General features: G+C 41.4%; 2 protein-coding genes across 9 annotated transcripts; both read left to right on the top strand.

Moving 5' to 3' along the window:
* The first annotated feature begins 27,981 nt into the window (after positions 1-27,981).
* ikzf4 (IKAROS family zinc finger 4) lies at positions 27,982-215,090 on the top strand. 7 transcript variants are annotated; one of them, XM_059643389.1, is made up of 9 exons: positions 27,982-28,224; positions 28,514-28,644; positions 95,612-95,666; positions 121,868-121,972; positions 150,888-151,148; positions 155,275-155,442; positions 188,000-188,149; positions 200,524-200,658; positions 202,229-214,191. In XM_059643389.1, the coding sequence occupies exons 3-9, from the start codon at positions 95,627-95,629 to the stop codon at positions 202,951-202,953; spliced, it is 1,584 nt and encodes a 527-aa protein (XP_059499372.1). In that variant the 5' UTR covers positions 27,982-28,224; positions 28,514-28,644; positions 95,612-95,626; the 3' UTR covers positions 202,954-214,191. The 7 variants fall into 7 exon arrangements, 4 of the variants coding, with proteins under 4 accessions (XP_059499372.1, XP_059499371.1, XP_048379622.2 ...); XR_007246696.2 differs by lacking the exon at positions 28,514-28,644 and adding an exon at positions 214,343-215,090 and having other exon boundaries at positions 27,983-28,224; positions 202,229-206,309; XR_007246694.2 differs by lacking the exon at positions 28,514-28,644 and having other exon boundaries at positions 27,983-28,224; positions 202,229-206,326; positions 210,827-214,191.
* A 4,020-nt stretch (positions 215,091-219,110) lies between these two features.
* On the top strand, positions 219,111-236,686 carry rps26 (ribosomal protein S26). Of its 2 annotated transcripts, none has more exons than XM_048523682.1 (4): positions 219,111-219,185; positions 234,618-234,795; positions 234,907-235,037; positions 236,589-236,686. In XM_048523682.1, exons 1-4 carry the CDS (start codon positions 219,126-219,128, stop codon positions 236,625-236,627), a joined length of 408 nt encoding a protein of 135 aa, XP_048379639.1. In that variant the 5' UTR covers positions 219,111-219,125; the 3' UTR covers positions 236,628-236,686. The 2 variants fall into 2 exon arrangements, with proteins under 2 accessions (XP_048379639.1, XP_048379640.1); XM_048523683.1 differs by lacking the exon at positions 219,111-219,185 and adding an exon at positions 233,654-233,773.
* The last annotated feature ends 13,051 nt before the right edge of the window (positions 236,687-249,737 follow it).

The following is a 249,737-nucleotide window of genomic DNA, read 5'->3' on the forward strand; positions in this document are numbered from 1 at the left end:
TGGTTAGCAAAGGTTAGATGGAATACATGGAGAACTAGCTATTTGGATACAGAACTGAAGGTAGAAGACAGAGGCTGGTGGTGGGGGGTTGTTTTTCAGACTGCACACTTGTGACAAGCAGTGTGCCACAAGGATCAGTGTAGGTCCACTGGTTTTTGTCATTTATATAAATAATTTGGATGTGAACATAGGAGGTATAGTTAGTAAGTTTGTAGATGACACTAAAGTTGGAGGTGTAGTGGACAGCGAAGAAGGTTACGTCGGAGTACAATGGGCTGAGGAGTAGCAGATGGAGTTATTAGATAAATGTGAGGTGCTGCATTTTGGAAAGGCAAATCAGGGCAGGACCTATACACTTAATGGTAAGGCCCTGGAGAATGTTGCTGAACAAAGAGACCTTGGAGTGCGGGCTTGTAGTTACTTGAAAGTGGAGTTGCAGGTGGATAGAAGGCGTTTAGTATGCTTGTATTTATTGATCAGTCCATTGAGTATAGGAGTTGGAAGGTCATGTTGTGGCTGTACAGGAGATTGGTTTGGCCACTTTTGGAGTATTATGTGCAATTCTGGTCTCCCTCCTAGAGACAGATGTTGCGAAACTTGAAAGGTTTCAGAAAAGATTTACAAGGATGTTGCTGGGATTGGAGGGTTTGAGCTATAGGGAGAGGCTGAATAGTAATGTCTTTTCCAAAAGTAGACAGCATAGCTTTAAGGTGAGAGGGTAAAGATATTAAAGGCACCTAAGGGGCAACCTTTTGACGTATAGGATGGTGTGTGTGTGGAACGAGCTGCCAAAGTAAGTGTTGGAGGCAGGTTTGATTAGTACATTTAAAAGGCGTCTGACTAGATATATGAATAGGAAGGGTTCAAAGGGATATGGGCTAAATGCCAGTAAATGGGACTAGATTTATATTGGATATCTGGTTGGCATAGATGAGTTGGACTGTAGGGTCTGTTTCCATGCTGTATATCTCTATGACTGTATGACCCTTGAGAAGGTGTTGGTAAGCTGCCTTTTTTATGGCTGCAGTCCGTGTGGCATAAGTCTATCTACAGTTCTGTCAGGGAGGGAGTTCAAGGATTTTGACCCTTTGACTGTGAAGGAACAGCAATTATAGCCTATTGTTGAACACACCCTTCAGTCTGCTATTCTTCCACTGTCTGGTGATTATACTTGTGGCAACTATTACAGACTATATTGTGTAAATATAGTGCATGTAGGTCAAAGGATTAAAAATTTTAAAAATGCTCCACTTCCAAATCTCGCAATATCCTAGTAAATTTCTTATGAACCATTTCCAGCTTGATAATATCCTTCCTATAACTGGGCGACTGGAACTGGACACTGTATTCCAGAAGAGCTCTCACCAGTGTCCTGTACAACCCCATACTTCCCAACTCCTATGCTCAAAGCATTTAGCAATGAAAGCAAGCATGCTAAATGCCTTTTTAACCGTCACACCTACGTGAGAAGAAAACTTCAAAGCATTATGTACCTGCACCCCTAGGGTCCCTCTGTTCTGAAACACTATCCTCGGCTGCACCATTAAGTGTATAAGTCCTGTCCCTGTTTATTTTACCAAAATGCAATTCCTCATATTTCCTCAAATTGAACTCCATCTGCCATTTTTCAGCCCATTGATCCATTTGATCAAGATCCCATTGTAATCTTAGAAAACCTTTTTCACTGTCTACTATGCCACAATATACTTTGATTGACCAACTGCAGCCTTCTGGAAAATTCAGTAGAGAACTCCAATAGATTCACATTCCTTTGCAATACCTCAAGGTTTTCATCATAGCCCATTGTACTTGAAATTAAAGATTAGAAGCAGGAATAGGCTATTAAGTCTGTGTTGCCTGCTCCCCATTCAATTATGTGGGGCTTTTGTGTACCTTAACTCTGGTTCCCGCCATAGCTCCACATGATCACAACCTTAGTTCAATGGAAATCCTTATTTCTGTCTAGCTGCTCAAAATCCTGTTCCAATTCAAAGGGATTATGGATCTGGATAATGTTGAGGGCTCAAATGGTATGAAGTGAAATATTTGATCAAACAAGTTCAAAGCCTTTTAGTGTGAAGGAAGACAATCCAAAACACTTTAAAAGCATATGTGCCAGCTGAATGTCATGCGTGAGTGGCTGATATATTTTTTCAAGGTAGCAAATCACCTCCAGTGAGAAAGCAACCAGAAGAGGGCAATCTGTAAAATTACTCAAAGTAATCTTTTGAAAAGGTTTTTGACTGCCATCTAGCTTTTGTAGTAGCCTGAAAACATAGTGCTAAAAATATAGGGTTGAATTTTCACCTTTCCAGATGTGGGTGCCACTATGCTGCCTTGGTTTTCACTGCTTCACTCTGATTCTAATTAATATTTAAAGCAGCAACATGTACAGTCAGGTGGTGGGGGCAATCCACAGTCAGTCCACAATGGAGCGAGTGTTGATAGAGTATAAAGAACATCAGTCATACATGTGTCACTGCCCCAATTTTCCTGGTCAGTAGGTTAGTAGCAGTTTCTTGCAGTAGCAGTCTCTTTATTAACCTTGGGCCTCCTCAAGCCTCTTGTCCTATCATTCTCCCTCCTGTGTTCTCCTCTCTCCCCCTACCAATTACATCTAAGCCTTTCAATTTTAAAGATGCCAGAGCCGAGACAGATCATCCCAACACTTCAGTGATGCCTCCCTCCAGGTTTCTCTCCAGATCTTCTGGGAAGGATGGGAGGTTCCTGTAGGTGGCCTCAGAAGACCGTCCAGCCTGACCAGATCAGCCTAGAGAGAGATGGCAATGGATGTGATCAGCTATAGGGCTCAGAGCAATATCTGAGTACTGTGCAGGAAATGGATGAATGACCTGCTCCAATCTGTAAGAATTGCATCTCAACAAAGAATCGGAGGTGTCACCAATAATTTATATCAGTGAATGGGCAGCTATGCCATAAGGGTGAATGTATGATTAACCTGAGTGTTACGTGACAGTTGAAAGCAAAGCATATCAATGTCTGGCTGTTCTTTGTACAGAGGGTCACATGTAAATGACAGGTTAGTATGTGTGATGGGGATTCATGCAGACAATGGGCCCAAGGTTCACTTGACATGACCCTAACTCTGCACATTGTCATGCAAGACAAACAGATAAATAATGCATCCATGCACTCAGAAAGAGAACGGCATGCCAGTTGCTGTGCTGACTCTTCATGCTCTATAACATTCATTGACTTAATTTACTGCAGTGGTGAGGTCACAGGGTTGCTCCAGTGCTAGTGCAGGACACCCCTAGTAAACTAGAGCCCTGAAGGTCTCATGCCAGCCACGGGCATCCAAAGCGACAGAGCACAAACATTGAGCAGATGGCCTCCACCTCAGCTGCTGCTTTCAGGGTTGCAGCTAGATGGAGCAATAGAAAAAGAAAACTTCAGATACCATGAGCATAAAGATGCCACGGCAACTTCTTCCCTGCTAGGGCTGTTTGAACATTAAGTGGATGGAAAGTGCTTTGGTATCTAGAATTGTTTGAGGGTCATGAAGCCTGCAAGGAAGTGCTACCTAGCAGATCTCTCCTCTTTGTGGAAATAAACCCTCTTGTTGTGTTCTCAGTTAAACCTATTTGTTCTTCTGAAAGAGTGATTGAAAGACCTAGTGAAGACTGTACTGCCTGAGCAAGCTGCAAGTGCCAAGACTCTGCAGACAACCATGATTGTGACTTGACCACACATGCAAGAATGAGGAGTGGACCAAGCTATCACAAAGGGAATTCAAAATCAAAGAATTGTTACCATGCAGAAGGAGGCGATTAAGCCCATTATCTCTGCATCACCTCCCCCAATGAATGTCATAACAATGCCATTATTTGGCCTTACGTAAAGTAAATTACGTCCTGCTGTTTTGTAGCTCTAGTCAAATCAACACTGTCCTTGAGCCCTCTAAGACATCTTCTTTCTCCTGTACAGGAATACTTCATTAATACCACCCTTCCTCTTTTTCTTCCTTTCCTATATTTCCTGAACACCCCATAACTAGGAATATTTAATACCCAATCCTGCCTTCCATCAATTAGGTCTTTCTTATCATCACAATTTCGTAATTCCAAATGGCAATCTGCATCTGTAACTCTCCAATCTTATTTACTATATTCTGCACATTCATATACATCGTGTTTCCCTGAATTAGAATTTTTTAATTTCTCATTCCAACTCCAATAAATAACTGATATTCTTCACTTTAGTGCTGTCTAACTCTCCAAATATTTTGTGCACCATGGTAATACTCTGTAATATTCTGTTTTGGTTCCACACCCCTGCAAAATTAGTGTAGAATCTCCCCAAGAGAAACTACCAAAACTCCCTGCAAAGAACTCCGTCCTGGCTCTCTTCAGGTTTAACCCATGCAGCTTCTCTAGGCTTCATCTCCCAGATACTGTCCCAGACTTCCCTCCCGTGCCATCTTTCCAGCCACAAATTCATTTGCTTTACTGTCTTATTTCCGTACTCATTTGTGTGTAGTACTGAGGTAGTCTGAACATACAACTTTTGAAGTTCTGCATGTTGATTTCCTGGTGCTTGCCAATTACAACTGCAGGACCAAATCAAATTTCTAACTGTATCATTAGGACCAAATGTACTACAATCTCTGGTTGATGATCCTCCTGACAAGAATGTCCTGTAGCCACTCTGCAAAATACTTGATCCTGACACCAGGGAGACAACATACCATACTGGAATCGTGTCTACAGACTGTTTGTTTGGTCCCCTAACTAATGAATCACAAATCAGTAAACTCTTCTATTCTTCTTCCTTCCTTCCAGTACAGTTGGCCCACCTATGGGCCATGGATCTAGAACTTGCTGCACTCCTTTGAGGAACCATCAACTTCACCAGTATCCAGAAATAAAAACTGATGTTTGAGCAGGACTACAGGAGACACCTGCACTACCTGTGTTGATTCTTTCAGATTATCTAGCAGTCATCCATTTCCTATATGCCTGCATGCCCTTAACCTGTGGTGTGACCACCCCTCTGAAAATGTTACTCATGTAACTGTCAGTCTTTGCACCACAGTGACTTCAGCTGCTGATGGAGTTCTGGAACCTGGAACTCGAAGTTTCTGTAGTTGCTAACAGTCCGTGTACATGTGCTCATCCAGGTCTGTGAAGCGTCTGTGATTTCTCACATGCTATTTACTACAATGTGAAGACTAGAGATTAATGAATTTAGAGATTAATGAACATGCAGCCTCACAGCGCCAGGGACCCGGGTTCAATTCCAGCCTCGGGTGACTATCTGTGTGGAGTTTGCACATATTCTCCCTGTGTCTGCATGGGTTTCCTCTGGGTGCTCTGGTTTCCTCCCACAGTCCAAAGATGTGCAGTCTATGTGGATTGGCCATGCTAAATTGCCCATAGTGTTCAGGGGTATGTGGGTTATAGGGGGATGGGTCTGGGTGGGATGCTTCAAGGGGCGGTGTGGACTTGTTGGGCCGAAGGGCCTGTTTCCACACTGTAGGGAATCTAATCTAATCTAATCAGTCTTGTGATGCCATTGATTTTTTTTCCAAACTGATCCCTCTCCTGCAGCTGTTCAATTGCTGGTCTCCTGAAGGCTGACAAACTTAGCAAGAGAAAAACAAAAAAAAGAGTTTCTAGTTAATTATTTTTCTGCTCATTATGGCCAAATTACTTATGCTGTTTTCATCTAATTGATCCTATGTAAGAACGTCTTGGAAATAGTGCACACTTCTAACAATTGCCACATTTACTTAATGCAATTGTTAAACTTGTTGACTGCATGTAAATGATTATAAATACATTGTGAGTTTCAACAGTTAAGGTCAGCTAGTAGTTTACTATTTCTGTTGAACCAGGGTCCCCAAGTTATGCATATTTCTGGCCCATCAATTAGTTTCTGTTCCCTGTTTCTTCTGTGGATTCTATACCCTGGCACACTAATTTTTCACTCAGTATTTTGCCTTAATTAATGTATAAGATGAGAATAGTGCACTGTCTTTTCCACTAACACGACTCCGTGGGTCAAAATATAAATGTAATTGTTTTACTCCGTTGTCATTATGATGAATTATATGCTTCCTAATATATTAGATGTAATAAGATCCATCAAGCAGGTTTCCTGCATATTAATAATTTTGTGTTCATTAATCAAAATCTATTCAATGATGATGCAAAACTGCAGTACACATTTAGTTTGTAATGTGAAAATATAATGTTTACGCCTCTAAATAATCCAATAAACACACCATGATATTAGGGTAATATATTAATGGGGTAGACGAATAGCTTACAAATAGAAGACAAGATAAATGGGATAATTAGGGCATGTTCAAGCTGGCAGCCTGTAAGTAGGGGTGTGCAACAGGGATCAGTGCTGGAACCACAATTATTTACATTAGCGAGTTTTGAGAAGATTTGTAGCTCAGGTTGAGGTTCTGGATATAAGTTTGCTCTCTGAGCTGGAAGGTTAGTTTTCAGACGTTTCGTCACCATTCTAGGTAACGTCATCAGTGAGCCTCCGGTGAAGCGCTGGTGTTATGCCCTGCTTTCTATTTATGTGTTTGGGTTTCCTTGGATTGGTGATGTCATTTCCTGTGTTGATGTCATTTCTTGTTCTTTTTCTCAGAGGATGGTAGATGGGCTCCAAATCAATGTGTTTGTTGATGGAGTTCCGGTTGGAATGCCATGCTTCTAGGAATTCTTGTGCGTGTCTCTGTTTGGCTTGTCCTAGGATGGATGTGTTGTCCCAATCAAAGTGGTGTCCTTCCTCATCTGTATGTAAGGATACCAGTGATGGTGGTCAATGGGGATCTTCAAACCAGCGTCTACAGGAAAACAACACATACGGACCAAATACTGAACTACAGAAGCAACCATCCCAACATCCACAAACAAAGCTGCATTAGAACATTATTCCAACGAGCCACCACACACTGCAGCACAGAGGAACTACGCAGAGCAGAGGAAAATCACCTATACAGCGTATTCAAAAAGAACGGGTACCCAATGAACACAGTCTGCCGATTTCTCAGCAACAAACCCAAACAAGCAGACAAAACGTGCCCAGAAACCATAACCACTCTCCCCTACATCAAAGACATCTTGGAAATGACTGCCAGACTACTCGGACCTCTTGGCATCATGGTAGCCCACAAACCCACCAACACACTAAAACAGCAGCTAATGAACTTCAAAGACCCGATACAGACAACAAGCAAAACGAACGTCATTTACAAAATACCTTGCAAGAACGGTGACAAACACTACATTGGACAAACAGGCAGAAAGCGAGCCACCAGGATACATGAACATCAACTAGCCACAAAACGACATGACCCACTATCACTAGTATCCTTACATACAGATGAGGAAGGACACCACTTTGATTGGGACAACACATCCATCCTAGGACAAGCCAAACAGAGACACGCACGAGAATTCCTAGAAGCATGGCATTCCAACCGGAACTCCATCAACAAACACATTGATTTGGAGCCCATCTACCACCCTCTGAGAAAAAGAACAGGAAATGACATCACCAACGTAGGAAATGACATCAATACAGGAAATGGCAACACCAGCGCTTCACCAGAGGCTCACTGTTGATATTACCTAGAATGGTGACGGATTGTCTGGGAACGAACCTTCCAGCTCAGTGAACCAGCTTACATCTGGAACAAAATAAAGACCCACTCTTTTGTAGACTGAGAGGAGGAGAGCGCTGTGTTGGAGGTGAAAGGAAGACGTCGGGTTGGCTGTGCACCCTTGCAACTGGTGGATCTTAATGCTGGCTTCGGCCTAATGCTGGTTCAGGGGAGCAGCCAACCTGCAATGATGGCTGCGGCGAGTGCTCGGGTCGGGTGTCCGGAACACCATCCGTGTTTCCGTGAAGAAGGTGGATGAAAGTGCACCTGTGGACCGCACCTTCTTCGTGAAGAGGGTCCTGTTGGACTGTCGTGGGTTCGCTGCTGCGGACATTTACTGCCTGCAGGATTTCACCGGAGGAGGTTTTTACGATGTAACCTTCAGGAGTGCCAAGCTTTGCGAGCGCTTCTGGGAGGTTTTCAAGGAGAAAGGAGGTGAGGGCCCCCTCTCTGTATTGACCGCCGTCCCGCTGTTTGTGATGCCGGTGCAGAGGAGCCGTATGGTGACTGTACACATGTACAACCCGCATGTGCCAGCAGTTGATGTCCTGACCTTCCTTGGAAGGTACGTGAAGGTGGAAGGGGACCTAACTGACATCATGGACCCCTTCGGGATCTGGACCAGTAAGAGGCGGGTCAGGGTGACGCTGAGGACGGGAACATCATACACCCACCGTCCAGCTTCGCGATCGGCGGGAGCAAGGGCTACCTGACCTACGCAGGGCGACCCAAAGTCTGCCATGCCTGTTGTAGGTCAGGTCACGTGGCGGCTGACTGCAAAGCCACCATCTGCAGGAACTGCAGGGAGGAGGGACACCTTGCAAAGGATTGCCCACAAGAGAAAAGCTGCAACCTTTGTGGGGAAGCGGGCCATGTCTACAGGGCATGCCCGCAGCGGGGGACCACCTATGCCCAGGTCGCCGGCAGGGGCAATGCGGGGCAAGCCCCCCCCCCCCCCCCCGGAGGAGAGGGAGGCACCAGGCCGCTGCAAGGACCCCCCTAGTGTGCAGGAGGGCCAGGTCGTGCAGGAGGGACCAGCCCTGCAGGATGGACCCGAGGCCAGCAAAGCGCCCTGCAGGCTCCGCTCCCCCACCCCGACAACCCGGAGTCGATGGAGGAGGTGACAGGTGACCCAGGGGAGTAGACAACGGTCCAGAAGGCGCGCCGGAGGGCCCCAGCTCCGCAACCATCAGGCGGGAAGAGGCAGCTACAGGGGGGCTATCAGAGCTCCTCTGACGAGGGGGATTCGGAGAAGGCCCGCCCAAAGCAGAAGCTGAAGACTTCCACTGAGAAGGAAAGCAGCACCCCGCTTCCAGGGGATGGGAGGTGTCCTGAGGTTCCCTCCGACACCCAGCCACGCGCCGCTGGGGCCCTGAAGCAGGCAGGAAGCAGGAAACAACGTGCCCCCAACCTGACCCAGAGCCAGACTCTCCTGCCTCCGTACCCCTGAAGGGGGGATGCCACCCGGAAGGCAGCATGGACAGTTTCCTGAGCCCAGAGAGCATCCAGCAGTTCGCCCGGGCAATGGGCATGAAGGGACAGATGGAGGGGCTGGACCTTGGACTTGGGGAGGGTACTGCGGTCACTGCCCACAATGGGGGTACGAGTTGCGAGCATTAATGTGTGCAGCGTCAAGTCCACCGCAAGATGTGTGTCCACGTTGACCTACCTGACCACCGTCAAGGCGGACCTCCTGTTTCTGCAGGAGTGCGGGATGCTGCACCTCAGCAGTTATGGGAAATGGTCGGGTGCCTGGACCTGTGGGCCTTCGATCTGGTCGGGAGGTAACAACTGTCGCTCCTCGGGCCTGGCTATTCTGCTGCAGGGGCGCAACTTCACCATCTCTCAAGTTCAGGAGGTGGTGGGGGGGCGCCTCCTAGTGGCTGATGTCACCTACAGGAACACTCCCCTGAAGCTGATCAACGTGTACGCCCCAGCAGTACGGAGTGAGCGGTTGGCCGTCCTGCAGCGGCTTCCACCCCTGCTGGCTACGTCCAGGCCGGTCATCCTAGGCGGAGACGATCCGGTGTGGGGACAGCGAGTGGGGGGGAGTCAACTGGATGTCACATCCAGATTCCTGATGGGCACGGTGAAGGACGCCAAGCTGCTCGACGTCTTCAGCACCCCGGCAGACGCAGCGCAGCGGAGGTATACCTGGTCACGGCCAGACGGGTCTATTCGCTCAAGGATAGACTTCCTGTTTGTGTCACGGGCATTCTCGGTCAGGTCCACCGGCGTCGAGCCGGTGTTCTTCTCTGACCACTGCCTCCTGCTGGCCGACTGTCACTTACAGGATGACCAGCCGGCCAGCAAGGGGACGTGGAAGCTCAACACGACTCTGTTGACCCCAGAGAACGTCGAGGAGCTTAAGAGGGAGTACGCCGGTTTGGAGAACCGTGAAACCTCTCTTTGAGTCTCCGGGCGACTGGTGGGAGACAGTGAAGGAGAACATCAAGAGGTTCTTTGTCCTCAAGGGTGTTCGGAAGGTGAGAGAGAGGCGGGGAAAGCTGTTGCAACTCCAGAAAAGGATGCAGAACCTGCTCCTTCTGCAATCGATGGGGGTCGATGTCATGGAGGACCTCCGCGAGGTGAGGGGCCAGCAAGCCTCGCTCTTCGCCACGGAGGCCTCCAGGATAATCTTCTGGTCCAGGGTCCACCCCGTGGAGCAGGACGAAATGTGCTCGCGTTTCTTCTTTCAGAAGGTGCACAAAGAGAGCTCTGTGCTTAGCCGGCTGAAGGAGGACGACGGCTCGGTGACATCGTCTCGGCCCAACTTTTTGAGGATCAGCAGATCCTTCTATGCTGGACTGTACGACGCGAAGCCCACGGACAGCATGACCTCCAAGTCGTTCCTGTCGTCTATCACGGAGATCTTAGACGACGGCACGAGGGAGTGGCTGGACTGGCCGATATCCCTGGATGAGCTGACCAGAGCCCTCAGGTCCTTTGAGAGGAATAAGACTCCCGGGAGCGACGACTTACCGGTCGAGCTGTATTCCGCTCTGTGGGACCTGGTCGGCCAGGACCTGCTGGAGGTGTACGATAGTGTGCTTCGGGCAGGGGAAATGTGCAAGTCCATGAGGAAGGGCATCATCACCCTCATTTACAAGAGGAAGGGGGAGAGGGAAGAAGTTAAGAATTGGTGTCCCATTTCACTATTGAATGTGGACTACAAAATCCTGGCCAAAATCATAGCCAACCGGGTCAGGTCTGTCCTGGAGTCAGTGATTCACCCTGACCAAACCTGTGCTGTGCCGGGCAGGAAGATCGCTGAGAGCCTCGTGCTCATCAGGGATACGATCGCCTACGTGCAGGACAGATGGGTGGACACCTGCCTCGTCAGCCTGGACCAGGAGAAGGCCTTCGACAGGGTCTCTCATGCTTACATGAGGGCCATCCTCTCCAAATTGGGGTTCAGGGAGGGCATCCGCAATTGAATCCGGCTGCTCTACACCAACATCATTAGTGCAGTCTCGATCAACGGGTGGGAATTGGACAGTTTTCCTGTCAGGTCTGGAGTCAGGCAGGGCTGCCCGCTCTCTCCTGCCTTGTTTGTGTGCTGTGTGGAGCCATTCGCCGCATCCATCAGGAAGGACGTGAGCCTGAAGGGCGTGACTATCCCAGGCAGCGGAGGCCTTCAGGTCAAGACCTCCCTGTACATGGACGATGTCGCCGTCTTCTGCACCGATCATCGGTGGGTGAGTAGGCTGTTGGACATCTGCGGCCAGTTTGAACTGGCCTCGTGTGCCAAAGTAAATAGGGGTAAGAGCGAGGCCATGTTCTTCGGGAACTGGGACGACCGCTCCTTCATCTCCTTCACCGTCAGGACAGACTACCTGAGGGTGCTGGGTGTTTGGTTCGGTGGAGCTGGGGCGTGCACTAAGGCTTGGGAGGAGCGTATCACCAAACTGAAGCAGACGTTGGGCAGGTGGACGCTCCGGTCCCCCTCCATCACGGGTAAGAACCTGGTTGTCAGGTGCGAGGGGCTTTCGGTACTGTTGTATGTGGCGCAGGCCTGACCTATTCCCTGGACCTGCGCCACTGTGGTCAGCCGGGCCATCTTCCACTTCATTTGGGGGTCGAGGATGGACCGGGTCCGCAGGGACACCATGTACAAAGACCTGGAAAATGGGGGAAAGGATGTACCGAATGCCACCCTCACCCTGATGGCTACCTTTGTGTGTGGCTGCATCAAGCTGTGCGTAGATCCTCAGTACGCAAACACCAAGTGTCACTACTTACTGAGGTTCTACCTGTCCCCGGTGTTGCGAAGGATGGGCCTGGCCTCGTTGCCGCGGAACGCTCCGAGTAGTTGGACCGTCCCATACCACCTGTCCTTCGTGGAGAAATTTTTGAAGGGAACCACCTTTGACCACAAGGCTGTCAGGCAGTGGTCAGCACGTAGTATCCTCGAGACCCTTCGGGAAAAGGAAAGGGTGGATCCTGTCGTGTGGTTCCCCACGCAGACTGCCAAAGTCGTTTGGCAGAATGCCTCATCGCCAGAACTTTCAAACAAGCACAAGGACATTGCTTGGCTGGCGGTGAGAGGGGCTCTGCCAGTGAGATCCTTTATGCATGCCCAGAATCTCTGCACCACCGCACGCTGCCCTCGAGGTGGCTGCGGTGGGGATGAGACTGTCTATCACCTCCTTCTGGAGTGTGCCTATGCGCAGGAGGTCTGGAGGGGGATGCAGTGGTATTTGTCGAGGTTCGTCCCGAGCAGCTCCGTGACACGAGACTCCGTGCTCTACAGGCTGTTTCCCGGGACGCACACCGAGACCAACATCAACTGCGCCTGGAGGACCATCAATGCGGTGAAAGATGCTCTTTGGTCTGCCTGCAACTTGCTGGTCTGCCAGCTGAAAGGACTGACCCTGACTGAGTGTTACAGACTGGCGCACTCCAAGGTCCAGGACTATGTGTTGAGGGACGCGCTAAAGCTTGGGGCAGCCGCCGCCAAGGCGCGGTGGGGAAAGACCACCGTATGAAACCCCTCGTCCAGAATAGAAACAAGGGCCCTATCTGGTAACTGGGCCCAGCTGGCGCCTTCCTCAACTGGTCAAGGGGCCAACAGGGACTGTGCGGGGAGACGGCTGCCAGGGTGTTTTCTTTGCTTTGTTTTTTTCCTTCTTTGTTTATTTTTTTCCTTTAGTTGGTGTACGTACCCCCTGGGTAACCCGGAGCGGCTTGCATGACTGGGTAGGTGTATAAATGTTTTATTTTTTGTACATTCTAACTTACATCCATTATTTACATTGTTTCATGACTTGGATGAGGCAAGTGAAGACACTATTGCCAAGTTTATGGACGACACAAAAATAGCTGGGAGCCAAGTGATAAAGGTGACCTAATGACTGCAGAGGGATAGAGACAAGTTAACTGATTGGGCAAAATCTTGGCATATGGAATATAATGTGGGAAAATGTGAGATTACGCACTTTGGCAGAGGAATAGAGGAGCCGAATATTATTTAGATTTTTTTTAAAAGACTGCAGAAAGCTATAGCGCAGAGGGATTGTGGAGTCCTCATGCATAATTCCCAAAAGTTTTGCATTCAAATTCAGCAGGTAATAGGAAAGATAAATGGACATTTGCCTTTACTTCAAAGGGAATGGAATGTAAAAATAGGGAAGTCTTGCAAAAATGTGACAAGACATTAGTTAGACCACAGCTGGAATAGTGAACTGTTTTAGGCTGTAGTCTGAAGAAAGATAAATTGGCTTCGGCGGCAGTCCAAATCTTGTGCATGAAGGAACTGTCTTATGAGGAGAAATTGAATAGGTTAGATTTGTACTCATTGGAACATAGAGGAATGTGTCCTTATTGAAACAGAAAATATTGTTCAGGGACTTGATAGCGTGGATATGGAAGGTTTTTTTGCCCTTGTGGGAGAGTCTCGGTCAAGACAGCATAATCACAGAGTAAGGGATCACACATTTGAGACAGATAAGGAGGTTTTTTTGGAGGGTAGTGAATCTATTGGAATTCTTCAACATAAACAGCTGAAGAGACTAGGTGTTAAGGATATTCATGGCTGAAATAGACATTTTAAATCAGTAAGGAAACAGAGATTTGGGGAAAATGCAGGAAAATGGAGTTGAGGATTATCAAATCAATAATCTCTTTGAATGACAGAGCAGACTCAATGGACTGAATGGCCTACTTCTGCTATGCCTGATGATCACATACAGCAGGTAAAAGGAAAATAACATTTCTTTATAACAATTCACTTTGAGGGGAATCAAAACCTTTGGCCAACACGTCGTAGATCCTGAAAGCAAAAAAAGCAAGTTAAGATGTGGAAAGTACAGATGACTGTCATTCTAATATTCTATCACACAAAGATATATGTCACCAAACACAACCAGATATCTCTCAGATCTGTGCCAAAGCAGCTTACGTAGGAAACACAGTATCAGGGATTATTCAAATGCTCTTCAGAAGAAAAATCAAGAATCTAATTGGACGAGGACTGCAGGTACCACACTCGATCCACCACAAGAATATATTTTCAGAGAAAGGAGAGCTGGACTGGGGAGCTCTTTTCCTTCCCATAAACTAGTCACCAACTGAAAAATCCAAACAATCTCCAAAGTAGAAGCTGCAACCTATCAGTTGTAAACCCGGGCTGGGGCTCTGCAGTAAACACACTGTCATTGTAAGACATGACTTTCAAGAAATGACATGTCTAAAAAATGTTTTATTATCCTGTTATGTTTCCAGTCCTCAAAATTTATTTCAAACATTTAAAACAAAGAGGTACATGGATCTTGCTTTGGTTTTATTCTTTAAACTCTCTTTATTGTTTTTAATTTGTCACAGACACATTCTCCTAGGTTATAGATTCCAGACACTTTAGTATCATAGCATCCCCTTTCCATCACATTAATATATTAAAAAATCTAAGAACATTAAACTCCCAAAATTTAGCTTTCTGAAAATATTATCCTTTTCTGGAAAACAGGAACGTTTCAGAAAATTGAAATGGACTGCTACCTTAATTACTAATTTTATGTATCTGTGGTAACGGCTATTAGAAATTCAAAAATAATGCTATTCACATTCCATTTCTCTAATTAAACGTGTGTTTACAATGTCAACCCTTATGCTCCAGAATTGAGAAACCGGTCAAAATATGTAAGTGGTTTTCTGTTTTTCAGACTTATTTGAACATTGCGGTTGAATTTGCGCAAATTTATTTTCTAATCTTGATCAGACTCTTCCTCTTTAAACGGTTTTATTAATGAATTTACTGGAAATACTGTGAATTACAAAGGTCAGGCATGGAGGATATGCTGCTGACATTTACTATGTTAGAGTCCTGTCTTCCTGTTTGCATTTTGACTGCACAGTTTTCAGAATCTCTTCTGTACAATGAAGTCAGACATTTAATTTGCCTAAATGTGAAGGATGCACACAGCCATTGGGGAAATCCATCTCAGCTTAGATTGATGAAGTGGCTGAAATATAATTTCGTCTTTTTATGTAGGTTTTTGTGTAAAATAGCGGACAGTTCGATGATGCATCATTTTAGAATGATAGATTGACCTTAATTTAAATGAGTGACTGTGAAAACGCTTAACCAGAGCCCCAGAAAAGAATTTCAACCATTCTTATGTGATCTGATTGGTGTAGGTTTTTAGAAATCTAATACTCAAATCCCAATATTAATTTGTTCATTTGAGATTTTAACCAGTAAGGCCACAGGAGACAGTCTGGTGCAGTAACTCAGGAAACTTGTAGTAAATTATAAAAATTTGTAACCAACTTATCAAAAAGCAGAGTAATGATTTTTTCAGGTGTGCTATAGCTCTTGCTTTCTGATTTGGCTTAGGGCGCAGGTTGATACCCAATCTTCCTCTCTCTCACCAATGCCTTGCAGGCCTTCCTCTCCTGGTTGGAAGCAGGATAACTTCAAACTTCCTCTTTTTTTGTGAGACGGAAAAGAACAACTTGGTGAATAGAGATAACAAGGTGTAGAGCTGGATGAACACAGCAGGCCAAGCAGCATCAGAGGAGCAGGAAAGCTGACGTTTCAGGTCTAGACCCTTCTTCAGAAATGGGAGAGGGGAAGGGGGTTCTGAAATAAATAGGGATAGAGGGAGAGGTGGATAGAAGATGGATAAAGGAGAAGATAGGTGGAGAAGAGACAGACAGGAGGTGGGGTTGGAGCCAGTAAAGGCGAGTTAGGGAGGGGATAGGTCCATCCGGGGAGGACGGACAGGTCAAGGAGGTAGGATGAGGCTAGTTAGTAGGAGATGGGGTTGGGGCTTGAGGTGGGAGGACAGGTTGGGGAGGTGGATATGAGCTGAGCTGGATTTGGCATGTTGTCGGGGAAGGGAGATTTTAACTTGGAGAATAGAGTTTTTTTATAGTGAGACAGAGAAAGAGACCTTTGTGAGTAGAGTTTATTGTAGTAATATATTCTTTTCTTCCAGGAAAACAACTTCAGACTTTCTCATCTGTACACCTTGATTATCAAAAGTTGCTGCTTATTAACTCTTACCAAGCCACAACCCACAGCATTTTAAAATTACATCAATACATTCTGTTTGGCCAAAACAAAGTGAGACTTAGTGTTAGTAGCTCTAAGGAAGGGTCACCGGACCCGAAATGTTAGCTCTGATTTTTTCTTCATAGATACTGCCAGACCTGCTGAGCTTTTCCAGCAACTTCTGTTTTTGTTCCTTATTGTTAATAGGTTTTAGTGATGTGTGATCAATCTCTAATTCGCTCTTGAGGGTGATGGGCATTGACTGATGTCACCTCCCACTATGTGTTGATTCCTTCATGTTCCTTAATGCGTCTGTTATCCACAGATCAACCCTCTTCATTAAGTTTGTTATGTGACATAACTAAGATAATGATTTGTTGCACCTTTGTTAAAAGGAAATGGGAGGGATATATAATCTAGATTCAATGATCAATGTCTTGAGTTTATGTCCCAATCCTCAAGTAATTGATAAAGTTCCCATTAGATCAGACACTTACATATTATTAACAGTTTGCTTTTCCCTAGTTTGATTGTGTTATATGAAATACTTGGAAACATTTTGTGTTCCTTACATTCTCTTAATAAAGTCACCATAGTCGTACCAGATCATAGGGTTTCTCTCTCACGAGAGAGAGATGACTGGCAATGATTTAACCTGAGGGTCATCACACCTCAGAAAGGGGAGTGGTTGAGAAGCAGAGTCCTTTATGGTAACCTCAGCTGGTTGGGAATTGAACCCAAGTTGTTGCATCACACTGCTTCGCAAACCAGCTGTCCAGCTAACTGACCCACTTGATACATAGCATCAGAAAGTATGCTAATTTTCTACAATTTTTTATAAAGGATATGTTAACATCTAAGGATTATACAATTACAAACTTGACTACATTGTACATTGGTAATTCCATTCCATTGCAAAGGTTACACTTAGTCAATTGAAATACTTTTGAAATATACCAATACAAGGTCATAGCTGAAGAAGGGTCTAGGCCTGAAATGTCAGCCTTCCTGCTCCTCTGATGCTGCTTGGCCTGCTGTGTTCATCCAGCTGTACACCTTGTTAGCTCATAGCTATAGTCATTATTTTTTTGCTAAGGGCTAACAAGCTTGGGAGTGTCTTATTCAACTTTGGAAGTCTGGATCTGAAACTAAACAGATGCCACTCAGTCGTATAGCTGTAAATCTAAAACATTAAATGATTGTCTTCACCTTGTTTGCCATCCCATGGTGCATTTCTGTGTTAAATAAAGCTAAGTCATATGATGTTAGAATGTTACAATCTACATTAGCTGTACTTAAACAGAATACTATAATATTAGGTTAATCAATGAATATTCTTTCATTATGTGATTATAACCAAACTAAGTCATTTATAAAGTCGTTAGTTTCAAACGTGTTTTTTTACTAATCCTACAATTACCCCCATCCCGAGGCTGAAAAAGCCTGGCACTTGATGCTTCAGATAATAATTCTCTTAACTATCTTTTGGTTGTAGTTACAATTCTAATTTTCCAACATTTTGTCACCTGTTTGCATGCTCTTAAGTTAGCTTAAAACAGAAGTTCAGTTCCTCATGGGATATCTGTCCTTACTGTATTTGAAATACTTGTTGTGACATGTTACACAAGTGTTTTTGTGAAGATAAGGGCAGTGTACTGATTTATTTTCTTTTACCCAACATACCATATCATATAAAACAGTGACTGATTCCAAGCTATCTCACACGCGCTGTTCAATTAAGATGGGAAGAGCTGATGCAAAAATATGGTTCTGATCTTACTGACTGTAAATACTTTCATACTATTTTTCTTTTTCTAAGTATGATAGCTCATGTTCTAGCTTTCCACTAGTGTAACTGCAACCAATAAACAAGTCACTAACCATACTATTATTAATAAAGGATGAAATTCACTCATTTTCTAAGTCACAAATATTTGCAACTCAAGGGAGTAATTGAAAACACTTTCTTGAATTCTTGCACTTTTGCAGGACAAAACCTTACTTTCTGACATCTTGTCTTATCAATGTCTTGATCACTTTCTTTAACCTTTAATGTGATGATCTGCTTCAATCACTGAAATAATATTTGTTTTTTTTAGATTTCATGTTAAAATTCACCATATCGTATTATCCATAATCTCTGAATAATATTGACTCAAAATTTATGGTCCTTAATTTGGTTTGTTCATTTCAAGTTCCCCACCTGCAGACTACTTCAACCAATATCGTCAAAATATCATCATACATGAGACTCAAAATTCTCCAGCTCTCCCTTCATCTGTATCCATCCTGAGGACACTTCTGGCTAAGTGTTTATACTCCTAAGTCCCGAACCATTCAAATCCAAATTTTCCTTTTTTTTTGTTCTTTAATTTTGCTCACTTCAGTCTTTTGGCAATTTGTTTCACTTTATACAATATCAAGGAAACAGTGAAGGCACTGGATATTGCAAAGGCTACAACAGGCCCTGACACCATTCTAGTTAAAGTACTTAAGATTTGTGTTCCAAGATTGCTACACCACTTACTAAGCTGTTCCAGTACAACTGGAACACTGGCATCTATCCAACAATTTGGAAAGTTGCCCAGGTTTGACCTGTACACAAAAAGCGGGACCAATCCAACCCAGCTCACCCCATCAGTCTACTCTTGATCATCAGTAAAATAATGGAAGGGATCAGAAACAGTATTATCAAGCAGCATTTGCACAGCAATAACCTTCTCTTAGACACTCAGTTTAGATTCCACCAGGGCCACTTGGCACCTGACTTCATTACAGCCTTGATTTCTTTTTAGATATGCCTGGTGCTGCTCTTGGAATGCCCTCCTGCACTCTCCATTGAACCAGGGTTGATCCCCTAGCTTGATGGTAATGGTAGAGTTGAGAATATGTTGGGTCACCAAGGATTCAGATTGTGCTGAAGGTTGTGTTCAGATTCTGCTGCTGTGGTGGCCCACAGTTCTCATTGATGCTCCATCTTGAGTTGAACATAGAACATAACTAGGAGCAGGAGTAGGCCTTCGAGCCTGCTCCACCATTCAATAAGATCATGGCTGACCTTTTCGTGGACTCAGATCCACTTACCCGCACTCTCACCATATCCCTTAATTCCTTTATTGTTCCAAAAAAATCAACCTTAGCTTTAAAAACATTTACTGAAGTAGCGTCAACTACTTCACTGGGCAAGGAATTCCATAGATTAACAACCCTCTGGGTGAAGAAGTTCCTTCTCAATTCAGTCCCTTCGCAATTCAGTCCTAAATCTGCTCCCTCTAATTTTGAGGCTATGCCCTCTTCTCCTAGCTTCACCTGCCGGTGGAAACATCCTCTCTACTTCTATCTTATCTATTCTCTTCATAATCTTATATGTTTCTATCTTCTGAATTCCAATGAATATAATCCCAATCTACCTTAAGTCTCTCCTCATAAACCAACCCCCTCAACTCCAGAATCAACCCAGTGAACCTCCTCTGCACCCCCTCTAGTGCCAGTACCTACTTTCTCAAGGTCTGCTAGATCTGTTTGAAGTCTGTCCCATTTAGCATGGTGATCATGCTGAGCAGCATGACACAAAGAATAAGCACCAATGTTTTTTTTGATGCAGACATACCATAGAAAAATAGAAACAGGAGGTTGTTCTGCCCTTCATGCCTGCTCCACCATTTAATATAATCGTGGTTGATCATTCAACCATGTTCTACTTTTTCTCCTTACCCCTTGATCCCTTTAGCCTTAAGAACAATAGCTAACCCCTTGAAAACATACAATGTCTTGGTCTTCATTGCTTTCTGTGGCAGAGAACTCCACAGGCTCTCCACTCCCTGGGTGAAGAAATATCTCCTCATTTTGGTCCTAACTGGCCCGCCTCATATCCTTAAACTTAATCTGGAGTCCATGGTCATTGGGAACATCCTTTCTGTGTTTACCCTGCCTAGTTCTGTTCGAATTTTATCGGTTTCTATGAGATTCCCCACTCCACCCCCGCCCCCACCCCAGTCTTCTAATTGTTCGTGAGTATAGTCCTAACCCATGCAGTCTCTCTTCATATGCCAGTCCTGCCACCCCAGGAATCAGTCACGTAAGTCTTAGTTGCATTCCTTCCACAGCCAGAACATTCTTCCTTGGATGCAAGACCAAAACTGTACACAATACTTCAAGCATGGTCTCACCAACTGTCTGCACACAATACTTCAGGCATGGTCTCACCAACTGTCTGCACAATTGAAGCAAAACATCCCTTCTCCCGTACTTGATTCCTTTTGCTATGAAGGACAACAAACCATTTGCCTTTTTCACTGCCTGCTGCACCTACAGCTTACTTTCAGCGACTGGTATACAAGGACACCTTGATTTTGCATCTCCTCTTATCCCAATCTATCACCAGTCAAATGATAATTTGCATTCCTGTTTTTGCTATGAAAGTGGATAACCTCACATTTAACCTCACTTGGATTTTGGAATACAGAGTTAAATTCAAAATTTGGCAAACATTGAGGAAGACACAGCAGGATGTAGGTTAGAGGGAGAACAGATGAAATTTAATACAGAGAAGTGTGAGAGGATGAATTTTGACAGAATGATGAGGGAATGAATACTTAATGACACCATTCTAAAGACTGCATGGGGCAGTAGAATCTGGGGCTTCATCTGCCTGGATCTTTGAAGGTGGTAGGACATACTGAGTGACCAGCAAAGCATTTGGAATGTTGGACTTCATAAATGTGGTTTCTTGGAAATTAGGTCAACAGTTTAATGTGGGCAGTGATGTACTTGATGATTACAGAAAGTCAAGTGACTTTGGATAAACAGCGTAGCAAAACTTTTAGTGAGCTAAGAGATGGAATTTATTGCCCTAAATTACTGGAAAACCTGGCTTTGGAACAGAGTTCCTGTGCTGATAATTGCCTAGCAACTCTTTTTGATCTTGGCTTCTGTTTCAAAAACTTTTAGGGAGTCAGAAGTAAGAAAACTTTCAAAACTTCAGTAAAAGCTGCAAGACTCTCTCCCTCTGTCTTGGTTGAAATACTTGTGGACCCGATAAAATTTCCATATCACAGTACTTTTCCTTCTAATCGTTCAGAAGTTGAATCGTGATCACTTTTCAAAGATTTGGAACTGGTTGGCATTTCATCTGATCTGAAGCTAGTTTGGAAGGCCTTCCATCAGTGTACAGCTATTAACAATGCAATTTGTCAATAAGAAATCAGGTGGACTATGAGAATTTGTAAAGTTATATCTTGTTTCTCAGACAATAAGGGAGTTTTTCTTTTGCCCTTTTCAAAATATTTGCACAGATTATTTGTTTTTTTATGTTGCATGAGTTTGTGTTGGGATTAAAAGGGGATGATTCTGGATTATATTTAGATGTTTTCCAGTTTTGTCACTTGTTTTTAGAAATGAATTTTGTTTTATAATACATTACTTTTAAATTCACCGAAAAAACCTCGGGAATTTCTCTTTTATTCTGGATAGCGGTACGAAAGTGAAACAATTGGCCATTCTGATGATTTAATCAAAACATTTATACAAATGGTGTGACTCACAGAATAGTGGGGCTTGGTTATCAGTACGCTCCTCTTGTCACATTTGTAACATGCCCTTCAGAGGATGCAGAAGAAATTTAACAAAATGGTTCCAAGGATGAGAGATTTTAGCTACGAGGTTAGATTGGACAAGCCGGGGCTATTCCGTTTACAGCAAAGAAGGTTGAAGGGAGATTTGATAGTGGTGTATAAGATTATAACATTTTTACATATAAGATAGACATGGAACAGTTGTTTCCATTAGTTGATGGTACAAGGCCCAAGGGACAAAAATCCAAGGTTTTTGGGCAGAGTACAGGGTAATGTGAGGGGAGAATATGAGGAAGAATGGTTCTAAATCAGTGAGTAGTGATGACATGGAACTCGCTGTTGATAAAGCGGGGAAATGAGAGTGACTGGATTACTCTACAGAGAGCAGGTATAGACTTGAAGGGCTGAATAGTTTCCTTCTGTGCTGTTTGAAATGACACTTTGAAATCGTGCAATAGGATCTTTTATATCTGCCTTAGAGAGAACCTAGGGTCTTGCTTGAAACACTGTGTAGCACTCCCTCAGTGGTATGCTGGAGTATCAGCCAAATCCTTGTAATGAAGTCACTGGAGCAGAATGAACTGACATCCTTCAGACTCTTAGGCAAGACTTTCATTGAGTAAACTGTGGCTAACACCATTAATGTAGTTCCGCTCTGTTAACTCTGAATTGTGGTAAGTTACTTGCTGCAGAATCTATGTAATTCTGATGATGTCCCCTATCACTTCTGAAGGTATAACAGCAAACAGCTGAGGGGATATGTTGTCATATCTGCCAAGCTTTGGCACATGCATCATACATACCTGGCATCACACTGGCACTGAAATACATGTACCACATGGCTGTGCACAACAAGCACGGTATTGACTATACCCACCATCCCACACTTGCAAAATTTACAACACTGTTTCCATATTAAATTCTGCAACTGGACAACATTTGCTGAGCGTGTGAAGAATCATGCTGACAACCAATTTATGATTGTCACTTAGGCTTGCATTGGGCGGTACATTTGTCCGCACTAGAAGCTACAGATATATTAATACACAGGACCAACATCCCCCTAACTTTCTTAATGATGGTGTGGGCCTTCGAAGCCTGTACATGCCAATGACTTCCAGAATTGTGTGCGATTAGCATGCTGATTGCCAAGCAGGGAACATCAGAGTGGCTGAATGCGTGCACAGCCATGCAGCCTACAGGGAACTGTGCACAGGGATATATTCTTTGCAGACAAAATTCAATTCAACAAAATAAGTAGCAACCGTTCATGGGTTCATTTCTCAGAGCAATGCCTTGACCAATCAGAATCAACCTGCCTTAAAATTAAAAAAAGCCCAGCCATTAACTGTCAATCATCATAATGCATTCTCCATGGGATTACCTCTAACAGGTAACCTACCATCACTCTCAAATAGTATAAAATGTTGATTTTCCCTTAAATTTATGTTCTAGAAAATTATCCTGATGAGTACAAGATGAAAAGCTTTGAAAATGTGTCTTTTTCAGCAATATTAAAGATCAGTATATTTATAGTAGTGTCCAAGCTTAGATTATATAAATCAGCTTGATCAATTGTTACAAATACAGTACCTAAAGCTTTTAAAATTCCTTTTAGAAAGTTATTCAAAATGCGTGCACTTATGAACTCTGTAAAATATCCTACTTATTTTATTATTTCCTTATTATATAAAGACTGCATGAGTAGAAATTTTTGAAGATCACCAGTCATGATTTTGGATGGTCAGAGGTGGCCAAATCTTTTGAAGATCAATTTATTTCAGACAATTGGGCAATCAAAATGTTGACAATTTTAACAGTTTGGTCAATAAAGGCCTGCAACAGACACATTTCATCGACATGTTGATTTTAACACTTGATCATCATCTGACATTACTTTTCCATCTGCTCCATCACACCGGGGGATTTTAAGTAACTGGTCCTATTGGATGAGGAAGAGTTCTCTTGCTGTGAGTCAGACTTAGTGTTTCTAAGAGCATCCAAGCCTTTCTCAATTAAACCACATGAGCCTATTTTGAAACTGCTTCAACTTTAAAATGTTTGGTCGTGGGGAATAATCGACAGATACATTCATGGCATTCAGGAACCGGATTTATTTGTTGGGGTTGAATAAAATCAATTCTATACTTTGTTAAAAGCCCTGAACATTTCAAGTTAGTATATGTAGCTGGATGTTGGAACTTGTGATTTTTTTTTAATAGAGACTTTACTCTCCTCGGGTTGCTGCAAGGTCAATTAATTACATTTGCAGTGCCATTGTTGTAATTGTAATGAAATAATTGTTTTCCTGAGGCTCTCACCACTCATAAGACTAAGTCTTCTGATGGAAAAAAGTTTGTCAAATTCCAGTCGATTAGGTTCTCCGGCAGAATCTTTGATAAAGGAGGAAAAATATAGTTGTGGCACACTTTGGTCATTATTTACATACATACTTACAAAGTCAGCTTGAAATTTGCATTTATAAAATAGTGTAAGTGGCAACTGTGCATATAGATTTAATAGAAGCTTCTTTGATGCAAGATCCTGGAACTCCCCACTTGACCACATTGTGGGAGTACTTTCACCAAATGGATTGCACTTTCACCAAATAGATTGCACCACAGGATGAAGCCACTCATCAACTTTTCAAGGGTACTAAAGGATTGGCAATAAAATCTAGCCTTGTCAGTGACATTCAAATCCCAAGTATTAACTATGAAAGTAACAGCTGGAAAATTTGTAATGAGAAATTGCTAAGGAAATGTATGTAAAAGCAGAGCTTCTTTGCCATTGCCACTGCAACCTTTCCATCCAATTTAATCACTTCTAAGAATTGGAAAATGCAACAGCTAGTTTTTGCATGTCAAGATTCCACCAAGTCATAATGACCAGGTAATCTTTTTAATGGTCTTATTTGAAGGATAAATAGTGGTGAGAATTCCTCTTTTATTTGACATAGAACCATTAACGTCCACCTGAGGGAGCAGATCAGGTCTTAGTTTAATGTTGTGTCTGAAAGGCAGCACCTCTGACAGTGTTGCCCTCCCTTATTACCACATGAGAGTGTCAGCCTGTATTATGTGCTCAAGTCCTTTAGAATGGAATTTGAACCCACAGCCTCTGACTCAGAGGCAAATGTGCTTCCCATTGAGCAACAGCTGGCACCATTGTATCTGTACTACTGAAGATATGCAAGATATATCAGATTATGGATGAACTTGTTATTGCACTGTTGGAAGGACGAGGGTCATGAAGGCAGTCCTATGCTTTGGTCAGGCAGTAAGATTGTTCTGCAATTTGGTAGCAGAGTGAAGAGTTTGGCAATAGCGGTGGTTTAGCAGCACTTAAGGGAATGTGGCATTTTGGAGAAGGATGGCAAGCTGGAAATTTTCCTGTGATAGCAGAAGGGTTAAAATAAGTGCTGCAGTACAGAAAATATATGGGCTGCATTATTGTCCTAATTTAGAAACTGGAAGTGGTTAAAAATGTTTGAAAAATCCCTCAAGTAGATATGCAATGAGATGCAAAATTGAAACATTCTTCTATGCTTGTATGATTTTGATTTGTGACAGAAAAATCTAAAAGGATGTGATAACGTTAGAATTGATGACAAATGCGGTGTAAAATTAGGTTTCCAGTGACTTTTCTATGATTTAGATTTTATTCATTGTGTCCCTTTAAAGAGGTGACACTTTTGTTAGATACTTTACTTAATGATATTCTTTTTAAAAATGCAATTGTAAGAGGCATGCTTTGTCTAGCTTCCATTGGCAATATCCCTTTCTTGAAAATGTTCATGACAGTGGCATCTCTGAACTCTCCTGGGACACTTTCCTTCTTCCAGATAAGGCAGACCAAGGCATGTAACTGCAGCAGAAGCTCTTTGCCTCTGCACTTCAATGTCTCAACGGGGATATTGTCTGCTCCTGCAGCCTTCTTGTTCTTGAGCTGGCAGATGGCCTTCTCTATTTCATGTGGAGCTAGAGTATTGCTGTGCTCATGGCATGTAGCGTGCTGTGGGATGCAGTCCAGATGCTCAAATCAATAACAGAGCCCTGGTTGAGGAGGTCTCAGAAGTGCTGCCTCAGTGTTGTTCGATGGCTTCTTTGTCTTTGATAAAAGTCACTTCAACCTTGGCCAGCAGTGGGGTGGCCCCTTGGGTCTGGTCTGTAAGTGGTCTTGACAGCATAGAAGAAACGCACATCGTGGTTGTCAGCCACTCATTGGTGCTCCAGTACTTTCCAAGTCTGCTTGTGGTAACTACGGGGGAATCTCCCCGCTGTCAACTGTTAGAAAGATCATCATCATCAAGATCCTCCTCAACTATTTCCTCCCTGTGGCTGAGGTGCTCTTCCCAGAATCGCAGTGTACTTTCGGCCATGGAGGGACACAGTGTACATGATTCTCACCATGCAATAACTGCAGCAGAAATGCAGATAAAAGAACACAAGCATGTGCATGGCCTTCTGCAACCTCACAAAGGCATTTTGACATTGTCGAAATTATGGAGCATCCCTCTCTGCTTTGGTTGCACTGTGAAGTTTGTCACCATCCTTCACCTGCTCCACAACAACATGGAAGTTGCGGTAATTACAAATGTCTCCACCACTGATCCATTCCCCGTTCAGACCAGTGTCAAGCAGGGCTCCATCACCCCAACACTGTTCACGATCTTTCTCACAGCAATGCTTCACCTCACTACCGACAAGCTCCCTGCTGGAGTGGAGCTAACTTACAGAGCCAGTGGGAAATTATTCAACCACTGCTGCCTTCAAGCCAAGACCAAAGTCACACTAACCAGTGTCATTGAGCTGCACTACGCAGATGTTGCTTATGTATATGCAAACTCAGAGGACGTACTCCAGACCATCATCAGCACCTCTATGGATGCCAATGAGAGCATGGATCTCACCCTGAACATTCACAAGACAAAGGTCCTCCACCAACCTGGCCTAACATTGTAGAGCAATCCCCTGATCATCAAGGTCCATGGGGAGAATGTTGACCACTTCCAATACCTCAGAAGTGTCCTATTGGCCAAAGCAGCAATTGATGTACTGATCCAGCATTGCTTCTAGTGTATTAATGAAGCCTTCAGCCACCTGAGAAAAAGGGTGTTCAAGAACAACATCAGATCAGACACCAGGCTCATGGTTTACAGAACTGTGGTGGTTCCTGCTCTCCTATATGGCTCTGAGACATGGACTGTCTACAGCAGATACCTCACCGCCAATGCTGCCTGTACAAGATTTTGCGAATCTGCTGGGAAGGAAGATGCACAAGCACCAGTGTCCTTGACCAGGCTAGAATCCCCAGCATCGGCCACCCTTGATTGGCTATGATGACCTGGGCACATCATCTGCATGACCAACACAAGACTCCCGAAGCAGGTGCTCTACTCTCGCATTCAGGACAACAGGCGAGCCCCAGGTAGATAGAGGAAATGCTTCCGTGATACCCCCAAGGCCTCACTGGTGAAGTGCAGTATTCCCACAGACACCTAGGAATCGCTGGCCGAATGCCTTCCAAAGTGGAGGAGGAGCATCCGGGAAAGTGTCGAGCACCTTGAGACTTGCCATCAGAAAAACGCCGAAGCCAGGTGAAAACAGCAAAAGGAGTGTGCAGCCACATCAATGCCCCACCCACCCCTTCCGTTCTACCCCAAGTGTAATAGAGCCCTTGGCAGTCTGTACAGTCACCTACAGACTCACCCTGAGAGTGGAAGAGTCATCCTCGCTTGTGAGGGACCACCGATGTTGATGATTATCAATATACCAAAAATCTATAATTTGGAAATTTCACGTAGATATGTCTAAAACCAGAAAATGTTTGAAATACTCAACAGGTTAGGCAGCATTGAAAGAGGGAAAGAGTTAATGTTTCAGGTCTCTAACTTTCATCAGAACTTGTTTATCTCAGTACATATTGTATTTTATTTCCTCCTCAATAAAAATTCAAGGCTAAACATGAAAGATCACAAATTACTATCTTGTTTTTGCTTCAAAATAAATTCCATGTCCACATTTTAGGTACTGGTGTAAATCACTGTGTTGTCGCTTTCCAATACTACACCCACATATCCGAATCCAATTAATTTTACGTTTTATTTGACAACTGGCCTGTAAAACTTGGTAAAGGATTGTGTTCACTTGAATGATTCAGTTAACAGGAATGGACGGTTGCTGCGAATTCTTTTTGCAAAAAAATTGATTTGTCACTGTCTTTCTAAATCAGACTAGATTCAGTGTGATTTCCTCCAGGCTTCCAATCACTGGTGTTGGTGTCTATATCAATCAGTATATCAGCGATCTGCTTGTTGCCCTTGTTCCTGGTATGGATTGATGCGGTGGAGTTTGGCTACCCGCTCTGGTAGTGTTATGAATCTTTTTTGTCGTTCTGCTCGCTTCCCTGTTGCTCGGAAGTTATGGCGGAAGTTGTTCGCTGACTGGAATTCAATCGCTCGAAGCCGAGCGGGGTTAATGCTGCTGTAACTGTAAACGCTAATTTTTGAGGTAAAAACTGGCTTTTATTCAGTTCTGAAGCGAATGTTTAAACACGAAATCAAACGGTACATAAAATGTCGGTTCGCGTCGCGCTGTCAAGCGAACGAACCCGCGGCCTAACATTTATTCACTATTATTTTCTGGGGAGGGGGGTGGAGCGTTCGTTTTACAAATCTACCTGCTTCGGGAACAAATTCAGCAAACTTTGTTTGCCTTGTTATTGCTGCAAAAAAAAATGAAACGAGAAATGCAATGTTAAAGCTCCCCGCTTTTCGAGACGTTTGTCTCCTTTTCTCAGTCAACCGCACCTGCTACCGGAAGTCTCGCCTCTTCTTCGTGATCATTGGTGCCTCTGGGGAATTTGCGCTCACTGATTGGACGGCCACGCTATCGATCATCCAAGGGGCGGGACGGTTGGCGCAGTTAAGTGTGAGTTTGCAATAGGTTCTTAATCAAGGGAATGTGAATCTAATTTGGTAGAAAGTGAGGATTTGGCTCAAGTGGGATTAAAGGTGTTGTATTGCACCTAGGGAATCCCCTGAGAAGCCTGCTGATGTCCTATCTTATGGTTCTGGGTCCTGTAGCTGTTGAGTGTTGCAGGTGTGCTGTTAGTCATGAAGATTGTCTCTCTCTCTGTTTTCTTTCTCACCCGCCCCCCCCACCTCCCGAGAAGTTAAAGTCACCTACAGTGTGATCTCTGTTTATTCCACTGTATTTGTTCAAAGTGCATCTAAAATCCATCTGGTGAAGCATTTGTGGTGTTTGATGCTTCACGAATGTATTTTGTTTTCCCCCGTATTCAAGATGTCTGGAATGAGGCCTTTGTGTGACACCACATTCTTCGCCTATTGGAATTCAATTTTTAAAATCCATTGTAGAACGGAGTCCGAATTGCACTTGGGAATGTAATACGTAAATGCAACGTGAGCGATTATATTCCCACATCTTAAGTAGCGATAGCATTATCTGCAGAATGTGAACAAAAGTATGCGATTGTAGGTATGGGTCACACCAGTATAAAAGATAAATCCTCCAAATATCCAGCGTAATTATGAATACATTGTGTGAAGATGTGACTTGCATATTGCAACTGCATTATATATCCAGCATTTGTTTGCAGTTACAGTAGTGAGAAACAAAGATATTACTTCTACTTAAAAATTACAGGACTGCAATGAGGTTATGAATTCAGTCCTAACTATTTTCCAGAAATATGGCTATGCTTGCCTAATGACTAAATGACTATTATTTTGATAAATTGAACATTACTTCAGTATTGTTATTGTAGCTTGCAATAATAGAAATAGTGAGAATGAACTTTAAGCGTATTCTGTCAGTTGTGATTGCAATGATCAGGTAGTGACTGAGGCAGGCCCCTTCATTGCAAATTATTTGTCTCTTTAAACCCCCAAAGTTTCATGTGATTAAACAGTTGAGTTGTGAGTATGTGAATTCATCAAGTATTAGGTTTCAAAAAAAAATTCACCTATTTACATCATGAACTCTTGCTTCGGTAATATGACTTCCAGATTCTGCCAGGACCATGATATAATTCAGTATTGGCTGTAGAAACAAATATAAGCTAATTTGTCTTCTGACTGTTAAATGACTTTGCCTTGTCAAAACCCTAGTGCTGTTGCCTCCTACTAGAGACAAAAAAACTGCAGATGCTGGAATCCAAGGTAGACAAACAGGAGCTGGAAGAACACCCACAAACCAAGCAGCATCTGGAGGAAAGGAGCAGTCAACATTTTGGGTATAGTCCTTCTTCAGTCCTAGCTGGCTTGTTGTGTTCTTCCAGCCTCCTCATGCCTGGGAGATCAAAAATGTATCGGTTACGAATATTTGAACAAAGTAAGGTTGCTGGTATACTGGAAAAAGTCCTCTTTTAGGTTCAAAATAAATGCCTATTATATGTTCCCTAACTATAGGGCAGGTGTTAACATAGTGCTAGATGTAATATTCTTTACAGCTGCTGTGAGAAATTTTTGAGGAGGGTGGGGGGGAAGAAAGGGCAATGCTTCAGTAAGCTACCTGTGTCGAAACAATGACCTGAGACTCAACAATTTGACATGACCTGATCCAAATGCTCGCTGAAGCATTGTGTTATGCCCCTAAGCTTTCTCTTGTATTGGTATGTTGTAAGATCTGTCCTTAAGTCTTGGCAAATTTCACTGTCATTTTTGGAAACCTGGATGTGTAATGTTTCTTCTTGTTCCTGAAGTGTTTTGCTTCTTTACCAAGTGAATTGATTACTTTCTGATATTACATCTGTATACTGTGCATGTGATGCATATCAAATGGCTGAGGGTCTGGGATACAGCAAATCTTATCAGCCTTGGCAACATCCTGACTACAGTACTGAAGACTTGATTCAGAACTAGTTGCATCAGTAGCCAAGAAGTTCCAGCACAACTATAGGGCAGATATCTACCTCACAACAATATGGAAAATTGCCCAGGTATGCTTGTCTGCCAAAAGCAGAACATATGCAATTTGGCCAATTTACACACCATTGGACTCATCTTGGTCATTAGAAAAGTTATGGAACGTGTTGTCATCAGTGCGATCTAATGGTACTTATTCACCAACAACTACATGTGGCATCAAGGATTCTTGGCAACATTTAAATCGATGGAAATTCGTGGGAGGTAGCTGAATACTCTATTGATTGGAAGATGGTAGTTGAAGGCTGATCATCTGTGTTCCAGGATACTGCTAAACAAAAGTTCTTTCAGGGTTGTGTCCTAGGCTCAACCATCCTCCTCTGCATCGCCAGTGGACTGACCTTCCATCATGAGCTAAAATCTGGGGATTTTGCTGATGTGTGCACAATGTCCAGTGTTATCCCTAGATAGTCAGATACCAAAGCTGCAGTCATCAAGACCTGGATGTCATTTGAGCTTGGGCTGAGAAATGGTAATCAACATTCGCATACCAAACAAATGCGAGGAAATTACACTTTTTCTCAACAAAAGAGAATGTAACCTTCTCTTGTTTTAAGTTAGGTAGTATCACCATCATTGAGATCTGATTGGGTGGGGGTGGGGAGAAGCGTTGACCAGAAACGCAACTGGGCTGGCTTGAGAATAGTGCAAGAGCAGGTTAGGGGGGGAAAAAATCCAGCACAAACTGGCCACCTTGATCTGTCACCCATTTGTTGCCTTTAAATGTTCGCTTCCTCCATCTCTGATCCATTGTATCCAGCATCTACACAATGCACTGCAACAACTCCGAGGTTTCTTTGTCTGCATTTTGTAAACTTGAAAATTCTAATGTAGAAAAATAAAAGCAGCAGGTACATGGGAGCACACTTGCAAAGCCCTCCCCAACTTGGGGAAATGGCGAACTAATCGTAATATCACTGGATTTGTAATCTTAAGGCCCAGACTGCGGACATGGTTTCAAATCCTACTATAGCAACTAGCTGAATTTAAATTGAAAATTGTCTCCCTGTCTCTGTAAAGGTGACCATCTGTTGTGGTTAAAAAAAACTATCTAGTTTACTGATGGCCTTGCGGGAAGGAGTTCTGCCATCTTTACCTGGTTTGGTTGCATGTAACCCTTGGTCTTACTAACCACTGAAGACTAATTCAGGATGGAAAATAAATTCTGACCTTGTCAGTGATAGTCATATCCCATTGTAGAATTTTTTTTTAACAAATCTCTCGCCGTCCTGACTTGAAACTAAGCCATCGTTCCTTCACTGCTGCTGTGTCAAAATCCTGGAATTCCTTCCCTAACGTCACTTTGAGATTACCTACACCAGATGGACTGCAAAGAAGGCACCTGAGCACCACCTTCTCCTGGGCAATTACTGACGGTCTTGACTGATGCCCATTTCTGAGCGTTTTTTTTGGGGGGCGGAGGAAACGTGTTTTTTTTCATATCAGGGTTGAGAGTAATTGTTCAAGTTTGGCAGTGATGAAGGGAAGGATTATCCCAGGTGTGATTAAGGTTGGTTTCTGCTTAGTTTTACTTGTAGGGCTGAGCAGTTTTATACTTGCACCCAAACCAGTACCCAGAGCCAGTTGAGTGCAGGAGCAATAATTGATATTTCACATTGATATCCCTATTCCTGAGGGGAGCGCACACCATTTCATTTGACTTTTTAGTCCAGATTTACTGCAGGATTATGTGAATGTTACATAAATTGTTTAATTAGCATATGTACCTGTATTGGATTGGTAATGTGAGGTATACATGTTGCATTGAACTCTAACTTGCTGCCAACAAATTATTTTCTAATGGTTTCTGTTGCTGTGGTTAATTTGTTGTATGTTATTAATCTGTAAATTGAAGCCACATGTATTCATCATGTGAAGTAGGATTAGATTGGGTGTGTTGTGGAGGTTAATTTCACCTGGATGCATACCCATTTTAAAGGTGTAAATATTTTTAACATTTATTTATCCCTTCAATCATGTCTGACTACATCTTGGTTAAATGTTGTAATGCTGTTGCTACACTGCAGCATCTCCTTTTTGGTGGTGAGACATAATTACTGTGGTAAGTTTTGAGAAGATTTGTAGCTCAGGTTGAGGTTCTGGATGTAAGTTTGCTTGCTGAGCTGGAAGGTTAGTTTTCAGACGTTTCGTCACCATTCTAGGTAACATCATCAGTGAGCCTCCGACGAAGCGCTGGTGTTATGTCCCGCGTTCTGTTTATCTGGTTAGGTTTCCTTGGGTTGGTGATGTCATTTCCTGTTCTTTTTCTCAGGGGATGGTAGATGGGCTCCAAGTCAATGTGTTTGTTGATGGTAAGTTTACATGGGCAATTGTCACAGTAAATATGGCTTTAGGAATTTAGACTGGAAAAAGTCCTGTCCAGATACACTTTTTAAGATACTGTATTTGCTTCTGCAACTAGAAATTAAAACTTCTTAAAATCAGTATTAAAGCTTACTGCTTAAACTTAATACAAGCAGTGTTTTTAAGCTATTAATTGCCTCGCCTTAACTTCTCCTGCAGAATGTTAAATATTTCCTTTAAAAGTCAATGACTTGAAAAGTTGTTCTTGAGTACTTTCGACAAAACTTTATTTTCAGACTTTACAACGTCTGAAGTATTTGCTTTTTGTTCTGTTTGATTCATTGACACCTCTGTAAATGCTTGGTTGGAGTCATACTGGCACAGAGGAGGGCGGTTGTAGTTGTTAGTCAGTCCCCTCAATTCTAGGACACCCCTACAGGAGTTAGGGTAACGTCCTCGGCTGTGTCATCAATGACCTTCCCTCAATTATAAGGTCAGGAATGGGGATGCGTAATCCTATGCGAGCAGTATTCACTGTTTGTGACTCCTCTGATACTGAAGCAATACTGGATGTCATTGTGGTTTCAGCTGACAAAGTGGCAAGTAACATCCACACTACAAATGCCGTGCTAAGACCAGCACCAATACGAGACAATCTAATCACCATCTCTTGACATTCAGTGGTCTTACCATCACCGAATTCCCCACTATTCGCATCCATGGGTTTATCATTGACTGGAAACTCAACTGGACTTGCCAGAAACATTGTAGCATCAAGAGCAGGTCCAAGGCTAGGAATGCAGCAGCGAGTAATTCACCACCTGACTCCCTGAAACCTGTCCACCTACAAAGCACAAGTCAGGACTGATGGAAAACTCCACTTGCTTGGATGAGTGCAGCTCCAAGAAAACTAAGCTTGGCCCTACCCAGGACAAAGCCTGTTTGATTGGCAGCACAACTACTCCCAAGATGTACTGCAGAAATTCCCTAAAGATCCTTTAGACAGCACCTTCCAAACGCATGACCACTTCCGTAAAGAAGTACAGGGCTGCAGATACATGGGAATGCCACCACCTGGAAGTTCCCCTCCAAACAGCTCACTGTCCTGACTTGGAAATATATATTCTTTTCACTGTTGCTCGATCAAAATCTTGGAGTTTCCTTCCCAAGGCCATTGTGGGTCAACCGACAGCAGGTGAACTGCAGTGGTTTAAAGAAGGCAGCTCACCACCCTCTTCTCGGGTAACTAGGGACAATCAGAAAATGCTGGCCCAGCCAGTGATGCCCACATCCTACAAGTGAATTAAAAACAAAACTCCACATTCTTTCTCCTTCTGGCCTGATTCTTGTAACTTTTTTCTCATCCCTTTGTCACCTTCTTTGCTGTCTTTCTTGGTTCTTGTGTTTTGATAGTATATTTGCTAAAACATCATTATAGTGACATGAAATAACAAAGTCCATGGAGAAAATCAAATCACTGCTGAAGTTCTGAAATATGGCTGGAATTCATTCCTATCCCTCCTCTGGAAAGGGGCGTAGATGCCATTGGATCGCAGGCCTATGATTATGATTTCTCAAGGGGAGACAAAGTTTTAATTGCAGTGACCAAAGAGCAGTCATCTTCCCTGTGGAAGACAGCATGACCTCCAAGGTTCCTCCACAGTTGTCCCCTTCTGGTGACTGTGGAGCTACTGCCTGAGTTGAAAGTGTTTGTTTGTTTTTTTTTCCCAAAGTACACCGCCATAAGATTATAGGAGCACATTTAGGCCATTCAGCTAATCGAATCATCAGCTTTGCCATTTGATCGTGGCTGAGGAGCTTCTCCACCTCATTCTTCTGTCTTCTCCCTATAACCCATGATCCCCTTTTATTAATCTTTATCTTAAATGCACTCAATGACTTGGCCTCTGCAGCAGTGAGTTCCGCAGATTAACCATCCTCTGGCTAAAGAAATTCCTCCTCATCTCTGTTCTACAGTGTCATCCCTTCACTCTGAGGCAGTGCCCTCTGGACCTAGTCTCTCCTAATGTGTAGAAACCTCTTCAAGTCCCACTCTATCCAGGCCTCTGTACGTTTCAATCTGACTTATGCAATTCACCAAAACTCTAGTTCCAGCATAATTCGGATAGATCCCATTCAATTTGAACAGATTCTGCCTTCCCTGGTACTGGTGCTAATGTCCTGCCATCCTGTTTCTCCCACACCAGTCTTTGAGCTATGTGTTTTACCTCTCTTTGATCTTGTTGACACTTCTTGTCAATTTTCTCATGGCTCAGGCAGTAATCCAGGGGTCATCAGTTCTGACTTTTAACTTAGTCCCTAGCTGTTCATCTTCCCTCAGCAGAACCTCTCCTCGTTCTTCCTTCGTTATTCATACCTACATAGACCATGACAACTGGATCTTTCCCCTCCCACTCCAAGTTCCTCTGTAGCCCAGATGAGAGACCCAGAACCTGGGCAACAGGCAGGCAATGCAGCCTTGGGGACTCCTGATCCTGGCCCGATAGAACTGTATCTATTCCCCTGACTGTATTATTCCCCAATTACAACAATATTTCTGTTTTCTAACTCCTTCTTGAATGGATCCTTGTACCATTGGTGCTGTAGTCAGTTTGCTTATCCTCCTACAGCCTTCACACTCATCCACACAGGGCACAAGAATCTCCAAATTGTTAGACAAGCTCAAGGGCTGAGGCTTCTGGAGTACTACCTCCTGGATCTCTACATGCCTCACTGGTAGTTACAACCTCCTGTCCCTGACCACTGAGAGAATTTGTGGTAGTATATTCTAAAGGGTGTGGTTGCTTCAGGAACCTGTCCAGATAAATCTTCCCCCCCAACTGATGTATTTGAAGCTCAGACTTCAGCTTATCAACTGAACTGGAGTTCCTCGAGCATTGAACACTTGCTACGGATGTGGTCACTATGAACCACAATGGGGTTCACCAGCTCCCACATCATTCAGTTACAATACACTGCCTGGTCCAGCATCTGTATTTTAATTACTTAATTTTTTTAAACTGTGGTCTTCACGGCTGTAATTATTTAAAAATTGCACAAGGTGCAGCACTGACCTTTTTTGTGTGGCCTTATTTTTTCAACCTCAAAAGCCTTTGACTTTGCCAACAGCAAAGGTTTGGCTGCCTTAGAAATTTTGTTACCATCAGCTTTGTGGTGACACGCAAGTAGTGATCCTCGCCAACTGAACCATTCAGTCAAATCAGGCTGTGTCGTCATACTAACCCTCTTCTCCATTTCCTTGCTGCAGTACTGCACTATGCCTGTGGCCAGTTTGCTGGAGGGAATCTACAGAACAGATGGGACACTGTCCAATCTTAAATGAGTCGTTCTGACAGGTTATTGAACTTCAGCGTGTGGATGATGCTTGAATGCATGTTTGCTCAGAAACTAAGCTTTAGCTCACTCAGCTGCTCCTCCAAACCTTTTGAGAAAATGGGACTTCAACTAAGTTCTTGGTGAACTAAACTGGTCTTCCACTCGTGTTCCTCATCATCCTTCAGTCAATTCAGAGCACCTTTTGAGACGCAGGAAAATGTGGGCCATTGTTCATATCTTAGGGACCTCCCCTTGATGAAGGCAGACAGACAAAATATCTCATTGCCTCCAGTGTCTCTGACTGAGACAAGGTGGGGGACATGGTTATATGCTTGATGCAAAATCCCCAAAACAACTGTTCTACTTGGAACCTGGTCCCAACAGGATAGTGCAAGTGCTTTCATGATGACCTTAAAGCAACCCTGAGAAGGTCAAACAGCACTACTGGTGCATGGGAGTCCCTGACATTTGACCTACCAAAATGGAAAAGGCACCAAACACAACACATCAAGAGACTTCGGGAGCATGCAGATATAAGGAATCTGAGTGCACAAACGCGCCCCCAACTTGTCAGTTATCAGCTGGCAGATTCAGATTGCATGTTGGTCTGAGTAGCCATCTCAACCCAGCAAACAGGAGTGTGGGAAAGTCGTTCTCTTACGCTTTTGGATTCCCGAAGCAGGGAGAAGATTACAGTCCTGTCTCTGTCCGTTTTATTTTTAACAGCTTCAACCGTAAAGGTAGTTTTTGACCTGAAATATTAATCCTACCTGAAATAACTCCACAGAAGCCAGTTTCCTGCCACCAAGCTGCCCTTTATTTGCATGTGGATGATCCTTGACGCTGATCCAGCTCCCTCAGTACCAATGCTGAGTGAACAGAACCTCTGACCATCCTGTTTATATCTTTCAGCCAGGCTCCCTGATTTTGGATTAGGTTAACAGCCCCATCAGGGAACTCCTTCTGTACAGTCCACCTGGCTGACCTCATTCTAATCATTGTACTATATTTCTCCGCTACTGCATGATCTGAACTACTACTGAATCCGTTGAGTAGTTCCAACATTTTTCGTTCTTTCACTTCTACTTTCTTGATTCCTTTTGGTGGAAACAAATGAAAACTTGTTTTCCAAATGATAATATAGTTGGTAGACTGCCCAAGTGCCAAAAATAATGGTACAAAGCACTTTTTTTTCAGAAATCCACCTCATAGTGGATTTTTACCAGTTTTTGAATGTTTTATTGTACTAATGGCATAGTTGACTTCAGTGAAACTTAATCAAAGCGTGCAAATCCAGTGGAGCAAAGCACTTGCCTTGTGCTCTCATTGCATAGAATTCCAGTGATCCAAAGCATTTCCAATTCATTCCCATTGTATAGAACTCTTCATCCATGCATGACATGTTTTTCTCCCCCAGTCCTTCCAGAAAACACTTCCTGCTTCTGAAAACTCTGCACTATTTCATTTTACCCAGAAACATTTGAGAAGTCTGATCATTTGTTTTTTGTGCTGTTTTTGTTTGTTTGAATTGTTAAATGATTAAATGAGCTATCAAGCACAGACTTGCAAGCTATTCATGTAATTTTAAGTGAAATTCCTGATCCAAACATAACCAGTTTGCAGAGAAATGTTATGCCCTCAAATTGATGCATCTGTTGTACAGTGGAACTTCATTATGTAAATAGTTCTATTGGAACACATTTTGCAGTCCTGCCCTATTTGTGCCCATCTTTTTTAGCAAGCAGATCAGTGTCCTTTGCATGTGTAAGCAAGGGAGTTGGAAACTCCAGTGAAGTTTAAGGTTTAATAAGATTTTAAAGAACAACACTGGCATTCATGTAGAAAATTTTCAATGTAGAAAAATTACTCCTGATGCTGTTGGTTTAAAACAGCATATAAATTGCTGGGTAGAGGGAAATGATTAAGATCTTGTGCTTGAAAGATTATCTCCAGATTGGGAGATGAAGTGGCAGAGGGGTTTATGGAGAGGAATTTGTGTGGGGCCTAAAAAGCTGAATGCAGAAGTGAAGGAGAAAGTAATCCTTTGTGATAGGAAGGGTAACAGGTGAGAAACTCTGTTCTGAGCCAAATCAAATCTTGAATTTTGAAAACCAAGACAGCCTCCCTTTTTTTCTGCTCTTTAAACCTCTGAATGTATTACTTCCCAAATCTGTATCCATATTTTACAATCCATCAATGTTTGAATTGCTCTGATCAAGTTTTGGTCTTATCACAGAAATGGAATGGCCATAAACGGATGTCATCGTCTGTAACTCTTTACTGTGCTTGACTTCTCTGCAGCCTTTTGAAAGGCTTGACCAGCAGTCTTTTTCCCAATCCTCTTATGCAGTTCATTCCTTTTTTTGGAAAATTTGTTCAGGGGATGAGGACACTGCTGGCAGGGCCAATACGTATACCTACCCCTGCCCTGGATATGTAGTGTTCTCCATATTGCTGTGGGTCTGTAGTCACATGTCGGTGTCCTATTTATTTAAAAGGCATTTATTGAACTAAACGGGCTTTTGTGACAATTTATAGTTACTCTTACTGAGACTAGATTTAAATCAACAAAATTTCCTAGTGGAATTTACATTCCTCCAGTTGGCCTAAACCCCTGGATTACTTAGCTACTGTATTACCATTTATGGCACTGTTGCCACTGTGGAATAAATTTCAGTGGGATTTCTCTTGTTGGATTTCACTTGTCTGGCAATATTGTTGTGTTCGGCCAATCTCGATCAATTTCTCCTCTTTCTTTGGCCCCCTTCTTCCTCATCTACGTGCTGTCACCTTTGCAAGATCATCTGATGACATCAAGGCAGCTTCCACCTCTTTTAGCTTTTCCAATTACTTTTGGTACTGGAGAAAAATTGGGTGCATTCAAGAGGGTTAGCTATTGGAAATATCAAATTCGTTGTCAACATTTAGCACAAACTCTACACTTAACCACTAATTCCAACCCATTCCCCGAACACAAAAATGATTAGTTCATATAAAGGGTTATCAACCCCATGTAATATGGGCAAAGCCAAAATGAGGAAGCAAGCAAACTGTAGTTGCACCATCCTGTCAGTGCTGTGCTATGGCATCTCGATTAGGTGATGACGACGTGTAATTGCAATGTAGCTAGTTTAAATGGGTAATTTTCATTATAACTATGGACATGAAGAATTTATATCATAGCACAGATGAACCCAATTCAGCTGGCTTTCTGCGAGATCAATTCACCAAATTTCACTTTTTCTTCTTAGTCCTGCGAATTTTTTTCCTCTTCAGATTCCTGTTAAAAAAATTCCTTTTCATATCTGACTCTCGCCACTCTCTCTGTCAGGCAGTGCATTCCAGATCCAAATGATTCACTGTAATGTCACTTTCACTACTTTTGCCCATCAAATTACAGTGGTGTTCTTGGTGCTTCCACCAGTGGAGCCAGTTTTGCCCCACTTTATGCAGTGAAGAAGTTTCATTTTTTTTTGAAAACTTATCTGTTACAGTATGAATGTAATGTGAACTTTTTTTTTGTATTCCCTTGGGATGTGGGTGTCACTGACTGGGCCAGTGTTTATTGCCCATCCCTAGTTGCCATAAAGTGGTGGTGAGCCGCCTCTTTGAGCCACTGCAGTTCATGTGCTGTATGTAGACCGACACTGCCATTGAGGTGAGCATTCCAGGATTTTGACCCAACATCACTGAAGGAACTGAACTCTATGAATGGCTTGGATCAGAGCTTGCAGGTGATGTTCCGTGCATCTGCTGTCCTTGCCTTTCGAGATGGAAGTGATCGTGGGTTTAGAATGTGCTGTATAAGGGACCCTGATGAATTTCTACAGTGCTTCTTCTAGATGGTACACACTGGTGCTAATGAGCATTAGTGGAGGAAGTGGACGCTTGTGGATGTGATGCCAGTCAAGTGGACTGCTTTGTCCTGGCTGGTGTCAAGCTTCTTGAATGATGTTGGAGCTGCACGCATTTAGGCAAGTGGGGAGTATTCCATCACAGTCCTGACTTGTGCCTTTTGTGGATGATGGACAGGCTTTGGGGAGTTGGAAGGTGAATTATTTGCCGCAGTATTTCTTGTTTCTGCTCCTTTGGTTAACCCCCCGCCCCCAAATAGTGGGGCATTCTCTAATGGCAATACCGTTGAATGTCAAGGGACAATGATTAGAGTGTTTCTTATTGGAGATGCTGTTTGTCTGGCATTTGTGTGTGTGAATGCTACTGCCACTTGTCAGCCTCAGTCTGGATGTTATCCAGATCTTTGTTGCTCTTGAACGTGGACTGCCTCAGTATCTGAAGGTGGTGGTGGTGGAGGGTTACTTTTCAGACTGCAGGCTTGTGACCAGCGATGTACCACAAGGATTGGTGTTGGGTCCACTACCTTTTGTCATTCATATAAAACTATTTGGATGTGAACCTGGGAGGTATGGCTAGTAAGATTGTAGATGACATCAAAATTTAATGTAGTGGACAGCAAAGGAGGTTACCTCAGTACAACCGGACCTTGATCTGATGGGCGGCAGATGTAGTTTAACTTAGAAAAAGACTGCATTTTGGAAAAGACTAATACACTTAATGGTGTGGTCTCGGAGTGTTGCTGAACAAAGAGACCTTAGAGTGTAGGCTCGTAGTTCCTTGAAAGTGGAGTTGCAGGTAGATAGGCTAGTGAAGAAGGTATTTGATGTGCTTGCCTTTATTGATCAGTGCATTGAGCACAGGAGTTGGGAGGTCCTGTTGCGGTTGTACAGGATGCTGGTTCAGTCACTTTTGGAATACTGTGTGCAATTTTGATCTCCCTGCCATAGGAACCATGTTGTGAAACTTTGAAAGGGTGCAGAAAAGATTTACCAGGATGTTGCTGGGGTTTGAGCTACAGGAAGAGGCTGAATAGGCTGGGGCTGTTTTCCCTGGAGCCTTGGAGGCTGAGGGGTGACCTTTTATAGAGGTTTATTAAAATCATGAGGGGCATGGATAGGATGAACAGCCAAGGTCTTTTTCCCTAGTGTAGCAGAATTCAAAATTTGAGAGCATAAATTTTAAGGTGAGAGAGGGAGAAGACTTAAAAGGGACCTGATGGGCAACTTTTTCACCACCCTCTGCGTGAATGTATAGAATGAGCTGCCAGAGGAAGTGCTGGAGGCTAGCTTGATTACAACATTTTAAAAGTTACCTGAATGTCTATGAATAGGAAGGGTTGAGAGGGATATGGGTCAAATGCTGGCAAATGGGACAAGATTTATTTGGAATATCTAGTTAGCATGGACAAGTTGGACCGAAGGGTCTGTTTCTGTGCTGAACATTGTGCAGCCATTGGTGGACAGCCCACCTCTGATCTTACTGGGGTAAGGTCGTTAAAATAGCTGAAGATGGCCGGGCTTAAGATACTACCCTGATATCTTGGAGCTGAGATGACTGACCTCCTCAGTTTTGCTAAGGCTTCTTGATGCCACACTTGGTCAGACATGGCCTTGGTGTCAAGGGCAGTTACTTTCACCTCCCCTCTAGAATTCAGCTTCTATTTTGTCCATGTTTGAACCAGGTTTATAAGAGGACAAGGGCTGAGTGGCTCTGGTGGAATCCAAACTGGGTGTCGCTGAGCAGGTGCTACTCATTGAGCCAGGATTGAAACTGTGGCTTGACGGGGCTATTTTGGGACACTACCACTGTCCCAGGAACATATCCAGGGCTGGTAATAGTAGTGTCTTGGTTATTGTCTATCGGGTGTAATTCCACGAGTGTAACTAGTTAAGTAGCAGCCTGACAGTTTGTGAGACAGCTTTCCCAATTTTGCACGAGCTGTCAAAAAAAAGCCTTAAATAGGTTCACAGAGGTGGATAAGTATGCAAAATGAATGGCTGTTCAATGCACATAGTACTGGGAACAAAAGAAATGAACTCGCAATACAAATAGATGTTCACAAATATGATGTTCTAGCCATTATAGAGGCATAGTTACAAAGAGATCAAAGCTGGGAACTACTCCAAGGTATGTGACTGGTCAGAAGGACAGGAAGCAAGGGAAGTGTGGTGGGGTAGCTCTGCTATGAGATGGAATAAGTACAACAGCAAGAAATGATCAAGGGTTGGAAGTTGCAGAATTGGCATGATGGATGTAAGAAGTAACAAAAGGAAGAATACGCTGGTGGGAGTAGACTATAGGTTTCCGAACAGTAGATCTACTGTACAACAAAAAATGAATTGGTTTTTGTGGGGGGGGAGCACAGAGGAAATGAATATAGGAATGATCATTAGATGAAATGTACTAGAGAAATTAATTGGGAGAGGACTGATAAATCCGTTGGACCTAATGGATTGCATCCCAGGACTTTAAAAGTAGTGGCTACAGAGAGTAGGTGCACTTCGAAATATTCCAAGAATCCTTATCTTTTGGAAATGTCCCAGAAGATTGCAAATTGCCAGGCCAATGTTTTTAAACAAAAAATGGAAGTGGACGAAAAGCAGCGAACAACAGGTCAGTTAGCTTAATGACTGTTGGGAAAATGTTAACTGCTGTTGTGTCCTTAACAGCAGAGCTTCATAATTTTGTATTACAGAATAGTTTGGGATTTTAATTTTTTATTTAAGACTGGAACTGCAGATAGCCCCAGGAAGGAACTAATCTATACCTGCCTAAATGTACTCTGCTTTAAGTAACCTCTTCAGGGTTTTATCTCAACACTTTGGTAAACTTTTTTTGATTCTTGAGAGCAATTTCCTACAACATCATACTATTTCAAGGACTTCACAGGACTGCTCCACTCTGTCAAAAGTCTTCCTTTCTAAGCTGTAGACTTCCATTGAGCTTAAAAAAAAAAATCAAGTGTCAGAACTCTTCTTTAAAAAATCTTGTGGCTCCATTATTTATTTCCCATACTGGGTCACAAAACCATCTAAATAAAAGCCTATTAATAGTGCACAAAATGCATATGCTTTAAAGCCAGACGTGTTTGGGTTTTAAAAGGAAATCACTATAGCTACAGAAATACTTGCAAGCTGATTATTAACACAAGCCAGAAACCCAAATTTACAAGAAATAGTAACCAATGTATAAATCTCGCAGTTGACATCTACAGTGGTGATGATGCTTAGAACCATAAAGTCATAGAGTCCCTATAGCGTGGAAGCAGGCCATCTGGCCCATCCAGTCATCAACCCTCCGAAGTCCACCCCACCCGGACCCATCCTCTGACCGTAACTTTGCATTTCTCATGGCTGATCCACCTAGCCTGCTCATCCCTGGGCACTATATAGGCAATTGAGCATGGCCCACCCACTTAACCTGCATGTTTTAGGACTGTAGGAGGACACCGGAGCAACTGGAGGGAACCCATACAGACATGGAAGAATGTGCTGTGCAGACTCCACACAGACAGCTATAGAATCATAGGGCATGGAAACAGACCCTTCGGCCGTACCCGTCCATGCCAAACATAATCCCAAACTGGCCCATATTTCTCCTATTCGTTTATCTGTCCATTTGTCTTTTAATGCTGTAATTGTACCTGCATCCATGACTTCTTCATGCAGTTCATTCTATGTGAACCATCCTGTTTTTTTTTAAAGTTGCCTTGTGTCTTTCTTTTTTAATCCTCTCTCCTCTAACCTTGTTTTAAAAAAAAATTATGTCCCCTATTTTCTTGAAATCCCCCATCTTAGGGAAAAGGCAACTACCATTAACTCTACCTATGCCTTAAGTTTATAAACTTATCAGGTTGCCTCTCAACCTCCCAACCCTCCAGTGAAATAGGCCCAGTTTCTTTATAACTCAAACCTTCCATACCTGGTAACATCCTGGTAAATCTGTTCTGAACCCTGTCCAACTTGATTAAAATCCTTCCTGTAACTGGGCAACCAGAACTGGACACGGTATTCTGGAGGAGGCCTCGCCAGTCTCCTGTCCAACCTCAACATAACGTCCCAACTCCTATAGTCAAAGGTCTGAGCAATGAAGGCAAGTGTGCCAAATGCCTTTTTAACTGCCCTGTCTATGTGTTGAATTATGTACCTGCACCCCTAGGTCCCTCCGTTACCCAACACTATCCAAGACCTTACCATGAAATTGTATAAGCCCTACCTTTTGTTGTGCCAAAATACAATGCCTCACATTTATCCAGGTTGAACTCCATCCTCCATTTTTTTTTCGTTCCATTGACCAATTTGATCAAGATCCCTTTGTAACCTGGAAAACCTTCACTGCCTACTATGCTACCAATTTAGCTCCCCGAGGGTGAAATCGAACCCAGGTTCCTGGTGCTGTGAGGCAGCAGTATTAACACTGAGCCACTGTGAGTCTATTTGTGAAGTAGTGGTAACTTTTCTTCCGAAACTAAATATTCGGTCCTTTGAGCCTGTTCTTCTATTCAGTATGACACTGGCTGATCAAATTGAGGGCTCAATTCCAATTTTGTGCCTGTCACCCATAATCAGTATTGATCATTAATTAAACTCTGCTTTTCATATATTCGGTAACTGAGCCTCCACTGCTCTCTGGGGAAGAGAACACGAAGCATTAACAGAGTGGACGTGGGGTTGAGAAAATATCTCCTTACCTTTTGTCTTAAATGCGAGACCACTAATTTAAAACTGTCCCCTAGTTCTAGACTTCCCACGTTGGGAAGCATCGGCCCTGTTAAGTCACCTCGGGCTTTCTGTTTCAGTAAAGCCACCTCTCGTTCTTCTAAGTGGGTATTGGCACAACTTGTTCCACGTTGTCTCATAATATGGTTATTTTATCTCTAGTATCAATCAAATGAACCTTCTCTGAACTGCATCTAATGCTATTATATACCTCCTTTAAGGAGACCAAAACTCCAGATGTGATCTCACCCAGTTGCCCTGTATAACTATAGCAGAATGTCCTGACTCTTTTTGGTATTTAATTTCAAGGGGAAACTTTACAAATGTTCCACTTGCTTTTCTAATCATTCGTGCTTTTTAAAAGCTAATTTGTGATGTTCGTGTTACTTTCTGGCTGTGAGTACTTTATTGCCCATCCCCATTTGCCCTTGAACAGGTGTAGGTAAACTGCGTCCTGGAGTCATTCCAGTGCATTTTGGTGTGAGTCGATCAACAATACCATTAGGGGGAGAGTTTCAGATTTTGACCCAGCAACATTGAAGTAATGACAATATATTACCAAGTCAGGATAGTGAACGACCTGGAGGGGAGTTTGCAGATAGTGGCATTCCCCTGTATTTGCGGCCATCGCCCTTCTAGATGGTGGTGGTTATGGGTTTGGGAGGTGTATCTGAAGGAACCTTGGTGAATTTCTGCAATGCATCTTGTAATTGGTAACATTGCTGCTACTGAGCAAGAGGGGAGGTGGTGGCCTATTGGTGTTATTCCTGGACTGTTAATCTAGAGACCCAGTTAATCCTGCTCCTTTGCTGCTGCTGCTTGGCCTGCTGTGTTCATCCAGCTCTACACCTTGTTATCTCTAATCTTTGGAGGACCTGGGTTTGTATAAAACTGGCAGGTGGTGGAATTAAAATTCAGTAAAAGTCTGGAATTAAGAGCCTAATGATGACCGTGAATCTATTCTCAATTGTCAGGAAAATCCTATCTAGTTGACTAATGTCCTTTTTTCGGGAAAGAAACTGCCATCCTTACCTGGTCTGGACTGCGTGTGACTCCAGACCCATAATAATGTGGTTGACTCTTAACTGCCTTCTGGGCAATTGGGGAGAGATAATAAATGCTGGCAAAGTCAACAATGCCTACATCGCATGAACAAAGAAAAAGAAAAATTAATCTTTTGTGATGAAGGTTTATAACCTGATTATTTGGGTTCTAAAGTAGATGTAGATGTGTTTCTATTTAGTTTTGTGAAGGCGACTTTAAAGAAAATGAGATTCTGAGCCTCAGTAATAAATCAAAACAGGACTCCCAAAATATTATGAGACTTCAGCTCAGTGCATAGACAAGCCACCTGGTGAGATCGTTATTGAAGTGCATACTGAATTGACCTTTTATGACATGAAAAAGAGGCCAGAAGCAGGTTCAGCTTCAAAGAAAAGATCCATGCCAGCAGATGTGCTGTTTAGTGGCCTCGAACTTATTAAAATAACTAGAAAGAGCCCTGGAGTATTTTATTTTCCTGATAGATCGGTGAGAATTAATGAAATGTCTCTTTAAATGTTGCTCACTATTCCTTCATGATCCTACGTTTTAACCTATTTTTCCCAGTATGCTCAGCCAATTTCACGTGCAGTAATTTTCTAAAATGCTGTAAATATTATGAATCTCAAGGCAAAGAATCCAGTAGGTATGAAAAATGGTGCTAGAATTTGTTGATCTATTTATAAATGCAGTAGCAGTATTAAATGTTTGCTAATGTTTTCCAAAGTAGAAGTGTTCATCCGGTACTCTTCTCAACAAATAACTTTCAAGTCCTGAAGTTCAAATACTTGATTAGATCAGAATCAGGTGCTGTTTTGGCTATTTTGTGACTGTGATGACTTTGATCAAGAATTTTTACGTGCTGAGATCAGTATCTCAGATTAATTTCAAGCAATTATTAAAATTTGCAGTTTTAAAAAAAACACTTCTCTTTCTGCCAGAGACGCAGTTAAGGTTTAGAATAAGAAGCGTTTTTAAAAAGAGGCACAATGCTGTTAAACAAGTAGTTATAATAATTAAAAAATCATATTTCAATAACATCTTGAGGTTTTTTAAGTTATTGCTGAATTGACAATGTATCATTATCTTGGTGATAAATGGTTGGTTTAATTTTATTAAAGTTTAATTCCATCATATGGATTTGATCAAAATTGAGAACTGTATGAGTCCTTAATGCATGGAGTCACAACCTGATTTGGAAGAAGGATGATAAATGTAATAGTGAGTGAAGATGATTTGATTTTAGTGTTTTTGTTTTGACAATATTGAATAATTAGGAATGCGCTTCCTAACAGGTGTAGAAATAATTGTTGATGAACTTGGCACCACCTCTCTTATAAAATGTACCGTGAGGTTATTTACAAGATCACCAGGATTATTACAGTGCAGAAAGAGGCCATTCAACCTCATGTCTGTGTCTGTTCTCAACGAGCATCTCACTTCTAGAATGACACTATTTAGAAAATAGCTATTCCGAGAATAAAAATGATTAGTATACAGATCACTGTATTCCACATAAGATATGAAGTGCCTTTTGGTCTCCCTCCATTTTGTTAGGAATCCATATATTTAGAAATGATAGTACGAAAATTGAACTGTTTGGACATTACAGGGTTGAAGAGAGATTTATCGTGTGATTTCTTAAATGAAACATCAAGAGTAGAGAAGAACTGTAGCTTATTTGCTGTTTACTAGAAAAGAAAATACTTCTGAAAAATGAGACCAACCAAAGCTTTTAAGAAAATATTGCTTTCGTGCCCTTGAGAGAAATCCTAGGATCTATGCTGCCATTTCCCAGCATTAGCCCCTGGATGTTTGGCTTCTGTTTTGTCACATACTTGGGAGCAGTTTGCATTTGGAAGAAATATATATCAGGAGAGAAAACATCTCCCTCTCTCAGCATAAAAGATACCCCTTCAGATGGTTTTCTTTTGAGTGTTATCTCAGTCAAATAGTTTCTGGGAACCATTTGAAAGTTCCAGCAGCCAAGGTCTTTGATGCCCTCAAACTCTGAGCTGCTAACTCAGTTCAGTCTGAGGGTCTCCTATCACTTTGAGACTGGGAAACTGAAGGAACTGTGTGAGGTCAACTTGTTCTCTCCCTTTTGGTTTGGATTAAGGGGGATATTGCTTAATACTGTGTAGTAACCTAGTTTGATAACCAATTTTGCCACTTGCTTAAAGATTATTTTTGTTTTGTTTGTTTTTGCATAGATGAGTTGTCTTTGATTTTTATTGAAGCAATCTTGTGAAAGCCTGTTTTTGTTTTAGATAACAGTAATAAAGAGAAACCCATTAACAATTTTTGGCTTGACAGGGCTCGATTTCCAGCACACACTTCCTGTTTGGAGTTCTAACACTTTTTTAAATTGTCTTTTTCCCTTGGTTCTAGTAACACCATATTGTATATCATAGCAATGCAATATTTATATTTATATAAATATAAATATATTTTTTATATTGGTTTATATTGGCATGACAAAAACAAAGTACTATCAATGCTAGAAATCAGCAATAAAAGCCAAAGTGCTCACAGTACTCAAAATGTCAGGCAGCAACTCTGAAGGGAAGAGAGTTCATGATTTAAGTTGATGATTATTGCAGATGCCATGCCCACCATGAGTTGACCATGAGAGAGCCCCACACGAATTATAAATTGATTTCCAGTGCAATTCCACCATTTGTAGAAATGTACAAAGCAAAACAAAAGTTTCAAATCATCTTTCATGTTTGTCTCCACTTGTGTGTGATAACAGACATTTTTTCCCTGCTGAAATACAATGAATCTTACGACAGATTATAGTTACCTGACCAGCATCTTGGCCCCTTTTTACTGTTGATTTCCACATTGATACTGGACTTGTGATAACATTGTAAAGAAGGGTGACAAACTGTATTGACAGTGTGGAAAGATGGGATATGGTTGGTTTCACTATTGTAATGCAACAGTATGATAACTTATGATCATGATACTTTTATGTTTATTGCTACCAAAATTTCTTGTCTTTTAAATCTTTGTATAAAAGATCATAATACTTAAACAATTTCTACACCTAGATGTCACCTTCAAACTAAAATGTTGGTATACTTTTTGTTATAATTACCAGTAGTTCAGTTACTTTGTCTTTATGATAGAACCTTTTTTGGGGGAAATTCATGGATATCAAGGGAAGAAAAAATTATTGTATTGAGTAGTGAATGTGTACCTTTTTTTTAAAAAAAAAAGCTACAGCACAGAAAGAAACTTTTTTAAGCCTATTGTGTCTGACCGGCCAAAGGAAGAAGTCCTGTCCATAGCCTTGCAAGATCTTTAAGGTGCAGATTGCAAGTTCCTCTTTTAACTGAGTTGATAGTTTGTGCTTCTACCAGCAAACTGGGCAGCAACCTCCAGGCACAGGCTTCCCTCTGCAGGTAATAAAGTTTTTTTTTCCTTGGACACCCTCTATGTCTTTTGCCAGTGATCTTAAATCTGTGCCCAATGTTAAATAACCTGTCTTTCTTGTCTATTCAATAATTTTGTACACTTGTTGATTAAGTCACCCCTTAGCCCATTTTTGTGCATGTTATAAGTTGAGAGTGAAGCCTTTTTCTACCTTTGACATCTCTAACTCATGAAAATTACGCACCTATGGTGCTGTAGTTGATGATCATGGCTATGTTGACAAAGCCAATCTCCGCTTAATAGCGCTGAAAAATCTTGCCTGATTTTCTGCTGTCCCCCAAGGCTGGGGTGCAGAATGTCAGGTAAGATTTTTGTTTCTAATTGTTTGAGTCTGGCCAGAAAAATGTGCATGTCCACCACAGTGTGAAGCTTGGCTCTAGCATGCTGTGATTATCTATTTTGTTGACACTTAAGAAGCAGTTCTTTGCAAACTTTTGAGGTGCTGGATTTTGTTTTTTTTTTCCTCTTGGCTTAGTTGCTGCAACTTAGGGGTGGAAGAGGTTTCTGTTTTGTCCTCCCGTTGCTTTATATTTCTTGAGTTCCTTTAGCTGCAAGGGTATCAAATGACGTGACATCAGCCAATATTACTGAAACCAGTCTGCTGAGAAATGTTCATTGTTTTGCTTATGCGCTTTTTCTGTCCCACTCCATTTCCTTTTTCAGCACCTAGCCTTCATCCACTTGTTCCTGACAGTGATTCAGGTGAGGTGTGAATTTCTTTTTTGGATCATCAAAACCCCAATGTATTATGTTTTCCTGTAAAAAAGCCTTTTAATATACAATAATATTAATGTGTGAACAAGAGAGCTAAGTTGGAATTTGGTGAAAGAGATCTCCTTGCTCAGTGTTTCTCAGCTGTAACTTAAGTGAACAGGTTCATGATTTATAATGTTAAAACTGTAAAAATGATTGCTCAAATAAGTGTCTACGTTAGCTTGAGTGAGTCATTGGCTTTCCTAAGTAAGTAGTGTTTTCTATTGCTTCGAGTTGAGAACTTGGTGCAGAGGTGGAAGGAGGTGCTACTTTGTAATCCATTTTTTTTAAACCTCCAGGAACGCTGAGTGTTCTTGTTTAGCCTCCAAGCTAGGGAACTGACTTTCCAATTAGTGAATTAACTAGACAGACATGGCAAAATGAAATAATGCGATGTGACCCACATATGTGGGAGTTTGTGGAAGGCATTGCCATTCTAAATGACTATTTTATTTTCTTTTAAGTATCAGCAGCTTGAGCATCTTTGACTCACTTGCTGAACTGGATGCAATACAGGACAGGTAGGACAAGGAATGAATGGGTATTTAGTTCCATGAGGTATGGGTTATGTCGAATTTCACGTTGGCTAATGATAGGGGACTGGAGCATATGACCTGAGAGTCAAGCAGGTATAGCGGATCCATGTAGCAATAGAGAAACTTTTGGTTCTTAACACACCAACAGGTACAAGGTACTTGCTACCTATGTGAATGAGAACAAGGACTCTGGAATAGATGAGCAAACTAATTTTAGCAGTATGGTACTGGATGCAGTGCAAGTGAGGTAAGCGAGAAGAATTATAGTTGTAAGTCAGGAGGATAGGCATTGTTCATTGGATCTGTGATCAGCCGTTCTGAAGTTTGTGTTATCTACCTGATGCCAGGATTAAAGATGGCACCTCCATAACTGGCGATGAACTTGGAATGCGAGGGTGAGGATCCAACAGCCATGGCTCTATAGGAATAAACAATGTGGGTAATGCTAGGTGTGCCATTGTGCTTTTGAGGAGTTTGGGTACAAATTAACAGAACCTCAAAATGATTTATCTTTGGATGTGCCAATTGGCACATGGTCAAGCAAATTGTAGAATTAAATGAGTATCTCAAAGAATGGTATGGGAGGGAGAGCGTTTGGTTTGTGGTACGCTGGCACCAGTGTTTGGGGAGCTGGCCCTTTTGGAATGGGGTTCCCTTAAACCTGACTGGAATCAGTGCCCTGTTGAATCACAGAATTATGACTGGGATAGGGATTTTAAAGTTGGTTTGGGGGTGGGAAGATGGGCTGGGAGGATTCAGGTTGAGGGAGATTTAGAAATGTTAAGGCAATGGAAAAGTGTAGCAGTGCAGGACAGGCAGGAACTGAGTGTTTAATGGTATTAGAGCATCAGCAAAAACTATTTTTTTTAAAACACCTTGGATATGATTGCAAGGTGACCAATGTTAGGAAATAAGTGTTCCAGGTGATCTACATTCTGTTGTCAAAATCTTTTTTTTTAAGAAGAGGTAGCCTTGATAGTTTGGCATGATTTAAAAACACTAGTGAGAAAGGACCTTGGCTTGGGTGAACAGTGGGTGGAGATTAGGAATACCAACGGTCAGGAAATGCTGGTGGGAGTAGTGTCTGAAGGGATCAGTCTAGGGGCCCTTGCTGTTTGCATTTATGGATAAATGATTTTAGACTTGAATGTGTGATGGTGATCAGTAAGTTAGTGAGTGATACCAAAAATAGGTGGGGTGGTAAATAGTGAGGAGGATAGCCTTCGATTACAGGAGAATATGGACCGAATGGGCAAATGGGCTAATTAGTGGCAAATGGAATTCAATACAGATAAGTGTGAGATGATGTCTTCGGGCAGGACAAACCAAGCAAGGGAATGTATGATGGAATGGTAGGACCCTGGGAAGTGCTGAGGATCAGAAGGACCTTTAGTGTGTATGTCCAACAGTTCCTTAAGTGAGCAGAGCAGATAGATAAAATGGTTAAAAGCGAATATACCATGTGCCTTATTAACCGAAGCACAGAATTTAAGAGCAGGAAGGTGATGCTGGAACTGCATAAAATGTTGATTATATCACAGATAAAGTTTGAAGTGCCATTCTGGAATCCACACTGAAGGAGGGATGTGCTTGCACCCTCTCCAGTACAGGGGAGGTGGACCAGGATGTTGCTTGGGCTAGGGAGTTTGCGTTATGAAGAGACTTTGGACAGACTGTGAGACAAAAACAGAAATTGCTACTGAAATTTGACGCATCTGGTCACTGGACCCAAAGCCTTAAATCTTGTTTTCTCTCCACACATGGTGCCAGACCTGCTGAGTTTCTCCAGCCCCCAATTTCTGTGTCTTTTTCTTTTGGATTCCCAGCATCTGCAGTGTTTTTTTTCATTTTTTAATTGGGTAGCCTGGGATTGCTTTCCTTGGAGCAGAGAAATAAGAGTCATAATTTGTGAGCACGTAAACTCTAGTCAAGGTGTTATTAAGAGAATACACCAGGAAGCTTTTGACCCCTACTCTTCTTGTTGACTTCAACATGGCTGTTTTTCAATATGTGAATTCTGTACTAACAAATAAATGCTCATGTAGATCTGATATCCCTGGGATGCTTTTGGGAATGGCAGAGTCAAATATAAAGATGGTGAGTTGAAAAAAGTAAGTTGCATTCAGTGTGAATTACTTTTATATTTATCACACTATTGTGATTGCTCTTCCAGTTTTTGTCAATGACAAAAAGGAATAAATTGAGATTTGGCTGCAGAATTTTACTTAGTAATTTGAGAAAAGCATCTGCTCCAGTTTTTCTTTTCTGTAACTTTCCTTCTCTTGTCTCTTAGTTCCTTGGGACAGTACTTCTTGCCGAGGTACTAATCCAGACTTGTAGCTCACTCAATGACATTTTTTTCTTTTTCTCTTTTATTTCTCTCAGGACCTTCTTTAAAACTCCTGGTTCCTTTAATCTCCTGTAATCTTTATTATCTTGCTGTAACTAACATGCTTTTAATTCCAAAGTATGGAATCACCTAACTACCTTTTCTAAATCAACTTACTATCTTGTATTTTGAGCTGCCTTGATCGGATAGCCATTTTCAAGATTTTTTTCAAAACCAGTTTATATGAAGTGTGGTGCACGTAATGCAAATCTTTTCATGTTAATTGTAATATGCAGCTGCATTTTTAAAAAATTATTTCCTCTGTTTCTTTTAAAAAGGTGTTTTAATGTTTTGAGAGACAACTGGTGTTCTGCACTACAAGCACACGGATACAAGTAATTGGGAATACTTTGTTTGGATTTGGAATTCTTGATGATAAATGTGAATTGAAGGGTTTTAATCCACTGGTTAGCTGGTTAACCCATTGGAATCCATTTATAATGGAGGTGCACAGAAGCATTTGGTCCATTGGAATGTGCTCAGAAATTGCGTATATTGAGGCATTTTTGGTTCTTTTTGGAATTTGATTACAGTAGGAGACCATGGGAAGGGAATTGGTCCATTAGAGTTTGCTACATAATGGAAATGCATGGAAAAATGATGTAGCCAGTGTTGTCCAGTGCTTGACTGTTCCCTTGCAATGTAAGTAAATGAAATTTTCAAATCATCTCTAACCAAATTTGAAGTGAGTTTTTTTTTGAAACGTGTTTGGTCTTCAGTTAAATTAGACAGTGTCTCTCACATTTCCTGCAACTCATCCCTCACACCCCTTCCCCGCAATAACAACCAAAACAGAATCTTCCTCTCCTCACCTATCATCCTCTGGCACTTACGCCATCTGCAATCTGACCCCAGTACCAAAAATTTTTTTTCCCCCTCCCCACCCTTTTATCTGCTTTCCAGAGGGACCACTCTGTGATTCCCTTGTCCGCTCCACACTCCCCACCATCCCCGGAACTTTTGCCTGCAACCACAGGAAGTGCTACGCCCGCTTCTACACTTCCCTCCCTCCCCCACACCCATCCCAGGCACCAAGAAGATCTTCCACATCAAACAGATGTTCACCTGCACGTCTGCTAATGTGGTATACTGTATCTGCTGTCCCTGATGTGGCTCCCTCTACATCGGGGAAACCGAGCAGAGGCTTGGGGACCACTTTATGGAACACCTATGCTTCCTTCACGACAAACGACAGCACCTCCCAGTCGTGAACCATTACAACTCCCCTTCCCACTCCTTGGACGACATGTCTATCCTGGGCCTCCTGCAGTGCCATAATGATGCCACCTGTAGGTTGCAGGAACAGCAACCCATATTCTGCTTGGGAACCCAGCAGCCCAATGGTATCAATGTGGATTTCACAAGCTTAAATCTCTCCTCCCCTGACTGCGTCCCAAAACCAGCCCAGCTCGTCCCTGCCTCCTCCCACCTATCCACTCCATCCTCCTCAAGCCCCACCTCCATCTCCTACCTACTAGCCTCATCCCACCTCCTTGACCTGTCTGGCCTCCCTGGACTGACCTATCCCTTCCCTAACTCCCCAACTACACTCACTTTTCTTACTGGCTCCATCCCCGCCTCTTTTGACCTGTCTGTCTCCTCCCCACCTATCTTCTTCTCCTTTTTTACCCATCTTCTATCTGCCTCCCCCTTTCTCCCTATTTATTTCAGAATCCCCTACCCCTCTTCCCTGTTTCTGAAGGGTCTAGACCTGCAACATCAGCTTTCCTGCTTCTCTGCTGCTTGGCCTGCTGTATTCATCCAGCTCTACACCCTGTTATCTGAGATTCTCCAGCATCAGCAGTTCCTACTACCTCAGTTAAATTAGTTACTTGTCTTTGGTAGAAATTCCAAAATTGGGCTTGGTATCTCCTGGACTAAGATGATGAAAAGCCTAACCGTGACCAAAGTTTCAAAAGCTACACATGGATGTTTGCTGAGAACAGGATTGTAGTTGTGTGATATCTCCAGTGGTCAGTATTAAATGTATGTAGATGGTGGGCATCAACCTGGGATTTGTGTGTGTGCGTTCCTGTAAAAGAAACCAGACTATCAGATTCATTGGAGTAGTAGGTTAAGATGTTTGGAATGTGTATCTCTAAGCTTATAAAAACAAGTAAAGATTTGACTTCAGTTCTATCTATCACCTGGACTATAACAACCATTGCTCAATAATTGACTTGCCTGTGCTGAATGGAGACATGAAATGCACCTATGAAACTGTAGCCCTGCATGAATTAGTAACTTCTACAGATGGAACGGGAATATTAAGAATGGAGGAAATTCCAGGCCTATATTTAGCATCAATTCTGTAAAAATGTGAACTTTTGAAAATGTACTTTTTGGAGCTGAGGTGAAACTTGACTGTCAATATTAGAACTGTGTGGAAAAAGTGCCCATGTATGTAACTGGTATATCTTTTGGGATTCTTCCAAACCAGTGGTTTATATTTTAGAGTCAGCATTGTAGGAAACAATTATTTTCTTTTTGAACATAGAACACAGAACATTACAGCACAGTACAAGCCCTTTGGCCCCCGATGGTATGACAAGTCGGCACAACAATCTGAAGCCCATCTAGCCTACACTATTCCATGTACGTCCATATGCTTGTCCAATGACAACTTTAAGTGTACCTAAAGTTGGCGAATCTACTACCGTTGCAGGCAAAGCGTTCCATACCCTTACTACTCTCCGAGTAAAGAAACTACCTCTGACATCTGTCCTATATCTATCACCCCTCAATTTAAAGCTACGCCCCCTCGTACTCGCCGTCACCATCCTCGGAAAAAGGCTCTCCCTATCCACCCTATCTAACCCTCTGATTATCTTAAATGTTTCAATTAAGTCACCTCTCGACCTTCTCTCTAATGAAAACAGCCTCAAGTCCCTCAGCCTTTCCTCATAAGACCTTCCCTCCAGACCAGGCAACATCCTAGTAAATCTCCTCTGCACCCTTTCCAAAGCTTCCACATCCTTCTTATAATGCGGCGACCAGAACTGTACACAGTACTCCAAGTGCGGCCACACCAGAATTTTGTACAGCTTCACCATAACCACTTGGTTCCAGAACTCGATCCCTCTATTAATAAAAGCTAAAACACTGTATGCCTTCTTAACAACCCTGTCAACCTGGGTGGCAACTTTCAAGGATCTGTGTACATGGACACCGAGATCTCTCTGTTCATCTACACTATCCAAGAATCTTACCATTAGCCCAGTACTTTGCCTTGTGGTTACTCCTACCAAAGTGCATCACCTCACACTTGTCCTCGTTAAACTCCATTTGCCACCTCTCAGCCCAGCTCTGCCGCTTATCTATGTCTCTCTGCAACCTACAACATCCTTTGTCACTATCCGCAACTCCATCGACCTTAGTGTCGTCTGCAAATTTACTAACCCATCCTTCTATGCCCTCATCCAGGTCATTTATAAAAATGACAAATAGCAGTGGACCCAACAGCGACCCTTGCGGTACACCACTAGTAACTGGACTCCAGGATGAACATTTCCCATCAACCGCCACCCTCTGTCTTCTTTCAGCAAGCCAATTTCCGATCCAAACTGCGATATCTCCCACAATCCCATTCCTCCACATTTTGCACAATAGCCTATTGTGGGGAACCTTATCAAACGCCTTCCTGAAATCCATATACACCACATCAACTGGTTTACTCTCATCTACCGGTTTGGTCACCTTCTCAAAGAACACAATAAGGTTTGTGAGGCATGACCTACCTTCACAAAACCGTGCTGACTATCCCTAATCAAATTATTCTTTTCTAGATGATTATAAATCCTATCTCTTATAACCTTTTCCAACACTTTACCAACAACTGAAGTAAGGCTCACTGATCTATAATTACCAGGGTTGTCTCTACTCCCCTTCTTGAACAGGGGAACCACATTTGCTATCCTCCAGTTGTCTGACACTATTCCTGTAGACAATGACGAGTTAAAGATCAATGCCAAAGGCTCGGCAATCTCCTCCCTGGCTTCCCAGAGGATCCTAGGATAAATCCCATCTGGCCCAGGGGACTTATCTATCTTCACACTCTGTAGGATTTCTAATACCTCTTCCTTGTGAACCTCAATCCCACCTAGTGTAGTAGCCTGTATCTCAGTATTCTCCTCGACAACTTTGTCATTTTCTAGAGTGAATACTGTCAAAAGATATTCATTTTAGTGCTTCCCCTATCTCTTCTGACTCCACACACAACCTCCCACTACTATCCTTGATTGGCCCTAATCTTACTCTCGTCATTCTTTTATTCCTTAAATACCTATAGAAAGCCTTAGGGTTTACCCTGATCCTATCCGCCAACAGCTTCTCATGTCTCCTCCTGGCTCTTCTGAGCTCTCTCTTTAGGTCTTTCCTGGCTACCTTGTCACCCTCAAGCGCCCTAACTGAGCCTTCACATCTCATCCCAACATAAGCCGCCTTCTTCCTCTTGACCAGAGATTCCACTTCCTTTGTAAACCACGGCTCCTGCGCTCTACAGCTTCCTCCCTGCCTGACAGGTACATCCTTATCTAGGACACACAGGAGCTTTTCCTTGAATAAGCTCCACATTTCTACTGTGCCCATCCCCTGCAGTTTCCTTCCCCATCCTATACTCCCTAAATCTTGCCTAATCTCATTGTAATTGCCTTACCCCCGGCTATAACTCTTGCCCAGTGGTAAACACCTATCCCTTTCCGTCACTAAAGTAAACATAACAGCATTGTGATCGCTATCCCCAAAGTGCTCACTACTTGCAAATCTAACATCTGGACGGGCTCATTACTCAGTATCATATCTAATGTGGCTTTGCCCCTTTGTTGGCCTGTCTACATACGGTGTCAGGAAGCCTCCTGCACACACTGGACAAAGACTGACCCATCTATAATACTCGAACTATAGTGTTCCCAGTCAATATTTGGAAAGTTGAAATCCCCCATGACACCTACCCTGTCTCTCTCACTCCTATCGAGAATCATCATTGCTATCCTTTCCTCTACATATCTGGAACTATTCGGAGGCCTGTTAGAAAACTCCCAACAGGGTGACCTCTCCTTTCCTGTTTCTAACCTCAGCCCATACTACCTCAGTTGACGAGGTCCCCAAACATCATTTCTGCAACTGTAATACTGTCCTTGACCAACAATGCCACACCTCCCCCTCTTTTACCATCTTCTCTGTTCTTAATGAAACATCTAAATCCCGGAACCCGCAACAACCATCCCTGTCCCTGCTCTATTGATGTCTCCGAAATGGCCACAACATCGAAGTCCCAGGTACTAACCCATGCTGCAAGTTCACCCACCTTATTCCGGATGCTCCTGGCATTGAAGTAGACACACTTCAATCCAACTTCTTGCTTGCCGGTGCCATTTTGTGTCCCTGGAACTTTATTACAGACCTCCATGCTCTCAACCTTTTCTATTCTCGAACTACAATTTTGGTTCCCATCCCCCTGCTCAATTAGTTTAAACCCACCCGAATAGCCTTAGCGAATTTCCCCCCCCAGGATATTGGTGACCCTCTGGTTCAGGTGAAGACCCTCCTGCTTGTAGAGGTCCCACCTACCCCAGAAAGAGCCCCAATTATCAAAGAATCCAAAACCCTCCCTCCTGCACCATCCCTGTAGCCATGTGTTCAACTCCTCTCTCTCCCTATTCCTTGCCTCACTAGCACGTGGCACGGGCGACAAACCAGAGACAACAACTCTGTTTGTCCTAGCTCTAAGCTTCCATCTTAGCTCCCTGAATTTCTGCCTTAAATCCCCATCTCTCTTCCTACCTATGTTGTTGGTGCCTATGTGGACCATGACTTGGGGCTGCTCCCCCTCTCCCTTAAGGATCCCCAAAACACAATCAGACATCGTGAACCCTGGCACCTGGGAGGCAACACCCCAACTGTGAGTCTCTCTCGTCCCCACAGAACCTCCTCTCTGTCCCCCTAACTGTGGAGTTCCCAATGACTACTGCTCTGCTCCTCTTCCCCCGTCTCTTCTGAGCAGCAGAGACAGACTCTGTGCCAGAGACCTGTGCCCCACTGCTTTGTTGAAGTAACACCCTCTAAATTGGGGAACGACTTCTGTGCAGAGTCATAGTCATACAGCAGAGAAACAGACCCATCAGCCCAACTTGTTCATGCTGACCAAGTTTCCCCAAACTAAACTAGTTTCACTTGCCTGTGTTTTGGCTCATGTTCCTTTTTTTTCAGCCATTTCTATTCATGCACCTTTCCAAATGTCTTTTTAAATGTTGTAACCATGCCTGCATCTACCACTTCCTCTGACAGTTCATTCCATTCATGAATCGCCCACTGTGTTGGGGGCGTGGATTTGTCCCTCGGGTCCCCTTTTTTCTAAAACTTTCTCTTCTTACCTTTTATACTCCCTAGTCTTTTTTTGAAATCCCCCATCCTTTTTGGGAAAAGACACCTACCATTCACCTTGTCTATGCCCTTCATGATTTTATAAACCTCTACAAGGTCACCCTTCATCCTCCTATGCTCTAGTGAAAAATGTCTGAGCTGCTGCAGCCTTGTAACTCAAACCCTCCAGTCCCAACAACATTCTGGTAAATCTTTTCTGAACCCGCTCCAATTTAATAATTATCCTCTCAATAGCAGGGTGACCAGGACTGCACACACAGTACTCCAGAAGAGGCCTCCCCAATGTCCCATATAACCTCAACATGACATCCCAACTCCTGTACTGAACAAGTGTGCTAAATGTTGCCTTAACTTCCCTGTCTACCTGTGACACAAACTTGAAAGAGCTATGTACCTGAACACCTGGGTCTCTGTTCGACAGCCCTACCCAGGGCCTTGCCAACAACTCTAAGACCTGCCTTGTTTGTTACCAATATGCAATACCCCCATTTATCCAAATTAACTCCATCTGTCACTTCTCAGCCCATTGACCAGTTGATCAAGATCTCTTTGTTGTAATTGTAGATAACCTCCATTGTCGACTATACCTCGAATTTTGTTGTCATCTGCAGACTTATTAACCATACCTCCTAAATTATTCTCCTCCAAATCATTTGTATAAAATGACAGACAAAAGTGAACCTAGCACCACTTTGGAACACTGCTGGTCCCAGGCCTCCTTGCACTGAAACTTACTCATCCATCTTAAAACTACATTTGGAGAAGCTTTATATATTTTTGAGATTTATATATTTATATTTTTTTTATATATAACAAGCTGGCAGAACTTGAAGTGGTAACTAACCTTGATTATTAATTGTTGGAAATGTTCCAGAGTCAAACTGGTGATAATTCCTGTGGCAGGAATGACGCTTGGCGGTCTTTCTGGCCCTAGAATTATTAGGGAAAATGATACGCATACGTGACACACTCCGTATTTTAGGGATTGTGAGGAAGCCTTGCATTATGGTGGCTGAAGCCAATAATCCAACCAAACCATCCATCTTGTCGAACTTTGTTTACATTGGTCCAGTTGCAGTGAAATTGCAATGAGTTAAATTCAAAGAATCTGAAAATCCAGTTATGAAGCTGTCGGTCATCCCCACTAGTAGAATGGGCAATCCAGCCAAAGGATGCCTGTGAGCTGAAGTTCTGCACTGATAACTTTAGATTAGCTGAACTCGAATGTTTGTTTTCTGATACTACAAACCAGTTGCATTGGAGTTAAGCTATACTAGAGTATGAAATCACAGGCAAACCATCATTCAATAGAGGTGAAAAGATGTTCAAACCTTGCAAGTATAACTAAATCTGTGAGGTAAAGTTAAAAGTACTGTTGGTTGGAAGCAGAATGAAGTGGAGGCAAAGAGACTAAGCCTTGAGGAGTGTGCCTGCAGCAATGAATGGCTGGACAGATTCCAGGCCAGGATTGTCCTTGTCCACCATGTGGTGGGAGCATGGCAGTTCCAGCAGCAATAACATCTTGGATGCAAAATAGCCTTGCCCATCTCCTGAATGTGTATGTACCAAGAGATGTTTTGAGTGATGAAATAGACTGTTATTGTCTTTTACCAGATTGAAAGATAGTGCTCTGGTGGGAAGTGAAACAAGGACTGCATTTGTTGTGATCTGCACCAACATACATGGATGGCACAAAAAAAACTACCGCTGCTAGTGATAGGAAAGCCTAAGAAGCCATGTTACTTCCTGAATGTCAGGAATCACACTAACAAAACTGCCTAGATGACCTCGAGCATTTTTGTGTTCATCATGAAAGTGAACAGAAGATATTGATGGAAGAAAGTGAACAACTGCCATGCCCACCCTGACGTCACTGGCCCCCAGCATCAAACTAACCACCTTGCCTCCAAACATCATGGCCAAGTTCCTGCCAGTGGATTGGAGGGGAGGCATGGGCTTTATTTTTAGGAATCTAATGACCAATCATGAGGGGGTATGGATTGGGTGAACAGACCAGGTTTTTTCCCCTGGGCTGGGCGAGTCCAAAACGAGAGGGCACAGATTTAATGTGAGAGTGAAAGAGTTAAAAGGGACCTAAAGGGCAACTTTTTCACACACAGGGTGGTGTGTGTATGGAACAAGCTGCCAGAGGAAGTGGTGGAGGCTGGTACAATTACTACATTTTAAAGGTACCTGGATGGGTACATGAGTAAGAAGGATTCAAAGGGATATGGGCCAAATGCTGGCAAATGGGACCACATTAATTTAGGATATCTAGTTGGCATGATGAGTTGGACTGAAGGGTCTGTTTCTACTGTACAGCTCTGACTGACTGTTTGGCTGATGGTAGCTGATCACTTGGGTTTTTGAGGCCACCATAAGCAGGAGAGCAACCCAACTACTCTAAGAGGCCATGCTCATGCTAAAGGTGAGCAAGATAGTGACTGAAACCATAGTTGTCAACTGCTTGAACCCAGAATGGTGGAATCTGGCTACAGTCAAGTAACGTGCTGTGAATGAGTTGGACAGAGTTAAGCTAACTAGCCAAATGACTAGACTTTTTTCCTTTTTGGGAGGCTGGCATCGTAATTCTAGCAGGGATAACCATGGAAACATAAACCAAGGTGGATGACACTGTGTATGCTGCACAGTGGAATATTAGGCAATCATAGATTCTGTATATTCTTCAACTAAGGAGGCCAGTGACTCAGTCTACCTGTATTCCTAGCTGAAGCCATAGGCTGTAGGGGCACTGTGAGATTTTGCATTGCCACATTTTAAAAAAAACCCATAGCATATGCATTGACAAGGTAATGGATCATGTCACACTCCTCTTAAAGCACCATACTGAGCAGAAAAAGATTATGGCGCTTCTGCAGAGCTCACTGCCAACATTTTTCAGTGGCTTCTACTGCATAGGGTGAGACAAAGGTGGAAAGAAATTGAAAAATAGACTTCACACATGCTTTGTCACTGCTTTCTTGATTTTTAACAGAATGCATTTGTAAGCAAATAAACTTTACATGGGTTTCCTCGATTAACTCAAAGTCCACTCGACATGAATCTGTGGATGGGCCCCTTACAATTTGACTTATGGTGATTTTACTGTATTCTGTTCTCGGTTGCATGTCATTACATACAGTACTTGCTGTGGCATATGCCCTTCATTTATTTAAACTTTAATTGGTTTTGTGTTCAAGAGGCATCATCTGGTACATTATTCATGGTCTGTATTTGTAAGTTGTCTATCTAATTTTATCTATGGAAAAGGTAATACACATATGACTAAGATAAGAACAAAAAGCTACTTTTCTAACTACAGTTTGTACCCCATGAAAGAGGCTTTGGGGTCTGAACTGATCTGGATAAGTTCCAAATAACACTTGCTTCAGCATCTTTTTTGCAGGCTGGCTCTTGTTCACAAAACGGAATCCTCAGCACTGAGTACAACACAAGCACAATCTCAGAACATTTTTAAATCCAAACTTTCAAAAGCTGAAAAGCTCTAAAGTGGAGGGTTGAAAGCTGTATTGAAATGAAATAATTTTGCACCCTTTCCCCCTCTCTTTCATTTTAAAAACAAAATGCCATGGTTGAGATGAACATATTCAATTGTTTTATTGCTTAGCAAGCTATCAGGGACCTAGCCATGCAGTGTTTGCCCTGTGTGGTGTATTTCACCCTACTGTCAATAAAAGCAATCCAAGGTAATCTAAATTAAACATAATGGCCACATCCTGGTGATTTTGATAAATTCTACCAAGCTATATTGTGCATCTGCCATCCTTTGATATGGCATGTTTCCTGTCATCATTTCCCTGTTAAGGGAATGCCAAATAAAGAACAGACCATTCCAATGATCAACGGAAGAGTGAATGGTGACTTCTGACCTGGTGCTGGCACTAATGAAAGTATGGTAGATGTTACAATCCTCAGTTGCTTTAAGACTGATATGGGAAAAGGTGGTGGGTTCTGGTTTGTGGAGCCTTTGTGGAGTAAGAGGGTGTGTACTATTTGGATGGTCTTTACCTGGACCATTCTGGTACTAGTGTTCTTGTGACCTGCACAACCGGAGAGTAAAGCAGAGTTTTAAACCATATAGTAGGGGCATGGGATCAAATTTGGGAAGCTGTGGTAAATCGGGCAAAATGAGGAAAGAGAAGTAAGTATTAATGTGGGAAATGATAAACAGGGTGGGTAAGGAAGGGAGAGAAAATACACATGTAAGTGAATTGGATGAAACTAGAGATTCCAAAAATAATGAAAGGACAAAACTTTTTCAGCTTTGTGTATGGAAGTGCATAGCATTCAAACAAAGCAGATAACCTGATGTCCAAATTGAGAAGAAGAAAGATCTAATAACCTTCAATATCCCATCTAATCTGTCATCATCTGGAATGCTTATGTGACATTTCAGGAAGTCCAGGGAGTTAAGAAAAGGGTGGTTTTGTTGGGGAGGGAAAAAGAAGTGACATTCAAGGAATGGAGGGAGATGACTCACCGTTCAGGGAGCCAGAATACCGAAAAAGTTTGGTTAGAGCTGTGAATGACAAAGGCAAGAATTCACTTGTGGCTGAAGTGCAGAAGCCACCCAAAATTGTAGGATTGAGCAATCAAATGACTTGGATAAGCCACTGAAGGTATTGTTGCTAAATTTGTCAAAGATTGGTAGGGATGTAAAGGATACAGGTTGAGTGGAAAATGGGGTATAACCTGGGAAAGTGGGACCCAGTCATTTGATGGGAATAACAAGAAAACAAATGACCTAAATGGGGAGAGATTGTAAAGCGCTGAGATGCAGAGGGAACTGGCTATTCACTGCTTAATGGTAAAAGATTAGTATGAAGGTATAGCAAGCAATTTAGAAAGCAGACAGAATGCTATCATTTTATTGTGACAGAATTGAATACAAAAGCAGGGAAGTTATACTTTGGTTATACAGGGCATTTGGTGAAATCACATCTGGAGTTCTGTGCAGTGTTGGTCTCTCTATTTAAGGAAGGGTGCAGATGTGTTCAAAGCAGTTCAGAAGATTTACAGGACTAATACAGACACCAGTGCTGGAGAAACTCAGCAGGCCTGGGAGCACCTTGAAGAGAGAAATCGAGTTAATGTTTCAAGTCTGGTATGACTCTTAAGTTTTGGTGATTTTGCTGCCAGACTCACCTGAGGTTTTCCAGCCTTCCATGTATTGTTTTAGATTTCCTGTATCCACTATATTTTACCTTTTTTTTTTCAAATTTTACAAGATTAATACCAGAATAGGCAGGTTTTCTTTTGAGAGAAGGTTGGACAGGCTAGGCTTGCATCTGTTGGAGTTGAGAAGACTTGAGGAATGACTTGAAGTGTACAGGATCCTGAAGGGTTTTGACAGTGCAGAAGCTAGTGCTGTTTCTCCATCCCTTTTTGGAAGTGTCTACAGAATGGGGAGGGAGTTGGTCATGGGGAGCCTGTCAGTAAAGGAGTAGCTAGCTCACCTCAGCCTGGAATAAATTTTAAACTGCACGTAATGCATTATGTGCAACTTGATATGCTGTTTACGAAGTGTATATTAGGATGTAGAGAGGATGTTTCATTCCTCTTATGGGATGGCCTAGAACAGTTATTGCTTAAAAATAAGGGATTGCCCATTTCTGGTCAAAATAAGGTGAATTCTTTTGAAAGTTGTCTTTGGAATTTTGTTCTTCAAGGTGGTAGAGACAAAACCTTTTGAATATTGTGAAATTGAGTTGCGTGAATCCTTGATTCAAACATGGATGTAAAAAGTGTTTAGGGTAGGCAGAAATTTTTTGCAAAGTTAAGGTTAAAATCAGATCTTCTCTGGTTTTATTGAATATTACAATTTCCTATGTTTTGAAACTCGCTACTTCTGCCTTTAGTTGGTGAGAGTCAGAATAAGTTTTTATTTTGCAAACAGGTGACTTTTCTCCAGCTATTAACACAGGAAAAAACCCCTAGAATTCCAATTTTTGAGAAGGAACTGCCTGGATCAAGATGGGAGTGGGGGATAAAACTGGATTTAGTTTTTTTTAATGTTGCATTCTATCCAGGTCAAGAATTCAATTGAATTCAAAGAGTTAGCAGGTCAGAATTTGGTTTACGGAATCTATTCTATTCTTTTGGAGTTAACTGCTGGTATGGATGGTTTCCCACCCTGGAGCCTTATGGAATTAGTTACCTTGGAACAAGTGTCCCAATGGCAGTCTGAGAATTGTTTGTTCATTTTTCTTATCCTGTTTGGAGTAGTGTCCTCTACGAAATTTCAGCTCCTGAGGGAGAGAAGTGAGAATTTGAATAAGGTGTTTCTTAAATGTCAGCATCTCTCCGGTGGCACAGAATTCATTCTGTGCTGCAACTCTATCGTGTGTTACTGACTAAACTGTTATGTTATGAAATAGTTGTATCGCGATTCCTTTTGTCCTTTAAGTATTGCAAGAAAATAGTGTAATTGTAGTGCACGTATGATCGCACCTCTGTGTACTTTTACAAACTAAATTACTTTGAATATGAGCAAAGCCTATTTTTGTATTTCTAAGAACCGCATCTTTTTACTTTTTTTTGAGTTTTTTTTTAAAGCTGGAACTGTTATGAGTCTGAAGTGTGAAGCTGGATGAACACAGCAGGCCAAGCAGCATCTCGGGAGCACAAAAGCTGACGTTTCGGGCCTAGACCCTTCATCAGAGAGCCTGCTGTGTTCATCCAGCTTCACACTTTATTATCTTGGATTCTCCAGCATCTGCAGCTCCCATTATCACTGATGAGACTGGGTTTTATTTACCCCTCTATTCATGATCTATTTTTACCCTGTCTGTTTGTAAGGATGGATGGGGTTTTAATTAGTATGATATGTTGATGATGTATAACTGCTTACCTGTAGCTAGATTCTAATTACTTGTAAAAGAAAAAAAATTGTTGTTGAGTGGTGAAACTTAATCTGTGCTTTCTGTCAATCTGGGTCTGAAAGTCAGGCAAATTAGGGGAATTTTTTGTACTTCATAAAATTTTTGACTGCTGTGATGACTGCAGGAGTAGTGAGCCTTCGATTTTATTTTTTTTCCCCCCCCGTGCACTACCCCAATGAGTCATAACAATTTATTTAAAAATTCCTTTTCGTCCCCCGTACTGTTGACAGACTTGATGGAATCTTCCCAGCCCCTGAATGAATGTGTTTTGGCAGTTCAGGTGGGGAAAATAGGGAGGAATGGCAGAAATGAGATGCTCGACATAGAATGATCAGGTTTTGTTTTCCACTCTCTCTATAAAAGTGTTGAATAGGGAGATGAGAATCTCTCTAGTGAGTGATGAGAGGCCTGTTTACCTCCTATTTGAATGCATTAGTGTTGTATTATTACCTAACTTCGCTTTTGATATGCAGTTTCCATTCTTCCACCTCTAAGACCAAGTTCCTGACATGAAAGTCAGAGAGGATACCTGGTAAATCCCACTTGCTGTCTGGTCTTCCTTCTTGGACAGCAGTCACAAGAATCTTGGAGTGACTGCCCACGGTCTCTACACACATTAGTATGAGACACATACTGGCTTCTCTGCACCCTCGTGGCACATCTCCAACTCACTTCCGATTATGAGAGATAATGGGAACTGCAGATGCTGGAGAATCCAAGATTAATAAAATGTGAGGCTGGATGAACACAGCAGGCCCAGCAGCATCTCAGGTGCACAAAAGCTGACGTTTCGGGCCTAGACCCTTCATCAGAGAGGGGGATGGGGTGAGGGTTCTGGAATAAATAGGGAGAGAGGGGGAGGTGGACCGAAGATGGAGAGAAAAGAAGATAGGTGGAGAGAGTTTAGGTGGGGAGGTAGGGAGGGGATAGGTCAGTCCAGGGAAGACGGACAGGTCAAGGAGGTGGGATGAGGTTAGTAGGTAGATGGGGGTGCGGCTTGGGGTGGGAGGAAGGAATGGGTGAGAGGAAGAACAGGTTAGGGAGGCAGAGACAGGTTGGACTGGTTTTGGGATGCAGTGGGTGGAGGGGAAGAGCTGGGCTGGTTGTGTGGTGCAGTGGGGGGAGGGGACGAACTGGGCTGGTTTAGGGATGCAGTTGGGGAAAGGGAGATTTTGAAACTGGTGAAGGCCACATTGATACCATTAGGCTGCAGGGTTCCCAAGCGGAATATGAGTTGCTGTTCCTGCAACCTTCGGGTGGCATCATTGTGGCACTGCAGGAGGCCCATGATGGACATGTCATCTAAAGAATGGGAGGGGGAGTGGAAATGGTTTGCGACTGGGAGGTGCAGTAGTTTGTTGCGAACTGAGCGGAGGTGTTCTGCAAAGCGGTCTCCAAGCCTCCACTTGGTTTCCCCAATGTAGAGGAAGCCACACCGGGTACAGTGGATGCAGTATACCACATTGGCAGATGTGCAGGTGAACCTCTGCTTAATGTGGAATGTCATCTTGGGGCCTGGGATAGGGGTGAGGGAGGAGGTGTGGGGGCAAGTGTAGCATTTCCTGCAGTTGCAGGGGAAGGTGCCGGGTGTGGTGGGGTTGGAGGGCAGTGTGGAGCGAACAAGGGAGTCACGGAGAGAGTGGTCTCTCCGGAAAGCAGACAGGGGAGGGGATGGAAAAATGTCTTGGGTGGTGGGGTCGGATTGTAGATGGTGGAAGTGTCGGAGGATGATGCGTTGTATCCGGAGGTTGGTGGGGTGGTGTGTGAGAACGAGGGGGATCCTCTTTGGGCGGTTGTGGCAGGGGCGGTGTGTGAGGGATGTGTTGCGGGAAATGTGGGAGACGCGGTCAAGTGCGTTCTTGATCACTGTGGGGGGGAAAGTTGCCGTCCTTGAAGAACTTAGACATCTGGGATGTGCGGGAGTGGAATGTCTTATCGTGGGAGCAGATGCGACGGAGGCGGAGGAATTGGGAATAGGGGATGGAATTTTTGCAGGAGGGTGGGTGGGAGGAGGTGTATTCTAGGTTGCTGTGGGAGTCGGTGTGCTTGAAATGGACATCAGTTACAAGCTGGTTGCCTGAGATGGAGACTGAGAGGTCCAGGAAGGTGAGGGATGTGCTGGAGATGGCCCAGGTGAACTGAAGGTTGGGCTGGAAGGTGTTGGTGAAGTGGATGAACTGTTCGAGCTCCTCTGGGGAGCAAGAGGCGGCGTCGATACAGTCATCAATGTACCGGAGGAAGAGGTGGGGTTTGGGGCCTGTGTAGGTGCGGAAGAGGCCCCAGTTTCAAAATCTCCCCTTCCCCAACTGCATCCCTAAACCAGCCCAGTTCGTCTCTCCCCCCCCCCCCCCCCTCACTGCACCACACAACCAGCCCAGCTCTTCCCCCCCACCCATTGCATCCCAAAACCAGTCCAACCTGTCTCTGCCTCCCTAACCTGTTCTTCTTCTCACCCATCCCTTCCTCCGACCCCAAGCCGCACCTCCATCTACCTACTAACCTCATCCCACCTCCTTGACCTGTCCGTCTTCCCTGGACTGACCTATCCCCTCCCTACCTCCCCACCTATACTCTCCTCTCCACCTATCTTCTTTTCTCTCCATCTTCGGTCCGCCTCCCCCTCTCTCCCTATTTATTCCAGAACCCTCACCTCATCCCCCTCTCTGATGAAGGGTCTAGGCCCGAAACGTCAGCTTTTGTGCACCTGAGATGCTGCTGGGCCTGCTGTGTTCATCCAGCCTCACATTTTATTATCACTTCTGATTATGGTTCTGTGCGCTTTAATGCTGCACTTTGGCCATACTGGCATTTTTCATTGTAGCAATGTTGATAGAATACTTTGCACGCAAAAGATGAGTACCTAACTCATGCCTTTGACCTGGGTGGAACTTTGGGCTTTTTTTTTTGTTTTGCTCTGTGTGTAATGCTTGCTTTATGCCTACTCCGATGCTCACAGCCTTGCCTTGAGTTGTCTGGTCTTTCTTTCTTTTTGCACTTTGCTCCCTTTAGTCAGAATTTAAAGGCTCAGTACCTCCTATCTTGCTTGCTGTTTTAGTGCAGACAAAGCTTTGCAGCTTGTTAGCAACGATCAAAGGGGTGGACATGTTGCTGTGTGATACTATGTAATGTTATTTTTATACGTATACCATATGTCAGCAACATATGTGGCAAAAACACTATGGGCAGTAGTCAAATCACCATATCTCTAGGGAGGTAGTTCCCAGTGAGGTAAAGGGAGACAGCCTTCTGTCAAGAGGTCCCAGGACAGTAAGTCAGGGGCAGTGTCCACAGTTGGCCTGGGGCAATCGGGCTGTAGGGAGTGAGTCCTGATCGCTGCTGCAGGTCCTGTGCATCCAGCCTGGAATGTTGTGGTAAGTCAGTTGGAGAGCTGCCCAAAGATCACCCTGCTAAGTAACATAGTCAGTGTGCTCCCATCACTGAAGTGATGCCAATCAGCCTAGCAAACAGAGGCATATAAATACCAAGCAGGACAGAACACCATCACTTCACTGGAGGCACATGGACGATGTTACCTAGCAGGGCGATGAAATGTCTGCAGCCAAACACACGGGCTCAGCAAGTAAGTCGACAATCTCATCCACAACCTGAGCTACAAATCTCAAAAACTTTAAAGATCAGAGTCAAGGGGGTTGACCAGGAGGGCAAATAAGGAAGTATGAAATTTTTTATCTTATTTTGGAAGGGGGTTTCACCTGGACAAAGAGTTTTTAGGCCTATGCTGAGCACAACAGCTGTTACCTTCTGACCTGTTGCAAATAGCAAGAGCTCAATGGAGATGAAAATGGCTGCCACCACACCCTGAAGTGGGCAGAGTAAGTGTTTCAGATTGTGAGGGTGGCGGTGGCTCCAATTTTTTAATGCAATGTGAAGCCCTTCAAAGGGCAATATAACTTCACCTGTATGTCAACTTTGCACATTGACCTACTTTGTAGACTAAACATCCTGGTGCCAAACCTTCTTGACCGCATCATTCAGTGTTACAGATCAATTCTAATGCCTGTGATTCACAAGCAATGGTTTGCAACCTGGAAGGATTCCGCCTAGTTGCTGAAGTAGCGATTGCCACCTTCCAAGGTCTCCAGTTGGCACAAGATCCAAGAGCTGCTCACTTCCCAGCTTAGACATGAACAATTGTGTAACACTAAAGATGGCTGGCCTGTGCTCCTTCATTCTTTGTAGTTGCAGCTGAAATGACATCTATTTTCTTACACAGCTGATGAAGAATCAGCATGTACTTGCAATGATGTGTTAGCTGTGCCACCTGTGTGCCTTTTGGCCATTGTCTTCCTTTCTCTCTATTTGTTTCCAGGTATAGTCTGTGCTCCACTGCTGCAGTGGAAGCAGCCTGTCCTGAAGCCTGTTGGTCTTAGGGTTTTGGTTGAGCAACACACGGCATTTGTGGTTAGAGGGTCCGGACGTGCTGAATGTGGTCCTGCATCTGGGTAGGACACACACTCTTCAGCCTGAACACACTCACTGGGCTGATGGTGGCAGACAGTTTGAAGATGGAAGCTGCAGTCACTTTCGGAATACCCGGAGAGGAGACTTCTAGAGTTTCTTTTTTGTGTGGTTCCTCCTCTGTCTGCCTACTGGTACTGCCTTGCCTCCTTGCCAGGAAGGGGCACCTGTGTGAAGTTAAGGTCCCTTGACCCTTTGTTTCTTTGCTATTTAGTGCTGAGCAAATACTTTTGTGCATACATCCAGTAGACAGTTTATGCTAGATATCGCTCTGTGGTGGTAGCACAGTATAAAATTTTGGTGGAGCCGACTAGCTTTAGAGTCAGTTTGCCAGTGCCTTTGACAAACCTGCTTGATAGCGAGTTTTGAGAAGATTTGTAGCTCTTGATGCTTGTGTCTGTCTATGAAGTTGTTAATTTGACACCATGGGGGTTCTCTCAACTGGGGCTGAGCAAATGAATAGGCTCCAGCCATCCTCCGAATGCTAGTGACCTGGGGAGTTTCTTCCAAGATGTTGTGCTGACCAGCGTATGCTTCTGACTGTAATCTAACTAAAATGTTCACCTGAGTTGTCAGTATTGGGAGGATACAGAAGGCACCCTTGCCAGTGCATTCTGAGTTCTGTGGGCTCATCCTCTGATGTGGAGGAAATGCGTTGTGGGCTGTTAGGTTCGTTTTTTTCAGAGACCCTCATGGACTTGATGCAAGACCAAGACACTGACCTGGTTACAAAAACACAATCCTTTTATTATTAAGCAAGTACAAGCTGCAGAGGATTGCTGTACGCAACCCAGCACAGAGTGTCGAGTATCGTGAGTGATTCTCCTCGAACAGGGGACAGTCCCCGCTTTTCTACCCTTGGAATTGGCAGATACATAAAACAGTTACTACATCTGAGAACAGGATACAGCTTTGATCGTCACGAAGTGTATGATAATGACAGGATGTGATTTCAAGTGGTGACAACTGCCTGGCTTCATCAGAAGTCACTGACCTGGCTATTTCAGCAGAAACAGGGGTAGGTGGCAGTGTGCGGGTCGAGCTATAAAGATTACAGAGCTTAATGCTTTTTGTGTTTACAGATGTTTCACACCCCTACATATGTTTCACACCCAATCCTATTCGGGCAGGAAGTTGAGACAGTGTTCACGTACCCCTGCATGAGGAGAGAAGGAGCATAAAAATTCATGGGATGTTAGCCCATTAACATCTCTCTGCTGTCCTCTTGACAGTAGGAACTGTGCAAATCCCGCTTACCTGATTTTGAAGAAAAAAGTACTGAAATAGGGATAGAATTTCAGCCACACTCAGTCATGGGAAAGCAGCACAGCAATAGACAGTAATTATTTTAGTTATTGGGATGCAGAGGTTTCTGTATCATCAATAAAATGGTTCTTGGCCCTCTCCCACTAGGGCAAAGATCGTCTTCTCATAGGAGGCGAGTAAGTAAATGTTGGCACCCCACTACCTGTCTTGTGTGTCTCTCTCGTGCGCTCTCTCCATTCTATTGTGATCTGTTTTCTCCTGCAATGAGACAAAAAGCAGGATTGAGTGAGGTGGAAGTTAGTGCTGCTGCAAGTCGTGGAAATATGGTAAGGTGCTCCAAAGCACAGATGCCATGTAGGGTCAGTAGCATGAGGAGATTGTGTGGGTGAAGGGAGATGTTGTATGCAAGAGCTTTGATGGAAGGCAGGTGCAACAGTAAGTGAGGTGAGTGTGAAGTAACAATCTGCGCAGAGATCATTGGTAAGCATTTCTTGGGTGACAACCTCCCAGAGCATGCTTGAGGATTGTCCCCTTGTGCATTCCTTCCGCCAGAACCAACAAGTCCCTGTTGACGCTCACTTGCCTCTGTCCACATCTCTGGGGCAAATCTTCAGGTGAAGGAACAGTTCAACTCTGAAGTGTCATCCTGATCCAATGTTCAATTACCTTATTAAAGAATGTTGCTGGGAGGCCTGGGCAGTGATGAGTACCCCTGCCTTTGGCAAGAGGAAAAACATAATGAGTGAGCTGTGTGTGCGTAGATACTGAGGTGAGTTTCAGGAAAATAATGAGGGGGAGGAAAGAACTTGCACCCTTTTGTGCAACTCACCAGAATTGACCACCAGACTATTTTGGGTAAAAATTCACCCCCCTTGTGCTCTCCTCCTTCCTTTTCTTTTCCTTGGTCTGTTTCTGTGGTGATACTGTCTTTGGCTCAATAAGCAATTTGCATCTAAATCAATGCCATTACATCTCTAAAACAAGTCATCAAGCTGCTTGTTTTGAGTGACTGTGGGTGTTTTGCTTTTAAAGTGACTAGTCAGTGTATATATTGAAATAGAAAAGGTTTACTTCACATTGCTCCCCGTAAGCCCAGAAGTAGTGATTAACTGATGTGAAGCTTAGGCATTTTAAAAGCCTGTAAACTGGAGGAGGGAGGCCAGACATGAGAAGGTAGTTTCTTGCATCCTACCCAAGTACACAGTAGACAAGAACATTTTGCTAGAAGTGTTTTTGATTCATTTTACAGAATGTGGACATCGTTGGCTAGGTCAGCATTTATTGCCCACCCCTGATTGCCCAGAGCAAGTTAAGGTATAACCACGTTTGCTGTGGGTCTGGAGTCACAAGTAGGCCAGACCAGGTGAGGATGGAAGATTTCCTTGCCTGAGGAACATTGGTGATCCTGTTAGCGTTTATTGAAGCAATAACTGTTTTGTGGTTATCATTAGACTCTTAATTCCAGATTTTTTTTTTTAGTAGGCATATTAGATAAGGCCAAGTTTCCTTCGAAACTTATGAAGAATTAGATGGAATATACTATGAAAAGAAGAAACTAACTTGACCAAACACAGGTGGTTTCTAACACCAGTGGTAACAGGGAGTGAAAATTGGTAGAATGCATGCGGCATCAACATCCATATCCTTGCTGCAAGTTGATTGCAACTTTATTTTGAGCACACTGCTCCTTTTTTATTCATGAGATGAGGTCATTGCTGGCTAGGCAGCATTTTATTGCCCATCCCTAACTGCCCAGAGGGCAGTTAAGAGTCAACCACATTGCTGAGAGTCTGGCAGGTAAGGTTGGCAGTTTGAGATAGCAAGAACTGCAGATACTAGAGTCAGAGACAACAGTATGAGCTGGAGGAACGCAGCAGGCTGGACAGCATCAGAAGAGCAGGACAGTTGACCTTTTTAGGGAAGGAAACTGCCTGTGAAACTTCCCCGAAAGGATATTGGTGAACCAGATAGGGTTTGGTTTTCCCCAACAACTGACAATAGATTCATAGTCACCTGGAATTAACAGTCTAATGATATTTATTGAATTCAAATTCCACCACCTGCCATGGTGGGTTTTGATTCCAGGTCCCCAGAATGCTATCTGGGTCTCTGGATTAACAGTCCAGCAGTAATATCACTAGGCCATCACCTCCCTCTAATAGGATCTGCTAACTGTCTTGAGTAGAATATTCCTTCTGTCACTGAAAGACTTCTGCTTTCTTCCTGTTGTGTCCCAGATGGTGGAGAATTGTTCTGCTTGTGATTCTGTGATTTTTCTTTTGGAGGTCTGTAACTAGCCTCCAGGAGGTACAAAGTGATTTGTGGATGATGTGCAAGTGTCTCTTCTGTGCTGTTTGAAAGCAGCAAGAAGGAATGCTTTTTGCAAGGTACCAGTTGCAAGTGCAAATCCACGTTTTGTTTTCTTTGATACTCACCAAGAGCAGATTCCACTTTAAACGGTGTTAGGAAATTCTGCCATCCTTTTGAGAGGCGGTAGAGGTGGTATCTTTTATGGAAATCCATAGCACTGCTTCTGTAACCGAGGAAAGTAAGTATTCCACTCTCTCTTGCGTTTGTAATAATAAAGTGCGTTGGAATGAATCTGGATCCCAGTGATCTGCATGTGAACAACTCCAATGAATGGAAGCATGTACAAATATTGGTGTAATGACTCTTAAAAAATTCAGACATTTTGGGCAGAGATAGTAGGAACTGCAGATGCTGGAGAATCTAAGATCTAGGTCTAGGCCCGAAACGTCAGCTTTCCTACTCCTCTGCTGCTTGGCCTGCTGTGTTCATCCAGCTTTACACCTTGTTATCTCAGACATTTTAGGCTATATGTTTTGAATTCGGTGGTATGTTTCAGAAACCTGCAAAAACAAACTGTTTTGACTTGAACCTCAACTAGAATATTATGTCCAGTTTTTAGGGCACCTCCGTTCACTAAAAGTTTGGGCATTTGAGTGTAGAAAAGATTCAGGAGAAATGGCTCCAGTATTGATGAACTTAATTTTATGTAAACACATTGGAGAAGCTAAGCCTGAGAGGAGACTTGATGGCAATGTTTAATTTGAAAGGTCTGGACAGAGCAGAGTGGAATTGATTATATTTAGGCCAGTGTTCAAAATTGAATTTCTGACTTATTTTATAAAGAAAATATGCCAAACTAACCAAATCCAAAATATTGTGCTGATTATATGTCTCATTATAATGTTTGACTCCCATGTTGTATGTGCGCCCACGATATCTTAATAATTTATGATCCCTAACTTCACCTGATATTAAGGATTAATGTTGTTCATTTTTATGTTTATTGGTACATACGCATTAAGTAGCATAAATTTTAGTTTATTATTTGAAAATTCCAAACAGGCTTATTTAACACGAAGATAAGAACTTGCAGTTACAGTATAGTCATTTGTATATGTATCTTCTTCCAAGCATGCTGTTTCTTTACTGCTTGTGACAGCTGGTCATGTGATCTCATCTTTGTAATTGGCTTATTAGCATATCTAGTCTTTAAAGCAATAAAGCTGTTCCACGAATGGTGATATCTGTTTTCTGTTTTTGGCTTGCTGCTCTCTACTACAACATTTTCTAGTACAGCCAAGTTTTTAGTGAATTTTGGATTGCTCTGTGTGCTGTGGATACCAATATTGTAGTTGCTGGATCCTATTCCATTGACTCATGTCATAAATCATGTAGAAGGTTCAGGGGAGATCTAATAGAAACATACAAGATAATGCATGGCTTAGAAAGGGTGAACGCTGGGAGGTTGTTCCCATTAGGTGGGAGACTAGGACCCGTGGACACAGCCTAAGAATTAGAGGGGGTAAATTTAGAACGGAAATGAGGACACATTTCTTCAGCGCCAGAGAGTGGTGAGCCTGCGGAATTCATTGCTACGGAGTGCAGTGGGGGCCGGGATGTTAAATGTCTTCAAGGCAGAGATTGATAAATCCTTGATCTCGCAAAGAATTAAGGAGAGAGTGCGGGTAAGTGGAGTTGAAATGCCCATCAGCCACGATTAATTGGTGGCGTGGACTCGATGGGCCGATTGGCCTTACTTCCACTCCTATGTCTTATGGTCTTATGTTCCTGGTTTGTGAATTCCCTAGCTATGACAGTTTACAGGAATGCATTTCCTGTGAATAGTGGGACTTTGGGTATGGTTTGGCTTTCAAAGTGTGTTTTGCTCATTCTCAGTCAGGGGTATGAATCTTCAGGGGTCATTTTTTAATCTTCAAACTCATGTCTGCTATCAAGAAAACTCCTCCCTTTCTCTCAACCACTGTTAGCAAAATATTTGTAAGCTCTTGCTGAATGATATTATCTTCTAAAGTAGTGATGAAATATTCTCATTACCTCTATGCCACCACTGCAAGTAATGTCACTGGACAGGCAATCCAGAAATCCAGGCCAATGTTCAGGTGATATAGATAACAAAGCGTGGAGCTGGATGAACACAGCAGGCCAAGCAGCATCTCGGGAGCACAAAAGCTGACGTTTCGGGCCTAGACCCATGAAGGGTCTAGGCCCAAAACATCAGCTTCTGTGCTCCCGAGATGCTGTTTGGTCTGCTGTGTTCATCCAGCTCCACGCTTTGTTATCTTGGATTCTCCAGCATCTGCAGTTCCCATTATCACTTCTTCAGGTGATATAGGTTGGAATTCCATCATGGCAGATGGTGAAATTTGAATGAAATAAAATCTGAAATAAGAGCTGACCTATTGGCAACTGTGTAACCACTGTTAAGGGTCATTAAAATCCATCTAATTCACTCCCTTCCTTTAAGGTAGGAAATTACTATTTGAAAGCTTGGGGTCTAAGGTGGTGGCTAAATGGAATTTGCTTTTCTGTTCTACGATGGTCTTTTTTTTAAGGCCAGGCAATAATTTTGAACATTGATCAAAAGACTGCATTTTAAACAAACCCTATGACTTTAGCTAATGACCAACAAGCCCCCGGGGAGATAATTGTAAAAGTATTTGCTAACTGGAGTTTTGCAGCCTCAAGCCAGAGAGTTGGTGGAGTATTGTGTGAGAACAGATTCATTTGAAGAAGTAATGCCTACAATAGGGGAGGTGCAGTTAGTTTAAAGGGCACCAAAACAACCAAGACCAAAGGGGAGAGGCCCCGAGTTGCTAATAAGCAGTAGGCTACGGACATGCCCAAGAGGAAGATATTTGAACAGGCTGGGATCGTAACAAAACAAAGTGGGGTGGGGGGGGGGGGGAGCCTTTTTTGCTTCAGATTGTAAAATATTTAGTGAATTAATTCCATGTATATATGGCTTGTGTAAAGATTACGTCTTTCTGTATTTTTTTAATTTTTGACCTGCGTACTCAAAGAAAGAAGAATATTGTTCTTAAACAAAAGAGACTATTAAGATGTGGCTCCAGTTTTTAAAGATTGGGTTTACTAGAGCACATTGGGGGTTGTACACCATGTTAGTTTCCCCAGGACACTAGAGACCAAAAAGCAGGCACCATGGAGCTGATGGGTTCTGATCAAAAGGAAATCTTGGCAATAATGTTTTGAGTGACCATAGTGCTTGTGGGGCTCGTGCAGCAGAGAACCACCTAGCCTGCAAAAGAGGGTGCGTGCGTGTGCATGTGCTGTGCTCTCGTTATTCACTTTTCCTAATTACCATTAGTTAAAGATCATTTTTGTTCGTAATAAACAGTTATTTTCTTGCAAAGTCCAGAAACCTGTTGAGTGTTTTTCATTTTACCCTGAGTTGTCAGTCAGGTAAATTGGGAACTTTAGATCATTTGACTAAATCTTTTCACAATTGTGACTCCAGGAATAGGGAGGCTTGACTTGATGTGTACGTTGTCTGAAACTGTATTGTAAAACCAGCATAATGAAAACTTTCTTTCAAGTACCACATTGTGGTGAGTGTAGAAGATTTCTAAATGTGTGCAATTCAGGCATGGTTTAGAACAATCTAGCATATCCTCAGCTGATCCCTTTTCAGAAAGTGAGTGAATTCCTGTTTTCCATCACCACTTCTGTCCAATGAGATAGATACCTGTTCTCTTGCAGAAGTGAGATGGATCATTTGTTTTGACATTTTTAAAAAAATTGTTAAGTCTTTGAGACTGGGGTTAGTTTTAGCCAGGAAGAAAGTTCCTTGATTTTGTGATCAGTACTGACCCAAATTTAAATTTAGTGCACATCTCATGAAAGTGCATTATAGAATTCTAATGTATCAATACCTTGTTTCATTCTTATTAAATGTAAATTTCTTCAAAAACCATGTCAGTGATACAGGTGCCCCAGTATGTAGGGGATGTTGGCTTTAGTACCTATTGGACTGTAATCCAACACAAGATCAAGTTTAACATGTTTCAGCTTGCAGTTTGAAGAGTTTTTATTTAAACCTTTTTTTGCTATTTGGAAATATACTAATAATACAGCTGTATATTTGAAGGAGCTGGAGCAAAATGAATTCTCACAATTTTATCAACATTGATTCATTTGGAAATGTTCAAGGGCACGAGAGAAATCGGGCACTTGTTATCACATTGAAATGTTAACATTTGAAAATTTCTATTTGGCGAGTTGGTATAAACAGTTCCGATCTTCAAATTTTAAAACAGATGACAAAAAGGTGCCTTTCACATTAATAGGAAAGAATGCTAGTGTCCAGTACAGTAGCAAACCGTTTGTAAAGAACTACATTCTAATGAGCAGCTTTATTAAAATAAAAACAGAAAATATTTGGAGACACTCAGGTCAGGCACCAAAATTAATATTTAGCTAGGAAGAAAGTTGCTTTTGAATTTGTGATCAGTACTGCCCTAAATTTAATATGGATTTGGATGCCTTACTAAATATAATTTGAAAGGCATTTTAAATCCAAACCTGCAGCTTTTTAAAATGTCTTGTATAATATCAGTGTGTTTTTGTCAGTTCTGCTCTGTACTTTTTTGTTTTTAGATTGCAGCTGCTTGCTTTGTTTTGAATTGTTCCACGACAGATAATGTAATACAATAGCTGGGAACAAACATGTAGACCTGATGAGGTTTTTTTTTCAGGTACCAAATCCTCAAAATAACGAAGCCTGTTTTCTGTTATGGATTCTGGCTTAAAGTCCAATGGATTTTCCAAGGCTTTGTGGATATTGGTGTGATTTGAAAGTGTGTTGCAAACTAACAGCTCACTAGTAAACTAGAATAACCTTGATTCCTTTTCACATTTTTTTGTTAAAAAAAATCTCCTATTTGTCTTCCATCTCCTCCTCAAATCTGATAAGGTATGTTGAGATCTGGAATCATGGGAAAAATATTGCAATGATGCTGCGTCATCCTGATAGATGTGCATATATCCCAATACTTGCGCTGGTTCCAATGGTGTGTACAGTAAACAAAATTTATTACAACAAACCTATGCGTAGGATCTTCTGGGCATCTTCCAGCCTCTGCTTATAGGTGCAGGATCATCTCCTCAAATTCTTTCTATCTGTATAGTCTAGAAATATTCCTTACCTCTTAGCATGCTAACAATTCAAAATGAGATTTAAATGTCACGAAATCAAGGTAGAAAAGAAAAAAACTGAAAACACTGGAAATGCTTTGCAAGTCAGACCGCATTTATGGAGAGAGAAATGGTGACCTTTCTTTTGTCTGGAGCATTAACTTTTGGTTCTCGTTCTGAAGTTGGTGCCTGACCATTAAATGTGAAAGGCACCTTTTTGTAGTCTGTTTTAAATTGGAAGATCGGAATAGTTTATACCAACTTGCCAATTAGAAAATTTCATGTAAGCTTTTTCTGTGTAGCTGGTTATAACTTCATCTGTACAAGAATCATTTTATTACTTGCAATATTACAGGAAGTTCAAAAGCTTAAGACACCATGAATTACATAAAATATTCAAGACAAAACCTAAATGTCTGGAAGAGGATTTCTGGCAGCAATCCAGATTTTGGGGTGCAACTGAAGAAACTGCTTATATCTAAATCCTTCAAATGGATTACCGCATTTGTAGTACTGTATGTTGCCAGTAAGGCAGCCTTCATAGATTGATGCAAATAAACGGAGAGGTTTAAGGGATACATGCAGTTATGATGCCACTTATATTACTTTGTATCTTCTTCCAGGCAGCCTGACATTAGGAACTCATTGTACGTGGATGTAGTACAAGTTGCCACTCTGGTGCTAATTATATTTTGAACTGTATTTATGCTAAAAAAAAGTTACGATTTAGTTGAAGTGCAGTTAGCGCCTAACCTAACGCTCTAGAGTGAAGTGAAACACTCTAGTGAATATCATCATTTTGCTGAGCAGTTAAATCCTTTTTCTGCACTGAGGCTGCGTTTAAGCAATCTGATAATTTAGCAACAGTGGTGTCATTTGAGAAAGGTGGTAGTGTGGTGTGTCCATGTGTATGTGGGGGGAGGAGGGGAAATCACCCATGTTTTCAGCCAATGTTGCCATGGACCAACACGTACAAAATATTTTCTGAAAGTAGGCTTTTTAGGAATTCAAATCAGAGTATCAGCCTTCCTTGGCAAATATGCCATATGTTTATCTACATTCTTCTGTGCTGTGTATACAAAAATATTTTGGCTCCTTGCATCTTTTGTAATAAAAACTTAATTCCCTCTTAGAAATCTGAAGAAAATGGTGTTTTTTTTTTAAATTTGCAGATGATTTAACTGAAAACTACAAAGGGAATTTGGTGGTAATGGGAACTGCAGATGCTGGAGAATTCCCTTATAATAAAATGTGAGGCTGGATGAACACAGCAGGCCAAGCAGCATCTCAGGAGCACAAAAGCTGACGTTTCGGGCCTAGAAGGATCTAGGCCCGAAACGTCAGCTTTTGTGCTCCTGAGATGCTGCTTGGCCTGCTGTGTTCATCCAGCCTCACATTTTATTATAAGGGAATTTGGTGGCCCAGGATTGAGTAGTCCAACTGATCAAGCAGCCAGCATTAATAGATTAATGGAATAAACTGATTATTCTGATATGAAAGTTTATCACTGGAGTCATTTTCAAAAGTTTAAGCTTCTGCTTTTGTTTTAAGAGTTTTTAAATACCAGATCTGGTGCATTTGATGAATTTCAATGAAGCAAATATTAATAGAATCAACGATATTTAATATTAAAGGGTTTTTAAGTGTACCAGCCTCATTGTGGCGCCAGTCCAACATATTCTGGGAAGTGACTGATTTCCCAGAGAGATCTTATTTTTAAACCTACAGTCCTTCTGTAATTAAGTCCACATTTAGCTGATACCTCTATTGTATCATACCTAAGTAATCAATAAGGCCTGTTTGTCTGTAAATGAGCTGCATCAAGATGGGGAAGGATAGTGATAAGTATTGAGAGTACAGTACTTGATTGAAATAATAGTGAGTGAATGAGTAGATTTTTGAGTAAAGTAACTCCACTACATTAATCGAAGTGCGAAAGTCAAAAGCAAAGCACCATATTTAAAAGTCCCACTAATAACTCAAACTTGTAAACTAATGCCTGCTGGAAAGTTTTTGCCTTTTTTGGGTTAACTGATGATTAAAATTGCATTTTTAAAAGAAGTAGATTAAGCTCAACTTTAAAGCAGAAGTGCTAGCTGCTAGAATTCATGGTAGTGTGCTTTTTACCCTGCAGCTTTTGAATTTCAAAAGGAATTTTTGTTCCTAATTTGGAAAAAAAATTCAGTAACTGTCTTTTGAGGTTAAATATAAAATGTGCATCATGTTTCTGAAAGGTATCTTTATAAGCAAGCCTATAGAGCAAGAAATTTTAAAGTCCAGACTACATTAGCCTCCTTCAGTGTAAAAGATACCAAGACTGAAATTGACAAAGCAGGGGGAAGTTCTGTATAATCTGGACCATATTGATCCCTTAATCAACACTACAAAAACAGATTATCTTGTGATGTTAGCAAAGATGTCCCTATGAATTTGACTGAAACTTCCTAGATTCTGGGTATTACACTTTTCAAAAGACTTTCGGACAGGGTTTACTGGAATGCTACCATGGACGAGGCATTCCAATCATATGGAGAAACAAGGTTGCTCTCGTTTTAAAGCAGAAAAAAAATTGAGATTGAAAGGTGGTGGTCAAAATTTTCTAAGATTTTGCTAGAGTATATAAAGAGAAACTTTTCACTGGCTAGAGGACGGTTAAGTAGAGGACTCAGATTTAAGATAATGAAAAATGAAATTGGATGAAGACTTAAATGGGAAGCGTTTGTGGGACCATGAAGAAAGAAGGCAGAAATGCATCTAATTGGATAGCTCAGACCCAATGAATTGATTGGCCTTCCTCAGTATTATGATTCTGAGCTGAAATAGTTAATTAAATATGTATGTATTGATTTTGAGGAATGGAGGGGGTGGAAAGAAGTGGTCATTACTGGATTGAAGATAGATTTATCATGTCATTTCTTAGAAATGAAAAGTCAAATGTCAAGCAGGACTGTGCCTTACTTGCTGTTTACTAGAAAAGCAGTAATTTTGGAAAAGGAGTCCATTTCAATCTTTTTAAGAAGAGTTTGTTTTTATGGCCTTAATGCATGACAAACTTGAAGAGAAATTTTAGAATGTATACTTAGTACATGGACAACAGCATCTGGACTTTTGTTTCTATTTTGCCACAGACTTGGGATCTGTTGGCAGTTGGAATTGCTCTTGTTCAATTGGTTAAAAGAAACCAGGGGAAGAGAGATTTTCTAAAGCATTTTATGGGAATCAGAGAAAGTTTCTGAAATCCATGTTTTTGATTTCCTCGCCAGCACTGAAAGTTGAATTGTTAAGTCAAACCAAAGACTTGGGTCTAACAGACCTTCCACCCAGACTGGTTATCTTCCATCACTGTGGCTGAAAGCAATTTGGCCTAGTTGACAGGAAGAAACTGAAGGAGCTGAGAGACACCAGCTCATTCTATCCTTTTTTAGTTGGACTCTAGATTCACGGATTTTTTTTCTTCCCTTTTTATTTCCCTCCTGTAATATGTCTGCAGAGCTGTCTTGTCTATGTATGAGTATATATGTGAGAGGTTAAGAGGATATAGTTTAAGTCTGCATAGTAACTTAGTTGGTAATTAGTTCACTATTTATTTAAAAACATTCTTAATAAAGTAGATATTATTGAGTGTTGAAATCTTGGCGTCTATTTTTGTTCAGTATAAGTGATAGAGAAACAAATTGACCATTTTGGTGATTAGTTTAACCATCTACATTTTTTAGTATGCCCTGTGGAGTAGTGAAGCGTGATTTCTGGTGCACTTCTCCCATCAGCGTCATAACTGCATTTCTGAATGTGATTTGAGCTTGACTGCCTGAAGGTTTCAGCAGAAATCATATCGCTCACCTCGTTCCTTTTTTTTGCCCTCTGAATTGCCACTTAACATTCACATTGCAGACCTGATCCCATTGAACCTAACACCTATAACCATTAAATATGAAAACTTTGGGTCAGGTGCTTGCAATGTTATTTTCTCTAGCTATTAAATATTTTCATTGCACTGTTTTCCTCTCTCCCCTCCTCACTGCCAGCCACCCCATTCCAAAACATTACAAAGACAAATGCATTCCAGGATGGTAGAGAGGACTTAGTTGATTTAGGGATGATGTTCATTTATGCTTGCACTGTTAAGATTGTATTTTTGTATACCTGGATGCTTATTTATTCTGAAAACAGTTTTAAGTGCTGCAAATGGAAGCTAATATCACTACTAGAAGAAAGAGGAATTTAAGAAAGCAGGTGTGGATCTTTCAGTTAAAAGTGTAAAGTGATGGCCTGTGGGGTCTTGAATATTGGTTTTCTAAGTCAATCCTAGAAGACCTAGCTGACTTCTGGGTTTTTTTTCCCCAATCTGATTTTAATGCACTCCTGGTGGAATTGTAGGTACAAGTAAAACTGGCTCCACAAGTTTTATCAGTGGTGAGCAGAAACTGGATTTGACAGCATGAATGCAAGGCTGTCTGAATCTGACATGAGAACACTGATATGAAACTTTTTAAACTGTCCTTTACTTTCCGCTTTGTTATCTCTTTACTCCCTCCCTGTTGTGCCCACAGTGTGTTTACTTCGCTCTGTCTGTTTTGAAGATGGTGTGCAGTTGCACCAGTCACATTAACAGCAGCTCTTCAGTGTCCTGCTAAGTGGCTGTTAATTCGTCTAGGCTCTCAAAGTGTGTCTTGGAGCTGACTCATTTAACATCCATGCGTTTGTACTTTTAACAGTTTTAACTTTAACTTTTAACTTTGCACAGCAACTGAACCGAAACAAGAAATTTTGAATGCTTTCCCCCACCCCCATGCAGGGGCACGTAGAGATTTTTACTCTGCTCTTGCTTCACATAAACTGAACCGTTGCTTTGTTGTTCTGTTTAATTCTGTGTTGCTTTAGACACTTCTTTAAAAAAAAATCACTTAATGATGGGATTTGATGTGGGTTTAAGATTTTAAACAGTGTGCAAATGCAGGCTTTTACTGGTTAACATTTGTTCTTGGATCCTGCTGCCTGTCAGAAATTGAACAGACTAATTTTCTCAAAAACAAGTTGAGAAGAAATTTCAGTCCTAATTGAGTTTTATTTTTGCTGTTTGTAGTAGATTTACATGAACCATGATCAAGTTTCAATTGCTGAAATAACTGCTCAGCTTCAATATAACTTTTAATCGTGAAAATGACTTTGGATCTTTTTAGTATCTGTTTTGTTTTAGTTTTCTCTTCAGAGCTTTGGCAGTACTGCCTGTCAACATTTCTTGGGATTGTGGGGTGGTGGGGGTGGGTAGTATATTCTTAAAATCTGTGTACAGTGTGTTGAGTTAGATTTAAGAGTCTCAATGTGTTAAGATTTTCATTTAACTTACGAAAGATCTGTGTTTTTTCCTTTTTTTTTTGTTTTTAGTTTCATCAATGGTTCTTTTTGACTTATCATGTTCTTCTCTTTGCTCACCAACTCCTCACGCCCCATTTTCCTGTTTTTTTTTTGATGTGCCTACCTCTTCTGAAGAGCTCCTGAAAGGATGTTTACTATGTATAGAACTCAGTATAAATGTAAGGTTTTTAAATGCTCTTTAAAATAAATGTGTGTTTGATTTGAAGTTCTATGAAATACCTGAAAAGCAAGTTTGCAACTTCAGTAGACGGAGATGAGAATAGGGGAATAAGTACTGTTCAACATGATGCTGTTGCAACTTTACAAATAGTCAAACTGTGACAATTACTTTTACAGTCACTTGTTTTTGTAGTTCACAGATTTTTACAACATTTTTAGTGTATGTTGGAAACAGTGCACTGAGGGGGGAAAAAATAATGTTCACTTCATGATGATTGAGAATTAACTGAGGTGCAACTGACTGACGTGCACTTTCTTGCAGGTACAATTTATTCAAGAAGTTATTTGGTAATTCCTGTGTGTAAGTGTGATAGTGAAACAGTGCCAAAGGTATATCAGATTGCAGTGTGACTGGCATAACAAGGCTTTTTTTTTCCCCCTCCAGAATATGCAAAAGTGCATTAATTTAAATGCGATAAGGGGAAAAAAAGCATTTACAATTTAAGCATTTCTGTACATTAGAATAGGAATGCTTGGATATGTAGTTGGTATGTGACAGTGTCAACCACCATGTTCCTATTATCTGAAACAAATTTCTGATGTTTGTTTACACAAAACATGATAATGATTTGTGCCATTATTCTGAACTTTTAGAATATTGTTTGTCCAGTATTCTTTATAGAACAAGTTCAATTTAAATGAGCAAAAGTAGATTTTACATGGAACTTCCCCAGCCAGAACTTGGTGGCGTGCAGCAAGCTTGAAGTAACCATGGTGTGGTGAAGTTGACATTTAAACTGTGTCAGCCAAAAAGCTGCAGATTTAAAGATTGAATATCTTTCTGTGGCTTTCAAAAGAGAAATTGCTTGCTCTGTGAAAAGCACAAGAACTTTCCTAAGTTAGATTTTTTTTTGATCTGTGAATTATAGAAAGGAACAACAGGTGATCTCTTAATATATTTCCAGCTCTCTATTCTAAATGGTCCAAAGATGTGCAGTTCCATTCTACAACTGGTTCTACCCCAGCTGGCCTCCCAAGTTACAGTGGATTGTTCAACATTGTGTGACTGACATGTTTTTCGCTGTAAAAAGTAACCCAAGGGGCACAACAATTACCATCACTTCAGTCTGAATACAATTTAATAGGATGAACATGGAAAATTTCAATTCTAACTGTAATAGTATTTTTATACTAATAAATGATGACCGTTTTTTTGGCAGCTTTTCAAATAAGTGCTTTAGAAATTTAAAAATGTTTTATGCAAGAGCTGTGAAGTATATGTCATTTTTTTTTGCTAATTTAGCTCCTTCGCTGTGCCTCTGATACATTGGGAGATGAGTGAAAACCTGGATTTTGGCAAGGTTGAACTAAAATATATTGCATCTTTTAAGGAAACATCAGGGCCCCGTATGTACCCTCGTAATACATAAGTTGGTGGTAAAGTTAAAACAGGCACTGTATAAAGAAATGAATAACATTAAATGAATTTAATTTATTAAAACTAAATGAAGATGGCAGGGCAAGTGATATATCAAAGTTGTAGTATGGGAGAGTTTTTGGATGCCTTTATGATCTAGGGTGAGCATGTTTACAGTGCTTGTTTGAAGTTGAGCTGGAGGCTAAGCTACAGACACTGAAACATCAGGGAAGCGGAAAGTTACTTTTTAGTTTTTGTACTCTGAGATAGTCATAACACTTCAGATCAAATCAGAAGATCTGTGGTCACTGATCAGGGTCAGGAAGATGTGGATAAGCGAGGGGAGGAGTTGCGGGCTTATGGGCAGGAGTATAGGATTGTCAGACTCTGCAGTTGCTCAATAGGTTTGAGGTTCTCGGCCTGTTTAGTTGAAAGCAGGGTCAGAGGGTGGATCAGCAAACTGACTATGGCACTGTGATACAGGAAGCCATTCAAATGGGTGGAAGGACAAGGAATGTATGTCAGGAGGATTTGACCCTATTATCTCTGCAGCAAAAAGTAAGAGTCTAGACAACTCTGGCTGCCCAGTGTCATGGTATGAGACATCTGCTCAGGGCTGGAAAGTAACTTGCAGTGGAGGGGGAGGATACAGTGGTAATGGTCCATGTAGGTACCAACAACATAGGAAAAACTCAAAGAGCTTCTGTGAAGAGAGGTATGAGGGGCTAGACACAAAATAAAGAAGAACCTCCAATGATGATTACCTGTGCCATGTGCAAATTGACACGGTACAATAAAATTAGAAGTGAATATATGGTTTAGAGACTGGTGTGAGAAGTGGTTCTGGTCTGTGGGCCACTGGCACCAACTCTGGAGAAAGTGCGGCTGTACCTGTGGAATAGTCTACACCTGAGCCATGTGGCGTTCTTATGAACCTTGTACCTAGCAAAGTACAGAAGAGTTTTAAACTTAGTCTCTGCCTGACTATTAAATGTGGAAAGGTGTAATGTATCAAACAGTGGAGACAGGGTAAGAGAGGAAAATTGTAATATGGGAAATGAGGGCCCGAATGGCAGGAAGGGGCAGACAAAAGAAAACTAGGAATGCTAACAAGACCAGATGTTACAAAGCTTAAGAGCTGTACGTCTGAATTCATAGCAAGTTTATTTAAGAAGTGCCCATTGAAGTAAATAAATACTATCTATCATTTATATATCTTAAAGGCACCGTTGTAGGACGCAGAGGTGTTGAATGTTGAGGTACCTATGACCTTTAAAGAACAGGATGCTAGGTAAAGGAGGAGGAGGAGTAACACTGTTAATCAAGGATGACATTTTGTGTAACAGATATGACATTGCTAGAATCAATCAGTATGTAAAAGCAGTTTAGGTGGAGCAGAGGAATAGGGAAAGAACCACTTGTAGGTGGTCTACAAGTCCTCCTAACATTAACCACAATGTGGGACAGAGTCTCTAAGAAGAAATGTTGGGTGCTTGTTAGATGTGTGGGCTAGGTGGTTTGGCCGTGCTAAATTGCCCATAGTGTCCAGGGATGTGCAGGCTAGGTGGATTAGCCATGGGAAATGCAGGGTTACAGGGATCGGGTAAGGGGATGGATCTGGGTGGGATGCTCTTTGGAACGTCAGTGTGGACTCGACGGGTAGAATGGCCTGCTTCCACACTGTAGGAATTCTATGACTGTGATAAAGGGGATAGGTTGTGAAGATATGAGGAGGTTGCAGACAGATTTTGATTTGGTTTATTATTGTCACATTAACCTAGGTACAGTGAAAAGTTTGTTTTGCGTACAGTATGTATGTATGTATATATGTTTAAGTTTTTATATCTTCTGCCTGACGGAAGAGGTTGGAAGAGATGGGGTGGGAGTGATCTTTGATTATGTTGGCTGCCTTTTTGAGGCAGCAAGAAGTATAGACATAGTTAATGGATGTAAGATTGGCTTGTGTGATGGACAGGGCTGGGCATAAATCAAGTTGATTTATGAGAGGCATGGAGCATTAAAGTAAGGATGTTAATGTTTTGGTCATGTAGGGCATTGGTAAGACCACCTCTCTGTGTGCAATTCTAGTCTCCTTTGTTTAAGGAAGGTTGTAACTATGTTGGTGGTTCAGAGGAAATTTACTAGCTTTATACCTTGAATGAGCAGGTTACCTTCTCTCAAAAGGTTGACAGGCCGGCCTTGATCCCAATAGCATTTAGTAAAATGACTTGATTGATGTATGTAAGATCCTGAATGGTTATGACATGAATATGGAATGGATGCTTCCTCTCATGGGTGAGTCTAGAACTTGGGGAGCTATTTCAGAATTGGGGGTTGCCTTCTAGATTTTTATTTTTCTGTCTGGCGGATTGTGAGACTTCAGAACACTCTCTCCCTCAAGGCCATTGAGATGGGATCTTAAATATTTTTAAGACGATTCATCTCAGGCAAGAGAATCAAATGTTATTGGGGTAGATGGGAATGTGGAACTCAAAATACAAACAGACCAGCATTGATCTTATTGAATAGTAGAGTAGGTTGAAGGTGCCAAATGGTCTCCATCTGCTATTTTGTCTGTTCATATTTCAAGAATTTGCATGCAAGTTGTGTGTGCTGTACTGATGTCTCACGTATGATGTATATGCATCTCTTTTCCCATTCTTCAGCAGAATAGGGAAATAAAATCAGCGAGATCTAACCCTTTTTTTTAAGCGAAGTATTAGTCATGGAGCCATACAGCATGGAAACAGACCCTTCAATCCAGCTCTTTTGCTCCGCTCAGACATCCCAGTCTGACTTGGAGACAAAAATAGAAATTACTGGAAAAGCTCAGCAGGTCTGGCAGCAAGTGTTGAGATTAAATCAGATTTAATGTTTTGGGTCAAGTGTCCCTTCCCGTAAACTGATAGTAACGAGGAAAATGTCCGTTTTAAATGCTTAAGTCTAAGTGCTTTGATTGTCAGAGGTCAAAGTAAGGCTTGCATTCCTTTTTATGGACAAGGGGCAACTATTTATGCTTGGAAATAACTGCAACAGCATCTACTTTTGCAATGAGTAGATTCCAAGGCTTTCAAAGTCCCAGCAGGGTGGTCATAGGGAGTGAGTTGTAAATAGTTGTGCTGTGAGTCATCACTGGAAATAGGACACAAGAAACTACTTTGAAATTAAGTTACAAACTTCCCAAAATAATAATGATCAAAGATGGACAGCAGAAGCTCTGTGTGATCGAGAGAGTGAAAAGGCTCCTTGGATCTTGTGTGCTGGATTTGGGATGGAGGCCATCTCTAATAATGGGATGCACCCTGCAACTTTTACAGAGAGAAGTCCAGGTGTGAAAATTATTGAAACAAACTTTTTACTGCTAGTGGTGAATTTAAAGAAGCATTCAAAGACACTTTCCTGAGTTTGGTGATGGTCATTTTGAAGTCCCACCCAGTGGGAATACAAGAACCCATTGAAAACTGGGCGGCAGCTGTGGGCTACTAGTTAGAAGGACTATAATCCTGTGGAGAGTGTGATGGGTGATGTGAATGATAGGAGAATGTTCCACTCGGTAATTTGAAGTAAAAGTAGCCCACTAAAAGAAATTAGGCTTTATTTCAATAGTGCCTTTGGTGATTTACTACAGGAAACTTTTTTTGAAGTGCCAATCTTTCAGGAGTTAATAAGAAGTTTAAATCTGTTTTAAACACGTTTTTTTAGTATCTACTGAAATTGTAACACTACATAATCTCCAATAGTTCTAATTATCCCCTACATTTATGGTGTTTGGAACCGCAAATGTAAACAATTCAAATTGTCCTTTTTCATATGTTGCAAAAAAACCTGAAGCTTAAGGGAATCTGGCCAATGACAAAAGTGGTTTCCATGAATTGTTTTAGATTTAGATTAGATTCCCTACAGTGTGGAAACAGGCCCTTTGGCCCAAGTCCACACTGCCTTTTGGAGCATCCCACCCAGACCCATCCCCCTATAACCCACACACCCCTGAACACTACAGGCAATTTAGCATGGCCAATCCACCTAGCTTGCACGTCTTTGGACTGTGGGAGAAAACCGGAGCACCCGGAGGAAACACACGCAGACACAGGGAGAATGTGCGGAGTTTGCACAGACGGTTGCCTGAGGCTGAAATCGAACCTGGGTCCCTTGCGCTGTGAGGCTGCTAACCGCTGAGCCTCTGTGCCGCCCACAATAGGTTTTATAGGATAGTTGATCATTATCTTTTAGGTTTTTAAAAACTTAGTGCTATTCAAAGTGAAGCTGTTTTTATTCATTTATGTAGACATTTTTGAGTCCAGTCTTTTTCTACTAATTGATGTGGAATGCCAGACGGTAAAGTAGTTGAGTGGTGATCCAACAAGTTTGCTTTAAATTGACCATTTTGTTTTCAAAATAGGGAATTGAGCAAAACAATATTGTAAGTTTCCAAGTATCGCTTCCATTTGATTTATGTAATTCTTCATGTGAAAGATTCTACTTATTTGAATGGGAGCACAATAAGAGGGATGTTTTTAGTTCGTGTGGTTAGCAAGTGATTCAGGTTAGGGACGTACTTCATTGTCATAAACTGGAGTGTGGAAGACGATAGAAAGCCACCACTTTGCAAAACTAAGAAGAATAAAATTCTGATGTGCATCAGACCACAAGTCAAGGACTTGCCTTTAGATAGCACAAGGTATGATGAAACTCCGGTTAATTTATCAATTATGCAAGCATGTGCAATAGGTGCAGAAACACAATCAGCCCTTGAACCTGCCTTGCCATTCGATAACCCGTTTGTGGCTGATCTGTTTGTTTCAAAATCCAATTTCTGGCTCTCTCTGATAGCCCTCTGTTTTCCTTGCCGAACAAGATGGATCAACGTCTGTTTTTAAAAATATTTGTGACCCCACCTCCACCAACTTTGGAGCGCTATTTCAGAAGGCTCTCAACCTTCTGAGAGAAAAGAAATTCTCTCAACCTTTCTTCTAACAGGGTGACCACTAATTTTAAAGCAGTTACCCCTAATTCAAATCTGTCTTCTGGCACCGCCCCACCAAGCAAGAGTAAGCACCCTTTTCTTGCCCACCTTGTTAAAACCATTCAGGATGTTATACACTTCAATCAAGTCACTTCTTCATCTACTCTACTGTGGAAACAAGCCCAGCACGTCTGTCCTATCCTCCTGAGCCAATCTGCTCATGCTAGGTATCAAACTAGTAAACTGCTTCTGCATGGCCTTCCAATGCTTTAATCTTTCCTCCAATAAGGAGACCAGAACCGCATATAGTATTAAAGGTATGCTCTGACCAATGCTGTGCGTAGCAGAAGCATGACATCCTTTTTTATATTCAATTCCTCTCGTAATAAAGAATTGCATCTCATTACATGATGTACCTGCATACTAGTTTTTTGTGACTCCTCAAGGAGAACACCTTCTGCAATTCAGAATTCTGCAATTGTTTTTTCATTTAAGTAATACTCTGCTTCGTATTCTTCCTGCTAAAGTGAACCACTTCACATTTTCCCAAACTATTCTCCCATCTGCAAGATTTTTACCTGCTCACTCCAATCTTCACCTCACCTCCTCGGTCAATCTTCTATCTGTGCTGATGTCTCCACACCGTGAGCTTTTGTGTTCTACGTGTCCTTCAATGTGGCATCTTTATCAAATGTCTTCAGGAAATCCAAATAGAATCAGTCCTCAGACTCCCTTTTTGATCCACAGCATGTGTTACTAATTCAAACACCGCCAATAATTTGGCTAAACATGATCTTCCTTTGAACTGCTGGCTCTTCCCAAACTTGAGTTTTTTTCTAAGCGTGTAGCAATAATCTCTTTTTATTTCAGTGATCATTTAAGTGCAAGCATTCCAGTTGCTAAATGAGTGAGTAAAGACCAAACAACAGTATTTAAACACTCAAAGTTGATTAGAATTCAAGGAGGCTGATTTAAAGGTTGGCAAGAAACTAAACAATAAAATGAACAGATTAACATGCCATCAAGTGAGATTTGTCATAGACTGATGTAATCGAGGCACAGAATTTCAGAATGGAAAGATTGTAAAGAAAGGATTGGAGAAAACTGTGGAAATGCACTGTGCTGAGGTGATGGAGATGTTTTTTAAATGAGCACAGGGATATAGCATCTAGTGAAAGTTTGAGGGCATTCAATCATGTGGATGTAAGGGATGTAAGCAACAATAGTTTGGAAGAGTTGGATTCTTTGAAAAGGAGCTGAGGAGCCTAGAAAAGAGGGAAATTTTGGGGTAATGGTGTTGAAAATTTTTAGTTGAGGATTGCAGTATTTTTGGCAGGATGTGTTACAAGTGGATGTGTATGGTCTTGGGAATGGTAATGGTTAGGAGATGAGATTTGAAGCTTGTATTTATTGTGACAAACTAACATTTTTCATTCATATTAGTCATTTTCGATTAAAATTCTGTTTTTGTTTTTCTGATAATTACTGGTTTATCCTGCACAGTCAGGGCAATTGTACACTTAGATTGCCATTCAGAGCTGGCAACTGATGAGTTTCGTGATGTCTTCATGCTTTAATCAAGAAACATATGCTATCATGTTTCTTCTAAGGTTACAATAATTCCATCGGAAGACCTACGTTTGATTAGAAGGAAAAAAGTATTTTTGTACATAATTCCTCCCCATAGTCTTCGATCTTTTTACTATTGGGATAAAATGCTAAATGGAGGCAAACCACTGTTAGAAGTGGGAAGAAAAAGGTAATGGTTCCACTTCAGTTCTTGATAAGAAGTGCTGAGGAGGTGCCTTCGAAGTGGCATTTGCAGATCTCTTCTGAAATACATTACCCACTTCTCCCTTGGAAGGTTAGGGTGATTGTGTGATGCTTATGGCCCATAGAGGGGGAAAATATTGGAGGCTTTTTTTAAACTAACTAGCACTCGTATTTCTAAATGTTTCATTGCCCTTTTGAATATTGCTTTTTTTTCAAAATAGCTAAAGCATTTCCAATTTATTGGAGAGCCACATCATCTTTTATACCAAAGTGCATGCTTCTGTTGTGCCTAGTAATTTCTAACTTGAAAAGCTGGATAGTGAATGAGTCAGAGAGCAGCCATTGATTACGTCAAAATCTGCTTTGCCATTCAACTGTTATTATAGTCCATTTCCTTCATTGCAAAGTCACTTGTTGCATTCAAAGCAACTACACAGCACATAGCAAGAAAATCTAGAAGTCTCCATTGCACCACACCAGCAACGAGAGAGTGCACATGATGTTGAATCCCAGCATTCACCCTGTAAGTACACAATCTTTCCTTGACAGGTTTCAAATTCTTGGAAAAATATGTTCTACTTTACTGTTGCCTGTAAAGTTGACATCTCTGACCTTTTTTTGATCAGAGCTTCTACATATTCCATAATTTGATCAAAGGAATTTACTTTGGGTTATTTAGAGATACAAAGTTAGTTTCACATTCTACCAAACAAGACATGATTTTCTCAGAGTTTCTGTTGGCAATTATTAGTTTGAATTGTAATTGTCAGGTAATATCAATACTTTCAAAAGAATTGCTGTTATTTCAACTAAATTTATTGGTTACTGTTCACTTCCTTACTGTCTCTGTGGTTTCTATTTTAAAAGACTCATACCTGATGTGAATTAATAGGTTTTTTTTTAAAGACTTCATCAGTTGAGTTATGTCTCTAATTTTTCTATTGTCTCTCAATTAAATACTTCAGTTTTAGGTATTTTAAAAAAAAGTGCTTGTAGGTATTTTATAAAAAGACAAAAATCCGGAAGCTTGTGCTGTCTGGGCTATGTGTTAAACTTGTTGAATGAGGTATTTAGTATTTAGTTTATACATCTGGGATCTGCATGTGATTTCAAATTTTACGTCAGATTTTAAATTTCGCAGTGTTAAATAGCCAAGCCTTGATTTTATTTCTTTTTGATTAATAGTTTTTATATTTGTTTGTAAATCTTAGTTTTGTGTAGATACAAAAACAAAATCTTAAACCATACAGTGCCTACTTTATAGGGTGCTATAAACTTTATATTTCAATCCTGAATCACTTGGTGATTGCATAGCTTTGAACATGAATGCATTTTGTGCATTTGTCATGTTAGTTGCTTGAAGTAACATTATTATGCTTTTCTGCCGATGCTGTACTGGCATTGATATCCAATCCATGGTTGCTGGTAGCCCTGTGTTACTTGTTGTATAATCCTTTATTTAATATATTGGGTGTTCAGTTGATAAGACCCGACCCTCCCCTCCTGAGTCAGAAGGTGGTTGGTTCAAGTTTTGCTCCAGAAACTCCTTCCTTAGAGCTGTGAGTGTATCTACACCACAGAGACTGCAGGGAATTTTTTTAAAATGGCAAAATGAGTTTCAAAGTGGTTGCATCTGAAGTGATGAAGTAATTGATTTTATTTTTTAGGACAGCTAGCTTTTAAACGTACGAAAGCTACAGAATATTTTCATTTTAGAGCACTTCATTTTAACTGCATACCTATTGTCGTCGCTTTTTATTCATTTGCGAGATGTGTGTCACTGGCTGGGCCACCATCCCTAGTTACCCTTGAACATGATGGTGAATTAGAGTACAATGTTCCTGGTGTTTGCATAAAATGCTTGTGGTGTAGAGGCTTTGAATTGCTATACACATTTCTTCTCAAAGATATGTGCGACGAGTTACATTAGCTAGAGAAATACTCATTCTATTTTTTCGGTGGGCTTTTTTTTCTCCTGAGCTCCTTTCTTGTATTTAAAGTTTCCAAAAGTATGTGTCTCTTTTCTCTAAGGCAAATGGATTAGCATTGTTCAACAATTAAAGAATACTTGGGATGTCCTTAAGTTCTCATGTTGCCTCATGAAGTGGGGGGGAGAAAAATGTGCTGTTGGACTTCTGGATGAAGATTATTTTCCCAAATTTTACTTGCAAGTTGAACTGGATACAGAAAGATCAGCAACATGGTGATTTAAAATACAATGACCAGGAGTTCAGCAATGTCACTTCTTTTTCTCTGGAATTTTTTTTTTGGGGTGAGGTTGATAGCTGAAGCTTCTGCAGTTAATACATGGAAGTTTGAGACCCCATTGATGTAGAGAACAGATGTATAACTTTTTCTTTTTTTTAATATACTTCTAGCACAGCACTTTGAAAATGGACTTAGAAGACTGCAATGGTCGTGGTTATATTTCAGGTAAGAGGTGTACTTTTGGCATAGAATAATAGAATGGTTGCAACACAGAAGGAAGCTATTCAATCCATTGTGTTTGTTCCAGCTCTCAATTGCTTTTTGAACCTGTCTTGAACATCCTGCCAAATGGTGCAGTCCAGATCCTGTCCACTTGCTGTGTAATTTTTTTTTTAAAAGTGCTGTTCCACTCGTTATTCCTACATTTTTGTTTCAGTCACCTGTTTTTTTAAAATCGGTGTCCTGTGGTTCTCCTATTTCAAGGACCGCAATTTCCCCCTTCCCAGTGATCAAAAATGCCCTCAAATGCATCTCTTGCATTTCCTGCACTTCTGCCCTCAACACCCCCCAACAAAAACTTAGACAGAATCTCTCTGGTCCTCACATACCACTCCTCCAACCTCCCGCATCCAGCATATCATCCTCTGCCACTTATGATCTAACCCTTCCCTCCCCACGCCTATCTGCCATTTTGTAGGGACTGTTCACTTTGCGGTTCCCTCATCTCCGCTCCACTCTCCCCATTAATCCCCCTGCAACCGCAGGACGCGCGACACCACCCTTTGCTTTGGGCCTTGGATGGAGGCAAACTTTCCAATGTCGGGCAGGAGTTCACTTTGTATATCCTCCAAACTGGTCTACTGTATTTGTTGCTCTCTCTGTGGCCGCCTCTACATTGGTGAGACCGTGCGCAGACTCCAACCATTTTGTGGACCATCTGTGCTCTGATTAATTGGCAATTTTTAATTGACGACACCTTCTGGTCACCAGCCATCTTAGCTCCCCCTTCCACACACTCTAGGTGAGATGCCCACCCTGGGCCTTCTCCAGTAACATAGCGATGCCGCATGCAAACTGGAGGAGCAACACCACCTATGCTCATTCCTTTTTTTTTTGGGTGAATTCTATGTTCAGGCATGTAGTATTTTCCTAACCTGCCTCATTCCATGCCCAAACCACCTTCTCATCCCCACCTTCTTGACATGACATGACTTGTCCATCTTCTTCCCTCACCTATCCGCCCCACTCCTCCCACTGACCAATCCCTACCTGCACTCAGCTATCACCATTCCACCCACCTTCCCCAGCCCCACTCCGCCTCACTATTTATTTCCTAGCTTCCCCCCCCCCCCCGCCCACCACCCCAGTTCCAAAGATGGGCCCTGACCAAAAACGTAGACTCCCTGTCCTGTGTTCCTCCAACTCCATACTGTGTTAGACTCTGACTCTAGCATCAGCAGTTCTTGCCATCTCCCCTGGTTCATAGTCCTGTGACAAATTGGAACAGTTTCTCTCTACATCTAATCTTTCCAGATCCCTCATGATTTTTAATGGCTCTTATCAAACTATTTTAAGTTTCCTGGAAGAAGAACAGCCCCCAAGCTTCCCCATCCCTGAAACATTCTCCTGAATTTTTTCTGCACCCTATCTAATGCTTTTGTGTCCACACTAAATTGTGGTGTACATTGTACATTGGCTCAGCCTCAACCAGTGTTTTATATACAGGTTTATTGTGGTATTCTTAGTTTTATTTATGTCCTATTGATTAAAACCCAGGATCTGTCTGCCTTCTGAACGTGCCCTACCACCCCCCTGCCATCCTCCCTCTAACTGACGGCAGCACTCCTCCTGGTCCCTGTGCTCCTTACAATGCTGTCCTCACTTTATATTGCCCCTCCTTGTTCCTCTACCAGCTTTTTAAAATTGTGATATGAGCTTTGCTGCCCTTCCCTTTTTGCTGTTTTGAAGGTGGTAGTGACATGATCCTCGCTGATGGTAATACTGGATAAGTCAGCTGTCAGAGTTAAATTTGCTTTGATACATCATAAATTTTATTCTTTTAGTTCAATTACTGTGGCGGTAAGTCATTGAACATATTCAGAAGGTTGCTAGTGGTTTTTGACCACGCTTAATGTAATAATTTCTATGTATTTGGTGCCTATTCCATTGTTAGGGCATCATCTTGGTCAGCTTGATTTCTGCACCCCCCCCCCCCCCGCCAGCATTCACTGTCAGACTTTTACATGAACAAGGCTATTTGCTGAACGAGTGAATTCTGTGGAATTGTATTCCTATTAAAGAATCATCTTTGTTATCAAGATCAAGAGGGAAGTAAAGGTTTTCTAGCATTTTGAAATTAAGAATTATCAAATGCTCATGACGGTTTTTTTTGAGACGCAAGAATTTATCATGGTTTTTAAATGAAGCTATAAAATTAAGTCCAGACGGAACCTTCAAGTGGCTTTCTTATAAACAGCTTGCCTGTTAGTATGTTACAAAGAAGTTCTCAGCTTTCATTGAAAATGTTCAATTTTCTCATTCTCCAATAGTTCCATTCTATAGACCAGGAAGGCTCCAAGTTGTGTGACCCTTTATACCGAGAAAACAACTGACCTTGACTGCTGTCTTTTAATTGTGCCACTGGGCTAGTGAGGAAGAAGTTGCTTTTATTCTTGATAATGGGAACTGCAGATGCTGAAGAATCTGAGATAACAAAGTGTGGAGCTGGATGAACACAGCAGGCCAAGCAGCATCTCAGGAGCACAAAAGCTGACGGTTCGGGCCTAGACCCTTCATCCTGGGCCCGAAACGTCAGCTTTTGTGCTCCTGAGATGCTGCTTCACCTGCTGTGTTCATCCAGCTCCACACTTTGTTATCTTGCTTTTATTCTTAATTTGCACACAAGATCCCTACTATAAGAGGATGCAGGTAGATACTGGGACATGGCCAGTTGTGATGTCTTACCTAAATAACTTGTTAACCCCTCCTGTCAAAACTAAATACAGATAATAAATGTGTGGACAAAGCTATTGACAATGTGCTTCACTTCAGAGGAGCTATACTTTGCTCGGAGTGGATGTCTTTGAGAGTTGGAAGGAGGTGACGGTAGTTGGGGCGCGGAGATATAAAATTCCAGTCAAAGTCAGTGGGCAGTCAAATTCTGAAGGGTCACTGACTTGAAACTTTCTCTCCACAGATGCTGCCAGATTTGCTGAGGTTTCTCCAGCAATTTGATTTTTGTTCCCAAGTCTCTGCTGGGGCTCCTCCTGTTGTAGCGATGACGAATGCTACAGAAGTCATTGTGTGTGATTTATCTCCCAAGTTGACTTTTTTTTTCTACTGAATCAAACGTGTGCCTAAGTCAATTGATGTGAAGCAGGAAGAGCACAGCAGGTCAGACAGCATCCGAGGAGCAGGAATGTCAATGTTTCAGGCCAAATCATTGACTTTCCTGCTGTGTTTTACCAGCTTCATATCTATATTGAATTGTCTTCCAGCATCTACAGTCCTTACTATCTCCAAACCTGTGCCGAGGTATTGGATGAAGCATTATTTGGTCTGTGATATTGACCGTTTGACTTGCATGTACACATAAATATAGGGCTTTCCAAATTGTAGGTTACAAACCTTGAGGCAGCAGTGGCTGCTGTAGAGCTGAGCTGAGTGCAGAAGTTTTCTTTTGCATTTTTTGCTTGTGGGCATGACCGAATTAGCCTTGTCTTGTTAGAGGCCTGTTCGAGGAAATTCTGTGAACAGGTTGACATTCCTTTTTTACTTTTTTTTTAAAACTCCACCATTCCCTATCCATTAATAGGAATTTTTTTTCAAAATATTTTCTTTCCCTGCAAATGTCAGTCTTCCATTTTGTAACTAGAATAATTGATACACTATTCCATATTTTGTTGCACAGACTCCAAACTATAAATAATTTTACCTTTTTAAGTACCAGATGTTTCCTATCATAATCTCTTATTGATATTCTTGGGAAATGGTATCATGTTGAGTGTAACGGCAGATTGTGCTTTGCCCTTGCACTTTCATTTTCAACAGCAGATTACTATTTCTTCTGAAATTTAGATTGGAAGGTAAGTTGTTATTGTTTAGCACAATTTTTTTTTCCCCTTGTTGTATCAGTGTTAGCCAAATAATTCTAGCCTAATGCCTGACGCAGGTAGAAATTTTGTTATATGTTAAACAAAAGCTTGGTAATTGGGTGGAAGTGAAAAGATCCCATGATGCTATTTCATATAGGAATAAGTGAGTTCTCTCTGGCATTCTGACCAATATTTATCCCTCAATCGGGATCACAAAAAGATGATTATCTGGTCATGACTGCATTGCTGTTTATTGGAGCTTGCTATTTGCTGCCACACTTCCTACGTTAAAACAGTGACTACACTTCAGAAGTCTCAAGGGCTGCAAAACACTTGAGAAATCTGGTCAAGAGAAATGCTCTAAATGCCATTTTTTTTAAAACAAGTAACTTCCACGTACAGTAGTGGTTTTATTTCCCCCCCACAATTTCTCAACCTCACAGGAGCTGATACTTAAAAAGCTTCTTGGAGATGATAATTTTTTTAACTCCATTTTTTTTCAAGAGTTTAAATCCGACTTCCTCCTTTCAGAGTCAAACAGCTCACTTTAATTATATGTATATTCGAGGAAAATTATTGGTTTCCCTGGTTTTGAATATTAACTAATGTTTAACAAGAATACATTGCATAATGTTACAGAATTTGGTTTGTAAGTTTGAATAATTCCCTTTTCTATTCTTTGGAAAAACTTGCAGTGTTGTATCAGGATGGGCTTGGTATAGGAATATTAGTTGAAGCTTTTTTTTAAAAAATTGCTTATATGTTGTAAATGGTTTTAAAGAGCAGCCAATAAGTTAAAACTAGATAAATATACTGAACAGAAACTCAACCCATTGAGAATGCAACATATTTGTCATTGGGATTGCTCGCTTCACAATCATTTGGCAATGCTGAGTGTTCTCCCACAAGTTCTCCATGAGCTTCTTGGATGTTTTAGCTGAAGCTATAGTTTCTTTTCAGGAACAGCAGCAACCTGCAAGAAATTTGCAGTCAAGTTAATATTAGCAGCAGTATTTCCTTTAAATATTGTATTTCTAGTTGTTGTTTCATCAGACACTTAACTTTCTCAGCCGATTTGCATCTGCTATTTACCAATAAGTAAAAACAGGCTTAATAAAATTTATGTTTATCTTTTTTAGGAATCTGGTCTTGTGACTTTTTATAACCAGAAGTATGATAGTCAAATTGGAAATTGCTTATTTGAGTTGAAAAGGCAGGTTTACAACATTGTTTGAGGAAATAAACATTTGAAAATTTGCCTGTTTTAATTGGCTGTTTCAGTATTCATCATGGACGAATACAGCTTCTATGTAATCTTGTACCACAGCAACGTCCTTAGGATTCAAGTTTATTTTTCTGCAACGTTATAACTTTCTTCTTTTGAGTCTTTATGCAGTGCAATTATGCCCATTGGAATCACTGTAGAAACACTGGAGGAGAAAGGCCTTTTTGAAAATGTGATTCAACTGATATTAATTTACCTTTAAGCTTTTTATTAAAAACTTTTCTTTCTAATTTAAGGAAGCCTTTTTAACACAGAATAACCTTTGAATAGTAAGTTGTACCATGACATTTTTGAAACCCTTGACCAATTTCATCATCCTGTCTTCCCCTTTCCATGCCAGCTCCACTTCTCATGGCTTCCCAGTCTTGCAGCCCCCATTCCATCCCTCGTGGAAACTGTTTTGCCAGCCAGAGTAACTTTTGAATTCCCCTTCTGTTCTGATTTTTCTCTAGCTTTGTCACCACCAACTGTGAGCAGCCATATGTGCCTCACGCACTCTAACCATCTTTTAATGAAGCAGTTCATATCCAATTGCAACAGGACCTGGAAAATATCCAGGCTTGGGTTGACAAAACACCAGTAACAGCCATACACAATACTAGACAATGACCATATTCAGGAAGAGCAAAATCTAACCACTGCTTCTTGATAGTCAGTGACGTTAATAAAATAACTCCATAAGAGGCTGGTATCCTGTCACCAAATCCCCCTTTATTTACACACACAGACCTTAACTGTAGGGCTGCCTCTTCAGAGTCAGCTGTCAGAGTGTCAGTATCTCTGACACTGTCTCCTTTATCTGTCAGCTAGGGCTCCCTGATTGAGGCTGTTAATCTGATCCAATCAGGGAACTCATTCTGTGAGCTGTTGGCCTTAATACCATCATTATATCCCTCTTGAGTACGTGGGCATAGACCGATCCTCCTCCTCCTCCTCTGAGACATTCCTGGGGTGTTTTAGCACTGGGTCAGGTTCCTCTGAATTGGCTTCTAATATGGATAGCATGTAACACACAGGATTCCACCTCCTTGCACTAAGAGCCTCTCAATAGAATTTCTCTCTTCCTCTGGCACAGGTGCCAAGGTGGCTACATCTATCATGTCCATCTTCTGATTCTGAGGACTCAGGAAGGCTTGACGGAGAGGGTGAATCTACAGGTTCTGGCAGTCTTTGATTGTTCTGAGGGATGGGGCATAGATTCGCCACAGTGCAGAAGCAGGTCATTTTGGCCCATTGAGTCCACACCAATCCTCTGAAGAGCATCCCACCCAGAACCAGCGCTGCTGTATCCCTGTAACACTACATTTCCCATGGCTAATCCACTGAGCCTGCACATCTTTGGACAGTGAGGGGGAACTGGAGCACCCGGAGGAAACCCACTCAGACACCAGCAGAACGTGCAAACGCCACACGCAGTGGCCTCAGGGTGGAATCAAACCCACATCTCTGGTGCTGCCGGCAGCAGTGCTAAGCACTGTGCCACATGATTTGCTCCTGCACAATTTGCAAATTTGAAGGTTTCATACAGCCCACATACTAGTTCAGGACGGTGTCGCACCTGCCCGAGCTTTATACGTCACTGGCCCTGACGTCACATCGCTCATGCCTCTTAGCCATGTAGGGCCTCTTGGACCAATGATCTTGCTCTGGAGTCTTGTGTTGGAGATCGGCATTCATGATGCCGTTTCACCCTCCTTCACCACTCCATCACCCAAACTGGACCCACCATAATACCCGTGGACAAGGGAGGCGCAGTTGTAGTATGGCGCACTGACCTCTGCATTGCTGAGGCCAGATGCCATCTCTGACACCCCCTTCTACTGCTCTCTGGATCATGACCCCACCTCCGAGCACCAAACCATCCGCGACCTCCCACCCACCGCCTCCAACCTCATTGTTCCCCAACCCTGCACTGCCCGCTTCTTTCTCCTTCCCAAAATCCACAAACCCAAAAAGTTGCAGCTCTACAGGCCGGCAGAAGAATTACTCATTGTAGCAGATGAAAAGTAACGTAATTTGTCTGGAAAATACATTCTTTCTGCATTCTGGGCTTAGGCTTTGATAGCTAGATCCAAACCAACCAAACTTCCTAAATAACTTGTAAGAAATGCTTACTCCAACTCAAAGCCGACTTGCGAGCGAGTTTCTTCAGGATCGTGGTTGCCTCTCATCACCAGTGAAATAACCGCAGAGAGTCTGATATCCTGTCACCAAGTCACCCTTTAAATAACACATGAACGGTCCATGAATTTAATACAGCCTTCTCGGATTCAACTCGGTCAGTATCCCTGACACTCCCCTTTTTTTCTTTTAGCCAGGGATCCCTGATTGGATCAGATTAATAGACCTAATTAGGTAACTCGTATTCTGTGAAGTTCAACTGGCTGACCTTGTTACAGTTATGATAATTACTATTACTGAATCTCCACTATCGGCATCCTGGGGGTTACCATTGACCAGAAACTGAACCAGACGAGCCACGTAAGTACTGTGGCTACAAAGGAAGGCTACAGCCTAGAAATGCTGCAGTGAGAAACTTGACCCCTGTGTCCCCAAAGCATGTTCACAATCCAAAGGTATGATAGAATGCTTCCCGCGTGCCTGGATGAGTGCAGCTCCAACACTTATAAAGGTTGACAAAGCAATCTGCTTGATTGACACCACATTGTAAACATCAACCTCCTTCACCACTGCTGCTCAGTAGCCGCAGTATGTATTGTCTGCAAGATGCATTGCAGAACTTCTCATAGGTTCTTTAGAGAGCATCTTCCAAGCTGAAAACCACTCTTTCATCCAGAAGGGCAAAGGTGGCAGATACATAAGAAGACCACCAACTGCAAGCTCCCCTCCAGGCTCCTCACCATTCCTAACTTTGAACCTCTTCCCTAACATTGCGTGTCAGCCTACACCCAAATGGTCAGGAGTGTTTCAAGCCCAACTGGAGATGGACAATAAATCTGGCTCAGTCAAAGAAGCTCACATGCCATGAATGAATGTTTGTCTTTTTTTATAAAAACTCGTACTACACACCTGGCACCATGCACCACCCATCTCATGGGAGCCCATGTTCAAATTCTTCAGACAGTTTATATATAAATAACCCTGCACCCCTTAAACTGACTGATCAAAACAGTCTGGACTGACAAACACTTATTATAGATTTGGTGAAAGACAAGTTGCCAGAATAAACTTAAAGTAGCAGGATACAAATTGCATGGCACATGAACTCAGAGTAGCATTGCTGATAATTGTAAAGCAAATGTAGGAAAAACTGGGAACGCCTAGTACTGTGGTGTTAATATTTTTTGGCTTAAACTCAAAACTATTGAGTTTTCTTCTAAGCAACAAATATCTTTTGAAGTGCTCAAATAAAGAGAGATGAAACCACAAAAAATTAGAAACTTGCAATAACAAAATATGCTGGAAATTTGGAAAGATCAAGAAAGTCAAGTAGAAAGCCAAGTTAATGTTTTGTGCTCATAGAAGTTTTCAGAACTGAAAACTAACTAGAAGTGAGCATTTTAATAAAGTTAAGGGGTGAAGAGGGGAATAACAGGTCCTTGAATTGCAGAGGTGGAGTTAAAGTTGAATGATTGTCATGCTACTGAATGATATTTGTACAAAAGATTATTCACTGAAACACAGAAGGACATGAAAAGAACATTATATGTGGAAACATTTGAGAAGAGACCAACGCAAATTGAAAGAGGTGAAATTTTAGGCCATGAAAAACTATTGATGCAAAAGATGTTCAATTTTATTTAAAATGATGGAAAAGTAATGATGTTTGTCCTGAGAGTGGAAAGACATGAGTGCAGTCCCCTCTCGTTTTGCTGTAACCGTCAGCAGGGTAAAAGGATCGACCACCAGCAATGTTGATCTATTTCCTTTTCCTGAGATTCACAGCTTCACTCCTCATGAGCACCCATTGTTTTTAAAGAATGTGAAGGACATAGCTGATGTCTGAATCAATTCTAAGAAGATAGGTAACAGTATTCATCTGATTTGGCTGAGTAGCACAGGAGGGGGGAAAAAAGACATTCAATTTCAACTTGTCTTTTTGTTTTGTTAGTGTCTGAATGCTTGGGGTCAGATTTGTGGAAGTGATAGCACTACTCCTAATTCGTCAAGACCACACAATGAATAGTGAATAAAGTCTACGAGATTAAAGGAGGTACATGAAAGTTGCTGTCTTCCACAGTTGTGTACTTTTACTGAGCTTGCTCTTCTTCCTGTCCTACTCATGGCATATTGTGCATTCACTGTCTAGGGAGGGAAGGAGTTGAGTATAATTTTAAGCTGCATCAATTTAACTGAGCTATTTCCAGAATTCCAAATGTATGTGAAAAATGCTGATTTTTTTTTTAAGATGGTATACCTGATGATTTAATAATTGGCTACATATGTGTAAGGGGGAGTTACAGCATTCCATTTACTGGATTAAGAATTGCTCCCGCATTCCCCAAAAAATTGTAAAGTTAAACATATTGAAGCTGTAGATCATTTGGCACTGTTTGATGGTATGGGTCACTTTGTTCCAAACAGTGCACCTATAGACCGAGAGGAGGCTGGCTTGCTTTCATTTCTTGGAAGATCTCTTTCTTGGAAGGTATGTTGATAGCAGCACAATATACCTGGTAGCAGTATTGCCTGACTTATTTTCCTGATCTCATAGTTCCAGTACCAGCGCAAAATGCAGGCAGGATTCACATCTTCAATCTCTCTCTTACGTTTTGCATTCAGCCAACGAGATCACTTTGAGCAATGTGTTTGAACAAGCAGAAATTTAGTAGGGTTTTGAGACGAATCTTGCATTGAGACTACAAATCTATATTTGTGGACAGTGTGAAAAACTGGAAGATATTAAACTGTTTGGACACTTTATGGGTTAAACAGGGTTTTCCCCCACCAGGGGAGCAGGCAACATATGGCCAATAGTTTAATGTGGGCTGTGATCCACCTGCTAATTATAGCAAGTCAAGCATCTTGTTTGTTGGGGGGTTGGGGAGAATGGGGTATGTAGGTTGGGAAGCCAAGCAAAACTTTGAAGCAGTTAAGTTTTTTTTTTTATTTGCTTTTAACTGCTGGAAAACATGGCTCTGGAAGAGAAACTAGGGCCCTGTGCTGCTGATCTTAGTTTCTGCTTCAAATCCCTTGGGAATTAGAAGGAACAAAATCTCCCCAATTAAGCCAGCTCCGCCATTCAACAGGATAGTGACTGATGTGAGATTCTTCACATCAACTGTCCTGCCATTTCTCCTTAACCTTTGATTCCCCTACTGGTCAGGATTTCATCTATCTCAGACTTAAATATCAACAAGTACTCTTGCCCCACAGCTCTTTGTGGCAAAGAGTTGTGGTAGTCCTAATACAACACATCTCCCGCTTCCCCTCGATCCACTCTGGTTGAGACTTCCTCAAACCTGTAATAAATCAGACACTGTTTCCCTTCCATGAAACCATGCTGACTCTGTTGCATTAGGTTATGATTTCCCAAACGTTTTGCTATTACTTCCTAAATAATTAATTCCAATACTTTTCCCACAATAGATGTTCAGCTAATCAGCCTATAGTTATCTGCTTTTTGTCTCCCTCTTTTTGAAGAAGGGTCACATTAGCAGTTTTCCAATCCTCAGGTACTTCTCCAGAATCCAAAAACTTTTGGAAAATTGCAACTAATCTAGCCACTATCTCTGAAGCTATTTTTGGATCCTAGGATGCAAACCCAGGGGTCGGGGACTTAACTGCCTTTAACCCCAGTAGATTGTTTTGTTTGTTTGTTTGTTTAATACTCCTTATCTAGTGATAGTACTTAATTCCTCCCTTTTATTCTTCAGTATTAATGAGATGTTCAAATGTCTATTTAACTCCTGTACCATTTCCTTGTTCCCTATAATTGTCTTGCCAAATTTAATTTTCTAAGGGACTTGGAGGGGAACTTTGGAGGTGGTGGTATTCCCGTATGTCTGATGCTCTTGTCCTTCTGGATGGAAGTGGTCGTGGGTTTGGAAGGTGCTGTCTAAGGATTGCTGGTGAATTTCTGCAGTGCATCTTGTAGATGGTGTACACTGTTGCAACTGAGCATCAGTGGTGGAGGGAGTGGATGCTTTCTGTGATGTCATTTTACTATGTGCTGGGCCCCAATCCTGAGCTTCGATTTATCATGTTTTGGTGGGGGATAAAAAGCCTTCCAAATTATGAGCCAAAAAGCAAATTTAAAAAGCACGTCTTCCTCCTCAACAAATTCCTGTTCTGGCCCAAAACCCCCAAAATGTATAATCACTCAGGTTATGCCTCATTCTGGACGTGATCGCGCCTTTCTGAACATGCCAAGCTTACTGATTTCCACCCAAAATGAAACTTGCTTGGAAAGACTTTCCATCATTCTACAGAAATTTTGTTTTGTCAACAAGAAACTTGGTGGACTGTAAGAATTTAGGAAATTCTTTATTTTGTTTTTCGGACCATTGGCCAGCAAGGATATTTTTCTCTTGTCGTTTTCAAAGTATAAATTTTGCAGTGTCTTTGATTATCTCTGAGTGTTTATTTGTATTTGGACTAAATGGGGATAATTCTGGATTATAACTTGGTTGTTAACATGTTTTTTTCACTTGTTTTTAAGAAATGAGTTTTTATTTCACAATACATTGATCACTTCTGAGTGTATTGAAGACGTTTGGCAAAAGCCTCTTTGATTCTGGGTAGCAGTCCACAAGGAAAACAATTGGTGGAATATAATAATTAAATCAAAGCATTTACACTAAATAATGAGACTGGTGGAGTCGTGAAGGTTGATTTCCAGTACATTCCTATGAGGAAAGGCTAAGGGACTTGATGCTGCTTTTGTTAGAGAGAAGAAGATTAAGAGGTGACCTAATAGAGACATACAAGATGATCAGAGGATTAGACAAGGTGGATAGTGACAGCCTTTTTCCTTGGATGATGATGGCTAGCACGAGGGGACATATCTTTTAAATTGAAAGCTGATAGATATCGGACGGATGTCAGAGGTAGGTTCTTTACTTGGACAGTAGTAAGGGCGTGGAATGCTCTACCTGCAACAGTAGTAGACTTGCCAACTTTAAGGGCGTTTAAATGGTCATTGGATAAACATATGGATGATAATGGAATAGTGTAGGTTAGATGGGCTTCAGATTGGCTTCACAGGTTGATGCAACATCGAGGGCTGAAGGGCCTGTACTGCGCTGTAGTGTTCGATGTTCTTCCCATCACAGATGTGACAGTTGCATGTTTGCATTACTAATAATTATTGAAATATGATACATATAAGTAACTGTAAAATGCTTTTGAAATGCAGATTGTGATTTCAAATTGTGGTTTTATAATTGTATTTACAAACTGCTTTAATATTTTAGATCTGGAAACTCAACATCTAGGAGTCAGTGCTGATGCAGTTAAGTAGCTTTACATAGAATAAATTGATTAGAGACAGTCATCCAGAAAAGAATAATTTGACCAGGGATAGTCAACCCTTTGTGAAGGGTTGGCCGTGCCTCACAAACCTTATTGAGTTCTTTGAGAAGGTGACCAAACAGGTAGATGAGAGTAAACAGGTTGTGGTGTATATGGCTTTCAGCAAGGCGTTCAATAAGGCTCCCCACAGTAGGCTATTGTACAAAATGCGGAGGAATGGGATTGTGGGAGATATAGCAGTTTGGATCGGAAATTGGCTTGCTGAAAGAAGACAGAGGGTGGTGGTTGATGGGAAATGTTCATCCTGGAGACCAGTTACTAGTGGTGTACCGCAAGGGTCGCTGTTGGGTCCTGGATGAGTTAGTAAATTTGCAGACGACACTAAGGTCGGTGGAGTTTTGGATAGTGACGAAGGATGTTGTAGGCTGCAGAGAGACATAGATAAGCTGCAGAGCTGGGCTGAGAGGTGGCAAATGGAGTTTAATGCGGACAAGTGTGAGGTGATGCACTTTGGTAGGAGTAACCGGAATGCAAAGTACTGGGCTAATGGTAAGATTCTTGGTAGTATAGATGAGCAGAGAGATCTCGGTGTCCATGTACACAGATCCTTGAAAGTTGCCACCCAGGTTGACAGGGCTGTTAAGAAGGCATACAGTGTTTTAGCTTTTATTAGTAGAGGGATCGAGTTCTGGAAACAAGAGGTTATGGTGAAGCTGTACAAAACGCTGGTGTGGCCGCTCTTGGAGTATTGCGTCTGGTTCTGGTCACCGCATTATAAGAAGGATGTGGAAGCTTTGGAAAGGGTGCAGAGGAGATTTACTAGGATGTTGCCTGGTCTGGAGGGAAGGTCTTACGAGGAAAGGCTGAGGGACTTGAGGCTGTTTTCATTAGAGAGAAGAAGGTTGAGAGGTGACTTAATTGAGACATATAAAATAAATCAGAGGGTTAGATAGGGTGGATAGGGAGAGCCTTTTTCCTAGGATGGTGACGGTGAGCATGAGGGGACATAGTTTTAAATTGAGGGGTGCAAGATATAGGACAGATGTCAGAGGTAGTTTCTTTACTCGGAGAGTAGTAAGGAAATGGAACGCCTTGCCTGCAACGGTAGTAGATTCGCCAACTTTAGGTACATTTAAGTCGTCATTGGATAAGCATATGGACGTACATGGAATAGTGTAGGTTAGATGGGCTTGAGATCGGTATGACAGGTCGGCACAACATCGAGGGCCGAAGGGCCTGTACTGTGCTGTAATGTTCTATGTTCTATAATCTTGTCGACCTAGATGAGAGCACTGTGTACAGTAAAACATTTTAACAACACAAATGCAAGAAGGTAGTTTTTGCCTGCCAGAATCCAAATTTAAACTAAGCAGTGATCGTGTGCTTCAATATGTTTAGAAGAGGAATTACCTAAGTCCTTCACTGAATGATCTTTTATGTTTGCAGTGTCCGTACAATCACTGCTTATTGTCTTTCCCTGTTAATAAGTTAAATAAGAGGGTTTTTCATTAAGAATCTTTTAAATATTTGTAACTTCAGTTTTAATAGTCTATTCCTGCCTCTCTCTCTCTTTATTTTTATTTAACTTTTAAAATCAGCTCATGAGCCAATGCTTTGCTTCTATTTTTAAGCCTGCACTTCCCCACCCCACAACTTACCTCAATAGTACCACTTTTCTCTTCCTGAAATACTGCCACGTGTGCAGAGTTGCTCCAGCAATTTCCGTTTTCTGCTTCTATGCCGTCTCTCCCTTTTTAAACATTTTCTAAGTTCTAATAAGATCACTTCTTGCTCTTCGAAACTCTAGAGAAAACCGGTCCTATTTGCCAAATTGCTCCAAAGGACAGTCCTGCCATCCTGGACACAAGTCTGGTAAACCTTCATTGCACTCCCACTAAAGCATTACTACCTTCCTGAGCTGAGGAGAGCAAAAGTGCGCACAGTACTCCAGGTGCAGTCTAACCAAGCTCCCATGCAATTGAAGCAAACTTTCACTACTCCTGTACTCTAATCCTCTTGGACTAAAGGCTGACATTCCATTAGCTGCCTTTAATAGCTTGCTACACCTGCATGTTAGCTTTTAGTGACTTATCGACAAGGATACCTAGGTTACTTTGCACATCTATAATTTCCTATCTCTTGCCATTTAAGAGATAATCTGCACATCCGTTTCTCCTATGAAAGTAGATAACCTTTTAGGCCAGAAACGTCAGCCTTCCTGCTCCTCTGCGACTTGACCTGCTGTGTTCATCGAGCTCTACACCTTGTTATCTCAGATTCTCCAGCATCTGCAGTTCCTGCTATCTGCAACATGATGTCCTAACTTGTGTACTCAATGTCGTTTTCAGTGTCTGGTTCAATGCCAGTAGGCCCGGCCAGTTTAATTTCTTTGTTGAGGCTTTGTTGCAGTTGTTAAAACTGAGTGACTTGCTGTGTCATTTGAGGGCAGTTGAGTGTCACTGCTGAGGGTCTAGTATTCACAAATAGGTCCGATCAGGTAGGGATGGAAGATTCCTGCCCTGAAGGACATTAGTGAGCCAGATGGGCTTTTCCAACAATTGGCATTTGTTTTGTGGTTGTGATTAGGCTCATTTCAGTTTTGAATTCAAATTCTGCCATAGTGGGATTCAAACCCAAGGCCCCAGAACATTAGCTGTGTTTCTGGATTAATTTGTTCATTGATAATGCCACTATGCCATCTTCTCCCCATTCTGACTTTTACTGTATCATTAAACTGGCAAAAGATTTCCCAGTTTGAATTCCCACTTTGACTCAAATTCACGCCGTCTCTGTTTCACTCCCTCACTCTGACCAGGCAGCTTGCTCTGTGCAAAATGTTTTCAAAAAAGCGAAGAAGGAAATTCAACTAATTCAACCTCGTTTGCAAGTAAGTCTCAAATTTTGCAGAGAGAAAATAATGCTTCTGTTGTGATTTAAATTGCTCCGAGTCTACTAAACATAAAGCTGTAAGTGTAGCAGATAAAATCTGGCAGGACGCAACTGACAAATGTATTATGGTGCTACATCTTGGCATCTGCCACCCTACTTGGCTGCTGTCATCTTGCAGCTGTCTTGGTTCTGTTGCCACGGCTTTCCTAGGAATCACTTTTTGGCTTCTCCTTCTACTCTTGCTGTGATCAACTTAAATTTAGAAATAAGGAAGAAAGTGAAATCAGTTCAACAAACGTACTCATACACTGCATATGTACAGAATTACATTCCCGGTTTAAGATGATGCTGTGAGAGTGCACATTCCATTCCCTGCTTGGCTCACTACCCATTTTATTACGTAATATTATGTTCGAAGTTATTAGGCTCCAGGCAACTGGGTTGTGTGTGGGGAGCCAAATTGGAGGGTGTTGGATTATCGGGCAATTGATTTTTGATTGTGGTCCAGCAAAGTGCTACCACCCGCTTTCCGTGGTTGAGCTACAAAGAAGGTGTGGGATGTGAATTTGTCACATCAGGCACCTGCCACAGGCAATGCTTGTGTTATCCCCTGTAACATAAACTGGGTGTGGATGTTGTGGTATTGAAGGCCAGTAGACATGCATTACATTATGACGTATAAACATTACATTTCTCAGACACGTGTCAGGACTCTCTCTCTCTAAGTTATTAAGTTGCAACAGAGGAGCATGCTTCCACTGGAATGTCATGCGTCAGGTGACTGGAGTTAAAATGGAGTCAGATCGTTATACCCCAGAGTCATAGTGATTATATGATGTGCATGTCTCTCAAAGGTATACTGACTGTAAGACCTAACACATCATTTCTTTCTCCCCAGGATTTTAATCTTCTGACAAGCAGATATACATGCTTGTACATAAGCATGTGTTGTCAGAGTTTACAACACTGACATTTCAAAGGTCAATGAAATGTTTTTAAGGATAGATAGCACATCACGATCTGATGATCTTTGTATACCCATCAGGAGACATTTACATTGTTCTGTTACATGACAACTCTGTTGCCTTGCTGCTGATTGTTGTCAGTCAACATAATTGTGCAACCATCATCAGAATGTTCTTGCTCTCTATGTATAATTGGTGTGCCATACGTCAGTCTGACCTGATTTCTATTTCTTGGCAATATTTCTTTACACAAAATGTAGCAATGTCGTGTGAAAATTGCTTTGTTGCATTACACTTAATGATCATTGATTTGATAGTACACCATACGTTCTGCTAGACCACTTGAGCGTGGATAGTGGGATAACCATTCGACGAGACTCACTCTCTCACTTAGTAGACAAGACTTTAAACAGCTTGTCATTGTGCCGTGGTCCATTGCTAGACACTATCTGTTCTGGGACACCAACTAAACTGAATATAGTGCTCTTTGTGTCAATGATGGTCATGCTTGTTGCGTTGCCAAGTCATAGATTACTTCTCTAAATTATTCAATCATCAGGATGTAATGTTCCCCATACACTGAATTTGCCTGTTTCTCCTTTTTCGTTCAGGGAGTAGAGGGAACATTATGGATTGTAGAGCTGCCCTCCCACTGCTGGGGTTTATTATATTTGGCATTGTTCACGTGCATTCATGGGTTGTTGAATGTCTTGATTCATCACTGGACCATACGTAGATTCATGTACTAGTCACCTTGTGTGTTCAATACCATGCGTTCTTGATGTAGCAAAACATGATGTCTTGATCCAATGCTTTTTGGCATTAGAACTTGTTTCCCCTTGAAAATAACTTGTGTGCCAAGTTTGCCTCTGGGCAGAATGAACAAGTCTTCCCAAATTGTTCTTTAATGCTGTCGGGTCATCTGTGGATCATGACCTTTTGCAACTCCTGTAATTGCTCCATTAGTTGCCATTTGCAACTGTTTGCATTTTTTCTGGGCAAACGGTAACAGGTCAACCTTCAGAGTATCATCACCTTCGCAATCGGAACCATCAATGTGTAGATTGAGAGGATTTTCTTGGTTTTCATGGGTAATCTACTCTATATGCCTGACGTGACTTCTGTTATCTGTCTCTTGTCTCACTTCAAAGCCATATCCTTGCTGATTTAATTATGTCACACATGGGCCTTGTCTGCCACAGTGGGTGTGGTTTGAACCTCCTGAATTGAGTGTACTGTGTGTACTGATCATCCTGCCACTGCAGAACCATAGGTATTTCTACATAAGATTTTGGGAAGCCAGTGCTCATTGCTGGTATCGTGTTGCGATACCAATGTACTGAGTTGGTGATTCATTTTATGCTTTGAGGTGATCTCCCACAGGATAGATCATGGAGTGTGATTTGTTGAGGTCTGAGTCTTTCAGGATGCATTGTGCTATTATGTTGACACCAACTCGGTCGGTTTTAATTTTTAGTATGTGTTTCCCTGCCCTTGCAGGACACGTGATAGTAATTGTGAGTTAGAAAAGCTTCTGATCACCTTTTATAACATTGACATAGTAGATGAGGTTAAAATTGTGGAAAGCTAGATTGTCTTCTGAAATTTGCCTTTGCTTAGTTGACTCTAAACCTTATTGATTGTTTTGCATTTGTTCATCTTTGTCAGCCTTTATTTCAGATTTCTGGCATTTTCAGTATTCTGCTTTTATTTGTGTTTTTTTCCCCACACTTTGAGGGTCCGTTAATCATGAAGTTAATTCATATCTTGAGCTGGTCTTCAAGAACCTTCCCAATCTTTTCTAGATTTATCTGATTGTCCATGGAAAGACAGTATACATTAATTCTGCAAAGTCTCCCTTGCCAGTGGTCAGCAAGAGTTTTAGAGCTCTTTTCTCAGGAATATCTGTGGCTTGATCAGTAGAATAGAACTGCATTCAATGTTGATTTTGAACAGTTGTCATTCAACATGGGTATCTGGGTGTCCAGTCCATGATGAGCTTTCTGCTGCATATGCCTTTAAAAATGTTGCACTAGACCACCTTCAGCCACATGTCTCTGACTTGTGGCAGTGTTTTTTTTTAAATTGCTCCTTTCTAAAGAGCTTTGCTGTTCTGAAACTCTTGCTTAAGTATCGACCGCTGGGAATAGAACATACTAGTCTCCAACTTCTCTATAATGCTGCAATGACTTTGTGTTGCTACTCAAAATTGTGCCTTCTTTCCATTGCTTTTAATTCCGGCAATCATCTTATGTCTTTAAGCAACTGGTATTCCAACTATTAAAAAAGTGCATTAACTACCAAGAAAACAGTTTTCTATAGATTTGTACAACTTTCTGTGCTCTCAAACTGATGCTGTAAGAAATCCTCCCATCGTATGAAGGTTTTGTTGGCTGAAGCTGTTGTCCAGTTGGTCTTCGATTACATCTCCAAGATGTTGGGGTCTTTTATAGGTGGTCACTGTTGCTCTCATGGTATAAATTTGCCTCCTACAGGATATTTTACTTGATGTGGCAATGCTCCATCTTATCTCCTGTGACATAAGGAACTGGGTGTGGCTGTCATTGTATTTAAGAGTCCAGCAGTTATTTATTACAACCAACTCTAACATACAGATAGTACATCCTTCAAACACTTGTCTAAACTAACATTACAACAACACAGGAGCGCACTTTTTGTGATCCAAAATGTAAGGGAGTACAAGATTTTTATGCCTTCAGTTCACATGTCCGGCTTTTGTGAAATGTTTTTTTCCATTTATCTGCCTTGGCTGCAAAACTTAACCTAAATGAAACGAATTTTGTTTCAGGGACTTCACAAACTGAAAATGTGATTAATTAACACAATTTTGGGCCGAGCTTCCATTGTACACTTGTATGTCATGCTTTACTCCTGTGCGTTAAGCTTAAAGGCTTTCAATCTGCATACACAAAGCAGTCAGAATTAGGCAGACAAACTGAATATGACCTCGTAGCCATTACGGAAACATGATTATAAGGAGATCAAAACTGGAAACTTGATACTCTGGGATATTTGACCGTCTCAGTGAGACAAAAGGGATGGAAAGGGTGGTGGGATAGCCCTAATAAAAGAAGAAATGAAATGTGGACAGTGTGAGAGATGATCCACGCCCAGATGATGTAGAGCCCATTTGGGTGGAGGTTTTTAAAAAAAACAAAAAAGCAAGGGCAAGAAAACATTGGTGGCAGTAATCCACAGACGCCCCCCCCCCCCCCCCCAAATAAACATAAGCCACTCTGTGGGAAAGGCTATAAATCAACAAATAATAGCATATAAAAAGAATAGAGCAATACATATGGGTGACTTTAATCTTTTATATTGATTGGTTCAATCAAATTGGAAAGGTTAGTTATGATAATGAATTCATAGAGTGCATTAGGGATAGTTTCTTAGAGCAGTATCTCATGGAGTTCACCAGAGAACAGGCTATCTTGGATCTGGGATAACCAAGTGTGAAGCACTTGGTTATCTTGGATTCTCCAGCATCTGCAGTTCCCATTATTTTGGTTCTGGGAATGGGTAACGAAGCAGGGTTTAATAAATGACCTCTGAGTAAAATGTGTCCTAGAAAGTAATGATTATAATGTGATAGAACTTAATATTCAGTGTGACAGTGAGAAACCTGAGTCAGAAACCACTGTGTTTAACTTCAGTAAAAGGGAATTACAATGAAATGAGGATAGAGTTAGCTAAAGTGAACTGGGCAGACAAATTAGCACAAATGATAGTAAGCAAGCAGTGGCAGATATTAAAGTTGTCTCAACCAAAATATATTCCGATTTAAGGAGGAAAACTTCCGAGAGGGATAAGCCAACGAGGACTAACCAAGGAAGTTAGAGAGTATTAAGCTGAAAGAAAAGCATACAGGGAGACCAAAGTCAGTGATAGCCCAAAGATTGGAAAAAATTCAGAATCCAGCAAAGGAGAATAAAAAAGATAAAGACAGAGAAAATAAAGTAGTGAGAAGTAGTTTAAAACTGGCAATAAGTACTCCTTTTAAATATATATAAAGAAAACGTGGGGTCAAAGTGAACATAGACCCCTTTAGTAAATGAATCTGGAGAGAGAGTTATGGGGAACGAGGAAATGCAGGGGAGTTCACGGATATTTTGCATCAGTCTTTACAGTGGAAGATACTTTGAATATTGCATTAATACTCAAGAATAAGGGAGAGGAATTAAGTACTTATCATCACCACCACTAGCAATGTAGTATTAGGTAAACTGATGGGGTTGAAGGTAGATAAGTCCCCTGGCCCTGATGGCTTGCATTCTAGGATTCTAAAAGAGGATATTTAGACAGTGGATGTGTTGGTTGTAATTTTCCAAAAGTCCTTGAATTCTAAAGAAGTAGCAAAGGATTGGAAAACTAACGAGTTTGGGAGAGCAGCCTGTGACTAGCGTTCCATGTGGCCAAGTCTACAAGAAAGGACTGGCGTGGGCTCTGAAGAGGGAACATCGGAGAAGCGGTGGTGACAATGGAACCACAATGGGGAGGAGAGTTCCTGGAGCCACTGGCATGGAGAGGCCCAATCCAGGAGATCGAGGGACCAGCGCATATTCACTCGAGCCAGAGAGGGCTGAGTGAGTGCTAAGAATCCCTGCTCTATAGTAGATCCGAGGGGGAGGCCGTTTCATTTTTGAGCCTGATCAGCAAGAGTTTGCAAATGTTGGGAGTTAACGTAAATGTTGGAATTTAAGAATATAAACATTAGATTTTAAGAATGCAAAAAATTAAACTCCTGGGTAAGGAAAGGGTAGATATTTTTAAGGGTTGTACTTAGAACTGGTTCTTGCAGGCAGCAAGAGTGCACAAGTGCTGGGATTTGAGCTAAGTGTGGGAATTCGAGGCAAGTCTAAGTTCACTAATTGTTGAAGGGGCAAAGACAGCACTCTGTATGCTCCTGTCAGATGTGGGAGATTAGGGAGCAGTTGACTCTCCCTGGCAATTATGTCCGCAGGATGTGTGTTTGTCTGCGGCTCCTATCAAACTGTTTGTTTGGATCAGTCGGGGAGACCCTGAGGAGCGTACACAGTTTGATAGATACTAACTTCAGAGGTGTAGGAAGACTGGAGGATGGCTAATGTTGTGCCATTATATAAGAAAGGCCACAAGGACAAACCAGGGAACTTTGGACTAGTGAACTTGGTGTCAACTTTGGGTAAGTTGTCCTAGGTTATTCTTTGCATGCATTTGGAAAGGCAAGGACTTACTAGGGACGGTCAGCATAGCTTTGTGTGGGGGAATTCGTGTCTCTCTAATTTGATTGAGTTTTTTGAGGACGTGGCCGAGATTTTAGCAAGGCCTTCTACCAGGTTCCTTTGTCGTAGATGGGTTAGTAATGTTAGATTACATGGACTCCAGGGCCAGCTAGCCATTTGGATGTAAAATAGGTTTGACGGTAGGGGACAGAGTAGTAGTATGTTGTATTTCAGACTGGAGGCCTGTGACCAATCTGTTCAGCAAGGGTCAGTGCTGGGTCCACTGTTGTCTGTCATTGATATAAACAATTTGGTTGCGAATATAGGAGGTGTAGTTAGTAAGTTCGCAGATGACACCAAAATTGGTGGTTATAGTGGACAGTGAAGAGCATTATCTAAGAGTACAACAGGATCTTGATCAGCTGGGCCAGTGGGCTAAGGAGTGTTAGCTGGAGTTTAATTTAAATGAATGGTGTTGTGTTTTTGTAAGACAAACCACGGCAGGGCTTACACAGTTAATGGTAGGACCCTGGGGAGTGTTGTTGAAAAGGGAGACCCAGGTGTGCAGGTTTGTAGTTCCTTGAGAATTGTGTCACAGGTAAACTGGCTCGTGAAGGCAGCATTTGGCATGCTTGCCTTCATTGGACAAAGAATTGAGTATAGGAGTTGGGATGTCATATTGCAGCTGTACAGGATATTGGTGACGGCACTTTTAGAATTCTGCGTATAGTTCTCTTTGCCCTGCTATGGGAAGGATGTTATTGAACTGGAAAGGGTGCAAAAAAGATTTCCAAGGATTTTACAGTGAATGGAAGGTTTGAGTTATAAGGAGAGGTTGGATAGACTGGAGCTTTCTCCTCGGAGTGTAGGAGGCTAAGACATGACCTTAATGGAAGCTCATAAAATCATAGATAAGGTGAATAGCCAAGGTGGTTTTCCCAGGGTAGAGAAGTCCAAAACCAGAAGGCATAGGTTTAAGGTGCAAGGGGAAAGATTTAAAAGGGACGTAAGGGGCAACTTTTTCATACACACAGTGGTATGTTTATGGAACAAGCTAGAGGAAGTGGTAGAGGCAGGCACAACTACAACGTTTAAAAGGCACTTGGACAGGTATATTATTTGAAATAGTTTAGAGAGATATGAGCCAAACGCAGGAAAATAGCACTGGTTTATTTGGGCAAAGCTGGTCGTTTATGGATGAGTTGGAACGAAGGGTCTGTTTCCATGCTGTTTGACCGAGTCTGTAAATGCTAATGTAACACCTCTATTCAAAAAGGGAGAGGGTGGCAAAACTCTAGACTGACTCCCTTACATCTACTGTAGGAAAAGTAATAGAATCCATTTATTCAGGAAGTAACAGCAGAACATTTGGGAAATCATAATCGAATCAAGCAGTTGCATTGCTCCATGAAAGGGAAATGGTGTTTGAGTAATTTATTAGAGCTTTTCGAGGAATCTCATCCAGAGTGGATAGAGGGGACACAGTCGATGTGTTTTATTTGGACTTAAAAATGCATTTGACAAGGTATCTTTCAGTACCTTTGCAGTGTTCGTGGTAGTATTTTGACATGGGTAGAGAATTGGCTCATGGACAGGAAACAAGTGGGGATAAGAGGTTCTTTTCCCAGTTGGCTATCTATGACGAGTGGGTTCCACAGGGAGCAGTGCTGGAACTTGCAGCTGTTTACAAAATATATTAATGACTTGAAGGAAGTGAATAGGCTGCAGCCTGGCGCAACAGAAGGTGAAAAGGCAAGTTACAAGAGGGACAGTGAACTAGATGGGTTTTTACAACAATCGCTAATGTTTACATGATTGTCATTAGACCAGCTTTTTAATCCCAGATTTCTTGTTGGAGTTCAAATTTCACCGTCTGCCTGTTTCTATGCTAGGAGTGGTACACCATAGTTAAAATTGTGTCCAAAGTGTGGACCATGCACTCTCTGGAACTGTACATTGGAAAAAGAATTGAGATAGACTTGTATAGCTGTTGACCAGGAATATGCATCATCAGCAGTTATTTCAAGAGTTGTTTCTGTGTTCTCATAAATTAGACCTTTTTATGCAGAATTAAGGACTAAAATTTTATATAGAAATTCTAATAAACTTGTCTGCTCAAAATCAACACGTCCATTGAAGCAAAATTCAGGTAGTGTCAACTTGTGAATATTCTCATCTCTGTTCAAGATAGCTTTGTATCAGCCCCAGATTTTTGCTTTGAATTGAAATGGTTGCAGGATTTGATTAATGATGGAAGCAGGAGGTGATTTTTAAGGCTGTGCAAACAAAGCTGGTGTTGTATTGATGTAGTAAGTAGACCAAGTTTTTGGGCTGAAGGACCCTTTTGTTAACAATATTTTGAACCTTTCCAGTATTTGTCATGTTCTTGTTTGACCTCAGATGACAATCCTAACTCTATCTTTTTTCTGAATGTTCAACTTGTGTTTGGCCGTTTGTTTTTAAAAAGTTCATTTCACCATTTACAGGTGAACACAGTGGGGCTCGGGTGAAATTGGTGGCTGCTATTTCAACTTGGCAGGTTGATCCTTATTTTTCTGCAGAAGCTGGTTAATTTAACAAAAGTAGTTTTTGAAAAATTACTTGAGCAGAACAAAGAATTAACTAAACTCCAAAGTTTTTGAGTAGATTTGTTGCTCAGGTTGTGGATGCTGTGGTTGGTTGGTTGGTTGGCTGGCTCACCGAGCTGGTTCCTTGTTCCACAGATGTCATTAACCTGTGCTGATGTGGGTTTGTGTGCTACTGTGATGTCCAGTGGTCATAGGAGTCTTGTGGTCAGTTCAGATATGTTTTTGATGTATGGTAGTGTGATGTGTGTTAGGGCACGCAGTATCTTCCTGGTGTCTCTCATGTAATAGACATTGTCTGTAACAACCTGAACAATGCCAAAGAGATGAGTACCTCTTCCAAGCATTCAGGGACAATGGATACCCGAAAAACTGGGTCAGACGATGCCTGGGATCAAAGTGGCACACAAACCCACATCAACCCTATGCCAACTGCTAATCTGAACCGAAGACCCATTACCCACTGTGGACAGAGCCAATGTTACATACAAGATTCCTTGCAAAGACTGTGACAAACACTATGTCGGACAGACAGGAAGAAAATTAGCCGCACGAGTATTACGAACACGAACTAGCAACAAAAAGGTACAACCAATATTCACTCATCTTCATCCATGTGGCTAAGGAAAACCTTCAGTTTGATTGGAACAACACCAGGATTCTAGGATAGGCCAAGTAGAGTCAAGCACGGGAATTCCTAGAGGCCTGGTTCTACACTAGGAAAGCCATCAACAAACCCATAAAGTTAGATTGTGTGTATATATACTCCACTGCAAAGGAAAACTGGAAGTGAGGTAATCCAGCTGAACGGACACCAGAGTTTAAATAACTGTTGGAAAACACAACAGCGCTTCATCGGAGGCTGCACTGATGATTTTACCCAGCAGAATAATGAAATGACTGCCGAACCACAAACCAGCTTGATGAACCATCCAAACACGACTGACTAAACTATACCTTTTTTTTCTTAAAATGAAGGCTATTATGCCATGGTATCAAGGATATTTAAAAATAAAACATTTTGCAGAATTAAGTTCAGCCATTGCCTTGTAGTTGAGAGATAATGGGAACTTGTTGATCTTGTGGAGTGGCAATTGGTGGCAATTTTGGGATATGTGATAAAGGCAGCTAATTTTATGATGAATGTAATCGCATTCTCTCTTTCTACTGGCCCAAGTTGTATTAAGTTTACTTACAAAACTGTAACGTGTTTCAGCGTGCCATCTTACTTTCCAGGATTACTGGATTGCCAATTGAGTACAAACAAATTGTAATAAGCATTAGGTGAAATTTGATTAATGCTACATGTATAGATCAGTATTTGTGTGTGGAACTGTGCAGAATGACGGATCTGCTTCCAATCAGCATTTCAATGGAATCTAAATAAGGGGTAAAACCTTTTGTAAGCAGCTATTAATGAATGAAAGATTAGCCATCTAATGTGCTACTGTGGAATTAGCCAATGCATTTACTCTACGTCAAGTGAATTGAGCATTAAGATCCTGAATTGTGTTAAGTCTTGATCAGTATTCTGCATCTGAGTCTTCAGCATGCATCAAATATTCTAACTGTAAAGAGAGTGGTTGAGAAGTATTTGGCAAATGGATCAGCTATTGTCTGAAATTAACTGACTTTTGCAAGGATGGCATTGACCCTAACTACCAAGGACTGCTATTTAATCTTTAAAATGTATTTCAGTTGTGCCTTATTTTATGTGACACTCTAACATATTGAATCTTCAGGATCTGAACTTAATTTGAACTGTTTCTGAAAATTCATGCCGTTGGTTCATGTTGCACATAGCTGTGAGAATACAAGTCATGTCTACCATTGTGATTTTTTTTTTTGAAGTCTCTTCCACAATCCAAAATTTTTTTAAAAAGTAAACGCGTTCCCAACAAATTATTAACTTCTTTTTAATTTAAAAAAAACACTCCTTTCTTTTCATACAGGGAGTGGTGACTCTTCAATGGACAAGGAGTTCTCTGGGGCGATGGTTGGCCCCACTGTGAGCACGCCCAACAGTCAACACTCTTCACCCAGTCGTTCTTTGAGTGGTATGTCTTTCTCTTTTTAAAAAGGCATTGGTTTGATTCTTAACATTTTTTTTTCAGGCCAATTACCTGAATGCAAGTCAGAATTGATTTATTGAAAGTTAATAGAAGTTGGCTCTAGTTTAGTTTTTCCGAACACACAACATTTCCTGCAGTATCAATCTGGTCATCAACTTGTATAACTTGCAAATGTTGAAGAAAATTCTGTATTGAAGTGTTGAATTCAAACAGGCAGTAGGATTTCAACAGTTCGTGTACATGCATTCCTTGGCATTTCAATAATTGTGCCAAAATCTGCAATTCTGAGTAGACATTTCGTGTTGTCCTCAAGTTTTATGGATCAGTTTTAAGATTTGTTTTGAGGTGGACATACTAATCTGTTGAGAATGCAACTTCTAATTGAATGAGCCTTTAAGATTTGATGTTTAAAGTTTTCTGAAGCAAGACATGAAAACTTAGCTTGGTTGATTTCTTTCACAGAAAGATTTGTGTAAGTCATTTTGAGACTTATACTTATCCTGTACATAAATTAAGAAATGTGACCATTAGATCATTTGGCCCATTAAGCCTGCTCCACCATTCAGTATGATCCAGGTTGATCATTTACCTTGTGGTAGCTGCCTGTTGTTGGTCAACAGTTGGGGTTGAAGGGAAGTAACCAAGGGCATTCATTGTTGGTGCTTATTCATGGAGAGAGATTCTAGGTTATTTGGTGACCATGTTCCAGTGATTGTCCTCCACAGAAACTCCAAATGGTGATTATAAATGCTTGTCTCTTCTTCCTCACTGTTTAATTAAAAGCTATAAGAGAGGAATGGAGAGGGAAAGAAACATGGGTTTGAGAGGAGTTAGAAAGAGACCAGGTAAATCAAGGAAATAGGATTAAAATTTTAAGAATATCATGGAACAATTCATGACCTGAGATTCCGTATTTTCAGTTGTTCCTTTTTCTGTGCTGCAGAGGTTGAGTGAATCGGAGGAGCATCATGTTTTTCATGAACAAATACTATTAGCCGAATCTTTCTATCATGTGTTTTATTTATATTTACAGTGCAAAAAACAGTCATTTTTGTAAGCTGCATTTAATGTGCCATTAATGCTGTTAAAGGACAACATTGCATTTCTTAAATGACTAGATTAGAATAATTTGTTTTATTTGTTCACTTGTGTTCTTCATTGCAATGCAAAGACTTCTGAAACTCAGCATGCAAGTTTGCCTGCCCTGCTGATGCATGAAATGCATTGTGTCAAAGAATGGCTGAAGTAAAATCATTGTGGGTTTTCGGAGAAAATAGGATAAACATTTGAAGTCAAAGAAAATATAAAACCATGGCCATAGACTAGAGAAATAGGATTATTGTTTGATTGCTCTTGCACAAAGCAAGCAAATCCACTTTGGACCTAATGGTCATTTTATGTGCTGAATGTGTTTAGAGTTTTCAGGACAAGTTGACTTACTTGTGCTTCTAAATGCTGCAGATTACTATCCAGTACAGTGTTTTCCCAGTCTTACGCTAGTGGAGGCTTGTCTGATTTCTTATCAAAGCCACTAAACCTCTTGATAACAAAACATAAGCAAATATGTAATGTGTTTCAAAAATTGCTATCTATAATAATTAAAGATGCATCAGAGCTACATTCGACTCTTCTTGACCATATTTCCAAAATCTCTTCTGACTATTAGTTAGACAAGGATAGGTTGTTTTCAACATGTGCATGCATGAAGCACACTCCATGTGCTCAGTTTTATTGAGGCAGTTTGTAAACTCAATCTGACAATTGGTAATATATTTATTGTTCCTATTAAAAGGAACAGTAAACTGCAATGGTTAACCTAGTGAAACTTTAGCAGGGAAACAAAATCTTGGTTTTGAGATTCACAAGTGATTGTCACCTACATCCCGTTTGTGTATTCCTAACTTGCGGCTGTCACTGTCTTATATCTATTCCAAGTTTACACATTACACTTCATTTCTGCTCCTTGTTTGGAAATGCTGTTTTGTGCCTTGGCTATTGTAGCTTATCTTCTGGCATTATGTTTGCCATATTGCATTAATCCAAACTATCAGAAGGTTAAATAACCTGCAATGTATTTTTGCTGCCAATAATTATTATAACTTTCATGGTATTGGAGCAGTATTCCTGGTAACTGATCTAAGTGTGGATTTCACATTCAGTTCACAATCCCCACAGAGTTAACTTGCCTCAGCCAGTTTGCCTCTGAGTATCTGACAGTTAGCTGCCAAAGCCTCAATTGAGCAGTAGCCGGGCAGTGCTTTTACTTCCTATTAGCATCTAGTGACCTTTTTTATGAGGTGGTTGTGTGCAATGGGTCAATTGAAGACAAAATTAGCCATGGCTGAGAGTTAGTAGCATGCCAGTGGTCACTGTTCAGACTTGCCAGTTACGAGTTAGACGAATGTAGCAGAGATCAACTGCCATAAGTCTTGGGATATCTTGCAGAAGTCAATGGCTTGGGGCAGGGAAGTTGATAAATAAAACAAGGAGTTACGTTTTAAAATGCTGGCCTGTGTGAAATACTGAAATCACTGACAACTTTTTTTTGCATCTTCATAAACTCGATGTAAATTTTTGGCTTTAGCCATCTTGTGTATGTGTTACAATGTGAGAAAACAAATTGCTAAAGGAATCTGTCATAACCATGTATCACAACACAGGAGAAAATTTATTCTCTATTTAGAGGCAAGGTTTGATCAGGAATAGTCAGCATGGCTTTGTCAGAGGGAGGTCACGCCTGGTGGAATCTTTCAAGGAGGTGACCAAATGTTAGGATGATGCTCGGGCAGTTGATGTAGAATCATTAGAATCCCAACTATGCAGATGGACGCTATTTGTCCAATCAGGTCTGCACTGACTCTGCAAACAGCAGGCCGCCCAGACCCACCCTGTCCTGGTAACCCTGTGTGGGAGGAAACCAGAGCACTCGGAAGAAACCTGTGCAGACAGGGGGAAAATGTGCAAACTGCACACACTGTGTTGCCCAAGGCTGGAAATCAAAACCGGGTCCCTGATGCTGATAATATGGATTTCACCAAGGCTTTTGACAAAGTCCCACAGTATGGGGAAACTGGAAAAAGAAGGTAAAAGCTTCTGGGATCCAGGCTAACTGGCAAGATTGATCCAAAATTGACTTAGTGACAGGTGACAGAGGGTGGTGGTTGAAGGTTGTTTGTGTGACTGAAGCCCAGTGTGCAGTGGTGTACCACAAGGATCAGTGCTGGGTCCGTTCATTGTTTTATGAATATTACAATGATTGTAGATGAGAATGTGGGAAGGATGATAATTAAGTTTGCAGATGACATAAAAATTGGCCAGATAGTTGACAGTGAGGATGAAAGTTTGGGTTACAGGAGAATATAAATGGATTGGTCAGATGGGCAAATGGGTCAGATGGAATTTCACCCTGAAATGTGTGAGGTGATGCACTTTGGAAGAATGAACAAGACCAGGGAGTATTCAATGAATGGCAAGAGACAAGGCAGCTCAGTGGAACAGACTGACGAGATGCTTGTGTTTTAGCAGTCATGGCATAGATTATAAGAGCTGGGAGATTATGTTGGAGTTGAACAGACTTTGGCTAGACCACAGCTGCAGTACTATGCTGGAGACAGGATAAGCTCAGGGTGTTTTCTTTGGAGCAGAGAAAGTTGAGGTGGGATCTGATTTGAGGTGCATTAGATTGAGGAGCATGAATAGGGTGGATGGGAACCAGCTGTTCCCCTGAGATGAAGGGTCCATAACAAAGGGGCATATTTAAAGTGAAAGGCGGGAGGTTTAGAGGGGACTTGAAGATTTTAAAAAAAATGTTTTCACCTAGAGAGTTGTGGGGGTCTGGAATACACTGCCTGGAAGTGGAGTTCAGGTAAGAAACTTCACAACCATTTAAAAAGTACTTGGGTGAGCACTTGAAGTGGCATAACATTTAAGGCTATGGGCCTAGTGCTGGAGCCTATCTCATGACACTGTTGTAGGTAGTAGTGTATTTTTGGGCCAAAGGGCCTCTTTTGAACTGTATAATTCTCTGAACACCAGAGTTGGCTTCAGTTCCATGTACGAGATGTTTTGGTACGTGGTGAGGTGTAAGCAGCTATACTGTTATAGCTGCCAAATTAAAAGTTGGCTGATCCTTGGAAAGTTCCAGAAACAAGTATTCCAGGTGTTTGTCATTTGTTTAAATATTTCTGCTTCTGCTATTCTGACTGTCAGATATTGACAGAACTTCTAAAAGGAAGAGATGAGCAGAAAACAGCTGGATTAAATGGAGTTCTGGTACTGAATGGTTGACTGTCATCTATAGCTTTTAGCATTTATACATCAACTCCGCTCACTTTGAAGAGAAAGGCCAGTCTTAGATACCCTGAAGTATCAATCTTCCAATTGAGCTTTTTTGCTCATTGGAAGAGTCGGGATCCGTTTTGTTTAATTCTCATTTTTCCACTAGCAAATATTTGTTCTTGCTGTTTTAATATGCATTGGGGTTTTTCAGTCAGTGGTGGCCCTTGGGATTTTCAAATCATACGGTCATAGAGTTTTACCGCACAGAAACAGACTCTTTGATCCAACTCGTCCATGCTGACCTGATATCCTAAATTAATCTAGTCCTATGTGCTAGCTGCTCTGGACCAGACCAGACCACCTCAAAATATTTATCTAAACACTATAGTTAAAATACAAACAAAAGAAAGAGGAATTTAGAATAACAACTATTGGAAAACTTCATCAAATAATCAATACAGTACATCTTACTAATTAACTGTTCCAATCTTGTAACATCTCATAAACCCGCCTCTTGGCAAAAAGGCAAATTCAGACACCGATTCTCACGTGCAGTCCTCCAATCCAGGAGGAAGAAACATCAAGAAAAAATTCAGAGCGTAGCAGCCAAGAGCCATTCACTGAAACTTCCAACTCTCTTGCGACCCAAGGAGCTTCTGCTAAAACCAAAAAAAAACTAGAAAGCCTTGACTTCTGTGAGCTAACCACACACGGGCTGCTTCCATTGTTCCAACTTTTTTAAAAAAGCACCCCAATGTCTTAAAAGTTATTTACTCAAGTTGTCTGCAGTATCTAGTGAGCCATCTCTTACAACCTCTCTTCAAAAAAAAGAACAAAATGATCTTTTAAGGTGACAGTATTATCTCTCAGTATTTAGCCCATTGCCCTTCTGAACTCTTCTTATTCATCTACCCATTGGATGTCTTTTAATTATAATAACTGTACCAGCCTCCACCACTTCCTCTGGCAACTCATTCCATGCATGCACCACCCTTTGTGTGGAAAAAGTTGCCTTTTTATATCTTTCCCTCTCATCTTAAACCTATGCCCACTAGTTTTTTGGAGCCTCCTACCCTGGGGAGAAGACATTGACTATTCAACCTGTCCTTGCCCCTCATGACCTTATAAACTTATATAAGGTTGCCCCCTCAGCCTCCGATGCTCCAGGGGAAATCGCCCCAGCCTATTCAGCCTCTCCCTAGTTCAAATCCTCCAACCCTGGCAACATCCTTGTAAATGTTTTCTGCACCCTTTCAAGTTTCACAACATCCGTTCTTTAGCGGGGGGACCAGAATTCCACAGTATTCCAAAAGTGGCCTTGCCAATGTCTTGTACAGCTGCAACATAACATCCCAATTTCTGTACTCAATGCAGTGACCAATAAAAGCAAGTGTACCAAATGCCGCCTTCACTGCCCTGTCTACCTGTGACACCACCGTCAAGCAACTATGAACCTGCACTGTAAGACCGCTTTGTTCAGCCATACTTTGCAGAGCCTTACCATTAAGTGTATAAGTCCTGCCCTGATTTGCCTTTCCAAAATATGATACCTCACACTTTTATTTAGATTACACTCCATCTGCCCCTCAGCCCATCACCCATCTGATCCAGATCCCGTTGTACTCTTAGATAACCTTTGCTGTCTACTCCACCACCAATTTTGGTGTCACCTGCAAACTTACTGACCATTCCTCCTATGTTTACATCTAAATCATTCACCTAAGTGAGAAAAAGCAGTGGACTCAGCATCGATCTTTGCAACATGCTGCTGGTCAAGGGTCCAGTTGAGACCTCCACCATCCTGTGTCTCTTACCTTCAAACCAATTTTATATTCAACTGGCTAGCTGCCCCGGATTCCATGTGATTTAACCTTGCTAACTAGTCTACCATGCAGAACCTTGTAGAAGTCCATATGGACAACGTTTACCGCTCTGCCTTCATTAGTCTTCTTTGTCAGTTCTTCAGAAAACTCAAGCAATTTAGTGAGACATGATTTCCCATGCACAAAGCCATGTTGACTATCCCTAATCAGTCCTTGCCTTTCCAAATACATGTCAATCTTGGTCTCAGAATCCCCTCCAACATCTTGCCCACCACTGACGTAAGGCTCACTGGTCTGTAGGTCACTGGCTTTTCCTTGCTACCTTTCTTGAACATTAGCCAACCACTAGTCTTCCTGCATCTTACCTGTGGCTTGACAGTTTGACAGTTTTCAAGATATCCTTGTTTATTTCTCCAAGTTTTCTTGCTTTCATATCCTTCTCTACAGTAAATACTGACGTGACATACTCATTTATTATCTTGCCCATCTCCTGCAGTTCTACACATAAACACTCTTGTTGATCTTTAAATGGCCCTGTTCCCTCCCTAGTTACACTCTTGCTGTTCATGTATTTGTAGCATCTGTTTGGATTCTCCTGAACTTTAGTCTTTGTTGTCTTTTGTGAACATTTTTCATATTATTGCTGACATGTGCTGTTTTATTGATGAGCAGGATATGCCTTTAAGGTACAAATAGAATGAATGCCATTCCAAAAAAATTTATATTGGAACACCTTAGAGTACAGCTTGAAGTTGGTTTCTGCATGCATATAACAGTTGGAAACAGTCCTATAAGAAACCTTCTCAGTATTTTGGGACATTACAATCTTGGTCGTCATCGCCTTCTTCGTCTTCAAAAAACAGACTGGTGGAATAGTCTTGTCTTATTCTTTGTCCATTGAAAATCGAATTCTGCACAGGGCAGGAAGATAAACTATAAATTTATTCGAAGCTTGGACTTGAGCAGTTTCCTATCTCTTTCAGGGTAGCAGACCTAACTTGCTAGAATTGGAGGGATGTGCTCCATCAAGAGCATTTGTTGAGGGGCATGGACAACAATGGAATGGTTTAACTTGGAGGGTAAGCGGGAAAGGAAGAAACAACATTTTGTTTGGAATTTACTATACCTCGCTATAGCAGACTTTATCTGGATCCTTTCAGTAATCAAGAAATTCTGCTCATCTGGGTTTTGTGTGATCGATGTATGGTCTCCGATGATACGTGGTGTGCACTTATTTTATGACTAGTGCATTTCCTGTTGCATGACGTGTTGATTCAGAGGGGATGTGCTGGAAGTGGGTATCTCTTACTGGGTGCATGGGCAGTTCTGATTGTGTTATGAGACATGAATGCAGCCTAAATTGTGGCACTTCTGGGTATGTCAGCACATGCTACAGGCAGGCATGTAGCAAAGAGGGGAAAAGAAATTAGGCTTTATTTGGCAAAGAAGCAATAGTGTCAGAATGTGTGCAATATCACACAGCTTTGGTAGATGATAACTTTTCACAGTTTTTGGAGGAGTGTTGAAATTATTTATGTTAAATTGTCAGCTAAAATTATAGTTGAGCAACTGAGTTCATTGAAAGTGACTTGGTTAAAAATTGCAGGTTTTCAAAAGGGTTGCATTTCTGTGGGATCTTCAATGATTTTTTTTCCCCACTTCCATTAATGAACAATGCCTTTACACTTGACTGTAATAGATTGATCCAATTTCTTTCTCCAAATAAATTGCACACCTGCCATGAAACAGGAAAACATGCAAGAGCCAGTTCACTACATACATATGGAAAAATGTTTTTATCATTGCTGTGTTCACAATCTCCAGGTTTTCTTGCAAATGTGGTGAAGTAATTTGAGTAGTGGTATGCTCTGTTGAGAATTGCCATGATTAATAAACAATGTGCTGATGTATTATTTTCAGCCTTTTGAAGATGCATTGCTCTTTATCTGGAAGTGTTGGGGATGAATCCTGGTTGGTTTCATGTATGTAGTTGGCATAGGAATATGGAAGTCAGATGTGAGTGTAGAGAGAGAGAGTAGCCTGTTGGAATGCAGGTGTGCCCTTACGGAGGGTATGATGCCTGTCCATAGTCAAGATCTTCTCTGCCATATTAGGTTCCTTGTTCCAGTCATGTTGTTTAGTTAAAGGTGAAGAGTTGGAACAAGGTGAGACAGCAGTGCCAGAGCAAAGAAAACAAAATCAGAGTGATAATCAGCCTGTTGTATGCAAACATTCAGTGGCCCATCATTTTGAATAGCATTGATTGAAATCTTCAAGCAAATTGAGAGCATAGACTAGTCATGACCAATACATGACAAATTTCACGTTTATACTGTGCCGATTTAACAAAACCACAAGGTAGATTCTTTAAAGAAAGCTAGTGTACATTCTGTGATGTAATTCAATTTGAGTTTGCTTCAACTCCAATCCCAATCTATTCAAGTCCAAGACATTGTGAGTGCTTTTTTTTTGAAAATTGGTTAGAAAATATTCCTACTTTAATCAAAAAGATGGACATATTTAGATCGGCAAATTTGTGCCTCAAACCCTAATCTTCCCAGATTAAATTGAATTCTGCAGTGACCGTAGTCACTTGGCTGGAAGATGCCAAAAAGCAGTTTTGAAATGTGTGGAAGCTCTTTACTATACAACTCCTTACTGTGATGTTGCAGCTGTGATAAAGGACTTTGAGGCGAAGTGGAAATAGCTTTGCTTTTGTTGCAGCTGTCATTTATTCTACTCTCAAATGCACGTGAGAGAGATTACATTCCTATGTAGCCGTTCACATTATTGATATTTTCTTTCTTTGTCTTTCACCAACTCCCTGTATCTCCCATTTCTGATCTGGTTTATCAGCTGCTTCTTTAAAAGAGACCGTTCAGGAAGTCACTGAAAGGGTGGCGCAAGTGAAGTGGGAAGTAATTCAACTCCACTTTCCAGTTACTGGAAAGCCTCAACCTTTATAAGCAACCTGGTCAGATATCATCTGTATTGCTCATATAAGTATCATTATATCATTGGTTAGTAGAAGGAATATTTGTTATGAAACTGAAGGGATTGTGTTGCCTCCCAGTTACATTGGTTCCTGTACTTTTATATTAAAATATCCTGATAAATGTTCAAATTCAGATTGCATATTCTAGAATTTCTGATCAATGTCAATACCAAATCGGCAAAAAATGCTCTACCTTGCATCCTTTGCTCAGCCCAGTGGTGAAATATATTGTATTTGCTGACAATTTTTTAAAAAATGGCCTTACCTTTGTGTGGCGTTCACACTTATGTATGTTTTAGAGTTTGTTTATTGATAAAAAGAAATAAGCATTTTCCAAGTTATTGTGCCCATGTGTCAACAGTTTACTCCAAGGTTGGAAAAAGAAAAATATATCAGGCATGTGATCAAATGCTCTTGCTAGGTTCTACCCTTTTTTTCACCCTCTTACTAATCTATTCCCTTCCTCAAAAAATTTTTTGGTTTTTTTTTGTTTTTTTATTCAGTTGTGGGATCACCCATCCCTCATTGCCCTTCATGACATCTAAGAGGACAGTTAAGAGTTAACCACATTGCTGTGGATTTGGAGTTACGTAGACAAGAACATGTAAAAATACAAGGTATCACACCAAAGGAAATCAGGTGGAATTTTAAGACAATCCAGAAAACTTCTAATTCTAAATTTATGAAATTAACCATATGCAATTAAATTAATCAGCTGTTAATAGTGGGATTTGAACTCTAGTCTCTGGATCATTTAATTTATGCCTCTGGATTACTTATCTAGTAACATGGCCACCGATGCTACTGTGCCCCCATGTTGTGGTGCAATTTCTTTTTGCCACCCATCACCTAATCAAAGTAGCATTTAATTCAAGTCTTGATGATGTGTTGTCAGGCACTTAAACAATTGGGTGCCCCCTCTCCTCCTCATCCTGACCTGCCACCCCCGTCCCAATAGATCCAACATTAACACAGGTACTTGAATCACAGTTTTTGGGAATTCCAATTGAAGTGACAGTTTCCAGGCCAACAGACTAGCTAGATGGGCTGAATGATCTGTCCTTGTTTTCATACTGTTGGCACTTTTGGTGTTCCGATGCACTGCACCAGTGAGTGCATTGCAATCTGATGCCTTTTACATTGTCACGTGTCCTTCATGTGTAAGGTGGTACAATGAGCATTAACAGCCCATAGAGTGGGAACAGGCCTCTTGGCCCAACTTATCAGTGCCGACCAGGTTTCCTAAACTGAACTAGTCTTGTTTGCCCGCATTTGGTTCATATCCCTCTGAACCGTTCCTATCCATGGACCTGGCCAAATGCTTTTTAAAAGTTGTAGTTGTACACATCTCTACCACTTCATTTGGCAACTCGCTCCTTAAATGCACCACCCTCTGTGTGGAAAAAGTTGCCTCTCAGGTCCCTTTCAAATCTTTCCTCTCTCACCTTAAACCTATGCCCTGTGTAGTTTTGGACGTGACTAACCCAGGGAAGGGACCTTGGCCATTCACCCAATCCATGCCCCTCATGATTTTTTAAACCTTTAGAAGGCCACTCCTCAGCCTCTGATGTTCCAGGGAAAATGGCCCCATCCTATTAAGCCTCTCCCCATAGTTCAAGCCCTACAATTCTGGTAGCAGCCTTTTAAATTTTTTTGCACCCTTTCTAGTTTAATATCCTCCCTGTAGCGGGATGACCAGAACTCTGTGTGGAGCCTTGAAATAATCATACAGTGCAGAAACATACGCTTCAGTCCAATCAGTCCATGCTGACCACGTTTCCAAATTAAACTAGTCCCACCTGCCTGCTTCCAGCCCATATCTTCTAAGCTTTTCCTGTTCCTATATCCATCTTTTTAAATATTGTAATTGTACCCACATCCATGATTTCATCAGGAAGTTCATTCCATACGCAAATCACCTCTGTTTTAAAAAAGCCTTTTTTTAATAATGTTTTTTTGTTTTCAAATCTCTCTCCTGTCACCTTAAAAATGTGTCCCCTAGGCTAACCTTAGGGAAGAGACAGCTACTATCAACTCTATTTATGTCTCTCATTATTTTATAAACTTCTATCAAGTCACCTCTCAACCTCCTATGCTCCAGTGAAAAAAGCCCCAGCCTTCCTTTATCACTCATATCTTCCATACCTGGCAACATCTTGGTAAATCTCTCCTGAGCCCTCTTCAGCTTGATGATTTTGTTCCTATAACTGGGCGACCAGACCAAGACACAGTATTCCAAAGAGGCCTCACCAATATAACTTCCCAACTCCTATAGTCAAAAGGTCTGAGCAATGATGGCAATCATGCCTTTTTAACCACTCTGTCTATATGTGTTGAATTATGTACCTGCACCCCTGGTCCCTCTGTTATCCAACACTACCCAAGGCCCTACTGTGAATTTTGTATAAGCCCTGCCTTTGTTTGTTGTGCCAAAATGCAATGCCTCGCATTTATCTAGATTGAACTGCATCTGCCATTTTTCAGCCCATTGACCCATTTGATCAAGATCTCTGTAATCGTAGAAAACCTTCTTCACTGTCCAGTAGGCCACCAATTTTGTTGTTGTCTGCAAACTTACTAACCATGCCTTCTATATTCTCAGCTAAATCATTTATATAAATGACAGACAAAAGAGGATTCAGAACCAATCCCTACGTAACACTGCTGGTCACAGGCTTCCAATCCGAAAAGCAACCCTCCACCATTACTCTGTCTCCTGCTGTTAAACCCGATTATGTATCCAGTTGGCAAGCTCACCCTGAATCCCATGTGATCCAACTTGACTAATTAGTCCACCATCAGAGCCTTGTCAAAGGCCTTACTCAAATCCAAATAAACAACATCTAAATGCTCTGCTGTCAGCAACCTTTTTTTGGTAACTTCCTCAAAAAATTCTATCAAGTTTGTGAGACAGTTTTCCTCATACAAATACATGTTGACTATACCGAATCCATTTTTGCCTCTCTGAATGTCCGTAAATCCCATCCTTTATAATCACCACTCCGACAATTTACCCACAGCCGAAGTCAGACTCTCAGGCCTACAGTTCCCCGGTTTCTTCTTACAACCTTTCTTAAACAAAGGTATAACATTAGCTACCCTCCAGTCATCAGGCACCTCACCCATAGTTGTAGATGATGCAAATATTTCTGCAAGGGGTCTTGTAATTTCCCCCCTTGCTTCCCATAATATTCTGGATATGTTAGATCAGGTCCCGGAGATTTATCCACCTTTTTTGTATTCTCTCAGACCTCATGAACTTCCTCTTCTGTAATGTGAACTGTTTTTAAAACATCAAAGCTTATTTTTCTGAATTCTCTAGACTCCATTTCTTTCTCCACAGTAAAAATTGAGGCAAAATATTCATTTAGTATCCCTCCCATCTCCTGGGGTTCAACACAAAGGTCTCTTCCTCCTCTTTGAGGCCCAACTCTCTCTGTAGTTATCCTCTTGCTCTTACTGTGTTTGTAGAATGTCTTTGGATTATCCTTAAGCTTATCTGCAAGTGTCCTCTGTGCCTTCTGATTTTTCTCTTAAGAATGCTCCTACACACTTAAGAGATTCAATTGAACCAATGAATGTAAACAATTTTTAATGATCTTTTTACAGAACTAAATATTCAAACTTACTTACTTTCTCCTTTTTCATCGAAGGGGTACACGTGTTGCTAACCAGGTCCAGCACTTATTGCCCATCCCTAACTGCCCTAAGGCCAATTGAGTAAACCCCTCTGCTATGGGTCTGGAGTTACTGTATGCCCAACTAAGTAAGGATGGCAGATTTCCTTCCCTAAAGGACATTAGTGAACCAGATGTTTCATTAACCTCCACAGTCATGTCATTATGAGACTCTTGATTCTAGATTTATAGTGAATTCAAAGTCCACAGTCCGCCATCCACAAGGGTGGAATTCAAACCGGGTTTCTCAGAACATTACCTGAGTCAAGCGATAATTCCACTAGTGAATGAAAGAAACAGATGCACAATCAGAATCATTTTTCTTGTGCACGTTGCTGAAATGTGCTGGAGCAAGGTTTACAGGGATATGGGCCAAATGTTGGCAAATGGGACGAGATAAGTTTTTAGGATATCTGGTCGGACCTCATGAATTGGGCTAAACTGTCGGGTTCCCTGCTGGAAAACTCTAAGATTCTAATTGTACACAGTACTCCAAATATGCCCTTACCAATGTCATGTACAGCCCTAACATGACATTGTAATATCTGTACTCAATGTTGTGACCAACGAAGATAAGGATGCCAAACACTGCCTTCACCACCCTGTCCACTTTCAAGGAACTGTGCACCTGCACCCCTAGTTGTATCTATTTGACAACACTCCCCAGGGCCCTACCATTAACTGTACAAGTCCTGTCCTAGTTTATCTTACCAAAATACAACACTTAACATTTATTTTGAATTAAACTCCATCTGTTCCTCATCCTACTCACCAAGTTGATAAAGATCTTGTTGCACTCCGAGATAACCTTCTTCCCTGATAACAAAGTGTGAAGCTGGATGAACACAGCAGGCCAAGCAGCATCTCAGGAGCACAAAAGCTGACGTTTCGGGCCTAGACCCTTCATCAGACTCTCTCTAACCTTCTTCCCTGTCCACTTTATCACCAATTTTGGTATCATCCACAAATTTACTAACCATGCCTCCTTTATTCTCATTCAAATAGTTTACATAAGTGACAAACAACAGTGGACCCAGCAACTATCCTTGCAGTGCAACGCTAGTTACAGGCCTCCAGTATGAACAACAACTCTCCACCACCACCCTCCTACTCTCAAGCCAATTTTGTATCCAGTTTGCTAGCTGGCCCTGGATTCCACATGATCTAACCTTACTAACCAGTTTACCATGTGGAACCTCGTTGAAGGCTTACACAGACAACATCTACCACTCTTGTCGTCTTCTGTTTTCTTGGCTACCTCTTCAAAAAACTCAAGTTAGTGAGACATGATTTCCCACACACACAGCCTTGTTGACTATCCCTAATCAGTCCTTGCCTTTCCAAATACATGTAAATCCTGTCTCTCAAAATCCCCTTCAACAACTTGCCCACTACCGATGTCAGGCTCACCAGTCTGTATTTCCGTGGCTTTTCCTTGCAGCCTTTCTTAAATAATGGCACAATATCAGCTATCCTCCACTCTTTGACAGCCACAGATGAGCTGCCGGATGATGCAAATATCTGCGTAAGGGGCCCTGCAATTTTTTCCCTAGCTTCTCACAATGTTCTGGGAAACACCTGATCAGGTCCTGTGGATCTATCTACCTTTTATGCTTTTTAAGACTTCCAGCACCTGCTCTTCTGTGATGTGAACTTTTTTTCCAAGACGTCACTATTTATTTCACCAAATTCCTTAGCTTCCGTGTCTTTCTCCACAGTAAATACTGATGTGAAATACCTGTTTCGAATCTGTGCCGTTTCTTGTGGTTCCACATGTAGACAGCCTCCTTTGTTTTTAATGGGCCATGTTCTCTCCCAAGTTACTCTTCTCTTAATGTACTTGTAGAATCTTTTCAGATTCTCCTAAACCCCATCTGCCAAAGCTATATCATGTCCCGTTTTAGCCCTCCTAATTTCCGTCTTAAGTGTACGCTACTGTCCCCATACTCCCCAAGGGATTCACTTGATCCCAGGTGCCTATACCTGACTTATGCCTCCTTGTTTTTCTTGACCAGAGCCTCAGCATTTTTAGTCAACCAGTGTTCCTTACTCCTGCCGGCTTTGCCCTTCACCCTAACAGGGACATGCTGGCCCTGAAGGCTCACTTGTCTTGTTTTGGAAAGCTTCCCACTTGCCAGACGTCCCTTTACCTGCAAACAGTGTTCCCCAATCAACTTTTGAAAGTTCCTGTCTAATACCATCAAAATTGGCTTTGCCCCAGTTTACAACTTTAAGATGTGGACCAGGCCTATCCTTTTCTGTAACAATTATGGTCACTGGTCCCAAAGTGCTCCCCAACTAACACCTTAGTCACTTGCCTTATTTCCCGAGAGAAGGCCGAGTTCATCAGTCTTATCTCATTCTCTGCCATGTTGTTGCTGCCTTGTCTATTTAACTTGCTCCCTTTACTTTCTGTACCTTCTCTCTTGTCTCGCCACTGTTTCAAAACTCCTGTCTCCACACTGCCAGACTAGTTTAAACCCTCTAGTGAATCTCTCTGCCAGGATATTGTTTCCGCTGCATTTCAGGTGCAACCCATCCCTCTTGTACAGGTCACTTCTGCCCCAGAAGAGATGTCAGTGATCGAAAAATCTGAATCCTTGCCCTCTGCAGCAGCTCCTTAGCACACATTCGTCTGCCCTATGCTCCTAATCCTACTCTCACTAGTATGTGGCACCGAGGAGTAATGCAGACATTACTACCCTTGAGATCCGACCAGTCTTGTCGTCCTCTGTGCCAGCATGTGTTTTCCGGCCTCCTCCGAATAGACTGCAGATAACTTTGCTGTTTGTTGTGGTTTTATTACTATCCAGAACTGTCCAGACTGAACCTTAGGACTTTTCCCAGTCTCTTTGACCTTCCAATGCAAACACCCAGCAGCATTGAATATTGCTCACAAATTGGTGCATTTTGATCAGAAGAGAATTGCTTGGGAATCCAAGACTCAACAATTGGAGGCCCAAAATATGTTGTCTTATTTTAATTCCTTTTCAATTTGGATAAATGTATGATCATGAGGAAGAAAATAACAAGTGGTGTAGCTTTTTTTACTTGGAGCCATTTACTGTGTGGAGAGGTGGTAGGTGATTGATTGCTGCACTTCTAGTATCTCTCCACTTAACAGCACTTTTTAAAATGAGAGTCTGAAAAAAGGATTTTACTACTGAGTAAATACCAAAATTTTAGTTATTCAACACATCAAGGTGGTTATTCTGTTCCACTTATGGATACAGTACTAAGGTAGCATTCATGCAGGGCTGAGTGCAAGGAAGATGTGCGAAACCACCCATTATGATGGTGCTGGGAAGAGATTCACAAATTTTTGCTTCTGTGACTACGTGGAGTGTAAATCACCAGGCTTCTTCCTGTACTGTTTGTATAGTTGAAAATTGCTGACAAGATAGAATGATAGTGGAGGAAGCTTTCTAAGTTTATTTAGAAAAGTGAACTTTGAACAAGTTTTTTCCAACTAAAGTTCATCAAATCATTAAGTTTAGATTCTAGAGGAGTGGTATTTTTTTGAGCTAACTACTGACGTTTATACTATTCAGCAACGTGCCTTTCTGCCGTTTGTAGAATTGTGTATGCGGCTTTTCATTGATTGTCATTGTCCACTTTTGTAACATTACCAATTCTGTTCCTGACTCGGCCCATCTGGTGAAAGCCTCGTCTGGGCATTTGTCTCCTCCAAACTCGACTATCAGCCTCCTAAATTCCATCCTTCAAATGCTTAAGTTTATCCAAAACTCTGCTGCCTGAATCTTGTCCCACACCAAGTCTTTCTAAGGTCAGAAGTCAGACAACACTCGGTTGTCGTCCAACAGGTTTATTTGAAATTGCAAGCTTTTGGAGCATTGTCCCTTTGTCGGGTGAAGGGGCAACACTTCAAAAGCTTCTGATTTCAAATAAATCTGTTGGAATTTAACCTGGTGTTATCTGACTTCTGACCTTGTCTGCCCCGCCCAACACCAACACCTTCACATCAAGTCTTCCTCATGCATCTTCCCAGTATGCAATAATCTACATTGATTCTTGATCTGCTAATACTTCCAACTTAAAATTCTCTTCCTCTTGTAACTCTTTAATGCCTTGTCGCTCTGTAACCATCTCATCTACATACTGACTGAGAACAGTGCATTCCTCCAACTCTGGCTCCTTGAGCATCCCCTGTTCTTGTTGTCCCATTGTTTGGTAGTTGTGTCTTCTTCTTTCACCTTTGCTTATGTTCTATGCTACCCTCCTAACCTTCTACCCTTCACCAAGTTCTTTTCAAGATTCTCACAATCCCATCTCTCACTCAGTTTTGAATCACTTGTCTTAAAGTCTCTTTTCTTCGTTCTACAAACCATACTGGGCTATTTTTCTACGCTAATGCCAAGTTGTCTTTTTACTTCATGGAGTGAGGGACGGAGCTACAAATCAATTTTTCACCTGAAATATTTTGATTTTTTTTTAACAGACCCCCTAATAGTTGCAGAGAACTGGAAGAGCTGATTGGGAGGCAGATACTGGAAAGGTGCAGAAGTCACAGGGTTGTAGTCATGGGTGACTTCAACTTTCCAAATATTGATTGGAAACATTTTAGTTGTAATAGTTCAGATGGACCGGATTTTGTCCAGTGTGTTCAGGAAGGATTCCTGACACACTACGTAGATAGACCAACATGAGGAGAGGCCACTTTGGATTTGGTGCTTGGCAATGAACTGGGCCAGGCATTAGACCTGTTGGTGGGAGAGCATTTGGCGGTAGCAGTCATAACTCTGTGTTACTTTTACAATAGTCATGGATAAGGATAGGTACATAGAGCAGGGTAAGCTTTATAATTTAGGGAAGGGTAATTACAGTCCTGTTAGGCAAGAACTGGGTAACATAAAACGAGAACAGATGCTCTCGGGGAAGGCCACTAACGAAATGTGAAGATTGTTTAAGGAATGCCTACTGCGTGTGCTCGACGTGTATGTCCTTCGCAGGCAGGGAAGATGTGGTCGAGTGAGGGAGCCTTGGTTATCAAGAGAGGTCGAATAACTGGTTTAAGAGGAAGAAGGATGCTTATATAAGGTTCAGGAAACCAGGAATGGAAAAGGTCTAGAGGGATACAAGTTATCCAGGGCAGAGCTGAAGAAAGGGATGAGAAGAACTATAAGGGGGTTTGAGAAAACCTAGGCAGATAAGATTAAGGAAAACTCCAAGGCTTTTTACACATACATAAGGAATAAGAGAATAACCAGAGAAAGGGTAGGCCCGATTAAGGATTGTAAAGGGAATTTGTGCACGGAGCCTAAAGAGATAAGAGAGGTCCTTAACAAATACTTTTCTTTCAGTATTCACAACTGAGAGGCACCTAGTTGTAGAGGAGGACAGTGTGAAACAGGCTGGTAGGTGAGAGGAGATCAATGTTAGTAAGGCAGATGTATGAGGAATTTTGAGGAACTTGAAGATAGATAAGTCCCCTGGGCCTGATAGGATTTATCCAAGGATTCTATGGGAAGCGAGGGAAGAGATCGCAGGGCCTTTGGAGATGATATTTTTGTCCTCGCTCTCCACTTGTATAGTGCCGGAAGATTGGACTGTGCAAACGTCTTTTCCTTGTTCAAAAAAGAATAGGGATAACCCTGGAAGTTACAGGCCAGTTAGTGTTGCGTCGGTGGTGGGCAAATTATTGGAAAGGGCTCTGAGAGATAGGATTTATGATCACTTGGAAAGGCACAGTTTGATTCGTGATAGTCAGCATGGATTTGTTGAATTCTTTGAAGTGACCAAACATGTGGATGAAGGTAGAGCAGTGGATGTGATATACATGGATTTAAGTAAAGCGTTTGATAAGGTTCCCCATGGTAGGCTCATGCAGAAAGTAAGGAGGCATGGGATAGGGGGAAATTTGGCAGATTGGATTCAGAATTGGCTGACTGATGGAAGACAAAGGGTGGTAGTGGACGGAAAATATTCAACATGGTGCTCAGTTACGAGTGGTGTACCACAAGGATCTGTTCCGAGTCCTCTTCTAATTGTGATTTTTGTAAATGATTTGGGCGTAGGAGTGGAAGGGTGGATTAGTAAGTTCGCAGACGGTATGACGGTGGGTTGAGTTGTGGATAGTGCAGAGGGCTGTTCTAGGTTTCAAAGGGACATTGATAGGATGCATAGCTGGGCTGAGAAGTGGCAGATGGAGTTTAACCCTGAAAAGTGTGAGGTGATTCATTTTGGAAGGACAAATTTGAAAGCAGAGTACAGGGTTAACAGGAAGATTCTTGGCAGCATGGAGGAGCAGAGGGATCTTGGGGTTCATGTTCACAGTTCCCTGAAAGCTGCCACCCAGGTGGATAGATTTGTTAACAAGACGTAAGGTGTGTTAGCTTTCATTAATAGAGGGATTGAGTTCAAGAGCTGTGAAGTTATACTCCAGCTATACAAAAGCCTGGTTCGGCCACATCTGGAGTATTGTGCCCAGTTCTGGTCACCTCATTACAGGAAGATGTGGAAGCGTTGGAAAAGGTGCAGAGGAGATTTGCCAGGATGTTGCATGGATTGGAGGGAAGGTCTTACGAGGAAAGTCTGAGAGCACTCGGGCTTTTCTGTTTAGAATGACGAAGGATGAGAGGTGACTTGATAGAGGTGTACAAGATGATCAGAGGTATAGATAGAGTGGACACCCAGAGACTTTTTCCTAGGGTGGAGGTTTCTATTATGAGGAGACATAGTTCTAAAGTGAGTGGAGGTAGATACAGGGGAGACGTCAGAGGTAGGCTGTTTACTCAGAGTGGTCAGTGCATGGAATACATTGCCAGAGATGGGAGTGGAGTCAGCCTCATTGGGGGCATTTAAGCGGCTATTAGATAGGCATACAGATGATAATATAAGGTAGAGGTGGAGGTTAGATAGACCTTAGATTTAGGGTAAAGGTTTGGCACAACATTGTGGGCTGAAGTGCCTGTACTGTTCTGTGTTCTATTTCTGTATTAACAACGGCTTGGGGTTTTGAACAGTTGCCAAAGCCTCATTTGTAGCCACTGCACTGGTGAAAGTGGGCTTATGTTTGTGGCCTGCTGTCTTAAAATTTCTTGCTTGATGCAGGGAAAAGTTGCTTACAGACAGCACTTGATACTTCGGACCACCACAAACAGTAGTCATTAGGAGCAGAATTAGGCTCTTAGGTCCATCAAGTCCGCTTCCTCATTCGATCATGACTGATGAGCTTCTCAACCACATTCTCCTGCCTTCTCCCCATAATCCCTTGATCCCTTTTACTAATCAAGAACCTATCTATCTTGGTCTTAAATGCACTCAATGACTTGGCCTCCACAGCCCTCTGCAGTAATGAGTTCCACAGATTAACCACTCTCTGGCTGAAGAAATTCCTCCTCATCTCAGTTCTAAAGGGTCATCCCTTCACTCTGAGGCTGTGTCCTCAGGTTCTAGTCTGTCCTACCAGTGGAAACATCTTCTCCACATCCACTGTATCCAGGCCTCTCAGTATTCTGTTAGTCTCAATCGGACCCCCTGCCCCCAATCCTTGTAAACTCCATTGAGTACAGACCCAGAGTCCTCAACCATTCATCATACGATGAGCCCTTAGTTCCCAGAATTGTTTTTGTAAACCTCCGCTGGACACCCTCCAATGCCAGCACATCCTCCCTTAGATATGGGGCCTAAAACTGCTCTCACAATATTCTAAATGCAGTCTGACTGGAGTCTTATACAGCCTTAGCAGTACATCTCTGCTCTTGTATTCTAACCCTCTTGAAATGAATGCTAATATTGCATTTGCCTTCCAAAATGTCTATTGAACCTGCATGTTAACTTTGAGAATTCTGAACTGGGACTCCCAATTCCCTTTGTGCCTCAGATTCCCTGAGCCCTTCCCCATTTAGAAAGTAGACTACACCCATATAAATATAAAACCCATTAAAAATGGACTATTCCTCTGACGTGAATAGTTGCGGCCCCAACATGGAACCTTTGCAGAGCTCCACTCGTCACCAGCTGCTATCCTGAAAAAGACTTCTTTATCCCTACTATCTCCCTTCTGCCAGCCAGCCAGTGCTCTACCTATGCCAATTCCTTGCCCCGAACAGCATGGCCTCTTAGCTTATTAAGCAGCCTCCACTGCTGCCACTCGTATCCACTGGCTCTCCTTTGTCTAACTTGCTCATTACTCAAAGAATGCTAACAGATTTGTCAGGTATGATCTCTCCTCGATAAAGCCATGTTGACTCAGCCCTATTTTACCATGCACTTTCAAGTACTCTGCAATCTCTTCCTTTATAATGGACTCTTAAAATCTTACCAACGATTGAGGTCAGGCTAACTGGCCTATGATTTGTGAAAAATCAAATCTCAGCCTTGGCTGTCACCTTTAGAACTCTAGGCTATGGTCTACCTGGTTCAGGTGATTTATCCACCTTCAGACCGTTTCAGCTTCCCTAGCACCTTCTTAGTGATGACCACGACACTCATTTCTGCCCCTGACTCTCTCGAAGTTCTGGTATGCAGCTAATGCTTTACACTATGAAAACCTGATGCAAAGTACCTATTTAGCTCCACCACCATTTCTTTGTTCCCCAATACTATTTCTCCAGCCTCATTTTCCAGTGCTCAATGTCTACTTCTGCCCCTCTCTTACTTCTTTAGATATTTGAAATAACACACTTGCAATCTTCTTGTCTTCCTAGCTAGGTTGCCCTCATATATCGGTTTCTCCCCCTTTCTTGCTGATTTTGGTTATCCTCTGCTGGTTTTTAAAGGCTTCCTGATCCCCTGGCTTCCCATTAAGCTTCATTACATTGTATGCTTTTCTTTTGCTTTTATACTGTCCCTGACTCCCTTTGTCAACCATGGTTACCTGATCCTCCCCTTAGTATGTTTCTTTATCCTTGGAATGAATTTTTGCTCTTCCTCCCAAATTACTCTCGGGAACTCCTGCCATTGTTTCTCTACCATCTTCCCTGTTCGGCTCCCCTTTCCAATCAACTCTGGCCAGTTCCTCTCTCATGTCTCTGCAGTTACCTTTACTCAGTTGTAACACTGTTACATCTGATTCCAGTTTCTCCCCCTCAAACTTCAGGATGGATTCCATAATATATTATGATCACTGCCCTGCAGGGGACTCCTTTATCTTAAGCTCCCGAAGCAAGTCTTCATACATCACTAAATCCAGAATTGTCTGTTCCCCAGTGGGTTCTATCATAAGCTGCTCCAAAAAAAACTTCACAGATGTTCCAAGAATTCTTTTCTTTGAGATCCGCTACCAACCTGATTTTCCCAGTCCACCTGCGATATTGAAGTCCCCCATGATTACTGTAATAGTGCCATTCTTACATGCCTTTTCTGTCTCTGGATTTATTTCCTTCCCACATCCTGATTTCTTCTCGGAGGCCTGTATATAACTCATGGCAGGGTCTTTTTCTCCTTTGTGGTTCCTCAGCCCTACATACAAAGATTCCATATCTTCCAACTTGATATCACTTTTGGCTATTGATTTTAGTTTAATTTTTTTTTACTAACAAGGCCCACACAACCACCCCCGCCGTCCATCTGCACAGTAGAATGTGAAGCTTTGATACCCACGACATTGTATCTGCCAATTTCAATCTGTGCAACAGGCTCATTTCCTTGTTTCGTATCAGCAGCATGAAAGACAAAACTGGAAACTTGCAATCATGTAATGTCTTGTGTTTCTTGGAAATGTCTCAAATTTATAACAAATGGCTTTAAAGTACAGAGCTTATATAGGCAACTGACACAGTGAATTGTGCAAAGTGAGAATTGATGGACTTCAGTGAAACAGGTGCTCAACAATCTGTTTAATGTCCTCCTGCTAAATGTCCTATTGTCAAGGATTACCATGGAACCCTTGATGTCCACCTGAATAGCTTGAGCCAGCACATGAGGGGGCTTCAGTTGAACATTTTATCCACAGGCTATCACCTCTGACAACGTGGCATCTTGTGAGTACTACACTGAAATGTCAGCCTAGTTCACGTGCTCCATTCTTTCCATGGAATTAAACTAATACCCTTTGAATCAGATATAAAATACTCTTGCTGAGCCAAGCTGACATAAGCTACGGATCCAATGTTCGGGTAAAGGAATAAACCTGTCAGCTTAAAAACAGCTAACATGGCAGAAGGCTTATTACTTCTCATAAGGAGTATTATAACAGTGTTATAACACTATCGAATTGAAGCATGCTAAACCAAAGAGTGTCTTCCACATGTGACATTGTACAAGCCTTTTTAGACAGAACAACATGTCTTTGGAATACTTCTGACACAGATGTTGGGATCTGTTTTCTAGGAAATGCATCCAAATCTTCCCACCCAACTTGAAAATGTATGATATCTGTGTTGAGAGCAAATAGGTTGTTCTTTGGTCAGATTCTTCCCGGTGGATTCATCTAGGATTCAGTGACTAAATTCAGTCATGAAATTTGCAAATGTGCAATCTCTACCCTAAAAGAAGGGTGGTGTAGAAATTTTGATCACTTGAAAGATTGCATGGGCAATCAAATGACAAATGATTATAACTTACCCTCTTCAATTTCATCTTAATTTGTTGTTAAGGCCTCCTTAATGTGAAATAATTTATACTGTACAATGAAACATAAAAGTGCTGAGATTTGATGCAACTGATACAGTCTGAACTGATCATGGCATTGTTTCTTTTCAAATTTACCTAAAAGAACATTGTCATTGGTAACTTGATTTCACTGTATTTGTTCCAAGTATGTCAAGTTTGCTTTATTTCTCATAACGTTTTATTGGTTGATTGCAAGTGTGCCCATAATTTAGCTAACTTGGGCAACTGATTACGTTTTCATGTTAAATCTTGTTGCAATAGCTTTAGTTGCTTTGGCTTAGTTGGAAGTTTAAGTCCACAAAAACAAAAAGTAATTTAATTCCTCTTTTCCACCCTTCTGTCTTTTTTCCATTTTTGTTCTCCTCTTTGGCTGTCTCATTTGAGGAAAAGCTGTAAAATATTACTAGTGGCGTAACTTAGAATCATAGAGTCCCTATAGTGTGGAAACAAACAGGCCATTCGGCCCAACAAGTCCACACCTCCCTTTCCACCTGACTTGCACCATCCCCGAACACTATGAGCAATTTAGCATGGCCAATCCACCCTGCACATCTTTGGACTGTGGGAGGGAACTGGAGCATCTGGTGGAAACCCACGCAGACACAGGGAGAATGTGCAAACTCCACATACATCCTCGCCCGAGGGTGGAATCAAACCCATGTCCCTGGCGATGTGAGGCAGCAATGCTAACCACTGAGCCACCATGCTGCTCCGATTTGTGAGGAAAGAAATGAGAAACTTAGGCTTTTCAGCCTTGATGGGCCACTCTCAACAGATGATCTTATAGATATGCATTAATAAATAATGTGAAAATATGAAAGTGTCAACTGAATTAAAATTACAAGGGATCACTGGTTCAAGCTAGCACAAGGTGACTTTTGGACTGAGATTAGGACGTTCTTCGTGATGATCAATTTGTAGTTGGAATCCTAGATGAAGATTCGGAGAGAAAAGTCACAGAATCATTTAAGATCCAATTGGATGGGAGTCATTTGGCCATTCTGGATAGTTGGGCTGAATGTTCTTCTTCACCAATAAATTACCTTAGTTTGAAAAACTCCAAAGTTAGTTTTAATGCTTATCTGAGGAACTGTGGGTGAGCATAGTGTTTTGCCAGGTCGGAATTTTGACCAGGCGTTCAGTCCAGCAAATTTATGTACTAATTTATTGAATGCTTCTATTTGGTCTGTATGCTAAAAAAGTGAAAATATGCACTGCACTGTGTAAACTTTCCAATACGCCGGTATTGTATAAAACCTAAGATTTGGTTTCTTTTGGTCTGATAGCCCAAATATATGGGTATATTTTGGAATGGTAAACTTTTATGATTTAGTATAAGAAGCACAGAACCCAAATTGATATTTTCATGGTGAGTTTCTGTAATATTTTCCAATTTAGTAATGTCTAACAAAAAAAAATGCCCAACTTAGCATTAATGGGCCTGTGTTTTCAAATGTGGTATGCAGAAGGGGCAATGTTTGAAGTTCAAAAGTATATTGTACAGTGTGTTCTGTGCTCCATCTTTAGAACCTCCCAACAGCAGAAGTGAAGTAGGCAGCTGACTTGACCTAAGATTTTCTTGGAATACTTTCCATCTTGAAAAATGTCACTAAAGCTTTGGAACATGTCACTTAGTTGCCTTTTAGCCCTCAAAATGGTGTGTGCACAGTGGAAGGAATAAGACTTAAAATGGACATGGTCTTGACCAGTGACTGCAGTACTCCTTACTCCACTCCTTAGTTTGCGCCACACTCCCTGCCAACCACTCCAACCTGCCTGGTAACTTCCCCCGTAACTGTAAAAGATGCAACACCTGCCCACAAGCCACCTCCCTCAACTCCATTCAGGGCCCTAAACAGTCATTCCAGGTGAGACAGAGCTTCACCTGCATCTCCTCCAACCTCATCTATTGTATCTGGTGCTCTCGATGTGGTCTTCTCTAAGTCAGTGAGACCAAATGTAGTCTAGGTGACCATTGTACCAAGCATCTTCACCTCACCCACAACGACAAACCTAACATCCCAGTCACCTCCCATTTCAACTGCAACCCCACCCTCTGACATGTATGCCCTTGGCCGCCTCCGGTGTCACAGTGACTCAATACAGATTTGAAGAACAACACCTTATCTTCCGCCTGGGAACCCTACAGCCCAGCGGACTCAACGTTAAGGTCTCCAATTTCAAATAACCTTCCCACCCATCCCCTGGCTCCCTTTCCAGCCCCACATCCTCCCTTCCATTCCATTTTCTGACCCATCCTTTCTGCCACTAACTGGATTCATCACTCCCATCGACCAAACCAGGTCATACCTACTACCAGTGTCCACCTATCACCGCTGTTTCACTACCACCCTGCAACTCTCCCTAGCCCCCACATACAGTTCTGAAGAAGGGTAATACCCGAAATGTGACTTCTCCTTTCCTCCAGATGCTGTCTGGCTTCTTCCAACCCGCTGTTTGACTGCAGTACTGGGTCTGTATACAGCTTGACGTAGCACAAAACTACACAAAACAGAAGGTTCCAGATTAGACACTCAGTCTGTGCCATATCGTGAAATCGTCAGTAGGTTTGCAAACCTCTGTACTGCTGGGCCAAGGAGGGGGATAAAGCCACCCATGATTCCTGCTCCAACCACTCCTAGATGGTGACTGAGCTCAGCTGTGGGATTCATTTTGTCTCATCCCCTTAATACTTTCCTTCATCCTCCCTGGCATCCCTCTTTTTTTTTGAGAAAAAAGATCCAATTAACTTCACATTTATCATCCAAGCTTTCACACAAATAGCCACTTGAACAAGGCTAATGACTTTAAAACCACATCCCAGGAAATGCTGGCATCTTCACAAGACCAGCAAATTGAAAAGAAGCAAAAAGAAAGAAATAAATGAAGAGGGAAAATATGACCTGCATTTTAAATGGCAATTTTTTGTTTTGCTCATTATCTTTGAGAGTTCCAGTTGGTTCTCAGTAGGCATTTACTGCAGTACCAGAGTGGTCTGCTACCGTGGTAAATGCGCACGTTGCCATGACAGTTTTTGAATTGGACATTTTAATGCGCAAAGTATGAAGTCTTTTTTCATTCAGACTGATTTTTGCATTCATAGAACTGAAAGGCCAAGGATTGTGGGAATTGTACTGCAGAAATGGTTTGTTGATTTTTCAGTTGGTATCCTGCTTAACTTGGACTCTGATACAATGACAAAATTGCATGGCTACACTTCATCCACAATAATATCATTTTAATTTCGGAGTTGAATCTACTGCAGTGTCGTCTTTTCATTTAAACTGAATGTATATGTGAATTTAGTCCCTGAATTTTAAATTGAAAAGCTCTCCTAGACAGCTAGAAAGATGTGTAAATTCCAAGAGCTTGCATTTTTATTCCTCTGTTAGAAATTTAGTATTGTTATGCATGTAATTTCATTGACACCCTCACTGCTTGTAGTGTTTGGCAGTGAACTTTCAAGTTTGAAGGAAAGATAAATTTCTAGTAGTAGGTAATATTTTTACTTGAAAACCACTTCTAGCTTGGCTTTAAATCGTTTTCTTTTGTTAACTGATTGAATTCAAAGAAGTTTTTCTTTTAATTATCAAATGTTGTAGGAGATTAGAATAAGGCTCTTAATTGTACTACTTGGTTACTCTTGAGAATGAATCTCATAGGAGTTTCTAGACTGACATCCAGATGTTATAAAGTCCTCATCAAGTGTCTATGGCAGCTAGTGGGACAATAAAGGGAATTTTCTGCAAACCCGTGTTTATCCATGACATAACATTTTCCCCAATAACTGACACCAAAACTAACTGGCTTGTTGTTTGTTTTCTCTCTGCTTGATTTTTTTTGAGCAAAGGAGTTACAGGCACTATTTTCCAACTAGTGGAATTTTCTTCCTCAAATCTAGGGAGTTTTTGCAAATTAAAACCAATGCATCAACAATGCCACTAAGCACTTCTTCAGAACTGGATGTGGGGGCTAGGCAGAGTTGTAGGGTGGTAGTGAAACGGTGGTGATAGGTGGACACTGGTGGTAGGTATGACCTGGTTTGGTCGAAGGGAGTGATGAATCCAGTTGGTGGCTGAAAGGATGGGTCAGAAAATGGAATGGAAGGGAGGATGTGGGGCTGGAAAGGGAGCCAGGGGATGGGTGGGCAGGTTAAAATGTGGGAAGGAGTGGCCATGATAGCTATTGTGGAGAAAGCAGTACTCCAAAGTGGCCAGTTTCCTGACTGAAAGATAAATGTTGATGATAAATGGCAACTCTGAGAAACAGTGTTCTTCTAAGCAATTTAACCTGTAATGGTGTATTTCCAAACCTTTGGATTATTGCTAATGGATTATGTCTCAAATTTCTCTTGGAGGTGAAGTGTTGCTGTTCCTTCCAGGAACTGGCTTTTAGCAGAGTCTAGATTGCAGGAGTGAAAGTCTCCTGTGTCCCCTTGTGTGTCAGGACTTTTGAGCAGTGTTAACTATTTAAGAGGGAGAAGTCCAAAGTACAAAACTATTCCAAACATTTTATTTTAACAGTGTTGATATTGTGGATAATTTACCCCGCTGCTTATTTGGGGTAGCGTACACAGTGTAAATTTGCAAGTTTCTATACTATTAATGTCATGAGTGCTGCAGCATGTCACAGGGGTACCAAAATGTTGGGTGGGGGTGGGTGGTGTCTAGTTTCCCAGCAGTGATGTACTTTGACCAGAACAAAAATATAAATAGTACTGCACTAAAAATGGAGGAATTTAAATCAAATACTTAGATTGCTGGAAGGTAACATTCATCTTGTGTAAGTTTTCTCTTTCTTTTATTCACGAAGGAGAGAGTTCACTGGTAAGCTATTGGGAAGATGATGACATGGGAAGAATAACATGCCAGTTAAGAGAAGATTTTTTCAAAGTGGCTTTATTTAACTGTAGTCCATTTTCAGTGCATTTACTTGTCCTGAGTCTTCTCTAAATCATTGCTCCTTTGTTTCTGTTATTGTAGCTGTGCTGCAGTTTGTCTGTTACTCCAGGTCGTCGTTATCCTATAATTTACCGTTGACTGTTCTTCAAGAGGCCAATTCTGTCCATTCTGAAATGTATTCTTTGAGTGGATCTTTTGCATATTTTATCCTAATTATTGCTTCATTTCAGGGAATGGCTTTCTATAATTGCTGTTAATAAATGACTTGAATGAACAAAATGACTTTAGTGTGTGTTTGTGTGTGTGTGTGTGTTTTCGATGTATTTGTATTTGTAATTTTATTCATACATCTTTGTACATTGTGTGCTCATAAGCTGAAGGACAACAGTACTGTAGAATTGGATAGTCCCCCCAAAATAAAACTATGTAAGTGACCTCCCAAATGAGATTTAACCTGCGTTGTCTAAAAATATTGGGTCATCTCTTGCTTCAGCCTTACGAATGTTAAGCTAAGGATGCTCCATTAGGGTTCATAAAATTTAGTTGCTGCACACCAATTGCCACCTGGCCTGTCTTGAACAACGCCACATACCTGGTGTCTAGCCCTGTCGTCTTATGGCTCCATCTGACATTTCTGATGTTCATTTGCAGCCAACTCCATCAAGGTTGAGATGTACAGCGATCAAGAGGCAGGGAGGCTTCTGACACAGGAGGATGGCGCTAGTGATAAAGATGAAGCAGTCATTGTGGATGTGTCTTTTTCGGACCCGCTAGGATTCTTTGAGGGCACGGGGCAGGGACCTCATTCTCCTGGAGGGATTCGCCTTCCTAATGGAAAACTGAAGTGTGATCTTTGCGGAATGGTCTGCATCGGACCGAATGTTCTAATGGTACATAAGAGGAGTCATACTGGTAAGTATGCTTACAAAAGTAAGGCAATGGAGTGGCATGTAGTGGGGCTTAAAGTCTGTCTGTGGTGGCAGTTGTTGCAACTCATTTGTGATTTATTTGCCATGACGTTTAGCCAGTTATTTCTGTTCCTGGGATCCTGTGAGTGTAGAAGCAGGTTAATGGAACTGTTGTGTCCCCACCACTCTGAGGAGTGTAGAACTCAGCTTAGTTATATTTTAGGAGGCCTTCAGAGACTGTTCTTGGAGGTTTTGCTGAAACCGTTCTTGGTACTTTTTTGTTTGTTCTTTTACACTTCCATTTTCTCTTTTTCCTTTCTCGACCTACTACAGCAGCATACCCACAAAAATATAATACGCAAAAGCATAATACTATTATATAAAACCATGCTAGGCTGGCATTGTATTTGCTAAAACCTATTGAACATTTTGGGTGGAGAATTGCATTGGTGTATCAAACCTATACAATATCAGACCTGCGTGTACCAGACACCATCCTTTTCCCAGTATTGATGTCTCTCAGCATGAGCACAAAATTTACTTGTAAAAGTTACATTTGTTTGTTTATGACCAGAATGCTGTGTTTGCAGAATGTATGTTTACTGACATTTGAATTTGATTCGCAATTTTTGACCTGCGTCACGGCAAAGAAGCCGAGAGGGCCTTTCGCTGCTTGAGTTCCATTTTTTTTTAAAACCTCTTCTTTTGGTCTTCTCACTTGCTAATTTTTTTCCTCTGGCCGTATCTGACTGCAACCTTAACTGGTTTTGTAATCATATGTTTATAGATCTGGGCATCTGTTCTGATGATCAAAAAGTACTCCATCTTTTAACAAAGATCTGCAGCTTGGGTTGTGGTTGGAGTTGTTGGTTGGTTTGCTGAGCTGACTGGTTTTCATGCAAACAAGACTGTCCACCGTGACAGACCAGACCATGTAAGTTCAAAGTGAGATAGAACAACAGCGTTTCACAGAGGCTACACAGCATTGACGATGTCACTGGGGGAGACCGAATGCTTGCGTGAAAACCAGTCGGCTCAGTGAACCAACCAACATCTCCAATCAAATAGTAATTGATACTTTTTAATCTGCCTTCTGTTGTCTTTAGTATATGTTATAAACTGCTTAGGCTATGCTGTAACAGTTAACTGAGTGAGTATTGGTCGTATAGAAAGTGAGCCTGGGGCATGAATGGAACATAAGGAGGTGACAGAGGAATTAACAAGGTATTTTGCATCAACTTTCACTATAGAGGATACAAGTAACATCCCAGACATAGCTGTAAATTAGGAAATGGGTGAGAGGAACTGGAAATAACAATCGCCAAGGAAGTGATGCTGAGTAAATTGTTGGAACTGTGTGATGTCAATTCCCTTGGTCCTGATGGATTTCATCCTAAGGCCTCAAAAGAAGTGCTTAGTGGCATTGTTGATGCATTGGTTTTAATTTTCAAAAACTCCCTAGATTTGAGGAAGATTCCACTAGTTGGAAAATAGTGACTGTAACTTCTTTGCTCAAAAAATCAAGCAGAGAGAAAACAAACAACAAGCCAGTTAGTTTTGGTGTCAGTTATTGGGGAAAATGTTAGAAGCTATCATTAAAGACCTTGTAGCAGGGCATTTAGCAAAATTCAAGGTAATCAGAGGGTCAGCATGATATTGTTTTCCTTTCACAATGTTTACTCAAATTATTGGAATTATTGAAGTAATGTGTTGTGGATGAAGGGGAAATGATGGATGTACTGTCCTTGAATTTTCAGAAGGCATTTGATAAATTACCACGACACAGATTATTGCGGAAAATATGGGGGAATCTGTCTTGTATGTGGGGGAGTAACATGTTGGCATGTTTGGAAGATCAACTAACAGAAAACAGTACACACAAGGGTTTCCTTTTATTTAACCAGTGATGTGTCACAGGGATCAGATCCGAGGTAATTTACAGAAGTGATTTGGATGAAGGGATGAAAGGCAAGGTTGTTAAATTTGCTGATGACACAATGATAGGTAGACTGGTAAGTTGTGAAGACGTCATGAGGCTACAAAGGGATATAGATAGGTCAAGTGAATGAGCAAAGGTCTGCCAAATGAAGAATAATGTAAGAAATGTGAAATTATCCATTTTGGCAGGAAGAATAAAAAAGCATGTCTAAATGGGAGTTTGCAGAGGGATCCGGATGTTCTCATTCACGAATATCAAAAGGTTAATATACAGGTATAGCAAGTGATTACAGAAGCTAGTCATAGAATTGTTATGGTACATAAGAAGTCCATTTGGCCTACCATGTCTATACCAGCTCTCCAAATGAGCTTTGTAAGTTAATGCTGTTCTCCTGCCTTTTCCCCATAACCTTGCATATTACTACTTCTATTCGTACAAACATCTAGTGTCATACTAAATACTTCAATTAAACACACCTCCACACCACTACCAGACGGTATATGCCAGACCGGAACCACTCACTGTATGAAAGTGTTTTTGCTCACCTTGCATTTGCTTCTTTTACAAATTGCTTTCAATCTGTGTCCTATTGTTTCTGATTCTTTTATGAGTAGGAATAATTTCTACCTGTCTATTCTGTCCAGAACACTCACGATTTTGAAAATTTTATTAAAATCTCCATAGCTGCCTTCTGTCCAAGGAAAACTGACCTAACTTCACCAATCTGTCTTGAGAACTGAGGCATCTCAACCCTGGAACCATTCTCAAATCACTTCTGCCCACTCTCTCCAAAGCATTCACACCCTTCTAAACAGTGACACTCAGAACTCTACTATGTACTTGAGCTGGGGTCTGATGAGTGTCTTCACACAAATTCTGCATAACAGTACTCTATGCCCCTGTTAATAATTATGGAATGTTAATCGTTTATTGCAAGAGGAACTGAATGCAAAAGTAGAGTAGCTATGTTTTGAGCATTGGTGAGACCACATCTGGAGTTCTGTGTGCAGGATTGGTCTGTTTAGTTTAGGATAAATTTAGTTTATAAATGTGTTGGAAGCAGTTCAGAGAGGGTTTACGAAACTAGCATCTGAAATGGGGGGCAAGCTACGTTAAGAAAGATTGGACAGACCAGGCGGAGTTTAGAAAACTAAAGAGTGACTAAAGATATAAAGTCCTGACGGGTCTTGACAAGGTGCAAGTGGAAACAGTGTTTCCTTTTGTAGGAGAATCTAGAATTCGGGGCCATTGTTTCAGAATAGTGTTGCTAATTTAAGATAGAGATGAGAATTTCTTTGAGTCATGAGCCTTTGGAACTCTCTCTTCCTCAAAAGTTAGGACCTTGGAGTAAACAGATCAGCCAGGATCTCATTGAATGCTAGAGCAGACTTGAGGCACTGTCATATTTTTTCCAGTTTAAGCAGGACAATCTGATCAGTGTGTCATTAAACTGAATGTACAGTTAATCATCTTTGGTTATAGACAAGACTTTAGTCATCCTTTCAAAGCGATTTTAAAAATGGTGATTCGTATGATAATCGATTTTGATAAATTATCTGAAGGTTGAAACTGGTTGTGTCTTGGACATTTTTTGGTTCAGTGTCCACTGACTCAGTGACTTATGCAGAATTCTTGCTCCAGAGTTCTGGATTTAAATTCCCTCCAGCACTTGAGAGACAGGCTGCATTGTCAGAAATGCCATTTGGATGAGGCATTAAACTAAGGCTCCGTCTGCGTCTTCCATTGGTGCAGATGGATGCTGAATCCATTATTCGAAGAAAAACAGGGAATTTATCAAGCATTCTGGCCAACCTTTGCTGTTCAACCTTTAAAACTATGAAATGGTCATTTGTCTCCTCCGTTACGGCACAATGCTGTTTGTCAAATGGTTGTGTCCATTGTACTGCAAAGCAAGCCATTGTATGTGAAATGTTTTGGAATGCCAGGCAAAGCATGATAAGGCATTATATGAATACCAATTATTATTTGTGTTTACTCTTGCCAAAATGTCAGTTTCATTGCTAATGTCATGTGCATCACCTTGAATTTCAGAAATTAGAACATCTTGTGTTTTCCAGCATACTCCTTTTGTATTTTAACAAATACAAAGTGTTATGTTGAAAGCCTAATATGTCTTTAGATACTTTTTTTTCTTGCTCTTTGACCTTTCTGTATAATCTTTCCTCTTCAGGTGAACGCCCCTTCCATTGTAACCAGTGTGGCGCCTCATTCACACAGAAAGGAAATCTCCTGCGGCACATCAAATTACACTCTGGGGAGAAGCCTTTTAAATGTCCATTCTGCAATTATGCCTGTCGGAGAAGGGATGCACTCAGTGGACATCTCCGAACGCATGCAGGTTCGTGGGTGAAATTTTGTAAGAAACATGGAGAGGAAAGTGAACTTCTTACACAAAAATAATTTTAACCTTACCTTGCACAACAGCTGTTTTAAAGTTCCAAGAAGAAATTCAGTCAATAGAACAATGGAATTGGATTTAAGGTAGAAGTAAGGTGCACAAAATCAGCTTTCTCTCGATTTCCATTCTATGAGCAAAGCAAATGTTTTTTGAATCAATTTAACCAGAGCATATATCAGATTTATTTAAGAATTAAAGAAAAAGTGTTAATTGTAATGTGCAACTTATTCTTCTCTTGAATGTTTCATGTTCTATATTGCTTCTGTTGGTATACTTACTGCTTCCTTTCTTCTTATCCAAAAAGGTGAGGAAGATGCCAATTTTGATTCCTAGACCTTGATTTTAAAGTTGATTCTCATCAGTATATTTCCAATTCATCTCTGCATCCACAAAATAGGTGTGGGGGAGGGGAGCAGCAAGTACATGTTTAACTGATGGGGGAATATCCTGGTTAGTTCCTATATTGGGATATGATTCAATTACCTCTTGTGTTTGCAGAAGAAAAGGCAAGATAGACTGGAATGTAATGGTCAGCGGTGCCCACCATCACCACCCCTCACCCAGCTACGACCACAAACCAAGTCTTAAATCCATAAATGCTGAATTCATCTTTGAGAATAACGCTGAGTCTGAGGCAAAACTATAATGAGACGTTTTTCATCGTGTAGGGTAGTAAATACATGGAATAGACTTGCTGAACAAAGTTAGTATGTTGATGTACTCCTGGTGGAAAAAGTGATTCTTAAATAGATATTTAATAAAAGTCTGATGGTTTATAAGGTTAAGAACAGACATATCTGCATTTATTTTTGTTAAAGCAGGATAATTACATGATGGAATATGAAGGTTCTTGAGCTGTCAGTTTTATTGGAAATATCCTTGTGGAGCATAACTTTCTAGAATTGAACAGTGCACATAGTAATGTTGGTTTGATATCCAGATTTTTGTAAGAATACCTTGATTCAGGAGAATATTTTGTCATGTTGCACAGTCTTATCTGTGATTTCTCATTCACCAAGAGCTTGCCAAAATTATGTAAAATCAATAAGATTACAAGTTAATGTATGGTCTGTCAAAAGAATAATTTGAAGGCTAAGTCGTTTCTTTTCTCCAAAGTGTAGACACATAATAACTAAACTGCATGTAATGTTTTTAAGCAAGAGATCGACAGGAGGAACGTTTTCCAGTTGAAATATTTTTTGTAAGGTCCCGTGATGTAAATGTGCCCTTAGGCACTAATTGAAATGATTTGTGCTAGTTGATTGTGCCGTTCTCAAATAGAGATCGCTATGGTATTTTCATTCTTGCCAATTGAGCAGGTTCCACAATTCCTGTTAAACTAGCTGCTGAGAGAGAGGGAAAGAAGTCCCCCATTCTTTTTTAGAAGTCTGACTTTTCAGAACACAGCCATGCTAGCTCGCACTTCATGAAATAAAGCCAGCTGGATTACAAATGATACATGCATTTTTTGTAAATTTTAAAATTACTTTGGACAAAAGTGTGGTTAGCTTTAAGTGTAAGAGTAGTCATGATCTTAAATGTAAGAAATCTGTAAATAATAAATTGTAGATGTGGAGTATAATGGAAAGTTCATTTTTATTTTGGTTAAACATGTCCATGCTGAAGTAAAAGTTCTTCAAGTGAAGCAGTGTGTAACTTCTTCCACTTCAGAGATTGGAAAGTACCCCACTTATTCAGGGCATCCTAAATCGGTTCACAGTAAATGAAACCTCAAGTGTTTCAATATACAGTGCTTCTGCAGATGATGTAGAATCTTGTAAGCAGTTTATTAAATGTTTCCATTGTTTCTCTTTATTAAATTATTGGTCAACTGAAAAAAAAATTGAGATTCAATTGCTCAGTTTAGCAGAGTCTTTCTGCAACCCACTTAAGTTCCTAAAATATTACGACTCCTTTCACAGTTGTGTTACTCCACCTGACGTAAAATTGTGTTGAGGGAAATGATTTGTGAATATTTAGAATATATTAAGGGAAAGGACGTTTATTCTGGAATTTAACTTGAAGCAGAAAATGTTGGAGCATGAAAAATCGGGGAAGGCAGCATCTGTGGAGAGAGGAGCAGAGGTAATATTTAAAGCCATTGGTCCCCTCTTGAGAACACCAAACTGAAACATTAACTGTTTCCCTCTCCACAGATACTTCTGAATAAAAATAACAAAATAATATTAGATCATTGTTGCTAGTAATAGTTGATTTTAGTTTGCATATGTGTCCATCCATCTGCCTATCTGTTTCTTCCCACCCAAACCAGCTCCCCCCTCCCCAACACCGCTGGCAAATCCCGGTCCCGTATTTTGGAGTGGAGATACATGACTGTCTAGTATGGAAAATGTCGTTTCAACTGCAGTATTCCTTCACAAATATATTTTGATTGCAAGGCATGTGGAAACCTATAACATCTGGATTTCCAAAAAACGTCACACTGGAGTTTAATATGCAAGTTTAGCATTGTGAGTAACATATTAACCAGGATGGAGGATTGGTTAATGGTCAAGAAGTGAAGGCTGTGGATAAATATAGAACTAAATTGCAGAGTGATGGGGATTAGTGTTAGGGCTTCAGCTACATCGAACCTATGTTAATGACTTGGACAAAGTGACTGGGGGTAATGTGTCTAGGTTTGCTGATTTTTCTTAAAAAGTAACATGGGAATGTAAACTTTTGGAGGGCATAGGCAGCAAGGAGCTTTCGACAGGTTAAGCAGTGCGCAACAAAATGGCAAATGGAGTATTTTGGTGGGGAAAGTGTGAAGCTGATCGTTTTCGTGGTGGGAATGGAAAGCAGAATATTTTTAAGGTATGAAACTGTTCAGTTATTCATATGTACTCTTCAGAGAGACTTGTCCTTGTATAAGGAACGCAATTAGCAGCAAGCAGTGAGGAAGGCAAATGGCAAGTTAGAATAAGAAAGCCATAAGACACAGGAGCAGAAATTAGGCTGTTTGGCCCATCAAGTCTGCTCCACTGTTTATTCTCCTGCTTTTTCCCTGTAACCCTCGATAATCAAGAACCTATCTATCTCCGTCTTAAATGTACTCAATGACCTGGCCTCCATAGCCTTCTATGGCAGTAAATTCCATAGATTCACCACTCACGAGCTGAAAAAGTTTCTCCTTATCTCTGTTCTGAATGGTCTTCCCTTTACTCTAAGGCTTTGCCCTTGTGTCCTAGACTCTCCTACCAATGGAAGCCTTTTCCAACATCCATTTTGTCCAGGCCATTCAGTATTCTGCAAGTTTCAATTAGAACTCCCCCTCATCCTTCTAAACTCCAATGAGTATAGTTCCAGAGTCCCCAAACATTCCTCATATGTTAAGCTTTCCATTCCTGGGACCATTCTCGTGAACTGCCTCTGAACCCACTCCAGGGCCAGTACATACATCCTTCCTGAGATATGGGGCCCAAACACAATGCTCCAAATGTGGCCTGACCAGAGCCTTATAAAGCCTCAGTAGTACATCCCTGCTTTTATATTCAAGCCCTCTCAAAATAAATGCCAACATTGCATTTGTCTTCCTGACTATTGACTCAGACTGTGAGTTTACCTTGATAGAATCCTGGACTAGAACTCCCAAGTCTCTTTGCACTTCAGACCTCTGAATTTCTTCCCATTTAGAAAATAGTCCATGCTTTTATTTTTCTTACCAATGTGCATGACCTCTTACTTTCCCACTCCATCTGCCACTTCTTTGCTCACTCTTCCAACCTGTCCGTATCTTTCTGAAGCCTTGCCACCTCCTCAATAATACCTGTCCCTCCACCTATCTTTGTATCATCTGCAAACTTAGCCAGAATGCCCACAGTTCCTTCATCGAGATCATTAAAGCTTTCCCACAGTTGTGCAGGGCTTTGGTAAAACCATACTTGGAATACTGTGCACACTGAGAAGGATATATTGCTTCAGAATAAGGTCAATAAAGGCTCACCACATGAATTCTTGGGATGAGGAGAGAGGGTTGTCCGGTGATGGAAGGTCGAGTAAATTGGGTCTGTATTATCTGGTGTTCAGAAGAATGAAAGGTGATCTCATTGAAGTATATGCACTGAGAGATTAGATTCCCCAGCTAGGGGGAAACAGAACGTTGCTTGGGTGGTGGGTACAAACTCATAAGGGATTGATCATTTTGGACTAAGAAGAGCATTGTAGATGCTACGTTAATGAGTCCTTTCAAGACTAATATTGGTAGATTTTTGATCTTTTGGAGAAATCGAGGGACATGTGGAGGGTGTGGGGAAAGTGAAGTTGAGGTGGTAGCTCAATCATAATATCATTCAATGGTGGAGGACGCTTGAGGAGCTGATTGACCTACGCCTCTTACTGCATATGTTCTCAAACACTGTTTTCAAGGTCAACCAAGTGATGCTAACTGTTGGGTTAGTTTGAATGAGTTGGAGTTTCGTCTTCTCAAAAGAAAAGACTTTATGGTGACCTAGTAGACATTTGATAAAGAATGAGTTAGACAGAATAGGTATGAAGAAATGTTTTCACGTAGGCGAATCCAAAACTACAGGCTGTAAGTACAAGATGCATGCTAACACATTCAATCCAAAAATTTGAATATCCAATTTATATAACACCTTTTGTGAACAAGGTGCATTCCAAAGCTCTGTATGGCTAATTAAGTACTTCCAAAGTGGAGTTAGTCTCTGATGCAATATAGGTACTATGGCAGCCAATTTTTGCGCAGCAAGTTCCCACAAACAACAATATTAATGTGACTAAATAATCTGTTTTTTCAGTGTTGACTGAGGGATAACAATTGGCCAGGACACTGGAAACACTTTGGAAGCAAGAACAGAAGTTGCTGGAAAGCTGAGGAAGGGTCACTTGACCCAAAACATTAACTCTGCTTTCTCTTCACAGATGCTGCCAGACCTATCCAGCAATTTCTGTTTTTGTTTTATAGCATCCGCAGTTCTTCGGGTCCCCCTGAGAGGGGCCAATCTGGTCTCTTCTTAATGTCACCATTTACAAAACACCACCATGGATGGTACAGCATTCCGTCAGTATTGTACTGAAGAGTCTGCCTAGAATTTTGTGCTAAGTCCCAAGTGCAGGTTGGACACACACCTGTGACTCAGATGCGAGTGCTGACAAATGGAAATGGGAAGCAACTTGATTTAAGAGGGAACATAGTTACAGGAGCAGGCCATTCAGCCCATCAAGCCTGTTTTGCCATTTTCTGAGATCTGTCGCCTAGCTCTCTATACCTGCCTTTGGCCCATATTATTATTTTGTTAAGCAAAAAGTATTACATATCTCAGATTTAAAATTAACAACTGATCCAGCATCAACAGCCATTTGTGGAAGAGAGTTCCAAACATCTTACACTGTGTGTAAAAGTCCTTCCTAACTTCTCCCCTGAATGGTCTGGCCCTAAATTTTTTAGACTATGCCCCCGAGTTCTGGAATTCCCAACCGTTGGAAATAGGTTTTTTTTCCTGCTCTTAGGTGTAGTGCTCAGATCTGCACACAGGACTCCAAGTGGGGTTTAACCAGGGTTTTTTTTTAAACTGCTGCATAATGTCTGCACCTTTACACTCCAGTCCTCTAGATATAAAGGCCAGCAATCTATTAGCTTTCTTGACTTATTTCCTGCACCTGTTTGTGGCACCTTAAAGATTTACACGCCTGAACATCACCCCAAATCTCTTTGGACATCTTTTATATTGAACGTTGTACCATCTAGAAATTACCCTGATTTATCCTTTTTTGGTCCAAAAAGGTATACCCTCACACGTGCTTACATTGAACTCCATCTGCCAGTTTTGCCAGTTCACCTCATCTATCAATATCAGTTTGTAGACACTGTAGGTGATAGCATAAAATTGCAATGTTGCCTGATTTTGTGACATGAGCACATTTGGATACATGACTTTCTGTGCCATTGTGGATCATGCTGCCCCAGGAAATAATTGAGACAAATGGCTTAATTGCTTTCAGAAGGAAACTAAATGACCACATGAGACAAAAGGGAGTAGAAAAATATGTTGCAAGGTTCAGTTGGAATGGAAGGAAATACGTGTGAAATGTAAGCACAAGCAAAGATTAGGTGGGCCAAATGCCTTAAGTACGAGGTTTTGTTTTACAAGTGTCAGTGTAGTTATGTATAAGTTAAGTAAGTATCACATTTCAGTCATTTTTATTCTGAAAAGGTAGCGGTTGGTGAAGTTTGTAATCAAGCGTAATCTTTTCTTTTGACTTTCTACTATATTGTATTTACAGTAAATCTATTCTGTGCTTCATACATTTTTAAGTCAGAGTCGGGATAGCATATTTGTTTTTTCATTGCCCAAAGGCTAAAAGAGCACAAGAGCCTGTAACAATTCTGACCTAATTACAGCAACCATTTTCATTTCTGTTCAACCATTGGGTCATATCATATTACCAGCTATTGGGTTTGTAAGGTCAGTCTCCACTTTGTTGTGATAGAGGCCTTTGCTGCTGAGTCTGGGAGAAACCTAAAATCATAACTGGGACCGCGCTATTTTCTGCAACAAAATAAAGCCAAATTTAAAAATCAAATTGTTCTGTGCATTTAAAATTATATATTTGTAAACCTACAGTAATGCCACAAGTACTCTTATTCCCTCCCACAAATATTCTACCTCACTGCTGTCAGCAGTTTGTCAACTGCAGAAATCAATGAGGCTAAACAGTGCCTCTACTAGTTGAAACAAACTTCCAGCTTTAATCCACCCATTTATTTTTAACATTCTATTAAATAATAAATCTTATGACTGGCACAACTTGTATTTATTACCAATCCTTAAATTGCCCTTGAAGGCCCCTTGAAATTGCAGCCCATGTAGGTACACCTGCAGTGCTGTCAGGAAGGAAAATCTGGGATTTTGAACTAGAGAGAGTAAAGAAACAGTACCAGATCTAGTTCGAAATCATGAGTATGAGTGGCTTGGAAGGAAACTTCCAGGATGGTCGTATTCCTATGCATCTGCTGCTTTTCTACTTTGTTGTAAATGTCAGGGATTTGGAAGGAGCTGTCTAGATTTCCTAGAATTTACTGACTTTGATCATTTGGATGTGTAGATTGACTTTTATGTGAATAGTTTGGACAGGCTGGACTTGTTTTCACTGAAGTTTAGAAGAGTGAGAGGGATTTGATTGACGTGTATAAGACCCTGAATGACCTTGTTAAGGTAGCCATCAAAAGGATGTTTCTTTTGGGTGAGTCCAGAACTAGGGAGCCCTGTTTTAAAATTAGAGGTCGTCCTTTTAGGACAGAAATGAGGATTTTGTTTTAGGGTTAAGTGACTGCGGAACTCTGCCTCAGAAGGTGATAGAGGTCAGGTCATTGAATATTTTAAGGCAGAGGTGGAGAAATTCCTGTTAATCAGCAGAATTGAAGATTATGGAGGTATGTGGGAATGTGGAAGTCAAATTGCGAAGATATCGACCTGGATCTTATTAAATGGCAGAGCAGACTCCAGGGTTGAAAGGTTTACTTCTGTTTCTATTTGAAGTGTTTTTATGTCAAAGGAGTCTTGTTGGTTGCTGCAGTACATCTTGTAGCTTGTACACGCTGCTGTCCCTATGCGTCAGTGGTGACGGAAATGAACGTTGAAGGTGGAGGATGGGGTGCCAATCAAGTAGACTGCTTTATCTTGGATGCACGGTTTGTTTTTTGTACCGATGTGCTGGGCTCCCCCATCATTTGAGGATTGGAATATTGTGTTGGTTTTTTTTTAACATTGTCCACCACCATTCATGACTGGTAGGACTGCAGAGCTTGGATCTAATCCATAGGTTGCGGGATGGCTTAGCTTTGTCAAAAGCTGCTTCACTGTTTGACATGTACATAATTCTGTGTTATCATTTCACCAGGCTGACACCTAACTTTTCGGTATGCTTCTGGAAAGTGACTTCATTTTTGATTTCGTTCTTGTAAACTGAGGTACTTTCTTCAAACCAAACTGTAATAGTGCTCTTCAAAATTTGACATTTGATATGTCCCAAATTGCTGTTGCTTTTGGCTTCTATATCAACCCATGGCTGAAGCATGCAAAGGCCTAACCCCTTTGTTACTACTTAGAAATCTATAAGTGTAAGCGTGTCTACAAATAAATTAAAATAAAACATTTAATATCTTGAATGTTGAACCTTAAAGTAATTTAGCACTACACTCTTGGAATAGCTGGTCCAAATTACTTTGTGACTTTACTCTTGCACCTTTTCAACCTATGAATTTAATTACAAGGCTGTGATTTAAAGTCGCTTTCCTGTGTGTCAGTTGTTCGAATATATGTGACAATCTCCCTATATTGGGGGAAATCTGAGATAATAAGTGTGATCCATTGTGTGATGCTGTAAAAAAAAAAGTTCTAAATTGGTTGGTTATGATTTAAGCAAACCTGACAGGCTTGACTCATATTAGAAGCCATACCCTTCTCTGATGCTACCCAGAGTATCATGCCCACCACAAACACGTGCTTTTAGTTTTAATATGTTTCAAACCACATATGCCAGACACGTGGAATGACGTCACTGTTATGGTCCAGATCCTCTGCAGAGTATCAAGGAAACAGCTGGACCCTAACTTCTATTTAAAGGCAAGTGTAAGATGTTGTGCTCCAAGTGTAATTTGATTGGTCACAGTACCTGGCTTTAAGTAAAACAAGCTTTATTCTTACCCCTGGTTAAAATAGAAACAAAAGAAAGAATAACTCTAACTCTATTGGAAAACTTAACTGTGCCACAAAAGGGCCTTTTCTGTGGTATTCAATTTTTCAGTGTTTAATTATGTGCACCTTGTATCTGTGGAGTAATTAGTTAAGACTGGATGTGGTGACTGAGGAAAAAGAAGGTAAATTGCAGGCAAACAGCTAATAAGCATCAGAGAAGACATAGTTATAGAGCTGCACAGCACAGAAACAGACCCTTTGGTCCAACACATCCAGGTCAATCTAATATCTTAAATTAATTTAGTCCCATTTGCCAGCACTTAGCCTATATCCCTCTAAACCCTTTCTTTTCGTATATTCATTCCAGATGCCTTTTAAATGTTGTAACTGCACCAGCCTCCGCCACTTCCTCTCGCAACATGTTCCATAACAGACTACCCTTGACGTGAAAATGTTGCCCCTCACGTCCCTTTTTATATCTTTTTACTTCTCTCAACTTAAACCAATGCTGATTACTTCTGGCATCCCTATCCTGGGGAAACGATGTTCGTTATTCACCCTGTCCATGCCCCTCATGATTTTTTTTTTTGTAAACCTCTATAAGGTCACCCCTTAGCCTCCAATGCTCCAGGGAAAATTGCCCCAACCTATTCAGCCCCTCCCTGTAGCTGAAACCCTCCAACTTTGGCAACATCCTTGTAAATCTTTTCTGCACCCTTTTAAGTTTAACAAGATCCTTCCTATAGCAGGGGGTCCAGAATTGATTGCAGTCTTCCAGAGGTGGCCTAGCCAATGTCCTGCACTGCCTTAACATGACATCTCGATTCCTATACTCAATGCACTGACCAATAACGGCCAGTGTACTAAATACCACCTTCACTATCCTGTCTACCTGTGACTTCACCTTCAAGGATCTATGAATCTGCACTGGAAGGCCTCTTTGTTCAGCAACACCCTGTAAGATCCTACCATTTAACTGTGAAGTCCTGCCCTGATTTGCCTTTCCAAAATGCAACGCCTCACATTTATCTCTAATTAAACTCCATCTGCTATTCCTCAACCCAGTTGATCAAGATCTTAATGTGCTCTTAGATAACTTTTTTCACTGTCCACTACACCACCACTTCTGGTGTCATTTGCAAACTTACTAACCATTCTTCCTGTATTCGCAAATGACAAAAGGCTGTGAAACCAGCACCAGTCCTTGTGGCACACCCCTGGTCACAGGCCTCCAGTCCCAAAGAGCAGCCCTCCACCACCACCGTCTGCCTCCAACCTTCAAGCCAAATTTGTATCCAGTTGGCTAGCTCTCCCTAGATTCCATGCGATCTAAGCTTGTTAACCAGTCTGTCATGTGGAACTTTGTCAAACGCCTTGCTGAAGTTTATATAGACAATATTTTCCATCACTGACGTCAGGCTCACCAATCCCAGGCTTTTCCTTACAGCCTTTCTTAAATAATTACACCACATTAGCCACCCTCGTCTTTGGCACCTCATCCATGGCTATTGATGTTACAAATATCTCAGCAAGAGATCCAGCAATCTCTTCCCTAGGCTTTCCACGAAGTTCTGGGATACATGTTATTGGGTCCTGTGGATTCTTCCACCTTTCATGTTTTTAAGACATCCAGCACCACCACCTCTGTAATATGAAGAATATTCAAGATACAAACGTTTTTTTCTCCAAGTTCTCTCTAGCTTGCTATTTGTATATTATAATAAATATGTTACGTTGACTCGTAGCGTGCAAACATTTGCTACTCAGTCCATTTCAATCTATTTCATTTGCCACCAAACACCTCTGTCTTTCTTCATCAAAGTTTATGACAACATGTCGGCAATTATGTTTTCTCATCCTGCCACATGTATAATTTTCAAATTAAATGGCTGCAACAATAAACACCATCTAAACAGTCTGTTTTTATCTTTAAATTTTTCCAAAAATATTTAAAGCATTATGGCCAGTATAGACAATTGTCTCTGACACACTACTGGCAGCATAAATAATGAAATATCACAACACCAACACCAAGCTCAAGGTAGTCTCCTCAATTTCTGATGAGTTTTCACCTTCCTGGAAAAATACCCAATAGGTCTTTCTAGCTTCTTGTCATCTTATTGCAAGACTCCAGCACTGACCCCCACATCACTCTCATTAATAGCTGCCTTGAATGGCTTTGCGTAATTAAGTGTGGTTAACGCAGTTTTCATGTTCTCAAATGCCTTCTGACATTCCTTCACCCAGTGAAATTTTCTGCCTTGATGAAGTGAAATCAGTGGAGTAACCACCCTCCTAAAATTTGATATGAATTTTCGATGAAAAGCACGCAATCCTAGGAATCCTAGTACTTCCCTCTTCAATGTTACAGCTATTCCCCCTATAATGCAATAGTCGCATTCTTGTGTGACCTTGTGCTATAGAAAATCGTGCTGTCGGAAATCTCCATAGAAAATCGCATTATGGGGAATCACGATACCTGTACAGCAGAAAGTTCACGTTATCCAAACAGTGTCCACTATTCATCAGGCAGGTTACAGCCAATTCACATGAACGAAACATGTGTTATAACATTTGGGGTTTTGGGCCCTACACCTCAGGAAGGACATACTAGCCCTGGAGCGTGTCCAGCGGAGATTCTCACAGATGATCCCTGGAATGGTCGGTTTAACATATGATGAACGGCTAAGGATCCTGGGATTGTACTCATTAGAGTTTAGAAGGTTGAGGGGAGATCTAATAGAAACTTACAAGATAATGTATGGCTTAGAAGGGGTGGACGCTATGAAGTTGTTTCCATTAGGTGGGGAGACTAGGACCCGTGGGCACAGCCTTAGAATTAGAGGGGGTAAATTTAAAACTGAAATGAGACGACATTTCTTCAGCCAGAGAGTAGTGGGCTTGTGGAATTCATTGCCACGGAGCGCAGTGGAGGCCGGGACGTTGGATGCCTTCAAGGCAGAGATCGACAAATTCTTGATCTCAGAAGGAATCAAGGGCTGCGGGGAGAGTGCAGGGAAGTGGAGTTGAAATGCCCATCAGCCATGATTTAAATGGCAGAGTGGACTTGATGGGCCGAATGGCCTTCTACTCCTATGTCTTATGGTCTTAACGACTTGTATGAGAAACTCCCAATAGCCTTTGTTTTCACATCCCCTGGGGCCAATTTGTCCATCATTTCCAATGATAAGACCTCGGAACATGACTTGAGTTTTTGCGAACTCACTTTTAACCAAGTTTGTCACCAAGCCTGCCTTCTGAAGTTGATTGAGCAATTGTAACAGATGCTGCAAATACTCTTTCCATGTGTAACTAAAAATCACCGGATCGTCAATGTACACGACACAATTGGGTAATCCAAAAATGACTTTATTGGTTTGTTTTTGAAATGTAGCTGATGCATTTTTCATACGAAATGGCATAACTTTTAAACTGCTCAAGTCCATTCGGTGTCTTGTAAGCTAAAATTTCTTTTACTGTCTTGGATAAAGGTATCTGTTAATACCCTTTGAGTAAGTCCAGCCTCGAAATTTGAGTTGTTTGTCTGAGCTTCTCAATACTATACTCCTGCTGTGGAATAGGATACAAATCAGAGTCGAAATTTCATTGACTTTGTGGTAATCAACACAAATGTTGGGTACCATCTGGTTCAATTTTCTGCAACTGACTGCGATTATATCATGTTTGAGTTGCATTCAATCTCTTCTTGAACCTGTGCCACCTTTAGAGGGTTGAGACTATAAGGATGGTGCTTAATTGGCACAGCATATTCTATTTCTACATCGTGTGTAATCATGTTAGTACTTCCCAGCTTATTCTTATTACAAATCACATGGAGAGTTATGTAAGTGATTCAGGTCCTGTGGAAGGTAACTCAATAATTTATCTGGATTTCACTCTTTGCTCTGAGTTGTAACAAGTACAACATTCTCCTTACACTTTCCTTTCCTATCAAAATAATGTATGGGCACATTCACATTACACAGTCTGTGAGTTTTACTTCTATCTGGTGTTCTTATCAAATAATTCACCTCACTCCATTTCCTTTTGATTTGATAAGGCCCACTAAACCTTGCTTTTAAAGGTTCACCTACCACGGGAAGTAACACTAACACTTCATCATCTCCTCTAGCAAAATTACAAATTTTTGATTTTGTTTGTTTCCTGTTTCATCACATGCTGTTGTACTTTTAAATGCTGATCCTCTAGTGTGGGAATGGGTATTAAAGGTGCTGGTTTTGTTGCTGCCTGAGGTTTTCCGATTACCTAATATGTTGACATGTCTGGCAAAATCCATCCACATTCTTACGGAGTCCAGGCCAATGAACATGTTTTTGTATTTTTGGTTTGAGTTTTCCTTACTCCCAAATGACCTTCCACTGGTAATTCATGCTGTACCTGCAGCACCAGTTTTCTATAACCCACCAGTCATACAACTAGATGAACGTCTGCCTATTTCTCATCTACCTGAATATGAGATGGTCTCTGTTTCCTCATCAAAACATTATTTTTAAGGTAGTAACATTCTGGAATACATTCAGATTCTTCTTTGTGTACTTTTTCATACAACTGCTTTATTTTTCATCTTTCTGTTGTAATTCAACTAACCTCTTTGAACTAAAAATATTCACTTTATCCTCCACCTTTTTTTTCCTCAACCTTTTGATCTAACATAATTTCTGATAATTGAATTTCAGCCTTCTTATCTTTGTTCTTTGATTTCTCCACCTGTTTCAATTTGTAGCTTTGTGACCTTGTTACCACAGACAGGAAAAATCCCAGAATATACTTCCCGTAACATCAGTTGCCTGATTTTCCATTGGCTTTTCAATCACAGTAAGCATCACTCCCACCTATGATCCAGCTACATCATTACCAAGGATAAACTATGTCTCCAGTACAGAGAATTTCTCTATTACTGCTACCACCACTTTCACTGGACTCTGCAACCTCACTGTATATAATGGACACTACTCTTCTCACCATGAATTTCACTTATTACCACCTTTTCTGGCAATACTCCTTCCAAAGTACATATCTCCTTTATCTCTCCCCATCAAAGATTGACTGACTTTCTCCAGTATCTCTCAAAATTTTAATTTCTTTACCAACTCCTCCTGGTATATGAGTAAACCTTATCTGCACAAGTAAATTCTTTGAGATCTGTTACTTTCTAATTAACCAACCCCTGACCAGGCTGACATTCTTTTGCAGGTCTTTAGCTTCCACTGCGATCTCCTTTACAACTCTAATTAGCCCCAGTGGCTTGTCTTGTCTTACCACAACAGTTTTCCCAGTGTTTTTCTTAAACCACCAACACTTACGACAGTGAAAATATCTGAGGTTTTTTACTTCTCTTTCTCCCTCCTTTTTGACATGTAGTAAACTGTCTTCACTGTTTTCAATGCGATCACCTTTTTCCTTTACCACCTGAGGATTTCTGTTTTCCCCAATTTTTCTCCCTCGGATTGAAATTGATGTTGGAAGTCAAACTATGATTTATGAGCTAATTCATAATCATTGGTCATTTCAGCTGTTAATTCTGCAGTTTTAAGTCTCTGCTTTTCCACATGAGTTCCCACTCCTTCAGGAAGTGGATTTCTGAACTTCTCCGAAATGACAGTCTTTCTAAGAGTGTTATATGTCTGATCTATTTTCAGTGCCCTTATCCACCTATCAAAGTTACTTTGAAAGGGTCAAACAAACTCTTATGCATGTTTGACCAGGTTCCTTCCTTAGATTCCTAAAACGCTGTCTTCAGGCTTCTGGTACTGGCTTATACACACTTAAGATGGCTTTTTTTTAAAACCTCCTCGTACTGCCCAGATATCTCCTCTGATATTGATGCAAGTACCTCACTAGTTCTCCTACCAATTTTGTTTGAATCAACAATACTGATATGGTTGCCGGTCATTTCATTTGTTTAGCCACTTTCTGAAATGAAATGAAATGAGATGAAAAAGGTTTCTACATCCTTCTCCTCAAACTCTGGATGTATTTAAACAGAACCACACTAAGCCTTTAATGGGATAATAAGGTGTAGAGCTGGATGAACGCAGCAGGCTGAGCAGCATCCGAGGAGCAAGAAAGCTGACGTTTCGAGCCTAGACCCTCCTTCAGAAAATGTCTCAGATCCTCCAGCATCTGCAGTTCCTATTATCGCTGAAGCCTTTAATGGGTTTGCTGTTCATCACTGTCCCCATTACTACTTTTATGTTCTATCCTTGCCATTTTAAGTTGACTTTCCTCCTTCATTTTAACTTCCAAAGTTCAAAAAAATCTCACTCTCCGTCTCTTCTGCTAGGAGCTTCCTTTGTTTTTTTTCCTCAGCATTTAATCGTAATTCAAACTGTTTCATTTCACATTGCCTCTAAATCAAACTGCTTCATTTGCAATAGAAGTTTAGCAATTTCCAATGATTCTGATTGTAATCCTAGCAGTTCTAAATGTAGACTGATTGCCACAATTATCTCCCTTTTTCCTCACAGACAGTAGCGACTCGAACTTCAGCTTGCTTGCCAATTTCAAACGTTTTCTCTTGCTCACTTTCTGTGAAACACCCGAAGTGTCATCTTCCACCCACAGGAAAGTCAGCGACTGAAAGTGCCATTATTACACAAGACACACCCTGTTCAAACCAACCGAGTGCAACACCCCACAAAAAAAACCAACACTTTTGAATCTAATAATCCTAAGCAAAACCTGGAATTAGTTTGATCCCAGAAGAGGTCCCAATTTGTTATTTACTAAACCAACCCCCTGCAGACACATCAAGGAGATAGCATAGACCCTAACTTTCCAACCTTGCTGGTAGACTTTCCAGATGCTGTATTCAAGATGTAATTTGGTTGTTTTTCTTAAAGCCAAGTAGTGCGACCACACTTTATCCTTATCCATTGTTTAAAATACAAACCAAAGAAAGAAGTATTGATATAACTTTTTAATTCTATTGGAAAACATACAGAATAATAAATTAGTTAACTGTTAAACGTCAACTGTTCCAATATAGTAACATCCCATAAACACACTCTTGGTAAAGGCAAAGTCAGTAAAATAGATTGTCTCCTATGCAGTTCTGGCAGCAGCAGGAGAACCCAAGCTTTTACATGTAACACAGAGAGAGACAACTTCTATAACCATCTTCAAAAGCTAAACTAAAACCCTGACTCTGGGAAATTGACTCTACCCATTCATACTGCTTCTATCATTCAAACTTCAAAAGAAAACCCCAAGGCCTCACAAGATGTTTACTTCTTTGGCTCGGAACAGACCGTTCGGTACCTCTGTCTCAACTTCTCTCCTTTTCAGAAAAAGGATAAAATATGCTTCTTGAAGCCATAGTATTGTCACACTATTTCCAGTGATGATGTAATGTGCAAACAGAACAATTGATTTTTTTCCTCTGTTAGATAAACAAATTTTTCACATGGCTAACCTAAAATATAGAGCTATTTTTCCTACAGGGGAAGAAATACTGTACCAGAAAAGAGAGTTTGGTAATCAGGGGAAAAACATTGATGTCCTGCAGATGTTGCAAAAGTGAGTTTCTAACCACAAAACCTTAACTAATGTAATTTTTGTTTTCTTATGTAAACTACATCCTACTTTCAGCAATTTTTGTGCAGTGCCATTTGTCTGACTATCGCCCATTGCCTGACTGTAATATCAATTTCACAGCACAAAAATGCTCCAAAAATTATGTTGTCTAAAGTTGCTGAAAATTCATGAGGACTCTATTATCAATTTTGGATTACTGTCCAGCTGTGATTGTGATTGCAAGGATGTAAGTTATGTTCTAATCAACAATGGAATTTTTTTGTTATTAATTCAATAGGAACTATGAGTTATGTCAACTCAAAACGTATTGTCAGCATCTCTTGTTCACCCTTTTAGTTGAGTGATTTGTGGCTTATGGGAGTTAATAGTTTAAGGTCACAAATTTGAAATTATTACAGTACTTTTCAAGTGTTCATTTCAAGACATAACAAGTTGTTCCCTTTCTTCCACCCTCACTTTCCTGAAGATAGTGAATCATTCTGTGAATATTCATGCAACATGGCATCCCTTGGGTATCTTGTTCAACTAGTTTTTTTCCTTGTGAATTGGGACAGTGAGTTTTATCAGATTATCTGAGTACAGCAATGTCACAGGTAATGCACTTTTTCAATGGGGGTTACTGGATAGTAATCAGCGATTTTAAAGACTGAGGCTGTCCTCCCCCCGCCGGCCTTTCACTAGTGAAAAAGTCCAATTGTGCTCCCACTGCCATAATAATACAGTTTAACAAACTCTGGAGAGACTGAATCTTCTAGTAATTTGGCATGGAGGAAGGCAGAGCTCCTTCAAACAACATTAACCTAAATCGCATTGTAGTATTCACATGGGAACACCATTTTTAATTTATACCAATAGCAAGAAAACACTGGTACAAACCCAATGGACCAAATGACCTGTTTCAGTATTGAGGTAATCTCTGAAACAACTGTGCGGGCTCACTCTGCCTTGTTGCATTACTACAATAATGTATTTTATGAAAGACCTGAACAGAAGTTTTAAAAAAAATTATTTTAGTTGAAGTATTTATGATACACTGTACTTATTAAGAAGAGCCATATGATCCTTCAGTATAAATAAACTCTACTCCCAAAATGGGAAAACTACATGATGCGCAAAATGTTTTATGCCATAGTTTGGTGGTATTTAGTTGTAATCTTAAGAAATTCTGATCAGAACAACGACTAATAACAGTCCAACGTGGGGATGATTATAAAGAGTCATTTGATAGTACACGTCAGATCATTCTTGGACATTATGGTTAATGCAGCTACAATGCTTTGGACAATGATTTATCATTTTGATTTCAAAGTGATTAAAACCTACTGTGCTCCTATTAAACAATCAATGTGCTTTGAATTGGGCATTACTTTAAAGAGTATAATAGTTGCAACCTGATTCATTGGTCCTCAACATTTTTGTACCACTTAAAAAGGGATGTTTGAAAAGTTGAGATCTTTGGGAGCAATATGTCAGAATTCATGTGACAGTGTTCAGTAGAATTTCAAACAATTCAGCAGAAGCAAAATTCCATTATATACGTTCTCCATAAGTGAGATTGCTTCAGTGTATTTAGGGAGTCTGAAAAGCAATCGGCATTCCTTTTTGTTTAAAAGAGCAATCTTTATCAGCAATTTTTAAGAGGAAGACTTTTTTTTTCCTTTGCTCTCTACAGTCACCAAAGTCATGAAAGTATAATAGCCAAAGCCATCTGCAGAGTGTTTCCAATGGCTCATTTTCATTTACATTTGCTTCACTTTCTAAAAGTTTTCTGCTTTCAGCTTTGGATCTGAGACACACAAAGAACTATTTGTGATTGTTAGAGTAGCCTTACTTCATGCATATGTCATCTTCTGTTCATGTATCCTATACTTTCTATCTTATTCAGCAGCCTGGCAATATTTCAAGTTGGCCAATCTTGAGGGAGGGAGGAACACACACATTGAGTATCACACAATATTCTGTTTTACAGAAGACTTTATCACTTTAGTACTTAGAGCCATTGTGTCGAGGATTGCACTTCAAATCGATTTCTGAATAGCTAACAGTATTATTGATGAACACTGGTAACACTGAAGATAGTTTTCTTTTAATTTTCTTTCTTTTTATTTGCAGCATGGGTTGGTACCTGGGACTTCACTGTTGTGGCCATTTCGGAGACATGGATAGAGCAGGGACAGGAATGGTTGTTGCAGGTTCCGGGATTTAGATGTTTCAGTAAGAACAGAGAAGTTGGTAAAAGTGGGGGGGGGGAGGTGTGGCATTGTTGGTCAAGGACAGTATTACAGTTGCAGAAAGGATGTTTGGGGACTCGTCAACTCAGGTGGTATGGGCTGAGGTTAGAAACAGGAAAGGACAGGTCACCCTGTTGGGAGTTTTCTACAGGCCTCCGAATAGTTCCAGAGATGTAGAGGAAAGGATAGCAAAGATGATTCTCAATAGGAGTGAGAGACACAGGGTAGTTGTCATGGGGGACTTCAACTTTCCAAATATTGACTGGGAACACTATAGTTTGAGTACTATAAATGGGTCAGTTTTTGTCCAGTGTGTGCAGGAGGGCTTCCTGACCCAGTATGTAGATAGGCCAAGAAGGGGCGAAGCCATATTAGATTTCATACTGGGTAACGAGCCTGGACAGGTGTTAGATTTGGAAGTACGTGAGCACTTTGGTGATAGTGATCACAATTCTGTTATGTTTACTTTAATGATGGAAAGGGATAGGTGTATACCACTGGACAAGAGTTATTGCTGGGGGAAAGACAATTACGATGAGATTAGGCAAGATTTAGGGAGCATAGGATGGGGAAGGAAACTGCAGGGGATGGCACAGTAGAAATGTGGAGCCTATTCAAGGAAAAGCTCCTGTGTGTCCTAGATAAGGATGTACCTGTCAGGCAGGGAGGAAGCTGTAGAGCGCAGGAGCCGTGGTTCACAAAGGAAGTGGAATCTCTGGTCAAGAGGAAGAAGGCGGCTTATGTTGGGATGAGATGTGAAGGCTCAGTTAAGGCGCTTGAGGGCTACGAGGTAGCCAGGAAGGACCTAAAGAGAGAGCTCAGAAGAGCCAGGAGGAGACATGAGAAGTTGTTGGCGGATAGGATCAGGGTAAACCCTAACGCTTTCTATAGGTATTTAAGGAATAAAAGAATGACGAAAGTAAGATTAGGGCCAATCCAAGGATAGTAGTGGTAAGTTGTGGAGTCAGAAGAGATAGGGGAAGCACTAAATGAATATTTTTCGACAGTATTCACTCTAGAAAACGACATGTTGTCGAGGAGAATACTGAGATACAGGCTACTACACTAGGTGGGATTGAGGTTCACAAGGAAGAGGTATTAGAAATCCTACAGAGTAGGAAGATAGATAAGTCCCCTGGGCCGGATGGGATTTATCCTAGGATCCTCTGGGAAGCCAGGGAAGAGATTGCCGAGCCTTTGGCATTGATCTTTAACTCGTCATTGTCTACAGGAATAGTGCCAGACAACTGGAAAATGTGGTTCCCCTGTTGAAGAAGGGGAGTAGAGACAACCCAAGTAATTATAGACCAGTGAGCCTTACCTCAGTTGTTGGTAAAGTGTTGGAAAAGGTTAGAAGAGATAGGATTTATAATCATCTAGAAAAGAATAAATTGATTAGGGATAGTCAGCACGGTTTTGTGAAGGGAAGGTTGTGCCTCACAAACCTTATTGAGTTCTTTGAGAAGGTGACCAAACAGGTAGATGACAGTAAACCAGTTTATGTGGTGTATATGGATTTCAGCAAGGCGTTCGATAAGGTTCCCCACAGTAGGCTATTGTGCAAAATGTGGAGGAATGGAATTGTGGGAGATATAGCAGTTTGGATCGGAAATTGGCTTGCTGAAAGAAGACAGAGGGTGGTAGTTGATGGGAAATGTTCATCCTGGAGTCCAGTTACTAGTGGTGTACCGCAAGGCTCGGTGTTGGGTCCACTGCTGTTTGTCATTTTTATAAATGACCTGGATGAGAGCGTAGAAGGATGGGTTAGTAAATTTGCAGACGACACTAAGGTCGGTGGCATTGTGGATAGTGACGAAGGATGCTGTAGGTTGCAGAGAGACATAGATAAGCTGCAGAGCTGGGCTGAGAGGTGGCAAATGGAGTTTAATGCAGACAAGTGTGAGGTGATGCACTTCGGTAGGAATGCAAAGTACAGGGCTAATGGTAAGATTCTTAGCAGTGTAGATGAACAGAGAGATCTCGGTGTCCGTGTACACAGATCCTTGAAAGTTGCCACCCAGGTTGACAGGGTTGTTAAGAAGGCATACAGTGTTTTAGCTTTTATTAATAGAGGGATCGAGTTCTGGAACCAAGAGATTATGGTGAAGCTGTACAAAACTCTGGTGCGGCCGCACTTGGAGTATTGCGTACAGTTCTGGTCACGGCATTATAAGAAGGATGTGGAAGCTTTGGAAAGGGTGCAGAGGAGATTTACTAGGATGTTGCCCGGTCTGGAGGGAAGGTCTTACCAGGAAAGGGACTTGAGGCTGTTTTCATTAGAGAGAAGAAGGTTGAGAGGTGACTTAATTGAAACCTATAAAATAATCAGAGGGTTAGATAGGGTGGATAGGGAGAGCCTTTTTCCTAGGATGGAGACGGCGAGCACGAGGGGGCATAACTTTAAATTGAGGGGTGAAAGATATAGGACAGATGTCAGAGGTAGTTGCTTTACTCAGAGTAGTAAGGGTATGGAACGCCTTGCCTGCAACGGTAGTAGATTCGCCAACTTTAGGTACATTTAAGTCGTCATTGGATAAGCATACGGACGTACATGGAATAGTGTAGGTTAGATGGGCTTCAGATTGGTATGACAGGTCGGCACAACATCGAGGGCCGAAGGGCCTGTACTGTGCTGTAATGTTCTATGTTCTGTGCTCTATTATATCACTATTTATCTCTCCATTCATCACTGAGAGGTCTTTGTGAGCAAAGCACAAAGGAAAAGTTCAGTTTCATCTCACTTCCAGACTTTCAGGGTAGGAAACCTAGAGTTAGGCAATTCTTCCAAATGTTTTCTGTCATTGTGTGGCATTTCTCAACAACCAGGATTCTGAACTTAAAAAAAAGAAAATGCTGGAAATGCTCATTAGTTCAGGTAGCATCTATGGAGGGTGAAATCGTTAACTTTTAACATTGGTGTTTTACTTTGACAAGTGGACATCGATCTAAAATGTCAACCATTTCTTCATAGATATTGTTGGGCCTTCTGATGACATACTACAATATGAATCACGAGCAGCAGTAGGCCACTCTGCCTCTTTAAGGCTGCTTCTCTATTCTGTAAATTCATTCCTGATCTGATTTTTCCACCTACCACTGATAACCTTTTGATCTCTTTGCTTATCAAGAACCTATCTACATCTGCCTTAAAATATTTAAAGACTCTGCTTCCACTGCCTTTTGAGGAAGAGAGTTTAAAGACTCATGACCCTCTGAGAGGAAAAAAAAACTCACCTTACTCCCATCTTAAATGGACAACCCCCTGTTTTTAAACAGTGACCCCTACTTTGAGAGTCTCCCACAACAGGAAACATCCTATCGAAATCCACCCTGTCCAGACCCCTCTGGATCTTTAATGTTTCAATTAAGTCATCCCTTGCTCGTTTAAACTCCAACAGGTGCAAGCCAAGCCTGTCCAACTTTTCCTTGTAAGGCAACACCCCTACCCCTATTCCTGGTATTAGTCTAGGAAATCTCTGAACTGCTTCCAATGGATCTACATCATTCCTTAAATAAGGAGATCAGTACTGTACACAGTACTCCAGGTGTGTTTTCAACAAAGTCCTCTATAATTGAAGCATAGCTTCCCTACTATTGTATTTAGTCCCCCTGTTGATAAATGTTGACACTGTATTAGCTTTACTTACTGTGCCTGCATACTAGCCTTTTGTAATTCACGCACAAGGGCCCCCAGATCCTTCTGCATCTTGCACCTGTGCAATCTCTTAGATAATATGCAGCACCTTTTCTTCTTGTTCCAAAATGGACAATTTCAACATTGTACTCCATTTACCACATGTTTGCTCACTAACTTAACCGATTCCTTTGTAGCCTCCTTATGTCATCTTCACAACTCACTTTCCTACCTAACTTTGTGTCATCTACAAATTTAGCAACTATAATACCCAGCATATTTATTTTTATTTCAGTTTCCAAACATCTGCAGAGTTTTGCTTTTGTAGATTAATACGTGTAATCACTCTGGAAACCCAACTGGAAAGGAACATTGGATCAGAGATAATGGGAACTGCAGATACTGGAGAATCCAAGATAACAAAGTGTGGAGCTGGATGAACACAGCAGGCCAAGCAGCATCTTAGGACCATAAAAGCTTTTGTGCTCCTGAGATGCTGCTTGGCCTGCTGTGTTCATCCAGCTCCACACTTTGTTATCTTGGAAAGGAACATTGTTCATTGTTGAACACCAAAGTAGAGCCACTACTAGTGGTGTAAAAAGGCTAGTCCCAGTCCATGACAGAGTTCTGCAGACCCATCCTTGGATGTGCATTCTTCTCTTCCCACCCCCCCCACCTTTATTTTCCTAATCAACCTGTTCAAAAATGTCAATACAAACCTGTGGAGTACGCGAGACTTGAACCCAGGCCTCCTGGACCAGAAGTAGGGATACTACCAATGTACCACAAGAGATCCTGGGTCTGCTTTATATTCTGATCGATCTGCTCACAGTTGTTATTACATACCTCTGGAGCAGGTGGGACTTTAACCCAAGGTTTTTTCAGTATCAAGAAATGTTCTTGAACACAACTGTGGTTTTTTCTTTCTACCACCAAATCAGTATGACTTTTTTAAAAAACTGTTAACCACCACCAGCAAAACACCACCCATGCAGCCAATTGGAGATTTACATGCAAAGCCTGTTAATGGGCAAAGCAAAACATCAAAAGTGAAGGAGGGGTAAGGAAAGCAGGATTGCGTCTGCTTTCTTTTAATATATCTGGAAGTATTATATATCCCGGACACACGGTCTGCTTTGTCAGGCGATGAGTTCTAACTGGGCAGGCCATTACCTGTTTCCAAGGTACCACAGAACTCTTACTGTCTGAGCTCCATGAGGGGATTAATTAGCGATTTTCCCCTTGGGCCCTTTTAGGGGTTATCACAACGTCCAGAGCCTGCCCAAGGACCTTGTGGTGCTGTGATAGTGCCCCTCCCTCTGAGCCTAGAGGCCTGAGTTCAAGTCCCATTTGCTCCAATGGTGTGTAATAAAATCTCTGAAAGGGTTGATATCTAGCTGGTGGCTGTTCTCCCCCTTACTGATTAGACATTCCAGGTTTGAACGCTTTATTTTAAGCAGATCATGTTTTCTAGCACTTATGTTGAAAATGTCCAAACGCTTGTAGGATTACCAGCCCAGAAGACAATGTAGTCATCCTGCGTGTCAAAATTACATTCACATCCAGAGGCCAGTGTCTAATTCACTACGCTGTCTAATCCCTCTGGTGTACTAAAAGTTTAAACTCACAGCCTTCTTCTCATATACTTCATAGACTATTAAAAGATGGCTGAGATTCACTAATTTACCCCAGCCTAGGAATCAAACTTAGTATCTTTCTGTTTTGTTTGGATGTTACTGATTTGGATTAATTCATCAGGAGGGTGATTTCTTGGACATTGTGTTAGAAGTTTTATAATTTTAATGTTTCAAGTTGTTTTACTGCATGTAAAGTCTTCGCACTAAACAACTGCACCTCCCAGCCGCAAACTATTACAACTCCCCCTCCCATTCCTCAGACGACATGTCCATCCTGGGCCTCCTGCAGTGCCACAACGATGCCATCCGAATGAGTTGCTGTTCCTGCAACCTATTCCACTTGGGAACCCTGCAGCCCAATGGTATCAATGTGGACTTCACAAGCTTCAAAATCTCTTCTTCCCTGACCGCATCCCAAAACCAGCTCAGCTTGTCCCTGCCTCCCTAACCTGTCTTTCCTCCCATCTATCTCCTCATCCCACCTGAAGCCCCACCCCTAACCCCTACTGACCTCATTTCTCTTTTTCTCTCTCTCTCTCTCTCTCTCTCTCTCTCTCTCTCTCTCTCTCTCTCTCTCTCTCTCTCTCTCTCTCTCTCTCTCTCTCTCTCTCTCTATCTCTCTCTCTTTCTCTCTCTCTTTCTCTCTCTCTCTCTCTCTCTCTCTCTCTCTCTCTATCTCTCTCTCTCTCTATCTCTCTCTCTCTCTCTCTCTCTCTCTCTCTATCTCTCTCTCTCTCTCTCTTTCCCCCCCCCCCTCCCCTGTCTGGCCTATCTCCTCCCTAACTCACCACCTACACTCACCTTTACTGGCTTCATCTCCGCCTCTTTGACTGGTCTGTCTCCTCTCCACCTATCTTCTCTTCTATCCAACTTCTCTCTCTCCCTATTTATTTCAGAACCCCCTTTCTCCCCACCCCCCACTTCTGAAGAAGGGTCACAGTCTGAAACATCAGTCTTCCTGCTCCTCTGCTGCTTGGCCTGCTGTGTTCATCCAGCTCTACACCTTGTTATCTTGGATGTAAAATCCTGTTTTTTTTTAAGAAAAGTGCAACATGTCTTGATTTTGTAGAATTCCAGTGACAAAATAGTGCCAGTCTGCTAAAACCAATGTCTAGGCATTGATGGGCTGAATGGACAACACCTACTTCTTTTCAGTCACAATAGACTGGCCCATTTCGCAGGTCCAGCTGCCTGAAGAGTGAATGGTGGAAGAGAACTTGAAATGGCAATCGAGGGCATTGGAAACTAAATAGCTAATTTGTTAATGTCAGATGATAACAACAACTTGTATTTACATGGTGCTTTTACTGCAGCAAAATATCCCAAAATTGTTTCACAGGAGCAGTATAAAGCAAATGTTGACACCACACCACATGAGGCCATGACAGATGACCAAAAGATTTGTTAAAAAGTTGGGATTTAAGGTGTGACTCGAGGGTTGAAAGAGGGGTTTAGAGTGGGAATTCGAGGTTGGGTCTCAGCAGCTGAAGATGAAAGGAACTTTTTCCAGCTAAAATTTCTGCAGCACACCTGGTGCACTTCATTAAAATGTCTGCCTTCTGGGTTGAAGTAAAAATGCTATTAAATCTTCTTTGATCACTTGGAAGACAGCAAGAAATTGAGTATGGTAGGCATTACAAAAGAGAAAGTGCTAGAAAAGCTAAAAGGTCTAAAAATTGATAAATCTCCTGGCCCCAATGGGCTACATCCTATAGTTCTGAGGGAGGTGGCTGAGCAAATAGCAGAGGCTTTGGTTGTGTTCTTTCAAAAGTCACTGGAGTCAGAGAAAGACCCAGATGATTGTAAAATTGCTGTTGTAACCACCTTGCTTTAGAAAGGATCAAGGCAAAAGATGGAAAATTATAGGCCGATTAGCCTAACCTCAGTTGTTGGTAAAATTCTAGAATCCGTTGTCAAGGATGAGATTTCTAAATTCCTGGAAGTGCAGGGTCAGATTAAAACAAGTCAGCATGGTTTAGTAAGGGAAGGTTGTGCCTGACAAACCTGTTAGAATTCTTTGAAGAGGTAACAAGTATGTTAGACCAGGGAAACCCAGTAGATGTTATCTATCTAGACTTCCAAAAGGCCTTTGATACGGTGCCTCATGGGAGGCTGCTGAGCAAGGTGAGGGCCCATGGTGTTCGAGGTGAGCTACTGGCCTGGATTGAGGATTGGCTGTCTGACAGAAGGCAGAGAGTTGGGATAAAAGGCTCTTTTTCGGAATGGCAACCAGTGACGAGTGGTGTCCCGCAGGGTTCAGTGTTGGGGCCACAGCTGATCACCTTATATATTAATGATCTGGATGAAGGGACCGGGGGCATTCTGACGAAGTTTGCCGATGATACGAAGATAGGTGGACAGCAGGTAGTACTGAGGAGGTGGGGAAGCTGCAGAAAGAATTAGACAGTTTAGGAGAGTGGTCCGGGAAATGGCTGATGAAATTCAATGTGAGTAGATGTGAGGTTTTGCACTTTGGAAAAAATAATACAGGCATGGACTATTTTCTAAACGGTGAGAAAATTCGCAAATCAGAAGTGCAAAGGGATCTGGGAGTTTTGGTCCAGGATTCTCTAATGGTTAACTTGCAGGTAGAGTCGGTGATTAAGAAAGTGAATGTAATAGAACATAGAACATAGAAAAGTATAGCACAGTACAGGCCCTTCGGCCCACGATGTTGTGCCGTGGAATAATCCCAATCCAAAAATAACCTAACGTAACTTACATTCCCCTCAATTCACTGCTGTCCATGTGCATGTCCAGCAGTCGCTTAAATGTCACTAATGGCTCTGCTTCCACGACTACCACTGGCAAAGTATTCCATGCACACTCAACTCTCTGGGTGAAGAACCTCCCTCTGACATCTCCTTTGTACCTGCCTCCTAACACCTTAGAACTATGACCCCTCGTGGCAGTCATTCCTGCCCTGGGGACAAGTCTCTGGCTATCGACTCTATCCATGCCTCTCATTACCTTGTACACCTCGATCAGGTCACCTCTCTTCCTCCTCCTCTCCAGAGAGAAAAGTCAGAGCTCAGTCAACCTCCTCAACCTGGTAAACCTCCTTTGCACCCTCTCCAAAGCCTCCACATCTTTCCTATAAAAGGGCAACCGGAACTGGACACAGTATTCCAGTGTGGTCTCACCAGGGTTTTGTAGAGCTGCAGCATAACCTCGCGGCTCTTAAACTCGATCCCGCTGTTAATGAAAACCAAAACGCCATCTGATTTCTTAACAACCTTATCCACTTGTGTGGCATCTTTGAGGGAGCTATGCACTTGAACACCAAGATCCCGCTGTTCCTCCGCACTGCCGAGAATCTGCCTTTAATCCTATATTCAGCATTTAAATTTGACCTTCCAAAATGCATCACTTCGCATTTATCCAGCTTGAACTCCATCTGCCATTTCTCAGCCCAGCTCTGCATACTGTCAAAGTCTTGCTGAAGCCTGCAATAGCCCTCGATACTATCAACGGCACCGCCAACCTTTGTGTCATCAGCAAACGTACTAACCCACCCCTCAACCTCCACATCCAAGTCATTTATAAAAACTACAAAGAGCAGAGGCCCAAGAACAGAGCCCAGCGGGTCACCACTCAGCACTGACCTCCAGGCAGAATATTTACCATCTACAACCACTCTCTGCCTCCTGTCAGCCAACCAATTCTGAATCCAGACAGCCAAATCACCCTGATTTCCATACCTCCTGACTTTATGAATGAGCCTGCTGTGGGGAACCTTATCAAATGCCTTGCTGAAGTTCATGTACACCACGTCCACTGCTCAACCCTCGTCAACCTGTCTCATGACCTCCTCAAAGAACTCAATAAGATTTGTAAGGCATGACCCGCCCCTCACAAAACCATGCTGACTCCCTTTAATCACGCTTTGCACATGTGCAACAGCACATCCACGTGAAATTTGACAGGTCCTCGTCTTCCTGAAACAAATTTTCTGTCTGGGTAACTCTGGGGAAGCTTCCAGCGCTTGGCAGGGGTAGCAATTGAATAGTTGCATGATTGGGACTACGGTAGGTGGAAATAAAGGCATTACCTACTCACTAACACTCAGTTGGGTTTCCACCAGGGCCAACCAGCTCCTGGCCTCATTGATGCCCTGGTTCAAACATGGACAAAAGAGGTGAGGGAGTGAGGGCGAGAGTGATTGTTCTTGACATCAAGGCCACATTTGACCAAATGCGGTATCCAGGGAACCGAGTAAAACTGGTTTTAACGGGAATGGGGGGAAAGCTCCCTGCTCGTAGGAGTCAGATTGAGCACAAAGAAGATGGATATGTTTGTCTGGAGTTAGAATCTTGGTGGCACACTGCATGGAAATAAGCCTTTCTGCCCAACACATTATGCATCCAGAGATTATGACATTGAAGGCTCTGCTTCATGGTGCCAAATTCCTCATTACAACTATTCAGAAACTCCTTTTTTGTCCTGCCTCCAATGACTGGATTCTCCACCTCCCACTGCAAAGTCTTTTCCCATCGGTGCAAATAAGACCGTAAGATCTATGAGCAGAATTAGGCCATTCTGCACACTGAGTCTGCTCTGTCATTCAAGCAGGGCTGACATACTTCTGAAGCCCATTCTCCTGCCTTCTCCCCGTAACCCCTGATGCACTTACTAGTCCACAAACCTATTTATCTCTGTCTTAAATACACTCAATGACTTAGCCTTCGCAGTCTTCTGTGGCAATGGGTTCCACAGTTACAGACTCTCTCTCTTTGCTGCACAGAATAGAGTCAATCTCACTGACTATACTACGTTGCGTTTATCAAGCCCCATTGAAAGTGTTTTTTTACCACAGTGCGATAGTCAATTTGCACATCCACCCTAAAGCTCATGCCTTCTAGTACCGCTATCAGCCTCATTCAGTCACAGAAGAACATGGAAACTAGAAGCAGGAATAGGCCAATCAGCCCTTCAAGCCAAGTCCACCATTCAATAAGATCATGGCTGATCTTACATCTCGATATCATATTCCCACTTTCCTGTATACTTTTTGATGCTTTTAACATCTAAAAATCAAAGAATCCCTACAATGCAAAATGTATTCAGCTGATTAAGTCTACACGGACCCTTCGAAGTGCATCGTGTCCAAGACTGGCCCCTCCATCCTTGCCCCATAACTGCATTTACCATGCCTCATCCACTTTGCCTGCATATTTTTGGACTGTGGGAAGAAACCGGAGCACCTGGTAGAAACCCAAACAGACACAGGGAGAATGTACAAACTCCACACGGACAGTTACCCAAGGGTGGAATCAAAACAGGTCACTGGCACTGTAATGTTGTCATTTATCTCAAGAGGGTTGGAATGTAAAAGCAGTGATGTGCTTCTGAGGCTTTCTCAAGCTCTAGTTAGGCCCCATTTAGAATACTGTGTCCAATTTTGGGCCCCACACCTCAGGAAGGACATACTAGCCCTGGAGCGTGTCCAGCGGAGATTCACACGGATGATCCCTGGAATGGTCAGTTTAACGTATGATGAACGGCTAAGGATCCTGGGATTGTACTCATTAGAGTTTAGAAGGTTGAGGGGAGATCTAATAGAAACTTACAAGATAATGTATGGCTTAGAAGTGGTGGACGCTAGGAAGTTGTTTCCGTTAGGTGGGGAGACTAGGACCCGTTGGCACAGCCTTAGAATTAGAGGGGGTAAATTTAAAACTGAAATGGATGACATTTCTTCAGCCAGAGAGTGGTGGGCTTGTGGAATTCATTGCCACGGAGTGCAGTGGAGGCTGGGGACGTTGGATGCCTTCAAGGCAGAGATCGACAAATTCTTGATCTCCGAAGGAATCAAGGGCTACGGGGAGAGTGCAGGGAAGTGGAGTTGAAATGCCCATCAGCCATGATTTAAATGGCGGGGAGTGGACTTGATGGGCCGAATGGCCTTACTTCCACTCCTGTGTCTTATGGTAAGAAATTAACATTTTGCAGACATATTTTCAGAGGTAAGAGTGGTAAGAGTGTTATGGTGTCAAAACAAAATACAAGTAAAGCAATTTTTAAAAAAAAAAATACCTGTTTCAGAATCCACGTTAAAACATTTCACTGTTTAAAAAGGCCACAAAGCCAACATGCAGCTGCATCAAGCAATCACAAAGGGAAAAATGGTATGTTGGCCTTCATTGCAAGCAGATTTGATTTCAGGACTAAAGCTATCTTGCTTGAACTGTATAGAATCTTGCTGAGACCCCCCACCCGCTGTTTTGTGTGCAGTGTTTGGGCCCCTTGTTGAGAGAATGGATCAAACAGTATGTAATACGGAGTTGAGTGAAGAATTTCTGAAATGCAACGTCTTTAAAGAAAAGAGATTGACCACTTCCCAAAAATAGTGCAATTCCATGTATGTATTCTATTTTGAATGGTTGCCTTTGAAATGGTTGTGATGGAATCCATGTGTAGAAAATGACAAATGTTGCAATGAAGCAATGAAGGATGAATAACTCAGTTGTTGACATCTTTTACCACCACCCCCCTCCCCCGCCGCTGTCAAATACTGTAATCGCCCAAGGGTGGGGAAAAGCTAGCAGGGCTTAAATTTTAAAATAGCTGTCTATATGATTGCTTAAAATGTGGTCTTAATACTATAGAAATTGGCCTGAATTATAAATTTCATGGAACCTACACCAGCCTGCATTTGCCTTATTGAAACATTCTCTGATTTGTTCCACAGTTTACGTGTAGCATACGTTAACTGTGAAACAGGAATTGTCCATCTAAGAGTATTCACACTGCACAAAAGCAAAGGAGCGCAGATGTGCTCACCAATTCTTTCCCCCCCCATGACGTTTTTTTAATAAATAATCTGGTAGAGCTGATATTACACTGCGAATCATTAGCTTTTTAGACTGCAGCTACATTCAACCATGCGACTGAGAACATTCCCTGATTTCTCAATGGAAATTTGAACAAGTATTTGTAAAGAGTGTGATATAAGTAGGGCAGCTTTTTTTGATGTTGACGGTAACCAAGTAATATCAACATGGAGATTAGCAGCTACCAGTGATGCTGCTCACCTGAATTGGTTGGAAGTGTATCCCCATTTTAGACATTCGTGATTCTTGGTGATTATGGTGCTCTTGATTGGATAGTTGACAATCAAACTGATGCATGAGCATCCAGGAAGTTGAAGACGGCATAATTGTAGAGGGAATAGCAAGAAGAAATAATTGCATACTTGCTGTAGTTCCAATGCATCTGTATATGGATGGTCTGCTTACATGTTTCTTTCTAATATAGGCGTTTATGTTTAGTTTACCTCCTACACCAATTGACCCTGTATTCGAAGGTAGGACAAGTAGTTTCCGCTAACATTGGTGGCCAAAAGCATTTTGACTGCTTGTGACAGAGGATTGGGATTTCTTTGGAACTATACGGAGTACCACTGCAAGTGTACATGTGGTAATCTCCTTAAATAACATTTGTGTCCAAAATGGTTTTGTACTTAATTTTTCATTTTTGGTATGAATTACTGCTTTCAGTGACTAAAAGGTTAAGTTTGTTAAAATTGTGACATTTAAAAATGATAGTGATACTAATTTAATTTATTCAAAAAAGATCAACGGTTTTTGTGAGTAATAGAGTTGACGAATCTTAGACGTTCAACCTGACTATCTTACTTACGGAGTCAAATCATGTCCCTGCTCTAGTCCCGGATCATGCAGTTTTCTTCAGTTTTCCCCCCCACCCCCAGCCATGATGTCCCCCATTGGTCTCTGCAAGCCTAATTGGACCATAAGTCCTGGTTGCTTTTATGGTATTGGCACCAAACTGTTAACAATCCAACTTTCCTTCCTAGTTCCCATGCTAGCTGCCATTAGAAAATGGTTTCCTCTTTCCACGTGTTGCTACCTGTCTTTTAAAATGGTTGCTATCACTGCTTTCTCCTAAAAAGGAAACTATTCTTGACCACTTTGTCCTTTGTAAACTGCTCTGGATTTGCCAGAAGCACTGAAGTGACTCCACAATCCCAGAATATATCCTCTGTGACTTTGATTAGATGTGCCATCCTGCCTCAACCTCCTTGATTTCCCTGAAGAAATAAGTTTGCTGATGTGCAATCAACTGAATTAATAGCAGAATTGTATATTCAGCCAACATTTTACTTTTTGACTTTTTGAGTACTGAATCTACTGTTGCTTCCAGACTCCCTTCCAGTTCACCGTTAACTGTTTCAGTTGTATGATGCAGTTCAGTCCAGTGGGTGCCTGATTCCATTCATTGAAAACGCTTCCCTAAAGATCAAAATCTTAATAATTTGAATTTTAAGACAATGTGATCAAAGTTAGTCTAATTTAGAGATGCAATATTTCACATCAAGTTATTTTGTGTTACTACATACCATTGATTGTCCACATGTGATGTTAACAATTTCATTGAATGCCTATTGTTCTGACAAACTGATCATTAACCAGTGAAAAGACAACATGGGGCGGGGGACGAGACAAAACAAAACAGCAACTTCCTATTCTTGTGATTTTCTTGGCTGAATCTTGTGGTGGCTTGGGGCGACTATATTCAGATTGCTGTGCTGGACTGGATATTTTGCCTAAGGTGAGATGGAAGCTCTGAGGGGAAAGAAAAAATGCTTAGAAATGAAGGGCTTCTGCCTGGAATGTTACCTGTCTCGGATATTGTTGGTTTGTTTCATATTTCTAGTATATTTCCATTTTTAATGTTATGTATTGTGTCCAATTCAATGTAATGTAGATTATCTTGCATAATCTAATGCTTATCTGATAATTTTGTGTTTTTCTTTAGTCTCCTCTCCCACGGTCGGGAAGCCTTACAAATGTAATTACTGTGGTCGGAGTTACAAGCAGCAGAGTTCACTGGAGGAGCACAAGGAGCGCTGTCACAACTACCTACAGAGTCTGAATGCTGAGCCACCACAGCCATCTACTCAGCAAGGTCTGTAACCAGTAGTGCTACAGTTAGTCTGGGGAAACAGGGAATATATCTAGGAGTGCCACAGTTACCCAAAGATAGTGAAACAGATATTGTGTGTGTATAACGAGCAGTGACATATCCAAATGGCAATTATGGTGTTGCATAGTTATCTGGTTAGCTGCTCATGACTTGTGCATTGCTGTATATTTCATGTTTGAAATAGTGTGTTTGGTCATTCAGGTATCATTCACACAACTTGGGAACTTATCAAATCCAGAATTTAGATCTGTAAAATCGAATCTGGAAAATCCATGCTTTTATTTAAATAGCACCATCAAGGTCACCTCTTAAGGGGCACCCTTCCCTGTGTAAAGCTCTACATAAAAGCCCAGGATCTGCCAATCATCTAATTAACAAATGCCATGTTGAACTTTTGGTCTACCTGATGTTCCAGTGGAAAACACTCTCAACAATTTGCTGGCAATGTAATTCAAATGTATCCACAAAGGGCTTGATCAGGAACTGAGAAGTCAATATCTGATGCACATCTGAACAAACCAAGCCCTGACACAGAGCCCAGGACAAGGGACTTGATTCCAAGAAATTGTTCCAATCCAATTACGAGAGGATGAGTCACAGTATGTTTGGACTGAATGTTAAGGTTGGACTTAAATTGATGAATTCTTATTGAAGCCATCATATAAATGGGTGCATGTAGGGTTATCTTAGACATTGAGTATGATCTCCACCATATTTTTATTGCTGCTTGCAATTTATGCTTGATTATACAAGCCCAATAAACATAAATAAAATACTATTTGAGAAAAATGGGACAAGTCTTGCTGTCAGTTGAAATTTTTTAATTTCAATTAAGTAAAATAAGCATTCTAAGTTCCTCAAATAAACCCTTGCTCGATCTTGGGCAAGTGATTGACTTCATTGGTCTAAGTGGCTGTGGCAATCACAGTGGCATTAATTCAGCAGACTGTATGTCACCATTGATATTAATGGGGACAGGGTAGGGGATCAGTGGGGTGGTTCTACGATAATCAGCCATTCCATTTTCTCAGGAAGGGCTCTAAACAAGTCTACAAGACCCAGAAAGGTGTGCTGCGTTGCATCCCATCCCGTAAGTCGCTCGTGTCATATTATGAAATTTGTGCACCATCACAATCGCACCAAACTTTAGCAAATCTTAGCCAAGCATTTAGAGAGAATTTAGGGTGACTTGTATTCAGTCTTTGTTTTATCGTTCTGAAAAGCAGCTCCTTGACAGCATGCTAATCTGTTGGGTGAGGTGACTGTGTGTACCAGACAGTTCTAGCTACCAGACTAGGTGATGAAAATAAATTTGTCAAGAGAGAACGCGTTCCATCAAGACTGAGAGTACCCAAGAATGATAGTTAAATTATAATTAAGAACCTGATTACTATCCTATTGGCTCCACAATGTGTTCGTACCTAATTCAAGACATTGAGGTTGGGGGGCATTTTCCATTTTGTTAATTCAAGGCTGTTGAATCTACCTGGGCAAGCCAAAACAAACTTGACCATTTGGATCATATGAATCAGGAAGAGAAGTAAATGTCCACCTGCAGGAAAAAATGAATCACCATTCGTGTTGCACTGTTGCACACCTCTTTAACCAACAAAACCGCCATCATTGACTGACCATTACTGACTCTGGAGTGTGTCTGCCTTCACTGTTTTCAGCAGCATGTTGGGCAACTACCTGAGTATTTGAGGTCTGAGAGACAGTTGTCCAAAAATACCCTCTTAATTTGAATTATGCTGTTTTAACTTTTGTCACTCATGGTACATAGATCAGGACTCATTCGTAACTAAGAAGTCTACCCAAAATAAGAAAACTCCTAAATTAGAGAGCTAATAAGCATGTACATCCAAGCAGCGAATAGCCGCAATTTATTCTATCTTATTATGCTCAAGAAGTTAAGATCTTGGAAAACAGCCAATTCTTAAAAATTCCATTTAACCACTGTATAGTATATTAAAGAAATACTGCATCTTGGTCTTAGATTACCAACAATCTAAAGGATTCATTTTTTGCATTAGTTGTATCCATGGTTTCTCTGGTATCTTTAAATAACCAATACAGAATCTTCTATTTTGGCCTTTACCACCCTCCCTGATAATTTATGAAGTACCTTTTTCAGTTTTTGCTGCATACTTTGGCCTGTGACTATAGTGTATTTGTATTTAAACAACTGGTTGGTTCATCCACACCTGTAGATGGCAGTTCAGCAAGTAATCTATGTCTTTGGTTGGTTATTTATGATCACAAGTCAAAACATGAATGTGAAAGATGCAGGTTCTTAGAGAAATACATCTGGCTCACCTGTGACCGTCAGAGCGAATAAACTCGTCTACATATTTCAAACTACTTGGTTAACTGAGCACCTCCAGGGCATACTGATCAGAATAAATGTTGGATTACCGTAGATGTGCATAATCCTAAAAATAAATAAAAGCAAGTGAGTTCAGAAGAAATTTCTTAGAGTTGTCAGAACATTCATGCTTTGCAATGGAGAGCGCTGGAGGCATAAACCTTGAATCATTTAAGGGAAAATTTGACAAGTATTCATGCAGAGGAAGACACAACCCATGTTATAGTATAAAACCAGCATATAAACACTCTTTTACTGTTATAAACTTTCGTCTGCTGCTAGTTTTATCTTCACTGTCACATGTGGTTCATGATTCTGATTATTGACGTTGCTTTGAGCTGAGTGTAAAGTGAGCATATATGGCCTCCTCTTTCAAAATCAGGTTTGATTGTTTCTCAACATTTCATCAAGGAGCAATTTTCCCCTCATTCCTAACTGGGATGTTAAAGTTGTCCATAATGAATTGATGGACACCCCACCCCCCCACCACCCTCTGAAACTTTTTTTAAAGATACCTTCGTGTAAACCAATATTACTTTCATTGTCAGTTTCTGGAAGGTAGCTATTTGGTCTGCTGTTTGTCTAATTACCAGAAATTACTGTTAGGATTTGGTCTACATTCAAGTATGGGTCATGGCCATTTCTCCCAAAAAAACTATATTTTATGTTTTGAATTGCTACAACTCTAAGCAGGATGAATGTGTTGGAAATCAAGCCCAACTAATCAAGGAGCTACATCAAAACTATAAATCTTATTTAATCACCGAAAATTATCAGTTTGGTTCCCTTTGTAGCTTGAACAGAAGAGACTTTAATGAAACCTAAGAAATTGTTTATTACAGGCAAAGTTAAACTTAAAGATGAGGCAAAAAGGGAAGCAAAACAACAACACCAGGTCAGGGTTAAATTTGGATGACAGAAAAATGGGTTGGCTTCTCTTTTGAGTTCCTTGAATTGTGTCAACAAGATCTGATTGTTGACAGTCACAGCATAATGGAAAATCTTAATGAGATTTCAGATTCAGTTGAGGAAAAATTAAGAGTTTATTAAAGTAATATTTGAAACTTTATCAGGTTTTAATCAAACCACTTCACTGTGAGGAGTACAGAAAGTGTTTCTCTCAGTTCCAAGCTCCGATTCTTATGGTCAGAGAGACAGTATTTCCTGTCCTTGCAAATATCTCCAACAACTGTCTGCAGCTTCTAGGTATGTACTGTTAAAAAACAATAATTAACTCAGTCCAGAGGCTGTTGCTAGGTGATACACATAGGCCCGTTAGAGATTTCTAAGTCTGTTTGCTCAACAATTAAAACAATAAAATTCCACCCTTGCCTGTCTCTCAAATCTTTGGCAAGTAGTGTCCAGTGGAGTCAATTGGTTTTTGTAAACAGCAAACAGACCTTTTGAACTTAAGCTCCAAACATCACATAAATTTTTTGTAACCCAGTAATGTCCAAACATGTTCATATTCCAATTCTCATCATCCATAAATATGTATTCCTAGTGTTCAAATTCTGTTCTTTTTAACTGTTCTTTTTAAAAACTGACACATTACTAGACTAATAAAATGCCCAAGGCTAACCACATTGTATTTCCAGAAGCTTCTGAATCCCTGCATGGCATTCTTGCTTTAGATGACACACGTTAATTTGAATTGGTTGAGTCTACAATTTTGCACATCTAAGTCCATGCTGAATTAGCAGCTTGCCTTAGCCCTCCATCTCTATCTCCAGGTTGAACATGAGGAAACTACAGGAAAGAACATGATTGAGCCCAACTCACTGAGGAAACTGTTATTGGACACTGATCACTGGGAAGTTGGAGCTCATTTTTAATACCTCTATTTATCAAAACTTGTATCTTATGACCTACATTCTCTTCTCTCCAGTCCTATCTTCCATAATTTCCAGTGTGTTTATTTGTGTGCATGGAATAAGAAAGCAATTCCCCCATATCCTGAATGTTTTGATAATAAGCCATCTTTTTTTTTTCCATCTTAAATTATTTTGCTATGGATTTATTTAAAAATTCGGAGTACGAAAACCAGGGTTTGGAGAACACTTTTGGCTTGGCTCAGGAAGGGAGTAAAAAGGGAAAGGAATAAATCAAACAATACCTCCACTTGGGCTTTAGAGAAGGAAAGCAATCATAATTTTTATTCACCCCCACTCCCCCTTTGTCCATGACAGAATTGGGACTCATTCTGAATTGATCCATTTATATTAGCCAAAACAAAATAAAAGTTGATCAAAAACATGAAAATATAGAGGCCAAAATTTTAAAACAAGTTTGAACCTGATCAAAAGAAACCAGCTGTGTTTGAAAAGTGGAAGAAAGTCCTTTTTGACAGGTGGATCCATGCTGTAAAAATAGAGCACACCCCTAAAATGAATTGTGCAAGCTGATGTTGCTGGAAGAATATCAAAATTGTCCATTCCATATCCCAAGGATATATTTGAAGGAACCCGAGAACCCTCGCAGCTAGGAGTGCAGCTATTGCGGCAGACAGCTACAAACTCTCACCCATAGGAGGAAACCCAAGCAGCTCCTTTCCAAACATACCAATGAATATTGGACAGATAAACAGGGTGAGCATCTGGAGAATTCTTCCACTTGGAAAGGGAAACCCAAAGGGTGCTAAAAGTCCTCCAGCCTGTGAGGAGTACTCTTCCAGAAACTGATGTGTTCTGTTGCAATAAAGTAGATCACTCCAGACCAGAATCATGGAAGCTAAAAAGCAAGCTCATGAAGCCAGATCAGTCCAGAGAGTGATGATCCAACAGGGAATGCAACAGAACCGACCGGGGCCCCCACGACACAGAGCCCCAGGCCCTGGACAGTTTTCGCTGAGTGTAGCCAACCTTGGCAAAATCCTAGAAAACTCCAAGAGTTTGGTCCTCAAAGAAACAGTGTCTCTGTTACCCTCCCAGAAAGCAAGCAAGTTTGTTGCTTTAATCAGACTCTCTGACTACATAACCCCTCACTTCAGGAAGGATTCTAAACCTGTCCCCAATCTGCTCTGAAAGACAATGCTTAGATTAGAGATCGGGGGAGGATCAGGTCTGTACTTCTCCACCAGGTTCGCCTATAGTGTGACTTTTAGTCTCCGGTCCAGTAATCATAAGAATCAATCTGGATCTTTCACTAGGAAGAATGAGTTTCCTACTTACTTCGTACTTGCTGCTGTGGCCAGCAACTTAGTTGTTGTTAACTCCCAAAAGGCCAGACCAGATTGGAATCCCAAGAGAGACTGTACAACCACAGGGATTTAGGGAGACCAAGCCAGACCTTGGCAAAGTAGATGAGGAGAAGAGAACAAACTGAACGGAAATAAATGCAGCAGAAGGGGGCCTATTCAGCACAGGGTGTTCCGGCAGACCTCTAGGAAAAGAGGATGAATGCCCCAGAAGAAACTGCATCAGCAAGGTTCTGCAAAAGTGCAGAGAGCTGAACAGAGTTCAGAAAGAGTCATGGAAGGTTTCATAAACTTTAAAGGAACTAAGCCTGACATTGAACTGGCAGACCACTTTGTAGTCAGGGTAAACTGGGAACGGGGGCGGAAGGACCATACCGAAAGGCAGAGGTTGAATGGGTTGCTTCTCCCAGTCAGTCAAAAAAACTGCCAGGTTGTGAAATTGAAAATAGCTGTTTGACAGATATGCAGATGATGGGGCTGGCACAGTCCTTCTCCCTCCAGGATTTTCTTGGGATGCAGAAAGTTCCTGACTGCAGCTGATTAATGTGGATCAAAACAAACTCACCCCATCACTGTCTAACTAGAGATTTGGGCTAACCAGAGCTGCCTTCCCAAAATCAGAGGATTCAGGGAGCTCGCACATAAATAAGCAGACAGGAGGAAGATCCTTCCCTGGTTGAAAAACTTTAGTGCAATACAATGGGGGGAATGGATAATCGGGGGTGTTTGGTGTGGTGGGGGCAGGCAATCAAACCATCCCAGTGTAAGACAGTTAAGGCAGCTGGAAAGCAGCACCTGCTTGACTAGAGAGTTCACCTATACTCTGGAGTAGCTGAAGTTCTAATGCACTGCAATTGGAGTTTGCAGCTTTTCTAGCTTCTGAAAGAAAATACAGAAGGTGGCCGCCAATCCCCATGACCTTTTTTTGAAAATTTATTTTCTTTGGAATGAATGAGAATTATACTATTTTTTCCTCTTCTCAAACATGTCATTGTTGAAAAATTTGTTCTTTTTTCCTGCCAAGAATAAGACCGTAAGACACAGGAGTGGAAGTAAGGCCATTTGGCCCATCGAGTCCACATTGCTGTCACTTAATCATGGCAGATGGGCATTTCAACTCCATTTGCTCGCACTCTCCCCGTAGCCCTTAATTCCTTGTGAGAACAAGAATTTATCAATCTCTGCCTTGAAGACATTTAACGTCCCGGCCTCCACTGCGCTCCGTGGCAATGAATTCCACAGGCCCACCACTCTCTCTGGCCGAAGAAATGTCTCATCATTTCTGTTTTAAATTTACCCCCTCTAATTCTAAGGCTGTGCCCACAGGTCCTAGTCTCCCCACCTAATGGAAACAACCTCCCAGTGTCCACCCTTTCTAAACCATACATTATCTTGTATGTTTCTATTATATCTCCCCTCGACCTTCAAAACTCTAATGAATACAATCCCAGGACCCTCAGCCGTTCATCATACATTAGGCCTACCATTCTAGGGATCATCCATGTGAATCTCCACTGGACGCACTCCAGTGCCAGTATGTCCTTCCTGAGGTGTGAGGAATGAAGGCATTCATGGCCAGATAGCATGAAGAGAAATCCAAAAGCAAATTATATTCTTTGCTTTAATGTTTAAATGCTGTTTAATTTAAAAATGGATAGCCTTGCTGGACTCATAAAATGGCTAAAGCTAATCACATTGTATTTCCAGAAGCTTCTGAACTCCCTGCTTTGCATTCCAACTAACGCTTAGAGATGAGCCAGCTCTTGACAAGAGAAAACATCAAACCCACTGCGTTAAAATGGGTGCTCATGCTCTTACAATTATCTCTTCACCTTGCAGTGGCAGCTCTGGGGACAGTAAAACTACAGCAAGCTTAACCTTCTAATTAGTATTTTTAAACAGCTAAATAGACAATTTTTAAAAATCAGAACCTGAAATGCCTGTCTTTGGCATATGACTAAAACCTAAGCCTGTTAAATTACTTAAGTATATAATTCTGGGAGAGGGTTTTGTGGGTTAGTGGTAGTGTCCCTGCCTCTAGGCTGGAGTATCTGGGTATGGGTCCAACCTGGCCTGGATGCGTGTCATGGTATGTTTGACTAGGTTGATTAAAATAACTCAGATTTTGGGAGGGGTCTTGTGGCGCAGTGGTAATGTCCCTACTTCTAAGCGAGAAGATCCAGTTCAAATACTTTCTGTTGTAGAGGTGTGTTACAGCAAGTTGACACAGACTGATGAAGAAGACTGCAATTCTGGAATTTGTTGTCAGTGCTGTTTGGCCTCCAGAGAGAGACTCGGACCCCAGGTTGACCTGGCAGCCTGACTCGGTCCCTCCATGTGTTACTGGCTGAAAAAAGCTCACACTTTGCACACAAAAGAACAACTGGTTCAGCTCACAGAGGAAATATGTTATTGGATATTGACCTCTGGAAAGTTGTAACTCATGAACTGATTTTCGATACTTCTGGATATACGAAAACTCGTAATTTATAACCTATCTCCTGTCCTGCCTGCCTTAATTTTCTGATTGTATGTTGTTAGAGGATCAAAGTAATTAACCCAATAAACACTTGAATGTTTTATTAATAAACTCAATTCTTGATTTCATCTTAAAGGATTTATTTCAGAAATCAGAATCTAAAAACATAGTTTTCAATGGGCCAAGTGGCCTATTCCTACTTTCCATCTATGTGTCATTCAACACGATCATGGCTGATCCTCTGTCAATGCCATACTCCTGCATTTTCCCCATCCCCTTAACATGTTTAGCTTCTAGAAATCTATAATTTTCTTCCTTAAACATTTTCAGTGTCTTTGCCTCTACTACCTTCTGTGGTAGAGAATTCCAGAGGTACACCATCCTCTGAATGAAGAACTTTCTCCTGGTCTCAGTCTCAATTGGCCTTCTGAGTATCCTGAGACCATGAAGCATGTTCTCAACTGCTCCAGCCAGGGGTAACATCATCCCTATATCCAATCTGTCCAGCCCTGTCAGAATTTTATACATTTTAATGAGATTCCCTCTCACTTCTTCCAAACTCCAGTGAATACAGGCCCACCCAATCTCTCCTCATATGATCTAGCTGCCATACCAGGAATCAGTCCAGTGGACCTTTGCTGTTCTCCCTGTATGGCAAGTGTATCCTTTCTTAGGTAAAGAGACCAAAACTGCACATACTCCTCCAGGTATGGTCACACAAGCCCTTAAACAGCTGCAGTAAGAGATATTTGCTGCTACATTCAAACACTCTTGCAATGAAGGCCAATCTTCAATCTGTTTTGATAGCAAAACGTGTGACATCAGAGCTAGGTTTTTTCCCCTCCCAAGCTGCTTCTGCGTTGGTGGTTTTTGAGGAGTGCCTAAATGAAGAAGTTAAATGAACTTTTAGGTTCTTCATCATTATTTGAGCGCCAGCATTCTTTTTGCACCCCTGTGTCAATTTTATTTTTGTGTCTATTGTTTAGGGGTTTTTCAGGCTTTTTAAAAGATTACTGCATGTTTTGTTTTAAAAATTAATTGTATTACCTGTACCTTTTATATAATGTGGGAGCAAAATACCACAAGGGGTGCTCTTAGTGATGTGATGATCAAAGAAAGTATGATTTCCAGGACCAGTCCACATTGGACAAATTCCTTGGGTGTGTGAGGGATGCTGTCATGTAAATAATGTTGAAGACCGTACAAGGTAGGTCATTTTTCTTTGCCTGTGACTCCCAAATTTCCGATTTCCAGGCATTCCTTATAGGAGCAGAAATATCAATGTCACACTGGGCCACTTGTACATCGAAAGTTGGGAGCGTGATAACTTGTCCAACTACCATCTTAAACAAGGAGTGTAGCAGAGCTTGTAATGCAAAGAAAATGTGAGAATCATAAATAGTGAAACGTGATGCTGCATAATTGTTTAGATGAATTATAAAGGGGTATGTTTCAATGCACCAAGTTCTTTGTTGAATGCTGGAAATGACTGATTGCAGTACAAGGTAGTGTAGTGGCTATGGCTTTGACCAGTAGCCGTGGCATTTGAAGAATTAATTCAATCAGTTGTGAGTTCCATTCCCTGCCCCCCCCCCCAACCAAACAACCAACCAACCAACCAACCAACCAATTCCAAAAAGAACCTACCACTACCTATGCAGTTCGATCATGTATCTCCAGTCCCTAAAAACAGATCCTTGATGTCCATAGGGTTACTATGACGGCAGTAAACACTGCTGTGCAAGCGTTGCAAATCCCAAGAATAGTTTTTTGAAAGAACACAAAAGCTTAATGAGTTAATGTGATATTTATTTGTATTTGATTTTTAACAGTTTACTGTTTGAGGCATGGATGTACAAAAGAAATTTGAGGGCTGTGCTACTTCCACCAGTGCAAGTTCACAACTACTTATGCAGTAGATTTGGTATCTAATTTCCAGTGTGAATAAATGCAGTCTGTAAACTGGGTCAGTTTTACTGTTAACAATGGTGAACTCTTACAGTGACATGCTGTTTAGGAATCTGCTAAATAATATATTTTAGAAATTAAATTGAGTTTTCTGAAGGTTTCTGTGGCTATCACTTGGCGACAGTTCATATTCTTGAATATCTTCCTTTGTAAGATTTGTATCCATTGAGCCTTATAACGATTTCAGAATATTAGTTCAATTTCTGCATGTAACATAGAAATCTTGGGATTACTGTATACTCTGGTTTCCATGTACTCTTGTATTGCTGATTTTCATGGTTTCAGGTCACCATTTGTTTGCCATTTACCAGTTCCAGAATTGCAGCCTTTCACAGTAGATCTTTCAAAACTTTCTTAATTTGAAATAGAGTTTAGATGATTGCATTCATATCCTGACTGGTGGCACTTTTAAAGCTGGCCGTAATGCACTTCTGACCACTGTACCATGTTATTTTAAACTTTTGTTTCATGCATGCCTAAAGAAAACTATGAAAGAAAGTGTCTAGCTCCAATTGACTTTTGAATGTTATGTAATATTTGTACCTAATGGTACAGCTTGAATTTCACTCTCGTTTAAGGAGCAGAAATATCTGTTTTGGTTTCTGCTTCTGAATACTATCCAGCAACCTCTACGGCAAAACTTTGTGAAGGTATAGGGTAAGAATGGTCAGAAAACCTGCTGACATTCAGTCTAGGCTTCTGCATGAAGCATGCCCACTGGATGAGGTACTGGCATCCTGCCTTTGTGAATATACTTAAATTGTGTCCTGGGATTTTGGCTTTGCAATGTGTATGGAAAAATACTTTTGTGAAGAAGCAAATTCCACTCCCTCACCCATTGTCTGCATGTGATGACCACTGTATCCCAGCACAGTGTCTGAAGGAGAGAATTGGTGGGGGTGGGAAATGGGTTGGGGAAGAATGGGAACTGAAGTAGGAGTATACTTGTGATAATTGTGATCAACTCACCAGTAGCACTAACTAGATAGCACACTTAGTGTTGCAGCAACTGCACAGAAAAATACCCGCCTAATGGTGGGCCCTGTAGCTGTGTTTTTCTCGAATATATATTTCATATGGTCCCCATGTTGATAACTTGATGTCAGTCAAGAGTGGGATTGTGATTTGGAGCAAGAACGCTGTTTTTTTTTTAATGAACCCCACCCTTGCCCTCTGGCCTGCCCTCACAAGGTAACGCACACTCAAACACTTCTACATTAGCCCAAACCAGGAATCAAGCCTAGGGGCATGCCTCAACTAATCAATGTTGCAACTACTAGGGGAGCTAACTTCATATTTGTAATGGAACAAAAAATACCATTCATACTACAACTGCAAAATGGTCATGGCCAGAGTAAATTTGCAGCTATTCATTTCTCACAGCCTCTTAAGAAACTGGAAAGGGATGGAGGGTATATATGGTGGCGGTGGTTGGAGGCCAATGACAATGGGGCATTAAGACTGTCAGTAGAAATCAGGTATTCCAGTCTTTTCTTACTCTTCCTTTACATTTTGAAATTTGATAGCAAATTAATATCCTAAATGGCTATAAAATAGCTTGGTGCAAACAAAGATTTGTTCAACCTCAGTACCTTATTTTAAAATGTTGCTAATGAATTTAGTTCTCATCAGGGTGAAAAGATGTCCATACTGGGGAGCACTTTCCACTCTAGTCATCCGGTATCGGCATCAAGCCCACCTAAGTAAGGCCTGTTCTGTTTTTGTTTGCACTTGGGCATCAAAAGACCACCTGAGAGAATATTTTACTTTCTACACTGGCAATTATTATGGCCTGTCTGAGTTTGCCAGCAAATGCCTATTTAGAGGCAATTATGCTGTGGACCCACGGCTACATCAGACTTGGTTGAGGTTGTCCAAACTCATTTCACGTAGGACCTCGTTAAAGACATGGCGCTACTCAAACAGGATGAATCAATGACCTATAACTGCATTGAGAATGCGTATCATGGAATGAATGTGGAGAGTGTACTCAGTGTAGGTTAGGGTTCAATTTGCATAACTCACGCTGCAACTTGCTTGAAAGAAAAAAGTGAATTCTGCTTGTACAACACTTTCCAGAAAATTCACTTAGCTGGCAAAACTGTAGAATTTACAGACAGTTTGTTGGTCTCTCTCCATTGTGGCGCAAATGCGCAAAATGCCTCCTGGAATGTATTGGAGCTCTGTTTCTGTTGCCAAAATGAATTGGTTAACAAGAATTTAATCGTTTGTGCTGTATAAGATGATCGCTAAAGCTGGTTCAAAGCAACTTCCACTGTTGTTCCCAATGCTGCCTGTACAATGTGCATCAATTGATCACCAGATTTTAGGGTGCTTTCTCTCATCAGCAGGGGAGGAGAACCGTGACATGGATGTGATGCCTGACCATATCCTTCAGCCAGCCCCTGACAGGCCTTCTTTTATAGATAGGCTTGCTAACACCATTGCAAAACGAAAAAGATCTACTCCGCAGAAATTTGTGGGTAAGAGCTTCTGTTGTTTTTTTTTAATATGTCCCAGAGGGCATTGAAGTGTTAGGTTTACAACTGTATTTTTCTATACCATAATCCTTTAAAAATGCCTGTCACCATGACAACTTAAATTTAAAAATAGATGAAAACATTTAAAGAGGATCTCAATCCTACAAAGAGCAAATTGGGTAATGCAATTGACTGCAGCGGATCCATTGCATTTTGCATAATGGTGATCTGGCTGCATGTAGTATTGATTTTGCTTCACCATTTTGTGTGGAATTCTGGGTCATAGTGTATGAATGGTATCATTTTCTACAAAATTGCAAATTTTAATAGAAGTAAAAGTTTCATTTTGTCATATACTTTTCATCTTGTTAGTGTATTGGACTCCATTTTTCTTTTTATTGCAGCATTGTTTTAATTTCAGATTAAGAAAGAGCATTGAAAGTTTCCATGTTGGTCTTAAACACATGGCATATTATAGTTCTTTAATATTACCACGCCTAAGTCAAAGATTTTTTTTTACCCTAGTATTGAATAAGTCCAGTTTTAATACTTAATGGCCAAATCACAGAGGTAATATAGCACAGAAGGAGATTATTCAGTCTGATCACTTCTGGGCTAGGTCTCCAAATGAGCATTTTACTTACTGTCAGTCTGCATTCTCCACATAACCCTGCAAATTATTTCTTTTCAAGCAACCATCAGATTCCCTTTTGGATACCTCAAATGAGGCAGTATAGTCCAGATCCTAACCATTTACAGTATGAAAAAGCTTGCCTTGTATCACTTCTCATTTTGCTCATTACTTTAACTCTGTAACCTCTCATTCTTGATCAGTTCAAGTGGAAAGCACTTTCTCCGTATTTACCTGTTCAGAATTCTCGTGATTTTTGAATACTTCCATCAGAATACTTGAATAAGAAGGGAATTTCAACCACCTACTATCTAAGCAAAATAAATTTGGATTTTGTGGTAGGGATTTTTGAGACTTCCTAAATTAGGAGGAATCTTGTTTGATTTTTTTTTTGAGGCTTTCTTTCACTGTCAGGTAGAAGAGTGAAATTGGCCATTTTTGGTTTTATTTGGTTTTGATTATTTTAGTTCCAGTGCTAATTCAAGTTTGCGTTGTTGACCTACTGTCTAAATTTGGCTCATCAGAAATTGTCACCACTTCCTTTGTAAGGTTATGATTTCAAAAATGCTTGAGCTAATGTCTTCATTAAAATGATGAAACATACAATACATTTAAGATTTTGACAATCCTTGATTCTGACCTTAAACTAAATCCATATAATGCCAAAAAGATATTGACTTGAAGGCTATATGTCTTTCTGAAAGAATATTGAAACATCTTTCTTTTAATTTTACTATTGTCTTTGTAATAAAATTTGTAAAATGACAATTTCAGTTCCTGAAACAAAAATTGGTAACTTGGATAGGGGTTTCATTTGTAGAATTTGATGTAACAGAATTGGTTAGAAAAAGGAAAGGGGGAATGATTCACCTCTAACGTCTCTTTATTACTGATATATTTCTGTTATTTTCTGATTTTTAAATCCTAATCCTTTCTTTTCAGGTGATAAACACATACGCCTCAACCTAACTGATGTTCACTTTGAGGTTAACTCCAATTTTGAGAAGGATGTAGAGATGATGGCTCCTCACCCCATGGACCAGAATTTGGGCAGTGCACTGTCCTATCTAGGAACTGAAGCGATGAGGCCTCCGAGGCTCCCCATGACTAGTTGCGCACCGGAGATCACGCCAGTGATCAGTGCTGTCTACTCCCATGTACATCCCATCCACAGCCGAGCTGAGGCACAGGGAAGTAGAGAGGCAGCAGAAGGTCACGATGACGTGCCAGAACATCTGAATTCTAGAGCAAAAAACCAGCTGGTGGAGCTTGGAGTGTCTCCAAGCAATGGTTGCCATGATTCCACAGATACAGAAAGCAGCCATGAAGACAGGAATGCCCAAACTTTCCCCAGTAACTATGCCACACGGCAAAGCCCGGCCTATTCCAAAGAGGACCCAAAGGCACAGGAGCCCCCATCATCTGCCAAAGCAGCTCAAAGCTCAGCCAAAGAGGTCCTAAGAGTCTTAAATGAAGATGGAGAACAAGTTAAGGCTTATAAGTGTAACCACTGCCGGGTTCTCTTTCTTGACCACGTAATGTTTACCATTCACATGGGTTGCCATGGATTCAGAGACCCTTTTGAATGCAACATCTGCGGCCACCACAGCCAGGATCGGTACGAATTCTCCTCTCACATTGTCAGAGGAGAGCACAAAGTGAGTTAGAGAGGGCCATGTGGACTACAGTTTTCTACGCCCCTTGCTCTGGCTTCATCTAAAGAAAGAGGTGTTCTTACTAGGGTTGGACAAGATCATTGTTTCAGGGATTAATCTACAGAATAAACTGGGGTTAAATTTGGCTCTGCTTTTAAAATTAAATCTAAATGTTCCCCATCAGGAGCTTTTTTTATTTCTGTTGCATCTTTTAACCCAAGGATGCTAACCTTGAAATTTTGTGGAAAGGAGCAATGAATATTTCTAGGAACCCAATTTTACAGTTGATGCCAGTTAATGAAGATTTGGATTAAGGTACTTTTTTTTTTGAAGCACTGAATATTTTATGTACATAAGGCAGTGTAGATGGTCTCATCTTAATATGGATGAATTGAAAATAGGATTTTTGTTCCTACCAAAACACTCCATTTAATGGACTTCAACTGGTTTTTGATCATCTGGATAGTAGAGAGCTCAGCTGTTCTCAAATCCTGAAGATCATGTATAACTTTAGAAGAGCAACAGCAGGTGAAAACCACTTACTGATCCCCTTAGCGTTGTATGAATTCTTAACTTAGAAAAATAAGTGTTTTGACCAAATTACCTGAATCAAGGAGAACTACCTATGTTTGTGTCTTAGCAACATTTGTCTTTGGAATATGAAATTGTACAGGTTCCCATTTTTAATATTAATGAGTTTAACTTTTAAACTATTTGAACATCTTGGAAATTTTGACACTTTTTAAAAAAGATATGAATTGCCCATTATTGTTTTCAAGTCCTGGTTCAAAAACTGTGGATTAATCCCAGAGTATTGTAACTTGACTACTCAGTTATGTAATTTAAGATGTTCAGCCAGATTCTGTGATAGCATTGGGGGTGGGGGAGGGATTTATTGTTGAAATTAACCTTTTTAAAAGAACAAAAGTTTTTAACTGCTTCAGTTTGAAGATTTCCCACTGATGTAGTAGTTAATGTGCCTCCTTTGTCACTGTGGTTACAAATTCAAACCCTGTCAATAGTTCATGTTCACTTGCCTCCTATACATGTGGTGAGCTTTGTAAAGTCTCTGTTGAACCAATGTACCATCTTGCCCTGTGCAAAGTGACCAGCCTGTCTGCTGAGCAACAGAAGTACCCTGACAATATACAAGGTCATTAAGCCATGGGGGTGAGTGGAATTTTAGGAGCTATTGTCATTAAATCAGACCATTTATAAAATTTAGTGTCATAGGTAATCCAAACTACCTCGTTATCACTATTGGATATTATAACTACCATGATGCACCCGTGGATTACAAGAGGCTTTAAATTGGTGGCTAATGTTCATAGGTAATTAACATCTTGCCTATTCCCCTTCCCTTTCACCACCAAGAAAGCTGTTTGATGTCAATGTGTAGCCAACCACTTAGACAATGAACTCACAATAAAATGCACAGACTTATTGGTGCATGATAGTTTCTATTGCTCAGTTCCATGGTTAAGAGCATCAGTGCCCTGTTTTAATAAAATATTGACTTGTGGTCAGGTGGTACAGTTAATATATGTACTGTCTGAAGTTCAAACCTTCCGCAAAGTCAGTATTCCAATTCATTACCTACCATGTGCATATTGAGTTCCTTTAGTTCTTGGCTGAAACGCTGCAGTGCTTAACACTCTGAAGAGAGGTAGCCATCTGTGTTAGTGCTCGCCAACACTGGAGCAGCATTTGTATTAGAAGCTGTGAAGAAATGTGAGTGTTATGTAGGAATGTGCAGTTTTAAAACTTTAATCATATAATATAAATATTTTAGTTCCGACCAAATATGGTTGCAGGAAGAAGGTTAATATATTTTAAACAATTAATGTGTTATCTATTAAAAGGACTTTCCAAAATGTTGAGGTTTTAAATATTGTCAGCATTCATATTTATAATTTTAAAATTCTGTAGTCTAAAAATTTAGATGCTTCACACTCCTGTGTTGTCAGCTCCAAATCCAGACCTAGGCCACTTCAGCCACACTCACAGTGAATATATCCATTCTACGTTGCTTACTGGATTGAACGTCGTATGGGAGTTGGATATTGCCAGCTACTGCAACCAGTGAGGCACAGGAAAGCTTTTCTTTAGAGATAGGTGAATAAGAGAGAGAAAGAATGAAGAAAAGCAAGAAGAAAGATTATAATCCCTCTCCCTTCTAATAAAGGATATTGTATGAATGCACACAGCCATGATTGAATATCTTTACTCGATTAATCAGCTGCTGTTCCAAAAATGACATTGTTTTTCTTCAAGTTTGTAAGTTTTTACAAAGAGGGAAACTATGACATCAACAATTTCCAAAACACCAGTCCAAACTCTATATTGAGTTCTCAAGGTGGTTTACTGGGTTATAGTTTTCTTTTGTCCAACCCTAGTTCTTAACCAGTTTTCTTTTTCTGTTTTTCCATGATTGATTTGTTTTGAACTGACACTTCTAAGAATTGTACCTTGAATTTGTAGAGTTTAATTGTCTTTGCACATTAATTTTTAACACGTAAATGTGTTGCACACTGCTAGGGCAGCACAAGTTAGCTTCCAATGTCTTATGTAGACTCTAGATGTAATTTCAATGCCTTCCTTTTTCATCCTTTATTTTGAACACTCTTGTAAGATTTAAGTTTAATCTGTGCAAGGTACAATTATTTAAACCTACTTTAAAAGGCCCTGCTATATTAGTAGAAATTTCTATATCTGTGCTCAATACAATCTTGTATTTCTAGTCTCTGCAGGAATGGGACAAGCTACAGATTGGTAAGAGCAACCTAGAGTCCCTGTAACACAGCTAGTCCTCTAAGCTGTGGGGACAGATAAACTTGGAAACAAATTTTATCTGCCCTGTCAATGTTGAGTTAGATGCAAAGGGGAAATGTTTTAAATTTGGTTGTTGTTTCTGAGCCAGCTTTTAAATAAAATTACAAATAAGAAAAAGTGGCTCCTTTTGGAAATTAAGATGAGAAATTGCTTTCAACCATAACAAGGAAATCCTAGGCAATGGTGGTGGACCATTGTTCATTGTAGGAGATTTGTGCTTAAGACTTTAGGTTTATCTATCCAACATGCTTTTTGTGCCTTTTTTAATGCTTGCACATGTCACTTGATGGTACCATTGTATTTTGGCAAATTAAGTGTGCGCTAAGTTTGCAATCCAACTGCATAAGGCCACAAAGGTCGAGCATCTGTGAATTGGGAATATCGCCCTAGTGCAGTAAAATTAAAGGTTTCAACTCCACCAACTTGGCTGTTCTTGTACCTGACCTTAAAAGGCATCTCATTTCCAAAATAGTTATCCACTGTGGTGTTGAGCAGATCTACCTGATGGAGGAAAACCTGCACCAACCAGCATTCCAGTAAGTTTCTGAATCAGGTAATGTACACTTAGAACCAGATTACATTTTGCTTTTATTTGCAATTAATAAGGAGTCTTCAGTGAACATTTGGTCAGCGAGTAAAATGGCTACCATTGCCTGGTGACAAACCATGTCAAGGAAACTTGCTTTCAAGTTTAAATCTCAATTCATCTATTTTTAATCTTGAAGCACTTTCAAAATAATTATAACCTGAAATAAATAGCCTTCCATGCCTTTTAATTTGTGGAGATAGCATTATAGGTTGCTTTTATATTTGTCATCTTTAAACATACTATTTAATCCCAGGTGGGGTCTAACTTAGAATCACAAACTGTTGTTCTGTCTGGAGCCAATAAGCAAATACAATGTTATCCTCCTTAAAGGGACTTGTTATTTTTCAAAACCATAGATTCTGGATTGTGGAGTAGTGTCTTGCAGGTTTAAACTGCAGGACCATTTCTTTTTTATTGTGCTATGTTGAAAGCATTCAAAGCGGCGCAAAATATTGTGAATAATGTGGTCCCCTTATCAAAATAGTGATAAATCTTGTGGTTGGTTGGCTCACCAAGCTGGTTCATTGTTCTTGGTTGCAGTGTAGTCTACTGTATACATTTTTCCGTATAAGTTCATCTTCAGTAGGCAATATAACTTCATCTTTTTGACCTTACGATTTACCAGCAGTTTGCTCACTACCATCTAAATAAATTCTAAGTATCTTACTTCATACTGTCAATAGAGTACATGCCAAGGAATCTCAAGATGCAAATCACCACCACATTCTCTCACCCACAAGAATGCAGGGGGAAAAATCATCTGGATTGGTTTTATTATTTTGGGGAACTCTGGATAGAGGGTTCATTTAATTAGTGCATATGACTTGATGTGTGGCTTGACTGTTGCTATGCACATAATGGTGGTGGAGTTTTTGTGACATGACCTAATGCTTGCATGGACTTTCTGAGCACTTTGCAAGAATATGAATGGGGATCATTCCTAATGCAACCCCATTATGTTTTTGTGAAAGTAAACAAGATTGAGATTATCAAAATATACAGAAAATGAAATGTTTCCAGCAGTGATTTGAGATTTTCTTTGGCTGAAACTTTGGAAATCAAAAAGCTACTAGCTCAGCAACTTTTGATTTGGGCATTAATTAGGCTGATGATTTGATGATAGACTTAAATCTGCAATGGTAAAACTGTCAATGGAATCAAATATGCGAATGAATTTTGCACAGGTGGATTTCCACATCATGTTTTTGCTATATTTTCATAATGTATGTTTTTAACATTATTTGAAGGGCCTCTTCCATTTATTGACATTTTGATTCCTACCAGCTACGTGCACGTTTAATTTTTATGTAAGTTCACGTGGCTTTGTGTTGTTGGTTTCCCCAGTTATCAGTCCACTAGTTAATCATTGTAACTTTAAGACAGTTGTAATTTTGAGCAATTGTCCTAAAGTTAAAAATATTACAATTTTTAAAATGCCAGAGAGTAGTACTTCTATCATCCATTCAAATACTGGTTGATGAGAAGTTAACCCTGATGAAGTCTGAACTAAAACTTTCAGGTGGCTAGAGGGATTTTACAATTGTGTTCTTCCAGTGTTTATAGACCTTTATCTCAAAAGTTCTCAAATTATTTTTAATCTGTTGTTGTTGTAAAGTTCTTTCCTTGGTTGATTTTTGGAGAACTGCTATTGACTTGTTCATTAAAACCTCCTCCTTCCCAGTCATTGAAAAAGCTCATAGATATGTTGTGACCTCTGTATTGTACAGTAATAGGTACTAGGGAGTGAATTGCAAAACAATAACAAGCATTCAGATAACAGCATATGCTACCAGAATGAAGCCTGAATTGTTTATCGTTGTTTTCTGAACTCAACAGAGTTATTGCTGTTGATTCCCTCTTCTGTATTAAAGTTGTTGTATTGTATGTAGTGTTTGTCATTCCATCATGTCTTTGGTCATTTTTGCTTTTACTCTGAGCTTTCAAGTGTGGAAACTTTGAAGTGGCGAAAATCTTTAATGGCAATGTGGAAATAAATGTACAACATGACAGGTCCTGAGAGATTTTGGAATCAGATTGCTGGAAGGTAGTGCACACAATATATATTCTACATTTAGAGAACTTGTGTTTACTTTCCTACCTTCCCCTGTGCACATCTTTGTACAATTTCCAAAGAGCATGATACAATACACTGAGCAAGGCACCAAAAAATGAAGTTTTAATTTGAAAATCCTCAGGTATTAACGTCTCTAATCCTATGGTGGTTTTGAGGTTATTAAATTGCTATTGGAACAAACCATGTCATAATCAATAATGCCATTATTGACTATCTTAAACCCCTCAATGCACAGCTTATACAGTCTATTTCCTAGTAACACTTCTCAACCAAACTGTTTGCATGCATCCTTGTGGGCAACTTTGTTTATACTGACGCTGTTCTGATGCAAATGCAGTTCTTGTACTACTGATCTCTACAGACAGTAATATTCCCATGTGAGTTTGTGGAACAGTACCTGACCCTCGGGCACGATAAAGAGGGGGCACACATTTTTTAATTTGTGAAATTTGTAATTTAAGCCACAGATCAACTGCCTATGTATGGTTACCACAGCTAATATTTTCCTATATTCAACAACTACCAAAGCTTACCAGTGATTTTGTTAAATTGTCGATTCCTGTAGGAAGCAAATAGATTTTATGGTAACAGCAAAATTGTTTTTCTTTGAAACGCTTAGAGAGTTTTGCTTTCATGCTTTTACCTTTATTGGTCCAAAAATTGGCATAAGATACTGATTGCCCTTCAGCACCTTGCTCCATAAGTGAAGTAACTTGCAAGTAATCTTGAAGGATCACCCACTTTAAGCAGGTAGTACCCGATAGTCAATAAGTTAATTGAAATGAGGGCTAAATTGCTCATAATGAAGTTTACAGTTTATCTTTTCCCATAATCTAGTGTTTCCAAACATAATTTAGATATGGCAGAAAACTTCAAGCCTGCTTGGAATCAGTAATGAAAGACTTTTAATGGCAATTGGGCAGCCCATCTTTTAGTTAGTTTCACCTAGTCACTACTGCATTCTGTATATATAATTATATAATATAGACTGTATATTATGTAATTTATATATCTGTTTCTGATCTAAGAATGTATTGCGTTTAACCATTTATAGGTAAAAGGTAAATTTATATTTGGATTGTGACTTTTTAATGACATGTATTCTGAGGATTTGCCTCCTATCCTTCCAGTTTGATCCAACAAAAGAAAAACTCTCTTAAATGCAGTCAGCAGTAATATTGTTGAGAATGGAGGCTCCTCTGTGCAGAGCAAAAGCAAAAAGGCATTCATCTGCCTTGTAGTACCCCTTGCTTTTCATTTGCAGTATTTTAAATCTGGAATGAAATTATTCCTTTTATTAAACTTCCTGTTTTTCTATTCACTGTATGTATGTATGTATGTATTCAGTTTATGAATGGGGGAAAAAGCGGGATACTGTATTACTGTGATGGTAACCAAGTTGATTGAGAATAAAATGCCCACTTATGTGTATGTTTGTTGCAGTAAAGAGTTTTAAATGGTCATCACTTTTTTTAATTTTGCTCTTATTCATGATTGTGAATCATAAAACTTTACAAAACAGAAAAAACTGTGGTTCTACCTGTGTTTCCTTGGGACACTGGTCTTTGTATGAAATACGTAGTTTCATACAAGAAGTGTTTGATTTTTGAAGTAATCAAGCTTTTGCAGTCACACAAGCAAGAGCTAACCACTTGAACCTTTTTCAAACAGCTTTCCAAAGCACTTTGTCAATATTTATTGCTGGTGCAGTGATTAGTGGTTGTTTAGCTGAATTATTTAAGAACTTGATAATCGATCATTTCTATTGTCAGTTGATTATTTGTTTAATTTGTCATTTTTCACGTAAAACACCAAAAACAATTAAAATTTATTACTAAATTTCCTTTCATAATAGTCTTCATCTACAGTTACGTTTTTAAATATTGACTTTGTTTTAGGATAAATTACGTGTTTTAATTTTACACTAAAAATAATATCTTTGAATAACTCCTAACAGAAACAACTTGTATTTTATATAATCTTTTTAACAAAAGGAATGCTCCAAAATACTTTGTGATTTGGTACAAGGAAGGTTATGTTTGGCAACGAGGGATGACTGAAAGTCTTGTCAAAGAAGTGCATCTTTTGAGTTTTTGGCTTTATTCAGTAATTGAAGTTGCATTGTCCTCAAAGAAAGAGATTCAGATAAAGATTTCAGTGTTACACTTGCTTATTTCCAATGGACAAGTCAAGTCCTCAAACAGCTTGGAAAATCCTCTTGGAAACTGGCTGTATCCGAGAATATCTATCCAGCTTAATGCAAGCATTTCCGATCAGTTTGAAGTATTCAATAAAATAAGCTACTTTACAGTGACTGTGCTTGATTTGCTTTCTTAACAAAAAAACTCCGTAGTTGTACTGACCAGAATAATGTTCAATATATTTTGCAGTTAGGCTGGTACCACACTTGGACTTTTACTTCTGAGAACTGGACTGAAATCCTGACATGGTCATGCTCCTTCTGAACCAGCCGTATGGGTCCTATTTTATGTATGTCTGGGACACTCAGCCCAAATGGTAGTGTGTAAATGTTTGTAATCTGAAACTGCGTTTATAACTGCGCAAATCTCCACAAGTCCACAGGCTGATGTGGAAAATGAAAATGCCTGCACTGGTGCAGCTTTGTTCTGGGTCTGACTTGGTTTGTTTGTTTGTTTTAAACATGACCTAGGAGAGCTCAGTTTTACCTAGATGGTGGACACAATGTAAAATAATTTATTTCCACAATTCTTGACATTCTTTACTTGGAAAGCGCAAAAATATTACCAAACAACTTTAACAAGTTGTTTTTGTAATTGGTGAATCTCTTGAAATAATTTGCAGCCAGCAGTCACACAAGTATCTGCAGACTTGCAATTATCTGCTTTACTTGTGAAATATCAACCTTCATTCACTACTATCCATTAAAGTCACCATCTACTTGATTGCAGATTATTGGGAATATAATGGATTTTTTTCCAGGTATGGTCATTGTGTCACTTTCTGTCAGAACTCATTCGTCTTGATGCATCTGAGACCACTGCAATGATATGTCTGTGCTTCAAATTTAATTCTATCAGCTTAAAGCACATGCTGTAATATGAGACAAGTAGCCTTTCAAAAGGCATATCACACATTTTGGATGAACTTAAGTGTGTCTCCACTGTAATTCTGTGTATTTCTCTAAATATTCTACTTTGCTACTTTAAGTTGTGCATTAAAAAGAGCTTTACTCTCAGAAGATGTTTTTATCTTGCACTTAAGGATAATACATAATATGCTACAGTACAAAAACTAACCTATTCAGGACATAGCTGAGCTGTTTAGCACTAAAATGGCTTAGAAATCTAATCTTTCGACTGTTAAAATGTCATGAGCAACTGTGTATTTTTCAGCTTTAACTTGGTGTCTGTCAGTTGCTAAAGATTTAAAATTAAGTTTAAATGTACCAGCATTTTTAGGTTTGACTTCCCTCTGCCCAGGCACTGAAGAAACACTAAGTGTGCTATATCTGTCCAACCTCAAATTCATTCCAGCTTCATGTTCCAGGTCATTTAAGTAGCTCAGGAGTGCCTGTGCACCAGGAACAAGAAAATCAAAAGCAGTTTTAGGCTTCTCTCATTTGTAGCTGCATCTGGCCTTGATAATTTTGGCTACTGATGGAGATTAATAACATAAGAGAAAGAGAATTTTTTAAAAATAGATTGCTGGGATCTAGCTTCAGATCTTTGGCTTGCCCTGGAATCTTCCAGGATTCAGTGGGAGCCATTTTGGGATGCCCAGCAAATATGACTGCATGAAATAAGGCCAAAAACTGTAAGTGCCCCTTTTCTGATATATTTAAATGGTACTGTCTGGGTTTCTGTAGGTGCAGGCCTGAGTATCCACCCACCAGGAAAACTCTGAAAATACCAAAGCAGTATTTACAGTGCGCAGACCCTGTGACCTGGGGAGCTGCTATTCTTTTACCTGTGTACCAAGAATGCTGGTTTCCAAACTTCTAAGAGAGTAGCCTTTTTGCTTACAAGTAATCATATTTATCAAAGTTACCCTGTTTGCCAGTTTTGGATGTTAAAAATTGAGCATATAACACCTTGTATGTGAGAAATCTTACTGCATAGCAAGATAATGGCAGTGACAACACTCTGCCCATGCCATGTTTTGGAGTTTCATAGTCCTAACTAGAAGTTATGGAAAATTTGAACACCGTGTCTTTTAGTCATCTGATTTCGGTGCTAAGTTGATGGGTTTCCTTCACACAAACTCTGTCACCCTCCCAGTAGACAGCATCTTTGTCACAAACATTTTAGTACAGTTGTTTGTTTGCCATGTCAAACGTTGGCCCCTAGAAAAGACATTTGGAGTTACAGTACGTGAGAATAAAGTACCATTGCATACCAGTGTGTCACCATTTCAACTGTTGAGTTAGTGTGTTGTGCAACTGGTGTAAAAGTGACTTTCATTTCTCTGTGCTATGTTTTTACCAATAAATTAAACCTAATCATAGCAACGGGTGGTCCTTTTATATTTATCAACTGAAAAGGATACGATTGTTATTTATGGTTATAGGAAGTTTTTGTTCCCTGATTGGAGACCCAACAATTGAGGGACAACATGAAGGTCACCATTTTATTGACTATAAAGTGCAAGCTCATTTTTAAACTTCACTTTATCCCCAGGAACTGGTCAGTACTAGAGTACAGAGCACTACTTCAGTCTTAGGACACTTGTCTGGAAGTATATTCATTTTGAGGTATTGAACTAATATATTTCAACAAATGAGATTGTTATTTGCAGTGGGTAGACTGTGAAACATTGTACACTGTTTGTGTAGCTAAAAATAAAATGTGCAAATGCTGGAACCTTAAAAAAATGGTATACATACAGGCCAACCAATATCTGAGAAATGAGAGACCAAACTTTCCTCAGGTGCTTAGAGACCTGTGCATTGCGCCATTTGCTGTTTCTATTTCACTGTGGCGCTTTTATAGACTGCATAATGATATACTTCACTAACGTTAACAAGTTTTTGAGGAAAACTTTTTTCTAAAAAGTTTAAACACTTATAATATGTACAACAGATAACTGCTAAAGTGAAGTAGACTGCATGTTTTTGGCTATATGGAAAAATTCTAAAACTTTTGTTTTCTGATCAGGAAAAGGGTAAAAGCCCAGTCCCTCAATTCCTTTTTTTTAAACAAACATGCACATATTCTTATATACCTCATGAAAATGTGAATATGACATTAGCAATGATGAACTGACTATTCTGGATCGACTATCAATTATGAATAATCGCAATCGTTGTACCTTGCTGATTTGATTTTTGCAGGCAGTTTTTTTAACCTGTAGATGTAAAATTTTGTTTAGTTTGAAGCTGTTATTAATTGGTCTGAGGACAGTAAAGTGTAATCTTAATAAAGATGTGCTGCCTCAAAAAAGCTGACCCATAGCGTGTTTAAAATGCGTGAATATTGTGTTTTTATACAAATGTACGGAATTCCAAGTGCAATACTCCACTGTCTCTTTACAGTAGTTTTCTTGATGGACTTATTCGTATACGTTTGTGTGTAAGTACGATAACAGACCGTTATTGTCTTGACATTTTTTCTCCTGTGATCAATATGAATTGCATTATGTTGCTTTTAAAAACTGCTCCAGAGCCTTTGTACATGTATTATATTATAATTATATATATTTGTGTACTGGAGAAAAATTACTGTAAGTTTTGTACTGTCATGGCTGAAGGTCTACTAAAATAAATTTGAAAAACTCAGGAACCCGTCGAAGTGTTCATTCTTTTTATATTCCAACTATACACGGTGTTCTATGATTGCTGTACTTTGTAAAGATATGGCCAAACAAATTATTGACTAGACTATAAATGCAGGAAAGCTTACCATGTCATTTTCTGTTTTTCTGCCAAGACATTCCATTTCACACTTTGAAGTAGTTACTGTTGGCATGTAGGCAAATGCGGCAGCCAATATGCGCACAGCAAGGACCAACAAACAGCAATAAGATAAGTTACCTAATCATGTGTTTCAGTAGAAACAATTGCGTCTACATAGCACTCAGTCATTATAGTGCTTTATTACATCTCTCAAATGCTCAAAGTACTTCACTTTTAATTAATTAGTTTGATGTCTCGTCACTTTATGGGCAAGTGCAGCAAACATTTTGAACACAGTAGGAGACCATAAACAGCAATGAGATGAATGACTATTTAAATTGTTTCTGATGGCATCAAGGTAAGAAGATTAGGCAGGATGCTAGGAAAACTCCCTGTTCTTCAAGTAATGCTGTAGGATTGTTTACATTCACTTGAGATGGGACTTCGGTTCAGCATCTGATCTGAAACATGGCCTTCTTGATGTTGTGCTTAATTTCTGGAATGTCTTCAACCTAAATATTCATGTTTAAACAAATTGTATGCTTAAACAAATGTATGTTTGCTTCCGGTTAACAGGCATTTTCAGCTGAAACTTGTGGAGCCCTTGTACAAATTGGGAAACTTTGTACTTGAGGGAAGGAGATGAGCACAATGAAAATGTAAATGTTTGATCCTCTGCCTGTGGTCTGCTGCAAAGAAGGAGATCAAAACTTGTCCCTTTTAGGGAGGAGAAGTGGGTGGCTAGGTGGCACATGAATAGAAAACCTTGTATTGATGTGAAGCACAAGTTCAAATTAAAAACCTTCTCTGATAACTAAACATAGTTCTTTTAAAATGTGAGGTTCATTGGCATCAGCCTAGTTTCTGATGAGTCCACTGCACAAAAATCACCCATAACTTTTATGCATTCTGAAATTGTTTAACTTACATGGAAACTCAAGTTTATTGAAGGGCATTAGGCAGTGCAGAAAACCAAAAATACATTTTTAACATACTGTGCCGAACTTTGGACTATTTGACTGTCAAAGGTTAGATAGTTTCTGTTTGCCTCAATGATGTTCATTGCCTTGATGAATACAAAATTCATCAGAATGAAACTGATGCCTGCACCCACCCCCCCACCAAAACCACTCAAAGCTTGTTTGTTGCAGGCTGATCCATGGATTAGATCATATCCACTGAAGGGCTTAAAGTCTGTAACAAAAATGGAAAAAAATGGATTACCAACTCAATGAGTAAAAAACTTATATTGGTAGCCTGGGGGCTCAATAGCATAGAACAGAACATAGCTCCCTCGTACAGGTTTTGTTTCCAGCCCCAGACTGGTGGAATTAAAGTATAACTCTCTCTAGCAGTAATGGTAATAAGTGGGACTGTCAGAATAAGCTTGAAGGGCCTTTGGCTATAGCGCCTATGTGTTAACTTGACACAAAAGAGACGCAGATGGGGAAGAGTAGATGGACCTTTATTGTGCATCCAAGCAATGTGGTACCTTATTTGGGAGTGATCAATTTAAATTTTTATGCCTTTTTTTAGTATAATCATTTCCAATCCATAAAAAATCTTGACTTTAAAGACATATTTATTGTGTTTCATAGAAGTGCTGTTCAATTAAGATAACTTAGCATTGTTAAAAATCATACCTGTTGAATATTAAAGTTAAAGTAAGTCAAAGGTGCTTTTATGTAGCACCTTTCATGACCTCTGATGTCACTTGTTTTGAAACAACTGGTATTATGAGTCTTGAGGATGTCTCATTTTTATCGTTCTCTGAATAAATGGTTTGGTAGGGTGGGGCATGATTTAAATGTAACATGTCACATTGAACTTTTCAATGCAAATAAAAAGTCCTGTTACTCGGCTAGGTATGTTGTGGCATTGACCAGAAGGATCCCAGTTTCAATCCTCAGGAATAAATGGGTTGGATGGATTCCATGTTGAAGGCAATTGAGGAAGGAATAGACTTTGACTAATGGCTGTTCAAGATGTGCAGTCTTCATCTACAAAGAGGTAATGAAGACATCAAGTTTTAATTTGCAAATGGTTCGATGTTTATAGTTAATAGGATAAAATAATGCAACTATTGAGTGTTTTAGTGGTGGAGTTTGAAAAGGTTAATTGAAAGCTCCAATAACCTGGGCTTCAGACAAACTTGTTTAAACAGAAACATCAACAGCATGAGTGTCTGCAACAGGTGTCTGTTGCAGTTGGTTGCCAAGTGCTTTGATTCTGTACTGTCCCCTGAGGTCACCAAACCACAATGTTCAAAAAAGCTTAAATACTTCTCCCTGATGTGGTAGCTAATGTAAACTTGTCGAACTTAGATAACCGTCATGACATTTCTACACTGCCCTAAGACATAATATGCACTCCTCTCAACTAGAAAAAAACCCGAATGAATTACCACAGCAGTCTTTATGCAGAGAATATCGTCAATTAGGACATACTGTGTTTTTGTACATTTTCCTAACTGATCTGGCAAGTTAGTTTTTCAGAGGTTTTTTTGTGTTCAAAACTGAGAAATACTTTCAATAACTTTGTACTTGAAAACCATATTCCAGATAGTGAAGTACAGCGAAGTAGACAGAGGTTAAGATCTCAATTGATGGTAATTTATCTACCAGGTGTTGCACAGGATTATGTAGATCAGGAACCTGCTGTATTCAGTTCTCTTTGGCTAATCTACGCCACAACAGGGCAAAATCATTGCTGCGGTTAAGGGGGACAAATAGCTGAGGAGTTCCTGCTCCTGATCACGATCGAACATATCTAGCCTGAATGTGATTGTTTGGTGATCTCAGAACCAAGCTCATTTGTCACCTTCACCCTAACAACCTGTGAAAGTAATAAGATCTAGACACCCACATTTGGGTTCTACAGACATAACCTTTCAAAGATGAATAGCAGGAAAGGAAAAATCTTGAGTGCAAATCGTTTTAAAGAAATAAATTCTGATTGCCAACAACTTCCTCATTAAAATCCCATGTTGAAAATATTGAAGTGAAACAAAGAACTTTGGACGCTGAAGATTTGAAATGAAAACAGAAAATATTGGAGAACGTTAGCAGGTCTGGCAGCATCTGGAGAAAAAAGTGGTTCACATTTTGAGAAGGGTCACTGGACTCACTGTTAGAATCTGTAGAGACAGAAACAGAATTATCAGAGCTGATTGAGTTTCTCCAGTATCTTGTTTTTGTTGACAATACTGAAAGTTACTTTTTAGGTTTGTCAGCGATGTTACATTTATTACTTCATACAAAATGTTTTGGTATTGTCAAAAGCTTTTCAACTTTCATTCAACAAGACTTATCACATAAGAAATCAGTTCTGTTGTTATCTATGATGGTTGAAATTCAGCATTTAAAATGCTGTTAACAGCACCAAGATCATCTTGAGGTGTACTCTGATTTAGTCACATACTGCTAAAATTGAAAAAGCTTCCATTTGTACCACTGATGCTTCAACAGCATTGCTGGCCCAAAAGACCAGGAATAGGTCCCAGATCCATCTTTGATCTTTGCTAAGCAGAACTGGGTGCTAGTAGGATCGGCCTTGGTTAAGGAGAGTTTAAAAAATTAACTGGATTGGTTCCCACTCCTATTTTGTTTTTGATTTGTCAGAGACAGTGATGCCTATTGGGAAAAAATTGGGCCGAGGTTTCTTCTACCACCCCCCCCCCCCCCCAACACACACAGTTAAGAGTCCTGCTCACACTTGATGCTCAAGTGAATGATGTCACCCTTGACAAAGCACTAGCATGAGGGTTATGACAGTGAAACTGACTTCCATAAAGAATAAAAATGTCAACTCTGTTTCTGCCCTATTTGTATTTAAAATGTTTCTATTTGAGAGGTATACATTATTTACAAAGAATAAAGTACTTCTAGCTTACTCCACCCTTTTTGTCTAAGTATGTAATTTATTTTAAATTAGTAGATTTTGTAATTTTGCTCAGGTGCAACTTGGACTGCAGCCTGTGGTTTTCCAGGGTCCTGCTTCAGCCCGAATGTGGTAGCTTGTCCATCACTGAAAAGGCAAACTTATGGAATCAATATTATGATTCAGAGTAAAATTTAACCACCACCTATAAATGAATCAAAAGGCTGATAATTAAAGAGACAGAGATATTTTTAGTCTATTTACTCAACCTACAACTGAAGAAGAAAATGTTGTCTTTCTCTCATCAAAACTGATTATTCGTATTATGAAATAGTTGTTTTCCTCTACCTTCCACAGGTCATTTTACAGTATTCAAGGTGCATGTTACTAAGAGTTAGGTTTGCTTTTTCTAGAATGCTTAGAATATTTATGGAAGATTGTGTAAAATGCCGAAGTTGTCATTTGATATTGTGTAGAATAATAATATCCTTCAGTGAACAGCATATCAAACGGGAGCACTTACCATGTATGTGCCTGACTGGTTTTGGCTAGATTGTTTGAGCTCATCATCAAAGTACTGAATAAATATACCCTTGTGACCCTGTGCAAACAATTGACACCCGACCAGTAATGCAAATGAAAAGTCTCCTTGTCTCAAGGAATTCCAATGGCTTAGAGTTTTTAATGCTAAACTGTCACCCAAAAAGTTATTAACTTTGGATTGTTCCTGTCCCTGCCGTTCAGCTAATACTTTGTAGATGTTCTGTCTGGTTATTGTAGGACAAGGATGGTCATAGTCAATTTTGGGTCTTGTCATTTCCACAGGAGCAGGGTGTTCCCGTGAAGCATCCCTTGCAAAGAGAATCTGTGGCTTCTGAGGTCCAAGTAAAATTTCCATCTCTAACTGAGCCAGAATTGTGCTCCAGGCTCTGGAGAACATGTTGCAACTAGGTAGAAAGACACCATCTGCAGGTGGCTTTGAAGACCACATTTTATGGGTAAGTTGGGTGATTTATTTTTCTCAATGTTATAACATTTTAGTATCTAAACAGCTGTATATACTTACCTGACTGAAGAAGGTTGGGATGTATGAAAATAGTTTGAAATTAAATGCTTTGTGATTTTGGGTAGGTGAGAGGCTAGTGGTATTATCACTAGTCTCTTAATCCGGAGACCCAATTAACGTTCAGGAAACCCAGGTTCAAATCTTGCTATGGCAGACAGTGGAATTTGAATTCGGTAAAATTCTGGAATTATGAAACCATTATCAATCTGGTTCATTCATATCATTTAAGGAAGGAAACTACCATCCTTACCTGGTCTGGCTGACATATCACTCCAGACCAACAGCAATGGGGTTGACCCTTAACTGCCCTCTGGGCAGTTAGGGATGGATTATAAATGCTGCCCTGGCCAGTGATTCCCACATCCCATGAATTAATTTTAAAACCGGTGCTAGCTACCAATTGTTAACTGCTGAGTTTGAAAAATATGAAGTGATTTTGAACAGTATTGCTTGTTACTATGACTTTTTTAAAATCAGCCCATTGGCATAGTTTAATTAAAACCCCTTGAGCATTTATGAGATATAACCATATGCATCGTATGTAAAATGCTTATGTAATCTTCATGTAAATATGCATAGAACACCAAATACCTTCTTCCATGAGTACTCTGTCATTGCAAATGGTTCTGGCTGAATGTAAAACATGTTAGGAACTGGGAAGCAAACCAGCGATGCTGTGACTGCTAAAAGAATTAGTTGTAAGATTTGTCCCACTAGCAAATATCCGAATGTTTACACTCCAGAGTGCAGCTACTGGGGACAGACAGAAGCGTGCAGTCAGCAGCACTCTGACTGCAACACTGATCATAGGTTTACTGAAATGTCTTGTTGAGTAAGTTGTTCTTTAGTCTTGTCTGTAGAGCGCTCTGCCATACAAAGTACATCAATTGATGATAAATGGCACATTTTTGAACAATACATCATTTGTACACAAAAATTTAAAGGTTGAGAGACAAGTTGAGAAGTCTATTTTTATACATTTTAAAAAGCATATGGAGTCTTTGATTTTAATAGAGGCACAGAACATAAAAATCACAAATGTTACAGCATTAGAAGAGGCTTTTGGGCCCATTATATCTGCAGCAAGCTTTTTGAATGAGCACCATGATTTGGAGCAAATCTCCTGCCTATTTGCCATAACCCTGAATATTGTTTCTGTTTAAATGCCCTCTTGAATGCCTTGATTGAACCTACGCCCACTTCAGACAGTGTATTCCAGATGCAAACCAATTAGTGTGTAAACATTTTTTTCTTGCATCGTGTTTACTTGTTTTGCAAATTACTTTAGACTGGTGTTCGCTCATCCTTGATCCTTTTACTAGTGGAACAGTACATCCCTGTCTGTTCTATCCAGACCTCTTTTGATCTTGACACTTGATATTTTAGTGTCTCTCCAAGTTCTTTCAACGAAAATGTATCATTTCACTTCTCTACATTCCGGGCTCCCATTGTGTTACTCACAATGAGTTGATGTAACTGCTGACTAAACTGTGGCTTTACTGGGAGCAAAAGGAATTTTTTGTTTCTTGTAAATCCACTCGCGCGATGTGGGCATCACTAGCTGGGCCAGCATTTATCGCCTGTCCCTAGTTGCCGTCAACCACATTGTGGGTCTGGAGTCACATGTAGGCCAAACCAAGTGAGGACAACAGTGAGGCAGATGGGTGTTTCCAACAATTGTCAGTGAATCATGGTCATCAGTAGATTCTTAATTTCAGTTTTTTTAAAAAATTGAATTCAAATTCTCTACTGTGGTGGGATTTGAACCCAGGTGCACAGAATATTACTACTCCAGCACCTATTGCCTATTGTCAATTAGAGATAACAAGGTGTAGAGCTAGATGAACACAGCAGGCCGAGCAGTGGCATAGGAGCAGGAAAGCTGACGTTTCGGGCCTTGACCCTTCTTCAGAAAAGGTCTTCTGATTTTCTGAAGAAGTGTCTAGGCCCGAAACGTCAGCCTTCCTGCTCGTAAGATGCTGCTTGACCTGCTGTGTTCATCCAGCACTACACCTTGTTATCTCAGATTCTCCAGCATCTGCAGTTCTGACTATCTCTGCCCAGAATATTAGCTGAGTTTCTGGATTAATTTTAAAAAATAACAACTGCAGATGCTGGAAATCAGAAATGAAAACAGAAACTGCTGGGAAAACGCAGCAGGTCTGGCAGCATCAATCGAGGAAAAAGCCATGACCCTTCAGAACGTGAATTAATAGTCTTAGCGATAACACCTCTGGGCCATCGCCTCCCCATAAAGATGTAGGAGCAGTAGTAGGCCATTCATCCCATCAAGTCTGCTTTGCCATTCAATGGGATTGTGGCAGATCTGATAATCCCCCACTCCAGTTTCCTGCCTTTTCCCCAACTGTTGATTTCCTTACTGATTAAGTATAGTCAAGGCTGAGATAGAGTTTTAATGACCCAGCCGCTACAGACTCTGCAGTAAAGAATTCCACAGATTCACTGTCTTCTGAAAGGAGGAATTCCTTCATATCTCTGCCTTAAACATGTGACCCCTAATTCTGAAATTATGCCTTCTGGTCTTAGACTTTCCAACAAGGAGAAATCACCTTTTTTCTTCCTCTTCCCTGAAAAGTCCCCTAAGATCCCTTATATGTTTCAAAAAGGTTGCCTCTCATTCTTCTTGTTTCAATGAGTACAGCCCAACCTACTCAACCTCTTCTCATAAGACAGTCCCTCCATACCTCGTATCAACTGAGCGAACAATTCTCCGGACCGTCTCCAATGCCATTGTATCTTTCTTTAAATAAGAAGCCCAAAACTGTTCAGTGTTCCAGCTGTGGTCGGACTAGTGCATTGTAAAATTTTAGCAAAACCTCCCTACTTTATACTCCACTGCCCTTGAAATAAAGGCCAACATTTCATTGGTGATCAAGAAGGCAAATGTACTTGGATATGTTGACTCATGTTGAGGTACAGTTCCAAAGATCCAAGAGGCTCTTTGTCTTGTGTAAATTATATCATGTATATCAGCATGCTTTTCGAACAGAGTCGAAAGAATGGAAGAATAGGCTTGCTTTGATGTTGCACTTCATCACATCTCAAAAGATTGATACACAATGGATACCTTATCTGAAATTGGATTCAATGTGCATACTGACAACATTCAGCTCGACCTCACCATCTCTCCAGTGGACCCTGTACTGCTGACAAAGCCAGAGGATACGGCAGCATTACAGGGCAGCTATTTGGCCAGGGTTGGACAAGAAGGAACAGTGTACAAACACTGAAAAGCAGCTTTAAATGGGGTCAAAGTGTGGCGGGGGGGGGGCGGTGGTGGCAGGGGAGAAATGAAAAAAAAAGCAAAACTAATGGCGCTTGTCTTGAATGCACATATGTATTTGGAACAAAATAAATGAATTACCTGTATAAATACAAGTTAACAGGTATGATCATAAACGCATAAGGGAGATATTGTTACAAGGAAATCAAAGCTGGAAACCAGATATTCAGGGGTATGTGATGTTTTGAAAGGACAAGCAGGATAGATGGGGTAGCACTGTTGGTATACAATGGAATACATATAGCAAGAAATGATCTTGAATTGGAAGATGTAGAAGCCATATGGTGCAGGCAAGAAATAAAAAGGGGAAGAAGACACTGGTAGTAATAATCTATAGGCTCCCTAACTGTAGTTATGTGGTAGGACAGAATAAATTGAGATGAGGGCATATAACAACGGACATACGTTATCATGGGTGACTTTAATCTTCATGGAGATTGGAATAGTTAGATTAGCAGAGGAAGCCATGAGGAAGAATTTACAGAGTGTATGTGAGGCAGTTTCCTAGAACAATATAGAGTCATACAGCTTGGAAACAGACCCTTTGGTCCAACTCGTCCATGCTGAACATGTTTCAAAACTAACCTCGTCCCACTTGCCTGTGTTTGGCCCTCCAAACCTTTCCTATTCATGTACTTATCCAAATGTCTTTTAAACAATATGTACCTGCAATATGTTGTGGATCCAAACAGGGATTTGGCTATTTTAGATCTGGTGATGTGCAGTGAGACAAATTTAAGAAACGTTGGTGTAAAAGATCCCCTCAGAAACCATGATCACAACATGATAGAATTTAGCATTCAATTTGAGAGGGAGGAACTTGGGTTGGAAAGAACTATGCTAAGCCTAAATGAGGGTATTTACAAAGGGATGAGGACAGAGCTGACTGGAGTAGATTGGGAAAGGAGTTTAGCAGCAAAGACAGTTAAGGAAAAAAATGACAGGCATTTAGGAAAATAGTTCATGGCTCACAGCAAAGACTCGCTTTAGTGAAGATGATGGATTCCAGGAAGGGGATAAGCCAACCTTTGTTAACCATGAAAAATAAAGACAGTATCAGATTGGAAGAGAAAACATACAACGCGGCAGAGATTAATGATGACTTAGAGGATTGGGGAAGTTTTAAAAACCAACAAAGGATCACCAAAAAATGGAGAAAAATAAACTTCAAGGGTAAACTTGCAAATAACATTAAGGTGAACAGCAAGAGCTTCTTTGATTTCCCTTTTTTTTAAAGTTTAAAGTTAACAAAGGCCTCTTAGAGAATGTGGCTCGGGAAATTTAAGAATGGAGAATGAGGAAATGGCAGAGGAATTGAAATAACTTTTCATCAGTCTTCATTGGAAGAAGATCATATGAGATGACACCAATAGCATTCCAAACTTACTAAACATGCAAGGGACAAAAGAAGAAGAGGAAATGCACAAAATAACTATCACCAGAGAAAATGTGACAGAGAAACTAATGGGGCTAAAGACCAGTAATTCCCTGGATGTGATGGGATGCATCCTAGAATGTTAAAAGAAGTAGCTATAGAAATAATTGATGCATTGTTAGTAATCTTCAAGGTTGGATGATTGGCAGAGCTGTTTGTTCGAGTCTCTGCATTACTGCCTCTGCTAAGAACCCTGATATCGGAGATCCCATGGGTGTACCGTTGGTTTGTCTGTAGGTTTTGTTATTGAAAGTGAAGTGGGTGGTGAGGCATAGGTCCACTAGCTTGATGATGTTGTCCTTGCTGATGAGGTTGGTGGTGTCTGGTGTATGTGTCTTCGGTTCGTCTAATAGTGTAGTCAGTGTTTCTTTGGCCAGGTTGATGTTGATGGATGTGAACAGGGCTGTTACATCAAAGGAGACCAAACAAACAGCTCTGCCAATCATCCAGCCCAAACTTTGGGTCCGCTACGTGGATGACACCTTTGTCATCACTAAACAAAACAAATTAGAGGAAACATTCAAGACCATCAATAATACCCTTTACTGGCATAACATTCACAAGAGGAGGAAAACAACAACAAACTGCCATTCCTAGATGTCACAGTAGAATGAACAGCCAATGGGGAACTTCAAACCAGCGTCTACAGGAAAACAACACATACGGACCAAATACTGAACTACAGGAGCAACCATCCCAACACCCACAAACAAAGCTGCATTAGAACATTATTCCAACGAGCCACCACACACTGCAGCACAGAGGAACTACGCAGAGCAGAGGAAAATCACCTATACAGCGTATTCAAAAAGAACGGGTACCCTATGAACACAGTCCGCCGATTCCTCAGCAATAAACCCAAACAAACAGACAAAACGGGCTCAGAAACCATAACCACTCTCCCCTACATCAAAGACATTTCCGAAATGACTGCCAGACTACTCGGACCGCTTGGCATCAGGGTAGCCCACAAACCCACCAACACACTAAAACAGCAGCTCATGAACTTAAAAGACCCTAAACAGGCAACAAGCAAAACGAACATCATTTACAAAATACCTTGCAAGAACTGTGACAAACACTACATTGGACAAACAGGCAGAAAGCTAGCCACCAGGATACATGAACATCAACTAGCCACAAAACGACATGACCCACTATCACTCGTATCCTTACATACAGATGTGGAAGGACACCACTTTGATTGGGACAACACATCCATCCTAGGACAAGCCAAACAGAGACACGCATGAGAATTGCTAGAAGCATGGCATTCCAACCGGAACTCCATCAACAAACACATTGATTTGGAGCCCATCTACCACCCTCTGAGAAAAAGAACCGGAAATGACATCACCAACGCAGGAAATGACATCGCCAACCCAAGGAAACCTAAACACATAAATAGAAAGCGGGACATAACACCAGCGCTTCATCAGAGGCTCACTGATGATGTTACCTAGAATGGTGACGAAACACCTGGGAACACATCTTCAAGCTCAGTGAACCAGCTTACATCTGGAACAAAATAAAGGCCCACTCTCTTGTGGACCGAGACGAGGAGAGCGCTGTGTTGGAGGTGAAAGGAAGACGTCGGGTTGGCTGTGCACCCTTGCAACCAGTGGATCTTACTGCTGGCTTCGGCCTAATGCTGGTTCAGGGGAGCAGCCAACCTGCAACGATGGCTGCGGCAAGTGCTCGTGCCCCAGGTCAGGGGGTCCGGAACACCATCCGTGTTTCCATGAAGAAGGTGGATGAAGGTGCACCTGTGGACCGCACCTTCTTCGTGAAGAGGGTCCTGTTGAACTGTTGTGGGTTCGCTGCTGCGGACATTTACTGCTTGCAGGATTTCCCCGGAGGAGGTTTTTACGATGTGACCTTCAGGAGTGCCAAGCTTTGCGAGCGCTTCCTGGTGGTTTTCAAGGAGAAAGGAGGTGAGGGCCCCCTCTCTGTATTGACCGCTGTCCCACTGTTTGTGATGCCAGCACAGAGGAGCCGTATGGTGACTGTACACATGTACAACCCGCATGTGCCAGCAGTTGATGTCCTGACCTTCCTTGGAAGGTACGTGAAGGTGGAAGGGGACCTAACTGACATCATGGACCCCTTTGGCATGTGGACCAGTAAGAGACAGGTCAAGGTGACGCTGAGGATGGGCGCGCATGGGAACGTCGTACACCCACCGTCCAGCTTTGCGATCGGCGGGAGCAAGGGCTACCTGACCTATGCAGGGCAACCTAAAGTCTGCCATTCCTGTGGTAGGTCAGGTCACGTGGCGGCCGACTGCAAAGCCACCATCTGCAGGAACTGCAGGGAGGAGGGACACCTTGCAAAGGATTGCCCACAAGAGAGAAGCTGCAACCTTTGCGGGGAAGCGGGCCACCTCTATAGGGCATGCCTGCAGCGGGGGACCACCTACACCCGGGTCGCCGGCAGGGGCAATGCGGGGCCAGCCCCCCCTGGAGGAGAAGGTGGCACCAGGGCCCTGCAAGGACCCCACTAATGTGCAGGAGGGCCAGGTCATGCAGGAGGGCCCAGCCCCGCAGGATGGGCCCGAGGCCAGCAAAGCGCCCCTGCAGGCTCCGCCCCCCCCCCCCCCCCCCCCCGACAACCCGGAGTTGATGGAGGCGGTGACAGGTGACCCAGGGGAGTGGACAACGGTCCGGAAAGCGAGGAGGAAGGTGTGTCGGCGGGCCCAAGAACCACAACCATCAGGCAGGAAGAGGCAGCTACAGGGGGGACTATAAGAGCTCCTCTGACGAGGAGAATTCGGAGAGGGCCCACCCGAAGCAGAAGTTTAAGATCTCAAGGGAGAAGGAAAGCAGCACCACGCTTCCAGGTGACGGGAGGCGTCCTGAGGCTCCCTCCGACACCCAGTCATGTGCCGCTGGGGCACTGGAGGGCCCCCCGGAACTTCCAGGCGGGAAGGAGGAAACAGCGCGTCCCCAGCCTGACCCAGAGCCAGACTCTCCTGTCTTCGTACCCCCGACTGGGGATGCCACCCGGAAGGCAGCACAGACAGTTTCCTGAGCCTGGAGAGCGTCCAGCAGTTAGCCCGAGCAATGGGCATGAAGGGACAGATAGAGGGGCTGGACCTTGGACTTGGGGAGGGTACTGCGGTCACTGCCCACAATGGGGGTACGAGTTGCGAGCATTAATGTGCGCAGCGCCAAGTCCACCGCAAGATGTGTGTCCACGTTGGCCTACCTGACCACCGTCAGGGCGGACCTCCTGTTTCTGCAGGAGTGCGGGATACCGCACCTCAGCAGGTACGGGAAATGGTCCGGTGCCTGGACCTTTGGGCCTTCGATCTGGTCCGGGGGTAACGACTGTCGCTCCTCGGGCCTGGCTATTCTGCTGCTGGGGCGCAACTTCACCATCTCTCAAGTTCAGGAGGTGGTGGGGGTGTGCCTCCTAGTGGCTGACATCACCTACAGGAACGCTCCCCTGAAGCTGATCAACGTGTACGCCCCAGTGGTACGGAGTGAGTGGTTGGCCATCCTGCAGCGGCTTCCACCCCTGCTGGCTACGTCCAGGCTGGTCATCCTAGGCGGAGACTTCAACTGCATCATCGATGCAGATGGAAGATCCGGCGTGGGGACAGCGGGTGGGGGGAGTCAACTGGATGTCATGTCCAGATTCCTGATGGGCACGGTGAAGGACGCCAAGCTGCTCGACGTCTTCAGCACCCCTGCAGACAGAGCGCAGCGGAGGTACACCTGGTCGCGGCCAGACAGGTCTATTCGCTCAAGGATAGACTTCCTGTTTGTGTCACGGGCGTTCTCGGTCAGGTCCACCGGCGTCGAGCCGGTGTTCTTCTCTGACCACTGCCTCCTGCTGGCCGACTGTCACTTACAGGACGACCAGCCGGCCGGCAAGGGGACGTGGAAGCTCAACACGACTGTTGACCCCAGAGAACGTCGAGGAGCTTAAGAGGGAGTACGCCAGTTGGAGAACCGTGAAACCCCTCTTTCGGTCTCCGGGCGACTGGTGGGAGACGGTGAAGGAGAACATCAAGAGGTTCTTTGTCCTCGAGGGTGTTCGGAAGGCGAGAGAGAGGCGGGGAAAGCTGTTGCGACTCCAGAAAAGGGTGCAGAACCTCCTCCTTCTGCAGTTGATGGGGGTCGATGTCACAGAGGACCTCCGTGAGGTGAGGGGCCAGCAAGCCTCACTCTTCGCTGCGGAGGCCTCCAGGATAATCTTCCGGTCAGGGTCTGCTCCGTGGAGCAGGACGAGACGTGCTCGCGTTTCTTCTTTCAGAAGGTGCACAACGAGATCTCTGTGCTTAGCCGGCTGAAGGAGGACGATGGCTCGGTGACGTCATCTCGGCCCGACATTTTGAGGATCAGCAGATCCTTCTATGCCGGACTGTACGACACAAAGCCCACGGGCAGCACGGCCTCTGAGTCGTTCCTGTCATCTATCACGGAGGTCTTAGACAACGGCACGAGGGAGTGGCTGGACCGGCCGATACCCCTGGACGAGCTGACCAGAGCCCTCAAGTCCTTGGAGAGGAATAGGACTCCTGGGAGCAACGGCTTACCAGTCGAGCTGTATTCCGCTCTGTGAGACCTGGTCAGCCAGGACCTGCTGGAAGTGTATAATAGTGCGCTTCGGGCAGGGGAAATGTGCAAGTCCATGAGGAAGGGCATCAGCACCCTCATTTACAAGAGGAAGGGGGAGAGGGAAGAAATTAAGAATTGGCATCCCATTTCACTATTGAACGTGGACTACAAAATCCTGGCCAAGGTCATAGCCAACCGGGTCAGGTCTGTCCTGGAGTCGGTGATTCACCCTGACCAAACCTGTGCTGTGCCGGGCAGGAAGATCGCTGAGAGCCTCGTGCTCATCAGGGATACGATCGCCTATGTACAGGACAGGCGGGTGGACACCTGCCTCGTCAGCCTGGACCAGGAGAAGGCCTTCGACAGGGTCTCTCATGCTGACATGAGGGACGTCCTCTCCAAATTGGGGTTCGGGGAGGGCATCCGCAATTGGATCCGGCTGCTCTACACCAACATCATTAGTGCAGTCTCGATCAATGGGTGGGAATCGGACAGTTTTCCCATCAGATCTGGAGTCAGGCAGGGCTGCCCGCTCTCTCCTGCCTTGTTCGTGTGCTGTGTGGAGCCCTTCGCCGCATCCATCAGGAAGGACATGAGCCTGAAGGGCGTGACTATCCCAGGCAGCGGAGGCCTTCAGGTCAAGACCTCCCTGTACATGGACGATGTCGCCGTCTTCTGCACCGATCGTCGGTCGGTGAGTAGACTGTTGGACATCTGCGGCCAGTTTGAACTGGCCTCGTGTGCCAAAGTCAATAGGGGTAAGAGCGAGGTCATGTTCTTCGGGAACTGGGACGACCGCTCCTTCATCCCCTTCACCGTCAGGACAGACTACCTGAAGGTGCTGGGTGTTTGGTTTGGTGGAGCTGGGGCGTGCACTAAGACTTGGGAGGAGCGTATCACCAAACTGAAGCAGAAGCTGGGCAGCTGGACGTTCCGGTCCCCCTCCATCGCGGGTAAGAACCTGGTTGTCAGGTGCGAGGGGCTTTCGGTACTGTTGTATGTGGCGCAGGCCTGGCCTATTCCCTGGACCTGTGCCGCTGCAGTCACCCGGGCCATCTTCCACTTCATTTGGGGGTCGAGGATGGACTGGGTCCACAGGGACACCATGTACAAAGACCTGGAAAATGGGGGAAAGGGCGTACCGAACGCCACCCTCGCCCTGACGGCTACCTTTGTGTGCGGCTGCATCAAGCTGTGCGTAGATCCTCAGTACGCAAACACCAAGTGTCACTACTTACTGAGGTTCTACCTGTCCCCGGTGTTGCAAAGGATGGGCCTGGCCTCGTTGCCGCGGAATGTTCCGAGTGGTTGGACCGTTCCGTACCACCTGTCCTTTGTGGAGAAATTTTTGAAAGAAAACACCTTTGACCACAAGGCCGTCAGGCAGTGGTCAGCACGTAGTATCCTCGAGACCCTTCGGGAAAAGGAGAGGGTGGATCCCGTCGTGTGGTTCCCCACGCAGACTGCCAAAGTCGTTTGGCAGAATGCCTCATCGCCAGAACTTTCAAACAAGCACAAGGACGTTGCTTGGCTGGCGGTGAGAGGGGCTCTGCCAGTGAGATCCTTTCTGCATGCCCGGAATCTCTGCGCCACCACACGCTGCCCTCGAGGTGGCTGCGGGGGAGATGAGACTGTCGATCACCTCCTTCTGGAGTGTGCCTGTGCACAGGTCTGGAGGGGGATGCAGTGGTATTTGTCGAGGTTCGTCCCGAGCAGCTCCGTGGCGCGGGACTCCGTGCTCTACGGGCTGTTTCCCGGGACACACACCAAGACCAACATCAACTGCGCCTGGAGGACCATCAATGCGGTGAAAGATGCTCTTTGGTCTGCCCGCAACTTGCTGGTCTGCCAGCTGAAAGAACTGACCCTGACCGAATGTTGCAGACTGGCACACTCCAAGGTCCAGGACTACGTGCTGAGGGACGCGCTAAAGCTTGGGGCAGCCACCGCCAAGGCGCGGTGGGGAAAGACCACGGTATGAAACCCCTCGCCCAGAATAGAAAAAAGGGCCCTATCTGGTAACTGGGCCCAGCTGGTGCCTTCCCCAACTGGTCAGGGGGCGAACTGGGACGGTGCGGGGTGACGACTGCCGGGGTATTTTCTTTGCTTTGTTTTTTTTTCTTCTTTGTTTTTTTTCTTTCGTTGGTGTATGTACCCCCTGGGTAACCCGGAGTGGCTTGCATGACTGGGTAGGTGTATAAATGTTTTATTTTTTGTACATCTTATGAAGAAAGTGTATTTTTTCAAATAAAAAAAAGTGACAAAACGTCTGAAAACTAACCTTCCAGCTCAGCAAGCAAACTCACATCCAGAACCTCAACCTGAGCTACAAATCTTCTCCAAACTCGCTAACTCGAAGATCGCTTTAATGTCTGTTATTGGGAAAATGTTAAGAGTTTATTATAAAGGTTGTAATAACAGAACATTTAGAAATACATAATATGATCAAGCAGAGTCCACATGGCTTCATGAAATGGTAATTGTGCCTGACAGACTTAGTAGAAGAATACTGTGATCAGGTAACAAGGACTATTGAAGGGGAAGCAGTGGATATGATATATGTGGATTTTCAGAAGTCGTTTGATAAGGTACCACACATTGGGTCACTTTGTAATAGTCCATGGTGTTGGAGATAGTATAAGACAGAGTTGGAATAATGGGGGCATTTTAGCTTGGTAACCTGTAACTAGTAGGGTGCCACTAGGACCACTGCTGGGACCACAATTATTTGCAATTTATATAAATGACTTTGAGGGAAGTAAACATGCTATAGCCAAGTTTGCAGATGTAACTAAATTATGTGGGAAGGCAAATGGTGAGGATGACAGTCTGCAGAGGGACAGAGACAGGTTAAGCAAATGGGCAGAAACTTACCTGATGGAATATAATGTGGGAAAAACAATGAGCTATGCACTTTAGCAAGAAGAATAGAGAAACTGAATATATTTAAATGAAGAAAGACTGCAGAAAGTTACCGAACAGATGGATTTGGGAGGCCTCATCATGAATCACAAAAAGCTAGCATCCAACTTCAGCAGGTCATACAGAAGACAAATGGAATGTTGGCCTTTATTTCAAAGGGAATGGATTATAACAATAAGGAGGTTTTGCTAATACTGTACAAGACATCAGCCAGACCACAGCTGTAATACTGTGAACAGTTTTGAGCACTTTAGATAAAGAAAGATATACTGCCATTGGAGGTAATCCAGATAGAAGAATAATAGGTGACCTTATTGAAATGTACAACTCTTGGAAGATTTGACCAAGTCGATGTGCAAAAGTTGTTTCCCTTTGTGGGAGAGTCTAGGACCAAGGTCATCATCTGAGAATGATGTGTTAGGGGAGTGAATCTGTGGAATTATTTAGTGCAGAGGGCAGTTCGAGCTGGGTCGCTCAGAACATTCAAGGCAGATTTTAATCAGTATGGGCATCAACGGCTTTAGGAAGCAAAGTGGAGTTGGGGGTTATCACATCAACCGTGACTTCATTGAATGGTGGAGCATGAAACTGAATGGCCTCCTGGTCTTTACAGCCAGTGAAGTACTTTCAAAGTGACTCATGCACTGAAGATGCTTTAATTTTAACATTTATTTATATTTTAAAATGTTTTCATGGTCTTGCCCTTGCTTCTTTCGTCAACTCCCAGCCTTACAACCCTCTGAAATCTCTGCAATGTTTATGTAGGCCTCCTGAGCTTCTCCAGTTTTAATTGCATCACCATTGGCAGGCTGCACATTGCCTAAACTATGAATTCCTTTTTACTGCTTTGTCTTAATAGGTTTTAAACATTTTATCCCTTTTAATTTGATCATGACTTTGGTTATGGAACATCATATTGTTTTATGTGGCTTGGTGTTCTATTTTGTTTAATAAACACTCCAAACCTATTATTTTGACCAAATTTTTGGTTGCATTTTGTAATACCATGTGATTTGTTTCTGACCTTGTGGATTTTTCCACCTTCAGCCCCTCCAAAAAAAAGGAAGATAGGCTATTTTGCATTTGTGGTGGCCAATTTCAATGTATGTAGTGTATTCCTTCCTGCATTTAACAGTGCAGGTTGCATCTAAGTTTGCATTGTACTTGGCATTATAGCTTGAGGAATTTTGCAAGAGTTCTAGGCCCTTGCGTATAATGGCAAGCATGTGTATATTGGCTCGTCTTTCAGGGCAGCACAGTGGCTCAGTGGTTAGCACTGCAGCCTAACAGCACTAGGGACCCGGGTTCTATTCCAGCCTTGGGTAACTGTGTGTGGAGTTTGCACATTCTCCCTGTGTCTGCGTGGGTTTCCTCCAGGTGCTCCGGTTTCCTCCCACAATCCAAAGATGTGCAGGCTAGGTGGATTGGCTATGCTAAATTGCCCGTGGTGTTCAGGGGTGTGTGTGGGTTATCGGGGGATGGGTCTGGGTGGGATGCTTCAAGTGGCGGTGTGCACTTGTTGGGCTGAAGGGCCTGTTTCCACACTGTAGGGAATCTAATCTTTGTTGAATCCTGTCGCACCTATACCGTTTTTCATTATGGTAAGCATACTATCTAAAAGTTGTATGAATGTAGTGACGTGTGGTACAATTCAGCGAAAAGGTTATCGACCTGGAATGATGATAATCAAAGCAAAATACTGCATGCTGTAAATCTGAAACAGAGTCTGGGAAAACTCAGCAAAGATGTCTAGGCCCGAAACGTCAGCTTTTGTGCTCCTGAGATGCTGCTGGGCCTGCTGTGTTCATCCAGCTCCACATTTTATTATCTCGGATTCTCCAGCATCTGTGAAGAGAGAGAAACAGAGTTAAAGTTTCGAGGCTGAAATGATTCTTCATCAGAAATGAAAACATTAACTTTCTCTCTCTCTCTCTCTCTGGCGACCAACTAACCTCGTGAATTCTCTGATTGACGGACTCCACCACGAATCAACTCCAACCACTTCTGCCCGCGCGATGTTGGCTGGGACACGCCATGTTACCGTTGCGGCAGTACGTGAGCATCCGCCCAACAAATAAGTTCCCTTTATCGTCTGTGGCATTATGGCATCTAGAAGAGAATCTTCGACAAATGTTTTGAAGATTTGCTTTCGGGGGCTGTGGGAGCGGTCATGCTGGCTCGAAATTTGCTGCGTGGAGATGGTTTGACAAGTTGCTGGGGGTGGGGTTTGAGGCGGAGGTATAAAAGGAGCACGCGCTGGCTAGCCTTCCTCTTTGCGATTCGTGCTGAAGATGGTGAGTGGAGGTTTGAGGAGCTAAGAAGCTGAGGAACGCTGTAAGCTGACCGCCGGCCCAGTGCCCTCAGTCACGTAGAAGAGTGCAGTTTTCCTTCCCAGTTCCCGTTCTCATTTCTTACCGGGAATTGTTTCTCGATTTGGATCGTAGGGAGGGTCAGCCGATCTGAGGCCTACCGATTGTAGGCCAAACACGAGTTCTCCTGAGATGTGAGCTGATCGTGCCCGGCCTCTCATCAGCTCTGCTTTGTCAAGCTCTTCTACACCACACTGAACTGGGTGGTTGACCCTCGGGTTGAATTCCGAGGCAGGAATCTTGCCTTTTGTTTCAGATAAAATGTGCCCGTTGGAGACTGTGGTAACTTGTTCCCGGTTGTAGCAGACTTTATTAGGGCTTTTTCATGTTCGTCTTCCAGGAAGTTCTCGATGTAGCAGGAACGGGATGCCCCGAACTTGTTTATCAGTGACTGGAAGCTGAGTGGTTTTTAACCTTTTACTTGAGATTAAATGATTAAAACATTCCACCTTTAAACGAGAAAGCTGTATTGAGCCTTGTATGTACTGGACTTCGCTGATCCAGATCACAGCGTACGTTGGTCTGATTATTTAATTTAAAACTGATACTTCAACCATAGTTTCACATTATTATCCAGTCATTTTTACTGCTAATTGGATATTGAAATCAAGTGTCGGTTATGCTTTTGGCTACATTATTGTCTCCTTGTAGTTATAGAATATACAGTAAAAAAAAGGTGCTGCAGGTTTCAAGTTTGCCTCATTTTATAATCCAGGTATGGTGTGTATTGCTTTTCATTTTAAGATTTAGACGCAATTCTTTCTTTCAGACTAAGAAGCGAAGGAATAACGGACGTGCAAAGAAGGGTCGTGGCCATGTCCAGCCCATCAGGTGTACAAACTGTGCCCGCTGCGTCCCAAAAGACAAAGCTATTAAGAAGTTTGTCATCCGCAACATCGTGGAGGCTGCTGCAGTTCGAGATATTTCAGAGGCCAGTGTCTTTGATGGTCAGTTAAGTGAATCTAAGGGATTCCCTATCTCTTTTTAACATTGGTTCTGTTTATAATTGACACAAGCTGTTTTTGCTTGGTTTGATGTGCCCTTTTTTTTATTTCCAGCATATGTGCTGCCTAAGCTGTATGTAAAATTGCACTACTGTGTCAGCTGTGCTATCCACAGCAAAGTGGTGAGAAATCGCTCACGAGAGGCCAGGAAGGACCGAACTCCACCTCCACGTTTCAGGCCAGGGGTAAGTATTGAAATGCTTGCTCTGTTGAGCTGTTGGAACTCGGTTGTAGATCTGGCTATCGAGTGAAGTCTATTTACTCCTGTGACTTGTTCTTGGCCAAATGCCAATTCTGTTTCACTAGAGCTGTGATTCTGGCTCCAAAGAGGATTTGAAGACTCTACAAAGCTTATTGCAATTTGTAATATAAGTTAGGAGCAAGTGTAGACCTTTCAACCCCTTGGATCTGCAGTGTAATCACAGGTGATCTGTCATGGTTCCATTTTTACCTGCCACTCCCTACTTGATTCTGTTGATCAAAATCTGCGCCTCAATCTTGTGTTGTGTGTCTAAATCTTCTGGGATAGAAGATTCTAAGGATTCTCTACTGCTGTTCCTTTTTGAGGAGGTAATTTTGTTTTAATTCATTCACGGGATGAGGGCAGTGCTGACTGGGCCAGCATTATTGTCCAGAGCACAGTTAAGTGTTTACCACATTGCATTAGGTCTGAAATCATATGTCGGCCAGACTGGGTAAGGATGGCAGTTTCCTTCCCTAAAGGACATTAGTGTATGAGGTGGGTTTTACAATAATTGGCAATGGATTCATGATAATGATTAGACTCTTAATTCCACTTTTTTAGAATTATTGAATTATCTTGCCATGGGGGTATTCAATCCTGGGTCACTGGATTAACAGTACAGTGATGATATTACTAGGCTGTCACCACCTCACTTGGAAATCCAGTTGCTTACTAGTTAAATCTTTAAAGGTCTCTAATTTGTCTTAAGTGTGTTTGGTGAGACTTCAGTGATACTGTGATAGATGTTTCCGAATGACTGTTGGTTTCAGTGCCTGTCGTGCCCTGTTTTCTCTCTGCCTCCTTTCTTGAATAGTATTGTTAGACTTGATACTGGATGATCTCCATCACTGGGCTGTAGAAGCAGTTGTGGTAGTTTTGGAATGTGAAAGTTTTGACAAGTTGGGATTGCTGGGAGAGGAGTCAAAGGGCTACTGGGATAAGGATATGCCCATAGTTAGGTGAGGGGAACTTGGCCATGGTCCAAATATTTTCCACTGGACAGTACTTAAGAAACCTTCTGGAGTCTGGCTGTGGAATTCTGTTTGAAAGGTTCCTTTTTACTAATTTTTAAAAAATGCACTGGGCTGGGAGAGAAAGTGGCTTGGGCTCAAAGGCAACCAGCTTCCTTCCCCCACTTCATATTTTTGTGAAAGCCAGCTTGGAAGGATATACCATGTGGGGAAAGTGTAAAGTTGGAGCTTGTTAAATTGATGCCTTAATTCAGTCCTGGTCCACTCCATTGATCCCTAATGATCAAAACCAGGGGCCTTGTCTCTATCAAGCTTAAATTATTGATATACTACTTAATTTTTGTTTTCACCAAATTTGTTTCTTGGCCGCCATTTTGAAATTTGTGCTTGACACGCCAATCTTGGGCCATCCTTTATCGTCATGTAATGGGTGAGAATTTGAGGGGGTGAAACAAAAAAAAATCAAGCTTTGTTCATGTTATTTGTGAATGGATGCTGATCTATAATATTTTTCTTTACAGGCCAACCTCCCACGTGGCCCCCCTCAAAAGCCTATGTAAGCATTGCTGGATCCTATAAATTGTTTTGAAAGAATAAAAATGATGAACAACTGAAAAAATTGTGACCTTTTTTGTTTATTTTGCGCCTTTTTAAAATTTTCTTCCTTGAAGGCATGATGTTTGGGCTTTGTTTTTATAAGGTAAGTCAAGGAGAAAGTTCCAATTGCCCAATTGAACTCCACTTCAGTGATTCTTGTCAAATTGGTGCCAGGAGAATTGGACTTTCAGAGGACTGGCAGGGCAATGCAACACCTCCCCATTTTGACTCCTTTTTAAAATTAAAAAAAAAAAAGTGGAGGGAAGTCAGAATTCTAAACCAGCTAGCATGCATTATGAAATATTTAGTAGTCGAGCACTTGGGAAAGCAATCAGCAGATCAGACAGTCAGCATAGATTTATATGGGAAATTATGGTTGACAAAGCTAGTGGAGTGGATAAGGGAGAGCCAGTGCAAGTGGTTTACTTGAATTTTCAGAAGGCTTTTGTTTGGGTCCCACATTAGTGTGGAAAAATTAATGTGTGGGACTGGGGGTACTGTATTGAGATAGATAGAGAACTGGTTTGCAGACTGGAGACAGTATGCCTTTTTCCAAGTGACTAGAGGGGTACTGCAGGGAGTAGTGCTTGGACCACAGCTATCCATGGTGCACTGGTGATTTTAGATGAGAGAATTAAATGTACCCTCCCAGTTTTGCAGATGAGACAAAGTTGGGTCAGCTGAGAGTTGGATGCTCCATTGTGATTTGGACAAGTTGACTAGACAAATGCATGCTAGGTGAAGTATGGTATGGATAAATGTGAAGTTCTGCAGTTGGGTAGCGGAAACAAGAAGGTGGATTTATTGTTGAGTAGTGATATATTAGGAAAAGCAGTGTTGCAACAAGAACTGGGTGTCCTTGTACATGAATTATTGAAAGTAAGCATATAGGTGCAGCAGGCAGTGAAGCAGGTAAATGTTAAATTGTCCTACATAGCAAGAGGATGAGCGTACGGGAGCAGGCATGCCTTGGTGAGACCACACCTGCAGTATTGTGTGCAGTTTTAACCTTATCCAAAAGAGGATGTTCTGGCTATGGAAGGAGTGCAATGAAGGTTTACTGGACTGATTCCTGGGATGGCAGGACTGACTTGGGGTGAAATTAGCCATGATCATATTGAATAGCAGAGCAGGCCTAAAGGGTCAAATGGCTTACTCTAGCAGCTGTTTTGTTTTGTTTTCATCAAGCTAAGCTTCTCCGTCATTTCTGCTCTGCAGAATTGTGCTCCTAGCTGAATTTTCGATTTCTCCATGGCCTTGTTTCTTTTCTCTTTTTGTGGTGTCAGTCTTGGTGATAAGTAAGATACAGTGGAAGACCAGTCTCATTCATCCTCTCATTGTAAATGCTCTGATTTTAATCTAGAATGGAATTTTGGAGCTGGGTGTCAATATGTGACTTGCAATCAGTTTGCACACCATGCCGTGATGTTACTTTAAATGGTTTGCAATCTCCATATGTCCCAAGGCACTTTGCAGGAGTAATCTCAGGATTTTTTTTTAAAAAATTTTGCTACTAAAGGAAGACAGTGATCTGGTAATGTGACTGGACTAGTAAACCACAGGCCCTGGCTAATGTTCTGGGAAAACAGGCTTTAATCTAGAATTGAAGGTGACAGTAATATTGATAAAATTACAGTTGATAGTCATAAAGGCCAATCTGGTTCATCTAATGTTCAGGAAAGGATATGCCAGGTTTACATCAGAACCACAGCCTGTAGACCTGCAATAATGTGGTTGATGTTTGCTGGGCCATTTCAGATAGCAGCTAAGTTTAAGTGAAATTAAGGATGGGCAGCAAATGTTTTGCATTCCATCAAAGACTTTGGTCAAATATAGCTTTGGAGATTCTTAGAGGAGCACGTTCCAGAGAGCCTGCTGCCTAAATGGTTGAGGATAGTGTCACTAATGAGGTGAAAGAAGTTGCATATGTGGGAAATGGAGTTCCTGGGTGGCTGGAGAAAGCTACAGATAGGCAAGTGAGCTTGGAGTCACTAGGTCAACAGGTTTTGGTGATGGGACTTGATACAAATTAGATATAGGTATAAAGGTTAGCCCTGTTGTGGTGCAGTGGTATGTCCATACCCCTTGACCAGAAGTCCCACCCTCAGAGGTGTGCAGTAATGTTTCTTGGGATGATTAGTGTTAAGATAGACAAGACATTGGGTCCTGATGGGATCTATCCCAGAATATTGAGGGAGGCAACAGAACAAATTACTGGAGCATTGACAGATCTGTTTGTATCTTCTTTGGCCGCAGATGAGGCCCCAGAGGGCTGGAGACTAGCTAATGTTGTCCCATTGGTTAGAAAGGGTAACAGGAATAATCTAGGAAATTACGTCAGTGGTTGGGGAATTACTGGACAATATTCTTGGGGCAAGATTTTTAACAAATTAAAAGCAAATGGACTGTTGAGCGATAAACAGTGTGGTTTTGTGCAAGGAAGGTCATGCCTCACTAGCTCTTTTGGAGGAGTTGACAAAGATGATTGAGGGAAAAGCAGTTCTTGGCTATGTGCGCTTCAGTAAAGCCTTTGACAAGGTCCCTTGTGGCAGACGTGAAGTCACATGGTATCGGGTGAGCTGGCAAGATGGATACAGAACTGGCTTAGTCATAGGAAGCAAGGTGGTGGTAGAAAGATTCTTTTCAGAATAGAGAATTGTGACTAGTGTTAAGTTTGCAGACCGTTGTGGATAGTGAGAGCGATTATCAGGATACAGATCAGTTGGAAGTAGAGCAGAAAAATAACAAATGGAGTTTAATCTGGACAAATGTGAGGTGTATTTTGGAAGGTCCAGTAAATTTATACAGTGAATGGCAGACTCACTAGGAATATTGATATGCAGAGGGATCGGAGTGTGCAGGTCCACAGATCCCTGAAGGTGGTAGTTAAGGTAGTTTGAAAAGGCCTATGGCATGCTTGCCTTCATAGGAAGGGGCATTGAGCAGAAGGATAGAGATAACAAGATGTGGAGCTGGATGAGCACAGCAGGCCAAGCAGCATCAGAGGAGACAGGTCAGAGGTTGGGGTGGAGCCAGTAAAGGTGAGTGTAGGTGTGGAGTTAGGGGATCTGTCAGTCCAGGGAGGACGGACAGGTCAAGGGGGTGGCATGACCTTAGTAGGTAGGAGATGGGGTTGGGGCTTGAGCTGGGAGCTGGGGATGAGTTGGGCTGGTTGTGGGATGCGGTGGGGTGGGGGGGGAGACTTTTGAAGTTTGAGAGGTCCATCTTGACACCATTGGGCTGCAGGGTTCCCAAGCAGAATGAGATTTCCTGTTCCTGCAACCTTCAGTTGGCAGCGTTGTGGCACTGCAGGAGGCCCAGGATGGACATGTCATCTGAGGAATGGGACGGGGACTTGAAATGGCTCACAACTGGGAGGTGCGGTTGTTTTGTGAGAGCCGAGCATGGGTGTTCCGAGCAGAAGGACAGACGAGTTATGCTGCAACTTTATAGAACTTTAGTGAGGCAACACTTGGAATATTGCATACAGTTCCAGTCACCACCCTACCAGAAGAATGTTGATGCTTTGGAGAGGGTGCAGAAAGTTTACTAGGCTGTTGTCTGGTAAGTGGGATTTTATTGCTAAAGAAAAGTTGAATAGACTGGCCTTGTTTTCATTGGCATGTAGGAGGTTCAGGGGACAACCTGAGGAGAAGTTTTTTAATTTATGGATAGAGTGAAAAGTATGAGGCTTTCTCCCAGGGTGGAGAGGTCATGGTGATTATTAGTTATTCACATGGCAATTATCAGTCTTTGGTTCACTGGTTGCTTGGTTGGACCTGGGATTTGTCTGGCTGGCTTGCAGCAGACGAAATACTGATGGATTTTAGTCACTGTTGTAATGCAGGAAATGTGACAGGTGTGCATTTTATAGTGAACGTATCTCATCAAAGTAGTACTTTAGAAAACAAATCGCAGGAAATGTGACAGCCAAGTTTTGTACAGCAAGCAGCAATAAAATTATCAAATAATCAAGGATAAATATTGGTGCGGATACTGGGAAGAATTCACGTCTGTTTGGATGTGTTCTGGGATCTTGCAAACACTTGTGTGTCTGAACTTCGCTTAATGTCTCATCTGAAAGACAGTAGCACCACGTGTCGTGCTGTAGTCTCACCTTGAAACCACCACTTCCTCACATGTAAGAATGTGATCACTGAAACATCACTGACTTATCCAAGCTCAAATCATTTTTAATGAGAGAACACCCCTTTCCAGGTAGGCTATGAACCTATCTCTGGAACATTCACCACATTTCTTAAAAACCTTGTCAAAATTTCTTCATGACAATTTGGTCTACTTAATTTCTGCTTCACTTGGTATCCATTTGCTGGTTAAGCTGTCATGTTTGACCAAAGTTGTTTTTGATGCATTGAACTACCAAATTGTAATAAGTTTTTCCTTCTTGGGCTTAAACTTGCAGTGCATGTGGTGCAAGTACAGTCACCATGTCTTTAGGAGGCGAGTTCTAGGAGAGCTAACTGCAATGAAGAAAGTGATTATAGTGACCAATCAGGATGGTGTGCGTTTGGATGGGAATCTTCAGTTGGTGTTACTAGGTATCCATTGTCCTTCTAGATGCTGGAGGTCACAGGTGTGGAAGGTGTTGTCTAGGGGCCGTTTGTAAATTTCTGCAGTGCATCTTGTAGATGGTACGTACTGCTGCTATTGAGCTCCAGTGGTGGAGGTGAATGCTCAAGTTGGATGAGCTACTAGTCATGTAGGCTGCTTTGTCAATTTTGTACCAAGCTTTAGTGTTGGAAGCTGTACCGATCTAGGGATCGCATTTCTGACTTCAGATTTGTAGATGGTAGAAGGGCTTTGGGCAGTTGGCATATGAGTCACAGCTGCAGTATTTCCAGCCAATGACATGCTCTAGTGGCCACATGGCTGGTTCAGTCCTGTTTTTGGTCAACAGTAATCCCAAGATCTTGGTGCAAGATTCAGAAATGGTAACAGTTTTGAATATTAAGTGAATATGGACAGTGGTGTGCGGTGCAAATACTATCTGCCATTTTTTTTTAGCTCCATAATGACCTGTCACATGGTCACTGACTTTCAACACCTGACGAATTGCAGATTGCACAACGTTCATCACAATGATCAGCTATCACCACTCTTGATCTTGTGATGGAAGGAAGGTCATGGAGCACCTGAAGATGATTGGGCCAAGGACACAGTGGTAGGGAGACTTGTGAAGAAAAGAACTAATGTCAACTTGGAGAGGCATGGTCTGCTCAGAAATAGTCAGCATAGTGTTGTCAGGGTGGTTATGTGTAGCAAATTTTATTGTTTTGAGAGTTGACCAGGTGTGTAGATGAGGGTAGTGCAGTTGATGTAGTTTGTGTGGATTTCAGCAAAGCCTTTAACAAGGCCCCGCATGGAGGATTGGTACAGAACGTGAAAGCACGTGGGATCTGAGGTATCTTGACATGTGGATCCAAATTTGTTCAGTGACAGGAGATGAAGGGTGCAATAGAAGGCTGGTTGTGTGACTGGATGCTACTGAGCAGAAGCTTACCATGGAGATCAGAGCTGGGTCCCTGCTGGTTTGTGAGCTATATAATGGGAATGTGGGAGGGATGATAATTAAGTTGTCAGTGACAGATTGACTAGGCGGTTAACAGTGAGGAAGAAGGTCTTGGATTACAGGAAGATATAGATGGACTGCTTGGATGGGAAGGTCAGTGGCAGATGGAATTTAACCCTGGAAAAATGAGGTGATGCACTTTGGATGAAGTAACAAAACCAGGAAGTAACTAATGAATGACAATACAAGGAAGCTTTGAGGAACAGTGGGATCTTGGGAGTACTTGTCCACTGATCCCTGAAGATGGTAGTATAGGCTAATAGGGTTATAGTTAAGATTGCAGACAGGGTGCTTGCTATTATCAGTTGTGACATTGATTGATTATAAGAGCAGGGAAGTTAGTTTGGAGCTGTACAGCACAAGTACTATCTGCAGTTCTGTTCACTGCATCTTAGAAAGAATATGATTGCGTTGGAGGGGGTGCAAAGGAGATTCACCAGGATGTTGCCTGGGATGGTGCATTTTGGCTAAGAAGAGAGGCCAGATAATCTAGACTTCTTTACTTTTGAAGCAGTGAAGGCTGAGAGGGAACACTATTGAGGAGCACGGATAGGAAGCAGCTGTTCCCCTTGGTTGAAGTGTCATAACAAGGGGGCTTCATTTAAGCTGGAAAGCATGAAGTTTAGAGAAGATTTGTTTTTCAACCAGAGGGTTGTAGAACCTGAAATGCACCGTCTGTGAGGGTAGTTACAATAGAAAACCTTTTAAAGTATCTGGATGAGTACTTGAAATGTCATAACATTCCAGAGTATGAACGAAGTCCTGGAAAGTAGAACTAGTGTAGCTTTAGTGTAGTTTTGGTGCAGACTTGAGGGACAAAAGTGCCTCTTCTATACTGTATCAATCTAGGACACTTCCGTAAGGAACTCCTAGAGTGGTGTACTGAGATTGAGATGACTGACTTCCAACAATCCTAACCACAATCTTCCCACTAGATATGACTTTAACTCTCCTTCTTCCTCCCCTGCAAGATTCCCATTTGACTCTAGTTACTCAGTCATCTTAATGCCACTGACTTGCTAGAAGCTGTCTAGGACATCAGCTGTTTTGATTGTTTATATTAAAGTCATAAATGAGGGCAGGAGCCAAATGGAATGCAAATTTGCTTAGTGAGCAAGGTATTCATGAGTTAAGTGCCATTTGCTTGCAATATCTATGACCTTTTTCTACATTTTGCTGATGATTGAGAGTAATGGGTGGTAATTAGCCAGGTTGCATTTGTCCTGCTTTTTGTGTACTGGACACACCTGGGCAATTTTTCAAATAGTCTGGTAGATGCCAGTGTTGTAGCTGTATTGGAACAGCTTATCCAGGGGCATCAATACTTCTTGAGCAGGTCTTACAGCTGGGATGTTGTTGAGGCCTGTAGCCTTTAGTGGTATCCAGAAGCTTGAGCCATTTCTTTGTGCTGGGGATCTCAGGAGGAGGCTAAGATGGATCATCTACTTGTCACGTCTAGCTGCAGATGGCTGAAAACACTTTAACCTTTTTATCTTGCACTGTGCTGGGCTTCCTGTTTATTGAGGACAGAGATATTTGCAGAGTCTCCTGCAATGACTGAGTAGTTGACCATCATGATTCAGACCTGGATGTTGGCAGAACACTTATTGGTTGTGGGACCATCTAGCTCTGGCTGTTAAGATTAAAGGTATAATATAGGTATTGTATCTTTTTGGATTTCCATAAAGGCAAATGAATGTAGGTTAGTTCTGTGAAGCTTCTCCCTTTTTCTCTCAAACACCCCAAAAACAATGAGTCATAGGGATATACAGCACAGAAACAGTTCCTTGGGTCCAACTTGTCCATGCTGACCAGATATCCTATATAAATCTAATCCCATTTGCCAACGTTTGGGCTACATTCCTCTTAAAACCTTCCTAATCATGTGCCCATCTGGACGCCTTTTTAATGTTTTAATCGTACCAGTGGTCAAAAAGTAATATAGACAGCGACCAAAACACATCAGTTCAAAGAAAGCATATGTTTGTAGTTGCATGTCTGGAACAGACTATGCAGTATTAATGGGTAAAACTTTTCTACTGTAGAGTTTATGACTGACAGGCAGAGTAAATATGTTGAGACAATTTGGTTAGTTCGGACTTCAGATCAGAAGCTTCAGAAGATAGAACCGCTTCTCGCTGCAGAAGAATCAGGCCAGTTCAACGAACCACGCACCCTTGCCATAGTGTTTTACTGTGTGGCTTCTAAGGCAGAAGAGTTTGGAAAGAAGTCAAGTTGTTAGAATGGGAAAGGTTTAAGTAATCAAAATTGAGAGGTTCATGCCAATTGTTAGATAAGAAACTGCCTCAATAGTCCCAATGAAAGAAACAGCAAAGTGTCCATTCAGTAATGATTTAAGCTGAGATCAGGCTGGCATTTTCCTAGGATTCTGGGACTCCTATTTCTCTCTCAAATGGTATTGAGGAACAGGAGGCAACTTTCTTTTCAAAATTCATTCAAGTATTTGGGTATCACTGGCTGGGCCAATATTGCCAATCCCGAAGATGCCCTTAATGTTGTGGTGAGCTGCCTTCTTGAACCACTGCAGCCCATGTGCTGTAGGTAGACCCACAATGCCCTTAGGGAGGGAATTCCAGGATTTTGACCCAGCAACAGTGAAGGAACAGGAATACATTTCCAAGCCAGGTGAGTTGCTTGGAGGGGAACTTGCAGGTGGTGGTGTTCCCATGCATCTGCTGACCTGACTTTCTACATGGTAGTGGTCTTGGATTTGGAAGCTGATGTCTTTGGTGAATTTCTGCAGTGTAACTTGTAGATCATACATACTGCTGCTAGTGAGCATTGTTGGAGGGAGTGGATGTTTGTGGATGTGGTACCAAATAAGCAAGCTGCCTTGTCCTGGATGGTGTCAAACTTCTTGAGCATGCTGTTATAGCCACAATTTTTGTGTTGAAATTTTTTTCTTTTTTTCTTTGTAGAATTATCTTAAACATCCACAATCTCTCAAATACCACATTGACCACCTACAAAAAATAAATATTTAGTTTCTCAAGCTAGGTTTCATTCTGAGATCTAACCTGTCAAGTATTACCATCACCCGGGATCGTAACAAAGTGGGGATTCTTCCAGATTTAAATTTATTAAGTTTGAGGGATCGGTTTCTCTTAAGAAAATGGTACGTGGAACTACTGGACATCAGGAGTATTGTGGAAATATTTATTGTGTGGTTTAGATTATCAAAATGGTTTTGAATATTGCTAAGACTTTTGAGTAATGACAATAGTGGATAATTTCAACTCTTTGAGTCTTTGATTAAACTGTGAGTTAACAGATTAATTGAGGGTAGCAATGAAAGTGGTATCTGGTACAGATGCGATAAGGGGAATAAATGGTATAATGCCATGTTACAAAATTGGCTGTTGGGAAATAGTATAATGATTTTCAGTTTAGAGGAACATTTTTAATGGTGTTCTCAAAGTTGGCTTTGAGGTGTTTGCTTTGCTTTTCTTGGTTTTATAATTAATGGTCTAGATCTTACAGTGCAGGGTACAATTTTTCATTTTTGTAGATACAAAACTTAGAACTATTGTTGCCCTCACAGTTAACAATGTTTAAAAAATATGAAGGGACATTGACAGACTGGTGGACTTGGCAGTTTGTTTGCAGATGAACTTCCCTACGGAGCAGTGTGACATGACATGATCCGAGCTGATCATACTATTAGACATGTCAGATCACAGAGTGAAATCTGGCTTGATAGGTATTTTTGTTAATGTGGTGATTAGTCACTGCAACATTTACACAAGGATGCAGATTTTTTAAACAAAAGTTTATTACATAGCCTTTTTTAAAAATAGATTTTATCTAAATGTATATGACAGAATGATCTGTGCTGATCCAAGCCAAATTTCAACCTATTTCCCAACACTAACCATTACACACAAACAAGTCCAGTGTAATGAGTTCTAATTAGAGATAATGGGAACTGCAGATGCTGGAGAATCCGAGATAACAAAGTCTGGAGCTGGATGAACACAGCAGGCTAAGCAGCATCTCGGGAGCACAAAAGCTAACGTTTCGGGCCTAGACCCCCCTCCATGGAGAGGGTTCTGAAATAAATAGGGAGAGAGGGGGAGGCGGACCGAAGATGGAGTGAAAAGATGATAGGTGGAGAGGAGAGTATGGGTGGGGAGGTAGGGAGGGGATAGGTCAGTAGGTAGGTGCTGAGGCTGTGGTACCTGGTTTGCTTCAGGACATGGTCGAGCAGTTTCAAGGCTGAAGAGATTACGAGAGTTGCAGTGGGAGAGAGATTCCCTGAGGTTGGATTCCTTTCAGGTTATTCCCCTGAACTAGCAAGAATCTGCTCACACGAACTTTCTCAATCTGAGAGCCTAACGTTTTGCAATTCTAATCATCTGTAGGCTTCTAATCAAGCTCTTATGGTTTGGAAATTTCACAAACTCCCCATTTCTGATGAGATAACTTATTCCCTGAACTCTCCTCCTAGGAGAGAAAGTACACTACTAAACCCAACACTGGTCTCTTGGGAACAGAACTGATTTTTTGAAAAATGCTCTTCCTAGATTCTTCTAAGCTGAAAAACTAACTGCCTTGCATGTTTACTGTACTTGTAAACACTACAGTATAAACTGCTTTCCATTAACACCACAGGATTTGTGGCCACTTGCTCTCTGACAAATATTGGATTACGTCACTACCTGAAGAACACTCTGACCTTTTTAAAGAAAGCCCTTCACAAAAGTAACCAACACCCCATGGCAATATTTTGAAATCCAAACTTCAAAAATAATGATCCTTTCATCACAACATTTTGGTAGAAAAAAAACATGGAGACAGCATTTTTAAATGTTACATTCAAGGGTGTACAGGAGCAGAGAGACCTGGGTGTATATGTGGCAGGACAGGTAAAGTGAGCAGTTAATAAAGCATATAGTATTTTGGGTTTCATCAATAGCAGCATTGAGTACAGGAGCAAGACGTTTCTGTTGAGCTTGCATAAGATACCAGTTAAACCTCAACGAGTGTTATATATAATTGTGTGCCACACTTCAGGAAGGATGAAAATGCAGAAGAAGTTTGACAGTTTTTCATCCCTGGACCCAATAAAAATACTTTGGAGAATTTGGGCCTGCATTCCTTGAAAAGGAGAAGGCTAAGTGATTGTTTGATCTGAAGTTTTTAAAAACTCGCTCTCCGCCCTCTCTCTCAAAAGGATTGAGAACAAAAGGAAAGAGATGCAAGGTAATTTGCACAAGAAACAACTTTTTCACAGGAATGCACTGTCTGGAAATGTGGTGGCAGATTCAGTGGACTGCACTGAATGATTATTTGGATGGAAACAATATTTATGATTATGGGGGAGAAACTAGGAGAATAGCATAAAGCCGTAATGTTCAAAGAACCAGCAAAGAGACAACAGGCTGAATAGCCTGTAATAAAAAGTCTGCAATTTAGAATTAAAAGTAGGAGCACTGACCTTGTATGTCAGGTAAAATTCAACCAGAAATGGAATAAAAAGAAAGAAATGAACAGGTTTGAGTTGGAAGGAGAAGAAAGGAACAATGCAAAGGGTGGAGAGAGAAAGGAAAAGAGAATTGGAAATAAGAGAGCCCGAATTAGATTGAGGGGTGAGGGAATAACAAAAATTGAAAGAGAAAAGCAAGAAGAAAAATGGGGAAATTGCATTTAAAAAGCTTGAAAGCCAGACAACTGCAGAGAAACGGAAGAAAGAAGAGGTCATACCTCAGTATGATTCAGATTCCAGTAAATGATTGATTTTTAACTGGAAATCTAGTGCCTAAATTCATGGAGAAGGAGTTGACAGATATTTCACCTCCCTTGAAAAGGTAGTTGGGCAGACGATGGTCAAAGGATGTTTAGACCTTAAATGCTGGAGTGTTCTAGAACATAGAACAGTACAGGCCCTTCAGCCCACATGTTATGCTGAACTTTTACCCTAAACCTAAGGTCTGTCTAATCTCCACCCCCTACCTTTTATATCATCATCCATATGCCTATCTAATAGCTGCTTAAATGCCCTTGAGGCTGATTCCACTACCCTCTCCGGCAATGCATTCCACACCCCGACCACTCTGAGTAAAGAACCTACCTGTGATGTCTCCCTTTATATCTACCTCTACTCACTTTAAAACTATGCTCCCTCGTGATAGCTACCTCCACCCTAGGAAGCAGTCCCTGGCTGTCCACTCTATCTATACCTCTGATCATTTTGTACACCTCTATCAAGTCGCCTCTCATCCTTTGTCATTCTAAAGAGAAAAGCCCTAGTGCTCTCAGCCTTTGCTCGTAAGACCTTCCCTCCATTCCAGGCAACATCCTGGTAAATCTCCTCTGCACCTTTTCCAATGCTTCCACATCTTTCCTGCAATGAGGCAACCAGAACAGGGCACAATACTCCAGATGTGGCCAAACCAGGCTTTTTTATAGCTGGAGTATAACTTAGTGGCTCTTGAACTCAATCTCACTATTAATGAAAGCTAACACACCATATGCTGCCTTAACAACTCTTCACCTGTGTGGCACCTTTATAGGGAGCTGTGGACATGAGCCCCGAGATCCCTCTGCTCCTCCATTGCCAATAATCTTTTTGTTAACATGTATTCTGCATTCAAATTTGCCCTTCCAAATTGAATCACCTCACAATTTTCAGGGTTAAACTCCATCTGCCACCTCACAGCCCAGCTCTGCATCCTATCAATGTCCCTTTGAAACCTAGAACAGCCCTCTGCACTGCCCACAACTCAACCTACCTATTACTACTACTACTACTGATAGCTATAAATATATACACCAATTTGTCAGCACAATCTGCAGACTATGAAATGGGTAAAAATACACTATTCAATGTTTATGAACTTGCCCCTGAAGCTTTAGTTTAAAATGTAAGACTACAAGAATGAAATCTAATCTAAAACATTTGTAGAATTTGCAGGAAAGAGAAATTATATGGTTTCAATCACTGATGTTACAGAAAACTTTTGAATACAAGAGAAATTATGATTGTGAAAGAATTCAGAAATAGTACCCAAGTAAACTTCATGGCTTATTTAGGTGTGTATCAAAGATCAGAGAAACAGCAGTTCTGGTGATATCCCCATCTGTTACATGTGTGGAGATGGTCATATGGGAATCTGCAAGGAAATTGGAGGAATAGAAACTTCTGTAGATGGAAGAGTTAGAGAACAAACAAAAGGACATCATAATGATAAAGAAAGCCCATAACCCAAAACTGATATAAAGAAAATAATACACTTCTGTTGTAATAAGACTGGATAGACGAAAGCTAATTGTTGGAAGTTAAATGGGGGACTAATTGCAGAACGAAGAATGCTGAAGAAATCCTCAAAATGTATCAGGAAAGAAAATGGGTATTAAAACGATGCCTACTAAAAAGGAACCAATGACTCTGGTCAGTTGGGAATATGCTTCCTCACCTATTGATAGAGATTTAGGCCACTATAGGTTCTGAATGTTTTATTTC

This window comes from Stegostoma tigrinum, chromosome X, assembly GCF_030684315.1.
Source record: "Stegostoma tigrinum isolate sSteTig4 chromosome X, sSteTig4.hap1, whole genome shotgun sequence".
NCBI classification, from domain to species: Eukaryota; Metazoa; Chordata; class Chondrichthyes; order Orectolobiformes; family Stegostomatidae; genus Stegostoma; species Stegostoma tigrinum.

Bases quoted from the DNA above. Each gene is read 5' to 3' on its own strand.
- rps26 (XM_048523682.1), top strand. From the start codon at position 219,126: ATGTTGCAACTAGGTAGAAAGACACCATCTGCAGGTGGCTTTGAAGAC. The intron at 234,796-234,906 runs GTCAGTTAAGTG...TTTTATTTCCAG, and splicing joins AGAGGCCAGTGTCTTTGATG to CATATGTGCTGCCTAAGCTG. The intron at 235,038-236,588 runs GTAAGTATTGAA...TTTTCTTTACAG, and splicing joins CTCCACGTTTCAGGCCAGGG to GCCAACCTCCCACGTGGCCC.
- ikzf4 (XM_059643389.1), top strand. From the start codon at position 95,627: ATGGACTTAGAAGACTGCAATGGTCGTGGTTATATTTCAG. The intron at 155,443-187,999 runs GTTCGTGGGTGA...GTTTTTCTTTAG, and splicing joins ACATCTCCGAACGCATGCAG to TCTCCTCTCCCACGGTCGGG. The intron at 188,150-200,523 runs GTCTGTAACCAG...TTCTCTCATCAG, and splicing joins ACAGCCATCTACTCAGCAAG to CAGGGGAGGAGAACCGTGAC.